General features: G+C 34.4%; 6 protein-coding genes across 13 annotated transcripts; 2 read left to right on the top strand and 4 right to left on the bottom strand.

Annotated features, from left to right (window-relative positions):
- Positions 1-74,506: 74,506 nt before the first annotated feature.
- Positions 74,507-74,959, bottom strand: LOC123533346 (putative cuticle collagen 145). The gene has a single exon (XM_045314989.2). It carries the CDS (start codon positions 74,957-74,959, stop codon positions 74,507-74,509), a length of 453 nt encoding a protein of 150 aa, XP_045170924.2.
- A 43,553-nt stretch (positions 74,960-118,512) lies between these two features.
- LOC123535229 (uncharacterized) lies at positions 118,513-171,070 on the bottom strand. 3 transcript variants are annotated; one of them, XM_053520037.1, is made up of 3 exons: positions 170,926-171,070; positions 125,639-125,792; positions 118,513-119,919 (listed from the first exon to the last, which is right to left on the bottom strand). In XM_053520037.1, the coding sequence occupies exons 2-3, from the start codon at positions 125,778-125,780 to the stop codon at positions 119,087-119,089; spliced, it is 975 nt and encodes a 324-aa protein (XP_053376012.1). In that variant the 5' UTR covers positions 125,781-125,792; positions 170,926-171,070; the 3' UTR covers positions 118,513-119,086. The 3 variants fall into 3 exon arrangements, 2 of the variants coding, with proteins under 2 accessions (XP_053376012.1, XP_045173738.2); XM_045317803.2 differs by lacking the exon at positions 170,926-171,070 and adding an exon at positions 149,121-149,276; XR_008366491.1 differs by lacking the exons at positions 118,513-119,919; positions 125,639-125,792 and adding an exon at positions 139,152-142,705.
- Positions 171,071-180,062: 8,992 nt separating this feature from the next.
- Positions 180,063-203,283, bottom strand: LOC123534454 (RING finger protein 215-like). Of its 3 annotated transcripts, none has more exons than XM_045316716.2 (10): positions 202,962-203,279; positions 199,807-199,947; positions 198,790-198,861; positions 193,498-193,583; positions 191,992-192,052; positions 189,194-189,313; positions 188,291-188,404; positions 186,624-186,740; positions 185,744-185,846; positions 180,063-184,199 (listed from the first exon to the last, which is right to left on the bottom strand). In XM_045316716.2, the coding sequence occupies exons 1-10, from the start codon at positions 203,256-203,258 to the stop codon at positions 184,183-184,185; spliced, it is 1,128 nt and encodes a 375-aa protein (XP_045172651.2). In that variant the 5' UTR covers positions 203,259-203,279; the 3' UTR covers positions 180,063-184,182. The 3 variants fall into 3 exon arrangements, with proteins under 3 accessions (XP_045172651.2, XP_045172652.2, XP_045172650.2); XM_045316715.2 differs by lacking the exon at positions 180,063-184,199 and adding an exon at positions 184,282-185,492 and having other exon boundaries at positions 202,962-203,281; XM_045316717.2 differs by lacking the exons at positions 180,063-184,199; positions 198,790-198,861 and adding an exon at positions 184,280-185,492 and having other exon boundaries at positions 202,962-203,283.
- A 780-nt stretch (positions 203,284-204,063) lies between these two features.
- Positions 204,064-207,741, top strand: LOC123534255 (F-box only protein 39-like). Of its 2 annotated transcripts, none has more exons than XM_045316423.2 (3): positions 204,064-205,131; positions 206,066-206,227; positions 207,534-207,741. In XM_045316423.2, exons 1-3 carry the CDS (start codon positions 204,141-204,143, stop codon positions 207,683-207,685), a joined length of 1,305 nt encoding a protein of 434 aa, XP_045172358.2. In that variant the 5' UTR covers positions 204,064-204,140; the 3' UTR covers positions 207,686-207,741. The 2 variants fall into 2 exon arrangements, with proteins under 2 accessions (XP_045172358.2, XP_045172359.1); XM_045316424.2 differs by lacking the exon at positions 207,534-207,741 and adding an exon at positions 207,063-207,205.
- On the bottom strand, positions 206,334-220,706 carry LOC123535102 (spindle and kinetochore-associated protein 2-like). Its single transcript, XM_045317645.2, has 9 exons — positions 220,582-220,706; positions 217,946-218,026; positions 217,233-217,328; positions 214,923-215,003; positions 214,043-214,238; positions 213,253-213,386; positions 212,679-212,722; positions 210,341-210,416; positions 206,334-208,855 (listed from the first exon to the last, which is right to left on the bottom strand). Exons 1-9 carry the CDS (start codon positions 220,612-220,614, stop codon positions 208,793-208,795), a joined length of 804 nt encoding a protein of 267 aa, XP_045173580.1. The 5' UTR covers positions 220,615-220,706; the 3' UTR covers positions 206,334-208,792.
- A 10,563-nt stretch (positions 220,707-231,269) lies between these two features.
- LOC123534167 (rab GTPase-binding effector protein 1-like) lies at positions 231,270-271,441 on the top strand. 3 transcript variants are annotated; one of them, XR_008366490.1, is made up of 23 exons: positions 231,783-231,920; positions 233,532-233,669; positions 236,313-236,495; positions 240,971-241,112; positions 242,322-242,436; positions 243,043-243,168; positions 245,323-245,430; positions 246,099-246,234; positions 247,312-247,470; positions 248,295-248,402; positions 248,734-248,765; positions 250,586-250,892; positions 251,532-251,656; positions 252,896-253,117; positions 253,654-253,752; positions 254,334-254,372; positions 257,070-257,171; positions 257,904-258,093; positions 260,681-260,847; positions 261,301-261,417; positions 262,076-262,088; positions 263,538-263,648; positions 264,595-264,730. XR_008366490.1 is itself a non-coding variant. In XM_053520036.1 (22 exons), exons 2-22 carry the CDS (start codon positions 233,657-233,659, stop codon positions 264,760-264,762), a joined length of 2,769 nt encoding a protein of 922 aa, XP_053376011.1. In that variant the 5' UTR covers positions 231,270-231,454; positions 233,532-233,656; the 3' UTR covers positions 264,763-271,441. The 3 variants fall into 3 exon arrangements, 2 of the variants coding, with proteins under 2 accessions (XP_053376011.1, XP_045172207.2); XM_053520036.1 differs by lacking the exons at positions 231,783-231,920; positions 262,076-262,088 and adding an exon at positions 231,270-231,454 and having other exon boundaries at positions 264,595-271,441; XM_045316272.2 differs by lacking the exon at positions 262,076-262,088 and having other exon boundaries at positions 264,595-271,441.
- The last annotated feature ends 6,552 nt before the right edge of the window (positions 271,442-277,993 follow it).

Below are 277,993 nucleotides of genomic sequence, written 5' to 3'. Positions count from 1 at the left end.
CGTAAACTAATTAATTTCCCTTATAATATTTCGAAATAAATTGTACACTATAAATATTTTCTAACATTGGTGACATCACATTGATAAAAATTAGATGTTTAAAATATTTATTGCTACAAAAAGTGATACAATACAACGTACCTGTCTTTTCCATAAATATATAAAGAAACATAGTATGGTATTTAGGCCAGTCAAAAATGTTTGTTTTAAAATGATGAAATCATGACGCCCATGGCTGAGTGTATATGTATACAAAAGATTTATATCCATTTTTACGAGTATATTTACAATTATGATTGATTTTACTGTCCTGATATCTAACTCATTTTGCACAAGAAATTAATATCTTTTACTTTATTAGTAGTTGTATAGACTGATTACATTTTACTGACACCGTGTAATTTTCAGGGACATTGTGGCCTTCAAATCAATAAGGACTTCATCTACAGACGAAATTATAAGCGATAAGATGTAGTTTTTGCTAATGATTTATATGTGTAGGTAGCTGCTTGTGGAAAGACAAATGAATAAAACGCCCGGATGTTTTCCGACCGCCCCAAAACAATTTAATTAGATAAACTGATCATATTCTTTAAAAATATCTTTATTTCCCATGACCACTGAATAAAACCACAATGAAATTTTGATATACTACAAACAGTTTAAAATTCAAATCTTAGGGCCACTATAAACACTAAAAGCACTTTTTGACTTTTTGTGTTTTTATTTTAGATAAATTTATCATGTCTTCCTCTATTAGATGCCAAACACTTATATTTCTAAAACCTAGTATAAAATCTTTATTTATTAAACACCTTCATTAGAATTTTATCGGCATTATGTAGGCGGTTTTCAGGGATTCCATTTCACTGAATATGACTGGAGTAGTACTTCTTTTCTCATAATTAAGACACGAAAATAAGTAAACTGTGTCCTAAATTAATAAAGTACCATGTTTATCTTACTTTCTGACAATGTATGAAAAGAATATGATATCCTTTGGTAGTTCTTGCCTCAATTGAGGTAGCGGTGTGAGAGTTGAATCTGTGAGAGAGTTGAATCTGTTTGAAGACAAATGAAGTTTTACTCATTATGTTGTCTCAAGGAAACAGCGTACATGCATATAATTTGGTTCTTAAGGATTTTTTTATTTGCAAGACCAGTATGGTATGAGTGAGATTATGTTCACCATTAACCGTTTTGTGTTGAACTTCATATTTTTCTTCTTGCTTTATTTTATCTATATATTGTTGTGTAAATGTTAATCATTTTCACGTTAGTATATTCACTGCTTTGGGGTGTTGTTTTGGACACACTTTGTTCTTTCAAACTGATCTTTGAGTTAGTTTCTCAAATCACAAATAAAAAAAAAAGAGTTGAAAAGTGATGTTAATATGGAAATTGAAAAAAAACAAAAAACAAAAAAAAAAAAACGTTTTGATATTTTTTCCTTTCGCATTGAATTTTCGTATGGATCGTCGATTTAATTACAATTCATTCTGCCTGTTTACCATTGGCTGTAACAGAATATGTGAATTTAGTGATTGAACCCCAGGGAGGTTTTATATAATAGCTAGGTAAGGGACAAAAGAGCATAATCGATAAATTCCATCTCTTCAATCAAACATTGAACGGTTAATAAAATAAACCATAGGAAATAATCAACAAATGCCATGTGATACAAAAGGTGAGAAAACACAAGCATGCACGATTGCAGTCACAGAAAGATTAAGGTTAAGTTACATAAAAATAAATGTCCAGTTAAATGAAGATTTAAGGTCCAGAAGTGAACAGAAAATTTTATAACCCATCCTATTTTTAGAAAGAAATACTACTTAATCATTTGAACGTAAGTGACTAAAATTATTGGATGCCTTTCGGTGTAATGTTCAGTGAGTGTTCTAACGTGACGAAAGTAAGCATGCCTCAGGGGCGTTTACCTTTAAGTACCTCTGATGAACATCTGCTTGGTTGCATGCTTTGCATCCAGGGAGATTATTAACACTCAAAGATGGCATTTAACGTTTGTTTTAGAATAGAATGTCTTAACATCATCAACTTTTGAACAAGGCTTCCAGCTAGTGATAAATCCCTACACCCAAATGTTTTACTGCATTTTACACAATATTTCCTGTTTGAGAAAATTGTGTTAAAGAGTTTTGAATAAAATCCGTTTAAAGTTTATGACAAGTTTCTCTACAGGTAAGGAAGGATAAAAGCTCTGTCTGTCACTGCGCACGTAAATGCACGAAATTAATTTGATACCGTTATGAAATTCTGTGACACTGTTCACCCAAGCCAAGCAGGGGATACTGTATCAAATGAAGTAAGAGTTTTGGGCATTACAGACATATGGCAAAGTATGGTTATAAGTTAAAAGTTAAAAAAGATCTTCCCAAACATGTGTAGATTTAAAAATGTTCTAGATAAATATAATATAAACGTCAATGTTTAGCGAATAAAATTTCATAAAGTGTTTCTGAATAACATAAATTCTTTTAAGCTGGCGCTAGGGTCATGAAGGTGTGGCACAGTTTAGTACATCTGATAAACAGACTCAGCCTAACCTGGTCTGCTGTTATGATTTATAATCAAGAATATGACCAGAAAGTAAACCAATTAAATAAAGGGAAAAATAACATTTATATGTACACAAGGTGGGTTCGATTCATGCAACACCGGGCTACCCCGATCATATAATCGGTATACCGAAATGCGCTATGATATTTCGCTCAAACTTTTCAGCAGGTGAATCGGATTGATACACACAGACTGAAACGAGAACATATCGAGGGAAGCGGGGTTCCGAGGGTGTGTGTGTTGGGGGGGGTGTAAATTTCCTAAGGAGGATATCCCTGGGGGTCAGATTTCCTATGAAGAAACATTTCCCTCCCCAACCCTGAAAATATTGCCATGGGTAGAAATTTTCTGGGAAATCTTAACCCCCACCCCGTCAAAAATATTGCATCATAACTTGTCTCATAATAGTGTTTAATGTTAACAACTTTTAGGCAGGCCGTGTATATTTCAAAAAGAAGCGGGATAATTTCAATATTTTATATTATCAACAAAATAGCTCTATACATTTAAAAATATGTAAAGGTGTTTTTGTTCCTAAATAAATATTTTAACAGAATATAAAAAGTGAAGTCGCTTAAATTTATGTGACCACCTTTAAATCAGAAAATGGGAAAGAACGGATTGAACGTTGTCCTTAATCTTTGTCGACTATTTTCAGATCATCAAAGTGAAAAAGTCTGTGAAGTTTCAATCCATTACAATCAGCGGATGCTTAGATACCAGCTTTCATACAAAACTTAACGGAACAAATTAAAAAGGGGCATAACTTTGTAAAAAAATCAAAAAAAGTTATGGAATCTATGTAGAGCAAGTCAAAAAATTATAAATGAACAAGTGTGTTAAGTTTCATTCAGATCCCACCAGCGATTACTGAAACACCAGGATAAGGGTAAATTTCCCGGGTGGGGGAATATTAACTTTTACACCAGTTGAAATCAGAGTACCCAGTCAACCCAACCTAGTTTAAACGGCCAGTAGGGAATCGATGAAGCAAATTGAAGCATTCCGTTTGCTGAAGAGATAAAGCCAAGGTACAATATTGGTGGTCAGTCTAGTGTTAACGGGTGTTCAACGGACTATTGCAAAAAGGAAAGAACTTTAGTTTTGACGACGGGTCGGGCTTGAATAAGTCCAACAGAAAACGAAATCTTTCCCTTTCTATAATAGGAACATTGCAATTATTTTAATATATGACTGCATTACACCAGGCAATGCTTTCTACCTGTTATCGATGGGTCCATTATGGTCTCAATTGAGTTGTACTGTTAGAAATAGTTTAGGACATAAAATGCTCATCGGAATTATTCAATAACCTGCAATTGATAGCCACTTTATGATCATTATTTCACGTTTTGTCAATATAATAATACTTTCAAATATTTAATAATACCTGCATGATTAAAGCTCTATTCATGTTTTGAGGCTATGCTACCCGCCTCCGGTGGTGTTTTGTATTAATTTCACTTTATTCACTTGAAAATGATGATTGATAAGGTAAACAGTCGCATTAATATTTTCTCATTTGATAACCAGTAGTACATTATTATTATGGATTTATCATTTTAAAATTGATATGTCTATTGCTATTTCACACCTACGGATGCCGATCGCGCAAATGTGTTTTCTGACCATTTACAGTAACGTGCGTGTAGAAATTTAAAATTCATCAACATTAACTTTTATTTTTCATTTCAATTTATATCAACTGTTAACCTTCTTTGCTTAGTTGAGTTTGTCATCAAATCGACACAATTTAAATCATGTGGCAATTTCCAGCTTTGATGATAGAGGAAAATACAAGGTGTCCCTCATAGCACTACTTCAGGCATGCACTGGCACAAAATGTTTTAAGCAGCTTACCTACTGTGTGATTGCTACAGGCAAATTTACCCTGCTAAATTTCTAAAATGGAAAGGTCCATCATTCAATTTGGGCAGTACCATTTATTATTCGAAGGGATGTTTAATGAAAATTTACTGACTGAAAAGTGAAGATTTACGTAACGTTGTTTATATCTTGACTGCAATTAGAATCAGAATAAGAGTCGCAGTTTGAATCACAGTTTGAGTCGCAATTACAATAACAATTACAGTCGAAGTCAGAATTATAATTAGAATCGCAATTAGAATCACAATTAAAGCAGTAATTGGAATCGCTATTAGAATTACAATTTTACAGTTGTACTTAGAATTACAATTATTCTCGCAACAAGAATCAGAATTAAAGTCGTTATATGTATCCGTATTGATGCATGACATGAAACAAAAACATTTAGCATTTTGCATCCGGGGATTGTTGCTTCGCTCTTCGTCAACAGAATTTCTGATTATCGAGTATAAAAGTATTTCTGGGAGTATCACGCTCACATCCTATAATTTCTACCCGTTTTGTGCTCCTTGATATTATCTATTGAGGACTTAAAATGTCAAATCAAACCAATTAGCTTTTACAGTCTTAAATAATAAAACAAGCAATATGACTATATTAAGTGTATTCGATTGATAAAACCCTTGAGTATTTTATCATTAGAAGTAATGATGTTTAGTGTTTTACATACAATTAAGCAATTCTGTTTTCCGCTTATAAAGAGGCTCGTTTTGCAACATATGAGTGTCTGTTGCTGACCCGATTTCTGTGTGAAAACAGTCATTCACTACCTCCATCTTAAAAATACAGATGAGCGGCTTTTAAACAGACGAAAAATTTAAAATGTCACTGAATCGTTACAAAGTTAATGTTGATCGATACGATTACAAAAATCTTATATAAAACCTTTGTGGGTGTAATGATTTATGATTTAGATAATTTATCAAATTAGTTCGGAATCCTGTACGCGCGAATTTAATTCATGCCTCACCAACATGCGACACACACAATTATTGCTCTAAAGTTGTTTTTCAAAAACTTTCTTGCATACGACATTTTTCAATCCTCGAGAAGTTTTTAGGGCAATTATTATAGGGCAATTATTATCATCTTACAAAATTCTCGCATCGGGAAAGTGCAATTTAGCTGAAAAATACAATTTCACGAGGCGAGAATTAGCAAAAGCTTGCGCTGTCGAATTATCGCATTCCGCCCGGTGTTAGTGATTCTTCTTATAAGTAGCGTGGACGAAATTTTCTGTTACACCGTTATACCGTGAGTGAGCAAGTCATTTTACTATTAAATGTATTTTTATAAAACATCGCGTCTGTCTTAAATCATCGCATCTGTCTTAAATCGGGCCATTTCATCACTAAGCTTTTCAAAAAAAAAAAATAGATAAAAAAAAAAAAATAAAAAACAACAACAATCAAGACATAGACATAGTATTACAAGTTAACATCATAATTCGACATGATAAGACACTATTTACACAATGTTACCTCACATTTTGATATAAAAGCTTATCTATTTAACATAATAAGACACTACTTGAACAAGTTATTTGACATAATAACATAGCGGTTTGACAGAATATCTCCCTGGATTGACAACCTAACAGAGATTGTCTCGACAACTGCGGCGTTCCATAGTTTTATTTCCTTTTTCTCATGCTTCTGCATTTGACATTATATTGTGGTGGTCATATATAAATAACGCTACCATATTTCTATCAATTCCGTCCAGAAATTTTGTCCCCAGCGAATACAAGACAATTTGACAATGCAAGATTTTACATTTTCTTTTGCCTCATAGACAATTCAAAATCAAGGACTAGCCAAGAGTCTAAAACTAATAAAAATATTAATGAAAGAGAATCACATGCTCTTTATTATAATACCATACCAAAATTAAATCTGAAAGTTATTTAAGAATTTTACCTATGAATGCACTCAATTGAGGTGTCAAATGTCATAAGGGATTCTCTTCATATAATGCTAAACGAGAGGCCACACAATTTTTATAGTTGTATAAACGCTTTCTGAGTTGTGAATTGGTGTACATTTCTTACTTTCCTGTTTTTTTATAGTTTACAAAATAAATAAATAAATAAATAAATAAGGCATCAAACAGTAGATGGCCCGTAATGAAAATCGGCAAATGACGTATTCTTATTCGTCATTTTTCGGGTTTTACGGAAAGTAACGAGTTAAATGTTTGCTATTCAATGCAAACGAATCAGTTACAATATAATTATTCAGAACTGTTTGCGTTTCTATCTTAAGGTTTAAGTGTTTGAGATGACAATATAAACTATTACGACAATATATATAAAGTTTAATGAAAAACATTTTGTTATACGAGTATTAACTGCATATGAAAAGATAAATCAATGAAAACTTAATCATTTAATTACTTCATTAATTACAAATTTTTAAAATGAAATATTCTAGATAAATAGATAGAAAAATAAATAATTAGATCAATGAACAAAGTTTGAAAAAAAAAGGCTCACCTAACCTGTTCAGTTGGAAAGTCTGTTACAATGCATTCCATTTCAATACAGATTAGATAATGCGCCGATGGAAAAATATTCTCTTTTATGAACGATAACTTTAAACTGTATATGGAGGCATGCATTAAAAATGTATTGCATACATTTATACTTTATTGCTTTATTCAATGACTTATCCTTACACCTTGTGAATATCGGCTTACGGTAATGTTCTCTGCATCAGACAAAGTTTGAATCAACTCCCATAAAGATACGGAGAAATCCTGTATACATTCATATAGAATTCGTCTAACACTATATCGTATTTCTGATACAAGTAATATAACCTTTATTGCCCAGCGTTCATGACAACCGATTTAGTCTAATTGCCTAAATTGAAGCATTTCAAAGGGACCTCTGGAGACCTTTTTGGTAATTCATCGACAAAATACTGTTTATAATTCCATTATTTACTAATCATGGAAATGTACTGCCAAATATTCAAATGTCACAACATATTCTTCGGAGAATCCGTAGCTTTCTAATTCAATTTACCAATCTCTTGAGCACTATCGTTTCGTTTCGTTCGTTCAACTTATGAATTTATTCATAGCACGAGCTTGAAATAATCTGGAATTGACATAAGATGGAAATGAGCCGGTGATAATTGCTGACCCTGCACTGGAATTGTCGAGCATAAAGTTTTCAAATGATCATCTTGTAGTACTGAAAAACGTGAACATTTTAAAATATTTCACATCACAAACAATGAAGTTTGATTAGTCGAGAGGTACACTTGACAAAAAATGTAGGTATTATCAAGACATATGTAATTGTACAATATTAGATCTGAGATAATTTTACAATGTTAAATATGAGATTCAAAAACATTGTCCAAAATAAACAAAACTGGTTTTATAGTTTGTGTAACAAATATATGATTTTAAGCTATTCTGAGCACGAAGTGCTCGGAGCTTACCATCCGTTGTCCATCCATCCATCCGTCAGTCCACACTTTTCTTCCGATGACATTTCCTTTGAAACCTTTTAGTCAGAATTGCACTAAACTTGGTCAGTAGCAATCTCTTCCTCTATCTAGCTTAGCCAGTATTAGGGGTCACTAGAGCTAAAATAGAAATACCTTTTAAGGGGCTTACTCGCACATTTTGGGAGAAAACTATTTTTTCTCAAACATACTTAAAAAGTGAGTACTCTTAAAGTGACTAGTGGTACAAAGTTACTGGCATAAAATTTCATAAAGATATTCTTACAAATAGCCAAAATGTTGTGCAGAAGGTAGTACACCATTGCAACGCTTTTGAAATAATGCAGAAAATTTACATTCTTCTTGCATTTTCACAATCATCTAACCTTCATTTTCATCCACTTTATCATTTGTCAGTGTCATATTATTATTTACATTATATACCAAACTTGGTGGAAATAAACCTATTGGAAAATTTCACCCAAGTTGTATGGGAGTAGCATTAATGTCAGTAGATGCATTTTCTTGATAAAAGTTCCACTTCGGATACGCTTCATGTCCGGATAAATAATAATATTTTCAAATGTAGCAAAGAGGGACAAGAATTACACTGTTACTTAAAATGTCAAGGCAGATTACAAATAATCATATTCATACAAATTTTAACCAATTTTGATAGCTATGTCTTACGTGACAAAGGAAAGTAATCATTTAAAGTGTTACTTTTTCATATTTTCATATACTAGTAAGCAGTTGCAAATTAACGTGACTTTCATGATATAGATGTGTTGAACCGTTGATCAATCACATAACAATAATAAAATTTTAAACACTATTCATTGTAGCTTTTTTAAAGGCATTTAGAATCAGTTCCGTGTTATGTAAAGTAATGTTCTTCTTTTGGGGAAAAATACTATGTGCAACACAGGATGTACTTTCTTTTCCTTACGTAAGATATAGGGATGTAAGTGTTAAAGTATGTTGTCTTACAAAGTTGAAAACGACAAGACAAAATAATCATATAGATTTAATGTCACAAAGCTATTAAAACTATTGCGTTTTCCAACAAGCTAATTATCAACTGTATGCATTATATCTTGCGGGAACTGAAATTTCTTCAAAATATATAAACATTAAGTCAACATAGAAAAATGTATAGATTAAAATGTACACAGTTTTTTAAGGCTCAAGCATATCTGATTAAACTGTATTTATATGAATGTATTACAACTGATTCATGATTCGCCGATATTCAAGATTTATTGGCACTATGGTAAATCAGCAAGCTATTTTTAACTCTGACATTATCTCTCGAATGTGGAAGGTCCTCATGTAATGTAATGAATTTGCTATAGTTGATTCGTGATTCGTCGACATTACGATAAATTAGTGCGACACTATGACTTTCCAATGGGTAGCGTAAATTCAAAGGTATTAATCACAGTTATGCATGTAGATGAAATATATACATTGTATTTCAATATCACGTTTGTGAAATATTCGCAAAAGTAGTATAACAATTTAATTTAACAGTATATTAACTTTTAAAGAAGTTTTATCTGGTGTTTCAAAGGTTTGCGGCCTCAGTTTGTGTAGCTAGTTATAGTTTACTTGTTTCAGACGATGTTTAAGCGGGAGAAAAAAACCTGGAAGGTCCACATGTGTCATCATGGAAAAGGTTAATGTTTCATTTTGATACAATTTATCAAATATCAGTCAGTGTTTATTACGAGTATTAGATAGCGAGATTTGTTGTACATATTTACCTTATATATTATTTCAACTGTCACTAAAAACGAAAATCAAACTGAAAATGCAGCTGAATCTGACATCTTCAACAATTTACAAATGTTAGAAGTTCATAAAAAGTCTGGGATCGAAATCCCTGCTAAAGTATGGAAGCATCATAAGCAGACACTTGCCTTTAGCAACAATATATATATATATATCTCATTTGGCTTGCCACTATATGCGGCAGCGACTGTCCTCAGTTTATTTCATTTCGAATGAGATACGAAATAAGAGATCAAGAATACTTGAGTCATAATTATTTTGATGAATGGTGACCGATATACTTGCATAAATCTTCAAAGGGCTAATGTCTATGGTTAAAGTACGTAAAAGGTTATTTGCACTACAGAATGTGTAATCAAACGTGAAAATATCATGATATCATTTACATATCAACTAATCCAATTGACATTTGGTTCTTTTGGAAGTTCACTAGCATGTTCTCTAAAGTGAAACTTACATGATTAGTCTTTTTAGATAACAGTTTTTTTCTGTACACCAATCGTTTTTTGAGACTGATTTCATTGGTATAACATTTTATCAATTTCTATAAACTCCATCATTTATTATGAAATAAGAATGAAATTCGATATGCCTGTTTTATTGATCAATTACTTGTTTCCTTTTTGAACGAAAACACATTAAAAGTTTACGGTATATTTCAGGGAAACACATAGCACAGCAAACTCATCCAGAGCCATGCATCGCAAAGGAGACACAAGAACAGGTGCATTTAAATTTCTTGCAAGATGCAAAGAATGAGTATGGGATAGCCAAAGTGGTATGGGTGTTAGGAGAGATGAGAAAACAGCGACAGATATTCAGCAGGGCAATCCACGCTCCAGCAACGCAATCTCCCTAGACCGCAAACCACTGCAGTGTAAACATGGACGCGCACAAGACAAACACACATACACGTGCGCACAGCCATAGAAAAGGCAAAACAACACAATTCAGTGGTGCATGACAAAGGGCTAGCCGGTTGAAAAGAAAAAGAAACAGTTGGGCGTTCCATCAGTATATGGTGGCTCATTAATTATACAACTACATTCCAGTAAATTGTTTCTGCAAAGTTCACTGACGTTTTCCCAAGGTTTCGCAAGTGCGACCTTTAATCTAGGGTAATGAAATTTAATAGATATATTAAGACATTTTAGTCTATAAAAAATTGCATATTTTGTTTCACCATCTTTACAAAAGGATTCCTGTAAAGTTTTCTGCTTCTGTAATGACATGACTCAACGAAGTTATTTTTTAGCTATTGCTATCTGCTGTATAATGATAATGATGCCACATTTTGTTTTTACCTATATTTCGATTGTCCCATTTGTTTTTTCTCTCCAAATAGAACAACTCACAATGCAATTTATTTGTAAAATTTGACCATCGTACAACAGAAACGTATTTTTGATAACTGGTTATAACCATTTACTTGTTGCATAACCTTGCATTTTATTGACGTATAAAGTCTGACCGCATGATCTCTTTCGGCCATTTACATTGCCTGTAACAAACAGAGTAGGAATTTTATAGAAAAACAAAAGGATATTTTCAAATTGCGATCAGGGTTAATGGATAATATTTTTTACTCAGGAATTAGCCATGCGGATTATTAATGTTACAATAAATCTAAAATAACATTCATTGTTACAATCCTATTAGACAGGAGGATAGTAAGCAAAATAAAACATTTGTTTACGCAACGTCTCATCACACACGTTATCCAGCTTAAATTCATTTCCGGTAGATTCAATGACCGTGTCTGAAATGTTTCACTATAAAATGTTACGAGTCATTTGATCTAAAAGCTATCATTGTAGGAAATTAATGTTATGATTGTAACACAACAAGATTAAGCTTTGTCTTGTTGTTTGATAAAAATACTAATCATCATTAACATGAAAATGGGATATGATGTACCCATTTTATACTATTATGATTCAGATACAAAACACACGAGAGAGAACAGTTTTAGCTGAACGAGTTGGGTGCACGGAAGATGGAGACTAATTGCTTTAGTTTGCGCTGTTGCTTTTTGTCTACAACGACCAGAGCTTAATGCTTATGGGAAATCGTTGTGCAATGCAAGAGACGCACAGCAATAATAATCAAAATACAGTTATATTTCAGCTTAAAGTTCCTGGATAGTTTACTAATAGTGTCTCTTAAGTGCGACTTAAATAGCGGGCAATAAATATACTGCATTTATAAATCACTTTTTGAAACAGATTTTCTGCTTTTATCAATTCAGCATGAAAAACAATGAAATTCAATTAACTGGTTCTATAACAGATTTCTTTTTCCTTTTTGCACAAAATCTCTTCACAATATAAAATAAAATGATAAGAACTCACTTATTTTATTATTTGAAACTGTACATATATGCACGGAAATGTGCATCTTATTCAGAATTATAACATACGTGATTATTTCAAATAGACGTGATAATTTCATATAACGACATTACTATTACAGTAGACTTACAAAGTCTGTTGAGATCAAATAATCTGTAATAATATTAATTTCTTCATACTGACACTGATATTTTCTCAGAAAAACATTTTCTCTCTAGGCTCATCTCAACAGACAGAGGCAAGAGATATTGTAAATTTTTTCAGAAAGTGGTATCAGAGAGGATTGATTTTATCATTTTATGGCCAGTGCTTTACATTTTATGACTCTAACGACTGATGCCAGTCTACTATTACAGCTGAATTTCGAATTCTGCCATTAAGATACAGCTGTAAAAAGGAATAAATACAGCTGTAAATATGACGAAATTGTAATAGCTGTAAAATGTTTATTGGTGTAGGAAATTGGGACATTATTTTCAGGGATAAGAGTAGAGAAACAAAAAGTAAAAAGGCAGTAATAGTTGCTACGAAGCAGGCTGATTGTAATAAAGCCGATATGGCACTAGGCAATTTCCTTGTGACTAAATATAGCTCAACACACAAATGACTTTAAGCAAAAACCGACCGGTGAATGCCGAAATTACATACAGAGAGTACATAATCTACCGACTGTCAATACTGGCCCACCATCAAGTGAGCAGATAAATAATCAAAAAAATGTTTACAGTAAATCTACTGCAAAAATCTTAACTAAACTGTGAGCATATCTTTATATAAATCTGTCTAAGTCATGGAACTGAATTACATTCTTGTAGCTATTACTTTTATACCTACGAGCTCCGAATTATTTTGAATTTTACTTATTGTATTAATTTTGTTTATAAATCTCTCTTCGGCGATATTTTAGCTTTTTGAGTCGAGCAATATGAACTGTAAATTTGCCTTTCATTAATTGAAGGTCTTATATTGAACTCATTTACAGTAAAAAAAAAAACAAAATCTGTCCGCTGATAAAGCTAAGAAAATGTCTTCAAATTTCCATTACAATAACTGCAAGCCAGCGTGAAAAATCCCTTTTATTACTATTACTGGAAAGCTCATAGAATATATCATTGTCCAGTTAACATTTCAGACGGTTTAATGACATGGTCTCAAATGTGCCGCCGTTAACGACAGTAATGACGCCAGTTGTGAGAAGCCATAATACTTAATTCCTCATATCAATCACTATGCGTGATTTTTATAACAAATGGTGCGAAGTAAGTTTTATTACATGTATAAATTCTCTACAAGGGTACATACAGAAAAATGTAATTCGATACACTGGTTTTCTAGATACGTTTTTCTTCTATTTATGTCACGTAGCAAAATCCTTTTAATTAGAATATTCTTTGATAGTCAGAATGCCCTTTAGACATGGTGCGAGTGAAAAGTGTATTGGGTTAATCATACAATGTATCCCAGAATATATGTCGTTTTTTTCACGTTTGAATTTTGTTAAAGAAATCAAGACTGTTTATTTTCTAACACAATAAGGTTTGCTTTATTCTTGTTTTATAAAGTCTAGACAATTCATTTATTCGGCATTTTCCATATTGTCCGTTATCCAGAATGTTCCGTTCCGAAAACTAAACAGACCTCGATGTCCTCGATGTCCAGGTTTTCCATGGTTTCTGTCTTCCATTGACCTTGTCATTTCCCTTCGAACCCCTGTTCTATTCTCTAGATTAGTTTCTTGTTAAGATACATCAACTTTAGATATCTCTTGTTATAGTATAGATTACTAGTAGAGGTGCTTTGCTTTGATAATAGAATGTTAAATCACGGTTCTTTCGAGTTTCTCCCTAGCACAAAACTCTGCGTCAGCGTATGCACGATGTGTAAGTGATTGACATTTACATACAATCAAAGCCAACAATTTTTAAGAACAATTTTGGAAACACAAAATACAACCAAGTAAATAATAGCAGACTCGTGCGAGATAATGAATTCTATCACAATATAAAAGCACTAAATCTATGTACGAAGAGATAGTTTACAGGTGCCATACGGTACTTAAAAGCTGGCGTTGTGATAGATAATAAAGCCTACAAGAGGATCAAGTAAGACAATATACAACATACACAAAAAAAGCAAAGACCAAAAATGCAAAAGGTAAAGGTAAGATTCATTTAACATTCTAAGGGGAAATGGGACAGTTGCCTATATGTATATAGGCAAAAATTTTCCTACAGGCAGAATTTCTTTAAACTTTGTGTACTGACTGAGAATCAAGTTTAAAACGGATATATGTATTAAAATTCATAAGTTTCCAGGTTTGATCTTGAATTATCAGCCCTTGAAAATCAGCAAATACTAAAAAATCCAATTTTCAAGGGCAGATAATTCAGATCAAGGCAAGAGAACTGTGTATTTTAAATTTTATTTCTGTTTCAGACTTCATTTGCAGTCAGTATATAAAGTGTAAAGAAATTCGGTCCATGGGAAAGACTAGGACTTTGCGGTATCATTTTGTCATGTTCATAGTTAAAGACATTTGCCACAGTTTATATATTGATATGGAGCAAAAATTTTATTACAGAAGGAATTTCTTCTTTAAGGTATTGGACCCGTAATAGAGTACCTCCTTTTTGAAGAGTATTCAATTCCTACCATAAACCTACTTTGACTGCAATTTTCAGGGTGACCAATTTTTTTCCCCCATATTTTCCTTTTTTTTGTAAGTTTTTACTTCTTTCAAGGCTTATTATGGATGTAATGTACAAAAGTGGAATTTTTTCATTCTATAAGCGATTTCTTGCTGTTCAAGTGAATTTACCTCTGAATCAGGAGGGGTAGAGTTAGACATCTTTAAAAATACTAAGTTACATGCGGTAAAAGTTCTCTATTTTGCCTTCATTCTTTAGATTACATATTGTGGAAGAAATACAGGTAGGTTTTACTTCTGCCCCAAGGTTATTTTTGAATGAAGTGAGAAAAACTCAAAACAGACCCACAGGATTCGACCTTATTTTTCAATGTTGGAGTAAGAATTCTGTCTCATAAAATCAGTTTACCTGAGGCACCCTAGAAAAAAAAAGATATTTACAGTTTTATTTTGTGTTTTATAGTTGTTTAACAATAGTTTGATTTTCTTGTATCAAAATTAATGCTGTAATGAATTCTCGGCAAACGTTTTAGATAGTGGCCATCAAATTGAAATTTGTCTCTACTTGAGTTTGAAGAAATACCATAAATTATACAACATTTACAAAAAAAACGGCATGGTAAAAGTTGTTTAAAATTTGCAACACAGTGCGAAACATGGTCAACTTTAAGAATATACCAAGCTAATGCTATTTTCTAAACATTACTATTAGGGGTCCAATACCTTAAACTTTTTTTTACTGACAGAGAATCAAATCAAATACAGAAATATGAAATAAAACAAACCATAGGAACCCAGCCTTGGTCATGAATTATCTGCCCTTGAAAGTTGGAAAATACTGAAAAAAATCTACTTTCAATGACAGATAATTCAAGATCAAGCCTGGGTACCTATGATTTTTGATACATATTTCTGTTTTAAACTTGTTTCCCAGTCAATACACAAAGTTTAAAGAAATTCTGCCCGTAGGAAATTTTTTGCCCTATATACATATAGGCAACTGTTCTTAATATTGCGCATCAACAGACAGCATGAGCTGCAAAGCTCTTGTACGGTCAACAAAATACATGTATCCAATGACATATACTTACACGGTTTATTTTACCTCCTAGTGCAACCCTGCTACAAGATCTGAGTGCTGAGCAAAGGAGCTGCCAATACCATTTTTCTTGTCTTTAATATAACACGGTCAGAGATCAAACCCCTGACCTCATGCACTCAAAATGGATAATTACCACTGAGGGCAAATGAAGAAGGTTAATGTACGGGCAGTACATTTTTTTTTCAATAACCTCTTGACCTTTCCTTCTAGTATTTTTTTTTCTTTTTGGCATACTTTTAAAGATTAATGTAATCAATTGTAAGAAACAGCATGAGAAAGAAAATCTTGGTAAAAATTGTTTTAACAGAACTTCATCTTGAAAATTATTATTTGCTATCCTTAGGTACATGTTAATCACGAAAACTCTTAAAAATACAATATAATTCGATTGAAACCAAAACATTTTTTACCATATATTTACTTCAGTCTGTTCAATAAACCTGTCAATGAATGTTTGTATTTTTTTTCAGGAAATGTTTCAAAATTTTAAAACTACATGGCAGCTCGCCCGCTTAGCTCAGTAGGTAAGAGCGTTGGTCTACGGATCGCGGGGTCACGAGTTCGATCCTCGGGCGGGGCGTATGTTCTCCGTGACTATTTGATAAACGACATTGTGTCTGAAATCATTAGTCCTCCACCTCTGATAATTCATGTGGGGAAGTTGGCAGTTACTTGCGGAGAACAGGTTTGTACTGGTACAGAACCCAGGAACACTGGTTAGGTTAACTGCCCGCCGTTACATGACTGAAATACTGTTGAAAAACGGCGTTAAACCCAAAACAAACAAAAAAAAACAAAAAAAAAACAAAAAAAAAAAAAACAAAAAAAAAAAAACAAAAAAAAGTACATGAGCACAGACTGGGATTGTATTGAAAAAGAAACGGAAATCATGATATCGAAGCTCTTGTACGGTCAACAAAATACATGTATCCAATGACAGATACTTACACGGTTTATTTTACCTCCTAGTGCAACCCTGCTACAAGATCTGAGTGCCAAACAAAGGAGCTGCCAATACCATTTTTCTTGTCTTTAATATGTCACGGTCAGGGATCAAACCCCTGACCTCCTGCACTCAAAATAGATAATTACCACTGAGGGCACATGAAGCAGGTTAATGTACGGACAGTAAGTTTTTTTTCTCAATAACCCCTTGACCTTTCCTTCTAGTTTTTTTTCCTTTTGGCATACTTTTAAAGATTAATGAAATCAATTGTAAGAAACAACATGAGAAAGAAAATCTTGGTAAAAATTGTTTTAACAGAACTTCATCTTGAAAATTATTATTTGCTATCCTTAGGTACATGTTAATCACGAATAATTTACCAGGAAATGTTTCAAAATTTTAAAACTACATGAGCACAGACTGGGATTGTATTGAAAATGCAAACGGAAATCATGATATCGAAAACGCCCGTCGTCGAAAGAGATACACTTGTAACAAATTATAAGCCTAACAATTTAAATAGGTCTGATGAAAAGTGCTTGAAGAAATTCAATCGTTTCCTTCTCAAGCGCGTCTACTTGTACAAAAAATAAGATACATGTCAGCCTAAGTAACTAATCAAATCAATTTTGACAACATATGTAACATGAGAGGCAATTTTCAAAGCATATATCGTGAATAATAATTGAATGAATGTTAACGCGTAGCGATGCGGGATATTGGAGATGTTTTGTGCCATGTTCCTCAATAATTAGTCCTGGGGTCGCTTTTGTACTAGTTTAAAGAAGACATTGTGTAAGTTGCAAATGTTTTGTTTTAAGCTAAAATTGAATGACGAAATATTAAATAAGTGAAATTAAGAAAACAATGACAATAAATGTTGATTGTAATGTCTATCACCATTTCTGTTTATGCTAACACTTTCCAGTTTTGGGTGAAATTTATATGAACAAAAGTGTTGAAAAGTACTTTCAAAAGAATTTTCATGTGAAATGAATATGTCAATAAAACTATATTTTATGTCTTTTTTTCTTTCATTTCTTCCGCATCAGCTAAAGATATCATTTTCGAGCAGAGCCAATTACAATATATTCATCTGGAAGACATAGCGCATGCAATTTTGGTTATCAGAGGAACTGCTACACCAATAATTACAACAATACGAAAAAAAAACGTGTAAAGGCAACACTAAGCAAAAACATAAACACATTGAAAAACAATATTGAGATATATGCGCGTTTTCCTTAAAGAATAATAACAAATGAAATATGAATGGGTGAACTTTCTACATACGTTTCTAATTAGATTAATATGATGTTATAGGACAGTTGCGTTGTGATAAATATGCACTGTTGGCTGCACACAATAAACTATTAACGTATGAATTGATCTTTTCTTTTAATTTCACAAAAAAAATGTAATTAGAACTTTTCACTTTGTTTTTATTTATTCTCCATATAAGCATAAATAAAGTAGGTTAAATTCATCAATAGTGATATGATGCAGCTTAACTAGTATTAAAGACATTCATCAAATGAAGTCTTCAACTAAATACATAAAAAAAAATCTTCTGTTTACCTAAAACAATACAATACTATTTGTTAGAACATCTGATCGCAAAGTCAACTTATTCATATTGTTATTTAATCACATGTCAACCTTTATTAGTAAATCATTTTAAAACATTTATTTTCAGATTGCCCAAATTCTCAATCTAATGAAGACAAAATGTAATATAAAAACTAAAAATAAAATGAAATATCTTGTGTATCCCTTTACATTTTTCAATTAGGAACTTTATTAGGACAATAGTTTTGTTCATGTCTCGGGAATGTAACGTATTCACACTTTTAGGAAGCACGTCTTTTTATACATCTAATACGGAGAGAAAATATTAGCCTTTCATATAAGATAAAACATTTTATTATCATTTTGTTTCATAAAAAACTGGATTCCTAAATATTGTTAACTGAACATCGTAATTTGAAGAAACAAAGGCTGTTTTCATTTTAGAAGAGTTTTGAAGTTTGTAGTAAAATTTTCTTTCACTTATTGATGATGATCTGGTAAAGCGACTGAAAGCATATTGAACTTTATCCATATCTAAGGTTGAACTTGGCGATAATCATACAACGTTAAAAACCGATTGTGATACATCATTATAGGTTATTCGATCTGTATTGAGAAATATGCACAGGTTCTGCTGCTGCGGAAAGGATGTTATATCTAGCATATCAATCATATACTTATTGTCTGAGCAAAATTGAAAATATCGTTGTTAGCGACTTGTTAATGCAATGAAACTGATACCACAAGCTATAAAATAGATATGAAATTTCAACGTTGATATGGAACCAATATTGATGTTTTGAGGTTCAATTGTAGTTTTTTTGGGGGTTTAAAATATGATGTATGTCATTACAGAAGTAGAAGACGCAGTTGTGTATTCATATATACGTCTAAACACCTTAACAGCATTTATCTGTTTCCTTAAATGTACATATCAATACTTTATAAAGGGTTTTATTGTGAAAAAAGATAAAAATCCCCCTGTGCTTTTAAGCTACCGATGCAATCATTCTGGTCTGCAAGTATGAGGTTGGCTTTCCACTAATGCTTCGAAAATCTAATACGAATTGGTTTTGTTCATTTTATTTGGCGATGACGGTATGGCAACAGATGTCTCTGATAACCATTGCTCTAAATAAGAGGAAATAAAAACACACACGCGCTGCAAAAACAATTTAGTTAAAACGATAAAAAATAATTTTGTTTGGTTGTTTGTTTCTTTCTTTCTTTGTGTCTTTTTTGTTATAATTGTTGTTTTTCCATAGTGTTGTCGTTAATTAACAGCGGTCAGTTAACCTAACCAATCTCTTTTGATTCTGTTTTAGTACTTATCTGTTCTCCGCAAGTAACTGCCATATTTTCGACATGAATCAGAAGAGAAGGAATGGTTTCAGACACAATGTCTTAAAATTTATTCAAATCGTTACGGAGAATATACGGCTCGCCGGGGAATCGAACTCATGCCCTGCAATCCGTTAATCTACGTTCTCCATATTGAACGAAGCGGAAGGGCTAGACAATTTTATAGATCAAAAAGCTGTCGCAGATTTTCCACACATTTTTATCTTTAATAAAGACAGAACAAATTGATAATGTCACAGTATCTGAAATTATTCTGCAAAATCAGCGACTTTATGCAATTAATGTGACAAAGTCAGATATTCGTATGGAAACAATAATGCGACTCGATTATGTAAGAAAGTACGCCATTTAAAACGCTATCATATGAATAAGATAGAATAATGTAATTTACTGTATATTTTGTTTGTGTGAATAATGCCAAACATATTTAGAAGACAAAACGTAAGCAAGCCATTGAACCTATGGACATTGACAGACTGACAAAACCACCAACCAGTTGCGACAACAGAAAACTATCAAATTTCTATTCCAAAAGACGAGAATCTTTCCGACAAATTAATTGCACCATAAACGCATGATTATTATTCATTATACATGTTTTACTATTTTAAGTATGCTACCATTGGATATTTCATACGGGTAAATGTGAATAGCAAGTTATTTATACTGGCAATATTACCTTCGATGTATTTATTTGTGTCGGTGTATTGTATAAGTGTATATATTCGCGGATAAAAAAGATCGCAAACTTTCGTTTCCAGAAGTTTCGCGAGCGGAAAGCGAATAACCAAAAACTGAAGTGCCAAATATAAGCTTGTTTATATTTACTTGTCTATAATTACGTGTCTTTGAGAATGTGGACATTTTTGCGAATTTCTTGAATTCGTAAACATTTCCGCATTGCTACCTTTCTTCTACCTATACAGTATATAGCTCTGACTGAGTGAACACCAAGTGCAACATTTTCAACTGAGGCACAGACACAGCAAAAAGTAAATTTGTTATTGACAAGTTTGCAGGAAATATCGTGAGTGTAAAATTGCATATTCAAACATATTTAGGAAATATCCATTTCCTTACATATTAATATTCATAATTTAACACTCTGCATTATAGAAGCTGTTCGGAAACCGTTTATTGAATAACTGATTTACATTAAACAGTTCATATTTGAAATTATATGAGATAATAAAATCCAATTAAAAAGCAGAGGCGGTCGCCGCACGCTATGTAATACGGCGATAATGATTCAATACATGTTTCATGGACAATTTACTGTCAATTATCTATTTTGGTGAATATATCGATTTGGACATTTAGTGCAAATCACTTGAACCAACATATTCTATATGTTTTAGTTGCACTCTGTAGTAATATTTAAACTGTAAGGAGATGGATATTTCCTAAATATTTTTGAACGGACGTTTATTGAGTATTTGTATTCCCATTTGGTTCTTATGGAAATTTACTTGCATGTTCTCTAAGTGCAACCTAAATGATAAGGTTTTTTTTTAGATAACAGTTTTTTTTCTGTATACCAATTGCTTTTTGAGACTGATTTAACTGGCATTGCTAAAAAGAATATTGCATTTCATCAATTTCTATACACTCGATCATTTACTAGGAAAAAAGAATGAAGAATTCGATATTCTTGTTTATGATCAATTACCTTTTTTACATTTGAACGGAAACACACATTAAAAGTTTACAGTAATTTTAGGGAAACACAGAGTGCCCAGAGCCTTGAATCGCAAAGGAGACCCGCAACGAAACGAAATTGAAGTGTAACTGTTGCTGACCGGTTGCTTCAAAAATGAAAATGCAAGAACAAGTGCATTTATCTTTCATGTAAGATGCAAAAATGAGTAGGGAGTAGACAAAGTGGTATGGTATTAGGGGAGGTTGGAAAACAGTGATAACTATTCAGGAAGGCAATCCACGCTCCAGCAACGCAGTCTCCTCTCTAGTCCGCAAAACACTGCAGTTTTAACACGGAAGCGCACGAGACAAACACAAACACACATGCTCGCGCGCACAGCCATATACATAGCCAAACAGCACAACACAATGGTGCATGGCCTCGGGATAGACGTTTGCAAAGAAAAAATAACAGTTGGGAGCTCCAGCCACGGTGGGTCATTAAATATACAACTGCATTGCAGTAAATTGTTTCTGCAAAGTTCACTGACATGATTGTTTTCTAAAGTTTTCACAAGTACGACTTTCATTTAGGGTAATGAAATATAATACATATATAAATTAAGACATTTTAGTCTAAAAAAAATGCATTTTTTCACCATCTTTACAAAAGGATTTCTGTAAAGTTTTCTGCTTCTGTAATGATATGACTCAACGAAGTTATTTTTTAGCTATTGCTATCTGCTGTATAATGATAACGATGCCACATTTTGTTTTTACCTATATATTTCGATTGTTACATTTGTTTTTTCTCTCCAAATAGAACAACTCACAATGTAATATATTTGTAATGTTTGATCATCGTACAACAGAAAAGTATTTTAAACAACTGATTATAACCGTTTACTTGTTGCATCACCTTGCATTTTATTGACGTATGAAGTCTGGCCACATGATCTCTTCCGACCATTTACATTACCTGTAACAAACAGAGTAGGAATTCTATAGAAAAACAAAATGATATTTTCAAATTGCGATCAGGGATTAATTGATAATATTTTTTACTCATGAAATAGCCATGCGGATTATTAGTGTTACAATAAATCTAAAATAACATTCATTGTTACATTTCTATTAGACAGGAGGATAGTAAGCGAGAAAAGATACTTGTTTACGCAACGTCTCATCACACACGTTATCCAGCTTAAGTTCACTTCCGGTAGATTCAATGACCGTATCAGAAATGTTTCACTATAAAATGTTACGAGTCATTTGATCTAAAAGCTATCATTGTAGGAAATTAATGTTACGATATTAACACAACAAGCTTTATCTGGTTGTTTGATACACAAACATATATGATGTACCCATTTTATACTATTATGAATCAGATATAAAACACACGAGAGAGAACAGTTTTAGCTGAACGAGTTGGGTACACGGAATAAGACTGATTGCTTTAGTTTGCGCTATTGCTTTTTGTCTACAATGGCCAGAGCTTGTTGCTTAAATCGGAAAACCTTGTGCAATACAACAGACGCACTAATATTGTCACTTAGGTGCGACTTTAATAGCGGGCAATAAATAAATAGTATATATAAATCACTTTTTTGAAACAGGTTTTCTGCTTTTATCAGTTCAACACGAAAACAATTAACTGGTTCTATAACAGATTTCTTTTTCCTTATTGCACAAAATCTCTTCACAATATAAAATACAATAAGAACTCACTTATTTTATCATTTGGAACTGTACGTATATGTACGAAAATGTGCAGCTGTTTAAATATTTTGTTCAGGATAACAGACATGATCATTTCAAATAAACATGCTAATAAATGACATTGATATTACAGCTGAATTTCGAATTCTGCCATTAAGGTACAGCTGTTAAAAGGAATAAATACAGCTGTAAATATGACAAAATGGTAAAAGCTATAAAATGTTTATTGGTGTAGGAAATTGGGACATTACTTTCAGGGATAAGAGAAGCGAAACAAAAAGTAAAAAAGGCAGTAATAGCTGCTACGAAGCAGGCTGATTGTAATAAAGCTGTAATGACACTAGGCAATTTCCTTGTGAGCTCGTACTTGGCATTCTTCAAGGGTAAATATAGCTCAACGCACATATGACTTTAATGCAAAAATCGGCGAATGCCGAAATTACATACGGAGAGTACATAGTTTACAGATTGTCAATACGGGTCCTCCATCAAGTAAGCAGAAAATGTTTACTGCTAGTCAACTGTAATAATCATAACTAACCATATCTGTATATAAAAATATCTATGTCATGAAACTGTATCACAATCTTGCAGTAATTACTTTAACATTCACAAGCTTAGACTTTTTAAAATTTGTACTTAATATCTTTGTTCAAACATCTCTTTTCGGTGCTATTCTTGCTTTTTTGAGTTGAGAAATATGAACTATAAATTTGCCTTTCATTCATTGAAGGTCTTACATTGAACTCAATTACAGTAAAGAAACAAAGTCTGTCTGCTGTTAAAGCAAAAGAAAATGTCTTCAATTACATAACAATAACTCCAAGCCGGCGTGATAAATCCCTTTTATTACTAGAAAGCTCATAGAATATATTATTGTCCAGCCAACATTTCAGAGAGTGTTTAATGACATGGTCTCAAATGTGCCGCCATTAACGACAGTAATGACGCCAGTTGTGAGAGAGAAGCCATAATACTTCATTCCTCACATCAATCACTGTGCGTGAATTTTATAACCAACGGTGCGCTAGATGTATACATTTTCAAGTACATACAGTAAAAATGTAATTTGATACACTGGTTTTATGACTAGATACGTTTTCCTTCATTTTATGTCCCAAAGCAAACTCCTTCGAATTAGAATAGTCTTTGATAGTCAGAATGCCCTTTTGACATATAAAAAGTGAATTGAGTTTATTATGTATTCCGTCGTAAATGTCAGTATTTTGCACGTTTGATGGTTAATAAAGCAACAAAGTAAAATAGATCAAGTTTAATATTCAACATTTAGACACAATAAGGTTTGCTTTATTCTTGTTTAATAAATTCTAGACAATTCATTTTTTCTGCATTCTCCAAATTGTCCGTTATCCAGAATGTTCCGTTCCGAAAACTAGACAGACCTCGATGTCCGGTTTTTCCATGGTTTCTGTCTTCTATTGACCTTGTTATTTACCTTCCTGCCCCTGTTCTATCCTCTGGATTTGTTTCTTGTTCAGATACACCAACTTTAGATACCTCTTGTCACAGTAAAGATTACTAGTAGAGGTGCTTTGCTTTGATAATAGAATGTAAAATCACAGTCCTTTGGAGTTTCTCCCTAGCACAGAACTCTGCCTCACAATGTGTAAGTGATTGACATTTACTCATAATCAAAGCAAACAATTTTTAAGAACAATTTTGGAAACACAAAACACAACCAACTAAATAATAGCAGACTCAGTTTGACTGTTCCACCACTCACACCTCATGGCACCGGCTTAAGCTGAATTCGATCTCAATATAATAGAACTAAATCCATATACGGAGAGATAGTTTACAGGCGCCATTCAGCACTTTAAAGCTGGTGTTGTGTTAGATAATAAAGCATATTAGAAGATCTAGCAAGACAATAGACAACATACACAAAAAAGAAAAGGACAAAAAAGTAAAAGGTAAAGGTAAGATTCATTTAACAACACGTATGATCAACAGACAACATGAGCTGCAAATCTCTTGTACGGCCAACAAAATATCCAGTGACAGATCCTTACACGGTTTATTTTAGCTCCTAATGCAACCCTGCTACAAGTTCTGAGTGGGGATCAAACCCCCGACTTCCTGCACTCAAAGTAGACAATTACCGCTGAGGACATGAAGAAGTTTATGTACGGACAGTAGGTGTTTTTTTCAATAACTTCTTAACCTTTCCTTCTAGTATGAACTTATGTTTTTTTATACCTTTTCGACATATTTTTAAAGATTAATGAAATCAATCGTAAGAAACATTATGAGAAAGAAAAGCCTGCTTAATTTTTTTTAACAGAACGTCATCTTTAAAATTATTATTTTCTATCCTTAGTTACATGTTTTAAAATTACGAAAATCTCTCAAAAATACAATACAAATCGATTGAAACTAACAAAAATCTGATACCATATATTTATATTAATCTGTTCAATAAACCTATCAATGAATGTTTGTATATTTTCTTCTAGAAAATTCTTCAAAATTTTAAAACTACACACAGACTGGAATTTTATTGAAAAAGCAAACGGAAATCATGGTATCGATAAAGCCCGTCGTCGAAAGAGGTACATTGTAACAAATTATTAGACTAACATTTTATACAGGTCTGATGAAATGTGGTTGAAGAAATTAAGTCGTTTCCTTCCTCTCACAAGCGCGACTACTTGTACAACATGTCAGCCTAAGCAACTAATCACATCAATTTTGAAAACATATGTATAATGAGAGGCATTTTTCGAAGCATATATCGTGAATGATAAATGGACGAATGTTAACGCGTAGCGATGCGGAATATTGAAGATGTTTTGTGCCATGTTCCTCAATAATTAGTCCTGAGGTCGCTTTTTTACTTGTTTAACATTTACCTTCTACAGTTACTGCACTTTTCAATTAACTAAATTAATACTTTTCGAAATAATTGGAAACACTTCGATAGCTCTTCATTTATTGTTTATTTTTCCTCAGGTTATTAAACCCGCAGTCTATTTGATCAAATAACTAGCACTTAGAAAAAAATCATCAAAGAATCGTTCTAATGCGTTGTTTCCTGATGTGTATTTCAACTCTATTCACAAATTGTATGTCAGACGTTTGTTTTATGTTAAGTTCACATAACGCAATTTCGTTGGTGTAGTTTTTTACAATTTATTCACACACAACTAAGATGCGGATGGCTGATTAAGAATGTCTATTTTCTCAGATTTTTAATAAATCTTAAAAAAGCAGCTGACATTTCTATATTTTAACAATTTCTTTAAATCGTTTCATATTTACGAGAAATTTAAATAACCTGTGGTGAAGAAATTTTCAATGCATGAAAAAATAAATATTGGAAGGCATGAAACATCTAAGTCAAAGTCTGAAAATATTTTCTATCAACATTTATTATTACGCATCAAAATACTTGGAGGGAATAAAATACCGACTTCCCTTAAAACATTGTGTAAGTTGCAAATGTTTTGTTTTAAGCTAAAATTGAATGACGAAATGTTAAAAAGTGAAATTAAAAAAAAATGACAAAAAAGGCTGACACCATTATCAGAAATGTTGAAAAGTAATTTCAAAAAATTTCATGTGAAAGTAATATATCAATAAAATTATATTTTATGACTTTTTTTGTTTCATTTTTCCGCATCAGTTAAAGATGTTATTTTCGAGCAGAGCCAATTACAATGTATTCATCTGGAAGACATAACGCATAATATTGTGGTTATTAGAGGAGCTGCTACACCAACAATACGAATAATACGTGTAAAGTCAACACTAAGCAAAAACATAAACACAAATACATTGAAAACAATATTGAGATATATACGTGTTTTCCCTTTAGAGTAATAACAAATGAAATATGAATGGGTGAACTTTCTACGTACGTTTCTAATTAGATTAATGTGATGTTATAGGACAGTTGCGTTGTGATATATATGCACTGTTGACTGCATACAAGAAATTATTACCGTATGAATTGATCTTTTCTTTTAATTTCACAAAAATATTATTAGAACTTTTCACTTTGTTTTCGCGTGTGGTTTGCAATATTCTCCATACAAGTATAAATAAAGTAAATTGTATTCATTAATAGTGATACGATGCAGCTCAGCTAGTACCGAAACCATCATCAAATGCAGTCTTATTTATACTAAATACATAAAAAATCTTCTTCTTACCTACCAACAGTATAATACTACTTGTTAGAACATTTGCTTGCAAAGCCATTACATAATCATATTGTTATTTTATCACATGTCAACTTTTATTGATAAATCATTTTAATCTTCAATCTGATGAAGAAAAATTGTAATATAAAAATAGAAATAAAATGAAATATCCCCTGTCTTTACAGTTTTAACAGGGAATTTGACTCGGGAATGTAACGTATTCACAGTTTTAGGAAGCACATCTTCTTATACAGCTAATACAAAGAGAAAATATTGCCCTTTTATATATAAGATAAAACATTTAATTATCATTTCGATTCTTCAAAGTTTGGATTTCTAAATATTGTTAACTGGACATCGTACTTTGAAGAAACAAAGGCTGCTTTTCATTTTAGAAGAGTTTTGAAGTTTGTAGTAAAATTTTCTTTCACTTATTGATGATGATCTGGTAAAGCAACTGAAAGCAAATTGAACTTTATCTATATCTAGGTTGAGCTTGGCGATAATGATACTACGTTATAAGTCGATTGTGATACATCATTATAGGTTATTCGATCTGTATTGTAAAATCTGCTAATGCGGAAAGGGTTTACAGTTTAAGGATCGCAATATTATACTGAGACAGAATAATATTCTTCGGTGCAAATCTGGTACATTATAACATACACATGTACTCTTGTAACTATTTTATGAATCATGTACATTTTGTCTTTGAGTAAAATTGAAAATATCGCCGTTAACGAGTTTTCAATGCATCGAAACAAATGAAACAAATATCACAAGTTGTAACTGATACAATGTTGATATAAAATTTGAACGTTAATTTGGAACCAATATTGATGGTTTGAGGTTCTGTTGTTGTTAAGTGGAGTTTAAACTATGTATGTCCTTACAGAAGTAGAAGACGCAGTTGCGTATTCATATATATGTCTGCATGTATCTGCTTCTTAAAATATACATACAGAAACAAAGGGTTAGGTCGTGAGAAAATATTTCAAATCCCTTTGTGCTTTTAAGCTACCGGTGCAATCATTCTGGTCTGTAAGTGTGAGGTTGACTTTCCACCAATGTGTTGAAAATCTTAATACAAATTGGTTTCGTTCATTTTATATGGCGTTCGATTAACAATGACGGTTTAGTTGAAATCTGTGTGAGGGTGTGGCAATAGATATGTGTCTTACAATAACTGACCTAAATAAGAGGAAATGAAAACGTATTCACGCTGCAAAAACGATACAGAAATGTTTTATTTTTATGTTGTTTGTTAACAATGTGTCCGTTACTTAATGGTGAGCAGTTAACCTAACCAGTGTTCTTGGATTCTGTACTAGTACTTATCTGTTCTTCGCAAGTAACTGCCAACTTCTCAGCATTAATCAGAAGTGGAGAACGAATGATTTCAGACACAATGTTTTAAAGTTTAATCAAAACGTTACGGAGAATATACGCCTCGTCGGGGGAATGAACTCACGACTCTGCAATCCATAAATATGCGTTCTCCCTAATGAGTTATGCGGAAGGGCTACACAATTTTATAGATCTAAAACCTGTCACTGATTTTCCACATATTTTTATCGTTTATACTTATCTATTCTCCGCAAGTAACTGCCATATTTTCGACATGAATCAGAAGTGGAGAAGGAATGGTTTCAGACACAATGTTTTAAAATTTATTCAAATCTACGGCTCGTCGGGGAATCGAACTCATGCCCCTGCAACCCGTAAATCTGCGTTCTCATATTGAATGAAGCGGAAGGGCTAGACAATTTTATAGATTAAAAAGCTGTCGCAGATTTTCCACACACTTTTATCTTTAATAAAGACAGAACAAATTGATAATGTCACAGTATCGGAAATTATTCTAACAATTCAGCGACTTTATGCAATTAATGTGACAAAGTCAGATATTCGTATGAAAACAATAATGTGACTCGATTATGTAAAAAGCAAAGGCTGCCATTTAAAACGCTATCATATGAATAAGATAGAATAATGTAATTTACTGTATATTTTGTTTGTGTGAATAATACCAAACATATTTTGAAGACAAAAACGTAAGCAAGCCATTGAACCTATGGACATTGACAGACTGGCAAAACCACCAACCAGTTGCGACATCAGAAAACTATCAAATTTCTATTCCAGAAGACGAGAATCTTTCCGACAAATTAATTGCACCATACACGCATGATTATTATTCATTATACATGTATAACTATTATAAGTATGCTATCATTGGATATTTCACACGTGTAAATGTGAATAGCAAGGTATTTATACTGGCAATATTACCTTTGATGTATTTATTTGTGTCGTTGTATTGTATAAGTGTATATATTCGCGGATAAAAAAGATCGCAAACTTCCGTTTCCAGAAGTTTCGCGAGCGGAAATGTTCGCGAATAACCAAAAACTGAAGTGCAATATATAAGCTAGTTTATCTTTACTTGTCTATAATTACGTGTCTTTGAGAATGTAGACATTTTTTGCGAATTTCTTGAATTCGTAAACATTTCCGCATTGCTACCTTTCTTCTGCCTATACAGTATATAGCTCTGACTGAGTGAACACCAAGTGCAACATTTTCAACTGAGACACAGTAAAAAGTAAATTTGTTATTGACAAGTTGGCAAAAAATATCGTGAGTGTAAAAATGCATATTCAAAAATATTTAGGAAATATCCATTTTCTTTCAGATTAATATATATAGCTTAATACACTGCAGCATAGAAACTGTTCGGAAGCCGTTTATTGAATAATTGCTTTACAACAAACAGCTCATATTTGAAATTATATGAGATAATAAAATCCAATTAAAAAGCAGAAGCGGTCGCCGCACGCTATATAATACGGCGATAATGATTCAATACATGTTTTATGGACAATTTACTGTCAATTATCTATTTTGGTGAATAGATCGATTTGGAAATTTAGTGCAGATCTTTTGAACCAACATATATATATTCTATATGTTTTAGTTGCACTATGTAGAAATATGTACATTGTAATTCTATCAGAAAAAACTTATGTTGATGCGGTTATTTGCTTTTTTTATCAGAAAATTTCACACAAGACCTTAATTATCCTAAGAATTATTAGAAAAGGACCAAGGTAAAAATACTCTGTTTTATTAAGTTTTCTTGTCTTTGGGACAATTAAGTCTGTGAATGCTACTAAATAGAAAACAGGGACTAAAGTCCAACACGAAAAGAAACTAGCCACCTATACAGCACTACATATGAAAACAGGTGAACATGAAAATGAATACAAGAGCACATCCACAGGGCACATGTATACAAAAGCACAAATGCAATAACAATAACACAGAAATAACAAACAGAAATAAGCACAGGCAAAGAAGGAACACTAATGAACTTCGTCTTGGTACGGTCAGGTGTAAAGCCATCACTGGAAAGCTTGTACGAATTTACCGAAGCCAAACTAAGTCAGTGCTTAATGTCGTGAGAGGTGCTGCATATGCCACTACCTGTCACGAACAGTCTCAATTAAACAGAGTTTGCTTTTGTCTTACGTGTTTGCATTCTGTGTTTTCAAATAAACTTGTTCTATATATTTAATAATTTTTACGATAGTCAAGGTGGACTTTAACGATTTCGTATATGTACTTTCATACAAGACCAACACTGTTTAATAAGGTTTTAAGTTTAAAGGTGACATTGTTACCACAAGCATAACACAATTAAACGCATTTAAATAGTTGAAAGACCTTTCTTGACAGCATCAAAACATTTGCACAATCGCAGGCACTTGGGCAACAAATAATTAAGAAAAACATTTATAGAAATGCTTAAAGTATTAAATACGGGAAAAACACTAATGATCTAAGCTAAGTTATTATGCCAATCTGTAATAAACCAGACGCAATTACTTAAGAAATTAAAATAAAGACTTCAATATTTGATTTGATAAATGAATTAGTGCATGTCTCAAGTTCACCTTAATCGATTGAACTATAGCTGTCTCAAATTGAAACATTTTTATTTGTCTTTTATATTGGAGCATACAAAAATACAATTGTCTTAACATGCAATTAATGATTGCAGTGATGATGCAAAATATTGTAAATGTTAATATTACTTAAGGTTTAGCAGTATATCATAAAACCACCAAAATTTTTAGTAAACAAACAACATCTTTATAAACAACCCATCTGTCCAATACATTTTTACCACTCTGTCCCGTAGAATAGGCTACTTATAATATTCTAAAATAGTTGTTGCCCTTTAAAAAAGAATACCATTTGTAAAGAAATAAAAGTAAACGCTTGTCGAAAACTCTGTCAGCCTAGTTATGTAAAGTTTAAGCACTCGTACATTGTTGCAAATGCATCAAAACGAAAACATGAAACAGCTTTTTAAAAATGGTGAGCTTTTACAGGTGTTGAACTGTCCAGAAGTGCGGCACCTTCATGCATTCCCTTTCCGAAATTCAATACATATATAAGTAGATTGACAGTGTTTTTGTAGAATAATATAAATGTTTCTTATATTGTTAAATTTTCATGTAAAACAATCCTTTCTTTCTATGACTGGGTGATGTTCGAACTTTCTTCTCCGAAACATGGACCTACCTCTTAATTGAATATAGAAGAATTATTCTTCTCCGAAACATGGACCTACCTCTTAATTGAATATAGAAGAATTATGTATATATATATATCTAATGATTCGAGGACAGCATGTACACAGCACTTTTGTAATACCAGAAAACATCTCCTGAAATTGATATTCTAAATCTTATCATATTTAAATCACCAATCGAACAGATATTCATGCCAAAACTTTGTGATACAAGCGGATCTATTTAAACACTTGACATAACCTGATATTTGCAGATATTATTACATCATAAATTTGGTTTTGCTGTATGCAAATGCAATAATGTCTTTTACTGCATTTACGTAGCTAAATTGATTTATTCGCCGGGAAATTAATCCTTACCAACTGCACTGGAGAACAACAAATAATATATGACATGCTTTGTAAGTAAAATCTGTCTTCCTTTACATCTATTAGCGTTAAAATTAAGCCTGTCTTCTAACTTTCTACAAATGCACTTTATCTATGAAATACGTTTACTATTCACATATTTAAACGCTTAGTGAAAGCAATAGATATCAAAAAATGTCAGCCTGTATCAGAGGTATGTATGAATCTGGAGATGCACTTACTGATGTTACCGATATTTTTAAAGAGCATTTGCCTCTGTTCTATTTACATGCATGCCCATCTAAGTGGAGAAAAACATTAAAAAATGTCATTTTAACTGAATATATCTAAATTCAACTTTGTACTTTAGTCACAAGATGAAAACACTTTCTTACTTTTAAGAGGCTTATTACGTAAACCATATTCAAAATGATTTAAAAAGTTCGTCACTATTTCTACAGCTAATCATTTTAAGAAACACCCCTGTTTTTATAAACCTACTACTAATAAAGTAGTGGAGATAAGTGTAAAATATTATATTAGATGGGAATAGGCACAACTTTTACATTGAATGTAGAATCTAACAGATTCATTGATCTCAATTACTCTGTTATAGTATGAAATTCAATCAAAACTTCCAGCTGCCTTAAAGATCTACGCTATAACCATTTCTCTTACTAAACAAAGAAATTTTATCAATATTCTTTCTGCGAAACGGTGGGCATTCAGAATATGAATTTGAAATAAATTTCCAAGCTGATTCGATTATTTTATTTAGCTCAATATAAACTGATAAGATGTTTTAATAAGACAAAATGGGAAGACAAATATTCCAGCAATACCTTGAGCTTGATTTTATAACATGGGATATTGATAATGTTATCTCATTTTTTCTTTATCCTTAAAGTAGTTACAGCGTAATATTTAATCCCGCTAAACTTTTGATGTCGAATGCTTAACATACATGGCACAAATATAAATTTCATGTAAATTTGCATTGGTAAGAATTATGCATCAACCACATGGAGTTTAACAAATTGTCACAATGAATAATGCTTGTTTGTTGTCATCAGTGAGTCATATTGACCGTAGGGTGTCGTTGTAATCTCATTTATACGATATCTATAAAGTTCTGTTATTTATAATTAATGTGTTAATGTCCTACTTGAAAAGGTAAACGCATAGTGCGTGATGATTTCATAAAATGTATGAAGAAAAACTTATTTCTGTGCCGCCAAACTGTTTTTAATACCACCTTGCATTGTCAATTCATTAGAAAACTATTTCCATCGTGAATTGCATTTACAAGTGATCTGAATATAATTCGTCCCGGCGTTCATTGAAATGGCATTTATGCCAATCATTGCCCTAAAACATAGAATGAAATATGCACATTTTATTCTAGCACCTATCACTTGTCTTCTATATAGCATATATAGTCTATACACGGTTACAAGAGTAAAATTCATTGTTCGAATATGCTTTGTTTGGGGTGCTCTGTGCTTCCGGGAAATCTACCCTTACCTTTATCTTTTATCCAAATGACTATCACATTTAGGAGTTCTGTATGTTTGGATCATTTTTTTCTACAATGTAGAATTTAATTAAACCCTGATTTAAAAAAAAACTTCAGAATGTACTTAGAATATTGAGCAAATAAAAAAGATAGGGTCGTGTGCTTGGGTTTTTGCTAGACTGATTTGAAACAGTTGGACCTTACGAATAGAATTTTTTCTACGATGTAGATTTTAATGAAACTTCTCAAAGTTGTGAATAAACATATAGCCTATAATATTTTGAAATGAAATGTATAGTATGTCCGTGTATTTGTTTTGGAGGTATTTGCTCATAACTAAAGTGATCCGCACATTTCAAGCTGGTTTTAAGACATAAGTTTGAATCATTCAACGTGTGAGATGTTTTAATACAATATCTTAACTTTAGAATGACAGTAACGTTGCCATGGTAGTGAACTTACTCGCGGGTTGCCATTAATTCATAAAATGATTTTCATTTCCGTACGCCGAATCGAGGCTTTTATCTAGTATGTTATCAGGATAAATGACGTTACGCCATCACTTTCTGTTTACCAAACGTGCAGAACTACCTTAAATACTACAATTGTTTTATTTGCCGTGTAACATATCAAGGGTTTGTAAAGAAATATTTGCATATGTTTTCCTTGAGTTTTACGTGCACAAAATATTTCGGAAAATAGATAACTAGATTTTAAACATTTCTTATTCTAGGATGGTATTTTCTGACAAGTTTAGTGGGTTAAAGAAACGGTCCATCTTAAGACTACGTTTTAAATAAAGCTCAGGCCACAGACGACAGGTCAAACAAATATGAAAATATTCTGTTTTGTTTATATGATTCATTGAAGGTAATGAAATATACAACATCCTGTATTCCCCGTGTATCGGCATGAGCGATATTCTGTTATATTGTTGACCGCATGAATCTAAAGGATCAGCCAATATAACAACAGTTTTACCAAGACCAAGGAGATATACACTTTACTGCTTCGTGATGCATCATATTGATTCCTGTTTTTTTTTCAATTCATTATTATATATATATATACACTCCTCTTAACTTTACACAAGTACTTAAACTCCTAATATGACTTCGCACAATTATTAACACCCCTGTTCTGACTTAAGGCAGGCATGTACGCCCTTTATAAGACTTTTGCAAAACTCAAAATAAACAAAACCAGGTTTTAACATCGAGACAAGAAACAACAGAAATCAGCGGGACCAGCAAACGGTGTTGGTTGGTTGTCCACAGAATACCTTTACATAATTTGTGTCTGTCCAAATTGTATTAAAATCTTTCATGCACTTTAATATAACTTGCAAGAAATTTTACCCTTCATTTATGAGGAGTGTCGTGACTGCTGCGCAATTGAAGAACTAATTAAACTCACCTTAGGAAAATATTAAACTGTATGGAAATATTATTTATTCCTACATTCTGGAAGAATACAATGTATGTCGCAATCTTGAAAAACAATTCTTTTCTCTTTAATGATTTACCAGACAAACTCTTTTTATAACAAAGTATCTGTTATAATATATAAAAATAGAAAATACACACATCTTCAGGTATATATAATTGTACAATACAGTCTAATTAGCTAGAATAGCAGTCGTAAATGTTACATTGTTAATTTGAATGATGTATGTCGCGATTTCTGTGTGTTCAATTTAAAATGTTTTAAATAGTTTCCTTGAAACAATTGCAAGCTTGAGCAAAATCATAACAAAAACTTAATGCATTCTTACCGGTGCGTGAACATTTTTGCTATATTCTTCAAGCAGTTGTAAGCAATAGGATAGGGTTTTGTCGATTTTTGATGCATCATATTGATTCATATTTTTTCCAAAAAGGATTAAATATATAAATTGTTTGTATATTGAATAACTGACCTACAAAAACCAGGAAAATTGTCAAGTAGGTCTAACTTTGAAATTTAATACATATTTCATTGATAATTAAGGATCTGAGACTCACAATTAAAAGTTAAAAAACACATACGAGAAAACTTGAAGGATTTAATAATATATCTTTAGGTTTTTGTTCTTAGTTTTCTAACATTCAGTAATAATGTAAGGAACTATCTCTAGGTTTTACCAAAACCTGAGCAATTCGAAAAGATTTTTCATGGTTTTTATTTTATATTTACAAAGCATAATCACATGTTTATGCAGGCAACATATTCTTTCACACATAATGTTTTGGCTAAAGGATTTACAATTTCCTTTTGACATATCTGAATTGCAGTTTGTCAAAGTTGACTTAAAGGGAGTGAAAATTCATTAATCAAAAAGAATGCAAAACTTCTTCAAGATAGTCGTAATTTCGTGATAAGCGCATTTTGGATATCGAGATTTAACAGTATGCACTTAGAAAAGAACATTGGTTAGTTAAACAGGCAAAATTGTTAGTTTCGCATTTTAGACTTACAAAACTTACTACATGCTAACTAATTCACACACCACGTGCTATGTTTTTTTCCAAGGCAAACAAAAGTTTAAGTAAAATTAAGAATTATATTCTTGGACCAAATGTAGAAAAATGACTTTCTAACAAAAGCAACCCAGATGTGAAAGAATGATTATCTTTGTATCGTGTAAGTGTTCATTAGCGGGCTAATATTTCAAGAAAACAATAATGATATTGTCAGTGTTAACTTTCGGCATTGCAGTTACGTTTATCTTTTATTTCGCATTGATAAAATTAAAGCCCTGCTCCGCGGCTATTCAAATTCTATTGTGTGTATGCAACCCATGATTACAATAGGTAACAGTTAACGGCCACGCGCCACACTTTAGCACGCAAAACCACAGGTATTTTATACAGAATTTCATGTAAAATACACTGTATTTTGACAGGCGTCACTGTTCATAGTCAGGATTTTCATGCTTTTCAGTGACAATTTCAGGTTAAAACGTAGGACTGGAGCAGGTCTTTAAGTTAATCTAGCGGACTATCGTCACATTGTCCTACATCTCATTTAAACAAGCCAAACTTGTTTTTGACATGTAATCAGCTTTCGATCAATCTCTGATTCAAAGAAGTGAGTACAACTGTGGGAATAACACATTAAATTCTCTTTGACTGTTTCTAATGAGGTCGTGTGTGTTTGTTTGTTTAAGTTAATTTGCGTAGTAAATGCATTAAATTTTCCTCTCCACTGAATAAACCGAACATAATTGAAGAGTTTCATCTCCTTTAAAGTTAGAGATGAAAGTAAAATGCGGCCAGAGTTAGGTTTACATTTAATATTTTTATATTCATTTTTGTTCTACTGTTTCTGTCCTATTTATTTGAGTATTTGCAGATGCTCTTGCTTATGTTTAGGTATTGAATAATGCGTTTTGATATGTCAGACTTTGATTTATGTATACACACCATACCGTTTTAAACCATTACTTGTGTAACGTATTCATCTGGCGGCGAGAATACATCATTTTTATATCTTTGAAACATTGTGGGGATTCAGGGTGAGTTCTGGTGCATCGTTAACAGGTAAAAACTCCAGAGTGTTTTGGCCACTGACTGTTCCAATGCGATTGTGTTCTTTCGTTTTACTTCAATTATGTCTTCTTGTGTATATATTCAGGGTGTACCCATTCACATATTTACTGTTTCATATAGTTTCAGTGTGAGTGAGAGAAGGCCGCCTTCTTTGGAAGTGGCTGTTCTTAATGATATTCTTACTTTTTTATAATTATTTAAGCGAATAATTGTGCATGCTCAAATCTACTGTTAAGAACAAAGTTGTTACGACCGACCACGTTGCTGTCCATTTAAAACAAAGTGCACCTCCCCATCACCTTCGCTAATATGAATGCTTAATATAAACAGTTGTGACCTCGATCGTTTATACATTTTTACACATAATGAATTTAAGAAACAAGATTTTGAAAAATCAAATTCAGCGTAACGCTTACTCGAATTCGTCCTTAGCTAAAGGAAACTGTAAATTAAAATTTCGTATTTATTTATTTCAACAATTTTGCATAAAAAAAACTTTTTTTTTTTTGCTATGTTTCTGTGTTATAAGTAGATTTAATAAAAGAAATCTATATAAATTTCGGACGTCTACGTTGAAACGGAGTCGATAGGGAAACCTGTACGAAATTTTACAGCTGTAAAAGACCTGTATTTTTGTTCAAAATAACAGTCATGCTTATTCCAAATTTACACCTGTAGATTTTATATAACAACATTGATTTTACAGCTGTAGATTTCAATTTACAGCTGTCAAACGACTGTAAAACAGTTCGAAATATGCAAATGAGCTACACCTGTAAAAAAAGTTACAGCTGTAAACATGAAAAAAGTTACAGCTGTAAAAATGCCCAAAAGTTACAGCTGTAAAAATATTATAGGTGTTGAAAAAGAGGGCATTATTTTAAGGGACGAAAGTAGAGGTGCAAAAAGTTTTAGGATGAATTGCAATTCTCTAGATAAGGTAGCAATTACTATGAAAATGGCAAAATAAATGATCTAGTACGTAAAGTATATGTCACATGTGGTATGATTACAGTATAGCAACAGCAAAATTCAAGAGAAGGATACAAAGTAGAACATATGCAGATCTTGTTTATATAATTTTCTTTGTCAGTCATGAAAACATATGACAATCTTGTAATTATTTCTTTTAAACTTATCGGCTTCTAGTATAGAGTAAATAGTTAATGTATGTACTTACACATGTCCTTTTACAACTACAATAGATAATTAAACATCTGTACTTACTCTAAACCGCTTTAAATTCAAAAATTTTTAAGATGTGATGTCTGTGTGAATTTCAGTTATATCCCGCCAAAATGCATTAAAAAAAGATGGCTGACATTTCTCATGTTTCCCTCCAAAAATGTTACAGCTGTAATTTTGAGACATGACCATTTTACAGCTGTAACTGTCAACAGTAAAATTTTTTCAGCTGTAAATTGAGACCTTCATATTTTACACCTGAAAATTTCAACTGTATTTCGGATCATTTTTCTACTTACAGGTCTTTTACAGTTGTAATTTCAAAATACAGGTCTTTTACAGACGTTTTACAGCTGTAAAACAGGTCGTTTTTTCGTACAGGTAAGGAAATTACCAGGGTATGATTAACTTGTATAATATAATTATTAAATGTAGTCATTTCAGTACATGCTTCAAAAGTACACATTTTTTAAGGAGGCCCTACTGATATAATAGTTTCAAGTCTCGCATTTATATCATTGAAGGAATAATCTATTACATTTACATAAACACTGTAAACGCTAATTTTGAGACATTATTTTGAATTATTCAACGTGCCGTATGATTTAATATCATATTTTGACTTTAGAAATATCGTAACAGTGATATTTTAATAAATTTACTCACATGTTGTCATCAAAGGCATGTATGTGTCGATTATGCTAATACATGTTGTTGTTGTTGTTGTTGCTATTTGCTAAAGTTTACGAAGCTTTATTGTATAACAACCTGCAAAAAACGATCGATTCATCATACTATTCGTTCTGTCCATATCATTAAAGAATCCAAGCGCAAACACAAGTCAAGTATCTTGAAGGCAGCTTGAATCCGCTTGTATGAACAACAACATCGTAAAATCTACACAAATCATTACACTTTCATGAGAAGTGTCAACGCTAAGTTTTTGCTCACGCAAATCATCTGACTTGCATCAAAGACTCAAGAGGATTTATAGATTCACTTGATATAACAGGGTATTATATTTGATAAAGCAGAAATAAATATATACTTGAACGAAAACTTGATGCAAATTCTCTCGCTTTTTATTCGCTGAGATATTGATTTAATCATCACTGGACTTATTTGAACATAACTCATTAGCATGCAAATAGAATAAACTATGTTTTAAAACTGTTTCCTCGTTCAGTCTTAATCAAATTGTAGAACAGACCCAGGTCTTAAATCAGCAGACATAAAAGCAATACAGGAAAAATCAATGTTGTTCTACAAGGTTGATTCAATACATTATCTCACGTATGGCTTCCATAGATACTACTGTACATAACAGCAACTAGATAAAGGATGTTTTACTCAACATTTCTGTGAAATATTGATGTAATCCACTAATGATTTACCAAATTCTCAAATAGTGAATTATATTTAAATTTCAATGCTAAACTGGAACGTGAAATTAGGGCTTATATTAAGCCCGGACCTCTTTGTTGGTAACTCCAATAGAGATATTTTCTGAATTGTGTTGTATCCATGTTAGTACTGTAGTGACGTTAAGAACTGCCCTTTGTTATGTTAAAAAGTTACAAGTAGGTCAAAATAGTCTGCAAGACAGTATCTGTCCAGGCAGGCATGTTGTGGCAGCAACAAAGAAAAACACCGCTGCCGTTAGGAGTATAATGAAAGAAGATGACCGAATTACTATTTTTTTCATATAGCTCACACTATAGGCATTTTACAGACCGTCGATCATATTATGATTGATCCTTTGAAATTAAAAAAAAATTACCTAGGTAAGTCCCCAATTTCTTTGTTCCTCGCTGGGGATTTACTTGGTTCTGTAGAATCTATTCAATGAAAGATTTGTTAGTATACCTTCCATATCGTTGTGACAATAACTGACTAATTTCTTGATGTATTCTTTTTCTCTGCAGCCAGAACGATTGATTCTCTTTCTTTCAGTTAGTCAAGCAGGCTAGTACTGGTAGAAAACACTTTTAGCTCATACAATTATAAGGCATTCCCTTTTTAGAAATATTGGCTACTGACAAAAACTGAATGCATTATATACACTCTGAAGATTAAAACACGGACCACTTTGCAAGCTTTTCCGAATACATAATTTATGGTTGGGAACTGATAAACACGTTCAAATTCATTAACAATTACTTACTACAATACCGGTATCAGACTTCTTGAATGCTCATTTGCATAAATATCGAATGTATCTAAATGTTCATAACGTTATTATGTCAATATTCTATCATCTGTATCTAAATGTTCGTAACGTTATTATGTCAATATTCTATCATCTGTATCTAAATGTTCGTAACGTTATTATGTCAATATTCTATCATCTGTATCTAAATGTTCATAACGTCAATTATGTCAATATTCTATCATCTGTATCTAAATGTTCATCACGTTATTATGTCAATATTCTATCATCTGTATCTAAATGTTCATCACGTTATTATGTCAATATTCTATCATCTGTCCACAAAATCTTAGAGAAATAAGAGCATAACATTTAATGGTTTTGCAAAGTAAATCCGAAACATGAACAGTGACATGTAACATGAAATCATCCAATTTTATGTTATGCTTTATGAGTCATGAAATATGAATGACAGATCCTCCTCCCCCAACCCCTTTCTACCCCTTACCACTTCTTCCCCCTCTATCTATATTTGGCATAAACTTATATGTACTTGTTAGATTTTTGAAGCAACCCGTCTGTAATATTTTTCCGTTATAGCTTCTTTTTATTGTGGGCCTACTTTGCAAATGCGTGGCTCTGAGGCTGTGTTTTTAGTGCTCCGTACTTCCGAGAAATCTACCCTTGCCTATTATTTTCTGTTATAGTTTAAAGCTTTTTCATCTCATCACAATGTTTTTCGCTTCATCACTTATATCTAACTTAAATGCAAAAGCACAGAAACGTTTTACATAGTCAAAAATATTACTTGCATACCACCATTTCCAGTCGAATCAGTCGAAATTTCAGGAATACGCATATACAGAAACTATATCTGGAGCTTCTCTGATAATTTTATATTCTTTGTTGTGCATGAACTTGCATATGCGTTTTACAGAACAATTGAAAACAAACACACATATATCATGATCAACCAATCAAATTTCTATGTGATTGACTATTCCGTGTGTTCCCTAAAGACAGCCGACTTGATAAAAATATGAAATGATGGTGCATTAAAGCCTTAACGAAAGTTCTTAATTCAATTAATGGAATACAATTAATTGCAAAAAACTGGGAAATTAAACCCGTGCGAATTAAATTTGATAGGCTGCATATTGATTAAAGGACTATTGGTGTCCTAGAAGAAAGGATAAAATGAACGGACAAATGATTTGTTTCCACTCTAAATCATAATTTCCAAGTGTCTTCTGATGTTGAACAATTTTAGAGAATAACAGCATAGTTGTATGTTACAATACAAAATATATAAATCTTGTCAATGAAACACATAAATATAGTCTGAAACTGTACAGATACTGGAACATTATTTACGAATCCTGCTAAATATCAATGTCGTCACCTCGTGTATCAAACCAATTGCTTCTGTTCGCAGAATGGCTTAGAATGATATATTTCCGGGAACATTAGTTTTGACAGCAATGCATTTTCTTGTCTATAAGAAAAGAGATATCAATACAGTTGATTCAAGCTCATGCAACAAATGGAAAATGGTTTTGCTTGTAGATCACCAATTTTAGCTTTTAATTTAATCTTGTATCGATATAAACTGTTGAAAAAGCAATAAAATTTACATAATAACTCTTATTTGAAATATTTTTAAAACCAATCTACCCTAATAACATTTTGCTTCAGTAGGGTTCTCATACATTGTATACAATTGGTAAAATGTTGTGTTATTTTATGTAACTTATAGACGTAGTGTTTCAGTCCATCACATAGATATTGATGTCAATATTGTAAACTCAAATGATTGACCTAATGGTTACCTCTCATGAACATACTCAATCAAATCAAGTCTTCTTTTGTTATGTTTTGTTGAATGAGATATGCTTCCACAAGATATTTGTACCGAAGCTAGATTTATTAACTATAACAATAGCAGTTTGAGAGTGCCGTGTAAAGGTAGTAAAACGTGTCTACGTAAATGGACTCCTATATTTCTCAGTCTGTATAACAGAGACCCGCTAAGCCGGTGCTGGTATACGTGAAGGGTGTTGCACATTTCATTACCCAACAAGAACATACTTTATTAAACTGAGTATGCTATATTCACAAAATTAGCTCTATGGTACCGTGTAGAGTTGATATAAATGCTTGTCGTACATGGACTTAGTGTTGTTATATCTTCTGTATAATAGATGTTCACTTTAGCCGGATACCTCTCAAGAACATAAGCTAACCAAATAAAGCCATTTTTCATACATGCCAATCTATTTTCTTTCCCGAAGGAAGTACATGTTTCTCTCTTTTTTTAAAAAATAAAGTAGGATAAATTGGGAGGTCTCTAAACGTAACTTAAAAGGTTTTTTTATTGCATGAATTCGATCATCGATGTTTACAACAAATACTAGTTAAAACATCGATTGGATCAAAGTATCCCATTTTATATTAGACTAAATTCATTTTCTTACATTCACTGTAACGTAGTATTTAATCCGATCAAATTATCAAAATAAGCAAATACTGATGTATATGCATTTTGATACTTAAGAAATTTTATTTGTTATTTTCCTTTATGGAAACTGCATATAAGCGTATGAATTTAGGCCAAATTAGGTTGGGTTTTTTTCTTCGCCGAACCGTTTTACTATACAACTTGGCAATAAATATTAAAGATATCCAAAGGCTACCTTTCATTACAATATTTTTAATCCCCCGCCGTGGCGGAGGGATTATAGGAATGGTCTGCGTCCGTCCTTCCGTCCGTAACAAAATCGTGTCCGGTCCATATCTCCTAAACCCCTTGAAGGATTTTCATGAAACTTGGGTCAAATGATCACCTCATCAAGACGATGTGCAGAACCCATGAGTCAGCCTTGTCGGTTCAAGGTCAATGTCACAACTCAAGGTCAAAGGTTTGAGCCTGCCATTTTGTGTCCGCTCTATATCTCCTACACCCCTTGAAGGAATTTTATAAAACTTGGATCAAATGATCACCTCATCGAGACGATGTGCAGAACCCATAAGTCAGCCATGCCGACTCAAGGTCAAGGTCACAACTCAAGGTCAAAGGTTTGAGCCTTCCATTTTGTGTCCGCTCTATATCTCTTAAACCCCTTGAAGGAATTTTATAAAAACTGGGTCAAATGATCACCTCATCGAGACAATTTGCAGAACCCATGAGTCAGTCATGCCAGCTCAAGGTCAAGGTCACAACTTGAGTCAAAGGTTTGAGCCTTCCATTTTGTGTCCGCTCTATATCTCCTAAACACCTTGAAGGATTTTCATCAAACTTGGGTCAAACGATCACCTCATCAAGGGGATGTGCAGAACTTATGAGTCAGCCATGTCGGCTCAAGGTCAAGGTCACAACCGAAGGTCAAAGGTTTGAGCCTTCCATTTCGTGTCCGCTCTATATCTCCTAAACCCCTTGAAGGAATTTTATAAAACTTGGGTCAAATGATTACCTCATCTGAACGATGTGCAGAAATTATGAGTCAACCATGCCAGCTCAAGGTCAAGGTCACCACTAAGGGTCGAAGGTTTGAGCCTTCCATTTGGTGTCCACTCTGTATCTCCTTAACCCCTTGAAGGATTTTCATCAAACTTCGGTCAAATGATCACCTCATCAAGAACTTATGAGTCAGCCATGTCAACTCAAGGTCAAGGTCACAACTGAAGGTCAAAGGTTTCAGCTCTGTATCTCCTAAACCCCTTGAAGGATTTTCATGAAACTTTGGTCAAATGATCACCTCATCAAGACGTTGTGCAGAATTCATGAGTCAGCCATGTCAGTTCAAGGTTAAGGTCACAGCTAAAATCAAAGGTTTACCCTTTTACTATTCATAGCAGTGGCGGGGGATTTAGCTGTGTTTCAGACTGCCTTATATGTTTAGATAGTAACTTCAAAAGTAGAATTACTAATCAGATATACTTAACTTTAAATGCCATTTTATTGTCGATTGTTTAAAAAAATATTCCAGATTGATTGTACACATTTTAAACAATGTTCAGCTATACATGTATACTGCGTGCACTATTTTTAACCTAATGTATAGTACTCTTTAATGGAAATTCAACTGTGTGGTATTGTTCATAATTTAGAATGTTTTTTAAATTTTCTGTTTCACACACAAAGTATAATGAAACTTATACTTGGAAGTTTTTTTCTGTGTACTAAAGACTTCCTGGGTTGGCTGATGGAGTTTTGTAGTAGACAGACGAAGGATTCAATGTAAAGCTTTCAATATACTTTGTGTTAGAAATAGAATTTTACATAACATTCTTAACTAATGTATAGTACTGTTGATGCACATAAACTTGTTAATTCTAAAACATAAGCTTTATGTAATACTTAGACGTGAAAATGGGTATAGTATGATAATTAATTGGTATAAACAAGTACCTGTCTCTTGTCTTGTGTACATAATACGGCAATATAGTATATATAGTATTTGTTTGATTTTTAGTAGTTTGGTAAATTGCAGATACATGTTTGTTCTATAGCAAAATTACATCCTAGTGTCTTTTTTTACAACTGCTGCATTTTATGTTTTTCCATTTGTTTTTATATACTCGCACTATTTAGTAAGCCTTTGACAAAAATATGATGTGGTTTCCATGGTGATATTAACTGACTGTTAGCTAGTCGATCATTCGCGATCTCTTTACATTCTCGGGCGCGAAGCATTTTTTTTAGGTTTGTAAAAATTTGAAAGTTTGAGTAATGTTTTTAACACACGTTCAATGCATTTTTACCAGGGCGTGAACTTTTTTTCATTAAGTTTCATTGAAATAATTGCAAGTTTGAGTAATGTATAACAAAGCATTAATCTATTTTTACAATGGCATAATTTTTACTACGTGCAACTTCAGCAAAACATCATATTGATTTATAACAATTGTATTCAATCTGGAAAAAAATCATTTCACAGGAATTGATTGTATATTTGAATTACTGGTCCTGTAATACAAACTTCATTTATTGAAAGGTAGCCTCTTTTGTGATTAATCACGTATGACTGTTGACTTTTTTACTTCCAAGTATGTAGTAATATATAGTTGTTTCTGCCAGTGAAAACGGAAAATACAAATGAACTGAATAATGTGATCAGAAAACGCAGTAATTTTAGCGTGTTTTGTACATTTCATGCTATATTAGTAAATATCTTTTTGTCATACATTCCTAACTTCTACATCATTTATGGAGCACGCAGATGTGTCATACAGCTAATGTTTAACTATTTGAAACGATTTTACTAGTGGAATATATTTACAATTTAGTTTATTCTTCTTTTCGGTAAGTATTTTGAACAGAAAGTGAGGTTCAAGCATTCTTTATACGTCTGTACATTTTTATAACCTGGAATAAGCCTGTTGAAATATCATGGAAACAAAGATACCGCATTCAGAGAATGAAGCCCCTAACCTTGAGAGCATCAAACAAAACATACACTTAAAACAGAGAAAATAAATAAATTTGAGGATACAATAAGACTTAAAGGAACGAAGAGTGGCTTTTGAACGGCCAGCAACATAAACACTTCTTAATACCATCCTAGTGTTATAATACGGCGTTATCGGTCTGTCTTGTTTTCCCTCCAATTAATGAAATGATTATCTTATTGTATGATACAGCCATAACGTTTTGTCTGTTATTGACAGATACAAAATAATTAGATTAGGTAGATATCAATCACAAATGTGACACTGATTGACAATAATAGAAGATATCATATTCTTGATAAAATTATAGAACAATGTCAATGTGATGCAATCAACTCATTTTCTTTGTGATTTCTGTATTGTCTGACGCCCAATTTGATCTGCTTAGATCAGGCAAGCAAAACGCAGCTCTTCATGGACACACGTGTTTTGTCCTCTCTTCTGCAAGACGCTACTTCATCTTAAAGTAAAAAATGTGGTTTACAATGTAACTGACATATGTTTTAGACGCCAATGGGATATATGAAGTTGCATTTCAACATCAGATTCTTCATAGCTATGTTTATAATAACCTGAACTAGGTATTGTTCTATAACACCAGTTTATATAAACAAAACACTAGTATGTAATGGCACGAACGCTTTAGACATACGCTTACAGCCTAACAACATAAATACAATGTACTTATTTATTGAATAAGAAACATCGAAACTGTGTATAACTTCAAGAATCTATGAGGCAAATAAATCCCAACGTGATATAAAAAGAACAATCTAATAATCTTTGGTAGGTTTGATATAAATTATATTGATCTGTTTTAGCATCCGAAAATTCAATTCAACTTGATTCAGTCAACTATTTTTGAATTTGCAGTCAAATTCAGTACACTTTCCTTAAAACGTTCGGCTTGTACAGTTACAACCATCGGGACAGAGACGGACAAAAGCCCATTGGATGTAAAAACAATCTTAAAATAAACGCATGTCGGATATCTGATGTCAAGCTTTAATCTGAAATTTCAATATTGGCATAAAACTTGAAGACTATTGTACAGTTTGAGCCTATGCAGAAATAAATTGCATTCATCGGAATGATATACTCGTACCTGTATGTACAGTATGACGACTATATATATATAGTCCATCACTGTGTATTGAGCCATGAGTTATGGGGATGTTTGGTAATGTGAGCAAATGTAGTTAAAATTACGTCATCTGATAGTAGCGCATTAAGCATACACTGAAATAATAAATGTAAAACGGCGTTAAACCCAAACAAATAAACATTTTATGCAAGTAGAATCACATAAAATGTTGGTCCATGGTTCGAATCTCTCTCCACTATTTTATCATTATTATTTATTTTAACTAATTAGTTATGTATTTGAGATTCCTTACAATGTCTAGTGCTGCTGACTGGGGATGTGGATGTAAAATGCACTGTTGAAAACAAATATCACACTTAAGATATTCATGAAGAACAAATGCAAGAACCCCAAATCATATACCTAAAAGATGAAAACTGTCTAAATTGTCAATATAAAAAGAAAAATGTTTAATATTAATCATGAGGATCGGATTTGAACCTATATTATATAGATCTGAAACCTGGCCATTTTACCTACTGAGCTATCCACACCCTTTTCCTAAACACTAGCAGCTTATTTGATAGGTACCATATTTTGCATTCATATCCGACAATTCGTTCAAAATAAACCAGTCTAAAGGTCAAGCTCAGAGGTCAGTGACGAACTATATTGTTCAACATAAAGTTATTATTTCGTCACTTGCATTTGTGTACTAATCTATTTAAAACCACCAGGTTATATGTTCGTTATAACCTCTCCGATTGCTTGTTGAAATAAATCCTGTTCAAAAAAATATAAAAAAGTGGAAAACTACAGGTCGCCAAACACGACATAAACGAAAATGTTAATATTTTTTTATTTAGCCTGTTCATGGATAGTAGTGGAAATGCAAGCTACCGTCCACGCCCTCAAGCCCCAGACTGAGCAGAACTTAACCAAGTAGAGAATGATATGTAAATGACTTTAATAGAAAAGCTAACCAGATGAAAAACCAATTAAAATACTCTTCATTGGCAAGAGAATATTGAAACAAGATGGTCATAGTAGCCTTAACTCGCCCACCTGAGCTTGACCATTTGATCTGGAATATATTTATAACATATAGAATCACGAATGGTAACAAATTTATTTTGTATAAAAAACACAAACAAGGTCAAATACACACAATCTGCACCAATCTGAGGGTAGAAAATACAACCATGCTACTGGCCAAGTTTAATGAAGAACAGTCAAGCGGTTCAAGGAAAATGTTATTTAAAAATATTTGTTTTTTATCTCCAGTGGTTCCTTCAATAGGCAAATGCTTCTATTTAAAGAAATTGAATAGAGGACTTTATAAGATCTATCAAGCGCTACCTGAGAATAAGCTGTTTGTAAGTTTTTATATTTATAGATCTAATGTCACAAAAGGTTCCTTAGTGCAGGAATTTCAACAAAATGATCATATACACGGCTATTAAACCCTAGCGCAACCACCAAAAGGTGGTGATAAGAAAAAAGAGCTATCGACATTTCCGTGCGTGATGCAACTATCGCCGGTTTCAAAATGTAAACAGGTGAGTAAAATTTATATTTTACGTTACATTTTCGTTGATATAATTTATTTCAAAAATCAGCGAATGTAGTTCCGCGTAAGAACATTTTTGCTGTATGTTGACTGTAATTTCTGTAAGATATTATGTAAATTGTGGTGCCAGGAGCTTCTCTTTTGTTTCTGACGTTTGTAAATTTTGACATCTGTATGCATTCCAGCTAAATTTCAATTCATGGACACACTATATGAACATTATCGCGCATATAAATTGTCTAGATGTGTATGATACTCACACAGACATACATTAGTATTAATAAAATATTCTGTAAAAGAAATACACCTGCATTTTTAGAAGTGGTGGCGCTTTCGCATCAGTGATGGCGCTTTACAGAAGTGGTGGCGCTATGGCAGACGGTTATTGTTAGAACGTCTTTGACTACAAACACGTTTGTTTGTTTGTTTGTTTTGGGTTTAACGCCGTCTTTCAACAGTATTTCAGTCATGTAACGACGGGCAGTTAACCTACCCAGTGTTTCTGGAATCTATACCAGTACAAACTTGTTCTCAGCACATAAATGCCAACTTCCCCACATGAATTATCAGAGGTGGAGGACAAATGATTTCAGACACAATGTCTTTTATCAAATCGTCACGGAGAATATACGCCCCGCCCGGGAATCGAAATCGCGACCCCGCGATCCGTACACTAACGCTCTCCCTACTAAGCTAAGCGAGTTTTATCCATTACTTTATCTGGGGACCAAACGCCGCTTCTCATGGAATTACACGCCACAACCCGTGTATCATTGAAGGTTCCATGTTCACCGCCGTTTGAATACATCTGCGGATGTCTCTAAATTGCTTTTTGTACTTTTAACATATGTAAATGTTGAGTTCTGCTCAACCCGGGGCTAGAGGGCGTGGATGGTAGCATGCATTTCCACTACCGTCCATGAACAGGCTCAATCAAACCTGCAACATTTTCGTTTTTGTCGTGTTGAGCGACCTGTGAAGTTTCTACTTTTTCTATTTTATTCATGAGAAATAATGAAGTATGATTACAGGGATTGTCCTTTAACTTATTGAATTTAAAGTCTTAAAGTTATTTTAGAATTAAGAGAAGCATGTGTGTGATCAATGGTTATATAATATATAATTATATAATTTTATTATAAAACTGTTGTATGTTCAAGTATCATGCAAGACACTGTTTATCAGTTGCAGTTGGGAAGTCTCAAGCGAAACTCCTAACAACTATAAAAACTAAAAATATCTTGCCAAGCCTTTTTCTCCGAATGAATTAATTCAAATGAGCACACTTATCCCACTGAAGGCAAGTTCTACAACAAGAACAAATGCTCCTCGAAAAAACGGTCACTCAAAAACGCTTAATTTGTTCACCGATCAAACAAGGCAGTCTGAAAGACAGCTAAATCTCTAATTGCCCCAACAGGTACCAAGTGAACACCATTTGAACAATGTAAGGAGATGACCTTATAAATGATGCTAAAGATATAAATTGATGCCGCTCCATGAAGCGGTACATGAAAAGAAGTTGTTTATATTTGTTTCTATATTTACGCAGTCCGTAAAGGAGGACAAGTGCCTCCATTTGAACAGAAGAGGGAGAGAATCAAATGATGATCCTACAGACCATGTCTGATGATGGTCCATTATGCATTTCATGAGTTTTTACTCATAGTTGCCCATGAAAGGGGCTAAGTGTAGCCCCTTCAAGTACCTACAAAGTTCTGAAATGATGCTATATACTAAGTTTGATGAAGATCTAACAAGTTGGTTACGAGAAGAAGTTGTTCCTGTATTTTAGCTCTAATTGCCCCTGGAAGAAGTCAAGTGCCCTCATTTGAGTAACTTGGAGCCGCATTTACAACGATGCTACGGACCTAGTTCGATAAAAACCCATCAAGTGATGTATGAGAAGAAGTATTTAAACGTATTTCAGTTTCCAGCTGTAGTGACTCATAAAAGAGGCAAAGTGTTCCACTGAAAAGAGAGAACCTTACCATGCTATTACAGATTTATTTTGATGAGTTGTCTATTGTTTTCGATTTAAGATCTAGCGGCCTCATTGAATACATTTGTGAGAAGATTTTATAGTGATGTTACAGACCAAGTTTGATGAAGATTTATTAAGCGGTCCATGAGAAAAAGTCGCTTAAATGTATTTCTATGTTTAGTTTAGTGGCTCCTAAAAGTGACCAAGAGCCCTCATTTTAATGAATTTTTGAGTGGATCTTACAAAACTGCTACTGACAAAGACAAAAATTCATCATGGTTCATGAAAAGAAATCTTTAAAATATTTTTCTGTTTTTAAATCTATCAGTCTAAAACAGGAACTACGTACCCTCATTTTAGAACATTAGAGTGACCTTGTCAGGGTACTACATATCAAGTCTGGTGTAATTCTGACCAGTAGTGTCAGAGATGTTTACGATGGACAATGGACAAAGGAATATGGACGATGGAGACCGGATTATCCATCCATATTAACAGGAAAAAGGCTAATATTCTTCAATTTTGCATTTAATCAATGGGGACATATTGGTCTTTTATTTGGTAATGGTTAAACATGGTGAATATTCGGTACAATTCGTAATGTTACAGTGTCTTCAGTATATATTCGTATCAAATGCTGAACACACTAAAAACTATTTTAACCTCGGCTTAATTGCAACAACAATTATATGTTACGTAAATAATATCATTCGATCCATCCCTTGTACAATAACAAGGGGGAATCTTTGAAAATATTTATTAGATTCCTTTTAACTTTTGTAACAAAGCAGTGTGTGTTTGCACTTCAAATTAGTTTTATTAACTGACATGAGTACAGAAATCATTGACATTCATTCATATTGCAAAATAAAGAGATTACAGTTTGTATCGTTTTCTCTTTGAACTGCAAACAGTGTAATATTAAATTTCCTTTATCAGTAATTATTACTGGGATTATGTGATCACTTATCGGTAAAACAATCATAGATATCTATTCCCTGTATCCAATTTACATGACACTCAACACGAAAACATAAAACCCCCTATCTCTCCAAAGATGGGACCGTGCCAAAAAGCCTTAGTATTAACTTAATTGTTTTATATAACAATTACAAGGCATTGCTGACTTACGTTATCCGTTCTGATCAATTCAAGTATAGTTGTAGGCACCTTTTTAAGTTTGTTTCAACAACGACATAATCGTTTCATTTAAACTAGAAACGTCAAAAATGTATGTTTTAACTGGCACCAATCATCTGACTTGCATCAGTTTGAGACTTAGTCGATTGTAGAGGATTATTGGATCACTTGACAATAGAGAATTATATTTGATAAAGCAGAAATAAATATACACTTCAATGAAAATCTTTAAGAAACATAAATAAAGACCCATTACTTAGAGTAAGATCCCTGTCGAAAATATGCATTTTATTACTTTTTACGATATTTTAAATTGCCTCCAATAATATTAAAGTATTTAAGAAGTGGAATATTTCTTTTGATTTCAATATAGTGTCTAGTTTTACATTTGCATTTGATACATTCAACTACTTGAAACAAAGGGCAAGTTTTAAAACAGCATGTAGCTTCGGAGTTCATTTATTTTCAGTCGATCTGATTAACCACCTGCAAAGATTGTTGTCGTGGTGAAAACTCACATGCATTGCTGTTTTTATTAATTTCCGTTTAGGTATGAAATGCATTTTTTGTTACAAGTTCACACAAAAGACTATAATTAATTACCGAACTAACTTTCAATGCTTCTTGATATTCCTCATAAATCTGTCAAAAATAAGTGCGTAAATTTTGGTTTTGAAAATACTTTTAAAGTATTTGTATATAACAAAATATCATCCATTTGTCTAACGCAAGAAAAAAAACATATTAGTAAAATACTCAATTATTTATGACAAAAACGTGTGAAACTTTAGAGGAACATTACGGTCACAAGTTGTATAAATGTACAAATGAAGAAAATTAGTCGTTTAGTGCCGTGACGGCTGTAAAAAGTATCCCCGAACTTGGATCCAAGGTTTTAATAATTTTCTGCTCCTTTGTGACCATAGAGTCCTTTCAAATTTACTTTGATTGAATTCCTCTTAATTCGGTGCTAGGGGGCGTGAGTGTTTCTGAAGACTCCATCAAACCGAGTTTCCTTGAAACCAAAACTATAACAGTTAATTTTTCTATCTGTTAAAATTAATATAGAAAGATACTCCCTGAAACGGGTAAATGTAAATAATTCTCTTTTAAAAAAGCTTATCTCACTAATGCACAGCTGGAAGATAATGAAACAATATTAAAATCTTTAGATTTAATGAGTGTAGAATCTTTTATGAATTTAATTTCAATTTCAAGTGAAGATGTAGTGAATATTGATCATCCTGGAAAAAAAATCACCTAAGGTAAAGCATTAAGAACTATAAAATTTTGTAATCAAAGCAGCTTTAAGTGTTCCTTAAGATATTTGCGAAACTGACCGGCCGCTTTATATTTACGTTTTATTTAAACAATAGATAATTTTATTGGTGTTATGGTTGTTACTAATGTTTAAAAAAATCTGAGCACTGCAAAGTTCAAAAATACCTATTTGGTAATTTTAATTAATTCTGGGCAATAAAAAAATTCGAAAGGAAAGGAAAGGGAGTATTTTAGTTTATTGTCCTTTATATATATTTAAGAAAGGTGTTTTTCAATTTAATTTGTTCCATTTATCTCCGATCACGCTGATTTAACTAGGAACAAAGCACTACATTTTCGAATTCCCTACCATTGTCAATTATATTTGAAAACGATCGATAAAACTACCTTATTTTCAAAGCTACCTGATAATACTGTCCTCGTATTTGCATATAATCGTTGGGTAGTTAAGTAGTTTAAAGATTTTAATTGGTTCATCAGTTCGTGGTTATTTATAAACAATTTCACTTATTTTTGAAAGCAATGTAGCTATTTGGTGAAACGCAATCATGTGGTGCATGAGAAGAAGTCGTTTAAAAATGTATGGAACGCGTAGACTGCCTTGACATGATATTTTTTATTTAATTACGTGGTCATTCCAGACTGTGTTGTGCTTTTGTTAGTTTGTGCTGTACAATTAATACTTCGCCGTGTGCATTTTCCAATATATTTGGTACAAATTATAATTTGTTATGTAGATAAAACAGTTTGTTATGTACATTTATTAGTTTGTCGGGTACATTTCTTAGTTTGTGTTGTGCATTGACTAGTTTGTTCTGTATAATTAATAGTTCGTTATGTGCATTGTCCAATATAGTCGGTACAAATAATAATTTGTTATGTAGATAAAATATATTCGGTACAAGTCATAATTTGTTATGTAGATAAAACAGTTTGTTATGTTTATTGACTAGATTGTCCAGTACATTTCATAGTTTGTACTGTCCAATTGATAGTTCGTCATGTGCATTTTCTAGTTCGGTAAAAGTTATGATTTGTTACATAGATAAAACAGCTTGTTATGTACATTTATTAGTTTGTCCGGTACGTTTCTTAGTTTGTGTTGTGCATTTAGTAGTTTGTTCTATACAATAAATAGTCCGTCATGTGCATTTTCCAATATATTCGATACAAGTTATAATTTGTTATGTACATAAAACAGTTTGGTATGTACATTTACTAGTTTGTCCAGTTTATTTCTTAGTTTGTGTTGTGCATTTAGTAGTTTGTTCTGTACATTTCTTAGTTTGTGTTGTGCATTTGGTAGTTTGTGCTGTACAATTAATAATTCGTCATGTGGATTTACCATTATATTCGGTACAATCATAATTTGTTATGTAGATTAAGCAATTTGATATGTACATTTACTAGTTTGTCCGGTACATTTCTTAGTTTGTTATGTGCATTTAGTAGTTTGTTCTGTACAAGTAATAGTTTGTCATTTGTATTTACCAATATATTCGGTACAAATCGTAATTTGTTATGTAGATAAAACAGTTTGTTATGTACATTTATTTGTTTGTCCGGATTCGATTTAGATGATTTTTAACGCGTAAACATTACAACTCGACCATTTTATAATAGTGAATTCTAGATGCCGTGTAGAAAAATGCAATGCAAATATCCTATACATCTGTTCAATATCAGAGCTATAAATATATTTTCCATATCCTTGTGGCAATAACGGACTAATTCGTACATGGATGCTTTTCTCTGCAGACAGAATGATTGATTTTGTCTTCTCCAATTAGATAAGAAGCCAGCTTAGTTATTATCTCTTACCTTTGGTAGAAAGCCGTTTTAGCTTTAATAATTAAGAGACGACGCAACACTCAAATCTAATTATTTGAGAAATATATACTCCGATGGATATTGTACTAAGTATAACTCAAATTGGGGAAAATTATAAGAATCTCCCTTAAAAGATAAAGCAGTTTAAATCAAGATATTAATCAGAGAAATATGTAAATCCAAAATAATGCATTTAATGAACTGAAGCTTTTCAAAGATGTTGTTTTCTTCTGACCATTGCAGAAATAAGAACATTATAGATAATCAATGTTCAAAATATCTTCAAGACAGTGTGATGCGATGCAAAATACAGTAATGATGTCCGGCTGCAAATCCGAAGAAGGGCTCAGAGTAAAATCTTTTTCATAAAGCTACAAAAATAAATGTGCAACAGGTGAAACAGGCTTAGTTTTGAATCGCTTAATAACGGTGCATAAAAGAGTGCGTGTCCGTTCATGTCCATGTAATAGATAATTATACTTTTTGGCAGAGGTGTGTATAACTTATACCTAATTATCTAATATATGCGCTATACAATTATATGAGGATCAAACGTCATTTCATAACACAGGAAGTTTTAGCCATTATTTTGTTTTATGTGTCGCTAATTATGCAAATTAATATCAATTCACTGTTTGATAGTACAGACAGGTGACTGGAAGTATTTAACTTTTTCAGACGTCTTGTTTTTGATAAAATCTTACATTTGTTTTAAATTTTAAATAGAAAGTGCACCGACATTCCTAAATGGTTTTTTAATTGTATCAGACATATGACTTTTGTATTAAAAGCCTAGCTATGTAACGGAGAAGACTACTTGACTAGTTGACTTAGTAAGAGGACAAAATCTATTGTCATGCCTATGGAAAAATAGAACCCTTATGTAAATTAATCATTTAATACAAAAAAGATATAGCTATTATATTTACTCCCATTTAATTACATAGTTTTAAATAGGATGTAAAATACTACTGTACATTTTCATACTTATAACCGTTTTATTTGTTTCCGTTGGGTTTAACGTCGCACCAATTATAGGACACATGGCGACTTTCCAGCTTTGACGGTGGAGGAAGACCCCGGCAGGTGTCCCATCATGTATTATTTCATCACGATAGGACACATGGGTAGAACCAACCTTCCGTAAGTCAGCTAAATGGCTTCCGTACATTAAGAATTCCACGTCCCAAGTGAGGCTCGAACCCACATCGGTGAGGGGCAAGTGATTTGAATACTGTAGCATATATTGTATATTGTTGCACATAAGTGAACCACAGAAAGCATGGAAGAAGCATACACAGAAAGTAGTTGAGAAATTATTTTAGATTATTAGATTTGTATCAAGATATATGCATAAGTTCTGCAATGGAAATATTGCCGTCTAATATCAAACACGACTCAATCAAACCGAGCCAGCAACATTTTCATTTTTGTCGTGTTGAGCAACCTGTGGAGTTTCCACTTCTTCTATTTTACAATCTATAACTATTTAGCTCATGCAAAGAACGTTCAGAAATTATACCATGTTATTGTAAGTTGTATTTCTGCTGGGAACGTATCCAAATACGCTTGCATATTGCATAGAACAACCCTGTTGAGAACGGCTCTAAAAAACTTGTAATGTGCGTGTTGTATAACTCGAAAACAATCATTCCACCCTAGAAAATAAGTATTTGCCATATAATAAATTTGTTATTTGCATTATTGTCGACTTATTACATTGGTCCTAACAGTATAATGAAATAAAAATTATCTTTACCCCATTGTTGGCAATAATTGTATCTTTCAAATGTCATAGTGGTTAATAGACCGAGGATGGAAATGAAATTCCATATCTGAAATGTATACAGTTAATTGCCTACACTAAATGTGATATGTTTACCAGTTCATAAATATTTCATAGCTTTTTGTTTTCGTAATTTTTTATGTCAATCAATTTATGGCAGTGGACCCGTCATGATAATTGATAAGTCACATATACTCCGTGCGCGGTTTCGACATGTACTTATTTTGGAGAATCCTGTGCGCGTTCAGTTACATAAACGTCCGAATAATTCTAAATTACAAAACAAGTACGTAAACACACGGATATTTGCGATCGCCATTGTGAGTCCACAACCTTTATAAAAACTTGACAATAATGTCTAAAATATTACTTTATATTTTGATCGTAACTTCTGTTGATGATGAAAATTTGGAACATAAAAAATTCAAATTTCTAGGGACCTCCGTCACATAGTGGTTAAGATCGCTGACTTCGAATAACTTGCCCATCGCTGACGTGAGTTCGGGTCTCGTTAGGAATCTTCCAGTGAAAAAGCCATCCAGTTTGCTTATGGAAGGTTGGCGATTCACCCGTGCCAGAAACAGTGCCCGGAAAACCACCAGGGATCTCCCTCCTCCATCAACAGCTAGAAAAGTCTCCTTGTGACCTAAATTGTGACGGCGTAATGTGTTAATAATGAAACACAATAAGAGTTAAAATATGAAAACATGTCTGAGAAAATCAAAAACCGAATAGACATTGATGTATCATATAAAATGACATGAGAAGGCTAAAAAGTAAAAAAAAAAGGTCTACAGGCAACAAATTCGGAATGAAAAAAGCTTGCTCTTATAAAAAGTGCTTAATTAGTTTTAGAAACAATTGAACAAACAAATTCACACATTTTTCAATTACTATTCAAACAGGAAAATAAAGCACTTTTCCGAACCAAAAAGATTGCTACAGTTTTTAATGGAAACAGCAAAGACATGGCTTTATTTACCATGAACAAGTTGTGGTGTTGTCATTGACCGTTTCAAGAAATGCCCCACTTTGTTCCATAACTTGTTCGTTTTGTCCTTGTTTCTTTGGTATGTTTTTGTATGTGGGTGTGTTTTTCTATGTGTGCTGGTCGGTGTAAATGTACGTTTGATGTTGGCTGCGCTTCGTGGAGGCTGCGTTTTTTAAATGTGGCAAAGTGTGCACTTCTGCGTGGTGTGGGTTTCGTTGAGGAAAGGCTGCGTTTTTGGAATGTGGCATTCTCTGTTTGATATTTATCCTTGATTTTAACCTTTTGGATATTCATCCTTGCTTTTTACTTTAATATCTTTGTTTCAGGAGATTTGCATACTTTATACAGAGCTGAAAGAAGATTGTTTTAGAACGATGTTCATGTGATGTTCAAACAAACTGTGACAGATCATTCAGAGGCTTCTAGGGAATATCAATATTTATTGGTTCAAAATTGTTTATGACGTATTGCTACAACTGTTGATTATTCTGTACCGACTGTTCAGAACACAATCGATATATGGGATACGCATCAGGCATGAAAAAATGATATGAAATGATGTCTTTAATTGTAGTTGATTTTTATACATGTAAAACATTCTGTTAATGTGTGGTATTATGTATAGGTTGGATTGCGTATTATCCATTTTTTACTCATGAACAATTTTTCATATATTTTAAACCGGTCTTGGCAATATTTTACATATGAAATACCCAAATCTATTGTATGTTTACAACTGCTGACTGTCAAACAGAGTTCACAGTTTTGTAACCACAAAATACTAATTACATAATTTTGATACAATATATTGGGATTTTTCGGTCGTTCCTTAAATAAGCTTTGCGTGTGCGCTCGTAACTACAAACAGTCGAGATTTTGGTTAATGAACGACTGGTAAATCTATTTTATTGCCCTGTGTTTTTACTAGGAGAATAAATCAATAATAAATGAAAGTGGCATGTCCTGTTAATACATTCAAGTTGATTTTTACAGCTATTGTAAGATATGTGATGAAATTAAGTTCAATATTTGCATTTTATTTCTCTTTAAATCGAAAGGACATATAACACAGTGTCGCCAGGTTCAGCATATGAAACGGGAGAAGTTGAAAACACTCAGACTTCAATATCACAATTTAAGATATAATTTTATAACGATAAGTTCATTACCAAAAGCAGACTGATTTATCGGTGTCCTATTCTTTTTTAACCCGGCAGATCAAATAAAGTATTAAAAATGGCGTTCAGCAGACAAACTTATTAGTTTTCTCTGGGTATCTGAAACAACATTATTAACTTTTCTTTGTCACAATATCTTTGATTTAACATTTCATTATATTCATTCATAGATAACACAGTTCAACGACCTCTAAATTGATAACCTGTAAGTCAAATATTACCTTTGTACACTGCTGTAGAATAACAGAGGTTCGGTGGTTCTACAAAGGTACCCGGACCATACATATAAACATATATAAACTGCATTAAATATTAAAGTTGTTTGCAGCCTAATCTATGTCAGGGCATGACTTAAAAACCGAATGCATTCGAAACTCCGTCCAATAATTGTCTACTTGTTAACGTAAGTTTGCACGTTATAACAATTATATCGATTCTGATTATGAAATACAACATTACTCCGCTACGAACTAACCCGTTTTTATCAATAATAAATAAGTACACGGCTTTAACATGCCGAGCCAAGCCTTGAACAACACATGTCACATAGGACCGCTAGAATATACCAGAACAACATTGAAATGTAATAACCCAAAAGGAACAAGATATTAACCAGTTTGTGATATTTTTAATTAAAGTAATTTTGAAAATACATATAAAAGTGACCCACATTTCAGGATCTATAATGTGATTAATGGTTAGGAAGACCTTTTACGCGATGCCGCAGAAGGTATAAGAATTATGAATAATGTTCTTCAAAGTCATTTAGAATAATTTTCTAGAAAATGCATGTATATACAATGATATTGCATTACTTAATTCTAATTTGTCAAAAACATCAAATGATCATCCTGTCGTGTTCTTTAATCCCCATTTTGTTTTAATTTAAAACACATTAGCATATATAAATTAGAAAAACCAGATGCATACAATATGAACATCATTGAAAGAGACAAAATTGAGGCTGTTTGTGACCATCGTTTTACTTGTGTACATCACAGCCTTTTCCAGGCACTAGTTCTTTTCAGTGACAAATATTTCTCTCTTCATTTACATTTATTTTTCTGTTCCGGATTACTATGTTGCATGTTAACCTGCAAAGTGAAAAAGACAACGAAAATCAAAGACTATCCCCGTTGTGTTGTTACCCAGTAAGACTCCAATCAATCTTGAAAATGAAATGCTCAAAAAAGTTATATTTTATAGAAAAAATATATTTATAACACTGAATGATGACATATTAAGAAGAGTAAATTTTGTTATTAATGGTTCTCATATTAACTGTTTTCCTTTCATCTTTTTACAGTCATAGAGAGTATGATTGGTATTTAAATATTCTGTTTCACCAATGAAGTGAATGTATTCATTGGAAAGTTACGCGCAATCTAGTTTTAAAATCAATTTCAAAATGCAACAAGAAATTATGTTAGAAATAAATTCAAAATATTCTAATTAATATTTGTCTTTAAAGTTTGAAGTTTGTAAAGCTCTTTCCTTTTTATTGAACAACATTTACATCAGGTTTGGGAATGCAGTTTTTAGACAAGTAGTTGGTATTCCCATGGGAACAAATTGTGCACCCCTTTTCGCAGATTTGTTTTAATATTGTTATGAAAGAGACTTTATGTTGAGCCTTTCTCCAGAAACGCAGACAGATATTATAACTGCATTTTATAATACATCACGCTATTTGGATGATATTCTTAATATGGATAATCCGTTTTTTGGTCAATTGGTGGGTACCATTTATCCTAGGGAGCTTCAGTTAATTAAAACTAACAATTCGGATACTGATGCTTCATTTTTAGATTTACATCTCTCTATTTATGACAATATTATACATACCAAAATATATGACAAGAGAGATGATTTTAATTTTAGTATTGTAAATTTTCCCCATTTGGATGGGGATGTACCTCAGGCTACATCTTATGGGGTATATATTTCTCAATTAATTCGGTTTGCTAGAGCGTGTAGTCATGTCAAACATTTCAATGAACGTAATCAATATATTACAAGTAAACTTCTTCAGCAAGGCTACCGTTATTACAAATTGCTTAAATATTTTGCTAAATTTTACTACCGTTATTCTGATTTAGTTTTAAAATTCAATAGTAATTTAAAGACACTTCTGCGAGAAGGTATTTCTAAACCCGTTTTTATGGGGATGTGGTTTACAAACTTCGCAAGATCTTGGGTCATGGTAATTTTCCAAATGTATTTGGTAAAATTATAAAACGTTTTATAAAAAGAGGTTACGACCCAACTGTTTTGAGACATACCGCATGTTTAGTGTTCAACCCGTTTACAGTTGGACACTACGCTTCCCTCTTTGATTGTGTCTGACGGAAGAGGGGGAGGACTCTATGATGAGCAGTTTTTAAATCCTACCAGGACTGAACTGTTTTGATATCTGTCTTCTGGCCTGTTTCGTCGGGCCCTGAAGGGTGTTTCTCTTGTTGCTCTGTCTTCTGCAAAGGCATTGAGTACGTACGTTTTTGGTTCTAAAGGTTTGCTTTTTATATATTTATACACGAGCATTTTTGTGTTTTACATGCCATGCCTTTTTGTTTCCATTACGTGTGTTAGAGATTCACCTGGAGTGGATAACTTTTATTTACACTGTCCCGTGTCTTTGGAACATGGTGGGGGTAAGAGTGAAATTGGGTGCGCACCATAAACCGGTTTAAGCTCCACAGTGGTGTTTTTGCCACTGACCGTTCCAAGGCGATGCCCCACAGTGTTCCTTTGTTTGTTCGTTTTGTCCTTATGTGTTGGCTTTGTGTGTGTGAGCGTGTATGTGTATGTGTGTGTGTGTGCTTGTGGTGTACGCGTCTGCGTGCTGTGGGTTTCGTTTTGGGGAGGCTGCGTTTTTGGTATGTGGCATTCCCTGTTTGATATTTGTCTTTGTTTTTTAAGTTTCTTACCGCATCAGAGATGAAGAAAATTTGTATGATTAGAAAATTAATTAGTGATAACGTTTGAAGATGTATGTTCACATTCTCTGCAAACGCATATAACATTTGATAAATGACAAGATCGAGTTTACTGTGACAATTATTCTCTTGGTGCACTGAGTTTCAAAGTTATTTATTAGCATCTTCTACGACGGATATCAAGGAATCGATATGATAAAAGATAGAAATCTGCAGCAAAAGTTTACTTGGTTTACTGGGTTTAATCATTATGATATAAAAAATATCTCCGAGGCCTATCAACAATTTTACTAATATAATATCACTTTCTGACTGTAATCTGGATTTACTTGCGTTTTAAAGTTATTTTAATTAATCCGTTTACCTTATGAAATGGAACAATTTCGTAATGAAATTTTCGGTAAATCCCAGCATTTTGATCAAGCAATAAAAATAGTATGCAACCATTTCACTTGATATTAAAGAAGGTGAATGTATATATGTTGCACATTTGCTTTAAAATGTTATCAGCTTTATTCACCCTTAGCAGCGGTTCGAGCGAAGATATACAGCCCATGTGTATATCAATTTGAAATAAGTCATTGACAAATGACTAGAAAATTACAGAATTATTAATACTAACAAAAAAAATTAGTTTAATCTTATAATAGTATATGCACAAAAATAAGCATATTGCGGGCTTAGAGCAAAACGGTTGTAACTTATATGACCATTTTTCGCTAAACCCACGGTATGCGTTAGGCACAAGTTCCTGGCACGTTAGTAAACGGCCTGTATTGCAGACTACATGACTATACATCTCAACTCATATAGGTACGACTTTGTTCAGTTATATTTGTTGATTGTCTATTTTCGGTGTGGAATAAATAAGATGTATTGAATTTCTTAAACTTAAAACAGTTTTGATATCATTTTAAATTACAACACCAACAGAAGACATAGTAAATGGAATTTTTATAAACATGTTCTTAGTTTGCTCTTTTTACGTCGCATCAGCGGTAGATCAAAAGCCAAATGAATATCAGGAACATACTTATGTGCATTGACTGTTATGGCATTTAGCATTTATTATAAAAATCACGACACTAGACAGAATACGCTGAATACGCTGAAACCAATTGTAATGAGTCAGTCATCCGGGTGTTATTATAACGAAATGAAATATTAATATTTTTCCAATGCCTGATTAACAAAATTGAATAATATTAGTTTTCTATCGATATTGTCTGGCTGATGAATAGCACTGGAATTCAAAGATTCGGATGGCTTGCTCCTGCTTTAAAGTCATTATGTTTTTATTATTTTCATTTTTGTTATTTGTTTCTTTAATATTTTTTTAATTGTTATGGTTTATCAATGTATACTAAACGTAATAGCTATTCTGCCATTTTTCATTTTTATTTTACCATCTCCAAATTCTAAACAATATCGAAATCCACAAGGATATCATGTTATTCAGTTTACTACAAAATCCTTTTTTTTTTTAAAAAAGTCACGAATGCAGAGTCTTCAAAATGATTTGATACTATTTATTAAAATACAGAGGTAGATATTAGTTTAGTAAAGTTTAGTATATACTAATTTATTTTAGGTCGACTGTGATTAAAATTTTGGACTTGAAAATATAAACTGTATTAGAAACATTCTGTTTTGGTTTGACGTCACATTTATGCGTACCTTCGCGATTTCACACGTAATTGTTTTCGGTGCAGTCAATACGTACTTACGGCTCAGTCCATCAGTCAATACCATAATTTATCACAGATCATTCGACCATGTTAAACCAATCGCAATCAACAAAAACAATCAATTTGATAATAATATAGCACGTGGCGATTCAAAAGAGCTTAGTTTATATAAATGTAAAAAAGAAGCAAATGTGTCTGTCGAACAATGTTCATCTTGAAATACTTTTGATGAATATAATGATGTACGCATAAGTTCTTAACCCACATTTTGCGAAAGGTAAAGAAGAAAAACAAGTAAAAAGATCCAACAGGAAGTATTTTAAAACAATGCTAAACAAACTGTGTTTAGACACTGCTTTGTTTGACCTTGTTACTTGACTATATTGACAATATAATTTCTTCAATTAATGTCAGTAAATGATAGAGATGAGATTGATATATACAAGTTTTGGTTGATAAAATATTATTGACATCAAGAAAAGGCAATTTGATATTTTGACATTTTTAATGTATTTTCGTTTGAGTATGAAAGTTATGAATAAGGCACATAAGAACTCACAATTAAAGAATGAAATAATTAAAAAAGATCTTAATGTGATAAACCATATATATATATAGAGCCGTACAGATAAATTTGCATTTTGCACAGAAGTCAACAAATAAGCAATGGTTACTGCATGCATTTTGAAAAAATATGAGGATCATATGGTGTGCATACCTCAAGGTGACTTCAAAAATAAACTGCATGTAATTTTGTCGTTAGCAATCAGCTTGTGTACTTACAAATATAAATGTCATAATTCCAAAAATTCTTAAAACACATTAAAGAGTCGTGTACCGGCCGTTAAAGTCGCCATATACTTGTATTCTATATTGTTACTGCTTTGTCCTTTTGAATCAGTTCTTGTGCCCTGTAGCTTATAGTGCAAATCCCACTTAAACTGATTTCTTTCTTGTCACAACCAACATCGTAGAAATAGTTTTCTGGTAAGTTATGAATACAGGGTTCTAATTACTTATTTACGAAAAGTGCTATTGGGAAATTGGCTACTTATAAATGCAAACAGTGCGTGAAATTTTTTACTTGAAGTAACTTGATAATACAAAGTTGCATCAGATTCGTTACCAAGATATGAACACGAGCTTATATGAAATATATTTCAGTGAAACATCTCGCATCAATTTGGAAATCGCAGTGGACAAATAAGGACAAATAATATATAAAATATAAATGAATAAACTTTGTTAATATCATCTAAATGACATTACGACGATACCCAGTGGGCATTTTAATACATTCGCAATGCTCACTGATTCAAGCAAATCAACGCTATGCAGTGTGCACTTTATCAATGATATCACATCATGTTTTAAGCTTAATTCTATGTGACTGCTTTTGAATAATCAGCCATGAAGGTTTTTTGTGGAATTTCCTAATGTATTCCACGTGTTAAGTATTCCAATTGCAAATCAAATTAGTCTTAATTGTCATATTGTATTAAATACTATTTATAACTGTAAAACAACACATGGACCGAGAGAGATCAATACATGCATTTCACTTCTTAACAACAGTTATAGTATTTGATGTTCCAACTAAACGTCAAATTAATCTTAGCAAATTTTTTCACCACTTTCTTGCTTACTCAATCAATCTACATCTGCAGAGGACAACCATTGTAAGGAAGAATTAAATATAAGTGGAATGAATTTTATAACAATTGTCACGTCTCTACATTGCAATAATGTCTTAAGGAACATTGTGAGGTGAAAGAGTTACGGGCAATGACAATGTCTATTTACCGCCTCATTCTTATCCTCATTCTTATCTATATCTACTATAAACGAAAAAGGTGTTTTATATATGGAAAAGTCATAGAAGTGTTTAACGTGTTTGAAAAAAAGTGTCTTTAATGAACCAAAGATTTGAATGAAAACAGAGGACACTTTTTTCGCATCCACTTATATTGGGTAGTCATATATTGTGAACAAATGCCCCTTGTTACCATAAAGTAGACACAATTTTGTTACTTGACATGTAATACTTAAAAGGTTCTTTTCTGTCTATCCTTTAAGTGCTTCTTGATAAAGGTTCATCTGCATAGAAAATGAGCCTGTTCCCGATCAAAAGTGGAACCTTCAATGATACACAGAGTGAAATTCAATATAAGGGGCATATGTTCCGTAATTAAAAAAAACAAACCTTAATTCAGAGAGGGGATCTGATGTTATGGAGCTTACGTCTTACAGAAACTACGAAAAGACAAATCTTACCTAAAGCTATCCTGGTGTTACATAAACATGACAAAATAAGCAGATAATGTTGATTTCTGATGCTGGTTTTTTAATAATATCTATACTTAAATACGAATTTTCGCCACTCTGCACGACTTTCCCTATCTTGCCAAAGAAAGTTTTGATATATAAATGATCCATGGTTTTGTCACAAATCCTGCCAAACCAATTTCCTTAAATGTGCATTCTCTATGAATACGTAATAGGTTTTCACTGTGAAACCCCTGAATAAATAAGAGAGGGGATAATATCTCTGGCCTGTTGAACAGCTGGAAGTTTTGAAAAAATAATGACTGGATATAACTGTTATACCACGGATTCTATTGGAATAAGTTGCTTACTTTAGAAGATTTAAAGGGGATGTGGTGAAAGATGCAACGGTCTTTAAATCTTGTATGTTATTGTATTATGAACATTTTGCAAACTTCATTTTGTTGTCGTATCACTTTGGATTTTTATAATTAAGTCTATTTTACTGAACTATCCTACGTGATCACTAATTATAAGACTGTATGATGTAACAAGCTCGGAACAATCGATTATCTCTAGCAAACTGTGTTTACATTTAATCGAGGCACATTTTAGATAATTGAAATTTTGTTATTTCCCGGATCTTCATAATTGCGTTACAATAATGTAATGCTAATAACCAACAAATCATACTTAAATATGTTACAGGGCTAAATAGATTAGCAATCCCGGCGTAGGTTCTTACTCTCTTTATTATTCCATAATATAAAAAGCCTACAACATAATAACATGATATTTGCAATCATGATAAAATAAAGATGAAATAATACAACATTGCACAAACAATAACTCACGCGTTGGGTGAAGAAATACAAAATACAATAATAATTAACAATATTATTATTATTATATCTAAATATTTCTTACCACAGCGTCTGGTGAATCGACTAAAAGTTATCAAATAAATTCCAAATGCTTTGAATTTGTAATTAAGATTTTCCCATCTTACTCGTAAGAGTAGAAAGTGTACTAAAGCCGAAGGATTTTGGCGGTGAAAAGTGCAAAGAGAATAAAACATGTAAGACAAACAAGACAATTGCACAAACGTGATAAGTGTTCACAAAACTGCACGGAAAAACGCACGAATGATTGCCTCGGAAACTTCCGTTAATATCCGTGATATAACGTACATTACCGAGAAGCCCCGATTCAATAAAACAGTAGACAATACAACATAATAAAACCTGACGGACATTTTCCGAAATTTGGCGCATGCGCGACGGTTAAGTATTATATTCCCGCTCTGGAAAAGACTTAATGAACGGCGCACGTTACTATTAAGGATAAAACAGTTTATAAAAATTACGACCCGTGACATATATTCAGAACAGTTACAGAAATCAATTTTGGTAATATTCTGTCATATATCAACGTCGCTCTTGTGCAGAAATCCTTTTATTTCCTTATGTTGGTGCCTCCGTGGCCGATGGGTTAAGGTCACTGACTTTGCCCCTCAACGATATGGGTTTGAGCCTCACTCTGGTCGTAGAATTCTTCATGTGAGAAAACCGCTGGCTTACAGAAGGTCGTTGGTTTTACTCAGGTGCTCACCCATGATGAAATAATACACGGAAGGACACGGAGGGGCATCTGTGGTCTTCCTCCACCATCAAAGTTGGAAAGTCGCCTTATGACCTATATTTGTGTCAGTGCGACGTCAAATCAAACAATGATGATGATGGTGATGCGTATGTCATTATGTCATTATCCAGTTAGAATAGTTCACACTTTCAGATACTGAACATTTATAGACCCAGATTTGGATTCGCAAAATGTTTTTAGTGACTGCAAAACTTTCAGAATATCGTTTATTTTGTTTTGCTGTGACTAGCCGAACATTAACAAAGTATATAAGTATGAAGAGCAAAAGTAAAATGATTTATTATTACTTTATAAAATAAGACCTGTAATGCAACTAAGCAAAATGATAGCAGAATCTGGTCATGAAAGGTAATGAAATGAAAAACACCCCTCTAGCCTCTTTTTAGGCTAAAATTATCTCTTATGATCTAAAAGGACAAGAAAATATAACAGTACTGATTTCAAGTACGGAGATACTTTTTATTAGAGAATAGTGCTCATTTGTTGCTTTTTAGAAATTAAAACTGATGACTATATTTATACAGTCATATACAATAAAAGAAACTGAGCGATGATAATAATAAGTACGTGTACAGTTACGAAACTTCAGCAATTATTAATACGCTTGGTGACGTGTGGCTGTCACACCTAACTCTTGCACTCGAACTTCTTGTCGGTGAACATATTAGGCAAAAAATATGTTTAGTTTCTCAGGCCCTGCCGCATCTTTATTTTTTATCAAAGAAAAATTGACGAAATACTCGAAAAGAGAACATTCAACAAAAACTGAGGACGAAAGAACGAAAATAAGTCAGTACGAACAAAACATCAAGAACGGTACTCTGTTCTTCTCGGTTAATAGGCGTTTGGTGTTCTATTTATAGCGTACATTTTACGCCCGTTTTCAACATTATTTCAGTTATATCAGGCGGTCAGTTCACCCATCATCACCCCTGGGAAAGACCAGTACTAGACCCTAAAGTTCGTAAGCAACTGCCTACTTTTCACACAAAGAATCCTAGTCGGTAGCAGGGCTCGAACCTATGATTCTCTTTCAGTCAGAGGTTTCAGGGTTTACAAGTCTAGGACTGTATCCCTACACCACGAACCCGGGCTTAATATGGGCTGCCGGACATGGGATGAATCTACCAACATTCCACCATAGTGTTCCTAACAACACAAATTGAAAAACATCATCAAACATATTATATACAAACTTTCATGGTGCTTTCATTCCAGTTTCTTTTAATAGATAATGTCTTTTAGCTCAATTGTCACGTAGTGACAATGTCGTCAATTTCGTCTGGTGTCCATGCTTTAATGATATCTTGTTTGATATATATAGTAATTTTCTTATAATATGAAATGCAACCTTCAGAACAAGCATTTTTCTTATAAATGTTTATCTACATAAGATGCAATGTCTTTAAGTGTGCTAAAAATTGATGTACATCACTGGATTCCATGTATAAAAAAATCCACCTCATTAAATTTTGCAAAAAGTGGCTTGAGAAACTAAACATTTTTTTTTTGCCTAACATAATCTGATTTATGTATCTTACACGAGCATTTAACTAAAATCTGTTTTAAAAACAGATCTGTTATAAAAATGACTTAAGTGCATTTGACATGTTTCAAGACGCAATCCCAGAAACAAATTCCCGTCCTCTTTGCAAGAACGAAGTATCATATCGTAATTCGGTAAATAGATAATATTATTGTGTATGCAGGTGCACATTTACACATGTATATTTAAAACATGTATATTTCTGTGCAAGCGAAAGAATTTGCACGATGTAAATAACGACTTTCAGTCAAGTACCTCAAGCTGTCATGCAATATAGGAAAATAGTAGCTGTTACAAAAGTTGTGGCACAGGTAATTGAAATCTTTTTATAAAAAGAAATAATGTAATACTGTCTGTCATAATTATAATCTAATTATATTACTTTGATACAAAACAAAGAACGGATGCGACCTGAAAAGCTTTTTTATCACTGCACAAGATCTTCCAATCCCCCGGATATAAGCTATAATGTTTCAATGAATGTTTAAATTGTGTTTAATTTCATTAAACTAATTTATAGTAAACAGTTTGTTTCCACACCATTTTCAACCGTTCGTTCAGTTCAAATAAAGCATAAAAGAAATAGCGCTGAACAAATTTGCTTGTTACTTTTCATCTGTATTATTAACTTATAAACATTTTCTAACTAAGCTTCACATTTTGGTTTATTAATTGTTCATATACTTCAATATCCTCAAACCTGATCATTTGTACGGCGTATATCATCATTTGTAAAATTCTGTTTTCTAAAAGTAAGGACGGTTGATGGTGTCACACAGTTACTTAGACCATAGCTGAAATAATTCCCGTGTAGGTATCTGTGAAATTTTCAACCATTAAATTTAAAACGTCATGACGAAATCATTAAATTTACTTAGTATTGCTTCACTTTACTAGTCCCAATTATATCTATTATTACCAGAACAACGCCAGCAACAAAATAACTTTCGATTTTTATTTTTTAGCCATGAAACATAAACTATTAACGTTTTTTTTTTTTGTTGCATGTTGTTAATGAATTTGAATGTGAGATTCTATTAATCGCTCACATGACCTTGATTGCTTGACCTTGAATGTGACCTTGAATATGTATGTTGACAATGTGTATTATTAACAGTAATAATTGTGCGCAGTACGAATGAAATTAATTCCAGTATATGATAGATAAGACAGAAATTAACGTACTAATCACCTGGAAATGACCATTTAATTTTTACTTTAAAATGGGTAAAGGCACATTGTGTCCATAATTGTATTAACTACATAAGAAGCGAGGTATTCAAGCAGACCATTTCTGCACATAGGATGCTACACCCTGACTCGTTATGGGTAAAATTTACCACAAGTATTTTGTTGCGCGACAATAGCATTGTATCTGTGATGTGACCAAACATGCATTAAATGGATTTATTTTCATTCCGTATTAGAAAAAAATATGTATGTATCGTCCTAGGTTTAAGACAGAAATTAACGTACTAATCACCTGGAAATGACCATTAAATTTTTACTTTAAAATGGGTAAAGGCACATTGTGTCCATAATTGTATTAACTGCATAAGAAGGGAGGTATTCAAGCAGACCATTTCTGCACATAGGATGTTACACCCTGACTCGTTATGGGTAAAATTTAAAAATAGACACTCTCGTTAAATATTGCTATTATTGTGTTTATTTGTAAAGGTTATTTCATACTTGTACTATTTGTTACCATGCATTGCTAGTATTTACCATTGTTTATGTCTATATGCTGTATTATGCATTCGACTAATAAATTCTCTGTTCTGTTCTGTTCTGTTCCGGTAAAATTTACCACAATTATTTTGTTGCGCGACAATAGCATTGTATCTGTGATGTGACCAAACATGTATTAAATGGATTTATTTTCATTCCGTTTTAGAAAAAAATATGTATGTATCGTCCTAGGTTTAATCAACATCTCTGCGATTAAAAAAAAAACAAAGCGCAGACAAGGTTTTCACTTTAACAATAAAAGTATTTTTAAATACCGCAATGGAAAATGCACTTTTTCTTGGAGTTTTAACTCTTAAGTAGTTAATTAACAGGTTTTATTTCCTGTTAAATTTTCAAAAGGGAAAAACAACTATTTCCTCTTGTGGAAATAACCTGAACCATGAGGATGAATATGTAAGCAATAACAGAAAGCTATTGCCATATCTATGTGTACTTGAGATGCATATACATATGACAATTAAAATCATTTTTTTCCATGTAAACACTATACAGCACACTATACGATAATCTAGCTAGAGTATAGCAAAGACATACTATTTCCAATGTAAGTACCGCTGTCTTTTGTTAATATCGGCAATCTATGAATTCCACATATCGTCACCTTAGTGCAAAAACTCAATATTTTAAAATTTTCAGGAGAGCATTAAAACTGTTTATTATTTATAACGTGCACATGCTCTTTATCTTGCCAACATTTTTTAAAACTTAATAGTAAAGCATAATACTTAATATTATTTGATAATATCGATATCACTTCCTTGTAAATATTGAGATATTTGAACATATTGCACTTATCAATTTTGTGCGCTAAATTTGTTTAGTGCAATAACTGAATAAGAGCACTTATCATTATATTTCACTCAACTGTCTTAGTGCAATAACTAAATAACAACCGTTATACTGTTATTGCACTGAACATAAAAATTAAATTCTCAACTTTCTTACTGCAATAACTGAATAACAAGCATTATATTGTTTTTGTACTGAACATAATATCTAAATTCTAAAAAATATTCAGTGAAAAAGACATATTTTGAGACAATAATATTAGAGATTCTATTCTTATTGGACTAACAGTTTGGTTTTTTCATGTTATAAACATTAGGATGGTCTACAATGTACTTTTGTACTGTCAGGAAGATGAAGGGTTTACATAAGACTTGAAACCTCAAGTAAAATAAATCTTATTTTTATTTTTTCATTTCGTTCAGTGATATCATGTTGGCAATTCACCTAACCATCATTCCTGGGAACTGTGGGAAGTACCAATACTGGAGCACAAAGTCTGTAGCTACTGCCTATTTTTTCATATAGAGTCATTGTTATTAGTGGGGCTCAAACCTATGACATTCCTTCAGTGACTCAAAGATTACAAGTCTATGATGGTATCCCCACAGACCCGTATGCCTTATTTTTACAAGATCTGACCAATTTCAGGTCAAAAAAAGTTTTTTTTCAAACTCTTGGTCAAACAGTTTATAACCAGATAAAAACAACAGGATGCAATATTAACATTAATCAGTAACCTTTATTAAACCTTTATAATTTCATTTTAAGTATTAATATACTTTATAAGATTGACCAGAAATTATTGAGATGTTTTCTGTCACAGACTGTGGTATCGTTCAGGAGTCTAATACCAGTATTGTGGGATCATCACTTCTATCAAATTATATTGTTTTAATAAAAAAATCCAAGGTGAATCTCAATAATTTCAGGTCACAGTACTATTTATCAAATAGAATAAACTTCAACTTTATTTCTGAAACATCTAAAATCTGCATAATAAATTAATTATAAATAAAACAAAGTAAAACCCTTCTGATACATGTACATTGTACCATATCTTAGAATGAAATACTTCAGTTAGCAATGACATAATAGCAAATGTTTCTTTTCACACTTACGTACATTAAATCTGCTTAAACACTGCTTAAGAGCAACAATTTTAAAAATTTGATACAATAAGATCAGTAAAAGTTATTTCATATTTCATTTATTTGTTTTGAATCATCACTGAAATGTGCACAATTAGGTGCTACAACCATACAAACAGGATCAGTAAAAAGAAGAAATACATTATGTACATATTTTGGTAACATTCAACCAAACTATAAGAAAACCTTAATTTAAAAGTCTAATGACTTTCAAATTTTCAAACTTGAAACAGTGTCAATTCACATGTTCTCAACTACTTATTTGTCTGCGGGCAAGTTTTTATAAAAGGAGGGATAGGCCTCTGGTATTGTGTTGTTTTCACACAGCTTGTTCAGGTCTTCAAATTTTTGTTTTGAAAGTTTGGGACTATCTTTGTGTCTAAAAAGAGTTTTATACATTGGCAATCTTCTGTCATTGTTTCTTAGACGAGGTTGTACATTTAGATATACCAAGGGGCCATCATAGTCATATTGAATGACAGCTGTGTCTGGGTTCTGGCTATTGAATGTCACTGTTTTAATTTCCATCCATTTTATTTTAGACCCTTGACTATCAGTATCCAGGTTTCGTACACTGAAACCGAGTTCCTTGAAATAAAAAAAGTTTCCACTAACCATTTCAGTAACAATGTACGGTTTGGAACGTCTTGCTGTTCGCATTAAAGTAGCCCACTCAGATGTCGTATAGACTGGGACATTTTTGCAAGCCCGCTCAATTGTGGAATGTACAGAGTCATTCTCATTTTCTGTATGCCCACGCTCTAAAAATTTATGAGAAACATTCTGAAAGTGAAGTGCCTTAACACTGTACCAGAGCATAGTTAAAAAGTAGCTATTACGATTTTGTCCAGTACAATTATCAGAAAATGTAGTCACAGATTTTACATTTTTGATGCCATTGTCTTTAGGAAGTTGAAAACACATGTGGCTATCTCGCATGACCCACGACCCCCAACAGTTTCATTCCAAACATAACAGTAACCGTTGTTCGTACCCAGAGAATACACAGAAAGATTATAATTATTCAGCTTACGGGAATAGTATAAACAGGATTGATTGGCCTTTGGAAGCATCATCACCTGCTGCAAGTTAAAACAAGCTGCACAATAAGAATCATCTTGTTGTGCAGATGCTTTAACAAGTTCTTTAGCATTTCTTGCTTTGTCTTTATTGCGAATATGCCTGTTGTATTTGTTTTTGCACATTGCCTGTTCCTCGGGGCACATATTGTCATATTGGGAGCAAAAATCACACATATCCTTCATGGGCTTGTGAAACGAAATATTAAACTGTGTGTTAAAAATATACCTATACATGGACTCTTTGACTGGACAAACATTATTTGAATTACACTGAGCAGCATACAGACTATACATTTTTGATAAACTAAGTCCCCCTTCTAAGTATTCTTTTGAGGTAGATTTACGACAGTAGTACGATTCTATCGGAGGAAAACTTTCAATATGATCCTTAAAATCCTGAATGACAGAATCTGTGACTTTATTCGGCCTTTTTGTGTGTTTACCTCGTTTGTCATTAATACTTGTGTGTGTAAATGGTGCATGCTTGTGCGTTGCCGATGCAATAGTACTGGATGATATGTCAAGTGTATCAGTGTAAAACTTCTGACAAACATCAACTTCTTCACCTTCAATGTAAAATTTGTATTTTCTAGAAACTTGTCTGCCTTTGTGAATTTCATCACGGACATGAATGCGCTTTACTTTTGAAACTTTAACTGTATTGCATATAAATTCCTTCTGTTTCGTATAACTGCTAGATCCCCAATATTCATGAAAGATATTTTCCCTTTCATCATGACTAACTTTACTGTGACATTTTTTTTTGCATTTTTGACCACAGCCTGGTTTAATCATTTTAGCCTGGTGCATTGGCCCCTTCCAAACCAGACGCAGACAGAAGTGACCCGCCAATCTGATGTGGCAAACCAGAGGAGTTGGCCCCTTCCTGACCAGATGCAGATGGAAGTGACCCGCCAATCTGGTGTGGCAAACCAGGTGAATTGGCCCCTTCCTGACCAGATGCAGATGGAAGTGACCCACCAATCTGATGTGGCAAACCAGGTGAATTTGTCCCTTCATGACCAGATGCAGATGGAAGTGACTCACCCATCTGATGTGGCAAAACAGGTGAATTATTCCCTTCCTGAGCAGATGCAGACGGAAGTGACCCGCCCATCTTGTGTGGCAAACCAGGTGAATTGGCCCCTTCCTGACCAGACGCAGACAGAAGTGACCCGCCCATCTGGTGTGGCAAACCAGATGAATTTGACCCTTTCTGACCAGATGCAGATGGAAGTGACCCACCCATCTGATGTGGCAAATCAGGTGAATTGGCCCCTTCCTAACCTGATGCAGACGGAAGTGACCCTCCCATCTGGTGTGGCAAACCAGAAGAATTGGTCCCTTCCTGAGTTGACACAGCAGGACTGAATGTTACATTTTGTTCATCATCAAAATCAAATGAATTGAACATATCTATATCAATTGAGTCTATTAATAGAGAGCTGTCATTTAAATTTTGAACTGACACCGTAAAGTCAGGTATGCTTCTGCAGTAAGAACTACTTGATGAACAAACACTGCTCACACTAGATACGCTTGAAGCATCGGACAAAATGTCTTCCTGTAACATGTACAATCTGCATGCAAGCTCCCCCTCACTGACATCTGAAAATCCGTCAAACTCATCTGCTATAATGTTGCTATTGTCAACAATTGCAAATACAGATGCAGCCTCAAAAGCTATATTTTTACTCTTGTTTACCAATGCTGATAAATGTCTAATAAACAAGCACAATGATAGAACAGCCAACCCGTCTGCTGTGGGCATCCCTGCTTCATTCCGGGAATGTGGATCAAACAAAATTTACTGAGAATCATCATGCAACACAGCTGTACTGTAGCATGGGGAAGACGCCCCCATAGTGAACAGACACACAGATGTTTCAGAGAAAATTGTCCCCAATGCCTCCTCAAGGGTATAATAATGCCTATTGTTACTCCGTTGGCTCATGGTTGTTCCAGTAAAAATACTTGGAAATTTTAAAGAATAATAAAATCCGTCAACATCAGCTTTTAAATCATCAAGCATTAAGTAACCATCTACAGAATGCAATTTATACAACTGATCTCCCCTTTCAAGAATATGGCCCAGCACACTGGTTGACCATTCTTCAACTGGTGTGCAATAGGACTCCAGTATTGCAGCTACAGAGTTTGTCATACACTGCCTGCCATGCCCATAAAATTTCGAGCTTCCCTGGTGGACAGTTGCCCGTAGCATCATTGAACTATAAGAAATAGTTTTAAAGGTAAATTTTGTGTGGTTGTTTGAGCTGAAGAATATTTTCATTTTAAATTATGCTTTTTAATGGGATGAAAGTGTGCGTTATTGAGCAACTTTTGTTTTTAGATTGTACTGGTAGGAGCCTTAGCATGAGTCAAAAATTATATAAAGTAGTGTTGACACATCACTACTGTATATCATCTCTGTAACAAGCAGTAAACTTCGAGTGTTTCGTTTCAACTGAACATTGGTACCATGTCTATATCCTGACCCAAAAGCTTGTGACATCTCAAAGATAACAAACAAATAAATTTTGGGCATTTCAAATTGGTCAGGTTTTAAATTCTGTAAGATATATTTAAACATACGAATTTAAAATCCACCAATAAACGAGACAAAATGGTAATTAAAATCCCTAATACATTTGATACTGGATCTCTTTTAGGTTTCAAAATTTTGATATTGGTATGAGTACTTAAAATAAAAAAATCTTAAGATTTCAAAATCATAAAAAAGAATTAATAGTAAATTTTTATTGGTTTTTACAATCAACATAAATGATAATACACCTATCCTTATGCTACTGTTTAAACTGACTAAAAATGTTTTACTCTGATCATTTGTAACATGATGACATTGTGGACCTAATAAATTATTTTTACTGCATAAACAGGGATATGAATTAGCAGAGGCTCAGTAGCCCATTGCCCCCAGATTCTGGGTTGGGCCCCTAAATTGTTAGAGAAAATGCCTATATATCAAATGTTAAACATTTATTTTTTAACATTCTTGGCCCCGAAATAAAAATATAGCTAATTTATATCCCTGCATAAATTTGTAACTGCTATGATGCTTATAATTGTAAAATATATTCATGTATAATAATTTTCATCATTCAGAATTGAATCAGTTTATTAGCTCTATAGACATATCGATCATATTAAAAATTAGATTACATTATCTTAAAATTTTTTAATCACTTACCTATAGCCGGGCTAGTAGTTATACTTTGCTCTATAAAATCAGGCAAAAAAATGCTGACTTGCACTTTTAGAAAGTTCTATGGAATTCCAGGACAATAGTGTCATCTTAAGCCTTCATGATATATAGGAGAAAATGTTCGATTATTATTTGAAACGATAGAATATTTAAACACACGCAATGAACCTGGTATTTTAATGTTTGCAGATTTCGAAAAAGTTTTTCCTGGACATCAGAGTCAGCTAGTTCACTTGGTATGACATTTACAAATAATGCAGAAGTGAACCTTAATATTAATCTAGAGCCGAAGCTCAACAGCTTTAAAAACTGTCTTAAACAGTGGTAACACAGGAAACTAACACTCCTTGGAAAAGTTACAGTAATTAAGACTTTTGCATTGCCAAAACTTATTTACCCTTTTACAGTTCTCCAAAGTCCAAAAATAGAAACAATTAAAGAAATTATAAAAGCCATGTATAATTTTATATGGGATAGAAAACCAGAAAAAATAAAAAGGGAAATATTGCAACTGGACTATGACAAAGGAGGGATCAAAATACTTGATTTAAACAGTTTTCTTAATGCCATCAAATCTTGTTGGGTGAGAAAATTTAATGAAAATCAAACAAGCAAATTATGGGAAGTTTTTTATAAAAAATATCTGGAAAAAGTAGGAGGAAAACTAGTTTTTCAAGGTAATATAAATGAAAATGAAAATGACATACAGCAAATTGGTAAAACACATGATTTCCTATCTGATATCATTATTGCATGGCATAGAGTAATGGGAATAAAATGGTCAAAAGGAATTAGCAAACAAGTTTTATGGAACAATTCAAAGATAAAAAATGGAAACAAAACTTTATTTTTCAAAAACTGGTATGATAAAGGTATCAAATATGTGAAAGATTTATCTGATTACAGAACCAATAACTTTTATTCTTTTGAAAACTTTAAATATATATATGATGTAGAAAATAAAGATTTTTTAAAGTATCATCAACTTATAAACAGTATTCCTTCACATTTCAAAGAACAACTTAAAACCGAAGATATGAACCCTCCCAGGGAAAACCTTATAGAAAAACTTTGTACATCAAAAACGCCAAATAAATTCCTGTATGAGAGGCAGATTAAAGATAAACCAAAACAGAGAATAAAGTCTGAAGAAAAGTGGGAAAACATTTTGAACAGAAGCAATATTGAGTGGAAAAAAGTATATACTCAACCTTTCAAAGCTACAATAGATACAAAAATCAGAAATTTTCAATATAAATACATCAAGAGAATCTTGCCAACAAATACAAGATTATTTAAAATGGATATATTCCCTACAAACCTTTGTGATTTTTGTAATATGCAGCCTGAAAACTTAGAGCATTTATTCTGGGAATGTTGCCATGTACAAGTTTTGTGGAACAACTTAACTCAATTTCTTAAACAAAAGAATGTTGAAGTAAAGTTTGATAAAGAAAGTGTAAGTTTTGGTTTTTTGCAAAATAATGTGAAAAATAGTGTATTAAATCTTATCATTTATTTGGTGAAGTATTATATAGTTCAAATGAAAAATAGAAAAAAAGTTCCATATTTTGAGTCATTTATGCATTATTTGAAAATAAGAATCAATATAGAAAGAGAAATAGCCTTCATGTGTGGTAAAATGAACTATCATGAAAGAAAATGGTCCATGTTTATGATAACAGCAGATGAAAATGATATTTAAAGGCAAAAAAAAATAATAGGTATATGCATGTTTTATAAATATATACATATTCCTTTGACAGTTTTATTTATAATTTAGAACAGTGTAAGTAAATAGAAACTGGAGACGACAAAACAAAACAAGAAAAACAAACGACAAAACAAAACAAACAAAAATTTGACGACAAAACAAAACAAAAACAAACAAAAAATCCCTTTTTTTTTATCTATTCCAAGTTTTTTTTGTTTCTTTTTTTGTTATTATTGTTACTATTATTACAGAAAATTATTTTTTTTTCTTCTGTTGTAAACTGAACAAGAAATATCTTTAAAAATGATGGTCGGCGAATTGTAATAAGGAAAGAAGTTTATGAATTTTTCATCTAACATTCATCTTTCATCTAACATTTTTCAAATTGCAAAACTAAACACCGCATTTTAACAATTAAAATGGTTCTCTTTTAATTTTTCGCAAAGATTTCGTAGGGTTGCAATTTTGTTTCGTTAATCCTTAGACGAATAATTACAGCAGTAGATTGATGAAGATTCATGAAGCGGTTCATGAGAAGAGGTCATTAAACGTGTTTATATTTTAGCTAAATTGGTCCCTATCCCCATTTGTAACAAAATAGCAGGAGACCTTACGATATTGTTACACATCGAGTTTGATAAAAAATCCATTACATTTTAGTGGTTAATGCGAAGAAAGGCATATCTACTTTTAGCTATAGTGGTCCCTAATAGGGCCCAAGTTCCTATATAAATAAATTTGGAAGAGAACCTTATAATGATGCTCCAGACCAAGTATGACAAAGATCCACCAAGTTGTTCATGAGACGCTGTATAAAGGCATTTCTAGTTTTAGCTCTAGCAGCCCCTAACAGGGGTTAGATGTTCCAGCTGAACAAAGTTGTCTGCAGGCCTAATAAAGATGCTACAAATCAAGTTTGATTAGAATACATGAGAAAAAATCAATTAAAGGATTTTTTTTATTTATTATTTTTATTTATTTCTAAAATAGGCCAACTGATCCCGCTTTAACAAATGCATATTCGCTATTCATGAATGACGTCACACCAATAAAAATGTGAAGGTCAAGCAAAACATACAATTGTAATTATTTCAATATTTCTGTTTCATAAGCAAAGTTTGACCGTAGTCATATCACATAGATAAACTGTATGCAGCTTACCTTCATTTCAGTGTAATGAGATTCAGTCATTATATAGCATATATATAATAAAACAGATTTCAACTGAGTTCAATATTTGCATACCATACTAAAGAAAAATATTCATATATAATAAATCAGTTAAATAATTTATAACAAATATATCAAAGCAAACAAGTACTCATTTTAATATGCAATCTGAATAAGTCAAAAAAGCAAGAAATCTTTTCTTATACAGACGACAATTGTAACAAAGAAAATCTTTTTAAAAGCACTTCTCTACATAAGACTCTTATCACACCCTTATTCATGTGATACGCAGACCGTATTCAGCTCTTTTTTTAATTTGATATATGTTGGTATTTGAACAGGTTTTTATCATATTTATTAAACTTACTTATCATTTTGAGATATATAATATACTGAGCCAAAGTTAGCTTTACAACTGTGAACAGCGTCGTTTAGGATAAACGCTTTGTCTACATTTCACTCAGCGTAGCACAATCAACAGAGTGAAAGAAATTGACACTCACGTCCAATCAGGCAGAGTGTTGCATAAATCTTCCATTTTGATAAATTATCTATAATGCGTTATCAAATAGTTTGATTTGCAAACTGAAGTCACGTGGCATAGGTAACGAAAACGAATTTAGACGGAGTCGCCGAAAAAAAAAATCATGACATATAGAAAACGATATTTTTTGAGAACTTAAAAAAAGAAATTTGTTATTATTCTTCTGTAGTATTTAGATAATTATGTATTAATATGTATCATGTGATGATTATATTAAAAATAAATTATAAAAAAAAGCCTTGATGATGTCATGTGTGATGTCATCCTTGCAATTATAACATTACTGCACCAACTATTTTTACAAGAATGGATATAAATTTTGAAGCAAAAATAGATAACATCACATTATCTACTTTTTGCACTGATTTTTTTCATTGAATTAAAGGAAACTTGTGCAAATTATGGATAAAGGTTTTTATTCACTTTTTGCACTAAACAAATACTCAAGTGCACTTATTGAGTTTTTTTTTATTTCAAATATCACATTTTGCAATGGAATCTATTCCCAATTTTTTGGGAGGACATATATCTCACTATTTGACATCGCTTTATGTAAAAAAGTGATTTTGTGAAAAATTGCACTTATTGAGTTTTTGCTCTAGGGTGACGATATACTGTGTTAGTCTCATTTTGACGATGCATTAAAATCTGTAAAGGTCATTTGGAAGTATAAAATGCATTTAGGAAAACGAGTAGTAGCCTCGGTTAGACTAAGTCTATTTATGAGAGGTAATGGAAAAGGCAACACTCTTCACATCCTCTAGCACATTCTATTCCACAAATATTAAATGGACTCCATGATGACAAAATGACCGGAAAATATAAGAGCACTGAATCTAAGTGCGGGGAGAAAGTATACGTTTACAAAATTCTTTCATACTGCATTTTCATGTTACGGTTGTCATGGGTGTTTTAAGACGACCTGTTTGCTTAATAGTTTAAGAAGCGAAATAGTTGATTTATTTTGCAAGATGGAAACTTGCAACCACTAATATCATCAACGCCAAATTAAAATTCTAAACTTACGAGTCAGCACGGTGTGACCTCAAACATCTGACTTGCATCAATTTGAAATCTAAGAGGATTTATATAGCTTGTCATAAAGGGCATTACATTTTATAAAGCAGAAATAAAGATACACTTGAATAAAAATATTGTCTGCATTAGACAGATACAAATCCTCACTCTGTCTATTTGCGTATATATCGATTACATTGTCACTAGTAATACAGTAATAAAAGTTCATTTATATATAGTTCATTTGTCTTTATGGAAATGTGCTATACTAAACTTTGTGTTTAAGAAACTGTGATATACAAACGAAACTTTAACAGCAATATCATTTCTATATCAAGTGCAAATATATTTTATGACTGAGTCAAAGTTCAAGTTAATTTGCATTATTATTGTTAACCTCATTTACTACTATTCATACCTTCTTTACAGAAGAGCTAAGTGTAGGACAAGCAGAGGCATTTAACTTGCTACAAGGACAAGGTCTTTGCTTAGTCTGTTTCTCTACAAGTGTCATAATTACATTTGCCTTTCCTAGAACTTTCAAAGAAAGCGTCAAAAGATATTCTTATCTGTTTTCCTATGCTTTTTTTCATTGTATCGGAGGTGGATCGAGAGCCAAATGAACGATATTTCTTTATGTGTCTTATGTCAGCGTGCATTACATTCAGCAAATGAAATGAAAAAAGATTGAATACACTGGAACAACAGGTCCATCTGGTTTGATTATTACGGAATAAAAGATCGATATTTCTCCAATGCGTAGGCGAAGGGGTGCGGGTTGGGCAGTTGGACTTGGTCACTCCAATTTTTAGGATGGGGATTGGGACATCTAATGTTCAATGCATGTTAATGTTATGCCCCTTACATTTTCTAGAATGTTATTTGACCCCTGTTTCCTTGACCTTTCAAGTAGAGGAAAGCTCTAAAATGAACTTTGACCTATAAGTATGACATTGACAGTTTAGGTAGGATCTTGGAGTTGCACGCGACATTCAGTCTTATTGAGACAAACATTTATAAAAAAATAAAAGTAAGATTGCTCAATGCATATCAAAGTTACGACCCGGGAAACTCTAAAATTACTTTTGATCCCCAAGTGTGACACTGATCGGAACTTGGGGTTTGCACACGGCACTCCGTCTCACTTATGCAAAAAATCATGCAAGGTATCAACAAGATTGCTCCATGCATATGACAGTTATTTTCTGGACAAAAAAAAACTGGACGGACGTACTAACGCACATATACCGAATAAGTCTTTGGACGACTATGTCTCGCTCACCACAAGCGGGCTGGACAAAAATTGAACAATATTATTTTTTCTAGTATTGATATTCTCTTGCTTACTAAAAGTATTGAAATTCAAGGATTTTAAGTGAGTTCAAATGTGACATGCTTTAACTACACTTATCTACGGTTTTATCTTGTATGTTATCTTCAAAGAATATATTAGAACTAACCTGGCGTTTTAAAATAACTTACTTTAATGTCCAGAAAAAAAGCGGATGCTTCTGTTGAAAGGGTCATTATGAATGTATATTATTTATGCGTTGAATTTGCATTAAAGAAAAGTTTTCTTTTAAATTGTGCCTTATAGAAAGGGTCTTATCTTTTTCAGATTAAAGCCTGAACTACGACATGCATTTTGTTTTTAAGACAACTTTTTGTTTTAATAAAGTAATGTTTATTATTCAAAATTAATAAATTGTGCTTTATTTAGTAAAGAATGAACCAATAACCTCAAAGGCAAACAATTCTAAGGCTGAGTAAAATCTATTAGTAATGAACATTGTGTGTCATCCTTTCAGAGGACCATGTTTTCCTTCTATGTTACAAAATCATACACATTGCTGTATGCACTTTTCCCTTCTACAACTTCCGCAACTTTCAATGCTGCATTAGAACTATCAACATTTACATGTAATCTTCAGTGAAGGACCATGTTACTCTGCATGGGTGGTAATTAAATAGCAACCACATGGAGTTTACATTAAAAACATAACACAATATCAATGAAAAAGTGATATTGTATATTGTTTATTTGTATGAAACAGTAAGAATTGCAAATCTATTAAAATCCCCGCTGGGTATCGTAGTTATCCCATTTATATTTTATATGTTATTTGTCCTTAAGAAAAATGAATACGTGGAACAGCATATACAATGCATGATGCTTTAATACCACTCTGAGGTCAATCTATTTTCAATTTACCAGGAAACAATTTAATTCACAATATTATTGACAAGAAAATGAAAAACAGTTTTATAACAAAAATCAAGAGACGAGAAATAATAGTCTGTGCCCAAGTGCAACGGCCAACTTATGATCCCGCCCTAGAGAAAATACGAACCTATTGCATATAATATGAATCCATTTAAGATAATAGTCAGGAGATCCAGTCATACAAAAACCCATTTACAACATGTCCTTATGGAATACGTATTGGACTCCGATTGTTTATCTAAAGAGTATCACTTGAAGGAAAATTCGAAGTATCAAATTGGCTGTTATCTCCTAATAATGAAATGATGATGGGAATATTATTTTCATACCACCCCAACGACACATAATATTATTTTTAATACATGTTTGTAATTTACTTATTCAGCTAGACAACTGTATGTCTAACATGTTATCGGGACGTAGTTAACGACGAATAAACGTAAAAATAAAGGGATACATTGGAACAACGCCTTTAAATGGTCTTGAAATAGGTCAGGAGCAAAACACTACCAACATAATTTATATATTATGTGTATGAATAACCTTACAGGTAAGGAATGTTATTTTCTAGTCCCGGTAAAGGCAAACAGACTTTTGAGACTATAAATGTCATCAACAATCAGTTTACCTTTTTCTCAAGTGTGCCGCAAATTAAGCTCTGCGCAACAAGATAATTGAATTGGATATAAATAAAAAAAAACAAGACCAAATAAAAGAGTTTTTCTAGTGGATTCAGCATTTAATATGGCATTCCACAATTGTTTACCTGCTCCATTGGGTTTTATAAGTACGAAATAAAAGATAAATATATTTCCGATGCCTATTTGTGAAATTGGTAACTATTATTTTTCTATCATTATTATCTTGCTAATGAAATTGAATGGTATATTGAAATTCAAAGATGTTAATTGATTTCAGGTCTGGATCGCATTTATTTAAAAGTCAATTTACTTCATTATTTTAAAGGTTTGTTTATGATCACATTTTACAAGAAATAAACGGCAGTTATCTTGGCATTGCATTATTTGCCCTAGTTTAATCATAATTAGATGACACTTTTTATAATCATATTTGCTTCTTCCATGTTTCTATATGAATAGAAGATTATAAGAAAATAGTCAATTTGTGTTTCAATATAGAACACAGTGGACAACACTGTAAAAGACTGGTTACATGTAATGATTAAGCATTAACAAATTAGCGGTCTGTCTGAGTATGGGCCGTTTCTAAGTCCTTGAATTTTATTCAAAGGTATATATTTACGCTTAACCTGAATATTTTGTTGTCACAGCCGTATCAACTACCCTCTCACCCTTAGCTCCAACGTTTGCAAAATTCTATCGTAGTAAAGTTAAATGTTCTCCATGATCCAAAAGAACAGGGTATCCTTTGAACAGATTATGATACCAAAACATCTGTGTGTTTTACACATTAATCAAACAAAACTGTTTAACGCCTTTAAATGATTTACAAATTTACGGATGCCTTAGTATAAAAGCAATATTGATACAGAAGTTCTTGCTGTTAACACCATAAAATGATAGAGTAACCATCAGGTCTTGTGATCCTCAACTAAGTGGGGGTGGGGGGGGGGGGGTGGTCAAACGGGAGGTTTTCAATATAATCGAAGACTCAAAAATCTAACTTTCTGTGCGACATTCACATCAATTTCTGAATTTTGCCGTCTTTGTCATCACAAAATCTTATAAATGCATGTGCTTTGGTTAGTAAAAGTCTTTTAACTGTGAAAATAGTTACCAAATTAGAAGTCAAAGAGTTTGTGCTTTTGAAGATTATCCTTTCATGTATATAATTATCGAAGATGTGGTAAATTAGCTCGTATTTAACATTACAATATATTAGTCATGATTTTGGTTCAAAAGAAATGATACAAGTGATATTCGGGAAACGTTTCAAAAATGACATGCTACAGCAACTTTCTTTTACTTTTTCAATCGCTAAATCCCTAAAGACAGATACGTTACTATCGGAACGTTTCATGTTTTCAACATGCTGAAAACGCTGCGGAAAATGCATGCTTCTTGTGTTCAACACTGCATAAATCATAACGCAAAGGGCAAGCCTCTGGAGGCTTTATAAGATAAAATGTGCAATAGTTATGAGAATATTTTGTTGTTTCTAATAAGATTAGGTTCTACTCAGAGGGAACATCTGGACAGACACGGCTGTGTTATATCAGAAAAGATCGTAAGAAATCTGGTTTTTGTGGTGCGGACGATTCTAGGCAGTCGTAAAAATATGTACGATAGTGTAGTCTGAATGCTTTATGGAAAAGTAATCAGTGCAATTTTAACTTTTAGGAGGGACAATGTATGGATAAATGTGCGTGCATTCTGTTTCCAGAAGAACTTTCATATAATTCAATATGTGATCAATTCATCACATCAAGCCATACATCCAAACAAACATTGGACTACCTGAAAAAGCAAGGACAAAAGGGAAAGTCAAAGTTCAAAAACGCAACCCCCTCATTACCCAGCACGCGGATGTGCACATGATCAACGCAAACACTCGCACAGAAAGCAAACACATGAGGACAAAACAAATAAAGGAACACAATGTAGCTCCGCCTTAGAACGGTCAACGGGGAGCTTAAACCGGTTTAGGGTGCACCTTACCCTTATCTCCACCATTAAACCTGAACTACAAACACAATTCATCTCCCAAGGAATAGATGTCATAAGAATCTACGTTTATGGCAAATCATAAAAACACAACTGCATAAAGGCACAATCACAATAAATTTATATTAAGGGTAAATTGACGGAACTGAACTAATAAACTATTTATACAAATGTCCTATCTTTGTTAAAGCGTTGCAGAATGATTTATTAATGTAACGGCTCTCAACGCGAACATTTGTTACACTAAAATAGAGATCATTGAACATATACATATGTACATATGTTTGTAAAGTGTTCACACTTATCATAAACTTTCATAACAATAGCAATGACTTATAACGTGAGAGGATAGAGGGCAATAAGACATATGCATTTTTATGCACTTTGTAATTCTTTAAAATTGTGTTTTTGCACATGACAAAAACATCTTGTAAAATGAAACGACTTCATATGTGAACTTGCGCCCAATCGTCCTTTTTAAAGATATTTTTTGTTTATTTCCTTTCTATGCACTTTAGTAAAATTGCATCCGCTTGAATCAACTACAACATGAAAAAATCTACAAATTATTTCACTATTTCGGGAAGCGTCAAAAACTGCGTGTTCTCTTATGCCACCAATCGACTGCGGGCGTCAATTTAAGACGTACGGTATCTAGCAGGATGTTATCGGATTACTGCGCGTAATAGAATATTATATTTGATAAAGGGTAAATGAACATATACTTGAATGAAAATCTTGTCTGCATTTCTCTGTCGGTGCTTATTCAAAGAAATATTTATTAACATATGTCATAACTGGTTTTATTTTGTCTTAATTCATTACGTTCAAGCATACCAAGCTGGGTAAAGCATGTATGCAAAAATCTAATTCATGTAAATGGTTAAGTAATTTCATGTTGGGTATGAAAATTATGGTTTTTGTAAGTTCGTGTGGAAACCTTGTACTACTAAGCTACTTAACTCCTTTTAAATTATATAAAAGCTATGGCAACAAAAATAAAAGATATTTTTAAACACTCAATTTTATTTGAATACGTTTTAAGTTTTAAAGTTCAAAACTTTTATACAACAAATCATTTAGAGGTAGCATCTGTCCGAACTGTCGTTAAAGGTAATACATTAAAATTTGATAATTGTTGAACGGAAGCGAGGGTAACTTTAGACATATTCGTTTTCATTTCCAGCAGACAAAATGCTGCATAATGTCATTACACTGATTAAAATGGTGTGGAAAACCGAATATTTCGTAAAGGAATTATTCCAGTTCACAAGTTGAACAAATGAAGAAAATTATACTTTTATACAAAAGCCAGCCAGGTGTAAATTCCATTACAACATTTAGATTACGGCATTGTGATTGTGTCAGGAGACCAGTAGAAAGGATGTTTTACTTGATCATTAAGGGAGGAAGATATATTTATCTTTTAGTTCGTAATGATGTTACTTTGTAAACAAAACAATCGTATCATTGATTTCGATGTTATTTCATATCAATTATTTGAAAACTCTCGTAGAAAATGATACAAATAAAGATAATTACTAGTGAACCAAGATAAAACCAAGATAAAAACTATTTCAGGGAATTTAATATCTTCTGATCTTTTCTTGTATCAAATGATGTGTGCCTTTTCTAGAGATGGGCATCAACATATTTTAAACGTAATTATTAATCAATTTTTCTCATCATACAATTCCTTTCATCTGTGATGCAATGAAGTGAGAGGGTTTTTTCAGAACAAATTTAATCAAATTCTCTTGTAATGTTATTAATGCAGTTGCATTTTCAATTGATTTAAAATTCATTTGCGAATAAAAGTTCTATGATATAAATCACTCAAATGATTAAATAGAATATTTAACTAATGTAATTAAGTAAATGGCGATTTTAAATGACGCTTAATATGCTGACTACAAAAGAAGTTTTTTGTTGTTTTTGTTCGGTTTAACGTCGCACCGACACTATTATAGGTCATATGGCGACTGTCCAGCTTTGATGTTGGAGGAAGACCCCAGGTGCCCCACCGTGCACTTTTTTATCACGTGGGTATAACAACCGACCTTCGGTAAACTAGCTGGATGGCTTCCACACACGAAGAACTCAACGCCCAAAGTGATACTTGAAACCCATTTGTTAGGGGTAAGTGATTCGAAGTCAACGGCAACTCGGCCACGGATGAATCACAAAAGAAGTCAAAGTTGTGTCAGTCATACAAAACAGTTGACGAATATAAATCAACGGTAACAAAACATTACGAATGTGTTCCACTTTAATGGAAATCACTACGATAACATAGTAGTGCGCCTGCTTCGAGTGCGGGAGATCGTGGGTTCGATCTGGCCGCGTCATACCAACGACGTGAAAACACACATACACACACGCAAACACACGTTTTTAACTGAATCAATAAAGTCAACATAAGGAAATAACGTTTTGGTATTTTCAGATTTACGCAATCCAGGCGGTTCAACTTCCGTATTACAGAGTATTAGACCTAATACTAGAAGATTTATCCAATCCATTCTGATTAATTCGATCATGATAAACTAAATACAATACTGCATAAAACATAGACAATTTGCAACATATGATATAAAAGGTTTTCCTGAGGAAAATTGACTGATAAAGACGGGGCGAGGCAATGGATGAAATGTCATAAATTATAGTCATATATTATATATTTTATAGTTTTTTTATTATTTTGATATTTGGTGTTAATAGACAAAGGTGATTTTGTTCGACAGAAATGTATTTCTAAATTGAAATTAGTGTGCAAACTCCAGAAGTATTCAGGCGTTTATAAACATTTCCCTCTAAATGCTGCGTTTAACAATCTACTAATCTTGTTGATGTGTATAGGCCATTAGCGATTCTGAATATGACCATCACAATATGCCCAATCACGTGATCGCGCTACGTCATTTTGTTCCCGCTACAAGCTCGAAAGTGAAAGTGGAAAGGTAAACAAAAATTATAAACAGGGCGTAAGTTTGTTATTCAATATATTGTATAAATATCATGCACATGATTCGAAACCTATTTGAAAGTGCTACCCCCGGTACTACCATTTCCACACCAAACCCTATCCGTTTTAATGCTATTCCTGTTCAACCACTTTCGATATGTGTGCTCTGAGGTGTTCCCACTACAAGTCAATTGCAAAAAAATACAAAAAAGCACTTTCTTGTGGATAAAATTCACAGCATAGGTCATCGCTATAAACCATTGATTACTTTAAGACCATGATTAGCTCGGATATTTACTCGTAGTCGCATATTGGACAGAAAATGCCATTTTATGGAATGTTCCCACAACAAGTCCATCGCAGACCATGTTCTCACAGAAAGCAACTTTGTAATACAATGCAGGTATAAAGATTAAATCTTTTAAAAAAATATGAGGCGGCTTCAAAAAGTATTTTCGACTTCTATAATTTGAAGGGTGTTTCTTTTTTTTTTTTGGTGTTAAATAGGTCTTAAAGACGGTAGAATGATGCAGCTTAAAGAGCGTGTTTTTGTTTTTCTTAACATGCACTCTATGTTAAATATAAGAACTTGATATATAAGGATACAATTTGCATATAATAGTAGAATTGATGTGTAAGCCATTTATTTTTGCTAAATAATTCGTAAGTTTATGTAATTCAGTGATTATAAGTATGATTTTGCTGAGAGGGCACGCTGGATTCAGAAAATGAAAGTGACCTCAATAAAACGTGAACCCTAGGCGATATATGACCATTTTGTATCAATTCGCCGTAAAACCAAACTCACTCAGCCATAGCGTGAACAAAAGTCATTTAAGAAGTGTGTCATGTGAGTTAGATATGACCGGTTGTGCACGCAGAAATGATTAAATAATTCTACCTACTCTGGAGATGTGTCTTGACGTATAAAATGATACTAAAGTGAACGAGGATATGCTTATCTAGATGCATTTTACTTTTTGTATGAAATCTTGGTTTTGTGAAGAAGCATGAAGTATATCATTTCTTTCTTACAATTCTTATTTTCGAATAAAACATGTGCCGCATGTAAAATACAAATAAATTATGTTGATAAAGCAAGAGGGTCATCACAGATGATCCTCGATAGCTGACCTGAGAAAGTGCGCTATCTAATGAGACTTTTAATGAGATATTCTATCACGTGTTAATAGAAGGTTAAAGATCCTAACATAGTTATGATTGAATTTCTAAAATCATATCACCCAATGAAGCTGGTTGCGTTTCTCTCAATTGAAATATTCTGTCAAAAGAATGATGAATTAGAACCGTATCTTAGTGATCAGAAATAAGTTCAATCTGGGTTCGAACGAATTACACGTTTGGCTTATAGCGAAGACCTTGGAACACTTTAAAATCTAGACATTACAAAGTTAAAATACATCTTCGTCGCAGCACAAATGTCAATCGAAAATATTATCAACTTTCATTTGGCAAAATTTTATAAAAATCCGCTGAAAATCGTTAAGTGGCGCATATAACCTTAAGTGTACCGACGTTGTCGCCAGACGGCTCTACTTTAACTCAATCGAACCTAGTGAGTCTATCCTATGAAAATGCTTATGTGTTAGTAACGTAAAATAATCAATTTTAGGCACAAAAAATGTCTGTGTAAAGGAATGTAAACTTTCGTGGCTCATTTTTGTATCAGTGTCAGTTTAACAAAGGGACAAAGTATCACCCAAACACTTGAATGGTATACAGTATGATATAAACCTACATCTTACGTAGATCAAGGGAGAACAGCTTAATACTACCACTCATTCTGGAACAGTAATTTAAACAAAGTTTGTAATTTTACTCAAATAGTATGGCAAAGACCTTAAAAAGGTTTAAATTTTCGAAAATGATTCAAACTAGTTTCGAAATTCTTAAAGCTACTCCACTGAGATTTTAACACTAGAGGACTAGAACAACAGTTTGTGATTTTTACGTATTAGAAAGATTTGTTTCACTAGGAGCTTCGTTTTGTCAGAATGAACATAGTAGTGTAAAATCGCTGTAAAAATGAAACGTTCAAAGAGAAACATCACATCAGTCTTTCTTGTGTGCCGTCCTGTTGCTTTCTGTGAGAACATGGTCAGCGATGTACTTGTTGTGGGAACATCCATAAAATGGCTATTTTCTGTAGTCAATCAAGCAAACTACAGAGTAAATATCCCGGAGGCTAACATGGTCCTTAAAGTAATCAATGGGTTAGGTTATAGCGATGACCTATGCTGTGAATTTTATCCACAAGAAAGTGCTTTTTGTATTTTTTTGCAATTGACTTGTAGTGGGTACACCTCAGAGCACACATATCGAAAGTGGTTGAACAGGAATAGCATTAAAACGGATAAGGTTTGGTGTGGAAATGGTAGTACCGGGGGTAGCACTACTTTCAAATAGGTTTCGAATCATGTGCATGATATTTATACAATATATTGAATAACAAACTTACGCCTTGATTTATAATTTTTGTTTACCTTTTCAACAAGGGAACAAAATGACGTAGCGCGATCACGTGATTGGGCACATTGATCAACGCAGTTTTCTTTAAAAAGATCTTTCTTAAATATGAGGATATGACACATTAATCTACCTATTATCTATAGTCTAAATATCTCAAGAGTTACGAAACATCTGTTACAAATACAATATTTACTGTAGTAATGAAGAAAACAGCTGAAATATTAAAGCTTTTAAAATTGGGGAAGGAGTGACATATTTTCTTGCATATAGTGTATTATCTTCGTAGCATTTTTATATGGAAGTAATAAACTTTTCCTGCTGAAGTATATCACGATCATAAATATTACAATATCATAGCAGAGCTACAGCGTCGCATTACGGTTAGACATGTGAAAAAGAAAATGAATATCTACCTAATGCGATTCTGTTAGGTTTAAAAATTTCACAGTCCAAGCTTTTCAATCTGAAGCAGTTATCATTTATGACTGGTTTCTATGAAAATAATTCATGTAAAATTGTTGATGCAGTACGTTTTAATATGAATAATAGAAATTATTCAAATACGTTTTTCTCTTCATCTTGGTGCAGATGTAAATCTATATCAAACTTTCTTTTGTTTAGAATATTAGTCGAGTTTTCACATGTCGCGATTTAATCTTAATGCAGTTTAAGACATAACAAACGTTAAATTGCATTCAGAAATCATGAATAATCATTAATACAAATGATTGTAATAGATCTAATAGAACATAAACTTCCTAAAACAGATCCATAATTCCAGATATTTGCAGCCACTGCAATAGCACCACTCCTTTAACTTTTTATGGAGCACTGGTGATTTTTCAAGGGAGCTCTGCCTTTTTGGTAGCACCTTATTTCATATAATAGATAATTTATAGATTGCTGGCCGCGAGAATATTTTTTGTGTGTTCTCTGAAACATTTTATATCTACAAAAGCCTTCTGTTCATAGAATGTTGTAATATGATAACATATCTTTCTTAAAGCTTTTGATACTTCTGTATTCTGTTGTCTGAAAACAAATAGAAGTGTCACTCATATATAAGATGCCCTTTGTAAAATGATCGGAATATTGGACAACTGTCTGAAACTAATATTATATAGGCAGGTTGATGAAATAGTTTTAATCAAATTTGCAACATATTCAGAATGTTTCTTTTAACCCTCTGGGAATTGTTTCGGCATATTCTATATTATTTATAAAAGACGTCATTGCAAGAATGCATAACAAGGGTTTTTGTTTGAACACTATTGTTACTGTCAAATAACGTCATTAATTTGATATATATCGTACAATCAAGTGTAATGTTTTGTCAGTATCAAAAATTAAATTGTAATAAAGTTTATAAGTGAAGTCATCAGATTTACATATATATTCTTTATTTCCACTTTTCTGTGCTGTGTAATTTCAAAATAGCATAAATTGCAGATAAGAATGAATATTAGCAACCATCTTCATGCAAAATATATAGATTGTAATAGAAAAAGTATTAAAATCATACTAAACTCGTTTATATACATATAAAGCAGAGTATTTATTTATTTATTTACCTGACATGATTCATTACAAAACACATATACTTGATGATGAAATTTATTTATCACTCATTTATTAAATAATCGCACAGTTCATGTAATACATTCTCACCAACTGTTTGAATGAGCAGCATGCACTGGATATTGTTGTACGTTTATTCGATTTCATTTTTAGTTCGACGATCAAAAGATAAAAGGTAAGGATAGATTTCCCGAAAGCGAAGAGCACCTCAAATACAGCCATAGAGCCCTGCATCGCATCGTAGGCCCACAACAAAAAGAATCTGTAGTATATTGTAGACGTGTTGCTTCAAAAATCCAACAACATTTACATTATGAATATATGCAAAATACAGGAAAATGGGGGTTGAGTGGTGAGGGGTAGATAAAAGAGTCGGATGTTGGAGGATGCATATTCAACAGGGAAAGCCACAATCCTTAAATGCAGTATTCCTACAACGTCTCAGACATGCACGTCTAGATTAAAACACCATTTTGTAATAAAACATGTTATGTGACTGTCAGATAGATGTGTTTCCATTGCAAATCATAACTATGGGAACTAAATACAAGAACTTTGTGAAGATAATCTTAAGAAGACAATATAATATTCTGATAACGTGTGTAATAGACAACACAGTCATTCTAAAATGTAAATACATTTTTTTCGCGTTTATATGTTGAGCTATTCCATCATCTTCTTTTAAGTAGATTTCATCCCATGCAGAAATTTATGATTCTGCAAACTAGTGATTGATAACTCTCATTTATCGGGTTCTCTTTGTCAACATAGGCCCATCCATTAATGGTCTCTTTTTACTGTCAGGCAGTTACCAGTTCATTTCTGCTTGCACTTTAGCCAGGTTTAATTTGTCTGCACTCAACGTCCTAATCAAATAATCCATCAAATGGATAACTGAAAGTAAATTTCCCCTAAAACATGTATGGAATTATAGATTACCTTCGTATTATCTAGCGCATGGTTGGTTTTGATTTTTATTTGCGAGTATTGTCTCATATAATTTCTAGTGCATACTGATAAAGGAAAGGAAATATTATATAAAGTGTTTCCGAAAACGTTCCGTGTTGTATTGTTTAACACAGTGATTCCTGATCTATTACAGGAACTGATATTTCATGAATACTCGTATTCCCAGTTTTAGCACTTTATTAATATCATTACCTTATCTACTCCGGGACAATTACGTTCCAACGTAAGTCAAGTCTCATCGATGTCGTGTTGCAAAATATCACCGACACACGAAACGGTATCTCAAAATTACGTTACCTTGTCGCTCCGAATATCTACAAAATGACAACAATATCATAATTTCAACATAGACGTACAAACAGCATGGTAAGGAAATCTTTCCCGTTACACTTTACTTTCATAGTATATCCGTGTTTGATTTATATTTCACGCTTGTATTTTCCTGTAATTGTGTGTGTTGTTGTTCTGGGAATCTCAATTGTTACAAGTTATGATCTTGCAGTCATTACTAGGCATGTAGTATAGAAATAAAGCACGTAGATATTCTTTACAACGTTACCATGTCTAACAGAATACGTTGCAAACATCATCAATAGTTGCAAACATTATGACATCCAGAAATAACTTTAAGGATATATGACTGACTTGAAAAACTGTGTGACACAAGGTAGAAGGTTTTGCATATGTTTCTGAATTGTTGATTCTTCTGTTAATATATGTTCCTCCTCTTCAGTTTCGTCTTCAACAAGCATTTTAGTTTTCAGAGTACTACATGATTTTTCAAAACCTTTTTGATAGTGTTTGGGGCATTCGTCACCTTCATTTTTGATGTTGTTTTCCGGAACAATTTCATCAAATAATTCACTGTGAACAGATTTTATTTGAGTGTTCACGTTTGGCATTTTTTCTTATAGGACTGTTATTAATATCTTTCTTTGGCCAAGTAACGAGTTTTCCAGACTCATTGATATACACTTCGTCAAGGCCACAGGCAACTTCTTTACCTTTAACTTTGAATGTCGTACATTCGCATATCAACTGACCATTCTTTATCGAAAACGTAAGAAAGGACACCTGTTCATTACTATGTCGCACGAAATTAACTTCAGTGTCAAACCAAGAGTCACGATGTCGGCATTTGATATTAGAATTCTGAAAAAGAAACACGAACTATATTAATAATTTTCGTTGCGAATCTGTAACATTATTCTTAAAAACATCGATGATAGCTGGTGACATATTATCATGTAATCGATCAGAGTTTACAACGTATTCTGTTAGACATGGTAACGTTGTAAAGAATATCTACGTGCTTTATTTTTATACTACATGCCCAGTAATGACTGCAAGATCATAACTTGTAACAGTAGTTGAAAATACAAGCGTTATGTTTTGTTTTAAAATAACGTTCATTTATTTAAATTGTGGTAAAACATAGTCTTTCTGAGTGAAATATAAATCAAGCACGGATATACTATGAAAGAAAAGTGTAACGGGAAAGATTTCCTTACCATGCCGTTTGTAAGTTTATGTTGAAGTTAAGATATTGCTGTCATGTTGTAGATATATTGAGTGACACGGTAACATAATTGCTGAGATACCGTTTTGTGTGTCAGTGATATTTTGCAACACAACATCGATGAAACTTGACTTACGTTGGAACGTAGTTTTCCCGGAGTGTTATCTACGTTAAAGTTTAAACATATTGCACACACCTAATGTTCAGTCGAAAAATATATTTATATGGAAAAATATGTATCCACTCTACCTTAGCAGAATAGGTAATAAAATAGTGTGCATCTTTTTGTAAAGAAATGAACAGCACTGTGTCCTTATACAATACTGAAGTAACATTTTTTATAAAAGGCAGAAATAGGTCATAAAATATTTTGCTTCTTTTTGTAAAGAAATGAACAGCACTGCGTCCTTATACAATACTTAAGTAACATTTTTTATACATCTACATATGTCTGTTTGTAAAGAACTTACCTTAAGTATTCACTTCACGAAGTAGATTGCTGTCTATGACTTGTCGGTCTTGCATTTGTATTTCGCATTATTGTTATTATTATTATTATTATTATTATTATTATTATTATTATTATTATTATTATTATTGCAGTTTATGATATGATGTACTGTACAAATTTAGGATTACGATGAATCATTGTACCTGACATTGCCTTTATTGTTTTTGTCGTAATTAATTTGAATTTCACTGGCACACAATTCACTTCATGACAATGCATCGTCTTTTCCAGTAGCTTAACCTTAAACTGTTTACAGTAAGGTTAAAATAATTGTGCTTTTTTATAAAAATATGTTGCTGTCCTATCAATTAAATGACTGATATTTTTTCTGTTTGAAAAGGTGTTGATGAAACATTGAAATTGGTAAAAATATAATGAAAATTTAGAAATATAGCCATTCAAATGTTATCGAGGGAATAAAATGGCAGACATGTTTGGCAAAGTGACTCTATTTTTTTCTTTTATAAACATGACTATATAACTTTAATTCATGGTATGCACTTTTATCAAAAATTATATCGCATTTTGATTACGCTAAATCATTTATTTTGTTGTTATTCTTCGATTTACCAAACAAAGTCTTGATAATATACTTAAACAACGAGGATTTCACTATGCAAAAAATCGTTTCAGTACATAGATATTATGGCTATATCGTTTATTGTATTTAAGTCCGCTTTTTGTGAGTTTACCTAATTGTACAAAGCTTACCGTTAAAAATGTTTTAGAAATTATAGCTGAAGTATAACAACCATAAAGAATAGGAACGCATTTAATAACAATAAAGCATTTCCAAATGCGTGAACAACAATACAACGCATTTCAATCTAGACAAATATTTTTACAAACGTGTTCAATTTTATAACAACAATTATTTCCGGTTTCACCCGAAAATGTATGCCTATTCATTTTCGCGGGAACACTAACCCAATGGTTTTAAACGCAATAACTTGACCTTGGAGGTAATTCTATACCCCTTAGTCAGTACTTTAAGTGCCACATTAGAGTATACTATAACTGCTGGTGTTCATTTTCAGCATGAAATATAAACATTTCACGTAGGGCATACTAAAGTTCTTGTTGTTGATGTTTTGCTTCTAACGTAATCCAATTCCATAATTGTGTATGTACGGATGTATGGCTTATCAACATCGATGGTTACGCCGGATAGATTTCCGATATTGTAGCATTTTATATCTGTTTCATTTCTGATGCAGATAATGCCACAAAGAAAATCAGTTGCAGCTTCCATATTTTATCAAAGACAGTGGATTGAAGTTTTAATTGTTCGTCCAACTATAGAAAGTCAAAACGAAACACAATTTATTACCCATTTTACAATATGTCGCGACACTATTGATGTATTTATGCAATAAATGAATACAACCCCATTTTGATCAATTAAAAATATATTTGGCAACAGTTGAATTAACGAGAGCTAAACGCGAAACCAATGAGTATGAACATTTTTAAAAGACTCCTATCTAACCTATTATATACATTATATACCAAATCATAAATGAATGTACATTCCATAGCAAAAATATCACAAAAAGATCACAATGACGTTTCAGCGACAATATGTCACTAATTATATAATTGTAGCATATTCTTAAAGTCATTCAATACACAGACAATCCAATGATATTAAATTTTTGCGTATTCACCATTGCACGAAAAAAGGACAGTAAATATATTAAGATAACAGTGGACAACAAGCATAAATATCAATTCAAGTGTTAAAGACTATTCCCTCAGCTTGTTTGATCTAAATGACAAAAATACGCGTATGTAAATTAAACAATTGTCTACCCATGCAATTTACTCATTGCTGCTAAGTGTCACTGAAGATACAGAAAACTCTGGTAAAGAGAATATAATTTTTCAATCATAATATTATCGCCTTATTGCGTGTGTACCTCAAATATAACATCAAAGGACTTTCAAGTCGCTGTGCTTCTTGTAATTTTTCTCATCCCCTTCATGTGCATGCACTGTTACATTTAGTGAATCTGGGTTGCCTGTTTCGGAAAAACTGCGAAATACATAATCACTATGAAATTTGTTCATTGTTTCCCGACGGTATTCACAGTAGCGTATATGTGATCATGATTACCCTTTTGCGTCTTCATCAACTCAGCAAACGTAAAAGAATACCCGCTTGCTTTGTTCCTTGAGGTAAACAAGTTAAATTTCATTTAAATAGGCTTACCAGAGGTTCGATGTCAAGGTTAGTGTTTACATAAAGCCTGAATGCAAAGTTTGGTTAGAAACTCTAGTGTCATAAAAATGGAAATAAATGAAATTGGCTTTTTAACTAGATTGCCACAGCCATATATCCAAATTATTTGCAACACATACAAGATTATCCCTTTTGGAATATTCATGTACCTGTTTTCTATTGATGTTATATGATTAGCTTGTGGGCTTTTGAAATCTAACGCATTGGCCCTAAATGTTACAAAAGCTTATTCAAGTGAACATTTTCAGTCAAACTCACAGAGCAAATATTGCATTTAATCGATATCATGTTCTCATAAATTCGTCATATTGCATCATAAACCACGTGAAAGAAAAGATAGACTTAAATGCAACACTCATCTTGCCCCTTCCACCACATAGCACCTTCTTTCCTCCTTTCTTCCGCTCTGTATACATCCAAATTATCCAGTACATACTTTTGCCACCTTTCCAACGCAAAGCAATCACAATCTTCCACTTCACCGCTTCTTTGATCATAGAGGGCAAGGCAAATTAAACTGGTCTCCGCCATGTGAATATCTTGTACACACAACGATAACAAACGGTACTTATGAGTATATATATAAAATTAAAAACATTATATCAAGCTGTATAACATAAAAACATTATATCAAGCTGTATAACATAAAAACATTATATCAAGCTGTATAACATATAAACATTATATCAAGCTGTATAACATAAAAACATTATATCAAGCTGTATAACATAAAAACATTATATCAAGCTGTATAACATAAAAACATTATATCAAGCTGTACAACATAAAAACATTATATCAAGCTGTATAACATAAAAACATTATATCAAGCTGTATAACATAAAAACATTATATCAAGCTGTACAACATAAAAACATTATATCAAGCTGTACAACATAAAAACATTATATCAAGCTGTACAACATAAAAACATTATATCAAGCTGTATAACATAAAAACATTATATCAAGCTGTATAACATAAAAACATTATATCAAGCTGTATTACAATCAAAGCTAAAGATTCCTATAGGCATATACTCAATGTCTTTGCAGAAGACAGAGCAACAGGAGAACCCCATTCAGGATCCAAAGGAACAAACCGTGAAATAAGTATCAATACCATCACTTATCAAACACAGGTCATCGCGTTGATGATCACATGCATTTCCACTACCGTCCATGAACAGGCTCAATCAAACATTCTGCAACATTTCCAATTTGTCGTGTTGGGCGACTTGTGGGTTTTCCATTTTTAGGTTTGTGTAGTAAATTAACGCACGAGATAATCTTATTGTTTTGTATTTTGAATCGTCTAGTTACTCCTTGAGAATTTCAAGATGGTTCCGTGGTTCAAAGTATTTATGACGTGTTATTTCTATACTACTAATTCGTCAGCACTAATTGCTAATAAGAATGAATACAATTAATACTTATGATACATGACAGGCATTAAGTACCTTTACCTGGCAAAGAGGTTCTTGGCCAAGAGATACAAACTGTCAAAATGATACTTACAAATCATACCCCAATTCTAAAGTAAATATATGTTCCATAAAAAGAAATCACAAAGTTAAAAAGTATCAAAGCAGCAAAATACAACTCTTTCAATACAGCAGGGGTCTCCTTAGTGAGAGTTTTCATAAGCTAGTGTATCCATACCAGCCTGAAGATGACTAACCATATGCATTGAAATCCTCATTTTTTTTCTTAGTAAAACTTTCAATATTTGGTGCCATGATATAAAAATATAGTGGCCGATTTTTTTAATGTGTGCCCACAACACTGTTTCACTCAGTAAATAAATGCATGTTTCAAAATTTAAGAGGCATTCTTTTAGCTAATAATTACTAGTGAATGGAAATTCCTCTGTACACTTCGTTTGCACGGAGCAGTGAATTGTGCGAATAAATCATATTCTTGTGGAATAAATAGTCTTATCTTCATACCATCTGATATATGGAAATATGAACTTTTTCTACTGAATTACATCACAGTCATAAATATAACAGTATCATATAAATAATAAGTTATTGATGAAGAAACGCAAGAATATGATTTACGTGTTATCTAAAACATTAATATCGTCATCTTTCATATCTAGACAAAGTTTCTGTTTACAGAATATTGAATTATGATTACATAAATTTCGGGGAATTTATGACACTAATGTAATATCTTGTCTGCGAGACAAATAGAGTTTTCACTCAAGTTGATATATGTCCACAGTAAATGGTCGTTCTATTGAATATTTTGTTTTTCTTTACGTTATTAAATTATTAGACAGTATAATATATAATGTTATTATTTCAATTAAACTTGACAGTTTTGCAAGTACACATTCGATCACGTCTCGCTGTATTACTCTAGCTTAGAAATAACATCATGATTTGACGTCCACCAAACAAACAAACAAAATACTTTGTTGATATCAATGTTAACTGTATTGAAATCTGAAAGTAAAGTAAATCTGAAAGTAAATCAATGTTTATAACAGAGTAAAAGCGGTCATTAAGAGGAAAATAACTTGAACTGGTACAGAGAAGTGATTGCGATACAATATTAATATATAAAAAATGTATATACCTGTTAAATTTCTTACAATGTTAGATCACATCCCCATATTACGTTTGCTATTATTTGGAAAATGAACGTATATAGAATAAAATATACTAGTATGCCAGCTTTCTCACAGCTTCTCAGGATCATTCAAAATACAGAAAATCTACAGAGAATGTCTTACTTGCATACAAACAAAAACACGAAAACAACGTATAAGGATATTGGGCTTGCTTACAGAATTAGTAAACCCTTAAAGTGCCTTCAACACTACTGAAAGAACTAGACATGACACCTAAGACATTGAGAAGCGTTGCTTGAACATTCCAATTTTATTTTTTATCAGCAGAGAGAGATCAAACATTTTCCATTTTGGTTTGATTTTTTAAATTTTATTTTTTTTTTATTTATTTTATTTTACTTTACTTTATTATTATTATTATTATATATATATTGCTTTTTTGAGGTGTAATGCTTATTTTTCATTTACATATCCCTGCAAGTGGTTCGGTACCAAGCGCAAATATCAAACGGTTTACTTTACATATAGCTCGTACAGAACTTTCGTTACTACACCTTGTTCTCTGCATCTTCACGCGGATATTTACATCCGTGTATTCTTTTTTTATATAAAACACAATGAATAGATATTCAAAATTCTTTAAATCAATGTGAATTCTATGTTTCCTATATTTTACTGACAGGCTACGTTAAATTATATCAATTATTTCTTACTTTGACGACTAAGTTCGCATTTTGCCAACCTGGCCTACCTATGCCAGATTTGGAACGCATGTGACAATTGCTTTGAAATGTCATTTAAAATGTAAGTCATTCTTACTATGGACAAAATAACAAGATAAAATAGTTAAACTATTGCTATAATAATCGTCATATGTTTTCGCGACCGTACATATTGTCGCGTAGTGACTGTCAAAGCAAGATTTATTCAAATGAAATACCTTTCTCTTATTGAATAGTTTTGAACAAATAATTCATGGCACTATTTCTAATCACTATATATCTAGACAAAGTTTCTGTTTACAGAATATTGAATTATGATTACATAAATTTCGGGGAATTTATGACACTAATGTAATATCTTGTCTGCGAGACAAATAGAGTTTTCACTCAAGTTGATATATGTCCACAGTAAATGGTCGTTCTATTGAATATTTTGTTTTTCTTTACGTTATTAAATTATTAGACAGTATAATATATAATGTTATTATTTCAATTAAACTTGACAGTTTTGCAAGTACACATTCGATCACGTCTCGCTGTATTACTCTAGCTTAGAAATAACATCATGATTTGACGTCCATCAAACAAACAAACAAAATACTTTGTTGATATCAATGTTAAGTGTAGTGAAATCTGAAAGTAAAGTAAATCTGAAAGTAAATCAATGTTTATAACAGAGTAAAAGCGGTCATTAAGAGGAAAATAACTTGAACTGGTACAGAGAACTGATTGCGATACAATATTAACATATAAAAAATGTATATACCTGTTAAATTTCTTACAATGTTAAATCACATCCCCATATTACGTTTGCTATTATTTGGAAAATGAACGTATATAGAATAAAATATACTAGTATGCCAGCTTTCTCACAGCTTCTCAGGATCATTCAAAATACAGAAAATCTACAGAGAATGCCTTACTTGCATACAAACAAAAACACGAAAACAACGTATTAGGATATTGGGCTTGCTTACAGAATTAGTAAACCCTTAAAGCGCCTTCAACACTGCTGAAAGAACTAGACATAACACATAAGACATTGAGAAGCGTTGCTTGAACATTCCAATTTTATTTTTTATCAGCAGAGAGAAATCAAACATTTTCCATTTTGGTTCGATTTTTTAAATTTTATTTCATTTTTTTTATTTATTTTATTTTATTTTTTTATTATTATTATATATATATTTTGCTTTTTTGAGGTGTAATGCTTATTTTTCATTTACATATCCCTGCAAGTGGTTCGGTACCAAGCGCAAATATCAAACAGTTTACTTTACATATAGCTAGTACAGAACTTTCGTTACTACATCTTGTTCTCTGCATCTTCACGCGGATATTTACATCCATGTATTCTTTTTTTATATAAAACACAATGAATAGATATTCAAAATCCTTTTAATCAATGTGAATTCTATGTTTCCTATATTTTACTGACAGGCTACGTTAAATTATATCAATTATTTCTTACTTTGACGATTAAGTTTGCATTTTGCCAATCCTGGCCTACCTATGCCAGATTTGGAACGCATGTGACAATTGCTTTAAAATGTCATTTAAAATGTAAATCATTCTTACTATGGACAACTCAACTCAACTCAACGTAGTGACTATCACAGCAAGATTTATTCAAATGAAATACCTTTCTCTGATTGAGTAGTTTTTGACAAATAATTCATGGCAATATTTCTAATCACTATAAATCATGGCACTAATCCCTTTCAATCGTGAAAAGGCTAATTAATTAAGTGTAATTGCTGAATGTTGTTAATTCATTTCACAGAGATAACAAAGTATTAAAATCGTTCCCATGTTCTCATTATTTTCTTTTAAAGGAAGACAAATTACTGCAATCAAAACAAAACTCTTCAGGACTATAATCAATTTAGTTTTGAAAACAAACAGCGCCAAGTGAGTAATATAGCAATAACATTACAAGACCACTTACAACCGTCTTCTTATTCACAGAATTATGAATAACTGAGGATGAAATTTTCTCACTGTTCTTCATGGTCATTCAAGGCAGAGTAAAATTTGTTAAAAAATGGACATATAATGTAAATTCATGTCCACTCAGCTGCCCACGTCAAAGGATATCCTTATTCCTTGTAGTGTGAAATTCTAACATACTCATTTGGCTGCTTTTTAGCATGACATTTTGATTTGAGATTTTCAAAATAGAATCTGCACATTTTTTTGCACTCTGCTAAACAGCCATTGCACTATTTTTAAGGAAAAGAAGTCTGAAGGTTTCGTCGTGTCATTGACAATTTAGTTCTGATTGAACTCTAGCCCGGTTTGATTGATCTACACTCCAATTCCTTACCAGTCAGTCTTTTAAAAGGGATTAACGAAATTTGTATGGAAGATAGATCACGGTCGTATTATTTAGCGCGCGGTCGCAATTGACAATTACGTTCTAATAAATGAAAAGCAATTATTTCATAAACGGTTTCCGAATGGTTTCCATATTTTATCGATTTACGTACTGAATTCTAGTATGTAACGGAAATTGATATTTCCTAAATATTCTCAGTATTTGCAATTAAACAATCAGAATATTTTCATCTTTCACACTTAGTGCCAGATTCTACACTCATTTGTGACTAAGCCACATTTGAAACATTGAACCTGGTGTTCAGTAGGTGAAAAGTGTTTGCACGAAAAGTACCCAACGCTGTTACACGGATATATAATTATTGATGTATTTAGATGAACGGCACTATATTAAGTTATATTTTATACACATTCAAATACATGATTTACTTCAAAGAACATAATTGAATACCGATATGAACTATGTGGGCCAAGTTCCTGCTAATGAATAACAGCTGTTGCTGTCATATCTAGCTCACACTAATCCGAACATTTTTCTTTACCAATTGCACGAATATGCTGATTTTGCCGAACAGACTTTTGATACATTCATGTCTGTTTCTAGAAGACGTCATTTTCACACTTGCACTAATTGTCTGTCAGCATCAGTTACTTGCATACGCTGATTTTGCAGAGTAGATTTCAGATATTCAGTCATTATATATCAGTTTTTGACATATAAAATTCAAATAACCTTTATAATGGCCTGTAAGCACTAAGTACATGAACCTATTGATTTTGCAGTATACATTTCCCATATTTCGGCATTACATACCAGTTTCTGACATATCAACTTCAAATAACCTTGGTGGTCTGTCAACACCAAGTGCATGAATCCGCTGATTTTGCAACGTGCATTTCAATATTTGGGCCTTATATATCAGTTTCTGACATATCAGCCTGAAACTAACAGTAACTGTATGTCAACATAAAAACATGCATCTGCTGTTTTTGGCAAATAGATTTCTGATTCCGTGGCGTAATACATTTATTTATGACATGCCTACCTCACACTTACTCTAAATTGTTTGTCAAATTTGACTGCGTGTGACCGCTGATTTCCAGTACCTAGATATTTCTGTTTTGTTTCTATAAAAGATAGACGCCTAATAAATCGTTGAAAGCTTTCAAATTTAACAAAGTCAAGTCCGTGGATTGCAATTTGATGTTTTATCAAACATAATAGAAACGTAACCCGCAGCATAATTAACGCAGCCGTAAACGTCTCATCATACGGTATTTTGTCTCAACATTGTTATTTTTTCTGGTTCTCTTGGATGATGTACTTGTATTAAACAGCTGTGCTTAATCCGAAACTAGGGGTGTTTCATATTTCCATACTTCTTTTATGAACAGACTCAGTATTCTTTTGCTTTGTTGTGAAAAAAACTTTCCTCGTTAAGGAAAATGCGAAAGTAGTCTATCTGCTTATTTTTTATTTTATGAGTAACGTCATTAGTTTAGTGTAAATCATATTTTATTCAGTAGCAACTCATTATCTTTGAATCTAAGTAAGATATGAAAAAAAATTATTTCACATTTTTCCATTAGAAGCTAAAATATTCATCATAAACATGGGTGCAGTTTGAAGTGTATTTTGAGACATTTAATTACCTTAAACACATAGATTTATTGGTACCTCATTTTTCTGATCAAAAACATGCAAGGTATTGAAAATGGCGTACAGCAGACAGACTTTGTTTTAATTGTTTTCCGCAGTTATTTTTATTCATTAGCCTGAGGATCGAGCTCACGACCCCGCGATCCGTAGATCGGCGCTCTCCCTATTGAACTAAGTGGGCGGGTTGATCCCAAAGAAGTGACATCCAGATAAACTATCTAAAGTTCATCAAACAACCTCTGCATATATTAATTCATAATGTTATTTGTTAAATAGCACATACTTGTATCGTATTACCAAAACGATTTTTAATACTTTTTTAAGTAAAATATTGCACATTCATCACCCAAAATACAATCTGTTCGTCTTCATAGTAAAACGCCGATGAAGCCAACCAAAGTCTCTTTAATAGAGTAAAACATTTTACATTTAGCAATGAGTATTTTGATATTTCGCAAGTAGCACGGCGCATCGGCCTTCCGTAGCTTTTCATGTTTATTGAATTCAATTTCAGCAAATTATTCATGCAAAATGCTCGTTGTGACCCTACGTCACTCAAAGTACAGACAATATAATGATTATGCCGTCTTTCTTCGTGTTTACTTGTCCGGGGAAAATGACAGCAAGCATCAATGAATGCTCCTGTTGTAACATTTTGCCTCTGTTTATAAAACGCTTTGCCAAGTGCGAAACAAAACATTTATTTTTGCATAAAACACAGTGAAAGATTGAAACTTCCGATTCTATAAAGTCCTTACTCAGACAAGATGGCGGACTTAGGACATATGTTTCCTTTAGAATCTGATAATTCTGTAAAAGTAAATTAAAGCTAAACGTTTAAAGCTGTCACAACGCAAATACTCAACAACTGTTAATTTTACATAGTTTGAAAGCCTTTAAGATGTTGATGCGAAATGTTATCGAATGCTTTACCTATATCAAATAACAACACGCCTCATTTCTAACCCGTTATCCAGTGAATACAGAAAGCGTTATATGAATACATGAGCTGATCCGAAGTACTGTAATGTCACATATGACTAAAAATATACATCAGCGGTTTCCGCTTACCAGTTTCAATATAAAAAGCAGATCATTAGGATCGCGGGGTCTAGAATTCAATCCCCGTATGCTCCTTATGACGAGTGATAAAGGTCAATATATCTGAAAAACAAATTGTCACCCACCTCTGATTCATGTGTGGAAATTGGTATTTACTTTAGGAGAATGCGTAAGCACTGGTACAGAATCCAGGAATACTTGTTATGTTAACTGCCCGTTGTTACATTACTGAACTACGGATGGAAAACGACGCTAAACTCAAACAAACAACAGCGGAGCATTTTCAATTACATTTACAGAGAAAATGAAGTCTCATTTTATGATGCAAAACAGATACTCTGCTATCATAAATTGTACCATCAAGGATTCTAAAGAATTTTATTGTTTTAATCAAAAAAATCATTTGTTTGTTCAGCAACATAAATTACTTGAACTTAAAGTTAATTCAAAAGAAAATTTTAATGGTCGAATTTGTGTTCACTGAATAATAACATGTTAATAATGATATTTCTTGAAATTGCTTAAAACCATTCTTTTTGAGAAAATGGAAAGGGGTCATATCACATAACTGCAAGTTCTCTCACACAGAGAGAAACATCAGACATTAAATGATTACATTACCCCATGCAGTAAATCATCTGTCTCCATTAAACGCTCTTGCAACTAGTTTAGTTGCAAACGAAAATAAGAAGTAAAATTATATTGTAAGAAGTCTGTGTATGTACATTGAATGTTGCTGAAAAATGACTGATTTTTCAATGAAGAGGTCTACAAAAGTGTGTGCATGGTCAAAACTGTTAACACAATGGTATGGGCACATTCTCCTATTCAATACTTCAACAATAAAGTTGAATGAAATGCATCAATGCGCATTCAATACAAATATAAAGAAAACAGATGATTAGATTCGTTTATATTGATATTTATATAAGGAATTGTCAATCTTGTGTAAATAACCATTGATATTAACTCTGCGAATAAATGTCCGGTTGCGATATATAGGCATATTTCTACTTCTTTAAGCAACTCATATTGGAATTTTCGCTTGATATATATTGTATTACACCAGATTTATATAGCGGCATTTTTCATTGAAAGGCACTTTACATAGCGCAAAGGCAGCTACCCAGGGCGCCAAATTCATCTTCTACTAGTAGAGACACAGAGCGATCTGACTGGAAGGAAGGAATTAGAGAATACAGAGAGCGAGATATCCTTTCAGATTCAGACCTGCTGATGCTCGACCATAGTTGTTGAATTATTCTTAATTTACTTAAATTGCCATTAAACATGTTTAAACGTTGATATAGTGTAATTATCCCTAGTCAATTGTCCAGTTCTACATGCAATAAAGGTTATTATATCCTGTCGTTTCAGAAATAAGAAAATGGTCATAAGTCAATAAATTGGCATTTCATTGGTTTTTCGATGTCTATGTCCTATTATAGTAAATATATTGTGTGCACTTGCCATTGATATATTTCCTAAATATTTGTGTTCTAAAAAATCTCATTGAAAAGTTGTTAATATTTTTAATATTTGCATTATAACATAATATTTTGTTTATATTTGCTAAATGGGTTGTATCTTATATTTGCATTTAAACAAAAATGTTATTAACCTTTGTCTCAAAGTATTGTTTGTATTCTTTAAGCCATCGTATTGATATTTCCTAAATATATTTTATTTTTGCATTTTGAAAAATATTGATAAAATGCATTTCATCTATGTATTCTAAATATACTTCTGTTTACATTCTAACAAAAATTGAAACCGATGCTTCAACAGTGTACCACTCGCAATGTATTTACGGTTTATTTGGGATTTTTTCTAAACCATTTAACTTACGTATTTGAAAAACGAGAAATATGAAAATCGTTAGTATGCTGTGAATATTTAGGAAATGTCAATGATTGAAACAAATATTTAGATTTCTGGTTATATTACTTTACATGCATGTTTTTATGTAAATAAAAGATAAATGTAACGATTTACATACATTTTTTGATTTTGTATACACCAAACAGGACTAGGAATGCAATAGGATCTCGCGTGCGTTCATGTGTGTCTGTTCGGCTCGTACACGTGCGTGTTTGCGCTACTGTGGTGTGCGGTGTAGGCAGACTGCGGGTTTTGGAGCGAGGCCTTCCTGTTTAATATCCATTCTTTCTACAACAGCCTATCCTATTATCTACAACTTACCAATTTGTGTACTTTGCATTTTAATAAAATGTACTGGTTGTTAAATATTTTTGTAGCATCCCGTCTGCTATATGTTTTCACTGTAGTTTCCTTCTGTTGCTGGCCTACTTTGCGATTCATTGCTTTGACGTTAAAGCCAGCAAATTGAATTAAATTCTTTTATTTAGTCATTCTAAATACATTTTATACGAAGAGAAAACATGATTGTTTCAAACATTGCAACAAATTTTTATTACAACAGAGGTACATAAACAAGAAGTTGTATTGTTATAAGATATTCTGAATACTGTTAAGACAACCCATTGAAGGAAGTTCCACATTACTGTTAACTAATTATTTAATTTTCTTTCCCGACTGACCGGAAGGTATTTGGAACTCTGATTATTAAAAAGCTATGAACCACTTAAAAAGTTTTTGTATTCCATTCCAAAATCAAAATTTCTTGAAAGCATAACGCATAGCAAACACATTCAGAGCCAGATAACGAAAAGTAGACCTGTTTACAGATGTCTCTCCGTCAACATTTATAAAATTGGATCTTATTTTAGACACAAATTGAACTTTCAGTTTTAAAAATGAAATATGTTTGATATTTGTAGTGAAGAGCATAGCAACAATAACACAAAGTCTGTCACATCACTATTATATAGGACGAGCCCGATGTACACTACAGAAAATTTCCTTATAATGTAATGCAAATGAACCTGAAATGGATTAAATGGTATTTTTATATGGTAGTCATACATCTGGTATAAAAAAAGAATGGATGTTGAGTTTATTTGCTTTCATTGAGAGTATATTGCATTATTGTGATAGTTTATTTCTTAATTATGTTTTCTATTACGTTGAGGTCTTGCATTCAGGTGTGCTTGTTGTCGGGAGTTAAGAAATGGTTTCCAATGAGTAACTTTGATGTAGATAGTCATAGTGTTGCTAGATTTTGTATTAAGCAGACACGGAGACATTTATAGCTTATATGTGTATTGGTCTGCTGGGTTTTATATAATTCATGTTCGGCTGGTTTCTGTTAGGAAACCTTAAAAGACAATACTGAAGAGGACAACGATGAAGGGGACCAGAAATTGCCAGTGGAAATTAATCACGTAAGTGTCCTGATAAATACGTATATTTATATTATTATATATCATAAATTTATAAATTATTCAGTCTGTCTGTGTAGGATAATAATACCATGTCTCCAAGCATTACCTTTAAGTCATATGCATTTAAGATGAATGAAGCGGGTGGTTTTGCATTAAAAATTACCTTCAGTGATATTCTGAAGTATTACATTATTTTCTGTCAGTGCTAATGAACTGACTGGATTTCACATGACTGAGCTAGTTATTAACTTAGTTGCTCTGTGAGAATCAATTTTGATTCCTAGATTATATAAACTTAGTTAACTGAAAATGGAATGCTGCTCAAATCATGCCGATAGGGTTTCAGTTTACTGTAAAGTTCTTGTAATGAACACAAAAGAGGTTTGGTCTACGTTCTTGACTAAATACCTGTCAGCAGTGTGGATTTCAGTCATACTGGGATCCAAGATCTTTCATGTTAGGGGTTATCCAGCTGCCTTGCCAAATATATGTGGTTCTACCTAGGTGTCAGCTTGTGCATGAATACTGAAAATATTCTGCCACTCGGGACATAGTGTTATGAGTACTAATGAACTGACTTGAGTTTACTTGTCAGAACTGGTTTGCAACTTAGTTGCACTGTGTGAATCAATACTTCTTTCTAGATGTATTAATCATCTTTACTGTATAGCTAGTTCGATAATAAAACATTGTCTCAAACATTGTCTCAAACTTCGTACACTACAGTTATCTTGTAATTTATTTTAAGAAGTCCAGTTCAAAATTGGAAGTTATATCGAGGTGGAGTATGAGCTAAACAAAGGATAAAATATATGATGGATAAGTAAATGCAATTGCCATACTTCTGCAACAGTTTGTTACATTCATCACCTTTAAAGTAAACATGATAATATGAGTTTGGGCACGCTGACATTGTTAGCTGGACTATGTGAAGTATATTGAGAGCTGTCCTACTCGTCCAACACCTTGGTTAAAGTTTTGATGCGCTTTCACTTTATCTTTGTTATTACTCGGCAGATTTGTTTTAAACTTTTGCCGTTACTCATGCACCAATATTTAATATTATTGAATAATATCACAATTTTAAGCTCAGCTGAATTGAGCTCTTGTGATCGCCAGGTGCCCGTCTGTCCGCCGTCTGTCTACACTTTTCTGTAAACAACGTTTCTTTTGAAACCATTTGGTCGAAGTTGCTGAAACTTGGCCTGGAAGATCCTGGGTTATGCCCTTCCAATTATTTTACGAATTGGCTGCACATAGGAGGTGCCAGTGCTCAAAATAGAAAAATGTTCAAGCGACATCTTCTACTTGACAGCTGGTCTGATTTTGAAATAATTTCACTCAAACGGGCCTTATGTAAGCCTCTACCAAAATTGTTCAAATATCCAAATTTGTCAACAACAAAAATGGCCACCAGGGGGTGTGTTCACTTTTCTGTGTATGTATATATTTGAAACTTTAAAAATCTTATATGAAACTGCTGGCCCAATTCTAAAATAATTTTAAACAAGTTGTCCTTATGTGGCTCCCTACCAAGATTGTTCAATTTTTTCGGATTCGTCAATGAACATGGCCGCCTTTTCCCTGTATGTTTAAAAATATTCTTGTATGAACCTGCTGACCTGAATTTTACGTTATTTTCACACAAATGGTACTTCAGGATCATTCCCACATCAATGATTCAAGGTCTGTAACTCAAGCACAAATATTTCATGAATTATGCCCCTTTTATCTTAGAATTATATGTAAATTTTAATGCACTTTCACTAAATCTTTGTTACTTCAGTTCTTAACAGATTTGATTCAAATTTAAAATAGTCTTTTCGTACATCATCCTCTTCATCATATGACACAATATCCATAATTTAAGCACAACTATTTCATGAATTATGCCTCTTTTTACACAGATTATTTTTAATTCTGGTGCTTTTTCACCATATCTCTGTTGTTGCTTAATGTATTTGATTCAAATTCAAAAGCATCAACCTCATCATACGCCACAAAGTTGTTAACTCAAGAGCTCTGTTTTCAAGATGTAGTAATTATCAAATATGGCTTTCTGACAAAAAATTGTTTAATACATAGAGGATATTTGTTTGTTTCAGTGTTAAACTGAAATATATATCACTGACTGAACACCATATTAAATATTTTCATGAGTGGTGCAGCCACAAGTAAAGACAAGAGCTCCACCAAGCGGGTCAATATACGCCCGGATGGTTACATCAGAGGATGGGAGCAAAATTTAAAGAACTTGACTGTTGAAGCCAAACGGACAGGAACAACAAAGATAAGAAATTCCAATATAAATTTTAAGTGAAAAAATCCTTACCAGGTAAAGGTTTGTCAAAATACACCTAAAAATTAGAGTACCATTCATGTTGTACCACAGAAAAGTGGTCTCGAGTTTTCCCTACGGCCAATAATAAAAAAGTTTCAAAATAAGCTATTTATAGTAACACAAAAGGGAAGTAATTCAAACTTTTTTATTGTAAGTGAACAAAAAAGAGAGTTTGCCAAATAAAAATAAGAGTTCTGCAATGCAGAGCAACATACACAAATCAAAGTCATATATGACATTTTGCCCCTAAGTGTGACCTTGAACTTGAAGTGAGACATCCGAAACATGTGCTCTGCGCGTCGTCTCCGAAACATGTGCTCTGCACGTGTGGTGAACATTTGTGCCAAGTTTCTTTTAAATCCTTCAAGCAGTTCAAGAGTAACAGAGCGGACACGAAACAAACTGATATGACCTTTGACCCCTAAGTGTGACCTTGACCTTGAAGCGAGACATCCAAAACATGCATTCTGTACGTTGTCCGTATGATGAACATTTGTGTTAAGTTTCTTTGAAATCCTTCAAGGGGTTCAAGAGTTACAGAGCGGACACGAAATTGCTAAGGGACGGACGGACGGATGGACGGACAGACAGACGGACACCGGGGGTATAACATAAATCGTCCCTTCGGGCGTATAAAAAGTGTTCTTGATCGAGTGAAATATATTTTGATCTTACTTGTAAAACAAACCAATTTTCTTTCTATTTTATGATTTTCAATAGTTTAAACCAAATTAAACCCATCTTACTGCTGCCCGCAACGTCATGTGAATTGCATCTTGAAGTCACCGTGTCGTAACATCACGATATCTATGTTGAAAAAATTATAAATTAGCTCTATGAAGTTTCCAGATTTCTTTTTCATTTTATTACGATAGAGAGTATATATCTTTATCTCCTTGTAGGTATTTGTATAAATCTGTGTTGTTTTTTTTTTAAGTATATTTTGCAAAGAATTTCTGGTTATTCATGATTCGTATTCTTTTGCATTCAAGTGTAATTCTGTACCTGTGAAAAACATAAATAATATTTTCAATGTTTGAAAGAGTGAAATATCAATTGTATTTTACTGATATATATCAATATTTCATGGATAAGCATACAATAAGATAAAATATGGTATTTCAATTAAAGAAATACTCTTATTAAAACTAAGATTTATGTAATGATCATCATAGTTGTTATTCACCGATTGATTTACCGTATACGGTAATAGCAATATAAGAAAAGAACAATGATCTCACTGTGTTCAAATAGCAATATAAGAAAAGAACAATGATCTCATTGTGTTCAAATAGCAATATAAGAAAAGAACAATGATCTCACTGTGTTCAAATAGCAATATAAGAAAAGAACAATGATCTCACTGTGTTCAAATAGCAATATAAGAAAAGAACAATGATCTCACTGTGTTCAAAACAGGTGCTATATCATTACATGACTAGTATTCAACCTGCAATCTTTCTTGTTTGTCTATTTTACATTATATTTTTGTCAGTTTTAATGTTCTTCTAGGTGTACAGCTAAAGTGATCAATAAATCTATAGATTTTTCTTGACATTCAGAATTCCGAACATGGAACATGAGACTTACAAAATGGTAAGATCAAAATTTTTAGGGCACTATTTCAATCTTGCATAATGAAGTGAAGAAAAAAAAAAAGAAAACTGCTTTAAGGTATAGGTCCATGTTTCGGAGAAAAACAATCGAACGTTATCAAATCATAGAAAGAAAACATTGTTTTACATGAAAATAATACAGCATATAAAACATCTTTATTATTGTACAAAACCATTGTCAATTTATTCATATATATATCGAATTCCGGAAGGGGACTTCATTCTGGACAGTCCAGCGCCTTTAAAAACTCACCATTTTTAAAAAGCTGTTACATGTCTTCGTTTTGATGCATTTGCAACATTGTGCGAGTATTTTAACTTTACATAACTAGGTAAAACATCGTTTTGACAATTGTTTACATTTATTTCTTTACAAATGGCATTCTTATTTAAAGGGGGACAACTCAGTTAGAATATTTTAGGTATCCAACTCCGTGGGACAGAACAGTAAAACATGTATTGGACAGATAAGTTGTGTGTCAAGTTGTTGTTCATTTGCTAAAAAAATCTGTTGTTTTGTGATATACCGCTAAACCTTAAACTCTTACCATACAGGAATTTTCACTTTTAAGGGCCATGCTTAGTCACAATTGCAGTGTATCAGTCGGTAATGAAAAACATTTCTCCAATAAATTTTGCTTGGATAAACTTTCCATGGCCGTGTGTTTGCTTGGCTTGGTAACTTGTTAATCTATTTCAGTTACTGTGTTGAATTTAAATAATCATTTCCCTTTGCTTTATTTTATTTTCAGATCATTGCTGAGTCGATGATGAACCATTTATTAGCTTTTTAGATAACTCGAATATTACAAACATTAAGAAGAAAATACTAATAGAATATAAAGCCTTAGTGGCACCACCAGAGATTGTGAGGCATTTGAATATTCCAGAAGAAATTAATCAAGAACGGGCAAAAATGTTGTACTGTAAAGATTACCCCGTTTAGAGCTAAAAGATAGAAAAACAATTTTTAAACAAAGTCCCATGATCAGCTACATGGATTTTTATCAGCCTTTGTCTGAAGCATCATTATAAAGGTTCCACTTCGAATTTGTGCACCAGGGGTTATAATTTGGATCTCACACACCCGGACTAGAGTTATGGCCCTTGATGGGTTTGTGTTTATAGCATGTGAAGTTGCGCACCTGGTTTTCTGATTGGGTTTTCTCTCAACCAGACTTGAGGTATGGTATGTGACTTAGTGAAAAGGAAACATAAAGAGCTCAAAAGTTCTTGCATATATCTTTAAAAAAATATTTCACATAGAGTTATAAAACCATGTAGTTATATTATCCAGCATGTGGCTTCGTGCAACTGAGTCTTCTTTTTTCACTTTGCAAGAGAGTAACGGCCCTTGACTTCGTTTATGTCCCATTTATCTCAAAAATGTAATGGACCTAGAGTCATAAATTATCGGAAGATAGTTTTATAGCATGTGTTGCCAGAGTTATGGCCCTTCACTTAGTGAAAAATACAAATAAAGTTCTCAAAAGTTTGTGTTGCAAACATCTTAAAAATATTTTACATAGAGTCAACAAACCATATACAATGACATGAGTAGGGGGAGGGGGCATCTGTATCCTATGGACAAACATCTAGTTCAAATAATTTCTATTCATGATGTAACGATTGCATATTTTAGGCTGTCACAGCAAAGTATATAGAAAAAACTGTAAATAAATTGCATTTTAATGAACTGCTTAAAGGCTCTTCACCAAACTTGGTCAGAAGAAAGGTCAGATGGTCAAGGTCCTCTTTAGGTGATGGACTTAAACCTATTTGCGCCTCAGGTTTGTATACTGTTGTTTCTCAAACTTGTTTTCATATGCTTTTATTTGCATTTGTATATATTGATAAACTGTTTTAGGCATATATATCCATTAGTCAAAAGTAATTTTTTTCCCGTACAATCTAGGGTCACGGTAACACACTTGATTAGGGACGTTTTTGTTTTTCAAAAATATTTCATACAATATTTCTCTTAGTAAACACTTTACTACTGGAAGTAACTGCATTGTGCTTTATCTGTGCTATTCAAAGAAAATGTATAGCTATTGGACTCCACCATGCGTCGGCGTCGGCTTCCTGATATGGTTAGGTTTTTGTATGTAAGCTGGTATCTCAGTAACCACTTGTGGGAATGGATTGAAACTTCACACACTTATTCACTGTGATAAACTGACTTACACTGCACAGGTTCCATAACTCTGTTTGCTTTTTCACAAAATTATGCCCTTTTTTGTCTTAGAAATTGGTTAAATTGTTAAGTGTTTGTATGTAAGCTGCTATCTCTGTACACACTAATGGGAATAGATTGAAACTTCACACACTTGTTCACTGTCATGATCTGACGTGCAGTGCACATGTTCTATAACTCCACTTTGCAGTTTTACAAAACTATGCCCCTGTTTTGACTTAGCTGTTTTTGCTTAAGTTTTTTTTTAAATGTAAGCTGGTATCCCAATACCCAGTAATGGTAATGGATTGAAACTTCACACACTTATCCACTGTCATGAGCTGATATGCAATGTACATGTTCCATAACCCAGTAATACAAATGTACAAAATTATACCCCTTTTTCGACTTTTACATTTATTCAAGTTACACCGAAGTTGAATAGTCGAACGTTGCTGTTCTCCAACAGCTCTTGTTTCAATTGTGGCACGTTTTACATATATATGTGTACATTACAAAATAGAGGCAGTAATTTACATGTTGTGTTAGAACTTTGGATCCATTGTTTTTTATTGTTTTCTTTTCACTGTGTCAACATGGTTAAGGGAAGATTATTGATACTGCCAAAGAAATACTAAATAATTCCTCCTTATGTTTATGTTTCTTAATTTGTGCTTATATGCTTTTGTCTTTGTTCAAGTGATATGTACACATTGTATACTGTTAACACTCTTTTTATGCATGCTTTGATTAAATTTTATCCAATAATCAAAATGTCGTACTCCTGAAAAATTAGTTTCAGGCCATATCAACATTACTAAGTTTAATTTAAAAAATCTCGCTTTCCTTCCTCGTTTTGCAGATTTCGTAGTTTTCAAAGACTTCAGATTACTTGGTCATTAAAGAAGATAATTTGTTTCTTTAAAGTGTTTGCAATGTTTGGATGCTGTTGGGGTAGAAAGCTTGAGAAATGGACTTGTTTTAATTGTCTTCAAATGTAATATATTTGTTGTTGTATGTTGTTGTTTTTAGCTTGGTAGTATTTTTAGTTGTCGTAATATTAGTTGTAGCTTTTTGCCCCTTTTTTGGCACATATTTAAAAACCCTGACAAGGTTGGTTTGGTTCCTTGCCAGATATTTTATATTGCTGTAAATGACATGCGAAACCTAAATGTTAAGCCCTGTTGGCATCTAAAACTTGTACAGTACACCGTAAAAAACAAATCAATTCAACTTCACCATTTACAACATAGATTTGGGTATTATTTTAGCCATACAACACTGGAATTAAAATATATTTACCATCTACCCTGTGTCTGTGTTTGTGGGTCAATAATTTGACAGTTAACACTCTAAATGTCGCAATTTTAGCCCAATGTTAATGAAACTTGATGAGAATATTACCCTCAATTACATTTTGGATGAATTCATTTGTAAATGATTTTAGATCAAGTGCTAGGTCACCAGGTCAGAAAAGCCTTGTTTACACTCTAGAGATCACATCATCTAATTTATTTTCATAAAACTTGAATGTTTGTTTCTATGAAACCTAGGTCAAGTCTAGAACTGGTTTGTCTAGGATGAAAACTAGGTCACTAAGTCAAATCATAAGATATAGTAAACGCTCAAAAGCAACATTTCTTACCTGATCGTCATGATTGTAAGACCATTTGTCAGTTTAAATCTAGACTAAATTTGTGACTTGATCACTTGGATGAAAAACTACGTCTGTAGGTCAAATGATCGAAAAACGTTGTTAATGATCTACCTGCTAATTTAAAACTTGATATTGTTTAAAATAAAGTTTTTTGTTCAAATTATTCCAGTTTGTTGAATGCATGGCCACCAGAGGGCTTAGTCACTTTTCCATGTTTGTATACACAGTATTTCCTGTATGCATTTATTGGGTACTTAAAAAAAGTTTCATTGTTGAAAAACTGGTTGTGATAAAATTGCATGATTTGCACAAATAATAACTGTGATAACTTTGCACAAGTTTTGTTATTATTTAGTCATCTTCAAATTAACAAGGACTGGTTATGTCATCTACAAAATGGCAATAATAAGGTTTCTATGATAACAAATAGACCAGAAATAAGACAAGACGTGGGATCCTGTGATGATGTAAAAAGTACAAGTGATATGAAATTTGGTCGGCAATGAAGAGGTTATGTACATCCTATTTTGTGGCAAAAATAAACCAGAAATGTGAGAACAAGTTTATTTTGTAAACAGTGGAAAATGATTTAACATTAAAACTGATTTGCAGATGGACATGATTTTGTGCAAATAATCCAGCTTAGAAGTTGGCAATACCTAGCTAACAAGATAATGTATCTCATGAAAAGGTGATTTAAAGAGCAAATTCAATTATAATAAAAACAGCCCAATCTGTGATAAAGTATAGATGTATCACTTAAATTGTCTATCAAATTATAATTCTTTGTGATCACTTGTTAAAGTGTTTGTGGTATATCAAGGGATGAAGCTACTGTAAATAAATGGAACCGTGGTAACAAAACAAGAGTTATCCCCCGCTTTAATTTGATTCAAGAAATGACTTGTTTCAGTGATTGATGAAGGTGGAAGTGATCACTTATCTATGTAATGTTGATCTGTTAATGAAAGGGAAACAACTCTTACAACTAAACGAACGGGCAAAAACGTGTTTAGTGATTTGTCCGATCACTAGTTTAAGTAACTCCCCTGACTGCTAAATATTGTAAAATTCCGAGTTTTGTTTTTGTTATTTTATTGTTTTATTTATTTTCTCTCATCCGTTAACTCTTTTACAACAAAATGCGACCAAACTAATTTGTTGGCAAGTAACTTAAATCTATTAAGGAAGTCTATGTTGTATTTATCATCTAAACCAGTACTAAATCCTAATGTTGAAATATCACCTTTCAAATGCACAACTCGATTAATTGCACCCAACCCAATGCCATCTATGGGTCTACATCCGGCCAAGTTGCCGAAGGAATACCCTCCTTTCATGAAAAATAACGGACCTCTGTAATATTTTAAATCGTTGAATTTCCAGACTGCTTCTGGTACTACTAATGGGTGTGATGTATTCCATAACCGATAATACCGTCCATTGCCATAAGGTTTATAATGGGTCCAGTGAATTATCTCGTCTTTCGTTTGGTTACGTGCACTCATAGTTAGTGTCTTAACGTGGACGGGCCATGTCATAATCATCGTTGTTTTTGCATCAAGTGGCCCATGATTGTTTAAACGAATAATTACATTTTCCTGAGGTATACTCACGTTGCCTTGTCTTGCAACCAATATAATGGGAGTTCCATCTTTCGGCAATAATCCCATTTTCTTACGTAATGTATCTGCTGAGAATACTGTTTTATTGCGCAACACCTCTATTCGCGTTTCAAACAGGTCTTTCCACGAACTATTCCTTTTTTTAAAGCGCTTTGCTATCGATGTATCTATATCACAACTCCACAGTGAACGTGAATTATTATACGATATACGGTATTTATTTTTAGACAATCGTTTTATGGGTATTCCTTTAGTTGAAACGTATGAATAAAACCCGTCGTCTGCTTCACGAAGATCTGGTGCAGTAGCATTTTCTGTCGTAGCAATGAAAAAAACAAAGCAAAAACAATATTAACTTTCATATCAAAGCGTTGTCATTTTTTTCTGTACATTATCTGAATACCAAAACATTACAAGGCTGGACGACTGTTAAATGTTTTATATCAAGTATATGATATATGTCTTAGAGATAATCTTTGTTATTGACCATCAATATGCAATAAGTAAATTACTGGCAAGTAAGACATATTTTTGACTACATATTAACCCTTATCATGCTAAAGACCACTGATTAGTGCAGATCATGATCAGCTTGCACATCCGTACTGTTCACCATTCAGTTAGTATATTTTTGGCAATCACCCCTTTTAATAGTTAATGGTACTGTCCAAATTGAAAGATGGACAATTTCATTAAAGAAAGGAAGCAGGGTAAGGGTTACAAGTGATACATTTTGATAATGTTGTCCTTTAACTATATACAACTTTCTTTTCTGCACTTTCTTTTCTAACCCGCTTTATACAGAACATAAATATTTTATTCCATTTTCTGTGTGTTGGAAGTCATATCTCAGACATGGTTTAAAGGATTCACTAAAGCATCACAATAATGTTAATTGTAGTTGGGAATTGTTGCCCTACAAGATTTATTGAAATTGCTTCAGGAACACATGAGTTATTGCACATAGTACTTATATAATGCAAACTATATAAGACATTTCTTTGCAAATTTATTGTCTTTTTAAGGTCGATTATTGCTATGGAATATTGTTTAGTTCATGTATAACTTTCTTGGAAACTGATTACGGTATGCTTTCCGGTCAATTAGGTCAAGGTAAAGGTAAATGTTTCTAAAGATAGAAAATTGTTTCAGATCAATAACTCCAGTAAAGAAATAGACCATTGCGTCGAAACTTGGAATTTAGGAAAGCTTGGAGGCCATGGTTTTAAATTTATTTTGGGTTCCTTAGGTCAAAGTCAGTATCACCGTTACTAAAAGTAAAAAAATGGTTTTCTCACCATAACTTCCGTTAGAAATGAGGTAAGCAATTCAAACACGTTAAATAGTTAACTTTCATAGATACATGTTTTTGTTTCGTTTTTAGAAGCTAAGGTCAAGGTCATTGTTACTAATTATAGTAAAACGTGTTTTGATCCTTAGGTCAAAACGAAATCTTTCAAAAAGACTGAAATCACATTGCAGGTAAGTGATTTTCATAGGCAGAAAATGCTTTTTCAAGGGTGAAAGCTTATCCCATTCGACGGGGGACCACCAATTCACTGAATTTGCTTGTTGGTTTTTTATTCTACCCAGTAATCCATAGTAACAAGAGGGCCATGAAGGCCCTGTATCGCTCACCTGACCTATTGACCTAAAGATCATCAAGAATAACATTCTGACCAAGTTTCATTAAGATATGGTCATAAATGTGGTCTCTAGAGTGTAAACTAGCTTTTCCTTTGATTTGACCCGGTGACCTAGTTTTTGACCCCACATGACACAGATTCAAACTTGACCTAAAGATCATCAGGATTAACATTCTGACTAAGTTTCATGAAGATACAGTCATAAATGTGACCTCTAGAGTGTTAACAAGCTTTTCCTTTGATCTGACCTAGTGACCTAGTTTTTGACCCCACCTGACCCAGATTTAAACTTGACCTATAGATCATCAAGATCAACATTCTGACCAAGCTTCATTAATATATATTATAAATATGGTCTCTACAGTGTTAACTAGCTTTTCCTTTGATTTGACCTGGTGACCTAGTTTTAATCCTACATGACACAGATTCAAACTGAACCTTGAGACTATCAAGATTAATATTCTGACTAAGATTCATGGATATACAGTCATAAATATGGCCTCTACAGTGTTAATTAGCTTTTCCTTTGATTAGTTTTTGACCCCAGATGACCTAATATCGAACTCGTCCAAGATTTTATTGAGGGAAAGATTCTGACCAAGTTTCATTAAGATTGGGCCAAAATTGTGACCTCTAGAGTGTTAAAAAGCTTTTCTTTTGATTTGACCTGTTGACCTAGTTCTTTGACCCCAGATGACCCAATATCAAACTCGTCCAAGATTTTATTGAGGGGAAGATTCTGACTAAGTTTCATAAAGATTGGGCCAAAATTGTGACCTCTAGAGTGTTAACAAGCTTTTCATTTGATCTGATCTAGTGACCTAGTTTTTGACCCCACCTGACCTAAATTTGAACTCGACCTGTAGATCATCAAGATCAACATTCTGACCAAGCTTCATTAAGATTTGGCTAAAATTGTGACCTCTAGAGTGTTAACAAGCTTTTCCTTTGATTTGACCTGGTGGCATAGTTTTTGACCCCAGATGACCCAATATCGAACTCGTCCAAGATTTTATTGAGGGTAATATTCTAACAAAGGTTCATTAAGATTGGGCCAAAATTGTGACCTCTAGAGTGCTAACAAGCTTTTCCTTTGGTTTGACCTGGTGACCTAGTTTTTGACCCCAAATGGATCAATATCGAACTTGTCCAAGATTGTATTGAGGGTAACATTCTAACAAAGGTTCATTAAGATTGGGCCAAAACTGTGACCTCTAGAGTGTTAACAAGCTTTTCCTTTGGTTTGACCTGGTGACCTAGTTTTTGACCCCAGATGAATCAATATCGAACTTGTCCAAGATTTTATTGAGGGTAACATTCTGACAAAGTTTCATTAAGATTGGGCCAAAATTGTGACCTCTACAGTGTTAAAAAGCTTTTCCTTTGATCTCACCTAGTGACCTAGTGTTTGACTCCACCTGACCCAGATTTAAACTTGTCCTCAAAATCAACATTCTGACCAAGTTTCATTAAGATATGGTCATAAATGTGGCCTCTACAGTGTTAACTAGCTTTCGTTTTGATTTGACCTGGTGGCCTAGTTTTTGACCCCAGATGACCCAATATCGAACTCGTCCAAGATTTTATTGAGGGGAACATTCTGACCAAGTTTCATTAAGATATGGTCATAAATGTGGCCTCTAGAGTGTTAACAAGCTTTTCCTTTGATTTGACCTGGTGACCTAGTTTTTGACCCCAGATGACCCAATATCGAACTCGTCGAAGATTTCATTCAGGGGAAGATTCTGACTAAGATTCATTAAGACTGGGCCAAAATTGTGACCTCTAGAGTGTTAACAAGCTTTTCCTTTGATTTGACCTGGTGATCTAGTTTTTGATCCAGATAACCCAATATCAAACTCACCCAAGATTTTATTAAGGGGAACAGTCTGACCAAGCTTCATTAAGATTAGACCAAAATTGTGACCTCTAGAGTGTTAACAAGCTTTTCCTTTGATTTGACCTAGTGACCTAGTTTTTGACCCCAGATGACCCAATATCGAACTCTTCTAAGATTGTATTGAGGGTAACATACTGACAAAGTTTCATTAAGATTGGCTAAAATTGTGACCTCTAGAGTGTTAACAAGCTTTTCCTTTGATCTGATCTAGTGACTAGTTTTTGACCCCACCTGACCCAGATTTGAACTAGATCTAAAGATCATCAAGATCAACCTTCTGACCAAGATTCATTAGGATATTGTTATAAATGTGGCCTCTACAGTGTTAACTAGCTTTTCCTTTGACTTGACCTGGTGACCTAGTTTCTGACCCCAGATGACCTTGTATCAAGCTCTTCCAAGATTTTATTCAGGGAAACATTCTGACCAAGTTTCATTAAGATTGGGCCAAAATTGTGACCTCTATAGCGTTAATAGGCTTTTCTTTTGATTAGACCTGGTGACCTAGTTTTTGATCCCAGATAACCCATTATCGAACTCGTCCAAGATTTTATTTAGGGGAAGATTCTGACCAAGATTCATTAAGATTGAGCCAAAACTGTGACCTCTAGAGTGTTAACAAGCTTTTCCTTTGATTTGACCTGGTGATCTAGTTTTTGACCTCAGATAACCCAATATCAAACTCTTCCAAGATTTTATTAAGGGGAACAGTCTGACCAAATTTCATTAAGATTAGACTAAAATTGTGACCTCTAGCGTGTTAACAAGCTTTTCCTTTGATTTGACCTAGTGACCTAGATTTTGACCCCGGATGACCCAATATCGAACTGTTCTAAGATTGTATTGAGGGTAACATACTGACAAAGTTTCATTAAGATTGGCTAAAATTGTGACCTCTAGAGTGTTAACAAGCTTTTCATTTGATCTGATCTAGTGACCTAGTTTTTGACCCCACCTGACCCAGATTTGAACTCGATCTATAGATCATCAAGATCAACATTCTGACCAAGATTCATTAGGATATGATTATAAATGTGGCCTCTACAGTGTTAACTAGCTTTTCCTTTGACTTGACCTGGTGACCTAGTTTTTGACCCCAGATGATCTAGTATCAAACCCTTCCAAGATTTTATTCAGGGGAATATTTTGACCAAGTTTCATTAAGATTGGGCCAAAATTGTGACCTCTATAGCGTTAACAAGCTTTTCTTTTGATTAGACCTGGTGACCTAGTTTTTGACCCCAGATAACCCAATATCGAACTCGTCCAAGATTTTATTTAGGGGAAGATTCTGACCAAGATTCATTAAGATTGAGCCAAAACTGTGACCTCTAGAGTTTTAACAAGCTTTTCCTTTGATCTGATCTAGTGACCTAGTTTTGACTCCACATGATCCAGATTTAAACTTGGCCTATAGATCATCAAGATCAACATTCTGACCAAGTTTCATTAAGATATGGTTATAAATATGGCCTCAACAGTGTTAACTAGCTTTTCCTTTGACTTGACCTGGTGACCTAGTTTTTGACCCCAGGTGACCCAATATCAAACTCGTCCATGATTTTATTGAGGGGAATATTTTGACCAAGCTTCATTAAGATTGGGCTAAAATTGTGACCTCTAGAATGTTAAGCTTTTCCTTTGATTTGACCTGGTGACCTAGTTTTTGACCCCAGATGACCCAATGTCGAACTCGTCCAAGATTTTATTAAGGGTAACATTCTGTCCAAGTTTCATTAAGATTTGGTCACAAATGTGGCTTCTAGAGTATTAACAAGGCAAATGTTGACGCACGACGCACACCGCACGCCGACGGACGCCGGACAATGACCGGTCACAATAGCTCACCTTGAGCACTTCGAGCTCTGGTGAGCTAAAAACGTACTGACTCGTAGTGTTACGTAAAGAATCGTAGCAGCTAAAGGTATTTCTGAGTCGTTTCGTAAACTGGACATAACAGGCAAAACGCTGTACCTACAATATATTTTTCTCATACGCAGTACTTTTTCTCCTTCTTTTCCTACATGCGACATTTTTCTTTGGCGTAAAAAATACATACTACTTGTTTAACTAAATAAAACATGTTTCTTCTACATCTGAGATTTCCCTCCCTACGTAGACCATTTTTAATATGGTACAATTTTGTTTATGGACAACTTGTTTTCTTCTATGTACATGGAGCTCTCTTTGTCCTATGTATGATTAATTTCCCTTACCTTTTCATACGCAGGATTTTGTTTCTGTTTACATGACAAAAGGCTGTGTAAAAATCATACAGACAGAACTTAGATCATATCGTGACTTTTCCAACGTCTCATGGTGGATGAAGAGTCAGGCATAGACGGGCACGAACACGCATTGCCGAAAGACAAGTGATTCGAAATCAGCCTTAATAATTCGGCTTTGGGAGCCCGAACACTAGTGTGCTTCCGTACAAAACTAATCGAAATATCACCCTCTTTCAAACACTTATGCTCTAATTCTTACTTGGTGAAGAAGACATGTTTAGCGGCTGTAAATGCAATTTGTCTGTGAATGGCATGCTACCTCTTCCGAACAAATACAGCCCATTTGTAAAAAGTACCGCGCATAAAAGAAATGTGGAATCCAATCTTATCTTCATTCCCATATCCGTGCTGTTCTGCAAAAGAAGTTATTTTTGCCAGTGAAATTATTTCACACTGTTAACAGTTAAAAATATAATATGAAAAGGATTTAATTTTTGACAAGCAACTTGTTGTTGCTCATTTCTTACTTTTATACTAACTCAACCGCTTGAAAACTAAACTTGTAATATATAATGGTATATTTCTTATAAATATATGTTTTTGCTAGCTATAAAATCTTTTCTAGATGTTTTATATTGAAGTAGGCTGATAAATATAGTAATATTTTGGCTATTTTCGTACAAACTTCGTGTTGAGAGAAATCTTTATTTGAATGCGGTGTTATTCAGAATTTAATGTTAGATTCAAATTAGCAAATGACGTAACTGATTTGAAAGCCGTCTGCCGACCAATCAGCGGAGCACCGATTCAGAAAGAATTTGTAGACTAAGCCAGCTAGCTGGATATAACATACAGTTCAAGCAAGCACAATTTTCGTTTCTTTTTCTATTACAATTTTAATGTTTAGGCTATACGTATGGGTTACTCTACTGTAAACAATGGTTTTATTTTGAATTCGGTAGTAAGCAAACTAGATAAGAAGGGCGGAAAAGTGTATGTGGCATTTGTAGACTTTATAAAGGCCTTTGATATGGTGAATAGACAAACTTTAAAATGTATCGAACAAAGAAGCACTAGTTGGGAAGTTAGATGAAACTATTCCTGAGATATATAGCATGTGTACGTTCTAATGAGGGTTTAACTGACTTTTTTATTGTCGTTCTAGTTTGAAACAGGGCTGTTTGATTTCGCCTACACTTTCTATCAATTATATAAATGAGCTGGTTAATAGACTTAATAGCAGTGAAATCAGAGGTATTTAATTTTTTCCACCAGATACAACGGAACTTTAATCACTCATTTTCGCTGATGTTTTGGCATTGAGTAACAATACAGTGGCATGATTACATAAATTATTGAATGTCCTAAACAGTATTGCATTGAAACAGGTCTCCAAGTTAACACCATTAAAACAGAAGTTTTGGTATTTAAAAATGTTGGTAAACTCTCATAACATGAGCACTGTCATTACAATAATAAGCAGATAGAAGTGGTGTCTAGCTTTTCTTATGTGGTTGTAACATAGACTAAGCAATTATTGTTAAACGAAATGGCAGAAGAGTTTTTGCATTATTGTCAAAACTTTATAGTCATGGTCATTTTCCAAAATCTGTCTTCTTTAATGTATTTGATACTAAAGTGGCAACAGTGCTTCTTTACGGTGCAAAGAACGCAATTCTCTAGAAATTGTTCACAACTATGCATGTAAGAGATATATGTACGTTAAACAAAACACTTCAAACGCAGCTGTATTAGGAAATTGTGGTCATTACCTAATGTTTATTGCAGCAGTCATCTGCCGTATAAAATATGGTTGAAAATACTATAAATGCAAAATTATAGACTATATGTTATAATATGATGTTATTATTTGACGAGATGGGTAATACAACATTGGCTGCTGTTATTAAAGATCTAAATTAATGGATTTTGGATATTTTTCAAACCAACAGTCAGTTACCAACAAAACAATGTTTATCAAGCCATTTGTTAATCGGTTGTGTACAATACAGACACAATTGGAATAGTCATATAAATGACAGTCCTAAGTTATCGACCTATTGTTTGTATAAGTAGGACTTTAAACATGAAGATAACTTATCTGTAATTACAATACGTCAGTTTATGAATGCTTTAGCAAAAATACGTGCATACTCGCATGGCTTAGAACGAGGGAGGTATATTAATACAACAATAGAGGATCGTATATGTAAGATATGCCAGATGGCAGATGAAACAGAATACCATTTGAGCCGTGCCATGAGAAAACCAACATAGTGCGTTTGCGACCAGCATGGATCCAGACCAGCCTGGTCTGGATCCATGCTGGTCACAAAGCCACTATGTTGGTTTTCTCATGGCACGGCTCATTTTATTATGGTATGCCCTTTATACGATGATACAAGACGGCAGTATTTACCGGCAAAATATTACATTAATCCACCTGCACATATATTTAATATTTTTATGAGGACAAGGTCTGAGATAATGTTAAATAATTTGGCAATATTCATGTACAATACTTCTGTAAAGCAAAAAGATACCGGAATTAGTCAACCACATATATAAAATGTGTCTGAGAAATTGTGTTTATATATCTCAGAAAGTATTTGACCCAGGATTATAACACTTTATAAGAATATTATTCCTGTGGAGTTGTGCGCCTCGGCTTCTGTTTAAAGTTTCACTCGGTCAGTCTTGACTTAGTCAAAAATATGCATAAAAGGGTATTAAATATTGTGTCGCATACATCTCAAATTGTACGAATTTAGAGTCGTAAAACATTACAAGATTTTTATTTAGCATGTTAAATTGTGCAGATCATGATCTGTTTTGGGATATCATTTTGCCAAATCAGAGTTAAAGACCCAACAGGGATATAAAAGGGGGATAATGGCGGGTGGGTGGATTCCCTTGTTTCTGAAAGCATTTCAAGTCGGAGACACTTTGTTTTAGATTAATACAGTTCAAATCAAAATAATTTTCATTAAAAATAATTTTTGGAGGAAGGTAGATCTATACCCCTGAGACATCCATACTTTGTACTATTTTTCAATCTAAGGTGACATTGTTGTCTTGAAAGCCACCAATAAACTGTCATTAGAAAGAAAATTTGAATTTTAAGGGAGGAGCTTATATACTGGTTCTGTCATGTGATTTCTGTTTGTAAACAGAAGCACATGGTACTGCAGTGAAGAGAAGATAGGTAAACAGTAACAGTGTTGCTACTTGATATAAAAAAATCAGGCAAATAAACATGCATTCACTTACTTTATTGATAAAGCAGGTTATGTTGTACAATAATATATTTAACAAATAATCTAGGCCTTCGAGTTGTTTATCGTCTGATATACCACGGTTCAGAGTTTAGATGCGTAGGAATTAAACCACGAGGGCGTTAGCCCGAGTGGTTAAATACTGAAGCATCTGAACGATGAACCGTGGTAAATTAGACGATAAATCACAAGAAGGCCTAGATTATTTTCATTCTGACATGCTCATTGATATATTTTAACAAATATTATGCTGGACTTCATTTACGCGAGGAGTAATGTATCAGGCGTCATGCGGCAATTTGACGTCATAATTGACGTCATAATGCTCTCGCTCGTCAACCGTTGTTTATCGCAGAATATACAGAGCTTGATTTCCTTCTTTGTTTAACTGGAAATCAAACAGAGTCATGTTAGAATGAAAATTCAATGTATTTGATAATCCATGACACAAATGTACGTGTATTGTTTTATAATGTCTGGTTCCTGTCTATAATTAGGTTGATAGGCAACTATTTTTGTCATATCATTTTATGATTGAAGCAGTTTGTAAAAAAAATAAGGATGTATAGATTTTAACACTGAATTATAAGAATAATATCGGAGTTGGCTACTATTCACCATGTTAATTATTATTTATCAGCTGTGTCCAGTGAATGAACACCGGCTGGGTTTGGCTACTTTGATCTTACAAGCTGTAAAACACATTTAGGCATGACTTCTCTATGTATCCTTACCACAGATTCATCAAATGTTTTGTTTTTTTAATCAAACAAACCTTTTTTCGAAAGTAGTTTTTTTTCGCCATGCGTTTCTGCGATCTAGAATCAATCAAAACTTTTTGTACCGCAGCCTAGGATTATTACTAACAGAAACTAACTTTATAGCACTTTGACAGACCGAAAACAGTTTAGCGTTAGACAAATTGAAATTGTCTTTAAAATCTTACAACTATTCAAACTGAACTAAAGAAAAAGTTGGTTTCACGTTAAGAATAGCATCTACCTACTGGCTTTAATCTAACTTGCATATACAGAAAACTTAAGCTTTCCCCTTTCTTGGCATTTATTTATTAAATGAGATACTAAGGGTTATTAATTTGACATGCTTTTTTAAGAGATACGTGAACCAACTTTCGTAGAACATATACCATCTTGTCACTGGACCAACAATTTATTTGTGTAATTCTTTATTTTAAGTAATTGGTTAAAATCCAGTGTTTTGATAGCTATGTAACTGAGTAGCGTTGCTTTATGGCTATGTTACTTTACACGCACACACGCACGCACGCACGCAATACTTCAATATGAGCCTTCTTGTTTTTCAAGTCGTATTTGTATTTTTCACTTGCATGTATGCATTCAAGTACATAGTGTTTTTTCGGAAGAAATACTGTTTAAACCAACATGTATCTTTTAACCAAAAATATGCTAAACTGCCTGACATGTCAGTTCGGTGAGTCAAATATTGGAAGTTCTTCAGCCTCCATTACCGTATAGCGGGTTAATTCTGCGGGCAAAATATTCTTCGGTTTTGTCCTAAAATGGGCTTAATTTATTTCTATGTTTTTATTTCTGCGACCTTCGAGAAAAGCAGGAATTATTTTTGCGGTTTGTATATATATAGGAAGTAAATTCTGCGCATAGGAAATAGCTACAGCATTTACTACATCATAATTAATGACTCAAATGCATATCGTTCTAGTTCTGTGGTAGTGCTCCATCACCATAGGGAATAGGGTCCTTCTTTTTAAAATATCGCAAATGCTCATTTTCATTTTCCCAAATTTATATAACATATATCAAACGTTTTATAAACCTAGCGTGTTTTGTCATATACACTTGTTAGAGATAGTACCTAAAATTCAAATTGCATCTGATATTACTTTTTGTTGAAAACTTAATACTGGAGTACCTCAATTATATAATGGTTTAACTTTCATACTTCATTTATTTAATCCGAAAAATTTGGTCCTACTTGGAAAAGTGAAGCCAGTGACAGATAACTCTTCTAGGACTATTTAGTTATCTGTGTTTAGGATGTGTTTCCCAAAGCTATAGTTTACTTCAAGATCTATGAATAATCATTCAAACAAAAAAGTGAGCATTATCTTTCATTTTCAAACGAACTCATTTAAAGACATTCTTTTTATTTATTACTGCCGATAATTTACAGGTATGGTGTGATCATAAAGATTAAACATTATTTGTGAGAAAAAATATAAATAGACTACATGAATTTTACGACATCGAATCCCTCAACAATATACAAAATTTGTTTGCCAAGAATAATCAAGGCCTCGTATTGTACGAGTTAAAACAGAGCGATATAAAAATGCATATTCTATCTCATGGTCACACCAAAACCATACCAAAAACTGTGCCGAAAGAAGTTATTTCACTTTTTATGACACGTACCTTATGTTTATAAATGTATCTAATTTGCATATTGACCGAGGCGTGCGAAATTGCATTTACCTTGCGGAATCTACCGTTACAGAAACTTCGGTTAATATAATGCAGACGTTCTTTAGTATAAATAAAATGATAGTGTTAGTTAATAAGAAATGACAATCACCTTTCCTTAGCTTATCAACCAAAAACAGCGAAGCTGATGTCGCTGTCAAAAATCCCCGTATTTACTGCACGGTGCTATGTTTAATTATTGCAAGTGGGAGATAAGCAATATGCGCTTCAGTTTTGCACATGATTTGTTGTTGATGTCGTTGAATAAATAGCCTTATGTACCATCTCTACACTTGTAAAGATTACACGCCCGAAACGGTAACCATTCATTCACGGACAATAGATTAATACAATGGCTAAGTTCACGTCGGAGCTCCAGGGAAGGCTAGGCTGGTGTGTAAATGATACTTTCTCCCACCTGTAAAGTAACTGACCAATCAAAAATTTGGCCCTGGAAATATGTAAAACTTTTTTTTCCCCTGCACATTGAGCGCTGTGATGAAAAGCCAGGAACCAGTAAACCCTGCCTCGTAGCGGAGTTTGAGGAGTTCAGCTCTTCAACAAGGAAGGTACGAATGGTGTACTAACTTACACCGTTCAAGTGGGTTATCGATTATAGAATCGGTCTCTACTCAACCCCAGAGTTCGTCGTGAACTTAGCCAATAACAAAAGCAATCAACCACAATCGACATGGTGTGAATAACTCAATCTGACTAAAGTACTTGATCTTCTAAACGCAGATCTGAGAATTACCCATTCACATTCGTCTTCTGTATATTTTGGATTTCCAATATTGCTATTTTCATTTTCGCAAATCTGTTTTTTTTTTTTAACAAATCAGACGACTTGTTTCAACAAGCATTTGGCTGAACCATCAAAATAGCGTCGAATGTCAAGGAGTAAGAAAAATGTGCAATCAGTCCGGGGCTCAAACCCGGGACCCCTCGCTTACAGGGCAAGTGCCCTACAGACTGAGCTAACCGGCTATCTGACATTTTACGTGACCAAGTCCGTACCATGACATATGATTTCTCTCAAAATTAAATATGAAAAACCCAGGCTAAATATAGATACTTTAACCTTACAAAATGTTGTAAGTAAGCCTTCTGATTGGCTAGCGGAAGGGTCGTCAGAACGAGGGTATCAATAGCTCGTCTTCAGATTCTAAGCGTAGCGTAATAGGAGATGTACTTTAGTCAGACTGTGAATAACTTGACAGCAGACGAAGACTCGTGAGATAAAGATAACGGGTCATTATATTAAGCGAAATATCAAAGTTTATTTCTGCATCAAAAATTTCTGCTGTTAGTTAGCCTAGACCCGCAGAATAAGCAGAAATAAAAACCCGCAGAATTAACCCGATATACGGTATGTGTGTGTACTTGATATAAATAAAAGTGGACTATGTGCTGGATTGTCTGCTTCCAAGAAGAACAGAGAAATGTTTTTCTTTGCCAAAGGTCAGGCCTTTTTTCATTCAATGCTTTAATAAAAGTTGTAACTTTGTCGTGCATGTTCTTTCTTCTGATGCAAGCACTTTTTACATTAGACAGGTGTGATTAACTTAGAGGCCGTCACAGGAACGAATGTTACACAATAAGACAAATGCTTTAAGATCTGTACCATAGTGGCATACTATGAGACATTACAGTTTTAGTAGATGAATTCACGATTTTACCGATACCAGCAATGCGAAACCTAAAATGATTGTGCAACGTTAATAAGGCGTAAAAAAGTGTTCGCTCCGGTAACATGCTCAAAAAAATAGGGTAGGTAAGTCGGTAAAAATTTTTAAAATATTATAAAAGTGGGACTTTTCATAAATTATTTTTGAATACAAATAAGGGGTTTATGCCTTTAGAGCTTTAGTAAGTTGATTTCTTACATCACTGACCATGTTTAAAGCATAAAAAGTGCAGTTTTGCATCTTTTTCTTAAAACGTTGAAAAAAACTCTCAAAGGCCATAAAAACATTTAGGGTCGGGCCAAAAGTTTAGGGTAGGTCGGGATACCGGAAACAAACAATTTTTACGCCTAACTGAAAATGGCACCAACTGTTCTTCGGCGCTATAAAAATGTAAACGCGTGATCGTAAAATTGTTAACAACAATGGAATATAAAATAACCGCATGATGAGGTTTATAAAAAGAACGTACAAACTGGCCCAAATGTATAAAAAGCGCATTATGCCTTTTATCAAACGCAAACCGTAAAACTTTTCCGCTTGATCACCCGATCAAACACCCGATCAAAATGTCTATAAACAGAACATTACCTGTGTCTCCAAAGTACATTAAAAATCCAATTTTATTTCACATATAAAAACATATCCGCCATTTGTTGATATATTTTGTCCTTATATAATCAAGAACTAAACAAACTTCTTATAAATGATTAATTGACGCGTATTTTGGCCTTTAATCAGTGTTTCTACCTATTCTGACTATTGGTTGTTAAACTATGAAAGTATGTACACATGTAATAATAATAATAATAATATATGTATATGTGCACGCCTAGTTGGGTTTTGACAAGTGAGCTGTTAAATAGGATCATATCTCTAACATTTTTATTACAGTATCCTAAGCAATATTGGCAGGCGATATGGCTCACATTTGAAATATATATAAAAAATACTATTTTTATATTTGTTTAGTATACAATATAGCTTGTTTGTATGTTTTCTTAATTTTCTTACGTTAGGAGGAAATTAAGATTTGTATCGCATGTGTAACGTTAAAGCCACAATTGAAGTGTGTAAATGATTTTTATTTAGAAAATCAGGTTCATATTATATTAAATACATCTGTCAATTTAGATCAAGGAGAAGAATTATATAAGACATGTTTTCATTCTTATCCTTTTCTTAATATCATGTAAACTTGTTGTTGTAAATATACAAATCTATGTTGTGTATTCTTGGGAATAAATATGTTAAAACTAAATTAAACTTATTTAGACCAAAAAAGCATAGTCGATCCCAAATTATTTACGCTCAAAATTTTATCAGATTTTTTTAATGAAGCAATAAAGTTTTACTTACTGTGTTTGTTTACATTTTAATGACCTGGCACAAAGGTCGTCTGCATATTTATTGGAGATTGATATATATTTAACTATTGGTAGATCGCATGTGATTACAGGATTAGCCGTGTTATTTATACATATAAAGAAACAATATTCACCCTTAAGTTTTAGTTATAGAAATGTGTGTCTATGTTCGATTTTTATATTATGTTCAACTATTTATATGTCCAATAATCGAAGACATATTTGATACCTTTGTCACAGGATAGGAAAATGTGAACCAGACCGGCGCCTCGGAATACCGTTCCGATGCTCTACCGACTTAGCTACCCGGCCGCCTACGAATTTTTTCCGTTTTTAATATTAAAGTCCTATACCGTGACATATTTCCCCGCCATTTTGAAATTCGTCCTCGAATTTCAGCGGTTTTTTATATATATAAGGCAGACTAACAATTGCAATGCCGTCATGGCCCCACGTTAGGCGCAAAATGTCACAGGGTGAGAAAAATGTGCAGCCAGACCGAAACTCGAACCCGGGGCCTCGGAATACCGTTCATCTGGCCGCCTACAAATGTTCTCCCCTTTTTAATATTCAAGTCCTATACCTTGATACATGGCTGTATGTATGCGTTCAATAATCGAAGACACATTTGGTAAAAACTTCTAAATGTGTGTCCAGTAATAGAAAACTTATTTAATGCATGCTACTATATGTGTTCGATAATCGAAAACGTGTTTTATACATACTAAACGTCGTGTAAGATATAATATAATTTACCAATGCGCATTATTGGAAATTCATTTTAAAAAATCGGCCAATTAAGAAGACTCGGTGACGTGACGTTTGATGTAATCTCCATCATTTGCTATTCAGCACTTCCTGTAACAAACGGGAAGCGAAAGACAGATCCAACTGAAAACGTAAGATTTTTGTTCTTTTTGCGACCGGATTTCCACCTGTTCTGTATTTTCTTTAACTCATGACTGTCGACAAAAAGTATAAAACTTCTATTTTTGAATTAGTACGTTTTTGTCTTATTCTGACTTGTTGTTGTTATGTGCCGAAATATTTAAAGAAATATGTATTGTTTACAAAACTGGGACTTTAGTCTGAAAGTACATACAATTGTCTGCAAATTGATGTGCATAAGCCTAAATCTACCCGAAATGTCACAGCCGTCAAAATTAGTTTGTATATACTATATATAGTATGTGTATGAACTTGAAAATGTACGTAGAACACTGACATATGTAAGTATATATTCTTGTTTGTGTAATGTTATTTTCATATACTAATTGAATAAACATTATATATACATCTATATCAAATGCTTCTTTAAATATTGGAACGACATGATTTATGGGAACTGTAGCCTAAACATTCCAATTAATCCTTTTAACGTCAAAACGGTTAATAACGTCGGTTACGCTAATGTACACCAACAATTTTTGGGGGCAATGACCCCAGATTTAACAAACCGTCTTTCAACTTTCTTGTCGAGCTTATGACCAACCTGACAACACAGAAAACAAGTTCCAAAGTATTTACCAAACATAACTTTCATATTGCACTTTGCAATTATATTTTTGATCCAGACATGATTAAATAGATCTACACATTTTATATTAACAACAGTATGTGACGAAAACTAAACTGCATTATAAATATAAATTATATTAGCTCTTCGTATGCGTAAGAATAACAAAGACGCTTGATTTGATCACGTGATCGATTCTAAAACCGACACTTGTTTTGATCATGTGACCTATTCTGAAATCCAATAACTAGTTTCAATACGCTCAAAAAAAGGTGTTCATGATTCTGCGTGAAAATAGCAACTACTATGGCATTGCAACGCCACTGATAAGCCGATAGATTATTGATTTTTTTTCATCGCCGTGCCTCGACACTGTTGTGGATGTGTATAGGTTACATTCTACCAATTCAATTCCTTATTTATTTCATATTAATAACAAAACATTCAGACCTCATTTTCAGCACTTTAGAGCATTTCAATGATATGAAAACCATATATGGTCATTTAGTATAACATGTCTTCTTATCAAAAATAGAAAAATATTGACATGTTATGTTGAATATAAGAAAAATAATCTGTTCTGAGAAACATCACCCTCTAAAAAGCCCCATGAAAACAGCCGTTTAGCAGTTACGCGTAGGTAGACATTTTCGCAAAGAATAAAACTTATTCCAAGAAATTTACAATGAAAATGGTCTAGATCTATTCTCAATACTATAAGCAATAAAGATAAGCCAAAAATTTAACTGTCACCATCCTCATGTCACTCATTATACCAGATTCATCCATAGCATGGAACTACATTTGGACTACTTCACATGTAACACTGAGTAGTCACTCCGGTTTGGTGTAATCCGTCCTTAAAGAAACATTTTCATACTCAAAATGTGTTATTTTCACTTAAATTGTACCAGTAACCTAAATGCATGAAAAAAATACCAGTTCAGTTTTATACAATCAATTTTCAAGGTTTTATGGCTTTTCAGTAACGTATGCTAGCGCGCCAAATTTCCTGGAAAAAAGCTGTCGCAACATCATTTGTGACCACTTTTCCTTGCTTGAGCTTATTTTTGCCATATTTTATCAAGTTTTACCATAAACTGCATTCAAATCACACACTGTTACTGTGAAATATACTCAAACTCACCCCTGACACCTAAAACATACCAATATTTAGTCAATAAATATGCATTTTTTGAAAAAAATACATCCAAAACAGTGATTTTGAAATATTTTTAGTTTTTCTTCTTTTTCTCTGCTAAATTGCACTGAAATTGTCATCTTCTATCATAATCTGGCCAAACTAGCCTGTTTACAGCCACATCTAAACAAGTTTAAATTTTTACCCCTGCACAACTTATAGGTTACATTCTACCAGTTCAATTCCTTATTTATTTCATATTAATAACAAAACATTCAGACCTCATTTTCAGCACTTTAGAGCATTTCAATGATATGAAAACCATATATGGTCATTTAGTATAACATGTCTTCTTATCAAAAATAGAAAAATATTGACGTTATGTTGAATATAAGAAAAATAATCTGTTCTGAGAAACATCACCCTCTAAAAATGCCCCCATGAAAACAGCCGTTTAGCAGTTACGCGTAGGTAGACATTTTTCGCAAAGAATAAAACTTATTCCAAGAAATTTACAATGAAAATGGTCTAGATCTATTCTCAATACTATAAGCAATAAACATAAGCCAAAAATTTAACTGTCACCTCCTCATGTCACTCATTATACCAGATTTCATCCATAGCATGGAACTACATTTTGGACTACTTCACATGTAACACTGAGTAGTCACTTCCGGTTTGGTGTAATCCGTCCTATTGAGAAACTTTATCAGTTTGCGGCGGTCAGTACCGTTTATCAGTAGGCGAATCTATAAATATGCGCAACATCCTATAGATCCCGATTCGCAATCTGTTAAAATATCTTTTCTGTGCAGGTGTTTTTACTTAAATATTATTTCAGAAAATACAGTGCTGAAATGAAATACTTTTCGCATGTCTAAGAAAACATTTTCAAGAGATATGTTATTGATAAAAATTACTACTATATAAAAGGTAATTATAAAAAATAAAATAAAAAAACTGTGTTTTACTTGAAATAGAATAGGTAGAAAAATCAATATTTATTCGTCAGTTTGAATTTATGACTTATTTGGTTCGGGGGAAGATGGAGGGGGAATTAATTTGACAGTTTGATTTTTTGTAATTATTATCTTATCTAATAATCGTCAGTAGATTTTTTCTCTCATTGTTCGAATTCGTAAAATCAACTATGAACAGATTACTTCTGTTTTACACGAACCATTAAGAACATTTTAAAGCTTAAAGGCGTATTTATGTACTTGGTCGGACCGTCCTTATTCGGGATTTTATATTATGTATAATTACAGATTTTGATCTCGAAATCAACTGTAATTCGTTAATCAAAATGTCTTGTCCACAAAAGTTGCATAAAAATGAATTGAATTTCAAATAGTTACTAAAATTTAATACACCATTGCACAGTGCATATCCATATCGGCAGACCCTTTGTGAAATATGCTTTATCGGCGGTTTCTTGCGTCGGCACCGGCGATTCTTTGCTATGCTATAAACAGGTTGGCAGTTATAAAAAGTCAGATAAACACAACAAATTAATTAAGCTATAATGTTTCCAAAAAGTCATTAGCCCTAGAGCCTCTCTGTGCAAAAAAGAAGAAGAAAAAAACTGGTATGCAGAGAGACTGCCGGTGCCACGACAAAATCGAAAGTATGTGGTTTTAAAAAAAATCCATTTGCATTTCGGCCTATTTATCTTTATTATTTGGAAGAATATTGATAAATGAATACAAATAGTGTGCTTGATATGTATGATATCAAAGCAAAAACTGGTTAAAGACTGTGGAAAAAGTCGGGCTAGTGTTCCCAGTCAGTACACCATCAACAAATTTCATCGAGTTGCGAGCAAAATCGCTGATAATTAAAAAGTAAAGTCACTATAAAACATAGAAAAGACAATCTTATGTTCCGTGCTCTACTTATTTTTGAGCAGCATTCCTATGATCATGGATGGCAGCTCAATTTTTCGCCTCCCATACCTACCTGGGCACTGTTTATAGCAAAAAATAGCCGGTGCCGACGTAAAGAAACCGCCGAAATTGCAGATTTCGCAGAGTGCGTCGATATGGATATGTACTGTGAATTGGAGAGAGCATCCTGAATATACGCTGATCAAACTGGTCTTTATCTGCAGGAAAATTATCGTTTAACGTAAAAAGTGCGCTAAATACTGTTATAACTGCGCGTACACATACGTTTTCATCATTTTTCAGACCGAGTAATTTTTGCTATGGGAGGTAATCCACCATTCCGCGATGATAACTTGCCACAGGTGCCCGTTATATTTTGGCCTCATTTTGTTGGTAATCATCCCTGCAGATGTACATTTATGTTACTAGTTTAATGTATTTCATCTATCTGAGGGTGCAAATATTTTCTGATGGTGATATTCGAAGGCAGAACCACCAGAAATCTTGTTCTTTTTCCACGGGCGTTTCGTATCCTAATTTACTGGAACCTAACTGTATACGCCAGTTCGGTAGGTTCATTGATATGACGAATCACCGTTTTCATAGTGTTTAATGTATTTCTTATATTATGATAATGATAGTTTGAAATACAAGTGTATATTAAATAACTTAAAATTGAAACAGACAATGTTATTTTGATCAACAAGTATAACAAACAATATGGATAATAATATGATCATATATCATGTGTATTTTTAAGAAAACAGTTACTGAATTTTAGCAATAGCTGGAATGGAAAAAAAATCTATAAAAATATTTTTACAGGTGTTTGTGTGTTAACTAATGACGACTCCTTATTAAAATGATGCTTATTTGTAACAAAAAAAAAAACATTCCTTGACCTTTTTAATTGATAAGTATTGTACACATTAGAAAACATAGCCTAGATTTTTTTCAATGTCAGTTCACGGAAATCCTGTTCCTTTAAACTTTCACATATTGAAATATTTTGACTTTCTTTCCAAACTTTCATAAAGTGTTACAAAGTTTACCTGTTTCTGTTAGACTGTCAAGAACACATGATGTCAGGATATAGAGTGCAAACAGAAGTATTGAAGAGATTGAAATACATTGTCTAGCTTTATCTTTTCATTTTATCAAACCTGGCAATGAAAGGTTTTTGTTTGTCGATGAACAACTGCTATTGGATAAGACTAGATTTTTTATCTTTACCTTTTGAACAAAATATAGAAGTGTATTGAACACAAAGTTAATAATTTTTATTGTTGTGCACTGTTAAAGTTGTGATCACTCCATTTCTTGCCACACACAAGTGCATTACATAATGCCTGTATGTACTTCCCTGACATGAATGGGTTACATCAAGTCATTTAAACTGCAAAGCATTGCCCCCATCAGTCCTCTCAGTACTTTGATTATTTATTTTGTTGGGTTTAACGTCGCACCGACACAATTACAGGTCATATGGCGACTTTCCAACTTTGGTGGTGGAAGAAGACCCCAGGTGCCCCTCCTTGCATTATTTCATCACGAGCGGGCACCTGGCTGGGTAGAACCACCGACCTTCCGTAAGCCAGCTGGATGGCTTCCTTACATGAAGAATTCAACGCCCCGAGTGAGGCTCGAACCCGCATCGATGAGGGGCAAGTGATTTGAAGCCAGCGACCTTAACCGCGACCGCTAATACATATTACTTATAGGCCACGTACAAAATTCATCAAACAGAATCATTCTTGTTAGTTATATAAATAATCATTCTATAATGTTAAATGATCTCTTGAATATGAACTATTTGTTACACATTGTGTACTTAATAAGTATGTCTGCTGATGTTGAAAGTAATCCGGGTCCTCTTATTGTAAAGAACACTACCTTTCAGTATTCCATCAAAATAATCGGAATAAATTTGATTTCATCACAGAAAACTTTTTTAGAAATGGATATCATATGCTTCACTGAAACTAAACTGGATTCAAATATACATGATACAATTCTACAGTTACCGGCTTTGAATATATGTTCAGGAAGGATAATTCTATTCGTGTCATTCAGGGGGCTTTCTAGTTTATATATCCGCATTCTTAAGGCCTAAAAGATTATGTAACTTAGAAAGTATACTTCCAAAATCAGTTTGCGTGGAAATTAGAGATGAAAACAATCTTATTCATTATGTTCAATATATAGACCACCTCATATAAGGCCGATTTTTGGGATAAATTGAACAGTTTTCTTGAAATGGCATTAGAATTAAGGCAGCAGGTAATAATTGTTTGAGATATAAATAAAGATCAATTAATAGAATATAAATAATCTTAAACTTAAAGACGTACTTTTAGTAAATAACATGACCAAAATTATTAGTACACCACCAAAAATACGCAAAATACTCAAACTTAACAAGATCCAATTGCAGTAACAAATAATATCCGTGTTTTTTACTCGGGTACTTTTGAAGCAAAAAGTGAAATTAGTGACCATTTCGGAACCTATGTTTACCTCAAAGTTGATTTCGATTCTAACAAACCTTTCAAAAGAAGAGTCTGGAATTATAAAAAAAGCCGACTTTGATAAACTTATTACTGTAATTAGAAATACAGATTGGACATTTATACAAAATAATAGTGTAGATGAGTCTTGCTCTGTTTCTACAAATAAATTTATGGAACTTGCAAAGCAGTGTTTTCCAAAATTTTATGCGCTATTAAAATAGCCAAAAGATAAACCTTGGTACAACATTGGTTCCTGTGACCTTGACCTTTGACCTAAAGTCAGTAGGAGTCGTGTACTCAATAAGTACTATCAGCATGTGAGGTTTGAAGGTCCTGGGTGTAGTGGTTCACGAGTAAAGAGCCATCATGCCAAAAGTTAACATTTGCCCCTGTGACCTTGACCTTTGAACTGGTGACCCCAAAGTTTCTCTTTAACATTCTCTCAACCAATTTTGGCATCGGATTTCGGTTAAGAATAACTACAAAAGGCTTTCGTCCTCATCTGTCTGGACTTTCAAGGTCAGCATTGCTTTCAATAAGGTCAAAGATCTCCTTGACAAACAGAACGAAGATAGCGGCTTGACCAAATACATTCCGCAAATTAACATCGATGTTATTCTTTAGAAGAATGTCAATATTATTACAAAGGAAACTGACCCCATCTCTTCCAACAACTCTATGAAGAGCAGTGTTTCCGAAGTTGTCTGTAAAATTAATAGAAACGCCGTATATTTCAACAATTTTCTTGACGTTTTCCGTGCGCTTATCTATCATACCCCGGTGTGGTTCCAAGTAAATCTCTGTAATTAAGAATCTCCTTAAGAAGTGTCTTATCTCTGAAATGCAGGTCTATTTCAAATAGAATATACATGTTGTTTTCGCATCTTGTATTCTTAAACAGGATATGAAGGGCATTTTCTTCCGAAGAATTTGTCGCAGTCCACACTATATCAGGAATGTGTTTCAATAAATGAACAAGAAACTCCGCGCCATGCTGTGTAGATGCTGCAAGGTGAAGAACACTTTGACCGTAATTTGTTTTAGCATTTATATCTGCATTTGCTTCAACAAGGAGTTTGAGTCCTTCGATCCAATTGTCACTGATTTTGTCGTTAGAAGCACGAACACGTGCAGTGGAGTGTACCCATTTACGTCCTTGCAGTTGACATCAGTTCCACGTGCTCTTAGTAGAGGCTTCATTGTGTTTATATTGTTAGATTGGGGAGCATAATGCAAAGGTGTTTGGATCCAATAATTACGCTTACATCTGCTCCCGAACGAAGGATGAAATGAGCAACTTCGGATTCTTCCGGATTTGTAGTGGCTATGTGAAGAGTCGTTTCACTGTAAGTTTCCATTGATTTAGCATATAAGGGTATGCTTTAAGGAAACTTTCACATTCCTTGACACGTCCTTGTCTAACGTGCAAAAGAAATAAGTTGATGTCATTCACAACAAACGGTTCACTTGCCATTTTTCCAGATCTGTCACAATATAAACAAGCATTTTTGTGTCTATATGCTCAACAGAACTCAACATTTCTAGTACGTAGAAAATGCCAACTATACAAATTATTATTATTGTTTTTTAATTGTGGAAACCAACGGAAAGTTATTAATAAATAAGATTAAAGCAAATATTTGTTTAAACAAGGGCACCGCCTACGGGTGCCATCGCTCGTCTGCAAGTGCTGGACAATATATAAGAAAAGAGTTCTAGTTCAGATTTTCTAAGTATAATAAGGGCCATACTTTTGACAAATGCATAGCAGAGTTATGGTTCTTGGCCTACACAGTCAACTAATGAGGGTTAACAATTGTGCGAAGTTTCAAAGCTGTATCTCTTACAGTTTTTGAGAAATTGTGGACCTAAACAATAATTTAACCAAGAAACTTAATTTTTCTAAGTACAAAAAGGCCATTATTTAAAAAAAATGCAAATCAGAGTTATGGTTCTTGGTCTACTAAGTCACCTAAAGATGCTTAACAAGCCTGCAAAGTTTCAAAGCTGCAGCTCTTATAGGTTTTTCAGAAAAGGTAGACCAATACAAAATTATAACAAACGCCGACGCCGAAGCTGACGACCAAGTGACGAAAATACCTCGTAGATTTTTTTTTCAAAAATCAGACGGGCTAAAAACTGGTATCATTTAATACAATTCAAATAGCAACAATCTTTCATGAATCACGTATACGTAGGATAGACACGGTCACGATTTTGTCTATCCGACTTAGGCCACGTGACATAAAAGCTGCAATCACTCAAAACTGTGCCGTATAGGGTTATAATATAATCTTGTTCAAGCCATTCAAACAGAACCCGGTGTTTGTGTTTATTTTTCGGTGAACGCCGACTAAGAACGAATTCGTGACCTGGACTGACCAATGCCACGTGACTGAAGTTTGCAAATCAGACTACTTGATAACGCATTATAGATAATTTATCAAAATGAAAGATTTATACAATACTCTGTCTGATTAGACGAGGGTGTCTTTTCTTTTCACTCTACGCTGAGTGAAATGACAGACGAAGCATTTGTCCTTAATGACGGTGTTTATAGTTTTAAAGCGACCGTAACCCACACATTGTGATTTGTGTTGGGTTTTTTTAAAATTATCACCGAAAGGCAAAATGACGCCACTGTTTCATATATTTACATTAAACATAATAGTTGACCGGTTTATAGTTTCCAGAATTACGGAAACATTAGATTTTTAGCAGCTTTTCTCATAAACTTCTATAAATCGTTGCAACGCTTTATTTTTTTGTAAACATTGATAAATATAGGACGAGACGCGACAGTACTATTAGAGGCTATCATCACGTGGGCAGCAAACCAAAACTGCGCATGCAGTTTGAGGGTTCAATTTATAGACTCGTCTACCGATTGGGAAATCAGCACGATTTACTTTGCCTTATTTAGGTGTGAACCATTATCGTACTGAATAACACTACCTAAACTACGGACCGTTCCATTAGTAAAAGTACAAAAAAAACATCGCTGACCTCAAAAATATAGGTAGTGCACAGTATTATGGCGTTTAGAATAAGAAAAGAAACATAAAGTTAAGTCAATACGCTAAGTTTACGATTTAGTCAGTGATTCCTCGTTGGCCGGGCGGTTGCGGTATTCGTATTATACCTTTTCGTCGGGAGTTCTAACCCCATTATTTTCAGATTGCATTACGTGCTTTGTATAAGTTTGTTTTTCTCTGGTTTCTAATTTATTGTTTTGTTTCTTATTTTCGTGTAAAATTAGTAATATCTTTAAATCAATTGATCCTGAAATTATGGCTGGATAATAATTTTATTAAAGTGATTTGTAGGATTTTTATTAAACTTATAAAACTAACCCGTACAGCTTTAAAAATCACAAGAAAGCTTAAAAAACATTAGATCATATTGGTGGAGTGTATTAAAACATAATTACGTGTCAATTGTAACATACATAATTTTATCTAAATTTACTAACTCATTTTGTCTTCATTGAATCGTATTGAAGAAAAAAAATCAATACAGTTTTAAAGAATAATATTGACAGGTGTAGGAATCGAATTCACGACGAAAAATGATAATACGAATACCGTAACTGCTCGGCCAACGAGAAAACACTCACTGCCCCGTTAAGTGTACTGACTTTATTTTATGTTATTGTTTTCTTTGTTTATATTTCAAAACGTCATAATATTGTGCAATACCTATACGTAGGCATTTTAACTAAAAATACAAACTTCAAGTAGGCACTATTTATTTTAGATATATATATATGTAGATAACTGCATCAAAGTAAGCAGTCAAAAATGTGTTAGATATCATTTCTGAAACAAGAGGCCAAAATGGGCCTAAGTCGCTCACCTGAGGACTTTGACCTTATAAGATCTTGCTTGTGACAAAGTATTAAATTTTTTTTTTAAGTTAAGATTAAAAAAGATTTTTTGGAAGTATTTCTATTTTAGCTCTAGCGGCCCCTTAAAGGGTCCAAGTGCCCCAATTGAGCAAACTTGGGAGAGGACCATATAATGATGCTTCAGACTAAGTTTAATGGAAATCCATCAAGCAGTTCATGTTAAGAAGTTGTTTAAAAGGTATTTCTAATCTTAGCTCTAGCGGCCCCTAAAAAGAGCCAAGTGCCCCCATTTGAACAAACTAAGGAGAGGACATGATGCCACAGACTATGTTTAATGAAGATCCGTCAAGAGGTATATGGTAAAACGTCGTTTAAAGGTATTTCTATTTTAGCTCTAGCGGCCCCTAAAAAGGGGCCAAGTGCCCCCATTTGAACAAACTTGGGAGAGGACCTTATAGTGATGCTACAGACTAAGTTTGATGAAGATCCCTTAAGCGTTTCATGGAAAGAGGTCGTTTCATGGTTTTTCTATTTTTAGCTCTAGCGGCCCCTAAAAGGAGCCAAGTGCCCCATTTGAAAAAACTTTAAAGAGGACCATATAGTGATACTAAAGACTAAGTTTGATGAAGACCAATCCGGCAAGTTTAATGTAGATCCATCAAGCGGTTCATGGGAAGAAGTCATTTCAATGTGTTTCTATTTTAAGCCCTAGCGGCCTCTAAAAGGGGTCAAGTACCCCCATTTGAACAAACTTGAGAAAGGACCTTATAATGATGCTACAGACCAAGTTTGATGAAGATCCATTAAGCGGTTCATGAGAAGAAGTCGTTTGAAGGTGTTTCTATTTTTAGCTCTAGCGGTCCCTAAAAGGAGCCAAGTGCCCCCATTTGAACAAACTTGACAGAAGACCATATAACAATGCTACAGACCAAGTTTGATGAAGATGAACTGCTTGAATCGGTTCATGGGAAGAAGTCGTTTAAAGGTATTTCTATTTTTAGCTCTAACAGCCCCTAGAAGTAGCCAAGTGTCACCATTTGAACAAACTTGATAGAGGACCATATAGTGCTAAAATTTGATGAAGATCAATCCAGCGGTTCATGTCATGTTAAGATGTCGTTTAAACGTATTTCTACTTTTAGCTCTAGCGGCCCTTAAAAGTGGCCAAATGCCTCAATTTGAACAAACTTTAGAGAGGACTTTATAATAATGCTACAGACCAAGTTGGATGAAGAACCATTAATTTTTTCTATTTTTAGCTCTGGCGGCCCCTAAAATGGGCCAAGTGCCCCAATTTGAACAAATTTGGGAGAGGACCTTATAATGATGCTACAGATCAAGCGTTTCATGGAAAGAGGTCGTTTAAAGGTTTTTCTATTTTTAGCTCTAGCGGCCTCTTAAAGGGACCAAGTGCCCCCATTTGAACAAACTTTGAAGAGGACATTATAAACAGACCAAGTTTGATGAAGATCCATCAAGCGGTTATTGAAAAGAAGTCGGTTAAGGGTGTTTGTATTTTTAGCTCTAGCGGCCCCTAAAAGGGACCAAAGTACCCCCATTTTAACAAACTTGATAGAGGACCTCACCAGGATGCTACAGACCAAATTTAATATTATTCTGACCGGTAGTTTCAGAGGAGAAGATGTTTAAGTAAAAATGGGGACGACGGACGCCGGACGCCGGACCATCCACCACAAATTAAGGTAGTTCTGCACGTTAGGATCGAACTTTTTTCTACAATGTAGAATTTGATCAAACTCTGATTTTTCAAAACTTCGGAATATACTAAGAAAATTCAGCAAATAAAAAAGATAGGGTCGTGTGCTTGATTTTTTGCTAGACTGTTTTGAAAAATTTCGACCTCACACAAGTTTTCATAATGGGAGTCTATGGGAAAAACGCAATTCTCATAACATTTTCGCGAATAGAAGTATTTCTACAATGTAGATTTTGATGAAACTTCTCACAGTCATAAATAAACATATGGCCTATAATATGATGAAATAAAATGTATAGGTCCGTGTGCTTATTTTTGAGATATTTGGTTACGATTAAAGTGAACCGCCTATTTCAAGCTAATTTTAAGACATTATTTTGAATTATTTAACGTGTAAGATGTTTTAATATCACAATTTAACTTTAGAAAGATAGTAACAGTGCCATTTTAATACATTAATCCACAGGTTGCCCTTAATTCATAAACTGATTTTCGTTTCCGTACGCCGTATCCGGGCATTATTCTACGTTTTTCGGATAAGTGACGTTACGCCATCACTTCCGGTTTTTCAAACGTGCAGAACTACCTTAATAGCTCACCCTAAAGCTTCGGTTCATGTGAGCTTAAAAGAGTTATTTGAGCTGAAAAAAAAAATCCTGGATAAAATATCTGGAAAAAATGGAGACAACTCCGCTAAAACTTTATTGTAGGCTTAGGTGGCTATATACATTGGGCGGTAATGAGGCATGCCGAATTACCGCCCATGCGCAGGTGGCCGAGGGACGGATATTTTCATCCGATTCGTAAACACATGACTGGTATTTTTTCTATGCATATCTATACATGTTAGCATTTTATTCTGGCAGATTATTTTTCTTGCATACCGTATTCTACAAATAACAGGTACAAATACTTTCTTTGTTGCACTCTTTCTTATAGTAGAGCGCGGGAAATTAACGTCCGTAAGCAGAAGTGACGTCATTCTGTTTTGCGTTACGCACAATAACAAAGTTCCACTTTAGTTTTATCGTTTGTAGCGTAACGTTATGTTCTTACGGTAAACTAACGTATTTTGAATCGAGAAATATTCTATAAGGAACGGAGAGTTTTTTGACCATCAACAATATATTATCAGTGCATAAACCACTAGTTGTCATTAACAGCACGAGAATCATCTGGCATGGGGGTGCCAGATGGGTTTTGCCGGCATGGGTAAAATCACGGGAAACGCCAAAATGCTAATCTTCGTTTTAAACCCGTAAATAACTGGTGAGAAATTCCAAAGTCATTTTACCCATTTGCCTGTATTGTTAGATAATAAATTGACACAAAAAACACGCGCTTTTTTCTCCAACGTTACTGTTGTGTATGAAATATAGACCGGTACCACACTGCTTTGCGATTGGCTATTTATGGAATATCGTGGTCTAATTAATTAGAAGTTACTAATGCATAGTAAAGAATGTATTGATCATAACGGCAAAGCGTCCAAATCAGTTTTACTATTTTAGACCAAAGAAATCTATTGACAATGTGTGTTCAGGCAATGCCAATCAATAATTGATTCAAACAGTAATGTGCTCTTCTGAAATGTGAATGATTTAAATAGTGATAAATTATGCAAGTCAACACTTCGAAAGAAGTCAGTGTGTGCGTGTGCGTTTGTGTGTGCGTGCGTCCGTGTGTGCGTGCGAGCTTGCACGTGTGCGTGCGTGAGAGCGTGCATGTGTGCGTGCAAGCGTGCATGTGCTCGGGATTAGCGCCAGTTTCAACAATTTTACAGTCGTATAAACGATGGTGTCTACCCGTAGCAGTAAGCGCAATGGCCAACTTTATAGTGCTGCTTCACTGGAGTATCACGCCGTAAGCATAGGACATGATATTCCATCCAGTCAGATTATACTGATCCCGAGCTGACTAGTCTCAGAACTATCCTCTTAATGCTGAGCGCCAAGCGAGTAAGCTACTAGTATAATGGTATAACGCGGCCGGGGAGCGAACCCACGAGGCTACTGAGGCGGTAAAGTCAGCTTCTCAGTGACTTGATTTTCGCATTCATGTGTATGTTATGCAATGTCCAAGAAACAAAACAAAAATCACAATCCATACACAAGATGTGGAGCTCAAAATCTGTAAAATGTATTTATAACGTAATACTCCAAGAGGGCGTGGCAATATAGATAGAGGGATAGATTGATGGACAGACGGACGGACGGACAGAGAGAGAGAGACAGAGACAGAGACAGAGAGACAGAAAGAGATATATATACAATGTATATACAACCAAAAATGAAGGTATGTAATAAAATAAAGCATGATTTAAACATGTACATACCTTTCAATTCATTTTAAAGCCAGCAAAGTCCTTTCACGAATTAACATTTAATTAAGCAAGTTGTTAGCAAAACATCATTTCTATGAAAAACGTTTCAAAAAATCGAACAAAAGAATTATTTAAACAAGATATGCTTCTTTGATGTTATTTAATACGTTTCGGGTGAATTATAAAAAAGTACTATTATTATAAAAAAAATAGTTCGATATCGAGGTCAACGATGTTTTTGTACTTTTAATAATGGAACAGTCCGTTATTTAGGTAGTGTTATTCAGTGCGATAGTGTTTTTTATCTATATAAGACAAGGTAAGTCATGCTGATTTCCCTTTTCGGCAGACAAGCCTATCAATTGAACTCTCAAGCGTAAAAATCAAACTTATATATATACAACATTTACATTTAAGTTAGTTATCCAGTCTATTCAAATTGTATAAGGAAGATTCGCTATGGACAATTTATTGTTAACAAAATCAGAGTATCGATTTCTCTATATAGTTCGACCTCGTGTTTTGAGCCGTGACGGAATGATACACTTTTTCAATTGGGTAGATATCGCTATTCGGTCCATACCTGAAAAATCTGTATAGAGTAAGTTGATAATGTTTTGTTTACCGTGAACTTGATTATACCGCTGGCGCAATTGGTAGAGCTAATTATTACAAACCTTGAGGTGCGAGATCGAGCCCACATTACGGCCGTATATTTTCTTAAGTACAAACAAATGTATACATTAGTTTTATTTGATTTTAATCAACTTGAGAATCTTTGAAAACTCCTTTCAAAAACCATTTTACTAAGTTTAATAATAATGTCTGACTTATTTGTTTTTCATTGTTTCTATATTTTTAATATATTTTGCAACTTTTGTTTCAATTTAATTCATGTCACATAATTTCAACTTCACTTGCTGTCGACCCTTCAGCTGTGTCAGTCTCTTAGTCAGATGATGTATCGGAATCCGAGTTAAGCTCGATGATCACCGGTGCTGGAAGATCGTCTATAGCAATATCTTACTCCTAGTATTTCTGTTCGACTGACAGTGCATACATGGTCAATACACCTAGACCAATCTGAAGATGAAACTGTTTGCAAACCCTCCGTAATAAGGTCTTTATTAAAACAAACGATTGAAAAAAAAAGTAAACTTACCAAGGCTCGAACCTCGAAAAGCAAGTATTTTAAGCCAACGCCATATCCTTTGGGCCATGCATTCGTTTACATTCATAACTTATACCGCTTTACTATGTATTACATATATGCTCCTACCCTACCCTTTTCTAGCGAATTAACTGTCCTGCATAAATTAGTCACGGCTCAAAAAACGTGATCGATCTATACCTCTATTAATCATGAATATTTTCCTCAAAATACTTATTGACATGGGGTAAATGCAGTGTTACAACCACATTTGTAATAAAAACCAGATTTGTAATAATTATAACATTTCTCGTTTTTATTACAAAAGTGGTTGCAAAGGTTCAACCACATTTGTAATAACCAGATTTGTAATAAAAATCGCAAACTTTTTTTTTCGAGAGATGTGTTTTTCCACGTGATATTCAAGCTAATGCATGCGTGTTTAAGCACGTGCTGGTCGAATTGAACTGTCCTGGGTCATTTAAGACTCCAAATGTTTTACCTGAAATCCTTGTTCATGGACATATTTTATTTAAGGAAATTATTACATTTCTCGTTTTTATTACAAAAGTGGTTGCAAAGGTTCAACCACATTTGTAATAACCAGATTTGTAATAAAAATCGCAAACTTTTCTTTTCGGGAGATGTGTTTTCCCACGTGATATTCAAGCTTATGCATGCGTTATTAAGCACGAGCAGGTCGAATTAAACTGTCCTGAGTAATTTAAGACTCCAAATGTTTTACCTGAAATCCTTGTTCCTGGACATATTTTACTTTAAAAAACTATTACATTTCTCGTTTTTATTACAAAAGTGGTTGCAAAGGTTCAACCACATTTGTAATAACCAGATTTGTAATAAAAATCGCAAACACTTTTTTTTTCGAGAGATGTGTTTTCCCACGTGATATTCAAGCTTATGCATGCGTTATTAAGCACGTGCAGGTCGAATTAAACTGTCCTGGGTCATTTAAGTACTCCAAATGTTTTACCTGAAATCCTTGTTCATGGACATATTTTATTTCAGAAAATTATCACATTTCTCGTTGTTATTACAAAAGTGGTTGCAAAGGTTCAACCACATTTGTAATAACCAGATTTGTAATAAAAATCGCAAACACTTTTTTCCGAGAGATGTGTTTTCCCACGTGATATTCAAGCTTATACATGCGTTATTAAGCACCTGCAGGTCGAATTAAACTGTCCTGGGTCATTTTAGAACTCCAAATGTTTTACCTGAAATCCTTGTTCATGGACATAATTATGTTACTTTAAAAATTATTACATTTCTCGTTTTTATTACAAAAGTGGTTGCAAAGGTTCAACCACATTTGTAATAACCAGATTTGTAATAAAAACATAAACTTTTCTTTTCCGGAGATGTGTTTTCCCACGTGATATTCAAGCTTATGTATGCGTTATTAAGCACGTGCTGGTCGAATTAAACTGTCATGGGTCATTTAAGACTCCAAATGTTTTACCTGAAATCCCTGTTCATGGACATATTTTACTTTTAAAAATTATTACATTTCTCGTTTTTATTACGAAAGTGGTTGCAAAGGTTCAACCACATTTGTAATAATCAGATTTGTAATAAAAATCGCAAACACTTTTTTTTTCGAGAGATGTGTTTTCCCACGTGATATTCAAGCTTATGCATGCGTTATTAAGCACGTGCAGGTCGAATTAAACTGTCATGGGTCATTTAAGACTCCAAATGTTTTACCTGAAATCCTTGTTCATGGACATATTTTACTTTAAAAAATTATTACATTTCTCGTTTTTATTACAAAAGTGGTTGCAAAGGTTCAACCACATTTGTAATAACCAGATTTGTAATAAAAATCGCAAACACTTTTTTTCGAGAGCTGTGTTTTCCCAAGTGATATTCAAGCTTATGCATACGTTATTAAGCACGTGCAGGTCGAACTAAACTGTCATGGGTCATTTAAGACTCCAAATGTTTTACCCGAAATCCTTGTTCATGGACATATTTTATTTCAGAAAATTATTACTTTTCTCGTTTTTATTACAAAAGTGGTTGCAAAGGTTCAACCACATTTGTAATAACCAGATTTGTAATAAAAATCGCAAACACTTTTTTTCGAGAGATGTGTTTTCCCACGTGATATTCAAGCTTATACATGCGTTATTAAGCACGTGCAGGTCGAATTAAACTGTCCTGGGTCATTTTAGAACTCCAAATGTTTTACCTGAAATCCTTGTTCATGGACATAATTATGTTACTTTAAAAAATTATTACATTTCTCGTTTTTATTACAAAAGTGGTTGCAAAGGTTCAACCACATTTGTAATAACCAGATTTGTAATAAAAACATAAACTTTTCTTTTCCGGAGATGTGTTTTCCCACGTGATATTCAAGCTTATGCATGCGTTATTAAGCACGTGCAGGTTGAATTGAACTCTCTTGGGTCATTTAAGAAACTCGAAATGTATTACTTGAAATCTCTGTATAAATACTTGTCCGAAGACACCGAACTGGCATTTTTAAAGGTTCTAGCTTGATGGAAGATGTCGGAAAATAGTTATGAATCTAATCCAGAAATTCTTACGTATATTATCTTTTCAAAAAAATTTTACTTGCCAAAAGACCTGTAAACAAAAGCCATTTCATCTCAGCAGGTTTTAGTGGATTCTTTATGTAAGCTAATTCGTAGCTATACGAGGGGCATTTCAAAAGTAATGCAACTGATTATCGTGCGGCCTCGCCTTGCACGGGATTTTCTTGAAAATTATACCGATATAGCGAGACATCCATTCTCTACACAGATATACTAAATTTACAGGTGTACACGCAGTATTATCGCTAATACAGTGATAAACGCAACATAAAGTCATTGATACTATAGTAAAATGGCTGGCAAGAGAAGTGTAAAGGCAGCTGAAATTCGAGGTTATATAAAGACTCGATGCCAGCTTAGCGTATCAGCGAAGGAGATTTTTGACGAATTGTGTGTTGTTCATAGACAGAATGAAGTGTCGTATGCCACCGTCACGAGGTGGATTAAGAAGTTTAAAAGCGGTTGTGACTCCATTAATGATGCACCAAAATCGGGACGTCCTTGTAGTGCTACTTCTAACACTATGGTTAACAAAGTATGTGATGTGGTTAAGTCTGACGCCAGACTAACTGTTCATCAGATAGCTAGTAGAGTTGGTATTTCAGCCGCAAGCGTATTCCGCATTCTAAAACGTAATTTAAAAATGAGACGTATTACAGCTAGATAGATCCCTCATTTGTTGTCAGACAAGCAAAAGCATGTCCGACTTGAAACCGCCAGAAAACTGCTTAAAATGTTTCCAAAATATCAAAGAAAGCAGTTGTCTGACATTATTACTGGAGATGAGACATGGGTTCACTTTTTCGAGCCTACCAGAAAAATAAACAACAAAATATGGGCTACCAAAAACTGTCGCCGCCCCTTAATTGCCAAAAGATTGATTAGTGCTAAGAAAGCAATGTTTGTTATTTTCTTTGAGATACGTGGCCCTACTATGCAACTGGTTGTACCAAATAGAAAATCTGTGACTGGTATACTTTATAAAGAAAAAGTGTTGAAGAAACTTAAAAAACAATGTTTCAAACGTCGTCCAGACACTGGCTTTAAGCATCTATCCTTGTTGCATGACAACGCCCCTGCGCATGAGTCTGCTATTGTGACCTCGTTTTTGAACAAGGAAAGGTTTCGAGTTCTTCCATATGCACCATATTCCCCAGACCTAGCCCTGTGTGACTATTTTTTGTTCCCTAAACTGAAAAAAACATTTAGCTGGTAGACGGTATAGGTCCCGACAGGCCTTGGGGTTCGCTGTTTATCAGTGCATGTTGGGTATACCTAAAAATGAGTATGAAGATGCCTTTAAGAACTGGATTAAACGTTTGAAACTTTGTGTACGTAACAAGGAGGATTACTTTGACGGTAAATAATTAAAAATTTATCAAACGTGCGCTTTATATCACCCCAGTTGCATTACTTTTGAAATGCCCCTCGTATATCACACATGCGCAAATAATTTCTGTAGGGATTAATTCCTCAAAATTTCATAAATACCATCTACTTTTAATTCTAAATGACCATAATCCCGTTGTAAACAGTTGTCATCTTGGGGTATTCAAGATCATCTTTAGTGAAAGGTCGTTTTTGCATTAAGCCTATACTCTTACAGCTTACCTGACACATGGACATAGACACGAACACCAACGACTTGACTGATACTAAAAGTTATGTTGTAACCCTGATTTTGTAGCATTGTCCCTTACTTCATGCCTGCTTACGATACTACGATACTTGTTGTGTAATTTTGCGTCATTTGTGAGCATGTGTCTTTAAAGGGTCTAAAGGATATAGACCTAATAAATTTAGCTAAATCTTAATAAGCTTGTTATTTGATTATTTCCTATATCAAATGATTCTGCTGAAGTCCAATATTTGCCATTGGTGTTCGTGTCTATGTTCATGTGTCAGGTAAGCTGTAAGAGTAGGCTTAATGCAAAAACGACCTTTCACTAAAGATGATCTTGAATACCCCAAGACGACAATTGTTTACAACGGGATTAGGGTCATTAAGAATTAAAAGTAGATGGTATTTATGAAATTTTGAGGAATTAGTACCTACAGAAATTATTTTGCGCATGTGTGATATATAGGTACGAATTAGCTTACATAAAGAATCCCCTAAAACCTGCTGATATGAAATGGCTTTTGTTTACAGGCCTTTTGGCATGTAAAATTTGTTTGAAAAGATAAATATACATCAGAATTTCTGGACCAGATTCATCACTATTTTCCGACATCTTCTATCAAGCTAGAACCTTTAAAAATGCCAGTTCAGTGCCTTAGGACAAATATTTATACAGAGATTTCAGGTAATACATTTGGAGTACTTAAATGACCCAAGAGAGTTCAATTCAACCTGCACGTGCTTAATAACGCATGCATAAGCTTGAATATCACGTCGGAAAACACATCTCCCGAAAAGAAGAGTTTGCGATTTTTATTACAAATCTGGTTATTACAAATGTGGTTGAACCTTTGCAACCACTTTTGTAATAAAAACGAGAACTGTAATAATTTTCTGAAATAAAATATGTCCATGAACAAGGATTTCGGGTAAAACATTTGGAGTCTTAAATGACCCATGACAGTTTAGTTCGACCTTCACGTGCTTAATAACGCATGCATAAGCTTGAATATCACTTGGGAAAACACAGCTCTCGAAAAAAAGTGTTTGCGATTTTTATTACAAATCTGGTTATTACAAATGTGGTTGAACCTTTGCAACCACTTTTGTAATAACAACGAGAAATGTAATAATTTTTTAAAGTAAAATATGTCCATGAACAAGGATTTCAGGTAAAACATTTGGAGTACTTAAATGACCCAGGACAGTTTAATTCGACCTGCACGTGCTTAATAACGCATGCATAAGCTTGAATATCACGTGGGAAAACACATCTCTCGAAAAAAGTGTTTGCGATTTTTATTACAAATCTGGTTATTACAAATGTGGTTGAACCTTTGCAACCACTTTTGTAATAAAAACAAGAAATGTTATAATTTTTAAAAGTAAAATATGTCCATGAAAAAGAATTTCAGGTAAAACATTTGGAGTCTTAAATTACTCAGGACAGTTTAATTCGACCTGCTCGTGCTTAATAACGCATGCATAAGCTTGAATATCCCGTGGGAAAACACATCTCCGGAAAAGAAAAGTTTGCGACTTTTATTACAAATCTGGTTATTACAAATGTGGTTGAACCTTTGCAACCACTTTTGTAATAAAAACGAGAGATGTAATAATTTTCTAAAGTAAAATATGTCCATGAACAAGGATTTCAGGTAAAACAATTGGATTCTTAAATGACCCATGACAGTTTAATTCGACCTTCACGTGCTTAATAACGCATGCATAAGCTTGAATATCACGTGGGAAAACACATCTCTCGAAAAAAGTGTTTGCGATTTTTATTACAAATCTGGTTATTACAAATGTGGTTGAACCTTTGCAACCACTTTTGTAATAAAAACAAGAAATGTTATAATTATTACAAATCTGGTTTTTATTACAAATGTGGTTGTAACAATGCAGGCACTACATGTCAGTTTTTACTTGCCAAGTGTTTGAGGTTTTATTTTAGAATTTAATATTATTGCATTCTTTTCCAAGAAAACAATGATAGTCACAACAACGCACTGGTTTAAAACATTCCTCATAACTCTAAGTCGCTCACCTGGCCTTGACTATATGATCTTGAATACTAGTGTATGAATAGCACACTGTACCATAAGTGGTAACAACTGGGTTTAGAATGAAAACCATAAATGCTACAAGGAGCAAAGATATGACCAAGTTAAGAAATGAACGACAGAATATCACCGATAAATCAATTAGTTGTGCTAGCGATTCATGGTTAATTTCTTAAATATGGAACCAATCAAAATTCAACGTTGAAAAAGTCGTTCTGCCTGCTGAAAATATTACGATGATATTTAAAAAGCAATTTTTAGTTACAATATCTCGCACCGTATTATCACGCAATCACTCTTACTACTACACAAGGGGAAAGAGCGAAACAACGATCCCATTAAAGAAGTACCTTAGTTTACTGTGTACTGAACACTATACATATAATACAAATGTAATATATCAACTGTTACTTGCGGTCACTGAAAGTACAGAGAAATTTAATAGCATGATCATAATACCTTATTGTGTGTTTTACATTTATAGAAAACGGCAGCCTTCATTTTGCGTTGCTCCTGAATAGTCATATTAAAAATAATTTTATTTGTATGCAAGATGTTTGGTGCAAACGTTTTCTGTTGTTGTTGTTGTTTCTTGTGTACAGCGTGAGGATTCAACTTAAAATTAGTGTGCTGGTGACACAACTTTTTCTCCACATGTTATCGTGTGGCATCTTCAAACACACAAGTTGGCGGACGTCTGACAAGGCCGTGCATTTTCTTAGCCATAAAAAAATTATAAGGAAAATTCAAGACTGTAAGCTGTATGTTTAACGTCACCCTGTATATTCATTTATATAATTTGCTATTACACTACGGGACTAACTGATATCTGTTAACTTTATATAACTGCCAAACAGAAACATCTAAGTGACAGAAACTGGAGATTAGGGCCAGATATAGTTACTCAACAAATTATGTATGTCCACCTTTGTGTATTATTTGATAATTTTCTGAATATAAGTAAAAATGTCACAGAAAGTTGTCAGAAAATTAAAGGTACATTCATGAGTATTCTAACCTGTGGGATATACAAGGTGGAATACATCCTATATCAGCAAAACGTATATACATTAGTGTTGTACTTCCAAAAGCTTTGTATGGATGTGAGCTCTGGTCTTGTCTCACCAAAACTGATTTGTATAAACTAGAAGTTTCTCACATGTTCTGTATAAAATTTATGCAGGGGCTTCCTCGATCAACAAACAATGATGTATATCTACACCTACTTGGGTTTTTACCAAGCGAGGCTAAGATAGATAAGAGAAAATAATTAACATTTTTATGTCAATTGTGTAAGTTACACTCACAGTCAGTTATAAAAGTTGTGTTTGTAAACCGCTTTATAGCATATTTAAACAATCCTAGCGTGATTACGTGATTCATACCTGATATTTGTCGTTTGTGTAAGAAATATGATCTGATGTCAGCTTTAAATACTTTAAATACAACGGATATTTTTCCATCGAAATATACGTGGAAGAGAATGGTAAAAAATAATATACAAATCATTTTTCAGCACGATTTTTTTAAGCATTTTGAGTCGAGTAATAGTTTACAAGACGTTGTACTAATTCACGACGTATCTTGTCGTAACATTTGTATAAAGTGGTATTTATCTGCTACTGATAGAAGCTTACTGAAGAATATATGCAAATTTCTGTTAAAATAATTGGCGCACTTTTGTCGAAGTCTTACTATGCTGTTCGTTACAAATGTTATAAATCGATTAGACGGACAATCTAGTTAAACATCTTTTGCTGTTTTGTTCAGTGAACAGCGCCAGCAGATAGCAACTTTGGTCAACAATTCTCAATACATTTGGCTTAAAGTATATACTGACCTAATGCAGATGCAGTCAGATGATAAAAATTATTTCACATGTTACCTGGTATCATCTATCTTTCTGTCCAACACAGAATCAATAAAATGTTTACAAATAGTCAGTTAAGCATTCTGGTTTATGCACATGAAATGGACCGATCACCTCCTTTAATTGTTTTATCTAAGTTCATTGATAGGAACTGTTTCCAACAGTGTGGATAATCAACGTAGGTGTTGTAGACGAATCTCATAAACACCATTTCCTTTGTCATTCCCTATCAAACTTATGTTTCTTTTCGGTAAGTTGTAGGACTCGTGACATCTCAATAATCCTTTGTAAAGCTACAGTCACACATACGGATATGTACGTGCGTTGAGGTACGGTGCGAATAGGATTAGTCTGTGGGTGTATAACTACGGTCTTAGTACAGAAAAAATGGTGAGAAACAGGAAACAAACAAAACAATACAGGACGCGAATAAGTACGGATAGGTACGAGGTACTACGTTGAATTACGTTTTACTGCGCCTTGCAACTTGACCAGCGCACGGACGGGTCTTCGGTAAACTACGTTGAACTATGCTTAATACCCCAGTCACACATACGGCGCGGAAGGCTACGTCTAGCCACGGATAAAAACGTAGTAATCCGTATCGACCCGTATTGAAACGTACCTGAGACGTACCTTAATGTAGTAAGCCGTATCAATTCGTACCAGACGCCGGCTGTCAATAAAACCAATAAATCGATAAGCGATCAACCAATCAATGCGCTTGATTCGACGCACACCTCCAGACGGTGTTAATGTAAATATTACCCTCCAACATTGCGATCTCGACATCGATAAAAATAACTGATAAATTCGTTTTGAAAATGATTTTATATACAAATAAAACTTATTAGAAATGGTAAAAAGATGTCAGTGGGGACTTTGCAAGTCCGATAGTCGCTTCCCAGAACGCCTAGATTATTCCTTTTCCAAAACCTAAGTAAAGTTTTGAGCAGTATCTTCGCTGGATTAAGACTTGTGGACGTCCTCACAGACAATTGAAAGTGGATAAAATCGACGGAAACTACCACATATTTGTATATACAATGGTATTAATATATCTAGCTTTCACTTAATTCACATTTGACCCGGGCGCCGTGCGATAAATTAGTCTAAATTTGGCATCGTAGGTGGCTACGAGCTACGGTGTATGTGTTCACATTAAATACGGGCATCGTGCCATATTTTTTGCATTTTTTTTTTTTTTTTTTGGCAATTTCAGTGCAGTTTTCTTGCAGTCACCGCAGACTTTCAACGGAACTCTTACGTGCTGGATATGACCAATATATATAACCATCTGAAAAATGTTATGCCATATAAAGGCCGCCGCACGGAAATGATGCGGCCGCTGTAGGCCGCGCGATGATTGCTCAATATCCATGCGATTTCATTCGGTACAGTACTGCAGCAAGCAGGAACCTTGTGGCTACGGAATTCCGTTAGGTACGGAATTCCGTTAGGGCCATCGCCTTTGAATGTATTGATCTGAAACGCGATACTCGATAGTACGATGATGAAAACGCGAAATCACGAAACCACGATAACGAAAACGCGACAGCACGATGATGATAACGCGATACGACGATAACGAAAACGCGATAATACGATAGTACGATGATGATAATGCGATACACTATCGCGTTTTCATCATCGTACTGTCGCGTTTTCACCATCGTATTATCGCATTTTCATCATTGTAGTATCGTGATTTCGCAATATCATTATCGTACTATCGCGTTATCACCATCGTACTGTCGCGTTATCATCATCGTACTGTCGCATTATCGTCATCGTACTGTCGCGTTATCACCATCGTACTGTCGCGTTATCACCATCGTACTATCGCGTTATCATCATCGTACTATCGCCTTCCGGTGCCCATGCGCACAGAAGAATTTCCTCTCCAGTGTTCTGGTTTCTATTTATCTTGTTATTTAAGCTCTGTTGAAATTAAAAATGATTTCTATTGCTTGCTAATGGGTTGTAAAAAGTTTTTTTCAGCTAAAACCAAATATGTACTTAGGCAAAAACTCTGCAGGTCAGTCGGTTTGAGTTTTCTATATAGTATATGATAACAAGAAAAAAAAGAATGTTATATTGTACCATGATCAGGGCGGTTTTTTTTTTGTTTGTTTTTATTTTGGTCTGACATGAATATTTTCACAAATGTGATGCTGAATATTTTCACAAATATGATGGTTTATATTTCAACACTGAAAAGCAAATGCATGTCTTGTAAAGCTCAGGTCATTGATGTTGAATTCCGTAAGACGCATAACAACACTGAAATCGGAGCATCGCAAATATTCGAAGAATATTGTTTGCAGTTTTCATGGCACATAGTTTCTTTTAATGCATCAAAGTCTGGCAATTTTCTGCAAAAATAAAATAAAAAGTAAAGCAGTTTACAACCAAAAGTGAGTTAACGCCCCCTTACTCAGACATTTTATTTATGATTTTACAGGAATGAGAAATGCAGTAAAATTATATCTGCACAGCATTCTGAACCTGTTCAACATCCAACACGCTTTGTCTCCCTAAATTCATTTTCTGTAAATGACTCTTAAATTGACAAAAGCTAAAAAAGCATGGAAAAATGTTAATTATTTTTTGCTTTTGACTAACTAGCAGCTGTAGCTATAGGAGGATCATCAATACAAATCAAGATTTTCACACACTAGCACCCGCGTTCGAATCTGCCTATCGCCCTATCGCTAGAGCAGGAGCTGTAGTTCTAAAAGTATAACTTCTAATCTTCTCATTTTTAGCATGCACATGCGCACCGGAAGGCGATGGTGCGATAATGATAACGCGACAGTACGATGGTGATAACGCGACAATACGATGGTGATAACGCGACAGTACGATGATGATAATGCGACAGTACGACGGTGATAATGCGACAGTACGATGGTGATAACGCGATAGTACGATAATGATATTGCGAAATCACGATACTACGATAACGAAAACGCGATAATACGACAGTACGATGGTGAAAACGCGACAGTACGATGGTGAAAACGCGATAGTGTATCGCATTATCATCATCGTACTATCGTATTATCGCGTTTTCGTTATCGTAGTATCGCGTTATCATCATCGTGTTGTCGCGTTTTCGTTATCGTAGTTTCGTGATTTCTCGTTTTCATCATCGTACTACCGAGTATCGCGTTTCAGATCAACACATACAAAGGCGATGGCCCTAACGGAATTCCGTACAAAACACGGTGACAGATACGTTGATTCGTTGATTCAAGAAGATAGCCAGGTTATTTATTTAGTTAGTTAGTTAGTTAGTTAGTTAGTTAGTTATTTTTTTATTTGTTTACTTTGTTTATCAGGATATAGTTAGTGCGTAGATGCTCGTAGGACTACGAATACCTTTTACTATATCGTGCCCTTCTTGTAAGAATGATGTAGTTGTTTTACTTTCTAACTGGGCCAAGTTGTTCGAAACTTTAACGGGCTGTAATTTAGTTTAATTTATTTCATACTAATTTGTTTTAGCTCGATTGTGATGAAAGCTTTAACTGTTTAAGCTTATTGTAACCACTCTCGAGTCCGTTTCCTATGAAAACTAGTACTGGGGTCATATGAGAAGTCATTGTCGTGACCCCAATGATGCTCGAACCCACGATCACTTCATTAAGCTGTTAAACTAACCGCCTGATAAATTTCTATTCAAGATACTAGTCTTGGTGGGTTGGAAACACTAGTATGATGTTTTAATTTTACTGTAAAGATGGTTTAGTGTTTAAAATCCTTAACAAAGTACATTTGATGTTCTAAGTTTTTTAAACTGTCGAAATCTACTGATAAAGTTAATCGACCGTTAACTCAATCGCTGTTAAAGTTTCGAACAACTGGATCCAGTTGATTGCAAATGTGAGGATCGTGCTGACATGTCTTTTTTATAACAAGTGAACATAAAAAGTTACAACTGTTGGAAACGTTTCAGTGAATGTGTAAATTACGTTTTTACCCAGTTGGTTCTATACTACAAATATGTAGTTTATTGTAATTCAATTTTATTGATATCTAATAACATGGGTCATTTTTACAATATTAATATTTAGACGTTGTCAACTGAATTTACCTCCATGTCAGTCTTATTTTTTTATCCCACTGATAACTGGTGAGAATATTGCAAGGTCATTTAACTCCGGCGTTAGCCTCTATTGTTAGATGGTAAATTGACACGAAATTCACGCGTTTTTTTTTGCCCAAGTTTCCCCCGATATATATACAACGCTACTGATGTATATGAAATATAGACGGGTACAAGTCTGATTTGCGATTGGCTATTTACGGATTATCGTGGTCTAATTAAGTGTGAACCACTATCGTACTGAATAACATTACCTAAACTACGGACCGTTCCATTAGTAAAAGTACAAAAACATCGCTGACCTCAAAACCGAACTATAGGTAGTGCACAGTATTATGGCGTTTAGAATTGGAAAAAAAAACAATAACATAAAATTAAGTCCATACGCGAAGTTTTCGATTTACTCAGTGATTCCTCGTTGGCCGAGCGGTTACGGTATTTGTAGAATACCTTTTCGTCGGAAGTTCGATCCCCATTTTTTCAGTTTGCATTATATACTTTGTGTTAGTTTGTTTTCTCTGGTTTCTAATTGATTGTTTTGTTTCTTATTTTCGTGTAAATTGGTAATATCTTTAAATCAGAGGATCCCGAAATTATGGCCGAGTAGTGCTTTTATTAAAGTAATTTGTAAGATTGTTATAAAACTTATAAAACTAACCTGTACAGCTTTAAAGAAGTCATAAGAAAGCTTGATAAAAAACATTAGATCATATTAAAGGTGGAGTGTATTTAAACATAGTGGCATATATAATTTAAACTAGATTTACCAACTCGTTTTGTTTTCATCGAATCGTATAGAAGAAAAAGAAATTACATACAGTTTTAAAGAAAAAAAATGACGGGTCTGGGAACTTACAACGAAAAGGTAAAATACGAATACTGTATCTGCTCGGCAAACGAGAAAACACTGACTGCACCGTAAACGTACTAAGTGTACTGACTTTATTTTTTATTATTGTTTTCTTTGTTTATATTTCAAAACGTCGTAATATTGAGCGATACCTATATAATATACGTGTACGCTAATTTTCTCTCACTGTCGCGTGATGTTCGCTGACGGGAATTCCGATGGAAACCCTTTTCAGAAATTGTAGACGAAAAGTTTTATCTTAAATTTATTAGAAAAAAAAACATAATTTGATGAAAAATACATTGTTAGAACATCGAATATGCAGCATATAGATAAATATAGCAAAAGTTTGATCACCACGGTGTGTGGGTTAGTCGCTTTAAAGCTACGTTTTGCTCAGTATATTTAGAAGAATATTGATATATCTAAAAATGATAAGTAAGTTTAATGAATATAATAAAATCCTGTTAAAATACCAACGTATGAGCCGCGCCATGAGAAAACCAACATAGTGGCTTTGCGATCAGCATGGATCCTGACCAGACTGCGCATGCGCGCCTTCTGGTCAGGATCCATGCTGTTTGCTAACAGTTTCTCCAATTCCAGTAATCTTTAAAAGCGAACAGCATGGCGCAGTCTGGTCTGGATCCATGCTGGTCGCAAAGCCATTATGTTGGTTTTCACATGGCACGGCTCATATATCACTTTTAAGAAAAGGCTGAATACGGATAAGCCGATCGATTAAGGTAGTGTCATCCAGACCACTGCTGTAATTATTCGTCGTAATGTAAACGAAACAAAATTGCACCCTTTGAAACCTTTTGTGAAAAGTTAAAAGTGAACCATTAAATTGTTTAATTGTGGCGTTTAGTTTTGCTATTTGAAAAATGTTAGACAGATGATAGAATAACACAAATGATATGAAAACCTCATAAACTTATTGTCTTATTACAATTCGCAAATCATCTTTTTTTAAAGATGTTTCTTCTTTGTTGTTAATTTTGATACATCTAATGCATAAACACTCGTAGGAATAACAATATATCGCATATATGCTATAACTGTTCTATTTTGTTACAGATGTTTGCATTTGTAAGCATCTTGCAGATCCAGTGTTAGACCAACAAGAAAGCTACGACAGATCCAAATGAAAATTTCCTGTAAAAAAATGAGCCAGAAACAATTACAACTGTTGTCATCATCAAGTGGGAACGTTTCAATGATGTGTAAATTTGGTTCTACATTGTTATTCAGTGGATCGCCGGATTTTTACATTTTCTACATAATGTAGATCTACATGTGGTTATAGAAAATGTTACTATCATTGCTTGGTTTTTAAATTTTCACGTGAACAATGTTTTAGTTATTCAAAGTTTCGTGTTTCTGTCACGCCACATCTTTCTATTGATATCCAGTAACTTGGGGTGTTTTTACAATATTATTTTAGACGTAGGTATTTTACCTCCCAGTCATATGATTTTAAGAGACGTTTATGCTAATTTAACCCATAAATAAACGGTAAGAAAATTCCAAAGTCATTTTGCCCTATAGACTGTATTGTTAGGTAGTAAATTGACACGAAAAACGCAATTTTTGCTCCAACGTTAATGTTGTATAGACGGGTACCACATTGCTTTGCAACTGGCTATTTACGGATTATCGTGATCTAATCAGTTAAAACTTACTAATGCATAGTAAATAATGTATTGATCCTATCGGCAAATCGTCCAAATCAGAAATATAAATTTAGCCAAAAGAAATCTATTGACAATGTGTGTTTAGGCAATGCTATTCAATAATTGATTCAAACAGTAATATGATCTTCTGAAATGTGAATGATTTAAATGGTGATAATAGTATACCTAGAATTTACAAAATTGTGGCTTGCGTAGGCATTCTCTGAAGATGGACGACTACCATGTTAAACGTTATCTACTGGGTGCCACAAGAAAGACTTGCCCAGTAGTCACGCTTGAGATGCCCTTTATAGTGAAATAAACGAGGTCAAAGGTCATTCGGTGCATATTTTCATGTGTGTCTTATAAAATACCTTGTATCTTGTTCATTTATTGGTATAGAATAACAACAATGGTATCAAAATGAAGCCAGGGCTTTGTACATTTATTTACAAACACTTAATCAAAAAATTTCTCATTTACATACTTATGAATATTCATGAAAACTTAAAATAATGGGCACATAATTCTTTAAAAATGTTATTATTAAATAATACAAAGATAAAATCTTCACTATTTGTGTTTATAAATGGACAAAAATAAGCAATATTATATTTGAAACATTACTTTATATAAATATATATCTGTTTGTATCAATATTTATTGTTTGCAAGAGTAAATACTGTCAAAAATGGGTGGGGTATACTAATCATGAAAAAACAAATATTAAAAAACTGACAATATTTACATTTCTCAAATATAAACCTTATTTTGAGATAGTAAGATATTTCGATTTTGGAACAATGTTCTTCATAAATATTAATTAAGAGCTTTTCAGCTCATTTGCATACTCATGAATATTAATTGAAATGTATCCAATATGCATTTAAAACGTTCATTTAGTACACATATATCTGTTCTTAGCCATTGATAAGAATTTTATTAGTTTTATATGTCCAAGTAAAGCTTGTAAATATTCCACGCATTAAGAATGTATATTATTAGTATTTAACACTTATACAAATACTGCACAACGTAGTTTACACAGTTCAATCTTGCTCATAGTATTTTCTCTATACACAATACCATAGGACTTTGTTTTAAAAATGTCACAACTTTATTGTCCTTGTTGCCATGTACACTTCTGAAGCTGGTATATAAATAGCCTCACATGCACATTCAAATATGCAAACCTGGTTGGATCGGTAGCATTTGCACATTTATCTTGCAATCCACATTAGTATATGATATGTTACGTTGGGTATTATAGGAATACAGTCATACATGTCACCCGTGGTATCTTTTGTATGCATACAAACTTAGATCCATTATTTTACGCCATCGATGCAAAGTTGTGAAGCGTAATTAGTATGTATATAACTGGCATATATGTATAGCTATGATGGTCTGTCTGTATAAACAGGATACACATGTTGTCAGTCTGTATAACCCAGGTACCCAAAATGTCCTGTATCTATACCTAAGGTACCGACAGTGGCCTCTTTTTATGCCACGGCCACTCAAAGTGTATCTGTATGTATCACTAACCTGACCTGTATGTTTATCCATATTACTTACCCAGAGTGACCTGTCTACCTTGGATACATTGCCGGTCTTTATGTATATCAAGGATATCCGTATTGGCATACATATATAGTCCAGTTAGCCTGTATGTATACAAAGGATACAATGAGAGGCCTGTTTGTACACCTAGGATGCCCGTAGTTTTCTGTAAATATAACCAGGAAGACCTATATACCCAGTATACCCAGAGTGATCTTTATGTATAGCAAGTTTACAAATAGCAGTACCCAGGATCCAATAGTGGTCTGTATTTATAGCCAAGAAGGCCTGACAGTATACCAAGGATACCCAGATAGACCTGCCTTTATACCTAGGGTACACCGGTGGCATGTATTTATACCCAGGATATTCATAGTGGTGACATTAAGTAAACGGTCAGGATACTTAAAGTGGCCTACCTAGGATGCACGCAGATGACCTGTCTATATACCAGGCATACTCAACGCATATACTGACCTAGTGTATAGCAACGATGGTCTGTCTGTATACCCAGTTTTTTACCCAGAAAGGCTTATTATGTAAAACCAGGATATCCATAATGGCCAGTATATATGGCCACGATGACATGTTTGTATATCCAGGCTACACATAGTGGCATGGCTTTATACCATGGATACATAGGTAACCTGTCTGTATATCAATGCCATCCAAGATGACCTGAAAGTATAGCCGTGATGGCGTGTCTATATACCCAAGATACCCAGAATGGTGTGTATGTAAATCGAAGATACCCTCAGTAGCCTTTATATACAACTGTAAAGCCAGGATGACATGTCTGTATACCCAGAATATCCAGAGTTGCGAGGAAACTCGGTTTGCCATTCTGTATGTCTAGAATACCCAGAATTGCCTGTTTGTTTATTCAGTAAACCAGTATTTGTCAGTATGTATATATGTGTAGCCAATATGACCTGTCTGTATGCACAGGATACCCAGATAGGCCTTTCTGTATACCCATGACCTGTATTCATTGCCAAGGTACCCAAAGTGGACTGTATGTATGGCCAGGGTGGCTATACATGTATGCACAAAACACACAGAGTGAATGATTGTATAACTAAGATACCTATAGTGGAATGTACATGCATGTATTTTCCTGTATAACTAGTATACCCATTTTATCTGTCTCTGTATCAAGGCTACCTATTAATGTCTATATGTATAGCCAGGGTTTTCCCTAGATGACTGTATGTTTAGCAAGTAGGGCCAGTCTACATACACAGGATACCAAGAGGGGCATGTCTGTATATCCTCGATACCGATAGTGGCATCAATATTTAGCTCGGATGGCGTGTCTGTAAACAAATGATACCAAAAATGGCCTGACTATATATCACTTCTACACAGTTTGCATGTCTGTATCCTAAGAATATCCATAGTGGCATGTATGAAAAGCCAAGTTTGCCTGCCGATATGCCAAAGATACATACTTGCCTTCTCTATACCACTAGATACGTTTAATGCCCAGTCGTTATACCAAGTATACTATTGATACCAATTTAGGCTATCCTGTCTGTAAACCTAATACATGTTTTAAATAGTATATCGTTTAATTATCCGTCAAAATGCTTCAAAACCTTACATAAAACCTTTTATACATTCTCCAGTAAATATTAGATCAAAGGCCTGAATGGCCTGAGTCGGCTAATGATTGATGTACTCTGACAGTATAGTCTACCAGTTTCAGTTTGTTTTTAGTTTTTTTCTTAAAATTTCATAACAGCTCGATATTTACCCAAAATATTATATCCGGATACGATTACACTTTTCTCCAGTTTGAACAATATATTTTACAAATTGTGATGATACGAAGACATTTAGCAGCAATTGGCAGTATCTGACATTGAAGTTTACGGTTAAATTACCTTTTTTTTAAATCTTTTCATAAAAAAGTTATTTCGTTTCGTGAAAGCAGCAAACATAGACGATCTACTTTCGATTTCAAAAACTACAAGAAAATACAATTTAATGTTTCGCCGATTTGTTTATTTCTCGAAAAATAAGAATTAAAATCATTTTAATATCAGTAGTAACTAAACAAACCAGTAAGAGCTTCTTCTTCCGATAATTTATCCGTTTACTGACTGCAAAATTCAACCCACGCAAAGTTTATAGAAATCATACGATGCGTGTTTACGTTCAATGTGGGATAATTAAGGCTGATCGGCTATGTTACCTAACGCATCCAGACGATTCTGATTTTGATTTTAAAAAAGCATTGTGTGCGTTTCTGTAATTTTATATACGTTTTTATACGTTTAGAAATTATTAGACATGCGTATTTGCATTATTTCTATACGTTATTTACGCTAATACGCATCTTATCTGGAGCCCTGTGGAACTATTTTTTGTCTTTCGCTGGATGTTACCCAAGCTTTGTAAGCCTGCGCAATTCTTAAAATGCACATTTATGCTTAATGAGTTACATTCGAGAATTGCACAATTACAAGTCATAAATATGACAGATTACATCGTATATTGGTCATAGCAAAGGGAATTGACACAACTTAACTTCATTCATGCAGTGAACTGTTTGAAGTTTGAGAAATCTAACGGAACTACATCCCTTCACTGTGTTATTTGGTCCATTTAGAGAATCGTTGGATAACAAGGACTCGTCAAAAGGCTTTCAGCCTTTAGCCGACTCAAAAAACTGAACATACTGACTTCTTGACGGTCACTGTGAAAAGTGGTTGTCTTATTGGTTGTCTGAGATGGTGTCAACTTGATTTAAAATAGTAATGTTTTTCAATCACAATACTGTGCTAAACTACATAAAACAAATATGTAAACTCTATAATGTATGCAAAGAAACCTTAACATATTGACATTTGGCAGCCATTTTGAAAAAATGAGCGCCATTTTGGTTATCTGAGGTTGCCTACATGGCTTATGGTCTTATTATCAGTTGTATTTATCAATCTTAATATTGCAATAAATTACATTAAAACTTATGTAAACGCTCATATATATGCACACTTTTAAACATACTTACCTTTGGTGGTTGTTTAGGTCGCCATTTTGAAAAAAAAATGGCAGCCATATTGGCTGTGTGACATAGGTTTACACTTTGAAATAGCCGGCAGATATGTACGTAATATACAATAATTGCATTGCTTTTGTGAAAACAACTACACAATTATGCTAAAGATAACTGTTGGTCAGAAGTCAACTCAACCCACCCACTTCTATATAAACAGTTGCGTTTATCAAGAAATTAGTATACCGCATATCATTTGCTACCTTTCTGTTTTTTAAATAATGAAAATTATATATAAAACAATAAATATTGTACAGCTGTACATACATGCCAATATTTATCGTAACTGTGTGCGATTTTGTCATTTTCATTAAAATTAGTTAATATGCAAATGAGCTAATTTGCATATAGTGATTTATTTTCATAGTTAAAAACATTGGCTTCAATTAAATACCATTTTCGCTCGCTTATTTCATCAAAATGGCGAAGATATAATGCCATATAAGTGAAATTAGTAAAAACTGCACTTAATGACCTTTGACCTAATTTCTTGACCTTAGAATTGCGACTACCGGCATCAATGAACTACTTATATCATATACTTCACATATAACACATAAAACTTTCATCTTCACAAAATGCCTACGTAGGTGTTTTCTAGCCACATATATGAAAATTATTGGTAAACTATAAATATAAATTGCGAGCGTGTGTGCGCGCATGCGTGTGTGTGCGTGCGTCCGTGTGCTCGGGATTAGCGCCAGTTTCAACAATTTTACAGTCATATAAACCTTTAGCAGTAAGCGCAATGGCCATACCATACGGACTATAAAAGTGCTGCTTCACTGGAATATCACGCAGTAAACATACGACATGATATATTCAGCCCAGTCAGATTATACTGACCCCGGGCTGACTAGTCCCAGAACTATTCTCTTAATGCCGAGCGCCAAGCGGGGAAGCTATTAGTAATATGGAGAGCGAACCCGAAAGGCTACAGAGGCGGTAAAGCCAGTTTCTCAGTGACTTGATTTTCGCATTCATGTGTATGCTATGCAATGTCCCAATTCTTTGAAAGACATCTTAAGAAACAAAAAAAAATCAGAATCCATCCACAAGATGTGAAACCCAATATCTATATAAACCATCGGCTTTCGATCCTATCCTAAGCGCATGTCTGAATTTGTTACATTGTATACAAATTGTAAACTATGTATTTCGCTAATAGAATATGTTTAAACCAGTGTCTGTATAATGTATACACCATGTATATACATACAAAAATGTAGATACATAACAAAATAGAGATTTTAAACATGAAACATACCTTTCAGTTCATTTTAAAGCCAGCAAAGTCCTTTCACGAATTCAGTATATTTAAATAAGTAAGCTGTTTACAAAACATGATTATTTCTATGACAGAACGTTTCAAAAAATCGAACAAAAGAATTTTTGAAACAAGATATGCTTCTTCGGTGTCATTCAATACGTTTCGGGTGAATTATAAATAGTACTATTATTGTATTATTGATGGGGAAAAAAGTTCGGCTTCAAGGTCAGCGATGTTTTTGTACTTTTAATAATGGAACAGCCCGTTATAAAGGTAGTGTTATTCAGTATGATAGTGTTGCGTGAAATTAGCCAGAGTAGCCAGAGTTTAGCCAGAGTTTAGCTAGAGTAGCCAGAGTTCAGCCAGAGTTCAGCCAGAGTAGCCAGAATTCAGCCAGAGTAGCCAGAGAAGTCATAACTCTGGTTACTCTGGCTAGCTAGAGTAGCCAGAGTTCAGCCAGAGAAGTCAGAACTCTGTTTACTCTGGCTGGCCAGAGTAGCCAGAGTTCAGCCAGAGAAGTCATAACTCTGGTTACTCTGGCTGGTCAGAGTAGCCAGAGTTCTGCCAGAGTAGCCAGAACTTTGATTATGAAACTTAATATGTCATTTCTATCTAAATAGCATGTTTAAACTGAATTTCAAATTAATTTCTATTTTCAAGTTGCTATTTAGAGTAGTCAGATTAGCCAGAACTCTGGTTACTCTGGAGTAGCCAGAACTCTTGTTACTCTGGCTGGCCAGAATAGCCAGAGTGCAGCCAGAGTTCAGCAAGTGTAGCAAGAGTTTCTAAGATTTTAACATGTTCTGACTACTCTGGCTACTCTAGTCAGCCAGAGTATCCGGAGTAGCCCGAGTCACCAGGATTTCATTTGCTCTGGTTACTTTGGCTGGCCAGAGTAGCCAGAGTTTTTAGGATTAACATGTTTTTGCTACTCTGGGCAGCCAGTGTAACCAGGTCCCATGTTAACAAAAGTTTTTCAGTCTTAGCTGAATTTGATTATGAAATCTAATAATTGAGCCGTGCCAAGAGAAAACAAACATAGTAGCTTTGCGACCAGCATGGATCCAGACCAGCCTGCGCATCCGCGCAGTCTGGTCAGGATATATGCTGTTCGCTTTTAAAGCGTATTGAACTTGGAGAAACTGTTAGCGATCCATTCTGGTCTCAAACCCATTATGTTGGTTTTCTCATGGCGCGACTCATATGTCATTTCTATCTAAATAGCATGTTTAAAACTGAATTTCAAGTTAATAACTATTTTTAAGTGGCTATTTAAAGTAGCCAGAGTAGCTACTCTTGTCACTATGGCTGGCCAGAGTTCAGCCAGTGTAGCCAGAGTTCAGCAAGAGTAGCCAGAATTCTGGTTACTCTGGCTGGCCAGAATAGCCAGAGTTCAGCCAGAGTAGCCAGAAATCTGGTCACTCTGGCTGGCCAGAGTAACCAGGATGTCAATTACTTTGGCTAGCCAGAACAGCCAGAATTTCCGAGATGTCCATTGGTTCTAACTACCCTGACTAGCCAGAATAGCCAGAGAAAATACTGTAATACCTATTGCGAAATGACCCTTTTGGTACTCTCAAGTTTGATTTTTTAGTGTTTTATATGTATCATGTGTATCATCGTACCATCGTGCATCGCGGTTTAGTATTAAATAAAAAGTCGTTTGTCCAAAGTCAATTTACATTACTGAACAAAATTGATAGGTAAGACTAAGTCAGATTCAATGATATTTAATAGTTACCATTATATAATGAATGACCCTCATACACTATACTTGAATTTTTTAGCTCGTGTCACTGTGTGACAAGGTGAGGTTTTGTGATCAACTTTTGTCTTGTCTATCAGATTGAGTCAGGCTCCTTGACCAGCCAGAGTAACCAGAGTTCTGGCTACTATGGCTACTATAAATAGCCAGTTGAAAATAGTTATTAACTTGAAATTCAGTTTAAACATGCTATTTAGAAAGAAATAACATATTAAGTTTCAAGATCGAATTCAGCTAAGACTGAAAATATTTTGCGAACACGGGACCTGGTTACTCTGGCTACTCTGGCTAGCCAGAGTAACCAGACCTACTTTAATTAACCACTTGAAAATAGTTATTAACTTGAAATTCAGTTTTAATAGAAATGACATATTAAGTTTCATAATCAAACTCGGCTAAAACTGAAAATATTTTGAGAACACGGGACCTGGTAGCTCTGGCTACTCTGGCTACTCTGGTCAGCCATGTTAAAATCCTAGAAACTCTGGTTACTCTGGCTGAACTCTGGTTATTCTGTTAGAAACAGCCAGAGTAACCAGAGCAAATGATATCCTGGTGACTCGGGCTACTGTGGCTACTTTGGCTGACCAGAGTAGCCAGAACATTTTAAAAATCTAGAAACTCTGCCTGTTCTGGTTGAATTCTGGCTACTCTGGCCAGCCAGATAATCAGAGTTCGGGATACTTGCTGAACTCTGGCTACTCTTGCTGAACTCTGGCTACTCTGGCTGAACTCTGGCTACTCTGGCCAGCCAGAGTAACCAGAGTTATGATTTCTCTGGCTGAACTCTGGCTACTCTGGCTGAACTCTGGCTAGCCAGAGTTACCAGAGTTCTGACTTCTCTGGCTACTCTGGCTAAACTCTGGTTGAACTCTGGCTGAACTCTTGCTACTCTGGCTTCGCGTCCTCACATCGTATTATTGCCCAATCTCTCTACCACTACACAAGGTGAAAAAAACGATCCTATTAAGGAGTAGCATAGTTTGCTGTATCCTGTAATACAAATGTAATTTGTCAACTGTTACTTGAAGTCACTGAAAGTATAGAGAAATTATAACATGATCATTATACTTTATTGTATGTTTTACTATTTTTAGGCATTTTATATATAAAAAAAATCATTTCTTGATATCAAAAATTCGATTTCTTGATATCAACAATTATTTTTTATATCAAGAATGATTCTTGGTATAAGGAAATCGAATTTCTGATATCAAGAAATCATTTCTTTTTGATATATGGAAATTCAAGTTTTGATATCATGCAAGAAATACTGTCCATCAGGAATTCGATTCTTGACATCAGAAAATCATTTCTTGATATCAACAATAGTTAAATTTTTATATCAGGAAATCGAATTCTTGATCTCAAGAATTCGATTTCCTGATATCAAGAAATCGTTTCTTGATATCATTTCTTGATATCTAGAAATACGGACTATTATTGATATATCAAGAATTCGATTTCTGGATATCAAGAAATCATTTTTTGGTATCAAGGATTCGATTTTTTGAAATCAATAAGTTGAATTCTTGATATAAAAAAAATTGCCAGAATTTCTTGATATCAAAAATTCCTGCCTTTCTAAAAATAGACATGCAATTAGGGATAATGAACATGATCCTGTTCAATCCATCTATACAATGTATTTAGATCGGGAAGTGCCAAATTTTTTATAAAAAAAAAATAGGCTTGATTTTTTATATCAAAAAATTGATTTCTTGATATCAAGAAGTCGATTTTTTGGTATGAGAACATAGTTTATCGATATCAAGAAGTTGATTTCTTGATATCAAAAAATAACACGGCTTTTGATATCAAGAATTCTATTTTTATATCAAAAATTCATTTACTGATATCAAGAAATCGATTTTCTGATTTCAAAAATGTGACTGATTTTTTTTTGATATCAAGAAAAGATTTTCTGATATCAAGAAATGGAATTCTTGATATCAAGAAATCGAAGTTTTGATAACAAGAAATGATTTTTGATATCATAAAATGACTGTAAAATAGTAAAATGGCGCCCCATAGTGTTTTTCCTCTACAAAAAACGGCAGTCTTCATTTTGCGTTGCTCCTGAATAGTTATGTTAAAAATAAATTTATTTGCATGCAAGATCTTTGGCGCAAACGACTTCTGTTGTTGTTGTTTCTTGTGTACAGCGTGAGGAGTCACCGTATGCCAGTGACACAACTTTTTCTCCTCATGTTATCATGTGGTATCTTCAAACAGACAAGTTGGCGGACACCTGATAAGTCCGTTTAACTTTGTAAGGAAATTTCAAGACTGCAATTTAAGCTGTGTTTTAACGTCACCCTGTATATTCATTTATATTTTCGGGACTAACTGATATCTGTTAACTTTATATAACTGCCTTGTGCGTCTTTCTAACATCTACACATTCACCCGAAGATGTTTACAAGCACTAATTTAATGCACCTGCAAAACATTTTCGATCAAACGAGAAGAGCAAATGTAGCAATGAATCGTCCCCATGTTCTCATTTATTCGCCATATTATAATTTAAAAAGATCAAATTTTTAACGTTATTAAAGTCAAATCAATTATTTCAAACTTGCAGAACTGAGTAATAGATATGTTGCAGCAACATGAAATGATCGAATTCTTACGCACTGAATTGTGAAATATTAACGATGAAATTTTCTCAAAATTGCGCAATGTCATTCAACATCGCGTAAAATTGTGCACAAAAATAGCACCTATAGCACACAGGGAAATAGTAAACATCATTATCACATGCAGTATAAATCTCAGCCTCCTACAGTATATCTGGTGAAAAAAATATTTAGAGAATGTCTTCGACCATATCTACTGCGTTGGTCCAAAGGTTATTTTGTAAATTGGATAGTGTGCGTAAATGTTTATATAACAGATTTGAGAAGAAATTCCATGCAACCGAGTAAAACAGTAGCATACTCAGTATGACTGAAATGATCACGCCATGTAATGAAGTGTGCAACATTCCTCACACCCCTTAGCAACGGCTAAGAGGATCCCTATTTGAAAACATCGAGACCGAGAAACCTTAGCCAGTCAGGGACGATAGTCAAGCATTGTAATTTATTAAGTTAAATTTAAAGAAAACAAGAGATATGTGTAAAGACACATCCTATATTGGAAGCTAACTGTATGGCTACTTAAACCAACTGTATCTGACCTTTCACCTGCCAACCCAACCATGACCAGTTTTGACAGCTATATATGGATAACACAGTCAATTCGATCTCCACCTTTAACCTTTTAACCATTAAGGAGCTATGCTGTAGACCATATATTGACACAGATTTTCAAAACAAGCAAGTACTGTGAAATCTGAAGACCATATTCTTGTCTGAGCATTTTGTTCAATTTTCACCTCCAATTGTCACTAAGTTTGGAAGGCTATTTTTAATACATGACATTTGACATACTGACCCAAAAATGTATAGAATCTAATGAAATGTCTTTAAGTCAAAAACGCTTATCTTTTTTTTATTTTTTTTTAAATACTCTATATCACAGTGACATTCAGCTACTAATCACACAGGGGCCAGTTTCAAATTTGACCTAGGAATCATCAAGATAAAAATTCTGACCAAGTTTCATGAAGATAGGGTCATAAATGTGGCCTCAGGAGTGCTTTGATTTGACCAGGTGACCTAGTTTTTGACCCTATATGACCCAGTTTTGAACTAGGCATAGGAATCATCAAGATAAACATTCTGACCAAGTTTCCTGAATATAGGATCATAAATGAGGCCTCAAGTGTGTCAACAAGCTTTTCCTTTTGATTTGTGGAGACCTAGTTTTTGACCCCACATGACCCAGTTTCGAACTTGGCCTAGGAATCATCAAGATACACATTCTTACCAAGTTTCATGAAGATAGGGTCATACATGTGGCCTCAAGAGTGTCAACAAGCTTTATCTTCCATTTGACCTGGTGACCTAGTTTTTGACTCCACATAACCCAGATTTGAACTTGACCTAAAGATCACTAAGATAAACATTATGTGCAAGTTTGTAGCAAATCAAAGCATAAATGAAACTTCTATATGGCTGAAAGAGCCAAAATAGAAAATTTCGCCCCTTTCAGGGCAATAACTCTAGAAGCCATGATGGAATCTAGCCAGTTTTCGAAAGGATCTGAGTTCTTATTGTGACTTTTGTGTGTAAGCGTGGTTAAAATCAAATGTAAAAAGTCACTTCTATCGTGTTCACAAGGTCAAAATTAACATTTTGGGCTTTTCAGGGGTAAATTTGGGGTCAAAACTCTGGAACCTATGATTGGAACTGGCAGATTCATCATGGAATACAAGATCTATTGTTGTTTAAGATATTTAGCAAGGTTTGTATCAAATCAAACAATAAATGAAGTCTCTATATGGCTGCAAAAGCCAAAACAGCAAATTTTGGACCATAACTCTGGAACCCATGATGGGATCTGGCCAGATTTCAAAAGGAACCGAGATATTATGCCAATACAAGTTGCTTGCAAGTTTGATTAAAATCACTAGGAAAATGTGGTCTCTATCATGTTCACAAGAAATTGTGGACAGACGCCAGGGTGATCACAAAAGTTCACCTTGTCACTATGTGCCAGGTGAGCTAAAAAGAGTGATACTGGTCCCTGTGTTTTATCCAACTATTACTAATATCTAAGTAAGCACCTGCATTTTCTGCAAATGATCATTCAACAAACAGTAGCTAAATATGTAGATCTGTACATAGAGCTTCGAATTAGGCTACCCCTATTCGGCCTCAGTTGAACGGCAACATGCCAATGCATGTGGTCAGCTGTTTGGACGGAGTAGAAGCTACGACTACTAAATACCCATTTAATAAAATCTACAAAATCGTGCGGAAGCATAGAATGCAACCAAGCAAAACAGTTACAGAGTCTGGTCATAAACAGTAATGGCTGTAAAACAAGAAAGCCATGAAGGCCCTGTATCGCTCACCTGACCTACTGACCTAAAAATCATCAAGATCAACATTCTGACCAAGTTTCATTAAGATATGGTCATAAATGTAGCCTCTAAAGTGTTAACTAGCTTTTCCTTTGATTTGACCTGGTGACCTAGTTTTTGACCCCACATCACCCAGATTCAAACTTGACCTAAAGATCATCAAGATTAACATCCTGATTAAGTTTCATGAAGATCTCTAGTGTTAACAAGCTTTTCCTTTGATTTGACCTAGTGACCTAATTTTTGACCCCACCTGACCCAGATTTAAACTTGACCTATAGATAAATAAGATTAACATTCTGACCAAGTTTCATTACGATATGGTCATAATGTGGCCACTACAGTGTTAACAAGCTTTTCCTTTGATTAGACCTGGGGACCTAGTTTTTTTACCCCAGATGACCCAATATAGAACTCGTCAAAGATTTTATTGAGGGTAACATTTTGACCAAGTTTCATTAAGATTGGGCCAAAATTGTGACCTCTAAAGTGTTAACAAGCTTTTCCTTTGATTTGACCTGGTGACCTAGTTTTTGACACCACCTGGTGACCTAGTTTTTGAACTTGACCTATGGATCATCAAGATTACATTATGACCAAGTTTTATTAAGATATGGCCATAAATGTGGGCCTCAAAAGTGTTTACTACTTTTCCTTTGATTTGACCTGGTGACCTATTTTTTGACCCTACATGACCCAGAATCAAATTGGACTTGAGATCATCAAGATTAAAATTCTGACCAAGTTTCATGAAGATATAGTTATAAATGTACCTCTAAAGTGGGTTTAAAAAGCTTTTCTTTTGATTTGCCTGGGGACCTAGTTTCTGACCCTACATGACCCAAAATCAAATTGGACCTTGAGATCATCAAGATCAACATTCTGACCAAGTTTCATAAAGATATAGTCATAAATGTGACCTCTAGAGTGTTAACAAGCTTTTCCTTTGATTTGATCGGGTGACCTAGTTTTTGACCCTAGAGGACCCAATCTCAATCTTGTCCAAGAATTCATTAAGGGTAAATTCTGACCAAGTTTCATTAAGATTGGGCCAAGATTGTGACCTCTAGAGTGTTAACAAGCTTTTCCTTTGATCTGACCTGGTGACCTAGTTTTTGACCCCAGATGACCCAATATAAAACTCATCTAAGATTTAATTAAGGGGAACATTCTGACCAAGTTTTCATTAAAATTGGGGCCCAAAATTGTGACCTCTAAGTGTTTTAAAAGGCTTTTCTTTTATTGACCTTGTGACCTAGTTTTTTGATCCCAGATGACCCAAATTTAAAACGTCCAAGATTTTTTTGAGAGTAACATTTTGACCAAGCTTCATTAATATTTTCAAAGTTTTTCCGTATATAAGTCTATGTAAACCATGTGACCCCCAGGGCGGAGCCATATTTGACCCTAGGGAATAATTTGAACAACCTTAGTAGAGGACCACTAGATGATGTCATATACAAAATATCAAAGCCCTAGGCCCTGTGGTTTTGGACAGGAGGTTTTTCAAAGTTTTTTTCCCCATATAAGTCTAAAATAAACCATGTACCCCAGGGTGGGGCCTATTTGACCCCAGGGAAATAATCTGAACAATCTTAGTAGAGGATCACTAGATTTTGCTACATACCAAATATCAAAGCCCTAGGCCCTATGGTTTTGGACAAGAAGATCAAACCGTTTTAAATGTTCCTGGCCAATGTGACCTTGACCTTTGACCTAATGAACTCAAATCAACAGGGGTCATCTGCTGGTCATGGCCAACCTAACTATCAATTTTCCTGACACTAGGCCCAAGCTTCTTGAGTTATTGCCTGGAAACCATTTTACTGTTCCTGGCCACTGTGTCCTTGACCTTTGAAATACTGACCTCAAAATCAATAGGGGTCATCTGCTGGTCATGACCAACCTCCCTATCAACTTTCGTGACCCTAGGCCTAAGTGTTCTTGAGTTACCATCCGGAAACCGTTTTACTGTTCAGGGTCACTGTGACCTTGATCTTTAACATACTGAACCTTAAAATCAATAGGGGTCATCTGCTGGTCATTACCAACCTCCCGTCAACTTTCATGATCCTGGCCAAGTGTTCTTGAGTTATCATCCGGAAACCATTTTACTATTCAGGTCACTGTGACCTTGACCTTTGACATACAGACCTCAAAATCAATAGGGGGCATCTGCTGGGGATGACCAACCCCCGTCAACTTTCATGATCCTAGGCCCAAGGTTCTTGATTATCATCCAGAAACGATTGGTCTACATTCCGACAGACCGACCGACATCTGCAAAACAATATACCCCTCCTTCTTCGAAGGGGGGTATAATAACAGTTTACACAGAACAGACCCAATTTAATCCGATCAAAAATGCATTTTGTATTATCATAAAACAAGAAACTATTAAACTTTTTTCGTTTTATTACAGGAATAAAACATGCCAGCATCCAGAAAACTGGGTCATTGACATTATTACAAAGTGTGTATATATGATGGAACTTAATGACAAAATTATTTACTCAATTAACACCAGATGAAAGAGGTAATGCAATGGATATAAATAATATCATGATAATACAGATCTTAATTATGATCTTTCACAAACTTAACAATCACATAAACTTCATAAATAAATACATTTGTTTTGAAAAAAAAATGTTGTGACCTCGATATAATATTATATATTCTAACACGAACCGATCTGTTTTCCTATTAAACAGAGAAGGCTGTGCTGCGTTGATAAAATTCCTTTGCATCAGAATTTAATGAAGAACAAATCTATTATTTCTTAAATAAGTTTTTCGAAAAAGTATATTGTACTGCAGTTTTAATATTTACTTCACAAATGTGAAGGCTGATCTTGATCTGCACTGGTTGCAAAGACAGAATTACACTCCACCAGCAGGCTAAAAGTTAAGACATTCACTTTTAACCATAATATAAACAAATCTTGATAAATTAAACTATTCTTAACATAACAGAGAAAAAAAAACAATCCTAACTATTAATTAATAACAAAGCTAAACAGAAACAAAAATTAAATAAAACTGACATCAATATCTAACTAAATGACTAAAAACATCACTTCTAGATAATAAACAACAAAAGCACTAGTGTAAACTGTAAAACTATACAGTATAAGAGCTGTTTGTAAAACATGTATGTCCAAATGATGACCTGTCCAAGTTTCAGTCTCAAGATCACTGTGATTTTGACCTTTGACCTACATCCCCCATGAAAAGGGGGTCCTCCAATGACAAAAGGAAATCATCCTTTGAAGAATAATCAATGTAGGGCAAAGCTAAAAATTATCCAGTGGAAACCACTTTCAGTCTAAAAGTCACTGTGACCTTGACCTCTGACCTTCCAACCCTCAGAACAAAAGGTGTCATCAACTATCTATAGGTAATCATCCTATGAAACTTGGCAACTGTATGCTAAAGTTTTTCTCACATACTGATCAAAAATCATTTGCAGTCTTGAAGTCATTATGACCTTGACCTCTGACCTACTGACCCCAAATTATACTCAGTAATATAACAACCGCAGGCAATCATCTTCACAGTTTGATGAATTCGTTAGTTATTGAGCAGAATCAATAGTCAGTCTCAAGGTCACTGTGACCTTGACCTTTGACCTACTGACCCTCATGAACAGTAGACCACTAATAACCACAGGAAGTCATTTTATGAATTAAAATGACTGTAGGCCAAAGTGTTCATATTCAGCAAAAACCATTTTCAGTCTCCAGATCATTGTGACCTTGACCTTTGACCCATAAAATATGAAAGTTATCTTATTACTAACAAGCAATCATCAGAGGAAGTTTGGTGAATGTAAGAATATAGGAATATTCTTTTTAGGCAAGATTCATTTTCAGTCTCAATGTCACCTACTGGTCCCTAAAACTATATGGGTAATCTGACACAGCCAATTATATAGTCTAATAAGTCTAACAACTGTAGGCTAAAAATTGAGCAGAAATAGTTTTCAGTCTCAAAGTCACCTTGACCTTTGACAAATGTAGACCGAAGCCTTCTTTAGTTAGGGAGTGGAAATTGTTTTCTGCCTCAAGATCACTGAGACCTTGACCTTTGACCTACTGAACTGTACATAATAGGGGTCATCTACTGACCACAGGCAATTTCCCTATGAAGTTTGATCATTGTGTGAGAAAGCATTCTGTAGTTATTGATCGGAAATCAAATGGTCTTCCAACTGATGGATGGACCGATAGACTGACTGATCCACAATGCGCAAAAAAGTATACCCCCTCTTCTTAGGGGAAGAGTATAAAAATCATGCTTATATTTCTCAAACAGTGAATAAGTACAATTTTTAAAGAAGGTATATCAAAATATATATATAAATAATATACTGATTTTATTCTTATACCCAGCTAATGCACCTGTCAATATTTTGCCCACCCAGGGGAGCGGCGGGCATACACGGGACTTTAGACAGAAGACCATTCCGGACAGGCGGGAATTTGACAAACATTTGATGTACCAACCAGGCTCTAGGGTGGGATTTAGACAAAAAAGGTTGTCGCTAGGGTGGGGATTTAGACAACAAAATTTTTGAAATGTCAAATTCCCCTGGGTCAGCCCGCCGCCCCCCTGGGCGGGCAAAATATTGACAGGTGCATAAGCAAAGTCACTAAACTGTCTCATTGTAAAATATTCTGCTTTAAAATGTGTATTTATAAAAAAACCATGCGTACATTTAAAAAAAAATTAAACATAAACTTAAGAAATTAACATTGATACTGTATAATACTAGTTAACAAGATAACTCATATACCTATCAATTAATAAAGTCTACAAAACGATGTACTGCACAGGCACTGTATCCTTATTTATGGACTGATGGATAAGTAGAACATGATAGCTTGGCACCTCAGCACAAAACATGGACAAGTACACTGTGGTGAGGATACTCTTTTTACCATAAATAAATATTTCATCTCTTCATAGTTTTGATATGGTGTTGATAGCAGACAAGTCAAACAAGAGCTGTCAGTGGACAGCGTTCTCGACTATTCTCAGTGCTTGATAGTATAATATAAGCTATGAGTAAAACTTTAACATTACAATAAGCATATTCTAAGTCGAAAAAGGGCCATAATTCAGTCAAAATGCTTGATAGAGTTGCCTCCTCCTTTTTACAGTCTGAGGTCATGATGGTAAACAAGTATGCAAAATATCAAAGCAATATCTCAATGGACTTTGAAAATATTTTTGGTGGTACGCAAACTTTAATAATAAAATAAGTATTTTCTAAGTCGAAAGGGGGCCATAATTCAGTCAAAATGCTCCATAGAGTTTGCCTCCTTCTTTAAACAGACTGGGGTCATGATGGTTAACAAGTATGCAAAATATCAAAGCAATATCTCAATGGACTTTGAAAATATTTGGGGTGGTACGCAAACTAACATTTGTGTGATGCTCACGCCGATGCTGAGGCGGGTAGGATAGCTCCATAGTTGAGCTAAAAATGATAAACTGATAAAGAATTTCAGGGTATAAATGAATACAATGAAACAACATGAGGAAAATAGCAAAATAGCACTTAGAATATCTGGAAGGTAATGTAGATCACTACAACAAATTTAACTTCGTTTACCATATCTCCCCTTTATTATTACTTGTACTCTGTATACATTCTTTCATAAATTTAAAACCAGCACTTCAGTATAAAGTCCACACCTTACCTTAATTCAGTATAGTATAAAGTCTATACCTTACCTCAGTACAGTTTGAAGTGTATACCTTACTTCAATAAAGTCTGAAGTCCATATCTCTTAAGATTTGTGCATGTAAAAGGTGTTTAAAAGGAACTTGAAAGCTATTTCTTAAATTTTCTTATAACAACAATAATTTTCAAATATTTTAAATGTGTGTCAGCTGTTATATCTTGGCCACCTTTAAAACATATTCACTTTCCTTCTTGCATCCCATTAAAGGTAAACAATTGATACTCTATTTTTTTACTAAATGTTCAAAGTATTACTCTTATTTCGGGTAAAGCAAAAATTTCACAAAAAAGCACCATACTGAACACACCAAACTTTAGGAGACAAGATGTATTGGTCTACCATAATATACATTAATTACACAAGTGAAAATAAAACTGTGTATGCACTTTTGGGTAAAACTGTCCCTGTGTATGCACTTTTGGGTAAAACTGTCCAACACTGGTCCGGACCATACCAAAATAAGGTCATTGTAAAATTGTCCAAAATGTATCTTACAAAATGAGGTTTCTAGTAAAACTGTCTTAAATTTGCAAACATATTCCATATATATAAATATATTTACGGTATCCAAATCTGTTAGATGATTCAATAAAAATTTTCAAATTTTCAATTTTCCTACATAACCTAGCATATGATAACCTCTTTGCTTGGATATCCAATAAAATACGTATCCAATAAAATACGGCCTGAACACAAAATGAACAAGTATCACATTATAATAAAAAAAGGTTATACAGGAAATCTGTCTTCTATTTCCACAGCAGGTCAACTTTCCAACTTTTCTGAAAAGAAAACAAGTATTTCCTTTTAAAATTAGAAATTTGCCCATTGGGTGATTACTAAATATTATTTTATTCTAAATATTACTTTATTCATGAAGTAGCTATCACAAATCTAAACAAGAGTTGATGGTAAAACTTGAATTCCCCCAATAATGGCCTCTATGACAAATTGAACAATAAAAGCTCTGTGTCAAATTAAACAATCCAAGCAGAACCTATGGTCTCTGTCAAAATGAACATTACCAGTGGAACCTATGGTATTCATGTTAATTGAACTATGCCAGTGGACCTATGGTATCTATGCCAAATTAAACAACACCAGTGGACCTATGGTCTCTATGCCAAATTAAACAACACCAGTGGACCTATGGTCTCTATGCCAAATTAAACAATACCAGTGGACCTATAGTCTCTATGCCAAATTAAATAACACCAGTGGACCTATGGTATATTAAACAGCACCTGTCCAGTGGACCTATGGTCTCTATGCCAAATTAAACAACACCAGCAGACCCACGGTCTCTATGCTAAATTAAACAACACTGGTGGACCTATCGTCTCTATGCCAAATAAAACAACACCAGTGGACCTATGGTCTCTATGCCAAATTAAACAATACCAGTGGACCTATGGTCTCTATGCCAAATTACACAACAACAGTGGACCTATGGTCTCTATGCCAAATTAAACAACACCAGTGGACCTATGGTTTCTGTCAAATTGAACGACATCAGTGTTACCTATGATCTCTATGTCAATTGAACAATGCCATTGGAACCTATGGCCTCCATGTCAAACTGAACAATGCAGTGGAATCTATAGTTTTTACCTCCAATTGAATAATACCAGTGGAACCTGTGGTCTCTGTCAATGTGGTAGTGTACCCGTAATGACAATCAGCATGTTCCTTTTGATTATGTATTCTCTGTACATAACAGCGGCATTTTCTGGCTGTTGTGGAAAAAATACAATATCTACTACAGCCGACAGGATGCAAAAACGCCACAAGAATACGTAACCATATAGAAATTGCTAACTGTCATTACAAGTCCACTTTCTGAAATGCTGTGACATCATGATGGATCCTTGGCCAACGTTCCAACTGATTCGCAGACAAAACATCTGAAGCACTTTGTCCTCTACCTAGGATTGTTGCACGGAGGTTGTCAGTTATATGCAGGGAACAAGTAAATACTTGTATGAAATCCAGACCATTGGTAAGGTATCAGGCCACAATTACATTCTGTAAAATCATCTGATTTCATAAGCCTCAAATTTTGTGCATGGCTTCACCTATTTCATGAGAACATAAATTTGTAAATTTCAAATTCAAAGATGCATGTGTTTTTTGGTCCACTGGGATTAAATTTCATGGATTTTCGCCTCGACGATATCTATAAAAAATCAGTCCCCCCACGAATATTGATCGTTAACACAGTAACCTGAATAATGCTTAAAATTTTTGTCAAAGCAGTATCAAATAATACTATGCATCTGTAATGGTTAGAGAATGGTTTAATAAACAGAAAATCTATGTAACTTACCAATTATATTCAGTTTACACAATGGACATGTATGGCTTCTGACCAACCATGGATCAACACATTTAGTGTGGAAATGGTGTCCACACGGTAGCACCCGTAATTTCTGAAACAAAATCTCTAAAATGTTAATTTACAATAGTTACAAGTGCAGAAAGAATTACAAGTGAGTAAAGTTACCCACATTTTGTTCTTTTTCCTTTTTGTTTGGTGATGATTTGATAGGATGATACCAGCTGACCCTTCATGCAATATTTCAGGCAAAGATGGGCACCTGGGCAGAACCACAGACCCACTAAAAGCAAGCTGGATGGCTCCCTCACATGAAAGAATTCTACACTCTAGGTTACCAACCCAGAGCTGTGAGGGGCAAGTGATTCAAAGTCAGGAACATTCACACCTTCGCCATGGAGGCCCCAAGTATACCTATGGAGCTGTTATATATTTTATGTATATTCCTGTTTATGTAAGTGATTATCTGAAAACATTGGCTATTGAAGTCATTTCAAATTATTAGGTACAGTAAAATCTCTGAAAACCAGACTCTCCAAAAATAGAAATCTTCTGAAAATTGGACGAATTTCGAAGTCCCAATTTTTTCTCTTAAAAAAATCAATTAAAAATTCACTCTGAATACAAGAAAATCTGAATTCTTAAAAACAGACATTTTTCATTACCGAATTTTAAACAGATGTCTTTAAAAAATTTCAATCTTTACAGCATGCTTCCTAAAGGACCCAAGAGACACCATGCTTCCAGCATTTCAAAGGGTACTATAAGCTTTCAGGAAAAAACAATGAAATTAAATCTATTTAATTGTGAAAATGCCAGATACTTTGAGTATTTAAAAAATTTTATAAATGGGGAAGGAATTTATGGGTACCTGTTTAAGGAAGAACTTTTCTAGACATATTGCACATGTATCATTTGTCCCGTCCGGTGAGTATCTTTTTATCTTCATCACAGCTAATGCTTGGTATGCTAACTGGCGCAACGAACCCTGAACAGTAGAGAAATACTTACTTATTGTAAATAAAGTAGTAGATGAAACTGTATTTATACTGAACAACTAAAACAAAATGGTGTCTCCTCATCCGACATTGTATCAGGTGCTTGGATAGAGTGGACAAAGTAATCGAAGGGACACAAGTTAAAACCTGATGGTGCTGTAACTATGTGTTCATTAATGAGCATAATACTAATACATAATTGAGCCGTGCCATGTGAAAACCAACATAGTGGGTATGCGACCAGCATGAATCCAGACCAGTCTGTGCATCCGCGCAGTCTGGTCAGGATCCATGCTGTTCACTAATAGTTTCTCCAATTCCAATAGGCTTTAAAAGTGAACAGCATGGAGCCTGACCAGACTGCGCGGATGCGCAGGCTGGTCTGGATCCATGTTGGTCGCATACCCACTATGTTGGTTTTCTCATGGCACGGCTCAATTATATAAACAAGAGTTGTCAGATAAAGGCTTACTTGACCTTTCCCATACTAGATGATGAAAGATGGCATACCTGAGAAAACTAGAACTATTAATGGAGCGATTAGTATCCCAGCAATACTGCTTTGTCACAATAAACAAAACATTTTATGTGTGAAGTTTCTCAACTGATAAGAAAAATTCAAATAAGTGAATAAATTGGGGTATGGATGTTCCCAGCCTTCAGCCATCCAAGAAAATAAAATGTCGCGAACATCTTCCCTTCACAGATCTGAAGAGGGTGATGATGTGGAACAAATATTTCATGTTTGAATCAGATACATTTATTAATAACAGAGATAAAGTGAATAAAAACATTAACTTGATTTTCTTACTTAAAATGCAGCATGATTCATGAAATGTTAGTGCCACAGTTATGAATCTTGTGTCATATGATGTGGTTCAAGATTGAATCAAATCCATTCAATGACAGATATAAACTTATAAAGTGAAAGGGCATCAAAAAAAATTAACCTGGATTTCTAACTAAGAAGGGGGCATTATTCATGAAATATCAGTACCAGAGTTATGGACCTTGTGTCATATGATGTTGTTGCTGATAAGGCACAACTATTTTTAGTCTGAAACACATATATCTAGTAATAACAGCAATAAAGTGAAATTCAACTAAGTTATGGACATAGATGCAGTGGCTGGTGCCAATAGAATAGTTCTCCATAATTATACTTTGTATGGCCTAAGAACTCTGACAAACCTTAAAACAGTTTACACAATATTTATATAGTTATATTTCTTAACTATTGTTGATGAGCATCTGTGATAACATTTAAACCAAACATGATCTTCAAAAATAAACCCATATTTATTACAGCACTTCAAACATGCAGTGGTGGTGTAGTAGATGCTCTAAACAACTGTCATCTATTTATAGCACACTAAATTTAATGGGAATGTGACCTCATATCACAGAGTAATCAATTTTCCAAGAAGTGCTCTACGCCTTAAGTATGCATAAAATGAAAGAGTTACCAACTTCCTTAACAAAGCACAAAAATAAATAGTATTTAACATAGCTGTAGTAAAATGTACATGACAATACTTACATCTATATAATCTGGGTCCTCCCAGTTCTGTCCTCGTCTGGTACGTAGATAATGTATCATCATTAGAAACAGTATCCCAGTGTAAAAGTAATTCCAGAAATTCTCCTGGTCTACCTAAACATACAAAATGTGAAATAAGTACATCAGAATATATAAAAACAAAATACAAATAGTGAACAAGCGAAAACCATGAAAGAAAATTGTTAAGCGGAAAAAACTAAACACATAACCATAATTATCACTTTTATGCTAACTTCTTCCATTTTCACATTTCCATCTCCATTTCTATTTTTATCTTGTGCATCAAAACAATTAAATTCATCTCTTTGTAACTCATCCTACTCTCTCTATTATATGTTAGTTTATACATTTTGCACTCCTTGTAGCTATTCCTCCTTATATCTCCGCTGTTTTCATATATAAGCAAACCTGTGTTAAGCAACAGCTTTACACATGGACCATCTGATTTCACAGACCACTAGTTGTTATTCTATTTAAATATTTGCAGAATATTTAAATCAGCAAAATATAACACCTGAGAATAAAGACCACTTACTGAGTCTCCCAAGAATGGTCATAATACAGCTGAACCTGTCTTAGCAGCCACTCGTCAGAAGCATCAGTCAGCTAACTACCAAAATTGACTTTCTAGTCCATGTTCAGCTTATCTTAAGCAACCATCTATTTTAAGCAGCAAGATTTTATCTCTCCCTTAACTGGCTGCTTAATGCAGGTTTGACTTTACATGCTTTACAGTTTTACCTTGTTTGCCAATATTCCCAACCTAATCTCACTCCTTGTGACTATTCTCAACTCTAAACAATCCCTTCCTTCTTATGTAAAGTCCTCACATTCAGTCCTAAAAACTCCCATCCTGCTCTTCACTGCTCCTCCCACCTTTACCTTTCCATCCTTGTTTGTATTTTGATCTTCTCCTAAACACACAACACCATCCCACTCATGGTAACTCCTCCCACTGTACCGCCCACATGTACCCCACAAGGTAACTGTGGTAAAAAACTTCTGAAAGCCAAATAAATAAATACCACTGTAGATCTATTTGACTACACAAGAGGGCCATGATGGCCCTATATCGCTCACCTGTTATCATTGCACTTGAGGACAAGAAGGTCCTCTGAAAAAATATCTAAGTCCAAAGGACAGGAACAACAAAGGGAAGAAATTTAACCAAAAAGAAAAAAAAAATTTACAAGGTATAGATATGTCAAAATACACCTACTAATTGGAGGTACCATCCATGTTGGACCACAGAAAAGTGGACTCGGTTTTTCCCTACGGCCAATAATAAAAAAGTTATTAAAAATAAGCTATTTATAGTAACGTAAAAGGGAAGTTATTAAAAAAAAAAAATATTGTAAGTGAACAAAAGAAGGATCTGCCAAAAAAATCTGTTGACATAAATGAAATTTCAGATCAGTATCTTCATTAGTTATGGAGATATATACCCATTTTAATTTGAAATAAAGGGAGGTAATTTGACATAAAATCCAGTCCATAGTTATCTACCCTGATTGTCTCAGTCCAACTAATAACAATAATAAAATTTCAAATAAGTCTTATAAGTACTTACTGATATAAATCCAATTTGATTACAATCAGGGGAGGTAATCAGATATAAAATAACTCTGGAACCTATGATTGGATCTGATTTGTCCTGGAATCCAAGATTTATTGTTGTTGAAGATATTTTGGAAGTTTGTACCAAATAAAACCATAAATGAAGTCTCTATATGGCTGCAAAAGCCAAAATAGGAAATTTTGGACCTTTAAGGAGCCATAACTCTAGAACCCATGATGGAATCTGGCCAGTTGAAGAAAGGAAGCAACATCTTGTGGTGATACAAGTTGTGTGCAAGTTTGGTTAAACTCAAATCATAAATGAAGCTGCTATTGTGCAGACAAGGTCAAAATAGCTAATTTTGGCCCTTTCAGGGGCCATAACTCTGGAACCCATTATGGGATCTGGCCAGTTCAAGAAAGGAACCGAGATCTTATGGTGACACAAGTTTTGTGCAAGTTTGATTAAATTCACATCATAAATGAAGCTGCTATTGTGCAGACAAGGTCAAAATAGCTAATTCTGGCCCTTTCAGGGGCCATCACTCTGGAACTCATAATGGAATCTGGCCAGTTCAAGAGAGGAACCAAGATCTTATGGTGATACAAGTTGTGTGCAAGTTTGGTTAAAATAAAAATCATAAATAAAGCTGCTGTTGTGCAGACAAGGTCAAAATAGCTAATTCTGGCCCTTTCAGGGGCCATAACTCTGGAACTCATAATGGGATCTGGCCAGTTCAAGAAAGAGACCGTGATCTTATGGTGATACAAGTTGTGTGCAAGTTTGGTTAAAATAAAATCATTAATGAAACCACTATCGTGCAGACAAGAAATTGTTGACACACGGACTGACGACGGACGAAAGGTGATCACAAAAGCTCACCTTGTCACTATGTGACAGGTGAGCTAATAACAAGAGCACCGCCTTGCGGGTGCTGACGCTCATCTGATTTTTTTTGTGTAATAGAAATATTGTCCTACCCATGATTTTCTAAGTCTAAAAAGGGCCATCATTCTTGCAAAAAGCAGGATAGAGTTATGTTTCTTGATGTACAGTGTCCACTCATGATGGTGAAAAACTGTTGCAAGTTTTAAAGCAATAGCTTTGATAGTTTATGAGAAAAGTTGACTTAAACATAATACTCAACCAAGAAAATGATTTTCTAAGTCCAAAAGGGGCAATAATTATTGCAAAAAGCAGGATGGAGTTATGTTGCTTGCTGTACAGGGTCAGCTTATGATGGTGAACAAGTGTTGCAAGTTTCAAAGCAATAGCTTTGATAGTTTAAGAGAAAAACTTGACCTAAACATAAAACTTAACCAAGAAATCTGATATTTTCTAAGTCCAAAAGGGGCCATAAATCTTGCAAAAGCAGGACAGAGTTATGTTTCTTGCTATACAGGGTCAACTTATGATGGTGAACAAGTGTTGCAAGTTTTAAAGCAATAGCTTTGATAGTTTAGGATAAAAGCTGACCTAAACATAAAACTTAACCAAGAAAACTGATTTTCTAAATCCAAAAGGGGCAATAAATCTTGCAAAAAGCAAGATGGAGTTATGTTTCTTGATGTACAGGGTCTGCTTATGATGGTGAACAAGTATTCCAAGTTTCAAAGCAATAGCTTTGATAGTTTAGGAGAAAAGTTGACCTAAACATAAAACTTAACCAAGAAATCTGATATTTTCTAAGTACATAAGGGGCCATAAATCTTGCAAAAAGCAAGATGGAGTTATGTTTCTTGCTATACAGGGTCAGCTTATGATGGTGAACAAGTATTCCAAGTTTCAAAGCAATAGCTTTGATAGTTTAGGAGAAAAGCTGACCTAAACATAAAACTTAACCAGGCAACGCTGACGCAGACGCCGACGCCGACGCCGACAACCGCTCAAGTGATGACAATAACTCATCATTTTTTTTCAAAAAATCAGATGAGCTAAAAAGAAACTAAAATGTTTCAAATCTTAAGCCTGCAAGTATACCGGTAATTCAAACCAATCACATACATTTATTTTGTTATGATCATTTTTGTTGAGTTTGAAGCTAAACTGACACAATATTGGTCCTATACTGACTTCTGAGAAAAACATTTCAACTCACCAAATGCAAACGAAATTCATTTACCTGACTGCCTTGTATATCTTTTACAATGTTGTACAAAAATCTTGCCTTTATTTTCATCTTGCTGCAAAAGAGACAGCTAATTATTTTCGAATGTAACATACTTACTAGTCTCAAATATAAGTCTACTAATACAAATGTAAACTTTGTACTGGTATATAACTATCTTAAACAAATTCATTTAAACCATTACTTTTCATAACAAATACTGTAAGACTAAAAGAGAAATAATGTACTTTAAAAAGAAATCAAGACAAATGTATAAGAATATCTTGAAAGTCTCTAATATAACAGTCGTCAATCCTTACAGAAACAAACTGTTGTTATATTTCTGTAATTCACTAATGATCTCGGCCGTGACAGCTGGTGTAATTTGTAACTGATGTTATTCGCGGCAAGAGCTGGTGTAATTTGTAACTGATGTTATTCACGGCAAGAGCTGGTGTAATTTGTAACTGATATTATTCACGGCAAGAACTGGTATAATTTGTAACTGATGTTATTCACGGCAAGAGCTGGTGTAATTTGTAACTGATGTTATTCGCGGCAAGAAATGGGGTAATTTGTAACTGATGTCATTCACGGCAAGAGCTGGTGTAATTTGTAACTGATGTCATTCAAGGCAAGAGCTGGTGTAATTTGTAACTGATGTCATTCACGGCAAGAGCTGGTGTAATTTGTAACTGATGTCATTCATGGCAAGAGCTGGTGTAATTTGTAACTGATGTTACTCACGGCAAGAACTGTGGTAACCTGTAACTGATGTTATTCACAGCAAGAACTGGGGTAATTTGTAACTGATGTTATTCACGGCAAGAGCTGGGGTAAATTGTAACTGATATTATTAACCTCAAGAGCTAAAGTAATATGTAACTGAGATCATTAACCCTGGCAGCTAATGTAATTTGTAACTGGAGTAATTTTGCAAGCAAATATAATTTGTAAATGACGTTATTTACCTTAAAAACTTTGTAATCTGTAAGGACTGTTATTATTCATGGGAACAGATGTTACTGATGTAATTTGTAAATGACAGTATTTACCATGAGAACTGGTGTAATTTGTAACTGACAGCATTTACCTTAATAGCTGTTTTATTTATAACTGACCAAAGAACTGCTGTAGACCAGTATGTTGTTAACCATCATGATACGTGCTGCAATTTGTTACAAATCACATTTACCTAGAACCATGAGAGAAGTGGAAATATGTTTCAGGTGTTTCTGATCAAAAAAAGTAAGACTTCATGATAATTGAGCTGTGAGAAAGCCAACATAGTGGCTTTGTGACCAGCATGGATCCAGACCAGCCTGCGCATCCACATAGTCTGGTCTGGATCCATGCTGTTCGCTAACGGTTTCTCTAATTGCAATAGGCTTTGAAAGCGAACAGCATGGATCCTGAGTATTCCTGACCAGACTACGCGGATGCACAGGCTGGTCTGGATTCATGTTGGTCGCAAAGCCACTATGTTGGTTTTCTCATGGCGCGGCTCAAATGTTAACTCACCTTGAAAGCAGATGTAACATGTTTGTGATGTTCTCTGAAATATCCACTAAGGCTACAGGTTTAGAGAACATCTGGCTTAGATCAAGCTGAAATTATATTTAAAGGTGTACTGTGCCTTAATTTCATATTTGAAAATATGAACAATTTCAACATATAGTTTATGTAAAGTAGTATGCACTAGGTTTAAAGTAATACACACTTAATATGTATATAGCTAAACCAAGTATAAATTTATACTATAGCTACATATTTATACATACATACATACAAACTTGAAAATATTTTAACAACTTGAATTGCATGATTTTTTATCTGTGTGAAGTTAGCAGAATAGCAGAACAGCAGAATAACTTCAGCAGAATAGCAGAACAGCAGAATAACAGAATAGCAGAATAACTCCAGCAGAATAGCAGAACAGCAGAATAGAAGAATAGCAGAATAACTCCAGCAGAATAGCATAATAACTCCAGCAGAATAACAGAATAGCATAATAACTCCAGCAGAATAACAGAATAGCAGAATAACTCCAGCAGAATAACAGAATAGCAGAATAACTCCAGCAGAATAAGTCCAGCAGAATAACAGAATAGCAGAATAACTCCAGTAGAATAGCAGAACAGCAGAATAACTCCAGCAGAATAACAGAATAGCAGAATAACTCCAGTAGAATAGCAGAATAACTCCAGCAGAATAACAGAACAGCAGAATAACTCCAGCAGAATAACAGAATAGCAGAAGAACTCCAGTAGAATAGCAGAATAGCATAATAACTCCAGCAGAATAGCAGAATAGCATAATAACTCCAGCAGAATAACAGAATAGCAGAATAACTCCAGTAGAATAGCAGAATAACTCCAGCAGAATAACAGAACAGCAGAAGAACTCCAGCAGAATAGCAGAACAGCAGAATAACTCCAGCAGAATAACAGAATAGCAGAAGAACTCCAGCAGAATAGCTGAATAGCAGAAGGGCAGAATAACTCCAGCAGAATAACAGAATAGCAGAATAACTCCAGCAGAATAGCAGAATAGCAGAATAACTCCAGCAGAATAGCAGAACAGCAGAATAACTCTAGCAGAATAACAGAATAGCAGAATAACTCCAGCAGAATAGCAGAATAACTCCAGCAGAATAGCAGAACAGCAGAATAACTCCAGCAGAATAGCAAGACAGCAGAATAACTCCAGCAGAATAGCAGAACAGCCGAATAACTCCTGCAGAATAGCAGAACAGCAGAATAACTCCAGCAGAATAGCAGAATAACTCCAGCAGAATAGCTGAACAGCAGAATAACTCCAGCAGAATAACAGAATAGCAGATTAACTCCAGCAGAATAACAGAATAGCAGAATAACTCCAGCAGAATAACAGAATAGCAAAATAACTCCAGCAGAATAACAGAATAGCAGAATAACTCCAGTAGAATAGCAGAACAGCAGAATAACTCCAGCAGAATAACAGAATAGCAGAATAACTCCAGCAGAATAACAGAATAGCAAAATAACTCCAGCAGAATAACAGAATAGCAGAATAACTCCAGTAGAATAGCAGAACAGCAGAATAACTCCAGCAGAACAGCAGAATAACAAAACAGCAGAATAACTCCAGCAGAATAGCAGAACAGCCTAATAACTCCTGCAGAATAGCAGAACAGCAGAATAACTCCAGCAGAATAGCAGAATAACTCCAGCAGAATAGCAGAATAACTCCAGCAGAATAGCTGAACAGCAGAATAACTCCAGCAGAATAACAGAATAGCAGAATAACAGAATAACTCCAGCAGAATAGCAGAATAACAGAAGAGCAAAATGACTCCAGCAGAATGGTAGAAAAGCAGAATAGCAGAATAAATCAAGCAAAATAGCAGAATAGCAGGATAACTCTAGCAGAATGGCAGAACTGCAGAATTACTTTGAAACTGAATCTTAACTGAATAATTTGAGTAAACGCCTATTTCTGTACAAAGACATATTCAATGACAGTGTACGTAATAATAATAATAACGACAATAATGATATTAACAATCATAACAGCCTTATTTAAACAAAAAGTAATGACCGCAACCTTCCCCCTGAAGTTATTTTACCTCTATTGTGAATGCCAGTGCTTAAACAGCCACACATGGTATGCACAGACGGGCTGCATATCGATGTTCAAACCCCCTGGTTAATGGTGTTATTACAAATTATTAGAAAAAAAAGAAATACTACACACAACCTTACCAATAGTGCCTGCACCAACAATTACGTTTAATTAAACAAACATTAAAAATATAAATGTTAAAATGTAAAACCTTTTACAAAAATTCAAAAACTATTATATGCTGCTAAAATAGTTAGCAAAACATTTAGAACAATGACACAAAATCTCTGAAATACAGTAGGTTTTTTAACGTGGCATGTGTTTTTCTTTTGCGTAGTTCTAACAGCAGTTCATTCCACAGTTTTGAACCAATAGTACAGAAACTTCTATTTATGAATGTTTTGCACTTGTTGTATGGAACAACATAACGACATTCAGAATTTCCGGACTATCTCAAACCTAATGTACTATGAATATACTGTCTAAGCAATTCTGGTAAAGACATTGAACTCAATCCTTGCTTTCACCGGCAACCAATGTAGGTCATACAAAGCCTGTTTAGAACTGTCAAATTTTCAGTTATGGACAACTTTTGCGCACATGTTTTGAATACGTTGCATCATACGCACCTCACCGTTAGCTCCACTATACAGTATGACATTGCAGTAATCCAGATATATTATGAAATATGAAATAACTAGAGACAAAACTAAAATTTCAGTGACTGATTTTGTTAAATATTAACGGATGTTCTTACTTCGTAGGTAATTCAACATGACTGTACAACATTTGCGATTTATATGATCTTTAAAGTTCAGTGTTTCTTCAAGAAATGCACCGAGATATCTAATTATGCTTGCACGTTTGATATCATCACCCGCAATCTTAATCGCATTTGTGAAATATTTGTTCAATTGAGGTCAGCTACAAGACATGATAAATTCAGTTTTTGAACTGTTCATTTTCAGTTTGTTTCTATTCATCCTGCCATTCTGCTGGAGTTATTCTGCTATTCTGCCATTCAGCTGAAGTTATTCTGCTATTCTGCTATTCTGCTGGAGTTATTCTGCTATTCTGCTATTCTGCTGGTGTTATCCTGCTATTCTGCTATTCTGCCATTCTGCTGGAGTTATTCTGCTATTCTGCCATTCTGCTGGAGTTATTCTGCCATTCTGCTAGAGTTATTCTAATTTTATGCTATTCTGCCATTTAGCTGAAGTTATTCTGCCATTCTGCTATTCTGCCATTCTGCTGGAGTTATTCTGCTATTTTGCCATTCTGCTAGAGTAATTCTGCTATTCTGCCATCCTGCTAGAGTTATTCTTCTATTCTGCATTCTGCTGCTATTCTGCCATTCTGCTGGAGTTATTCTGCCATTCTGCTGGAGTTATTCTGCTATTCTGCCATTCTGCTGGAGTTATTCTGCTATTCTGCTGGAGTTATTCTGCTATTCTGCCATTCTGCTGGAGTTATTCTGCTATTCTGCCATTCTGCTGGAGTTATTCTGCCATTCTGCCGTTCTGCTGGAGTTATTCTGCTATTCTGCCATTCTGCTGGAGTTATTCTGCTATTCTGCTGGAGTTATTCTGTTATTCTGCTATTCTGCTATTCTGCTAACTTCACACAGATTGATTTTTCTCATAAATAAAAATCTACATCCACATTTAATTCATATAATTTAAAATAGTTAAGTTAAATACATTTGAATAAGATGATAAAATAATATATAAGTGAAAGATGGGCACAGCTAGTATATCTCTTATCTTTACACCTTTCTTATATAATAAAAGCTTTACATCTTGAGCTGCTATTCTGCTGGAGTTATTCTGCTATTCTGCTATTTTGCTGGTGTTATTCTGCTATTCTGCCATTCTGCTGGAGTTATTCTGCTATTCTGCCATTCTGCTAAGTTTTTCTGCTATTCTGCTATTCCGCCATTCTGCTGGAGTTATTCTACCATTCTGCTAGAGTTATTCTAATTTTATGCTATTCTGCCATTTAGCTGAAGTTATTCTGCTATTCTGCTATTCTGCCATTCTGCTGGAGTTATTCTGCTATTTTGCCATTCTGCTAGAGTAATTCTGCTATTCTGCCATCCTGCTAGAGTTATTCTTCTATTCTGCATTCTGCTGGAGTTATTCTGCTATTTTGCTATTCTGTCATTCTGCTGAAGTTATTCTGCTATTCTGCTGGATTTATTCTGCTATTCTGCCATTCTGCTGGAGTTATTCTGCTATTCTGCCATTCTGCTGGAGTTATTCTGCCATTCTGCTGGAGTTATTCTGCTATTCTGCCATTCTGCTGGAGTTATTCTGCTATTCTGCCATTCTGCTGGAGTTATTCTGCTATTCTGCTGGAGTTATTCTGCTATTCTGCCATTCTGCTGGAGTTATTCTGCTATTCTGCCATTCTGCTGGAGTTATTCTGCTATTCTGCCATTCTGCTGGAGTTATTCTGCTATTCTGCTGGAGTTATTCTGTTATTCTGCTATTCTGCTATTCTGCTAACTTCACACAGATTGATTTTTCTCATAAATAAAAATCTACATCCACATTTAATTCATATAATTTAAAATAGTTAAGTTAAATACATTTGAATAAGATGATAAAATAATATATAAGTGAAAGATGGGCACAGCTAGTATATCTCTTATCTTTACACCTTTCTTATATAATAAAAGCTTTACATCTTGAGCTATAAGTGTTTTGAGTAGACAGTTCATACAGCAATTGGTGTAAATTGTTTTATACTTTAACATCAAAAACTTTTCTTTTTCATACAGAAATACAATGTACAATTTATTTTCTATAAAAATTATTACAATAAATACAAATTGTTCAGTTTCGCCATGAGAAAACCAACATAGTGCGTTTGCGACCAGCATGTATCCAGACAAGCCTGCGCATCCTCATGGCGTGGCTCATTTATTGAAAATTTACATAAAGGCATATGAGCCGTGCCATGGGAAAACCAACATAGTGGGTGTGCGACCAGCATGGATCCAGACCAGCCTGCGCATCCGCGCAGTCTGGTCAGGCTCCATGCTGTTCGCTTTTAAAGCCTATTGGAATAGGAGAAACTGTTAGCGAACAGCATGGATCCTGACCAGACTGCGCGGATGCGCAGGCTGGTCTGGATCCATGCTGGTCGCACACCCACTATGTTGGTTTTCCCATGGCACGGCTCATATATCTTAATTAAATGCTATACCTCTCTGATGATTTTAGGATTTAGTGTCAATATAATAATTGCAGACGCTCCAAACATCAAAGCTCTTTTCATCTGCAATAATGAAAGTGTTTTACTATAATTCATAATGCAGACTGACAGCATAAAATATCAAAGTATTCACGTATGTAACAATAGTTTGTTTCAAGAATCACTCCGTTTAATACTGTAAAACCAATCAAGTCTGTAGGTATAAAATTTCATGGTTTTGCCAAAGCCGACTAACTTGTGGGGCTATGATTTTGTGGATTTTGATTTACCAAGATGAAAAGAATAGAAACTGTTCTTCTTTGCTAGAATTTATTTTCATGGATTGATCCATGAAATTAATTTTATCCTCTGTGAATATTAATAATTTCACAGTAAATACTTATGGGTGACTGGGACTCCCATACTTACAAAATCACTAAGCTGATCTACAAGGACACAGATAATAGATAACCACCTGGTAACTCCATGAGAACAATTTTTAAACTGTCTTTCATCTGCATTCCAGAGACTTACAGACACTTTTTGAATCAGATAATGACCAAAGATTTTACTATTATTACAACATATTAATTCATGTAAGACTGTGCTTAATAAATGTATATTTATGATCATTAGCCCAAACAACAATATGTCAAACAATGCTGTGACATTTTTTTTCATCTATATCAACTTTACCCTCAATAGCTCAATGACAGAGTGTCTGCTTTGAGTGCAGGAGGTTTTGGGTTTGATCCCTGGCCGTGTCAGACAAAATAAATGAACAATAATACTGGAAGCTCCCTTGCTTGGCACTCAGTAGTAAAGGGTTGTATCAGGCAGTATAATAAACCCAGGTAAATACCCATTACTGGATATATAGTTTTTCCCACAAGACTTGTGGGAGAAACTATATATCCAGTATTGTTCAAAATAGTGCTAAATACACATATGGATTTAATGTATAAAACATAAAAAAAAAACAGAAATACACTTGTTTTTCATTTCAAAATTCATAATCCACTCCCTTACCCTATCTACTACACCTGGACACTCCCCGACTGTACCACTACCTGTGCTGACAGACAGTTTCTCAGTGTAATTCAGAACAGCAACCCAACCTCCAGGTAAACGTGCAAAGCTGCTTTCATCGTCAGCACAATTAGCAGGTAACTGTCAAAAGTTTAAAAATGGATGCAATGAGTTTGAAAATAATAGATTTAATAAAGAGAACCACCAAGATGGTCCTACATGCCCATATGGATTGTAACTAGAATTCTTTGATTGATACAATCTATATAAATACTAATGCAAAAGCTACAATTTTTTTTGTTATAGTAGTCGCAACTTGACCGCGATGGTTGACCTTAGGCTGATTATTCATATCGATTATTTCACTATAGAAATCAAGGGTGCTTTGGGTAGCCGTGTATATTTATTAGGAATTAGTTTGTATACATTGCAGTATCAAAGTATATATACTTACATTTGATCAGTTAAAACTTTCAAGTACACTAATTTATATTTACACGAATTCATATTTCCTTTTCTTGTGCAGCTCATGTTTTACCTACACTCCTTTTCAATTATAGGTTGTGCCTCATTATGTATTATAATACAAAGGTCAACCATCGGGGTCAAGTTGCATCCACTATACTCTTCTGAGGAACTGCAAAATGACAATTTGAGCCGTGCCATGGGAAAACCAACATAGTGGGTATGCGACCAGCATGGATCCAGACCAGCCTGCGCATCCGCGCAGTCTGGTCAGGCTCCATGCTGTTCGCTTTTAAAGCCTATTGGAATTGGAGAAACTGTTAGCGAACAGCATGGATCCTGACCAGACTGCGCGGATGCGCAGGCTGGTCTGGATCCATGCTGGTCGCATACCCACTATGTTGGTTTTCTCATGGCACGGCTCATTTAATGTTTTAAAATGCAATAACATCTCTAGAGCCATATGTGCCTTCTTTTAAGATATCCTGGAAAGGCTTGCAAAACAAGAGGGCCAAGATGGCCCTAGGTCGCTCACCTGAGAAACACACCATAACAGTGTAAACATGTTTGACATAGTGATTTTATGGAAAGAAATATTCTGACCAATTTTCATTAAGATTGGACCGAAAATGTGGTCTCTTGAAGAATAAACAAGTATTTTCTTCAATTTGACCTAATGACCTAGTTTTTAAGCCAAGGTAACCTACATTCAAACTTGACCTAGATTTGATCAAAGCAATCATTCTGACTAAATTTCATGAACCTCAATTCAAAAATACAGCCTCTATCGCATACTAAACGTTTTTCTTTGATTTGTCCTAGCAACCTAGTTTTTGATCCAAGACGACCCGTATTCAAACTTGACCTTAATTTCATCAAGGCTATCATTCTGGCCAAAATTCATGAAGATCAATTGAAAAATACAGTCTCTATCGCATACACAAGGTTCTTCTTTGATTTGACCTAGTGATCTAGTTTTTAATCACAGATGACCCATATTCTAACTTGACCTAGATTTCATTAAGGTAATCATTCTGACTAAATGTTATGTATATCCAATGTAAAATGCAGCCCCTATTGAGTAAACAAGGTTTTTCTTTAACATGACCAGGTGACCTAGTTTTTTGACCCTAGATGACCCATATTCAAATCCAACCTAGATTTCATCCAGACAAATATTCTCAAATTTCATGAAGATCTGGAGTAAAATGCAGCCCCTATTGCATACACAAGGTTTTTCTTTGATTTGACCTAGTGACATAGTTTTTGACCCCAGATGACCCATATTCATAATGGCCTAGATTTTATAAAGGTAATCATTCTGACAAAATTTCAAGAAGATCAGTTGAAAAAAAACCAGCCTCTATCGCATACACAAGGTTTTTCTTTAATTTGACCTAGTGACCTAGTTTTTGACCTTAGATGACCCATTTGCGAATTCGGCCTAGATTTCATCAAGGTAATCATTCTGACTATCAATTGAAAAATACAGCCTCTATCGCATACACAAGGTTTTTCTTATATTTGACCTAGTGACCTAGTTTTTGATCCAAGATGACCCATTTTCAAACTTGGCCTAGATTTCATCAAGGTAATCATTCTGACAAAGTTTCATGAAGATCAGTTGAAAAATACAGCCTCTATCGCATACACAAGCTAAATGTTGACAGACAACAGACAGACAGATATCGAGTGATCACAATAACATTGCTCAGGTGAGCTAAAAATGTTCAACATGAACAATCGCAGCTGTTTTTCTAATTTTTTCTTGTGGCTTGTTTTACTTGCTTCTTTCCTGCAGCTGATAATAAAAAGCAGCAGCAATCTTTTCAAAATGGATGTTTAACAATCACCTCTCACTCTTCTAGAGGACAACAAACTGAATATAATCATGCTTATTCCTCATGACATTTAAGCGAAAGTTGAAAATATACTTAAAAATACACAACAGTTTCTGTACCATTCTGCCTAGCCTTACTCGTTCAGCTTAATGGGATGGCTAATTTTATAATCTGATATTTTATAGTTGCCCTCTCTATAAACCTAAAATACCCGTATCTGCATTTTCCTGTTAGGAAAACGAAGACATTAAAACATCCATAAAACTCATAAAATACTGATCAGACTTACTTGCTTCAATAAATTAAACATTAATATTCATGCAGAAACTTCAAATGAGTTGAATATAATGCATAATTTTAAACAAGAGACTTTAAATCTGTGAACTGGTTTGTGGGGATATCTACCCTGACAACAGTTTCAATGCTCATTGCTTTGATGACAATAAACTGCAGAAACAAAACACACAATATACATTCAAAAAAAATCAGCGGGGCAATTTCATGCTTTAGTGTCAACATGAATTCATTATCAGAGATGTAATCATAACAAATACATATAAATGTACCAGAAAACGTTCCAACAGATTTCACTGGGGATTTCTTAACAGAAATATGCAGAATAAGTTTGCACGTGACAGGGCAGTGACAGTCAAAAGATATCATGGTGTTCCATAAACGTCTCATCATTTGGATTACTTTCTGGCATTCTCCATACACTGCCAATGATTCCCATACAAATGCAATGTACAGAGAGCCTCAAGAAAACCAGCTCAGCCGTTTGGCTGACAAACATTGGCTAACAAATGCACTTGAAACTTAGGTATATTTTTAAACAAAATATCTGATTACCAGATGCATTCGACCGTCAACATTGTTTTCACGGCCGATATCGAGCATTTTGCCCCAAATTCTTGCATCGAAAGAGTTGACATCTTCTGTTCCGCTTGACTGGCTACCAGCTGTCAAATGTTTGAACGATGTTTTTTCAGACTTTGAAACCTCAATCAGAATTCTTTTCTCTGCAGATGCTAAGGATGGAATAACTGCAACGAAAATCAGTGCTGACAAAGCAAAGCTACGTTTCCTAAAAGCTGGCTTTGAGAAAAACGTAGCGCTGAGCAGCGCAGCCACTACGATCTCTGCCATCTTTGTTGTTATTGCGTAAATTGGGTAATGGGTAAAATCCGATTTATCGTTGTCGTCTTCCATTTAAAATCGCATGGAAAACAAGGACAGTCTCCCTTTTACAAAAATAAAAAATATTTAAAAACAAATTAATATAAAATAGCGTTTCGTGCTATTTGAAACTCAAAAAATTAAGGCCAGTTTTCATCTTTAGAGGTAATTACTATTTCAGACATTTATAAATATTATTTTATATATTTACTTGAGCATTTGTACCAGGCAAAAGAACCCACGGTTATACGCCCAGCTATAGAAAAAAATGAAAAACACAAACTATGATGCATAATGTGGATCAAAAGAATGTTATATAATTGGGTCAAAATTCTCCTTTATCTACACTTCCACATTTAAATGAAGATGCAAAAATGCTAATGCACCCCTATTTTGCGGGTGCTTCTCTATTCAAAACGAAGAGCTATAAAAATAATTTATACTTCTTTGTTCAAAAGAAGTGGAACACCTTCATTTAAGTACACATGTGTAGATAAAGGAGACTTTTGGTCCAAAACAATATACTATAGACAGCAAAAGGAAATTTGTAACGTAAACCGCTTTCCCTTTTCATACTTCCCGTCTAAATGCCAACGGAATTACAGTAAATTAGATTCGTAGATTATTTTAACCTTCTTTCTCCTGTTTGATACATACATTTTCACCATACTTCCTTGCCCTCCCCTAATTATGAATTCATGAGTCATCAAATATTGCGTAGATAATGTGACGTTGTGACGCCTAAGACAACAAATCGCGTCATTGACACGACGTCAGAATTTCTTAGCAACAGTGCAGGCGCAAAATGGGTAGATACAATGAAGACGCTCCTTCTTGTCAGTCTTTGAAGTAATGAAAAGAATGAGGACAATTCAACCGAAGTGGATCAATATACCAGATGTGGTCCTAATCGAAGTGTTCAAGTATTTGACGGACTCTGAGCGCGCAAAGGCGGCCCTTGTCTGCGAAAACTGGAGCAGGATATTCCATTCACCATGTCTTTGGAGATTTCGGACATTTGAGATGGGAGGCTACAAGGCTCAAATCTATGGGATGCGTGCGTGCAAATTTGCTGAAAACTTCGGACGGTTTTTGAAATACCTTGTCATAAGCTGTAGTCATCCATCTTACCACACGTGCAAACTGTTTCAAAAATCAATTGACGAATTGTTCGCAACACTCAGAGAAGCAGAAACGCAGCTGTACGAATTCGAGTTATGCAGACTGGAACTTGAACGCTACTGGAAATATGACACTCCTAGGGAAAAGTTGATAAGTATTTTCTCTAAGTTTTTGAAAACTCAAAAGCGCATGCTATGTTTTGACATGTCGTCTGCACAATTGCCTGCATACGGTGGATGTCGTGTGTTGGACGCTATCGCGCACCAGTCTGGTAGCTCTATTCAAGACATGCTAATGGAAGACTTTTTTCACTCACGGCTGGCCGTTCACCAAGTCCAGAAATTCCACAAAGTAATCGGAAAATTTACGAACCTGAAATATCTGTCGCTGAATTACAACTGTCTTTCGGATGAAATCTTGGAGATCTTTACCAAGTCTCTCCAGAGGAAACTGCATTTCCTAAACATCAAAGTATTCCGCTTTGATCCTCACTTTCACCGAATTTCCGGCCTGGCTTGGAAGCAGTTTGCTCAATCATGCCCGTGTCTCCGTGTCGCGTTCTGGTTTGAAAGTGTCGGCATGCACGAGGCAATCGCGCCGATACTTGTGAAGGAAGCTCCAGTGAAGGATATCCATATATGGTCAGGATACGACGATGACCTAGACTGGAGACTTTCGGACACCATAGACCACATCACAAATACATACGCAAACATGATAGGTAAGCAAATAATTACATTGTTTTGCTACATGTTCATATATTTTACGGCGTCATCTGGTGGATATTTTATTCAGTTTTGCATCACACTGACAGTATACCGGATGAAACAAATGATTTATTAACGAGTTCAAATTTTATGTTTCATTTGGTGACATTTTAAGACTTCAGATAACATTTTAAGGTTCTTCTGAAAACATTTTATGGTTCTTCTTGTTACATTTTAAGGTTCTTCTGAGAACATTTCAAGGTTCTTTGAAAACATTTTAAGGTTGTTCTAATACTATTTCAACGCTCTTCTCTTAATACTTTGAGTTTCTTCTGAAAACAGTTGAAATAAACATTTTAAGCTTGTTCTGTAAACTCTTTCGATAACAATTTAGGGTCCTTCTGGTAAAATTTCAAGGCTCTTCAGAGAACATTTTAAAATTGCTATTCTGGTAACATTTCAAGGCTCTTCTGAGAACATTTTAAAATTGCTATTCTGTTAACATTTTAAGGCCCTTTGGTAACATTTAATTGCTACTCTGGTAACATTTTAAGGCCCTGGTAACATTTTAAGGCCCTCTGGTAACATTTAATTGCTATTCTGGTAACATTTTAAGGCACCTTTGGTAACATTTAATAACATTTTAAGGCCCCTCTGGTAACATTTAATTGCTATCCTGGTAACATTTTAAGGCCCTCTGGTAACATTTAATTGCTATTCTAGTAACATTTTAAGGCCTATCTGGTGACATTTTATTGCTATTCTGGTAACATTTTAAGGCCCCTCTGGTAACATTTTATTGCTATTCTGGTAACATTTTAAGGCTCCTCTGGTTACATTTTATTGCTATTCTGGTAACATTTTAAGGCCCCTCTGGTAACATTTTATTGCTATTCTGGTAACATTTTAAGGCTCTTCTGATATTATTTAAACATGATTTTTTTTCAGAGTCTGTATCATTTGAGCTGGATAACACACAAGAAATCATTGACCAACCTTTACTACATCTGGTATCCAAATGTAAAAAGCTGAAAGAATTGTCTGTGAATGCAATGGTATCCATAAAAACAGTAGAAGACATCTGTGAAATGCTGAGAGAGAAGACTATTGGTAAGTACAAATCAACTGATTTCATGGTATGAAGAAAAGACACAATTTGTCCCCAATAAAGCATGGATATTTGTCAATTTTTTATGCTGTAGGAATAACTAAAATATTGAGATATTATACAATTTATTTTCATAATTTTAATAATTACATCAAATTTTTCCTATACATATGTGTAAATGCAAATAATTTTGCAAGAAAAAAGAAATGATTACATGTTGTTCATATAGTATATGATAAGAAGTGGGGCTGCATAACAAATAGATTTTGATGCACGTGGAATGTTTGAAACTTCTTATGCAGTATGCATCTCTGCCAAACATTCATTCATTCTTACAATAAGCCCATTAATTTTTTCTCAACTTTTTTAAAGAGGTTAAATGCAAATTTTCATGAAAAGGTGAAATGCAAGTAAATCTAGTATTTCTCTAATTCTAGAAAAAAAATAAAGATCATCAAAGTAAAATTTTTGCAAGTGCTTTCAACAATATAATTACATAGAAAAATTTCAATATCCTTCTCCAAGTTATCAATGCTTCAGTGTACATGTAACAGTAATTCAACTTATTTTTTAGTAATATTTACTTTTCCGTGATATATGCTATGAAATCCTAAATATTTCATGGAAAATTAATTTTCATAAATTTTATCCACAAAATTAACTCCCAAGTATTAAGTAAACTTCCCACTCCTTTAACATGTATCTTCAAAATTTGAAATTCACGACCTCCCATATCTTACAAGTTAGCCGCTTTGACCAAAGCCAAGAATTTTCATACCAACGGAAATGAACAATGCCATAGTTTTAATCATTATATCATATTATTTCCTTTCCCAGATCTAACCATGCTGCATGTGACTTTTTGTGGCATCTCGAGTCAGCTAGTATCAGAGGAGGAGCTTGAACACATGCGCCGGCATTACTCACAAATCTTACAAGAACGTGGCACAGATTTTCGCCTACACCGATTTGACTTTTAAACTTTCAATTTTCCAATCTCAGTTCTATGAAAACCACAACAGGTCACATGCACATGTTGAAATTTTATATCTTTTATTGTTACACCTAATTATATTTTTTTGTTGGCTGCTAATCACTAAGACATATAATTTTTGATAAAAACTAAGATTTTTTTATTAAAATGAAAACTCTCTTTTCAATAATTCTTTTTCAATAAGTTATAACTATCTTTTTCAACAGGGTTTGTGATGTTTTAAGATAAAGATATCTGTCATTTAATATTACATAACATTCTGGCTTACAAAATTTTCTAAACAATTTTTCTACTATATTTTTTGTTTCCACTAGATTTACGAGAACTGCTCCTAACCTGTTGTGGTTTGACAGATGTGGAATGGAACATTTTAGCATCACTACGTGAAAGATACCAACCAATATTTAAAGAAAGAAAAATTGACTTTAAATGTACATCAGATCTGATTATAGAATCATCTTTTTAAAACAAATCTTGCAACTTTTATGTTTAGAAAAATGAAATTACAACTTGAAAACTTTAGTCCTTGTTGTTTGTTCTTGTCATCCATTATGATATAAATACAATAAAATACTGCTCGCTCAAAGTCGCAAGAGTATAAGCAAATTGCTTGACTTATCCGGTGTTTTTAAGCCATGCAAGCATTGAAAATGTAAGCGAAATGGCCAGGGATCTTTTTTTTGAGAGAGAGAGAAGACGGGTCGATGAGTACAAAAACCACTGACACATTTGACACTCATTTGAATGAGGTGATAAGATTAAAGTATGGAAATGCACTGATCTGGACCCTTTTTGGTGCCAAAGCCCTAATGCTGGTTTTCACACAGTGGCACTCATCTTTAACAACTATAACGTATCCGCAACAATTAGAGAACCTTAAACAGACATGCTCAACAAAATGCACGAGATATAAAATGCAGGTCAAGTACTGACCCTAAATCTGCATTCATGTTTTACAGCAATCACGAACTAATACTGTATATTAGGTAAAATTTATATGAGCCATGCCATGAGAAAACCAACATAGTGGGTTTGCGACCAGCATGGATCCAGACCAGCCTGCGCATCCGCGCAGTCTGGTCAGGCTCCATGCTGTTCGCTTTTAAAGCCTATTGGAATTGGATGCGCAGGCTGGTCTGGATCCATGCTGGTCGCACACCCACTATGTTGGTTTTCTCATGGCACGGCTCATATTAGTTTCATTTTTGCTTATTTCACCATCAGAGTGACACGCGAATAAAAACACATATGAATAATAAGCTGCATTATATCCAGATATTACCTAATACCTATCCACAAAAACTACCGTGAATTACAAATTTTTATCATCCCAAATATGTATAATGTCTATCAAACTGGGAAATAAACGTAATGCAAAAATTATGTTTACAATCTACAGTAATCCCTTAGTTAACCAGTGATTTCTTGAGCAAGTCTGAATATGCACTGTTCTTGATGATGAAAGTGATTATGATGTACAGATGTTTTGCACCACTTGTCTGTTACAGAATATTCTGAGTTTTTGCACTATAATTTGTGATTGCACCATTGTCCTGTGATCTTGATATCTGGATCAAAATACTGCAATTACATCTCCTTTTGTTGACAGTTTTAACAACTTTAGAGCCCTCAGTACCTGTGAAAAGAAGAATATAGAATTGAATAGAAGGACCATGATGGCCGGGCTCTGTATCACTCACCTGACTCAAATGGGTACATGCTGCTTATAGTTCACTTGGTGGTTTTTAACTTTATGAATGTAAGGTGAATGTTCATTTTACACTACGGTTTGTAACAGTATGCAACATAAACTGATACTTAACAGACAAGTGAAATGGCTGAGTATTCCCATTCCACCAGAAATATTGATCCCTACTAGGTGAAGAGTGTGGTGCTAGTGGATCCAATAAAATTCTCTACTGATACTTGCATTATCCAAGTTTTTCAAATATATGTCGATGAAAAGCAAGTGACCTCTGTGGACAGAGCAATTTTTCACCTCTGGGGCATAATTTGAATGAACCTACACATAAAACTACATGCCAAATATCAATCAAAGTTTAGGGCCTTGGGACAAGTATCTAAGCTCTGGCCTAAATGGGTTTAGACAGGTTTTTCAAAAAAATTTCCTATATAAGGCTACGTAAACCCTGTGAAGAACCAACTGCAACCCCAGAGACATGACTTGAACATATTGGTAGAGCACTACCACACAATGCTACATGGAAAGTATTTAAGCTCTGGCCATTATGGCTTTAAACAAGACGATTTTTAAAGTTTTTCCTATATAAGTCTATGTAAAACAAGTGAACCACAGGAAGCAAATCTGATAGAGGTCAATAGGCAATGCTCTTGGCCATTTGGTTTTGGAGAAGATTTTTGATTTTTTTCTCATTACCATGGCAACCAGAGTTTTGCATGGAAGAACTTTGGTAGAGGACCATCCATGGAACATCCAAGCCATGTTTAATCAACTTCCACCAAATGGTTGCAGAGGAGATGTTGTCTGAAGAAAAGTGTGGATGGAAAGACCATGATTGGACAGTGAGTGATCACAATGACTTCCAACAGCATGAAGGTGTGCTTATAAAAGTATTTGTTCTTACTTATAAAAAGATGTATTTATAACAGTTCTTTTGTAATTATTCTGAAAACAAATACAAGGAACCATAGAAACTGGAGTCTGTTTAAAATTCTTGTATAATGTTTATTTTATTAATTTCGGGTTTAAAACAGTTTTTCAACAAAATTACCTAACCTAACTAGTTACTGGATTCTATACCACTATGTAACAACTTCAAGTTCAGCCTTTATTGTTACTCTTGAAATCATTGAAGTACCTTAAGATAAGCTTGTGCTGTTATCCTGAATTCAATGAATTACTTTGTGATTATCTTCTTGCACTGAATTCTCTTAACCTTGTCCTGCAATCTATTACTATACCCTTGACATATCATGTTACCTCATAAGGCAATCATTTACCAAGGCTTAAGTCAATAATGCCCTGTTAACTCCGAAAGTAATCAAATACCTTCTGTTTTGCCTGTCCTATTACCCCAAAATATAATTAATACTACGTTCAGTTTTGCTTGCCCAGTTATCCCCAGATATCACTAATTACCTTCAGTTTAGCCTGTCCTGTTATCCCTGAGACTCTGAGACCCATTTTATGTAGTTCATCTGGAGATAGTAAATTACTGAAACAGAACAAAATGCTTGTTTTAGATGTACAGTCAAACTTAGTTTGCTTGAACTTGGATAATTCAGACACCACCCTTTGCTAGAACTCATTGTCGGGTCCCAGCAAAATCCCTGTATAATGTAAATTGTTCCATGGCTTGAACTGCAGATAACTCCTTTTGAGCTCCAACAATTGAAGTTTGTCTGTACATATAATAAGTAACGGCAGTTAGATAACCTAACCATTACTCCAAGAATTCTTATCTATACTGGCATGTTCTCTATGTAACAACTTCCCAACAAGAATTAGGGGCAACTGAAAGACTTCAAACATATTGTCTCTATCAAACTGTCACAGAAAACATTTTTATGGATTAAACTACTGACATCTCAATTCAGTAATGTGTGCTCTACATTGTGAAATAAATACAAGAACTCAAAATATAGAATAATAGCAAGGAGAATCAGTCCCCCTAGAAATGTTGGGCATTTAACGTTGTATGGCAACTTAATATAAGGTAGTGGACCTGTAATGACAATCTGTAATTTCCATTCAATTACATAATTGATTTTCTTTGTAATTTCTGTATTCTCTAGTTGTTACGGAAACCACAGATCATATGAGTAAACAAGAGGGCCCTGAAGGCCCTGTATCGCTTATCCTACCTAATTCTAACTCCTGATAAGTTAGAATCTAAGTTGGCCTTGATTTCAAAGCGACAAACATTTAGACAAAGTTTTATGAAGATCAATGATTTGACCTGGTGACCTAGTTTTTGACCCCACATGACCAAGATTTGAACTTGCCCTACAGATCATCAAGATTACATTCTGACCAAGTTTTATAGAGATATTATCATAAAGGTGGCCTCTAGAGTGTTATCAAGCTTTTCCTTTAATTTGACGTGAAGACCTAGTTTTTGACCCCAGATGACCAAATACTGAACTCGTCCAAGATTTTATTGAGGGTAACATTTTGACTTAAAGATCATCAAGGTTAACATACTAACCAAGTTTCATGAAGATACAGTCCTAAATGTGGCCTCTAGAGTGTTAACAAGTTTTTCCTTTGATTTTTTGACCTGGAGACCAAGTTTTTGACCCCACCTGACCCAGATTTTAACTTGGCCTAAAGATCATCATGGTTAACATTCTGACCAAGTTTCATTAAGATATGGCTACAAATGTGGCCTCTAGAGTGCTAACTAGTTTTTACTTTGATTTGACCTAGTGACCTAGTTTTTTTACCCCAGATTCGAACCTGACCCAAAGATCATCAAGATTAACATTCTGACCAAGTTTCATGAAGATACAGTCATAAATGTGGCCTCTAGAGTATTAACAAGCTTTTTCCTTTGATTTTTTGACCTGGTGACATGGTCTTTGACCCCACATGACTAAGATTTGACCTTGACCTACTAATCATCAAGATTAACATTCTTACCAAGATTTTATTGAGGGTAACATTCTGACCAAGTTTCATTAAGATTGGGCCAAAATTGTGACCTCTAGAGTGTTAACAGTCAAATTGTTGATGACAAACAACGGACACAGGGCGATCACAAAAGCTCAGCTTGAGCACTACGTGAGCTAAAAATTTAAAGTTGAAGAATAATAAAATTACAGACCAAAGTACTAAATTGTACGGAAACTGCTGACTGTCATTACAGGTCCATTACCTTAAAAAAAACATTCACACATAATAGAACAACAGCTTGTTCTCAAAAATAGCGCAATGGATTTGATTGACATTGTCCAAAATATCAATTTTCATGCTACTCAATGAAAATGAACATACAAAATAATAAACGTCATATAAACTTAAATTCCAACTCTTTCCTACAACTTGCAATCAATTAAAGCAATTAAGAGGTGTTTGTGCTTTGACATGCGGTTACTAGAGGCTAACTTGTCTCGAAAACAAATTACCACTTAAGATCAGTGATCACAATATAGAATCCCTAAACTTAACAACAATGGGCCTTTATTCATCAACAGTTTAAAGTCTGAATCTTAAACTTCATAATGGCAAATATTCAATTTTCCATATAATTTTGTTACCAGCAAGTTCATACTTCTCAAAGTTTGCTGGGCCATCATTAGTGACAGTATGAAGATTTCTCCAAAGTTTCCATGCAGTCTATGTGTATCTGACAAATCCAAATTAAAATTAAAATTAACAATTTTAAAGTCTAAGTTTCAGAATTAAAACACTGATGAATACAAGCCCTGTCCACGTGTCTGACCAAAGTCTTGATTAATCAAGAACTGTCACTTACCAATCTTTGTTTGATTTGAAATGATTCCACAAAACTTTGTATGTCTGCAAAAGAAAAGTGAGAATAATGGTTAATTTGCCAAAAGGGTTTGTACTTCAAAAAGTCATAGTCAAGCCTTGAGGTGTCTGCCAAACATCCTGACAGTATCAAGCTTGTTTGACTGGGAGTAAATCCATTTTTACCAGTATTTCAGTTAAGTTAAAGAAATAAGTTAACCTGACCAGAGTTCCCCACAAGTAACTGAGTGGGAATCTGACTTCAGACACAATATCTTCTGTAAGATGAGTATTGTACTGTTACAACTGTCAGAGCTAAATGAGTTGGCTTGATAGTTGTGTTTGAAATCAGCCAAAATTTCTGCGTAAATTAACCTTTAGCCTGTTGGTGGCAAGTGATTCTGGCTTTGCAACCTGTGCAAACCAAGATCAGCCTGCACATCTTTTTTCAAAAGTTGAAATCCACATATTCCAATATATTCCAATGAAATAGTTGTTTTGTTTTTGCCAAAAACCAAGAAATTTGATGCCCATTGTCCACAAATTCAAATGATTGAAAAATATCAAATATCACTTACGCTGTTGACTTCTGTAAGTTTAACACGACCCCTGATCAGCGAGGAAACTGACTCAAACTCCTGTTCAGACACTTCAACATACTCATTTGTAGTTTTTCTTTTGTGTGAAGGTGACATTTCATTGTCTGATGAACCTGGTGAACAGAGCAGTGATCTATTTATCTAATCCACTGTTACATCAACTGTTTTCAAAATACTTTTTTTGTTGTTATTGGTTTAACACCATTTTTCAACAGTATTTCAGTTATGTAACAGCAGGCAGTTAACCTAACCAATGTTCCTGGTTTCTGTACCCGTGTAAACCTTTTCTCCACAAGTTACTGCTAACTTCCATACATGAATCAGAGGTGGAGGACAAACAATTTCAGACACAATGTCTTAGCCTTCACGAAAATGTCTGTCCTCAGGTTTAACGTCTTTTTCAACAATTTTTCAGTCATATAAACCATGGTGTCTACTTGTAGCAGTGAGCACAATGCCCAACTTTATAGTGCTGCCTGAATAAAATATCTCACTGTAGACACGTGACACGATATCTCACCCAGTCACATTATACTGACACCGGGCTGACAAGTCCTAGCACTATCCTCTTCATGCTGAGCACCAAGCAAGGAAGCTATTAGTACCATTTTTTATGTTTTTGGTATGACGCGGCCAGGGATCGAACCCACAACCTCTTGCACAAGAAGCTGGTGCTCTACCACTAACCTACAGAGGCAACTCAATCTACAATAACCTATTTAAGTTAAATGAATGAGACAGGTTTACAGTACACATCAGAAGTACTTACAAGATTGACACTCGGCAGCATCTGCGTTACTGAGAGGTTCCCCTTTCTCAGGAGTCACCTCATCTCTTGAAGTTTTGTCTGTTGTGTTTGGTCCGTCCCCTGAACCAGATGAGGACTGGACTGACTCCTGACCCCAGGGCAACTCACTACCTAGGAATGTCTCTAATCTACACAGCTCCTCTGGTTTCTCTGCTGGCTAGATAGGTAAAAGAAGAGATACAGCAAAATCAAAAACTTTTTGAGGATCTATTTTCACTATATTCCCTAACTGATTGTATACACAAAAATAGATACTCCCAAACATGCTGGGTTTTTTTTTAATAAATATAAAATGTAGTCCTTTATATTTAACATGCAGGCCACACATTGCGAATATATTCTATCTTGCAAACTAGTGGCAAATTTCAAGCTTCATGAAAACCTCTAGGCTTATGGTATTTATGGTATTATAAAAAATTCTGTGATCAAGAAAGTCTTAAGTAAAATTTATTGTGTGAAGGTGTATTTTTTAATGTATTTTGAGCAATATTTCATGAAATAATGACATGTGATCTTGTCAGTTTGAGGTGACACTAAGGCAAAGGCAAAAATCACTTGTAGTCAGCAGACAGAATGTTAAATGTCATGTCTCATGTACAGTCATCCCACATGTATACCTGAACTGTTAATACCTAGTGGAAGTACTGACACAAAAAAGGAAGAAATATAGTTTCTGCGAAATCAAAAGTAATTGTTGGTAACTAAATTTTGTAAAATTCCAATTTCTTTTTGTTTGCAAAAGTTGAAATCAACAAATTCGTATCACCAGAAATATCCATTTTGGCCAAAACCACAAAATTTCATGCCCATGAAAATAAACAATCACTTCATGCTTTCTTACCATCATTCCTGTGTTAGTCTGTAAAGTAAGCAACAGTTGACACACATCATTCAGGTGACCTCTGAACTCTCCCAGTGTTTCCTGTAAAAAAAAGAACAAAATTCTTGTGTATGTAATTTTTTTCAATCCATGTTGTTCAGCTAATCAGTCTTTTTTGCTTGGTATTCTGTAACACCTAAACAACACATACTATATAATATAAAAATTGGAGGAACCAATGTTGTACCACAGAAAAGTGGTCTCAGTTTTTCCCTACGGCCAATAATAAAAAAGTTACTAAACAAGCTATTTACAGTAACATAAAAGGGAAGTAATAAAAAAAATATTGTAAGCAAACAAAAGAAGGATCTGTCAAATAAAAACAAGAGCACTGAAATGCAACGCAAATGCAGAGCAATATTCACATAAAACAAAGTCATATGACCTTTGACCCCTAAGTGTGACCTTGACATTGCATTTAGCCGTCCGAAACATGCGCTCTGCACATCCTTTCAAAGAGTGAACACTTGTGTCAGGTTTCCCTGAAATCCATCAAGGGGTTCAAGAGTTACAGAGCGGAAGGGAAATTGCTAACCAACACACATAAATAAAGCTGCTATTGTGCAGACAAGCTCAAAATAGCTAATTTTGGCCCTTTCAGGGGCCATAACTCTGGAACCCATAATGGGATCTGGCCAGTTCAAGAAAGGAACTGAGATCTTATGGTGATACAAGTCGTGTGCAAGTTTGGTTAAAATAAAATCATAAATGAAACCACTATCGTGCAGACAAGAAATTGTTAACGGACGCATGGATGCACGATGGATGAAGGGTGAACACAAAAGCTCATCTTGTCACTATGTGACAGGTGAGCTAATACAAGAGCTGTCTGATGACAGCGCGCTCGACTATTCGAAGCATTGATTGAAGAATGGGGTCAAAATATTTCCACGGATATTCAGACAAAAGAAATAAATAGATTAGACAAACAATGTTCCTGTATTTCTTTGATTTCGATAAGTCTTGTACTAAATGGCAATGTATTAGCAAATTTCAAAGTCCAAAAAGGGCAATAATTCAGTCAAAATAGTTATGTACTCTTGCCTACAGATGAAAATCATAATTATAAACAAGTGTTCAAAGTTTAAAAGCCATATGTCAAATAGTTTTGACAAAACATGGATTTGTATGAAAACAGAACCAATTTCAAAGTCCAAAAAGGGCCATAATTCAGCCAAAATAGATGACAGAGTTATGTTCTCTTTCCTACAGATAGAGACTATTATACTAAACAAGTGATAAAAGTTTTAAAGCCATATGTCAAACGCTTTACAAAAAATATGAACTGGTACGAAAAACTTAACCAAGATTTCTAAGTCAAAAGGGGCCATAATTCAGCCAAAATCCTTGATGGAGTTATGTACTCTTGCCTATAACTGGCCATGGTGATGGTAAACAGGTGTTGAAAGTTTCAAAGCTTTATCTCAAAAGACTTTGTCAAAATATGAACTGGTACGGAATATTAACCAAGATTTCTAAGTCAAAAAGGGCCATAATTCAGCCAAAATCCTTGATGGAGTTATGTGCTCTTGCTTATAACTGTACATGGTGATGGTAAACAAGTGTTGAAAGTTTCAAAGCTTTATCTCAAAAGACTTTGTCAAAATATGAACTGGTACGGAATATTAACTAAGATTTCTAAGTCAAAAAGGGCCATAATTCAGCCAAAGTCCTTGATGGAGTTATGTGCTCTTGCCTATAACTGGACATGGTGATGGTAAACAAGTGTTGAAAGTTTCAAAGCTTTATCTCAAAAGACTTTGTCTAAATATGAACTGGTACGAAAAACTTAACCAAGATTTCTAAGTCGAAAGGGGCCATAATTCAGCCAAAATCCCTGATGGAGTTATGTACTCTTGCCTATAACTGGCCATGGTGATGGTAAACAAGTGTTGAAAGTTTCAAAGCTTTATCTTAAAAGATTTTGTCAAAATATGAACTGGTACGAAAAACTTAACCAGGATTTCTAAGTCAAAAGGGGCCATAATTCAGCAAAAATCCTTGATGGAGTTATGTGCTCTTGCCTATAACTGGCCATGATGATGGTAAACAAGTGTTGAAAGTTTCAAAGCTTTATTTCCAAAGACTTTGTCAAAATGTGGACTGGTACGAAAAACTTAACCAAGGTGTGACGCCGATGCCGACACCGACGCCGTGGTGAGTAGGATAGCTCTACTTATTCTTCGAATAGTCGAGCCAATTACTATGCATTATTTTTTCTTAGACTGAGTAGTGGCAGTCCAGTTTAACAAACTGTTACATCAAACCTACCTTCTGTGATTCTTGTATTGCTTCAACCTGCTTCACTAAAGAGGAATACTCCTTCTTCACATCACTGATTTTGCTAAGTAACTCTGCAGGGTTTGTCTGAAATCAGCAGTAAAATATAACAATCACAAAGAATTTTTGAATGCATGAAGAAACCAAAAGTCTAAACAATGTATCAAGTATAACTTTAACAAATTGGTGAAAAACAAAATTAATTTGTACCAAAGATGTGACTGATATACAAAATTTCAATTCACTCTAGCCTTGTCAAATATACCAAGATTGCAAGGTAACTTTACAGGAACCTTCAGTGGCTCAGTAAAATTTCAGCAGTATGACTATGCTATAAAGTCCACAACTATAAAAACCTGCTTCAAGAGATAACTCTTTCTCTTCCCATTTCATACACATGTAACTTGCATCTTTATTTTGTTGACCAACTGTTAGTACCAAGATCAGTCTTCATTTCTAAAGATTGTTTTTTCATGCATGTACTTAACCTTTAACCTGCTAAATTTCTAAAATGGACTGGTCCATCATTCAATTTGGGAAATACATTTATTATTTAAAGAGGTGTTCACTGAAAATTTACTGACTGAATAGCAAACAGTACTGGCAATGATCAGCCAGCATGGATGTGCAGGCTATCTTGGTCTGCACTGGTTGCAAAAGCGGAATCACTTACTGCCAGCAGGCTAAAGGTTAACATTTAATACCTGTTGCAGCTCTTCATTGTTCTCAAATTCAAACTTGAGTCTTTGTGACAGGCTGTTTACATCAGAATCTGCCTTCTGGAACTGTAAATAAACATTAAAATACAGTCAGTTTTCTGAGCGGAAGACACATGTCCTGTAAACAGTTCCACCTACAGAAGGAAAAAAGCCCCATCTCTCACTCTGGGTTAAAGACATGTTTAATATAAAAGTTTGACAACAATTTCCTTTAGTTAGCATTATTTATATAAGCAGTATAACGAATTTAACATTTTGCATAAGAAAAGCATAAGATTATTATTTTAATTCTCAATCCCTTGAAAAACACAAATTTGATAAAAGCTTCCATTACAACAAACAAATTGTTAATTACTATTAATGATCTATTAAATTCATTTGATTTAATTTGAACTAGAAGATGCTTTTGTAGAAAAGTGCATGTCTCCCCCAGTGCATAGTAGTAATAGGCAAGACATCAATAGGGGACAGGAGCGAAAGTCAAAGAGACACTGATGGTTGGCTGCAAGAGGGATCATCTACTTGGCATGTCCTACCATCCCACTAAGTTTCAACATTCTAGGCCTAGCGGTTTTCAAGTTATGAATTGGACAGGGTCTTCCAATTTCGAGCCCCTGTGACATTGACCTTAGATGGAGTGACCCCAATCATCTACTCTGCATGTCCAATCACCCTATTAAGTTTCAACATTCTGGGTCAAGTGGTTCTCAAGTTACTGACTGGAAATGGTTATCCATGTTCAGGCCCCTGTGACCTTGACCTTTAATAGAGTGACCCCAAATCAATTAGGGGTCATCTACTCTGCATGTCCAATCATCCTATGAAGTTTCAACATTCTGGTTCAAGTGGTTCTTAAGTTATTGATCGGAAATGGTTTTCCATGTTCAGGTCCCTGTGATCTTGACCTTTAACAGTGACCCCAAAATCAAGAGGGGTCATCTACTCTGCATGTCCAATCATCCTATGAAGTGTCAACATTCTGGGTCAAGTGGTTCTAATGTTATTGACCGGAAATGGTTTTCCATGTTCAGGTCCTTGTGACCTTGACCTTTAATGGAGTGAACCCAAAAACAATAGGGGTCGTCTACTCCATAAGCCCTGCCTCCCTATGAAGTTTGAAGGTTCTGGGTCAAATGGCTCTCCAGTTATTGATCGGAAATGAAGTGTGACGGACCCACAGGGCAGAAACAATATAGACATGATAGACATAATAAAATGATTTTCTGCCTAATGATCAGATTCCGCAATCTATTTTTAGATACAGTTCCATTCTTTGAAATAATTTAAGACAAAAAATTTTGAATTATGTAAATGTGTTGTGCATTTTCCAAAGGGTGCAATATTCAACACCTCCTGAACAATACAGTATATGCATGCGGCTAAAAATGACCAATTGATTCGTAATATTATTTTTTCCTAGAGCACAATAGTAGCTGGTCACTGTACAAGCTTATTAGAATCTGGGCCCAGCAGCGTTTACTAGCGTAACTGAATTAAGCGGTCAAGTATCAAAGGAGGTATATATTCATTATACATATGTATAAAAATGATTTATGTTCAATTTGGACAAGACAGTATCATATATTGTTTCCTGTAAAACATAAGATCTTAGATGAGTTATTCATTTATTTATTTACCTATTTTTATTTCTCACTACATTATTCTATTTTCTTTTGCACAGCAAAACTTTTTTCCAGAATGTGTATAAAATACACATTTACCTAATATGCATTTTACTCAAGTACCAGGGCACTTGTTTGGCCGTTTTTGGGGCCGAATATGGACCCCATTCCCCCCATAAAATAGTATGTAATGTCCTCCTTTCTCAGAAGAAAATTCCCCTCAAAAAAAAACAAATGGACTCTCTTTCAAGTGGTTATATTATAGTGCCTCTAAGGAAGGTAACATGTACTGCTGCAATATAGTTACATGATTGAAAACAGTATTAATAAGTGAACATTTGATAGAAATTATTGAAAACAGTATTAATAAGTGTGAAAAGTAGTAACATACAGTATATATGGTCAAAATTCCCCATTTTGTCTTACAACGACGAAAAATTCCCCTTCCTCATGTTCCTGAGGGTATGGGTACGGTACTACCTGTCCCCAAAAGTTGTCTAGTTCCCAGAGTACACAACTTTTACAAAATTAATTTACACAAACTATATCCTACCACCATCCAATTCACTTACACTGATCCTGACTATCTTCTGAAGGTGCAAAAGAAAAACTTCATGTTACTAAAAACAACAAATTAAAACAAAAATAACAAGATTCTCAACAGACTGATTGCGAAATCCTTACTTTGCGGCCATTCTCTGTAATACTATTATAGTATACAACTGATGATTTTTGTTGGCACGGTAAGCCGAAGGTCCGAGGTTGGCGGATGCACATTTTTGAGCGACTGTTACATATGTACTCAGACATGATCATATGAGTATTAAATATAACAGAATACAATATTCTTTGCAGTGCCACTTTCTTCACTTAAATTGGGAAAAATTATAAATTTATAGAGCACTTGTCCGGCGACTGTTCCTGTCCGGCCAAGCTGCTACTAATTTAAATGTGTGAAAAATGCTAGAATGTAAATAAACACAATTTTCTACTATTTACCATTGCCTCTACCCTTTCCGCTGCTTTCTGCATTTTATGTGTTTTTGGTTAGCCTTTAAATATGTAAAACATTTGACTTTAATTAGACCGATAAGGACCTGGTAAGGGAGGTAATTAATTTAGGTATTAAACCCAAATAATGAAACTGGCTGAAAGATTAAACTACCAGAAAGAAAATTCCAATATTCGGTCATAGTCTGTTACACTGATCTGTCTTTAATTACAAGTACAAAGTCTGTAACAAACCGATTACAAACGTCGGTCTAATATCATAAGGCATAACACTTTGAACAGTACTCATCATCATCATCATCATCTTTGATAATGGCAAGCAGTCCTGTTGGACTATAATGGCCATGCGTGGGGGTTAGTAAAGTGAAAGATTATCAAGCCTCCCAAGCTACTCAATCCACCCAGGAGGACATTGACAATGTGATAAAAAATAGTGCAAAAACCTACTCAAGCCCTTAAAGCCTATACATTGCATAATCTACTATGTACATGGTGAAGAAACAAGAGAGTTAGTACTGTTAAAAGATAAAAGCATATATGTACTGTCTAGGGGATGTGTGGTAACACAGTCAGTCCCGACTTAAACACAGCGTTTGAGTCAGCACTGACTAAGTGCACCGGCAGTGAGTTCCATTCAACTATTGTCCTAGGGAAAAATGAGTACTTTATGTAGTCAACTGATGAGTGTGGTATATGATATGCTAGTTGATGGTGATGTCTGGATGTTCTTAATAGTGGATCCATATATTGTAAAGGTATTATGTCAACAAGCCCATAATGTATTTTATGGAAGAGGCTAAGACGGATGTTCTGTCTTCTGCGCTCTAAGGACTCCCATTGTAATTGCTGTAGTAATTGTGTTACAGTACCCGGCGACTTTGAATAGTTGTTGGTAACAAACCTAGCGGCCCTCTTTTGTACATTTTCTAATTTCTGCTTGTCATTTAATTGATAAGGGTCCCAAACAGAAGCACAGTATTCCAAGGAAGGTCTGACTATTGATTTGTAGGCTGCTGCTTTAGTTTCAGGTTTGGCAGAATGCAGATTTCGTTTTAAGAACCCAAGATTTTGACTGGCCTTGTTTGTTATTTTGCTAATGTGTGGAGACCAAGAGAGATTAGATGAAAGTTCCACACCGAGATAGGTAGCTTGTTTGACCTCAGACAAGGGTTTGTTGTGTAGAAAGTAGTCAGTCATGACTGGTTTAGATCTAGGTGGGGTAATGTGCATGATGTGGCATTTGTCTACGTTGAAGGCCATCCTCCATTTCCTCTCCCACCCTGCCAGTCTGTCCAGATCTGCTTGAAGGGTCTGTGAGTCCACAGCTGAGCGTATTACTCTATAGATGATACAGTCATCAGCAAACAGTCTCACATACGAACGAACACTGGCAGGGAGGTCGTTTATGTAGAGAAGAAATAGAAGTGGCCCTAAAACGGAACCCTGGGGGACACCAGAATCAACTGTGGCTACAGACGACATAGCACCATCAACAACTACTTTCTGCGTTCTATTACTGAGAAAGGCTTTTATCCAGTGATGAGCATTGCCTCTGATACCATAAAATTTAAGCTTGTGGAGGAGTCTTCTATGGTCTACTACATCAAAAGCTTTACTAAAATCCATTATAGCGACATCAACCTGGCCTTCCTTTACAGACTTGACAAGATCATGAACAAAGCCCACAAGTTGGGTCTCACATGATCTACGTGCTCGAAAGCCATGCTGATTGTCAACTATAATATCATTTGCATCCAGATGATCAAGGGTGTTACTAACTACAATGTGTTCAAGTATTTTGCATGCAATGCATGTCAGTGACACTGGCCTATAGTTGCTAGGTTTAAACTTCTCCCCCTTTTTAAAGACAGGGGTGACATTTGCCTGATTCCAATCAGATGGTACGAGTCCGGACTGTAAGGACTTATTGAAAATGAGCGTGAAAATTGGTGCTATTTCATCAGCACACTCTTTAAGAATTCTAGGTTTTATGGCATCTGGGCCAGCTGCTTTATGGGGATTTAGTCCTTTAAGTAGTTTAGAGACGCCATTTTCAGAAACGGAAATGTTTTTCATATCAGGGTAAGGACTGTTTCCAAGGTCTGGGAGTACAGAATCATCTGGTTTGGTAAAAACAGAGGAAAACTGATGGTTTAATATATTTGCCTTATCACGAGAACTGGACTTCAGTATGCCATCTTCTCTAAGGGGTGCAACACCACATGAGTCTTTCTTAAGGCTTTTAATGAAACTCCAAAATTTTTTGGTAGTTCCATGTTTTTGTTCAGTAGGATCACATACAATGTTGTTAATGTAATTCCAGTAGGCTTTTCTTGTTTTCTTTTGTATAAGTACTTTCAGTTTCTTAAGTTTATCAAGGTACTTTCCTTTTGACTTTTTGAACTTGGCATACAGTCTATCCCTTTTTTTAAGCAACTTTTTTATTTCAGTGTTTATCCAAGCCAAGTGGTGTTTCCCATTTACATTTTTAGATGGTACATAATTATCTATCAAACTCTCTAGTTTAGACGTGAAGTTATCCCAAAACTCCTGGACATTTAGTTTATCGGACATTTTATTTAATTCTATTCCAAAATTTACTAACTCTGATTTAAAACCAGCCCAATCAGCTTTATCAAATAAAAGTATCTTTCTTTTTTCTTTGTAATTTATTCGGGGGGTAGCTGTTATATCAATGAAAGGGATACAGTGGTCACTAAAGCCAGGAATGACTTTGATATTGTCAACTAAGGTTGGATTATTTATAAATAAAAGGTCTAAGGTATTTTGAGTAGTGTCTGTAGTTCTAGTTGGCTCATGAATCAATTGCTGAAAGCCAAAGGAGTCTGCTAAGTCAAGGAGTTTGTTACTTTCATCTGCATGGGTAGCACCAGTATCAACTGTAAGAGATTGCCAATTAACATTTCCAAGATTAAAATCTCCCCCAACTATGATGGTGTTGTTACTACTGTCAATAAGTAAGGTGGTACGATTTATTTCATCTATGCAACTAAGGTCCTTGTCTGGTCTGTAGGCACTACAAACATAAAGATCTTGTTTACTTTCCTGTTTGATCTGAGCCCAGATGATCTCCGAGTCTGACTGAAGTTCCGGTAGAGAATTACTGGTAAGCTTATTTGAAACAAGAATGAAAACCCCACCTCCCGTACGACGTTTACGATCTTTTCTGTAGACTTTATAATCGGGTGGAAAGACTTCAGAATTTTTTATGTGTGGCTTCAGCCATGATTCGGTACCAAGCACAATATCAGGCTTAACAGTTGTTAACATTGCAAGAAAACCCAATTTTTTACTTTTTACAGACTGGCAGTTTGCAGTAATGATTTTGAGATGTTGGATATTTTGTTTCCTTCGAATTTGTTTAGGAGCTCTGTTTGTCTGAATGTTTGTTACTGGGTGTGATGATTTTCCAGTTGGAGTACTACTATGAAGGGGATGTTGAATTGTGACTGTTGGTGATTTTAAACATGACAGATCTGAGCTGACATCTGAGATGGAATTATTCGAGTCGGCAATTGACGAGTTTTCAAAAAGTGATGATGCAAAATTTGGTATCCCACATTTATGACACTCCCAAAATTCATCTGAGTGATCACTGTAAAAATTATACATATGTGAACTCATGCCCTGGCACTGTGCATGATACCATGTACTACATTCCTCACAATAAATACCACGGTCTGGATGCCAACCTACTACTTTAGTACAAATACCGCAAAGATCTGATCTATTTGTAACTGTGCTGTTTGGTCCTGGGTTGGTTTCAGTGTCAAAAGCCATCATTATTAATATGAGGCAGATATACATGAGTGTGAGTCTATTTTGATTGAGGAGCCTCTTTCTGAATTTTTTCAAGTGAAGCAGTCCAGAGGACAAAGCAAAAGCAAGATCTAAAGCAGGAATACCATTATCTGTTCTTGTATATGTACTAAATTTCTGAGCAAATTTTGACAGTAAATATGGGCTAACCCCAGAGCAACAGATGTTGTTTAGCTTAATGGAACCCAACTTTCTGAAGGCACCTCCTCCAATCTGATATGACAGCTCAGCACTCATAATATATAGAGATAAGGATAGAATCCCCACCATACACAGAGTGATTCTACACATGTCTACTGCAACAAAGGCAAAAAGAGGTAAATTTCGTAAGTCGCGAAAATAGATGACAAAGCGACAGTGGAGCAAGGAAAAAGCCGAAAACAGTTTGGGAAAGGTCAAAAATTACCCTCACTCTGTATAAGATGTCTCTATGTCCCTATTTTTCATGAAATTGATAGTAAAGAACCTGATGGAAATGGTTAATTTGTGAAAAAAGGGACCTATCGAAGAAAGTGAACCCCACGCAAACTCAATCCGGTTTCTGATCGTTTTTGGATTTAACACCAAACCAACACAAAAAATATATCTACAAAAACAAGGCATATTGTGTCTTTTCAGCTTTCATCCGATATATGGGGTCTTTCCTGGAACCTATATAGTCGGTTCAAAAACTCATGACGTGCTTAAAGACACTGATTCTGGTATGCAAGGTATGTGGCCTGTGGTCTGCGAATTGGCGGTAAGTGCCAATATACAAGACTGGACTATCGATAGACTTGCTTCTGTTTTTTAGCGCAATAAGCAACTGTATAGCTACTGTGCAGTACATAAATTCAAAGAAATATAATTTTTATAACTCTTTGATAAATTGCATGTGATATTTTTCACCTTTATAGAAAACCATGCAGTTCTCACCTTTATAATGAATTTAGAAAGCCTGATTAAATTAGGGCAAAAGAAAGAAAGTAATAGATACAACAGTATTTTTATTTTTTGATAAATCTGGTTTTATTACAATAATGTCTCATTACTGTTGGATTTCTATTAGAAATAAAAGGAAATGCATTCAGACATCTATAAATTATAAATCATTGTGTATTTTGAACAATGATATCTCATTATTGCTGGATTTTATTATAAATGAAAGAAAATGTATTTACACAACACACAGGGAGCTATATATTCCCAAATGCATTTTTAATATATAAATTCCTTCTGCCTATATTTCTTTTTTTATTCATCAAAAATGCAACTGAGTGCTTCTTCAATTTCTAATAAAATCCAGCAATGATCTTTTTTTGTCTGGTTTTATTTGGTTACTTAGATTAAAAGATCATAATAATTGAATAAAAAACTTATTTCTCATATTAAGTTTTAAATAATTCTTTTTTTTTCTTCATTAAATAACGGCAAGAGCTTTTTAAAACGGTGAGAATTGCTTTGCTGTACAGTAATATTTTAATTCGTCAGAACATTACTCAACATGACTGTCAGAGCAATTATAATTAGTATATTGTCATCTAAAATAATTTTGCCTATATTCTGAAAAAAACTGTATTTCAGTAAAATGCAAGACACAGGCAATAGCCAATTATCTTTACATATCAATAAAATTTATGATCCTGTGACATAGACTACATGTCAAGTCTACATGGGTTTATGGACCCTTATCAGACTTGACCAGACAGGATCCTGTTTATTGGGGATTAAAATGTCTGTCATTTATGGGGAGGGGGTCACTTATATAAGAGATTTTCTTGCCTTTAAGTTGTATTGTTACTTATCTTGCCGACTCAAAATAAAAGTTACCTTATCTTATATATCGTACGACCTATCGCTATTACGTTTTTAACCAAGGACGTAAATTGACGCTGATATTTACTTCCTTGATTAAACCCAATAACTTTAAAGTTCCGGTTCTTAATTTTGTTACATACTCATTTATAAACTCCGTTAAGTTTCAACGGAACGTGAAATATCAATAATTTCAAATTTCACATCGGGTGTGCGACATCATTTGAGACGTCAGTTTCATGTATGTATTGTTTAAAAAGTTCTATAATGACGATATTTTGAATTTTCCTCAGGCCTAGGAACAACTTTATATCATTTATATAATAGTTATAGGTACAAATAAAAATAGTAAAAATATGCACTTGCTCTTTTGTGGAATAACATTGCGCTCCTAAAGTCGCACAATATTTCCGCTACAGAACACGTGCTTATCCAATAACCTAAAAGCATTGCACATTCCGACATGTCACATACACATGTATGATATTTTAACCTTTTATGCAGTACTGCTGATACATGCAGATACGTTTGTTTAATGTTTATATAGATACAGTGTAGTGATCATTCACATTTTCAAGTTGAAATCTGGGTATATAGATATCTAGTATCTTTAAACTGCTTTCAAAATTAGAATCCTAAAACTGTCATGTAATCCGAATTCATCAAGAGATGGCAATAGAATGAGCTCTTTGAGAATGTCGCTGGATATTAATTTTATCAAGATCCTAGAGTAATACTCTTGAAGTTGTTTATATGGCTCTAACAAGAAAGCAGTTGAAAAGGAAAATCCACGTTCAAGGAACTCAGTGCCATAAAATTGTATAAATGGAATGGACACCCTTCCAGGTTTTTTTTTAAGATTTAAACTTTTAAGCTTTGATTTTGACAAAAAGTTTACAAATCATTTTAAATGTTTTACATGTCATGCCTTCTGATACCATTTCGCATGCTAGAGATTCACCCGGTGTTTAATGTTGAGCTCTCACGTTGTGTTTTCACTGCGCCATGCATCCAGGAATTTTGCCCTAGTCTTTCGTGTTTTGGAACACGGCTAGGGTTAAATGTGAGGTTGGATGATCACTTTATCCAGTTTAAGATTACCAAGTGTATTTTTGCCACTGACTGTTCCAACTCAGTGTCCCGTCATGTTCCTGAGATTGTATGTTTCGTCCTTGTCGCCTGTGTGTTTTGTTGTTGCGTGCATGTGCATTTGCTTGAGTCGATCGTGTACGCTGACATGAGTGTACTGCTGTGGACTGCAGTTAGATGTGGCTGATTATTTATCCTGAACATAACTTAATAACCCTTCAAGATATTGATTTCAAAGTTTGCATACAGGTAATTGGTAACTAGGCAATATGCAGAGGGGAGGGCTTGACCTTGCTCGGTATTTCAAAGGTCAGGGTCAAGGTCACCAATTGAGTTCAAATCTGTCCTTTGTATTTTGTGTCCAGAGCACTACTTCAAAACTATGCAAGGTATTGACTTTAAACTTGGAATATAGGTAGATGGTGATAAGACGATTTGAGTAATGCAAAATCCACATTACTCCCGCTCTCCTCTCCCACCTACACTCAAACATCATCCCATCCCTGTATTCTATAACCGCAGCTGCAAAACTTCGTGCGTATATTGCCTCTTGTTAATCATTTTGTTAACGTAGATATCTTAATTAAATTTTTGCATTTTTTAAGTTCATCTGAATGCATGCCTTTTTAATTATAGGCAACTTGTAGAAAACGCTGCTCAATGTAAAAAGAACGCAGTCTGAAATGTGTCAGTTCATATGATCAAGTATGTACCTTTGTATTTTTGTATTTTGATTTATTACAGAGAAATTTCTAGTATTAAGCCAGAAAGAGCACATACACTTGAATAGGCTATTCATAATTTTGATGTGATTTATATACCTACGGGCATATAGCGATTGGAATGTACGTCTGTTTGTCCGTACGAACCAGATTTTACCGTTTTACCTACAGCCCACATTAATGACCCGATTTAGTTATTGCTCACACTCAACAATCCTACAAACGCATCTATATATGAAGATGACCTTGACCTTCGTTTGTTTGTTTGTTTTGGGTTTAACGCCGTTTTTCAACTGTATTTCAGTCATGTAACGGCGGGCAGTTAACCTAACCAGTGTTCCTGGATTCTGTACCAGTACATACCTGTTCTCCGCAAGTAACTGCCAACTTAACCACACGAATCAGAGGTGGAGGACTAATGATTTCAGACACAATGTCGTTTATCAAATAGTCATGGAGAACATACGCCTCGCCCGAGGATCGAACTCAGACCCCGCGATCCGTAGACCAACGCTCTTACATACAGGGGTAAGCGGGCGGGCTACCTTGACCTTCATAATATCATGATCTTCACCTTTAAACTTAAATCCTAAAAATAACACCTTTGGTCATGCACATGGGAGCATGATCTGGAATATTTTTCACAGCAAAATAACAGAAGAATCGGGTAGAAATGTAAAAATCGCCTACCAATGCATTTTATTTAATACTACTTTTTAAAAATTAAAACCAGTTTGGGCTTGAAGTACATCCAAAATAATAAATAAGACGAACAGTTCCCGGAACATGCTGCACACCAATTACATTCGAATGAATATCATGTAGAAACAAATAACGCAACCAAGCGGACATTATTGCACTCTCGATGTCGTTGTGTCTGTTCGTGAGAGGCAATGAACTGTTAATCACTACTCAACAAAAGAAGCAGATTGAATATCAACTAGGGAAAGCCACGGTCTAAAAACGCAGCTTTCCAAAACCGCAGCTCACAACACGTGGACATGTACAGGCACGCACGCACTGACACACGCACACATATACACACATAAACACACATCAAAGTTTTTTTCCTTTCTTCTGGCAATCTGGACAGAAAATGGGCCATAGATGTTTTTTCCTTTATATATAATGACAAATTTACATTTTTATTCCCGGGTATTTTCCAATGAAAATTAGCATATCTCATCACAATATAGATTAAGATATTAATATTTCCCATTATGGAAATTTCACCTACTTTCAGACTCACTATTACGACACTGCAACGATACCTAGTCAAAACATCTTCGACAAATACATGACTGTCATCTTAATCTTTTTACCTTAATCTTTTTATCTTAACTCCAACTTTGTGCTGATGATTTGGTTTTCGTGATACAATAAATATCTAGTACTGGTATAATATTATGATATAAATTTCAGCACAACGTGATATATCTATAAACGTTTATGACTATATGTGACAAACGTGTAAATATCCATATCAAAAATTTGCTTAGGGTATTGTTCATCTATACTGGTATTTCATTTGTGTTGATTGGCCTAGGATATTCCTGATCGTAAGTTGTATCTCATCCACTATATATATGGTTCCACCAAAGCAAGTCTTTTGAAAAGCAGGACGCCCTCAGAATGTATTAATGTTGTGCGGGTTTTCAAAGCTGTCGATGATGGTTTACAAATATTGAGTGAGTTGGCCAAGTTTAGTACATTTCGACTTTAGTACAGAATAATCATAACAGAAATAATTGTTATTAAAGTGATCCGACGCTGTCCCATATTTTTCTCTCATATTTTTGTGCTCAGATTACAAATTACTACTTTTCAACTATTTACATACTTTTAGCGGCTAAGCGTCTGAAGTTGGTTAGATTTTTTTGTCATACTACATATTATTTAAACAATATTATCATCCCACCAAGGATTAGTTTGCTCACGAATACGTTATTTTATTGATTGTTTGGTAGTACACAATTGCTGTATATGGAGAAATAACGCCATGTCATATTTTTTATATATCAAGACGTTGGTCAAAGTTACGTTGTCTTAAATAGGTGAAGAAAAATTTTTACACGATCGAACCGATCAGTTTTCTTATTAAACAAAGAAGACTGAACTGTGACGTTATAATACAACAAAATTGCTGTTCGCAAGTCACAATTACTACGCCATTGAGCGAAGCGCGACGCTTCCGAAATTAAAACCACATAAATTGGCAAATATTTGTCTGATGGCGTCGAGAATGAGAATGTAGATAGTAATCCTTGATATCGTGATAGAAATCGTGATCGTTATTTCCTCTTGAATAAATCCATTGTTTGTCATTCAGAATCGCTCTCGTGATATAATTCCTTCACATCTAAAGTCCAAACAATGATTAATTCAACGTCAAAATCACTGTTGACAGAAAATATTTCTTAAATAAATTTCAATGTTTCTGCAAAGAAGGCTAACATGCGATAAAAAGGCATTTGTGGTGTTGTTTTTTTCCGTACTGAAGTTATTAAAGGGAAAGACAATGCTGTTATGTTACTTCTGTCTGCTAGGATTTCTTAAATCATTTAAAGAAATGAAAGAATTTTTAAAAAAGGCCTGAAAGTGAGAAAGTTATAAGCATTTAAATACTTGATTGAAATAGCGGAAATTTTGTTTTTATGGCAATAAAAAGCAAAATGGCTGATTTATTAAATTTCTAGATACATATTTGAACTGTTTTTACTTTTTTCTGTAAAATAATTTCTCTACTTTTTCCAGCTATAATGAAAGAACTACACTCAAGAAACATATGAAATTTATCTATTTAAAAGGTTTTTTGCTAAATAAGGAATTCAGCAGTTTGTAAATGATGTAATAAATGATCAGCCATTTTCTTAAATTTCAAACTGCCATATGTTTTTCAATAATGGCCCGATTTTAAAAAATTCTTTCAGCTTTATGAAGGTCTGTCATATAAAATTAACTTTTTGTCAGGCATTCCTTGCCATTTAAACTCGTTGAATAGAAAAGACAAGTTGCTCGACAGAGACTCGCATTTAATATCTTTATTGAACACGTTTAATAAACTCAGTATTAAAATGCACTTATTTAAGGTACTTTATATGTATGCACAAAACGTAATTAAAGTTAAATAAACAGTATCAGTATGTATCAGTGACACTGACGGCCGTCGTATTATCTCTATATACATATACATCATTGCTGATAACCAGTTATTTGTACAGCATTAGAGTAAATGCACTGGCTAAACAGATCAGAAGTGTACATGAAGAAACGGCTTAAAAATTCACTAGCAGACTTTAAAAAACTCATGTCTTAGCAATTTGTTGTTATGCTGGATGATTATTTGTTACATACGCGCTGTCTCTATCTCTCTCTGTTTATGATAATCGGAATCTAATCATCACCCAGACCTCAAAGTAAGTAAACTTTTAGGTAGGTTTTAGATTTATGGACCTACGGTCAATTTAAGGTTCTACAGTTACTGTTGTATCGACCGACAGGCCTAAGCATGGTGGTTTGCAGTTTGACGGGGTTTTTTTAGGCCTTTTTTTTATTTGATCAAGGAAAATTTCATTTTCTGCAAGATTAATTTTGATGTTGTTTTACATTATTCAGACAAGATAGTCATATAAAGTCACATTTGACTTGACGGACTATGCCTCACTCCCTAGGCCCAGAGCAGACACGCCCCCTTTTGAAAATCAAGCGCCTGTAAGATCGAGACAAATGTTTTTTGTCTTCACTATTGAAGAGTCAACAACGGAAGTAGATGGCTACGGAATAATTTCAGAAATCAACAAAATCCAATATTTTGATGCGTTTACCTCAATAAGTATTGCCAGATGGCAGAAATGGACGATATTGGCCCTTTGGAGCCAGCAGGTATATCAGTATATGATGCAATTCCATACAATAGGAATAAAACTTGTGTAGATACAAAAATTCTGAATACACTGCTGGTGGCAGTGGTGATTGGTGAACAAAGTCCAGATTTTTGTATTTACACTTAATTAAATTTCCTTAACGAAAGTGCTCTGGTAAATTATTATGTTGACCCAGATTACATTTTTTAGGCCCTTTTCATTAAGTAACCCCTAGTGGCCGACAGTTCTCAGTTTACAAATTTCCTGAATGGAAGCGTCTAGACTCTAGGGGTCTGCTTGAGGTCCATGGAGTGATATGCATGTACCTTTATGAAGTAAGCCACTGTCCGTTGATGGGAAACCTAGATCATATACAATAATTGTGGTCTTTCAGCAGGAGTTGTTTTTTTCCAACATTACGTCATTTTCTCTTATCTGATTCCATATTTTTTAAATCAAGGGATAATGAAAATCTTTAAAAATCTGTCATAAATAAATATCCGTGATAATTTTTATAATTGTGTTTTTGTAGATCATACCAGGATAATAATCAAAAATGTAAATTCTTTTAAATGAGTTAAAGGTAAAGATCATATACATGTAGCAGCCGTGACCAATATTTCTAACAGCCCTACATTCAAAATGTTTAAATAAGCCCAAAGAGCAGATCTTCAGCTTTCCATAACAGTTCAAATTATGAAAATATCTCAGTATATAAGAAGTTATGACAATTTGAAAATCGTGAAACTGGTGAAAATCTGGAAATTTCTTCCACGAAATGTAAAGGGGAAAAAATTGTTGATCGTGGAACTGAGATTTTCAACATTTTGTAACGAAATTAATTTACTCTGGACACTAATAATGGAGATACTGTAATGAAACTTTGCATACTGATGTATTTTTCTTGCAGAATTCAGATATGCCTCTTTCACATTCAGAAATAATGTGGCCATGTAATTTGCAGGCAAAGAGGTGTAACGACTAACGTTATTCAACTGAAATATTTTCATGAAAATTTTAGTGCATTTGACGGTCTCTCAAAACTTGGAGACTAATACATGTTTTTTATTTCACGTCTTTAAAATGGTTTTAACAATAATTTACACATTTAGCATGTTTAGTCAGTGCAACGCCACTCATGACATAATGACTTCAGTGAATTAAGTATGTTGTCATTTAATGATTATAATTTAATCCCTGCTTCTATGAAATATGTTTCATTTCCTTTCAATAAAGTATATGTAAAATACCATTAACTGTTTATCAATTAAATAGAAGTAGGACTCATAGGAAGTTTATCTGGTAAATGTAACGAACTATTCTGCACCCTCAGCCGCTCCGCCCAAACTCCAAAATGTGCAAGTGCAGACCCCTTGCGTGCTTTGTAAAAAAAGTCTGACCATTTGACCTGCAGTTAGTGACTGAAGATGAACAGGTGTAGTATTTTGGGAAGCTTTTTGCACGTTAAGTTGTTTTGAAAAGTAATAAAATGAAATAATGATCCTTACTAGGCCAGAAATAATAATATAATGAGTGTTCTGTCAGTTGGGCCTGGATTGTTTTAGTGTTTAAGTTAAGACATTATGAAAAGATTACATGTATGACATTTCTATTGAAATTTGTCTTTCAGATGACGTGACAGTTCTCAAATTGAAGATTGATCAACTTGAGGAAAGAGAACGGGAGCTACTAAAACTGAAAGAAGAAAATGAGGCAGATTTTGGACAAAAGCGAGCAAGATTCAGGGAATTGTTTATGCAGAAAGAAGGTTCGTAAATGTACAGCACATGTATTTTTTCCAGTATTTCAGCGTTGCTTCTGGGGTCATTGCCTGTATTGTAATCTGAAAGTTGTCATTTGACCCGATGTTTTGAGAGTCAGAGTGATTTTGTTTCGTCTGAAAATGTTATTTTTACAGAGTGAGACCATCACAAAAGCAGTCTGTATTTGTTGTGTAGGTCATAAAAAGTGTTACCACACTTAACTCAGATTTGTTATCATTTCTGGTTCTTTCAGATCTCATGGGAGTCCATTTATTGCAATTTTGTAAACGGGTACCACTAAAAAATAAAAAGTCTGCTAGATGGGGTGGGGTAGATAGAGTTGCACATTTAAGAGGCTCAATCAAACATCCCTAATATAATTTGCCAAAAGATCTTAAAGATTTGATTAAAACCCAAGAATCTGTTTCAACCAGTATCAGGCTATCAGCTCATTATTTCAAAATGCAAATTACATAAACCTTTTGCAGAAATTTGACTTTAGTCTAAATTCAGTGCTATCACTAACAGTTTTGCACTTCAAGATAATCGTGCATTTTTAATTTTTAAAGGAAAACATTTCTAAAGGATCACTTCCTGATTTGATATGATTAAAGTATAGAAAATGCACAAGTGATATTTAAGGTGGGGGGGGGGGAAGCTTTCAGTTTCTGCATCTGTTCAAATGAAATAATATGCTGGAAGGAAAATTAATAACTATTGAGGAAAAAATACTCAACTTAAAAAAAAGCTGAGTAGACAAGATCAAATACATGTGCTGCTTGATAAATATTAATCTTTAATATCATTCTGCATAGGGAAGTTAGTAAAATGTTATCTGGATACACCAAGTATATCATCTGTTAAGATACCCATTTTATCTCTAGACAGAAGTATTCTTTGATAAGAGCATCATATTGATGTATAAATAGAGGATATTTGTTAGTTTTAATGTTACAGGTATCAGTATTTTCACCAAGTGATGCTCAGTCACTTGAGATAATACTTGTAATAAAAATCTATTGTTGGCAAGTTGGTGTAAAAGGACAATTTTGCTTTTTTAGCTCAACTATTCGAAAGTTTTCAATTAGTAAAGCCTTTGTAATCACCCTTCTGTTGGCATCCACGTCATGAAAGTTCAGGTTAAAGTTTTGCATGTAAGCAGCTTTCTCAGAAACTACTAGGCCAAATGCTTTCATATGTCACACATATCTTCAGCATTATGAGGTGACCACCCAGGACAAGATACATGATAACTTTAGAGTTTATTTTGTCAAAATTATTTCCCTTTTTAACTTAGAATATCAGGATAAAGTTTTGCATGTAAGCATGTTTCTCAGAATTGCTTTCAAACTTGACTTATCTTTGCAGCATCATGAGATGACCTCCTGGAACAAGTAACATAACTCTAGTTTTAATTTTGTCAAAATTATGACCTTGGTAACTTAGAATTTCAGGTTAAAGTTTTGCATATAAGCAGGTTTCTCAAAAACTACAAGGTCAAATGCTTTGAAACTTCACACATATCTTCTGCATCATGAGGTTACAGGCAAGTTACATAGCTCTAGTTTTTATTCTATCAAAATTGTGCCTTTTTTTTTAGCTTACAAATTTTGCATAAAATTCTGCAGATACATTAAGCAGGTTTCTCAAAAACTACTCGGGCAAAGGCTTTCTTACTTTACACATTTCTTTGGCATCTTAAGATGATCTCATGTGGCAAGTTATGTAACTCTAGCTTACATTTTCCCAAAATAATGCCCCATTTTCAACTTAGAAAATTTTGTGAAAGTTTTTGTATGTAAATTGGTAGTAAGTGGAAGAACTTCAAATAGTCGAGCATGCTGTCATTAGACAACTTTTGTTATTTCATGTCTTCCAAATGATTTTAAACAAGCAATCTATTCTAACAAGCAGCAACAGACACATTGCACAACCTACAGTGTAAAATCATGACATCACTATGTGAAGATGTTCTATCAGATGATGAGATCTCTATATTTCTTTAATATGGTAATAGATAGAGTGGAGACATAAATAAATTAAAATGTCTTGCTGCTCTTGTAGTAGTTTCATTGAGTATTGAAGTATATAAGATAATTTCAGTTGTTCAATTGTTATTCCATACCAGTGGAAATTATATAATTATATTCCCACTGTTTGAAACAGGGAAATTCTCAGATATAAGTTATAACCCATTGTTATGTTCCAATAAATCACTTGAAAACATGATATAAAATTAATCATATTTATATGCATACTGTTCAGTTTGCTGATGTTTTGAACAGATAGTATGGTTATATTTATGCAGTAATAAATTGGGTAAACAGATTTCATGCATAGGTGAATAATTTTCTGTTAACAATAAAAGGGAAAAAACTAATTAGAATAGAACTGTTGGTGTTAGTGATCATGTGAAAATGCTACTAGCATGTGATATTGAAAGTGTGGGGTATTAGCATACATCTGCATGTCATGTTTCTGCAGCCTATATTGTGTCTGTCTGACATTGTAGGACACAGAGTCTAAAGTGAACTGAAGTTCTATAAATAGCAATTTACTTCAGTCACATGTCTTTTTAACAGTAGGTGTTGTAAAATAAGTATAAAATAAGTTCTTATTGTTGGCATGAAAACTTCTTCTATTTTCAGCTGAATTAAAAGCAGATAAAGACAGATTTACAAAGCTGGAACAGGAGTTACAAGAGACAAAATCTGAACTTGAAGATATTAAGACAGCAGTGGCAGTGTCTGAGGCCAACAAGGAGGAAGAAATCGCAAAAATACGCAGACAGTGTGACCAGGAGATACAGACAATGCAGGCATTATTAAAAGGTGAGTAACTTACACTGCAGCCTATGTGACCAAGAGGTAGAGACAGTGCAGGCATTATTGAGAGGTGAGTAAACTACATTGCAGGCAGTGTGACCTGGAGATAGAGACAAAGTGGGCAGTGTTGAGAGGTGAATAACCTACATTGCAGGCAGTGTGACCTGGAGATAGAGGGAAAGTGGGCAGTGTTGAGAGGTGAATAACCTACATTGCAGGCAGTGTGACCTGGAGGTAGAGACAAAGTGGACAGTGTTGAGAGGTGAGTAACCTACATTGCAGGCAATGTATTCAGGAGATAGAGGCAAAGTGGGAGTGGGCAGTATTGAGAGGTGAGTAACCTACATTGTAGGCAATGTGACCAGGAGATAGAGATAAAGTGGGCAGTGTTGAGAGGTGAGTAACCTACATTTTAGACAGTGTGTTCAGGAGATAGAGGCAAAGTGGACAGTGGTGAGAGGTGAGTAACCTACATTGTAGGCAGTGAGACCTGGAGATATAGAGGCAAAGTGGGCAGTGTTGAAAGGTGAGTATAGTACATTGCAGGCAGTATGAACAGGAGATAGAGGCGAAGTGGGCAGTGTTGAGAGGTTAGTAACCTATATTGCAGGTATTGTGACCAGGAGATAGAGACAAAGTGGGCAGTGTTGAGAGGTTAGTATACTACATTGCTGGCAGTGTCACTAGGAGATAGAGGCAAAGTGGACAGTGTTGAGAGTTGAGTAACCAACATTGTAGGCAGTGTCATCAGGAGATAAGAGACAAAATGGGCAGTGTTGAGAGGTAAGTATACTACATTGTGGGCATTGTGACCAGGAGAGAGAGGCAAAGTGGGCAGCGTTGAGAGGTTAGTATACTACATTGCAAGCAGGGTGACCAGGAGATAGAGGCAAAGTGGGCAGTGTTGAGAGGTTAGTATACTACATTGTGGGCATTTTGACCAGGAGATAGAGGCAAAGTGGGCAGTGTTGAGAGGTTAGTATACTACATTGCAAGCAGTGTGACAAGGAGATAGAGGCAAAGTGGGCAGTGTAGAGAGGTTAGCATACTACATTGTGGGCATTTTGACCAGGAGAGAGAGGCAAAGTGGGCAGTGTTGAGAGGTTAGTATACTACATTGTGGGCATTGTGACCAGGAGATAGAGGCAAAGTGGGCAGTGTAGAGAGGTTAGTATACTACATTGTGGGCATTGTGACCAGGAGAGAGAGGCAAAGTGGGCAGTGTTGAGAGGTTAGTATACTACATTGCAAGCAGGGTGACCAGGAGATAGAGGCAAAGTGGGCAGTGTAGAGAGGTTAGTATACTACATTGTGGGCATTTTGACCAGGAGATAGAGGCAAAGTGGGCAGTGTTGAGAGGTTAGTATATTCTACATTTGCATAGCAGTGTGACAAGGAGATAGAGGCGAAGTGGGCAGTGTAGAGAGGTTAGTATACTACATTGTGGGCATTGTGACCAGGAGAGAGAGGCAAAGTGGGCAGTGTTGAGAGGTTAGTATACTACATTGTGGGCATTGTGACCAGGAGATAGAGGCAAAGTGGGCAGTGTTGAGAGGTTAGTATACTACATTGTGGGCATTGTGACCAGGAGATAGAGGCAAAGTGGGCAGTGTTGAGAGGTTAGTATACTACATTGTGGGCATTGTGACCAGGAGAGAGAGGCAAAGTGGGCAGTGTTGAGAGGTTAGTATACTACATTGCAAGCAGGGTGACCAGGAGATAGAGGCAAAGTGGGCAGTGTAGAGAGGTTAGTATACTACATTGTGGGCATTGTGACCAGGAGATAGAGGCAAAGTGGGCAGTGTTGAGAGGTTAGTATACTACATTGCATGCAGGGTGACCAGGAGAGAGAGACAAAGTGGGCAGTGTTGAGAGGTTAGTATACTACATTGTGGGCATTGTGACCAGGAGATAGAGGCAAAGTGGGCAGTGTTGAGAGGTTAGTATACTACATTGTGGGCATTGTGACCAGGAGAGAGAGGCAAAGTGGGCAGTGTTGAGAGGTTAGTATACTACATTGCAAGCAGTGTGACAAGGAGATAGAGGCAAAGTGGGCAGTGTAGAGAGGTTAGTATACTACATTGTGGGCATTGTGACCAGGAGAGAGAGGCAAAGTGGGCAGTGTTGAGAGGTTAGTATACTACATTGTGGGCATTGTGACCAGGAGAGAGAGGTAACATAGGCAGTGTTGAGAGGTTAGTATACTACATTGTGGGCATTGTGACCAGGAGATAGAGGCAAAGTGGGCAGTGTTGAGAGGTTAGTATACTACATTGTGGGCATTGTGACCAGGAGAGAGAGGTAACATAGGCAGTGTTGAGAGGTTAGTATACTACATTGTGGGCATTGTGACCAGGAGAGAGAGGCAAAGTGGGCAGTGTTGAAAGGTTAGTATACTACATTGTGGGCATTGTGACCAGGAGAGAGAGGCAAAGTGGGTAGTGTTGAGAGGTTAGTATACTACATTGTGGGCATTGTGACCAGGAGAGAGAGGCAAAGTGGGCAGTGTTGAGAGGTTAGTTTACTACATTGTGGGCATTGTGACTAGGAGAGAGAGGCAAAGTGGGCAGTGTTGAGAGGTTAGTATACTACATTGTGGGCATTGTGACCAGGAGAGAGAGGCAAAGTGGGCAGTGTTGAGAGGTTAGTATACTACATTGTGGGCATTGTGACCAGGAGAGAGAGGTAACATAGGCAGTGTTGAGAGGTTAGTATACTACATTGTGGGCATTGTGACCAGGAGAGAGAGGCAAAGTGGGCAGTGTTGAGAGGTTAGTATACTACATTGTGGGCATTGTGACCAGGAGAGAGAGGTAACATAGGCAGTGTTGAGAGGTTAGTATACTACATTGTGGGCATTGTGACCAGGAGAGAGAGGCAAAGTGGGCAGTGTGGAGAGGTGAGTAACCTACATTGCAGGTCATGTGACCAGGAGATAGAGGCAAAGTGTGCAATGTTGAGAGGTGAGTATACTACATTGTGGGCATTGTGACCAGGAGATAGAGGCAAAGTGGGCAGTGTTGAGAGGTTAGTATACTACATTGTGGGCATTGTGACCAGGAGAGAGAGGTAACATAGGCAGTGTTGAGAGGTTAGTATACTACATTGTGGGCATTGTGACCAGGAGAGAGAGGCAAAGTGGGCAGTGTTGAAAGGTTAGTATACTACATTGTGGGCATTGTGACCAGGAGAGAGAGGCAAAGTGGGTAGTGTTGAGAGGTTAGTATACTACATTGTGGGCATTGTGACCAGGAGAGAGAGGCAAAGTGGGCAGTGTTGAGAGGTTAGTTTACTACATTGTGGGCATTATGACCAGGAGAGAGAGGCAAAGTGGGCAGTGTTGAGAGGTTAGTATACTACATTGTGGGCATTGTGACCAGGAGAGAGAGGCAAAGTGGGCAGTGTTGAGAGGTTAGTATACTACATTGTGGGCATTGTGACCAGGAGAGAGAGGTAACATAGGCAGTGTTGAGAGGTTAGTATACTACATTGTGGGCATTGTGACCAGGAGAGAGAGGCAAAGTGGGCAGTGTTGAGAGGTTAGTATACTACATTGTGGGCATTGTGACCAGGAGAGAGAGGTAACATAGGCAGTGTTGAGAGGTTAGTATACTACATTGTGGGCATTGTGACCAGGAGAGAGAGGCAAAGTGGGCAGTGTGGAGAGGTGAGTAACCTACATTGCAGGTCATGTGACCAGGAGATAGAGGCAAAGTGTGCAATGTTGAGAGGTGAGTATACTACATTGTGGGCATTGTGACCAGGAGAGAGAGGCAAAGTGGGCAGTGTTGAGAGGTAAGTAACCTACATTGCAGGTCATGTGACCAGGAGATAGAGGCAAAGTGTGCAATGTTGAGAGGTGAGTATACTACATTGCAGATAGTGTGACCAGGAGATAGAGGCAAAGTGGGCAGTGTTGAGAGGTTAGTAACTTACTTTGCAGGTCATGTGGCTAGGAGATAGAGATAATGGAAACATTTTTGAGAGGTAAGAGCTTACAGGTTTTACCTAAAGACAACCAATTATTGTGATTTCCAGATGTTGATTTTTTGCCCTGCAGATGATACAGATTAAAGAATAGTAAAATGCAACAAGAATGGTATGCATTTTTGATGGTTCATTAATTGATGCAACAATGAAAGTCCACAAATAGTCTCTATCAAGTATGAATGTTTATTAGAATGAACAGTAAGCCATGCATTAGTATTACTGTAAATTCATTTTATTTCTTGGGCACATAATTTCTTTGTTTGGCTAAAATTGCTTTTTCTTGGAGGTATGAATTCTTGGAATTCAACTTTAAAGATGAAGCGGATGTGAATTTTATTTGCTTGTAGGGAATTAATTAAGTTGATGTTTGAAACAATGAAATCCACGAAAATTGATACCCCATAAATATTAATGATTCCAAAGTAAATTTTGTAAATACCTTTGCATATTGACTGTATGTATTATTTCCTTTCTTGCTTTGTATTTAACAGAGGCTGCTGAAGAGGCGTCGAGTTCTACTGCTGCACAGTATGAATCTGAGCGGGCTAAACTACAAGAACTCAATGAAAATTATGAAGAAGAAATACAGTCAATACGAAGTCGTCTGTCTCAAGAAAGGCAGCTTGAAAAGGGGTAATTTCTTCATTTGTTCAGCTTGGTTCTATATTAATATTGACTTAGTAGTGTAGTGAAATTTTCAGAGGTAAAGTTAATTATGCTCAAAAGTTTTACCCTTATCATGCTGGACACGACTGATTCTGCCTTTGCAACCAGTGTAGATCATGATCAGACTGCACGGATCATGATCTACAGTGTTCGCCATTCAGTCAGTATATTTTTGATATGCACCCGTATTAACAGTTAATGGTACTGTCCAGATTGAAAGATGGATAAGTTTATTATAGAATTAGCAGGGTAAGGATTAAGGGATATACAGGAGAAATCTTTCAGTTGGTTGGTCATGTTGTTTGAAGAGCAAACTGCTTTTACATTTTTAAAGGTATTCCAATAAAACTTTATGCATATAATGTCTGTGAAGTGTAGATCTATGTGCACATGATCATCGTTTTTGTTGTTGGATTGACAAAAGTTGGGAGTACATGTATTGAGATCCTCATCTCCTGTCAAGTTTGTGGATCAAACTCTTCCAACAACTTGAATGGGATTCAAATGAAATCTCATGCATATTATCCGTTTTGAGGTGTAGATATGCAAGACATAACTCTTTCTGGGGTGGATGAATGTGTGGTGCGGGCTACCATTTCCCCATTGTATCTTCAGTTTTTAGTGCTTCTTGGCTGCTTTTTTGGTGGAGGACAAATTGTCATCTTTACTCTGACAATACATTCTACAGCTTCTTAAAGGGAGTTAGTCAGACCAGAATTATAAATCTGCCTTGCATGCTGCCTTTATTTTGCTCTCTCAGACAAGTTTGACAACCACTTACCGGCTGGATAGCCCAGTCATTCTTGAGTTATTGCCCTTTAATTACGTAATATTGCGAAATTGTCCACTTAGTAAGTTAAGTAGTTCTTGTAAACTATTCATCAAACTTAGTCAAAATGTTTGTGAGCATATTATCTTGGTCAGGTTCTATATTAAGCCAGATATCATTGTCATTATCACTCTGTAGTTATGCCCCTTGAATTAGTCGAAGTTGGAAAAATTGACAACTTGGCTGCTCAATAAGTTGAAATATTTCATGATAAATCAAAAGAGATTTTTTATGACAGGCATATATTATGACAGTTTGGCATATTGTGTCAGTTTCGCGCACAAGTACATAGTTAAATGCATGGGTATTTAAAGAAGTATATTCATTAGGTTATCTTTGATTTTCAGAAAAGGGTTCCTGTCTTCTGTTGCCGACATTGTGTCTCGAGGGACAGCATCATTGAACCCAGCAAGCACGGATGCAAATACTGAGGCGGAAAACCTTGAAGAAGATATGAGGAAGGTCAGTTCAGTATTCATGATAATATTTTCTAGATATTCTGTAATATCAGATATTTCGTGTCGCCAAATTTTTCACAAATACTAGAAACAGTCTTTGTATACTAGGTCTAAATTGTGGTTATTTAAAAGTAATTTAAATTGTAGTTTTCATACAAACTAATTTTCAGTTAATAAATCATATGATTATGCTAAATTATTGAAAATTAATCCTTTGGGAATATTTCGGATTTTACAGTAAGTCTTAATTTGTGCAGTTTGATGACTTACTGTATTGAACATAGCCCAGGTATAGAAAATTGAATTCATATTTCTCAGGCTAGTGAGTATGGTATTTGAGTCAGCCATTAACCTTTAGCCTGCTGTCCGCAAGTGATTCTACCTTTGCGACCAGTGCAGACCAAAATCAGCCTGCACATCTACTAAAGGTTAATTGATTAGCAGTAGCTTATAAGGACAGTGTTCATCTGTCTGCACATTACAAACAACTGTTGCACCTATAATGGATAAGAATTATGGTAGTAGAACAATAGGTATCTTTTAATTTTGTTCTTTTTGTCAGTTTTCCTTTGTCAGTATATATCTGTAACTTATAATGTTTATTACACAGGCACAGCAAGATGCAGAAATTCTGAAATCTGTGGTTATGCCACTTGAGAAAGAAATTGAAAGCTTGAAACAAAAACTGAAAAAACAAGAAAGCAATGTGAGGTCCTTAGAAAAACAGAAACTGCAGGTGAAACTTTTTTTAATATATATTTTGCGATAAGGTGGCCCGTTGGTAACATACATGACTGTGAATCCAGAGGCCTTGGTTTTGAATCCAGGTCCAGACGCTGGAAATTTTTTAGATGCTCTTGAGTGTCTCCAACCTAACTGAGAGGCCACTACTGGTTATTCCCAGGAATGACGGTCTTGCATGTATTGGTGCTATACACTTAGCACGTTAAAGAGCCAGACTGTCTGTTGGAAAAGAACTAGGCTAAGTTAGTTTGACAGACTAGTAACTAAAGAATTTCTCTCTTTGTTCTGGGGGCTTTCTCTCACTCTGTCCCTCTCGTCAGATCGCTCTATGTCTGTACTAGTAGAGGATGAGCTTGGTGTCCTGAGCAGCTGCCTTTGCACTAGGTAAAGTGCCTTTGAACATGTTTATTATGAAAATTTTGCTATATAAATCTGATATGATATATAAATATTTATTTGTAAAGGTTTAAACAAGTGTGGGACATTTGTACTCTTTTTGATAATGTTTAAAAATTTGATTCAAGTATAATACACTAATTGAATAATTATGTCTCCCCCAGGAGACATATTGTTTTTGCCCTGTCCGTCTGTCCGTCCGCCCGCCCGTCCGTACGTCATACTTCATTTCCGAGCAATAACTGGAGAACCATTTGACCTAGAACCTTCAAACTTTATAGGGTTGTAGGGCTGCTGGAGTAGACGACCCCTATTGTTTTTGGGGTCACTCTGTCAAAGGTCAAGGTCACAGGGGCCTGAACATTGAAAACCATTTCCGATCAATAACTAGAGAACCACTTGACCCAGAATGTTGAAACTTCATAGGATGATTGTTCATGAAGAGTAGATGACCCCTATTGATTTTGGGGTCACTCCGTCAAAGGTCAAGGTCACAGGGGCCTGAACATTGAAAACCATTTCCGATCAATAACTAGAGAACCACTTGACCCAGAATGTTGAAACTTCATAGGATGATTGATCATGAAGAGTAGATGACCCCTAATGCTTTTGGGGTCACTCCATCAAAGGTCAAGGTCACAGGGGCCTGAATATGGAAAACCATTTCCGATCAATAACTGGAGAACCACTTCACCCAAAATGTTGAAATTTCATAGGATGATTGTACATGCAAAGTAGATGACCCCTATTGATTTTGGGGTCACTCCATTAAAGGTCAAGGTCACAGGGGCATGAACATTGAAAACCATTTCCGGTCAGTAACTTGAGAACCACTTGACCCAGAATGTTGAAATTTAATAGGATGATTGGTCATGCAGAGTAGATGACCCCTAACGATTTTGGGGTCACTCTGTGAAAGGTCAAGGCCACAGGGGCCTGAACATGGAAAACCATTTCCGGTCAGTAACTTGAGAACCACTTGACCCAGAATGATGAAACTTCATAGGATGATTGGTCATGCAGAGTAGATGACCCCTAACGATTTTGGGGTCACTCTGTTAAAGGTCAAGGCCACAGGGGCCTGAACATGGAAAACCATTTCCAATCAATAACTTGAGAACCTCTCGACCCAGAATGTTGAAACTTCATAGGATGATTGTTCATACAGATTAAATGACCCCTATTGTTTTTGGGGTCACTCCATTAAAGGTCAAGGTCACAGGGGCCTGAACATTGATAACCAGTTCCGATCAATAACTTGAGAACCACTTGACCCAGAATGTTGAAACTTCATAGGATGATTGAACATGCAGAGTAGATGACCCCTATTGATTTTGGAGTCAGTCAATTAAAGGTCAAGGTCACAGTGGCCTGTTCATGTAAAATCATTTTTTGGAAATAACTTGAGAACCACTTGACCTACAATGTTGAAACTTAATAGGATGATTGGACATGCAGAGTAGATAACCCCTATTTATTTTGAGGTCACTTGATCAAAGGTCAAGGTCACAGGAGCCTGAACAGTGACTTGAGAACCACTAGGCCAAGAGTGTTGAAATTTAGCGGGATGACTGGACATGCCAAGTAGATGATCCCTATTGCAGCCAACCATCATTGTCCCTTTGACTTTCGCTCCTGACCCCTATTGACTTCTTGCCTATAGGACTTTGCATTTGGGGAGACATGCGCTTTTTTACAAAAGCATTTTCTAGTTTTATGTATACTCTTCATGTTTATCTCCGTATTTTAGTTGCAGGAGAAACTGGTGTCAGGTTCGTTACAGGAGGGTGAACTTCCAAGTCCTACAAAAACCATGTCACTACCATCACTAGATGATATCACGGATCCTGAGGAGAAGGTATATTCTGACAGCAATATTTACTGCTAATAAAACATAGTTGAGCAGCACCATGAGAAAACCAAAATAGTGCATTGGCGACCAGCTTGGATCCAGACCAGCCTGCATATCCATGTAGTCTGGTCAGAATCCATGCTTTCCGCTAACGGTTTCTCTAATTGCAATAGGCTTTGAAAGCGAACAGCATGGATCCTGACCAGGTCTGGTCTGGATCCATGCTGGTTGCAAATGCACTATGTTGGTTTTCTTGTGGTGCGGATCGTAGTCTGAATAATTGCTTAATTCCTTGAATACATTTTGAAAGGGTATCTGCCTATTCCTTCATTAATAAAAGTCAGACCAAAATTGAAAATCAGATCTTAGAATGTTCTAATGTTCCTGACTATCACTTCACAGACATATTTCTTATCCATTTTGTTGTCATAATATATAATATAACAGAATAAATGTTTTAACCCTTACCATGCTGGACACAATTGAATCTGCCTTTGCAACCAGTGCAGATCATGATCAAGATGTTTGCTATTCAGTCAGTATCTTTTTGGGAAGCATCCCTTTTAACAGTTAATGGTACTGTCCAAATTGGAAGATGGACAAGTTCATCATAGAAATTTAGCAGGGTAAGGGTTAACATAGTAAAGCTACATTGCAATATTATTATTTTCCAGATTCAGCAGTTGCTGAAGTACCTGAAGGTAGAAAAGGCCTCTAGAGTGGACCTGGAAATGTATGTTGCTGTTCTCAGTACTCAGAAAAATGTCCTCCAAGACGAAAGTGACAAAACAAGGAATGAACTCAAAGAAGGTAAGAGAACTCAAAGAAGGTAAGAAGTCTTCTTGTGTGATGCTAATAGCAGACATGCTGTCAAGATGTTGAGAATTTTGTTTTGAAGAAGGCATTAAGTTTAGCTGGATAATCTTTCAAGCTATATACATTTACGTTTTATCTTTAACCTTTACCCTGCTAAATTCCTAAAATGGACTGGTCCATCATTCAGTTTTGGCATTTGAAGAGGTGTTCATTAAAAATTTACTGACTGAATAGCAAACAGTGCAGACCATGATCAGACTGCACGGATGTACAGGCTGATCTGGGTCTGCACTGGTTGCAAAGGCAGAATCATTTGCCCCCAGCAGGCTAAATGTTAAAGATTGATAGAGTGCTGTAGTCTGACATTTGGATGTTATAGGTATTGTAAGAAGAAGTTATATCTGAAAAATGAATCAGTCTGCAGTCTATGGAATGTTTATCTGCAGTTATTATGTATAAGGAACAGCAGTTTCGTTTCATATATGCCAAATAACCTGGAAAACTGTCTAAATGCCCATATTTTTCAAGTAGTTTGCATTATACTTCCATATACAAAGAATTCAGGGACTGTATTGGATTAATGCATAATTATCCATGTACTATTCCATACCAGAGGCATATCTCAGAATTGTTTTGTTGGTTTTCAAATATCTGCAAAGAAAATTAATGTTACCACCATAATACAAAGAAATACAGTCACGTGACATCGGTTACAAGATCAAAGTCAAATATTAAATAACTTTTGTATACACTTCATACCTTCTAAACCTCCAGAAGAATGGTTTACCTAATCATGGTGACATGCAGATCACACATCCCAGATCACTTGGATCAGAGTCAAGGTCACACTTGGAGGTTGAAAGTTAAATTAAGCTAATTTCTTTTCTGCTCCATATCTTCTCTTCAACTTTTCATAAAGTAGTATCAGTAGTTTATTTGATCAAGACATTGTGCAGGGTACTTACCTCCTCTGTATGAAAGTGGCATCTTGGGCTAATAATCACCTTCAGTGATAGCTCCAATTGTTATAATAATCACCTTCAGTGATAGCTCAAGATGTTATTATTTCAGTGTGTAGTATTCTAGATGATGAAAAAAGAGCACACAATCAGTTGAAGGAAACATGGACCATGGCCAATGATCAGTTTCTAGAATCTCAAAGACTTATGATGATGGATATGAGAAGGATGGAAAGTTTGCTGTCTGCTGAACAACAGAGATTATTAGCGGGTATGTGCAGTTTTACCATCTTTGTTCCACTCAGAATAAGAGGATGTACAGTTTGGTCCTTGTTGATTCATTTGTAAATCTTAAAAATTATTGCATGCTTAATTGTCACTTTTTTGTTGGCAGAAGAAGTCCACACATTATCTGTAGATGATCCCATACAAGGTTTTAAATGGGCTTTCATTCTCAAATAAAGCCATTTCATAATTTGTAAGAAATAAGTTCTGTATGGACAATGTGGGCACTTGCGTTCAGCAGACAAATTTCAAGTTATTTATGAAAATTGAGATTCTTGACCTAATTTGTCTTCACTTGACACTAGAGATTGTTCTTGCAGCATTAGATTGACAGCACATAGAATCTGCTCCTTGGATGGCTAGGGTTTATGATTGTGGAAATTTAACCGCTTTTCATGCACAAAGTGTTCTGTTGAGAAAATCTAAATCTATAGAACTAGATACACATTCTTTTAAAATGTTGCATTTTTACTGACCCTTAGTACTTTATGATACAGTTAGATATCTGTGTGTATAATTTCTGTCTGGCTTACATCCCTTGTTGTATTTCTTAATCATTATCAGTTAATGGCAAGGAGCAGTCAACAATTAATCTATAGATAACGCTGCCTTGAATTACTGAAAACTAATAGCAGTAGACTGTATTTTCATATTCCAAGTTTATAAAACTTAAGTTTGCAGACCAGTCTGAAAATGCTGCCTGGCCATTGGTCAGTTTCTGTATTGTGCCTAGAGACAACCAATCAGATGGTAAAGTTTTGAGACTGGTTTGCAATCTCAGTGTTACAAATTAAATAATTTATTTCACAGAACAACAGAAAAAAGATCTGGAGAGAGAAGCCCAGCAGAAGAAAGTGAAGGATTTAGAGGAATTGAGACTGAAGCAGGAAAAGGAACAAGAACTGCTCAAAAGTATAGGTATGTCATTCATCGGGGCCTCCATGGCAGGGTGTTTGTGGTTGTTGACTTTGAATACTTTGCCCCTTTATCGCTGTGGGTTTGAAATCTCACTTTGAATCACTTGGGATGTAGATTTTTCTAATGTTGGAGCTTAAGCCAGCTGGCTTGCCAAAGATCGATAGATATAGCCAGATTCCAGTCTTCCTGGCTGTGCTAGAAACATTCCACCATTTCTTAGAAAAATGGGTAAAAATATGTAAATACATATAAAAAGAAAAGTGCCATTGCTGTTATTGTGTAAGGAAATGGTATTTGAATTTTTTTTTAAAAATGGATCTTTTATTTACAGAAGCTGTAAAACAAGTTGAAGAAAATACAAAAGTGAGTACTTGTTACTATTTATATGTTTAGAATAAGTAAGTGACCTTGATCTTCATTCTGGTACAACTTTGTCAGCTGATCTGGTCTTTCTTCATTGCAGAATCACAAAAGTGAGGAAGTTATTTAATTACAAAGATAAAAGTTAAGCTGAAAGTGTGTAAAGTTTACCAGCACCACCATTATTTCAAAGGTTGCATAGTTAATTCAGTAAAAAGAACAGAAGAATTTTGTACAGAAAGAAGTATATTTGTACAAGTGGTGTGTTGTAGCTAATAGTTGTCTGAAAATAGTATATTTGAGGTCCTTTGATCCCATCAGGAAGAAGTCTGTTTTCTAAAACTGATTAACCTTTAGTCTGCTGGTAGCAAGTGATTCTGCCTTTATGACCAGAGCAGACCAAGATCAGCCTGCTACACTGTTCGCTGTTCAGTCAGTAAATTTTTAGTTAACATCTCTTCAAATAATAAATGGTACTGCCCAAATTGAATGAGGGACCAGTCCATTTTAGAAATTTAGCAGGGTAAGGGGTAATACTGATAAAGAATGACCCGGAGCTGAAGTAAAACTTCTTTTAGCATCTAATTTCAGAGATTATTAGCTCATCTGATTTTTTGAAAAAAAATGATGAGTTATTGTCATCACTTGAGCGGTTGTCGGCGTCGGCGTCGGCGTCGGCGTTGCCTGGTTAAGTTTTATGTTTAGGTCAGCTTTTCTCCTAAACTATCAAAGCTATTGCTTTGAAACTTGGAATACTTGTTCACCATCATAAGCTGACCCTGTATAGCAAGAAACATAACTCCATCTTGCTTTTTGCAAGATTTATGGCCCCTTTTGTACTTAGAAAATATCAGATTTCTTGGTTAAGTTTTATGTTTAGGTCAACTTTTCTCCTAAACTATCAAAGCTATTGCTTTGAAACTTGGAATACTTGTTCACCATCATAAGCAGACCCTGTACATCAAGAACCATAACTCCATCTTGCTTTTTGCAAGAATATTGCCCCTTTTGGACTTAGAAAATCAGTTTTCTTGGTTAAGTTTTATGTTTAGGTCAGCTTTTATCCTAAACTATCAAAGCTGTTGCTTTAAAACTTGCAACACTTGTTCACCATCATAAGCTGACCCTGTACAGCAAGAAACATAACTCCATCCTGCTTTTTGCAAGATTTATGGCCCTTTTGGACTTAGAAAATATCAGATTTCTTGGTTAAGTTTTATGTTTAGGTCAACTTTTTCTCTTAAACTATCAAAGCTATTGCTTTGAAACTTGCAACACTTGTTCACCATCATAAGCTGACCCTGTATAGCAAGCAACATAACTCCATCCTGCTTTTTGCAATAATTATTGCCCCTTTTGGACTTAGAAAATCATTTTCTTGGTTGAGTATTATGTTTAAGTCGACTTTTCTCATAAACTATCAAAGCTATTGCTTTAAAACTTGCAACAGTTTTTCACCATCATAAGTGGACACTGTACATCAAGAAACATAATTCTATCCTGCTTTTTGCAAGAATGATGGCCCTTTTTAGACTTAGAAAATCGTGGGTAGGACAATATTTCTATTACACAAAAAAAATCAGATGAGCGTCAGCACCCGCAAGGCGGTGCTCTTGTTTTAATATAAGTTTGTGTATTATGTTTTGTTAAGAATTACTTGTTTCAATTAAAAACTGAAAATTGTTTTTCCATTATTCTTCCACAGTTAAAACTGGAAAGTCACCATAATGACCTAAATTCATTCAGTATGACTTAATAGCTTTTAAGTTAAAACTGACACAACAGGTAAGATATATGGATCTGTGTTGTTTTTTTCTTTGCAGAAATTTAAGAAAAAGGAAGCTAGACTTTCAGAGAGATTATTCAGTGATAAAAGTGCATCCAATACTTCCATAAACTCCGTTGGCTCTATAGATTCATTGAACTTTGACGACAGTCTGGCTGAACCCTCGCTGAAGAAATCTCTATCCAATTCCGAGTTAAACTCTTTGTCGGAACAGGAATTTCTTGATAGTGGAGTCCATGAGACTCGGTCATTAAATGAGATGGATAATTTAACTATACGGATAAGTCCTGAAAAAGTGATAAATTTACCGTCACTGACTGAGGCACAGGTCAAGGCTATAACAGGTCTGTATATTTATTTTCTGAAAAAAGTACAAGTAAAAATATGTTACTGTTATAAATACCTGCTGTATCTGTGTGATTCCTATCAATATGTACAATGATGCCATGACATAACAAATTATGTGGTTTTTTTGTCATGTTGAAGTTGGCGTCCTTAATTACAAACATGACATTGTTTTTAATGTGCATTATTTATTTCTGATGAAGGCTTCAATGAGTGTGTTTTCTTGGTTATTTTTTATCTAAAGAACTATGTAATGTTCTTAAGTGTTTAACTGTTGTGGGTAGTACTTAAACTTGTGGAAGGCTTTTTATTTTATGCTAGAAAGTTATACAACTACAGCTTTAGGGCATTTTGGTTAAAATTGGGGAAAACAGTTTTTCATTATATTTTAATGACTATTGATTCACTTTTTTTTTTTACAATAACTTGATGATCTTTATTATAAATTTTTCTGTGTTTTGCAGAGAAATATGTATTATTTGACTTTTTTTTGCGTACAGTACTTGGGACTTTGTTTCTCAAATTTGGGGAAAAACACTTTTGTCCACAGTGTTTATGAGCAAATATTAGCAGTTAAACTGTTATATTTCAGCCAAGAAAAAAATCACTCAGTCCAGTTACATGTATTTTTTCTCCAGCTCCGACTCCAGAAAATGAGGCGAGGAAGAATTTAATGGCCAGTGCCAAATCTAAAACAGACACTATATCACTGCAGGGAAAGCGTCTGGTTAGTGATAAAGAATGGAAGCTGATGCAGGAAGAGGTAACTCCTGATTTACTCTTTTATTGTTTGTTTGATTTTGGTTTAGCTCCGTTTTTCAACAGTACTTCAGTCATGTAACGGCAGGCAGTTAACCTATCCAGAGTTCCTGGATTCTGTACCAGTACAAACCTGTTCTCTGCAAGTAACTGCCAACTTCCCCACATGAATCAGAGGTGGAGGACGAATGATTTCAGTCAGAATGTCTTTTATCAAATCGTCAAGGAGAACATATGCCCCGCCCGGGAATTGAACTCATTGCCACGATCTGTAGACCAATACCCTCCCTATTGAGCTAAGCGGGCGGGCTCTACTGTTTTATGGAAGCATAAAGCTAGTCATATTGACTGTTTGTTCTTCTGTCCATCCAAAACACATCTGGTGTAAGCTTTTACTTGTAAATGATTCTTGTGATTCCAACGAAACTTTACATAGATGTTGAGCATGATGACAAGTCTTGTCATATGCAAAAGTTAGGTCTATGCATCCAAGGTCATGGTCAGAGCCATGGACTGTTATCCCTAACCCACAGGCAGGGGTTGTCCATTGAAGGGCATTTGTTACTAACTAATGACATCCCTTGTTCTTATGTGTTCTGTTACAGCAAGATTTTTTATTTGACTTGTGTAATAAATATTCCATAGTTAATTCTGATTAACATTGGTTTTGATATATGAGCCGCATCGTGAGAAAACCAACATAGTGCATTTGCAACCAGCATGGATCCAGACCAGTCTGGTCAGGATCCATGCAGTTCGCTAATGGTTTCTCTAATTGCAATAGGGTTGAAAGCGAACAGTATGGATCATGACCATACTGTGCGGATGCGCAGGCTGTCTGAATCCATGCTGGTCGCAATTGCATTATGTTGGGTTTCTCATGATGCGGCTCAATCATGAATTATAGGATGAAACTGAAGAAGGAGGACCTTGATGAGATCTAAACTGTGTGATAATGATAGCAATGATTAGCAACCTGTTTTTAGTGGAAAAAGATTCACTCTGAAATCATTTACTGCTTTTAGGCACAAAATTTCATAGATTTGACATAAAATGGCTATTGTGTAGGGATATGAATTTGTGGGTTTTAATGAGTCATAAAATGAATAGGAATTCTACTTGTTTGTTTAGATTTAATTTTGTGGAACCATGAAATTCACAAACATTTGTTCCCCACAAATAATGATTTCATAAAATATTCTTTGTCAATTGACTTACAGTGTAATTTATGATTTATTTTTAGTTGAGAGCAGCTCGTGAAAAGCTTGGCAGGCCATGTGACATGTGCAATAATTATGAAGCTCAACTACAGAGTGTACAGGATGAACTGAAAGAAGAAAAAGCTAAACTCCGCTCACAGGAACGTGAGTCAAATGCAGAAAAACAAACTATAAATAGTCAGAAAAATTACATTACAGAACTGGAAGAAAAATTGAAAGATGCAGCTTCAAGTACTGATGAAGAGGTCAGATTTTTTTTTTTTTTGGTCAGCATGTCATATGTAAGATTGTGGCACAAAGATTAAACTCAAGTATAAGGTTATAATATGGGTTATGGGAATGAGTTACAACTCCAGTGTACATTTTTATTAATATTTTAAGTGTAAAACTTTAACAGCATTTAAATTCTGCTATAACATTAAAATAGCACAGATCATGAAACTTTGCATAAATGTGTATTCTCAAGCTTCATATAGCTCATCTTATATCATTTATGTAAATTTGCTATAAAAGATATGATAAATTTGAATTTTTGTTGTTCTTACGTTTAAGTCTAAATTTCAGACTGTAAAATATTGACAAATACAGACCCAGCATCTCACTAGGTGTGTCTGAGCTCAGTATAGAAATTGATCAATGAAGAGATTGCATTTTTGTCAGTGGTGTTCAGGTTTAATTGTGAAACTTTGACTGGTTGTCTGAAATTAAAAAAATAGAACATATTTGGTTGTTGGCAAAAAAATTTGATAAAGAAAGTAAACTGAATTTTTGTGTTTTACAGATTGGTAGCTTAGTGAACAAAGTGAAAGAATGTGAGAAATATATCACAGAACTTGGGCAGCAACACAATGCAGCACAAGTAGAACTACAAGATAGTTTGGTAAGTTTGTTAGTCAGCACACTCTCCTTACAGTGAACAGATTATTACATCTAGTATATGTTTTGGTGCTCTTCTTTAACCCTTAGCCTGCTGGCGGCAAGTGATTCTGCCTTTGCGACCAGTGCAGACCAAGATCAGCCTGCACATCCATGCAGTCTGATGGTCTGCACTGTTTGACATTCAGTCAGTATCTTTTTGGTAAGCACCCCTTTTAACAGTAAATGGTTCTGTCCAAATTGAAAGATGAACAAGTTCATTATGCGAATTTAGCAGGGTAAGGGTTAAAGACACTGTGGAATTGTTATTTTTCTTGATTGACTATTTCTCATGGATTTTGTAGTTACATCTTCGCACAAAATTTAGTCCAAATCAGCAAATTATAAATTCCAGTTTGTTTTTTTTTAAACTACAATCCTGAAATTTATTTCGTTATGAAATAGGCATTTTGACTAAAACCACGACTTACACACACAACTGTGAATTGATACTAAGTGTTTTGTCAAAAATGGCTATCAAAATTAAAAATCAGTGATTTTTCAGTATATAATTTATTTACTATATAAACTCAATGCATATTTCAGAAACATCTTTCATCAGAAAGAACAGAGGTCCAAAAGGAGGTAAAAATTTGTTTTTTATTAACATACAACACATTGCTGTTTTATGTAACAAGCTTAATACAGATCCATACATTTAGTAATATAAAGTTACTTAAATCCTTCTGTAGATATTATACATACTTCCATTATGTATAGAGGTAAGTGCAGTTCACTGTTTTTAGCTCACCTGTCACAAAGTGACAAGGTGAGCTTTTGTGATCGCGCAGCGTCCGTCGTCCGTGCGTGCGTGCGTGCGTCAGTCCGTAAACTTTTGCTTGTGACCACTCTAGAGGTCACATTTTTCAGGGGATCTTTATGAAAGTTGGTCAGAATGTTCATCTTGATGATATCTAGGTCAAGTTCGAAACTGGGTCACGTGCCGTCAAAAACTAGGTCAGTAGGTCTAAAAATAGAAAAACCTTGTGACCTCTCTAGAGGCCATATATTTCACAAGATCTTCATGAAAATTGGTCAGAATGTTCACCTTGATGATATCTAGGTCAAGTTCGAAACTGGGTCACGTGCCGTCAAAAACTAGGTCAGTAGGTCTAAAAATAGAAAAACCTTGTGACCTCTCTAGAGGCCATATATTTCACAAGATCTTCATGAAAATTGGTCAGAATGTTCACCTTGATGATATCTAGGACAAGTTCGAAACTGGGTCACGTGCCTTCAAAAACTAGGTCAGTAGGTCTAAAAATAGAAAAACCTTGTGACCTCTCTAGAGGCCATATATTTCACAAGATCTTCATGAAAATTGATCTGAATGTTCACCTTGATGATATCTAGGTCAAGTTCGAAACTGGGTCACGTGCCGTCAAAAACTAGGTCAGTAGGTCAAATAATAGAAAAACCTTGTGACCTCTCTAAAGGCCATATTTTTCATGGGATCTGTATGAAAGTTGGTCTGAATGTTCATCTTGATGATATCTAGGTCAAGTTCGAAACTGGGTCACGTGCGGTCAAAAACTAGGTCAGTAGGTCTAAAAATAGAAAAACCTTGTGACCTCTCTAGAGGCCATATATTTCATGAGATCTGTATGAAAATTGGTCAGAATGTTCACCTTGATGATATCTAGGTCAAGTTCGAAAGTGGGTCACGTGCCTTCAAAAACTAGGTCAGTAGGTCAAATAATAGAAAAACCTTGTGACCTCTCTAGAGGCCATATTTTTCATGGGATCTGTATGAAAGTTGGTCTGAATGTTCGTCTTGATGATATCTAGGTCAAGTTCGAAAGTGGGTCACGTGCCGTCAAAAACTAGGTCAGTAGGTCAAATAATGGAAAAACCTTGTGACCTCTCTAAAGGCCATATTTTTCATGGGATCTGTATGAAAATTGGTCTGAATGTTCATCTTGATGATATCTAGGTCAAGTTCGAAACAGGGTCACGTGCGGTCAAAAGCTAGGTCAGTAGGTCTAAAATTAGAAAAACCTTGTGACCTCTCTAGAGGCCATACTTGGGAATGGATCTCCATAAAAATTGGTCAGAATGTTCACCTTGATGATATCTAGGTCAAGTTTGAAACTGGGTCACGTGCCCTAAAAAACTAGGTCAGTAGGTCAAATAATAAAAAAACCTTGTGACCTCTCTAGAGGCCATACTTTTCATGGGATCTGTATGAAAGTTGGTCTGAATGTTCATCTTGATGATATCTAGGTCAAGTTTGAAACTGGGTCAACTGCAGTCAAAAACTAGGTCAGTAGGTCTAAAATTATTAAAACCTTTTGACCTCTCTAGAGGCCATATTTTTCAATGGATCTTCATGAAAATTGATCTGAATGTTCACCTTGATGATACCTAGGTCAGTTTCGAAACTGGGTCACATGCGGTCAAAAACTAGGCCAGTAGGTATAAAAATAGAAAAACCTTGTGACCTCTCTAGAGGCCATATTTTTCATGAGATCTTCATGAAAATTAGTGAGAATGTTCACCTTGATGATATCTAGGTAAAGTTCAAAACAGGGTCACGTACCTTCAAAAACTAGGTCAATAGGTCAAATAATAGAAAAACCTTGTGACCTCTCTAGAGACCATATTTTTCAATGGATCTTCATGAAAATTGGTCAGAATTATTATCTTGATAATATCTAGATCAAGTTCAAAACTGGGTCACATGAGCTCAAAAACTAGGTCACTATGTCAAATAATAGAAAAAACGACGTCATACTCAAAACTGGGTCATGTGGGAAGAGGTGAGCGATTCAGGACCATCATGGTCCTCTTGTACAGTAATGTACCCATTTGAAGCCCACATTATAATGTATTAACAGTTACACAGAATACTGTAAAAGCATATATTTTCGCTGGGTCAGAATTTCACAGATTTGAAATTTTGAGTATGTTCGCCATGATTGTTATTCGGACAATTGTTAAAATGATATCCTACTTGAATTTGAATTATACTTATGGTGAATATTTACGCGGGAATTAATTTTTGCGAGATATAGGGCCTCGCGAATATAGCGAAAATTAAAACCTTGGCAACATTTCTGCCTTTACAGTATCTGAATTGCAGTAGTAAATCTGTTTATGCTCCAGTTGCAAGATTTCAGTCATGCCTTGAATTATTTATCTGTAGTGAAAGTATATCTAGCTCTAAGTGATGGCATTTTGCACGCTTTTTCACTGATAGACCACTAGAAAAATGTAGGGCATACTGAAACTCTGAGGCAAAAAGACATGTAGAAGATTCTAAAATATATATTTATATTTCAGCTTGTAAGATTACAAGAGGAAAATGATTCTCTACAAGGCAAACATTCCAAACACGCAGAGCAGCTACAGAATGAAGACATCAATCTTCCAAACAACCTCGATGTAAGTCTTCTTTCTTACAGATTACGGAGGAAGCATTTAATTTTGTGGGCACATGATTTGTTGTTTGGGCTAAAATGCTAGGGCAGACTCATGCACTTTTCTGTGTGTTAGTAAAGATGTAAGTTTGGGTCGTGCTCTTTTCAGTGTGCTTGTAACAGTGTAGTGCTGGGTCATGGTCGTAATGGTGTAGGGCTGGGTCATATGCATTTTTAGTGTTTTTCATAGTGATTTAGGTTTGGGTATAACTCTTTCCAGTGTGCATGTAATGATGTATGGTTTGGTCATACTTATATTTAGTGTGCTGGTAATAATATATGGTCTGTTCATGGAAGAGTTGATTAAATATGACTTACATCTAACTTTCACTCTTACCTGTATGTGATTATGTTTTATACATAAGCTTGTACGTTTTATTCAGCTCACATGATTGTCATTTATTTATATGATTGAAGTCAGATCCTGTATACCTCCTACATTTGTAAGTCACATGTATTCCCCAGAATGAAAAAAAAATGTAGAGTGACAATACCACCATTTACTTTATTGCTGTGGGTTTTTTTGTGCTTTAAGAAATCACCCGTTTTACAATTTTCCATTTTGATATACAAAGAATAAGGTAAGTGGAACACACAGACAAGACAGGTCAGGTTTCAATAATCTTATTAAAATACCGACATTTCAACTATTCAGTAGTCTTCATCAGGGTCCAATTTTCCATTTTGTGTATTGAAGGATATGCAGTTACTGCTGTTAAAATATCGAGAAGAAATCATTCAAGCTAAGGTTGCCAAAGAACATACAGAGGAAAGCCTGAAAAGTCAGATTATGTTCCTGAAAGACCAGGTTGTATCTGAACAACAGGAGAAGTCTACTATGGAAGAGACACTCACACAAGAAATCAACTCATTGCAAGAAAGACTAGGTATTCTTTTTCGCAAAATATTTTGAGCCGCGCCATGATAAAACCAGCATAGTGTGTTTGCGACCAGCATGGATCCAGACTAGCCTGCACATCTGCGCAGTCTGGTCAGGATCCATGCTGTTCACTTTCAAAGCCTATTGCAATTAGAGAAACTGTGCAGATGCGCAGGCTGGTCTGGATCCATGCTGGTCGCAAATGCACTATGTTAGGGCTCTTTTTATACGCCCGTTTGAAAAACGGGACGTATTATGGGAACGCCCCTGGCGGGCGGATGGGCGGTTGGGCGGGCGGGCGGCGTCCACAGACCTTGTCCGGAGCATATCTTCTACATGCATGGAGGGATTTTGATGAAACTTGGCACAGTTGTTCACCATCATGAGACGGAGTGTCATGCGCAAGAACCAGGTCCCTAGGTCTAAGGTCAAGGTCACACTTAGAGGTCAAAGGTCAAATTCAAGAATGACTTTGTCCGGAGCATATCTTCTTCATGCATGGAGGGATTTTGATGAAAGTTGGCACAATTGTACACCATCATGAGACGGAGTGTCATGCGCAAAAACCAGATCCCTAGGTCAAGGTCAAGGTCACACTTAGAGGTCAAAGGATACAAGAATGAAAAATTCAAGAATGACTTTGTCCAGAGCATATCTTCTTCATGCATGAAATGATTTTGATGTAGCTTGGCACAGTTGTTCACCATAATGAGAGGGAGTGTCATGCGCAAGAACCAGGTCCCTAGGTCTAAGGTCAAGGTCACACTTAGAGGTCAAAGGATACAAGAATGAAAACTTTGTCCGGAGCATATCTTCTTCATGCATGAAAGGACTTTGATATAGCTTGGCAAAATTGTTCACCATCATGAGACGGAGTGTCATGCGCAAGAACCAGGTCCCTAGGGGTAAGGTCAAGGTCACACTTAGAGGTCAATGATACAAGAATGAAAACTTTGTCCGGAGCATTTCTTCTTCATGCATTGAGGGATTTTGATATAACTTGGCACAAATGTTCACCACCACAAGATGGAGTGTCATGCGCAAGAACCAGGTCCCTCGGTCTAAGGTCAAGGTCACACTTAAAGGTCAAAGGTCAGATACAAGAATGACTTTGTCCGGAGCATTTCTTCTTCATGCATGGAGGGATTTTGATGTAACTTGGCACAATTGTACACCATCATGAGACTGAGTGTCATGCACTGGTCCCTTCTTTTGAATTACTTCCCTTTGTTGTTACTATAAATAGCTTATATTGTAACTTTTTCATTACAAGTCGTAGGGAAAAATCGAGACCACTTTTCTGTAGTACAACATGCATGTTACATCCAATTCTTAGGTGTATTTTGAGCTATCTCTACCTGGTAAGGATTTTTGTGTGGACTTGTAATTTTTTTTTTTTCAATTTTTTTTTTTTTTTTTTTTTTTTTTTTTGTCTCTTTAAAGATTAACTTCCCTTAGTTGTTACTATAAATAACTTACATTGTAACTTTGTTATAATTGACCGTAGGGAAAAACCAAGACCACTTTTCTGTGGTACAACATTGATGTTACTTTCAAATTTTGGGTGTATTTTAAGGTATCTCTACCTGGTAAGGATTTTTTTTGTGGACTTAGAAAAATAAAAGAATTACAATAATTTCTAAAAAAAAAAAACATTGTAAACAACTAGAAAATTAAAATTCCATTTGCAAATACAGGTGCTAGTGTAAACAAATTTGCTGTGACGGGCGTATATTGTGACATTCTGGCACCCTTGTTTTCTCCTATATTGGGATATGTTATGTTATGGCATTGTCCATCTATCCCTCTGTCTGTCTACATTTTCTTTTTTGGCATTCTAAGTCGGACTTTACACAGTGATGAAGGACCACATGGACAAGAGTCCTATTAATTTAAGGTCAGAGGCCCACAGGTTAAGGACATAGGGGCCCCAGACAATTTTTAGTTCAGTTTCTGTATGTTATCTTGCTAAGACAGGCACTTAGCCTTCCCAGAGAGTGCCAGTTTGAACAAGTGGTTAAGGTCTCAAACTTCAAATCACTCAGCATTCTCCACTGTGGGTTTGAAAAATTACATGGAATGTAGAATTCTTTCATGTTAGGGAATCATCTAGCCAGCTGATGGAAGGTCAGTTGAACTGCATACATATTGCCTGTGTCTGAATTAAAAGTACAAAAGGAACCTGGGATTTTCTTTCCCCTTTGCTATGGAACCTATATTTGTTAGTTAGTTTACAAAACAAACAAACATATCATGATGTTATTTATACCGGTAATGATTTACTGTAAAATCATTTAATTTCAAGGGTATAGAATTTCATTGTTTTGGTCAAATGGCAATTTCCTGGGGATATGAAGTTGTGGATTGCAACTTTTGAACATGAAATGGATGGGAATTTTACTTGTTCTTTGGGATTAAATTTCGTGGATTGGCTCAACCACAGAACTACGAAAATTAGCCCTCCACCAATATTAATGATTCCACAGTACTCATGCTCAGTTTTGAAGGAGGCGTCACTCTCAGGGTATACCTCCACAAAATTACTTTCTTGTGTTTGAGACTATGTGCAGATAAAAATGACTCCTCTGTTCCAGCTATACAAGACAGTATAAAATCGGAGTTTGACAGAGAAGCTGCTGTTCGTGCCGAGGCAGAGTCAAAGTTACGAGAGATAGAACAAGCATTGAAGGGTCAGCAGGCAAAATCGAAGCAGCTGATTGGTGGCTTAAAGAAACAGTTGGAGGAAGAGTCAAATGCAAGGGTGAGATATATTTTACATGTCTCTTTCTTTCTAAATAAAATGAAATTCATAATCGAAAATTCTATGTTTAGGAGCAAAAAACAAGCTATAAACCAAATGAAGAAATTTTAATAAGATGCACATTTGTTTCAAACATCAATATGAAATACATTAAAAGTAGATTTTAAAATGTAAAAAGGGAGGTAATAGTCACTTATATCTCAATCCATTTTCTGCTTTAAAGATAAAGCAGGCAATTTGGAACAAAATTGTTTAAAGACATTTATAATAAAATTTCTATAGATAAAACAGCACTAATCAAGTTTTTTACCTTGGAACAAGATCATGAACTTTCCCTACATACTTGCATCAACAACTGTATCTTTGGCTTTGATGTAAACTCAGAAAACAAGATTCTGTTCTGATGAGGACAGCCTTATTCTCAGTTTCTGCAATGCTTTGAAATATTTACAGACACGTTTAGAGAATGAAGTTCATTCACTGAAAGTGAAGACACAGTCACTACAGGGTGACCTGGATAACAGTGAGGCAGTACAAAGAGACTTTGTTAAACTGTCACAGTCTTTACAGGTATAATTTTGCGCCAAGACCTGTTAGGTCGTACAAATTTATTAATTATACAGAGAAATCTGGGCATGTTCTGCAGCAGTTATAATATATAAGAGTATATACTCGCGGGTCAAAATGTTTGTTGATTCCAGAAATTTCGCAAGCAGAAATATTCACAAATCACCAAAAACTTGAAGTGCCAGAGCTAATTTTGTTTATCTTTACTTGAGTATATTGATGTGCCATGGTGAACATGGAAATTTATGCTGCCAGATATTTTCACAGATTTCTTGAATTTACAAAATTTGTGAATATTACTATGTTGTGAATTTTTCCCCACATAAAATATTGCATGTAATAGTGTAGTAATTGTTCATGTAAGAAGGAGTGCATATTTCACAATTCAGAGCTACAGATCTTTTTGTTACATGCGCATGTACATTGAGTGGCTGATAAACAGTTTGAAAAAAATAAATAACAACATAAAAACAAGAATTAGCTTACTAGAGAGAGTTTCAGACCTCAGATATGGAGGTAGTAAGTTGGTTCCACATGCTAGATGCATATTCTCAAAGACTTGTTCCATGTTAGCTGCATGCTCTCAGATACTTTAGTTCCACAGTTTGTAGCATTTCTCAAAGACTTCTATTCCACATGTCAGTTGTGTATGTTTTTACAGACTTGTTCTACATGTAAGTTACATGTTCCCAAATGTGTTCCACATGTTAGTTTCATGTTCTCAAAGACTTATTCCATATGTTTGTTGTATGTTCTTTAAGACTTGTCCTACATGTTAATTACATGTGCCCAAAGACTTGTTCAATAGTTCTACATGTTAGTTGCATATTCTTAAAAGACTTGTTCTACATGTTAGTGGCATGTTGACAAAGAGTTGTTCCACATGTTAGTTACATGTTTTCAAATACTTTTTGCTCTGCATGTTAGTTACATGTATTTGAAAACTTTTTGTTCCACATGTTAGTTTCATGTATTTGAAAACTTTTTGTTCCACATGTTAGTTTCATGTATTTGAAAACTTTTTGTTCCACATGTTAGTTACATGTTTTTGAAGACTTGTTCCACATGTTAGTTACATGTATTTGAAAACTTTTTGTTCCACATGTTAGTTACATGTTTTTGAAGACTTGTTCCACATGTTAGTTACATGTATTTGAAAACTTGTTCCACATGTTAGTTACATGTTTTTGAAGACTTGTTCCACATGTTAGTTACATGTATTTGAAAACTTGTTCCACATGTTAGTTACATGTTCTCAAAGACTTGTTCTGCATGTTAGTTACATGTTTTCAAAGACTTTTGTTCCACATGTTAGTCACATGTTCTTGAAGACTTCTGTTCCACATGTTAGGTGATTAAGATTAAAAGTCTTCAGGTGTAGACCCATGTCTTATGTAGAGGACAGTATTGCAATTTTACAATATTAATACCAAAAATATCAATCTCATAGAAACAGTCAGATTAACTGCTAAAAAACCTACAAAGTCATGAAATAGTTGCTACATAAATTGAAAATTATATGTAAAACATGTTGAAAATTGATGTTGAACCCAACTCATCAGACAATTTCCTGGATGGTATTCAGGTAAACTGCATAAGAAATACCAGTTACATGCCAGTTTATTTTGTATAGGAGATTTTGGGGACTTTGTGGTTAAGGTCATGGGGTGTAGACTACTTTCATGTAAGGAAGCCCATCCAGCTGACTTGCAGAGCAGAAGGTCAGTTGTTCTACCCAGGTATCCTCTTGTGCCTGAAATAATGCTTAGAATGTCAATAAGGGTCTTACTCCACCATAAAATGCTTGAAAGTCACCATAATAATTATTATGACCTAAAATTGTGTTAGTGTGATGTTACCCCTCCCCCACCCCGCCAAAAGAAATGCTTTGTTATATATTTCACAAAGTGTTTACGTGCCTCTCAAAAAAATTTTTTTGGGTGTGTGTGTGTGCACTTAAAATTTCACTTGTCTGTCAGGATGAGACAGATGTCTGTCTGCCAGAATTTGTGTTGTGTATTGACCTAGAGTGTTATTCAGCCTGTGAAGTTGTGCACCTGGTGTTTTAATTGAGATTTCACACATCTGTTTTATCTATATAATGAAGTTGTTTTGTTATACAGATCCAGCTGGAACAGATACGTCAGTCAGAGACCGAGGTACGATGGCAGAATGAGGAAGATATTGATGATTGTCATGCATGTAAACAACAATTTTCTGTTACCAAAAGAAAGGTAACAGTCTTTCTAAAGTCTATGAGACACATACATTATGAATCCCTTTCTCCTGAAAGTTTGATTCCATGGGAATAGGGTTTGGGTTCTAACAGCCAGTCTGCCCCAAAAGCTATGGGTAAAAAAGACGTAGATTTCTACCATGTGAGAAAGTCATCCAGATGGATTGGTGCATCTGTGCAGGTGTCTTACCAGGCCCGGTGTACTGCCTGGAAGGCATCTTTGGTCTTTCTTCATCATTAGAGCTGGAATATTGCTGTATGACTTGAATTGTGTCTATTTGACTTAAACCCAGCAGACATTGTTAATATAAGTGATATACTAGTTAAACATGAAGTAACTGAATCATGAAAAAATGGTTCATGATGTGATCATTGATAAAATTTTTCATAGTTGATGAAGTATGACATCTTTACATGACCGGAAATAGGATAACATTAAGTGTTTGGCAGGCAAACTTGTTACTCTGAACTATTTGTGTGTATGTAAAAATATTTTTTATGTGACATATTTGAAAAAAAGGGAGTATATCTTGCAGTTGTGGTAAAAAATAGCTAAACACTTGAATTATTATCTTATGCAGAGTCAAAAGGCTCAACTTAATGAACTTATTTTGGTACAGTTAGTATACTTAATTTGTTGTCATGATCAACCCTAATCATGCTGGACACGATTGATTCTGCCTTTGCCACTAGTGTAGATCATGATCAGCCTGCACATCCATGCAGCCTGATCAAGATCTGCACTGTTCGCCATTCAGTATCTTTTTGGTAAACACCCCTTTTAACAGTTATAATGGTACTGTCCAAATTAAAAGATGGACAAGTTCATTAGATAAATTTAGCAGGGTAAGGGTTAATCAACATGGAAGTTCTGACTGATTCCCAAGACTAGTTCATTATCTTGTTAAGTAGAAAAAAAACAACAATTTTTTCTTGTATTTCAGCATCACTGTAGACATTGTGGGAAGGTATTTTGTTCTGATTGTATAACTAAAACTGTAAACAGTGGACCGAAGATGCGGCCTGCCAAAGTTTGTGATGTGTGTCACACTATACTTGTCGCCGATGCTACGCCATATTTCAGCACGGAACCACCTCATACACCAGACTGAGATCAATTTATTACCAAGCCTCCTACTGGCGGACCATAGTTTTGCATTGATGGCTATATTATTATTAAATCTGTTAGCTTGAACCTTTTTACCCCCTAACTGGCAGTGGTTAATTCCATAACATTGAATGGACTAGTCCATTGCTAACATATAGGGTAAAGACATATCCATTTTCTGAATGAGTAGGCCTGGCACAAACCACTTCAGTATGAAATGATGAACACAAAAAAAAATCAGTTTTAAGTTTACTTTAGTGACAGTTTTTCAAGCAATCATTTGGATTTATATTTAATGTTAAGTAATGGGAAAGTTTATTTTCTTAGGCACAGGAGGATGTAAATTAAAATTTGTTATACATGAAAATTTGCTCCCAAGATATATTCTTTCATTATTAAAAGAGCTTTGCACAAAACTGTCAGCTTTATCTGCTTTATCTACCTACATAATACCTAAATCTTAAAAATCTTGTGTTTTTTTTTTTTTCTACAAATCTTAGAGATATCTTGACCACTCCACTTGAGAATGCATTACATACTATTTTACTAATACGGCATTATTTCTGTATTTTCTTCACTATTTTGCTGTAAGAAAGCGCTATGGTAATACAAAACTGTGTTTTTATACACTGGATTCTTATTGTTTTACTATATTTTTAGCTTAAAACATTTTAGGCTATAATTTATTAGGTTGTCAGTTTTGATTTTTTTTACTCTCATTAATTCACATGTAATCACCATTTTCCCCCATTATAATGGTATTGTGATAATTACTAGATATGCTGTCTTTGGATACTAGGATTACTGTCAGTTGGGTAATACTCACAATGACTTTTCCCTAATATTTGCGAACAATTCTACTCACAAACTCAGAAATACTTGTATGTTATTAGCTTTGTTTATGCTAAAGAGGAAATATTGCGCCACTTCAACAGCACGTTATTACTCTGCAAAAGAACAAACGCATATATCTGAGTGCAAAACTAAAATCTTTCTGTTACATATGTATCTACTCCTATTAATTTTACAAACTTATAGAATAGCCTGAATAAAATTGACAAATCTGACCTAAATAAAAAATTAAAGCAATAACACACATTTAAATGCTATCATAAACCCTACATGAAATTCAGATGTCAGTATGAAAGAAATATTGACGTTTCAGTTTCCAGTTTAACTTAACCCTTATCATACTGGACACGATTGATTCTGCCTTTGCAACCAGTGTAGATCTTGATCAGCCTGCACATCCATGCAGTCTGATCAAGATCAGCACTGTTTGCCATTCAATCAGTATCTTTTTGGTAAGCACCCCTTTTAACAGTTAATGGTACTGTCCAAATTGAAAGATGGACAAGTTCATTATAGAAATTTAGCAGGGTAAGAGTTACAAATGAGTATGTAATCATCATGTATATTAATCTGCAGCATGTCCTAAAACACAAAACAGTCACATTTCACAAAGTCTTTTCACCATGGATTAGGTTGTTAATCATGACATCGCTAAATAAAGTATGTGTTAAAAATATACCCAATTTACAGTACATAATTGATTTGCTGCACACCTTTCTGAAAAATAACTTTTACTTCAACTGTAAAATTATATTTAAACATGGAAAAAAAATGAAAGGGCTTTATGGTATTTTGAATTAAAGGTGACTGCTATGAATTATTCAATCTTTAGATAGAACTTGAATTCTTTTGTAAAATTGCCTTCTTGGGACTATTCAATTTCTGTTATCTCAGATGCATATACACATCACACAAAAGGAACTTTATGTAAAACAATGAAGTAAATTGAGCCGCGCCATGAGAAAACCAACATAGCAGCTTTGCGAACAGCATGGGTCCAGACCAGCCTGCGCATCCATGCAGTCTGCTCAGGATCCATGCTGTTCGCTAACGGTTTCTCTAACTGCAATAGGTATTGATAGCGAACAGCATGGATCCTGACCAGACTGCGTGGATGCGCAGGCTGGTCTGGATCCATGCTGGTCGCAAAACCGCTATGTTGGTTTTCTCATGGCGCGGCTCAATTATTAGTTAGAAAGTAGAGCTATTGAGCATTTCTGTGTGTTTTCTAGTCATGATACGAAATAGCGTAGAGAGTTTTACTCTTAAAGCTCTAGTAGATTTATGCATAATTTTACACCTTTCTGACATTATTTATTTCATTATTTTGTGATATTTAGGGTAGTGCTATTATTTTGCAGTTTGGTGACCATTGCAGGTTTGAAGTTTGTCAGGATAGAAGTTTACATAGTGAAAATGCAGGATGTTAATTCGGCAATTTTGAATGATTATGATCATGAAACAAAAAAATAAATAGGCATGTTGAATGTAACTTATCAAATATTGCTATCAGAATGAGTCAAAGTGAATGTACCAATATGAAGGGTATTATAGTCAAAAGTTTTCATTTTTAGATCAAAGAAAAATACCAGGAAGAGTTGTTGTTTTTTTGGCAACATGGATGTTAGTATGGTAGGATTAGACTATAAGTGCTTTACTAGTAATATCGGGCTTACAAAATCATGTATGAAAAAGTGTATTGATTTTTTAAATTCAGTTGATTTGCTATTAAAAAATAAAGCCACTGCTTGTGACAAACATACTCTGTAGATTGGATGATAATATTTACAATATTTACACTGGCTTTATTTTCACTATTACTGTGAAATCATGAAATTTCATGGACATGAAATTGTGTGGGATTTGCCTGTAGTATGTCATAGTGATATGAATTCATACACTTCAACATTTGAGGAATGGATTTTTTGTTGTTGACAATTTAACTTTATGGATTGAGGGCAACCATGAAATTCTCCCATGAAATCTTATTATGGTTTCACAGTATTAACAAACAGTATGTTTTTGCAAATTAAAAATGGCTGTGAATATTATAGCATTATGTCAAATTCATACTGCGCTTAGTTATACATTTATTTTGTACTATTTCTAACCTAGCATACAACACAGTTTATGCAGACAATTGTGATTCTTTCTTGTTTATACAGATTCTCTGTGATAATGGTTCTTTTTTTTTCAAATATGAAATTTGGGCATAACATAACTTTAACAACATGAAAAACACCTATAGGGCTACTGGTAATTGAAGCAACATGAAAAATGAGTATATGACATTATATTCATATTGTTAATACATTAAAGTTTCAAGGGGCCTCTGTGGCCAGGTGGTTAAAATCCCAGACTTCAAATAACTTGTCTGTCACCACTATGGGTTCAAAACCTTGCTAGGTGAAGAATTCTTCAAATGTGCAGAAGCCTCCGAACTGACTTTTGGAAGAGGGAAAGTTTTATATATAAAGGTAATACATGAAGGGGCAACTTAGGTCTTCCTCAACCATCATAAGCTGGAACATCACTATAATATGACCTATAGCTGCTTCGGTTTGACATTAAACTGAATAAAACTCAACAAAAAAAGTGGGAAAACATTCCCATTGACAAGAAGCAGTTGCTGGATTCTGAAATCATTGAGAACTATTTACTTTTTTCTGTTAAGTTAATTAGTAAATCGGTGCATTGTATAATTGTTTGAGGTTTGCTACTCTTGAAAGTTTTGCAAATGATTGGGGTTTTAAAGCATTAATACTATCAGACATTAATTTTAAACTATTTCAATCTGTTAGACATGAATATCAAAACATAGAAGTAAGGCTGAATGAAGGAAAATTGATATGAAGATTTTCTAATCCATGATTATTTGAGTACAGTCAAACCTGTATTGAGCAACCAGTCAATGATTTGACACAGTTTTGCTTGTGAAGGAAGTAGGCTGCTTTAGACAAGTTGATGTTAAAACAAAAAGACATTTTTGGAAGTTAGCAGACTGATTGCTTAAGGCAATTGTCTGTTTGATACAGGTGGCTGTTACGGCAAGTTCGACTTTATATGAGCCGCGCCATGGGAAAGCCAGCATAGTGGCTTTGCGACCAGCATGGATCCTGACCAGGCTGGTCTGGATCCATGCTAGTCGCAAAGCCACTATGTTGGTTTTCTCATGGCGCGGCTCATTTACTGAATTATTTATAAACTGAAACACAGAATGGCGGTTTGAATTGTATTGGGAGTTGAAGTCCAGGAAACACTTGAGGATGAGTTCCTTTACAGTCACTGTAAAAGAAGGCTTAAACAAGGTGTTAAAAGTCTTTTTTTTTTAAGATTATTTGTGAAGTTTGTTATAGTTTTAGATCTGATTATTTGTGGTGCAATTTCAAGTAATTTATATGTAGAGTAGGGAATATGTGTAGTGTTTTGTTGAAATGGGCCGTCTTTTGGAGTAATGTTTAGTTGAGAAACATTGTTTTTAGCTAATTTTAATTTGTAATATTTCATACCTTAAAGCCGCATACTTCAGTTTAATGGTCAATTATCCTCTGTATATGTCAAACAGAAACTGCTGTGAAATTATTTATTTTGTTGGTATTAAGATTTATGCTTTGTTTTTGCCCTAACAATTTCTTCATGCCAATATCAAGTTTTGAATTTCAGTTTTTTGATAAAGCATTATTTGGAATTGAGTTTGTTGCTTTTGATTTAAATTTACAAATTGATGAAAGTAAATAATCTCTCAAAACACGCTTTTCATTAATATTAATGCTTAATCACCAGAATTTCAGAAAAACAAGACTGTCCGTTTCAACCCGATGAGTCCTGAACAGGAAAAATCTGTTGAATGCTGTGAAATTTAGTTAGAAGTGCTTTATTGTTTATTTATTAATCATGTTAAATCTTGGTCCTTAATGTCAAAAGATGATGGCATTAAACCACAAAAAGAAACAAAACAGTATGTAAATTTGGTATTCTTTATTTTTATGCTGAGCAATCTGCTCGTTCAGCTATATTTATGGTCTTTGCATGATGAACTGGCTAGCTGGAATCAACCAAAACCGGAGCTCATTACCTTAAAAAACAGAATTTCTGATACCACTGTGTCATTTCTATCATGTCTTTTCCTTTAGGTAGTGTGAAATCATTTTGCTTTTGCTTGCATGGAATTTCATGTTTTTTTGGCAAGACTTAGTGCTGTTATTTTGTTTAGATATGTATTCAAGGATTTGAACTTTTGATGATAAAATGGAAATTATATTTATTTGTTGATTAATTTCATCACACTTGAATATTAATGACATTGCAGTATTCATCTGTGTTAGGTGCCATTGTTTACATAATTTTTCGACTTTTCATTCTGTATAAACTTCAACATTTTCTCAGATTGTGCAGCAAGCTTTTTTGAATGATGAGGTGAGTCAGAATAAAATAAATACAAAATTTGAAAATACATTCCGAGAAAAAAATCATGACAGATCAAGTATTTATCAACGTTCAGAGTATGTAAATTGAAAAATAAATGTTCATTTGTGCTTAGACTTTAAAATATTAACTCCAATCCGCTTTAAGTTTATGTTGCCTCTGTTTGATTCTCCTTTGCATGAATATAGGCCTTGAATTTGAACAAAAAAATCGGTAAGATTCTATCAATAAAGTTAAGGCAAATTCAGTATTGCTATTTTTAGATCATAATTTTGTTTGTTGCTATTTTCAGATAATGATTTTGTGTGTTGACAAATGCAGACATCATAAATGATTGTCACAGCAAATGAGAAGATAAAAATCAAACATTTTCCTCAGAATTATTGATATATGTAATTTCATCTTTCCACAGAAACTCGCAGATATCTGATATTTGTTTTACATGCAAGCTATTACTTTGAAATCATATTTTATCAGCATAAAAATTGTGGTTCCTGCAAAACGGCTGTTTTATTGAGATGTAACTTTGTGTTTGTTGATTACTCATTTTGAAAACATGCCAGGGCTTTTTTCCCCTATAAAGCTACCACCTGTAAAAAAGGAGGCAATCCAAGTGCAGAAAAGTATGTTTTTGTCCCATTGTTGAACTTACAATTCCAAAACCATTGTTAATGCCTAGGATTTTTTTTTTGCTTTCCAACATAGTTTTGCTGTTTCGTAGACTTTTACTCATTAAATTCAGTAAACAGTTATCAATATACCATCACACATTTTAAAATGTTTTTCTTAAAGAAATCAAATACATTTCGTTAAGTTTTCATTATTCAAATTAAGACAAATTACTGAGGTATTTTCCCAATTGTACCAGTGTTGGTAGCATTCCAAAAATGGTGAGAAAAAGGCCTGTGTGCCTGCTTAGCTTAGTAAAGAGAGTGCAGATCTACTGATCACAATCACAAGTTTAATCAACTTGCAAGGGGATGATTTGACAAAAGACTGAAATCATTCATATTCCAAATCTAATTAATATAAAGAAGTTGACAATTACCTCTGAAGAACAGTTTAGTACTTGACACTGGTTGGACTAACTGCTCGTCGCTATGCTACTGAAATACTGTTAAAAATGGCATTAATCTCAAAAATTGCACATTTTGAAGATAGACAGTAATTTTGTCTTTTTCTTTTTTTTTTTTTTTTTTTGATGTACGAAACCTTGAAAATGAATCCATCACAATTGTTGATTTCACAGTATATGGCGGTGACATTGTTGTAAAATATTTCTAGTTATACAATTATATTGTACAGCACTTTAGTATTCTGAGGCTATTTATTCTGAAATTATAAATTGTTGTTTATTGGTGTCATTATTGTTATTAGTATGAATAAAACAGAAATATGAAATTAAACATACTGTTGTGTTCTTTATTATATGCCCGAAGGGACGTATTATGTTATGACACCGGTGTCCGTCCATCCATTAGCAATTTCGTGTTCTTTCTGTAACTCTTGAACCCCTTGAAGGATTTCGAAGAAACTTGACACAAATGTTCACCACACCGAGACAACGTGCAGAACGCATGTTTCGGATAGCTAACTTTAAGGTCAAGGTCACACATAGGGTCAAAGGTCATATCTTTGGGCATATATTGCTCCGCATTGCGGTGCTCTTGTATGTGATATAATACATATTGATAGGATGTTTCTGTCAAGATAGTGTCTCAAAAATACCTCAATCTTACAAACATCTTTGTTATCAGGTTAAGCATGTCCCACAACATTTTTGGACTGCTGCTGCCAGGGACACTGCTTAAGTCAGTGGCAACAGGAACTACCATATTGCATCAGCAGAATCTGTTGATTTCTTTGAAAAATTCAATAGAGAAGGTTCAAGTCGCTTTTACCTCACCTGAACCAGAAGTTCAACATGAGATATTGGGGTCTCTATCTGTCATCCGACATTAGCTTTTCACCTATTAAGGTCCATAATGCCTTAATTTTTTATCTTAAAAATAGATGAAACAGCTTTCTAAATAGATGTTATGCATAATTACATGGTTAGAAATAAAAACCACAATATTGTACATGAACTGTTACAGTTAGAGTCATAAAGGGAGGTAATTAAAAACGATAGATTCAATAAAAAATTCTGGTATATTCAGCAATATTCTAACCTTTGACAAATGTTAAAGAAAGTAATTATCAGAAACAGGATTTAACAGAAAAATAATGTATTTTATGTTCATAACAGAAAATATGGCAGCCATATTTTAAACAAAGGCATTATGAGCTTTTAAACAACTTCTTATGAACCGCTTGTTAGATCACCACCAAACTTGGTCTGTAACTTCCTTCTCACAAACCACTTGATGGATCATCAAAAACCTGATGCAAGTATGTAGTATACTTGAAAGGTCCTCTTTCAGATTTTTAGCTCGGTTATTTGAAGAATTAGTAGAGTTACTCACTATGGCGTCACATCTTGGTTAATTTTTTCCTGCCAGTCCACATTTTGAGATAAAGCTTTGAAACTCTTAACACTACTATCATAGTCTACATATGTAGGCAAGACTACAGAACTAGGACAAGGACTCTACTCAGTTATGGCCCATTTTTGACTTAGAAATTAGATAAGTTTGGCATACCATTCCATATTTTGTTGACTGTTTGACATATGGCTTTGAAACTTTGAACACTTACTTACTATCATGGTCACACATTGCCTTGTATTGCAAGACTTATCCAAATCCTCAAGTACAGGTACACTGTTTGTCTTATCTATTTTTTTCTTTTTCTGAAAATCTCTGGTAATATTTTGACCCCATACTTCCATCAATTCTTCAAATAGTCAAGTACACTGTCAACAGACAGCTCTTGTCCATTTACATCTGATTTTCTATAGTTTTAACTACTTTAACTAGATGTGTATCCAAAGGAGACAGGTACCCCCCCCCCCCCCTTTCCCCCGCTCCTGTCACTGTACATGGCTTTATGACTCGAAGTTTAATATTTGAGATGTTTGCATCACAAACTTAAGAACTACCTAATAGTATAGAGACTTACCCTAAGCCCTCTTTACAGTTACACAAGAGAAACAATCTGTTTATATAGTGAAATTGTTTAGTGAACACCGTTTGTTAATATTAATCCTGTCCATGCATGTTATATCAGTGTTATGGAAAAGTAATCTATCTATGTTAAATGCTATGCATGATAAGACAGTCATGCATCTAAACAGTCCTAAAATAGATTTCTTTGATTTTCTCATATTTCTAGATGTTTTTCCTATAATTTGACGCATATATATGGGTTGTAGAGATTGTTCTCTTTCCAGCAGTAGCCTTTTAAACATACGTTACCTTGTGAAATTCTGTGGGTTTTGACTTTTTTAAAAACATTGTCTGTTTGTTGACAGATTTCACCACAGAAAATGTCACACTTTCCCCAGGGCAGTAACTTATTTGATCTTGACACAGTTTTCTATTCAAATTGCTAATCCTTGTGGCAATTATGCATGCTTTTTCCCTGCATAGAGGTAAAAAGTGCATAGTTTGCATGGGGTACTAGGTCAATAGCCACCTAAGCCTACAGTAAAGTCATAACAGAGTTGTCTACAGTTAGCTACACATATATCTAAAATAGACAGTTCCTACTTGAAGTTTGTATTTTTAGTTACACTGCCTAAATAGTATATTCTTCACTTAGTGAAGAGCGAGAACTCGGGCCTAGCCGAGTAAATAGGCTATAAAACAATCCTCAAATGTTTAATGACTAGGTCAAGTACATTTTGACATACATGAAGCACAAACTTTTATTTTTTGACTAAGTCAAGGGCCATAACTCTGGTCAAGCAATGTGAAAAAAATAAAACTCAGTTGCACAAATTCAAATGCTGGATAATACTCCTACATGATTTCATATGACTCTAGGAGAAATTTTAAGGTATATGCAACACAAGCACTTTATGACTGTGAATTTTTCACTAAGTCAAGAACCATAACTCTAATGTGGCTGAGTGAAATCCTAAACAGAACACCAGTATGCTGTATAACAATCCATTAACGTTTTATGACTCTTAAGTCAAATACTTTTATGAGATACAAGTGACACGAACTTGTATGACATTTATGCATTTTTTGACACTCGAGGGCCATAACTCTGGTGTGACTGCAAAAAAAATCCAGAACAAAATCCCATGTGCACACCTTCACATGCTAAATAATATTCCTATGATGTTTCATGACCCTATTTAATACACTTTTTTAGATATGTTTGACACAACTTTTATGCATTTTTATGCATGCTTTTTTACTAAGTCAAGGGCCATAACTCTGGTCTGATTGAGTGATATCTCTAGCAAAACCCAGATGCACAACTTCACATGCTAAATAATATATTCAGATAAACATTTGGAAATGTGGTTAATACCAGCAAAAGTAAAACATACCGCAAAAATTTTGTCTAATTTATCTAGAACACTGGTCACAATTGAGATTCATAAGAAATTATCAGTCTTTTGATTTTTACTTGCAGCTCATGTGGCTGGCATATGCTGGAATGTTTTATAATTCTAAAACTGGCGAAAATAATTTTCTTGTTACTCACATGATAGGTGTAACATCTGTTTGGTCAAACATATCGGCCCACTATGTATATTAAATATACTTGAGATAACTCCAAGGAAATGATATGAGCCGTGCCACGGGAAAACCAACATAGTGGGTATGCGACCAGCATGGATCCAGACCAGCCTGCGCATTCGCGCAGTCTGGTCAGGATCCATGCTGTTCCTTAATAGTTTCTCCAATTCCAATAGGCTTTGAAAGCGAACAGCATGGAGCCTGACCAGACTGCGCGGATGCGCAGGCTGGTCTGGATCCATGCTGGTCGCATACCCACTATGTTGGTTTTCTCATGGCGTGGCTCATATACTGATACAAATCTTTAGATGAAATCAAATACCTCCGAAATTACTTGCCGCTCACCATTGTTGGCTAGAAACATCACTTGGGGTGTAGAATCCTTTCATGAGGAAGCCATCTAGATGGCTTACAGTAGGTAGGTGGTTTAACTTCACAGGAATAATTCTTGGGTGGCCACCTTTCAAAATTGTTCAAAGAACTGAATTCCACACAGAACTCTGGTTGCCATGGCAACCAAAAGGAAAGCCTTAAAAATTCTTCTTATCCAAAACCTAAGTATTTGGCATGTGGCATCATTTAAAGGTCCTCTATAAAGATAATTCAAGTTATGCCCTTGGGGTGAAAAGAGGCCCCATCCTGGAGGTCCCAAATTTTACATAGGAAAAAAACTTTAAAAATATTCTTGTCTGAAACCACATGACCTAGGCCTTTGACATTTGATATGTAGCATTGCCTTGTGGTCCTCTACAAAGAATGTTTAAATTATTACCCTTTGGTGAAAAAAGGCCTCGCCCCAGGGTCCTAAGTTTTACATAGATTTATATATGAAAAAACTTAAAATCTTCTTGTCTGAAACTGCAAGGCATAGGCTTTTGATGTTTGGTATGTTGCATTGCCGAGTGGTCCTCTACCAAGATTATTCGAATTATGTCCCTGATTTGATATGTTGCTAGTCTCTGACCTTAAAATAATTGGTGTTCTGTTCCCTTAGAATATTGGTGGTCACTGACCTTAAGAAATGATGGTCTCTAGCCTTAAAATTAGAAGTGTATAAAAATTTGTGGTCTCTTACCTTGAAAAATCAGTGCTCTATGACCTTAAACATTGGTGGTCTCTAAACCTTAAAATGATGATCTCTTACCTTAAAAAATTAATGGTCTATAACCTTAAAAATTGGTGGAACTCATACCTTAAAGAATTGGTTGTCTCTAACCTTAAAAAATAGTGGTTTCTAACCTTAAAAAATGGTGGCCTCTGGCCATAAAAAATAGTAGTCTCTGATTTATAAAAATTAGTGGTATCTTACCGTAAAAAATTAGTGCTCTTAAACCTTACCTTTAAAATAAGGGTCTCTTACCTTAAAAATTGATAGTCTCTTACGTTAAAAAATCAGTGGTCTCTTACCTTAGAAATTGATGGTCTATTACCTTAACAATTGGTGGTACTTTACCTTAAAAATTGGTGGTACCTAACGTTAAAAAAATGGTGGTCACTGACTTTAAAAATTTGATGGTATCTAACCTTAAAAAAGTAGTGATCTCTAACCTTAGAAATTGGTGGTCTTTTACCTAAAAAATTGGTGGTTTCTAACCTTAAAAAATAGTGGTCTCTGACCTTAAAAATTGGTGGTCTCTGACCTTAAAAATTGGTGGTCTCTAGCCATAAAAAAATAGTAGTCTTTGACCTTTGAATTTTGGTGGTTTCTAACCTTAAAAAATTAGTGGTCTCTTACCTTTAAGAATTGGTGGTCTCTAACCTTAAAGAATTGGTGGTCTCTAACCTTAAAAAATTAGTGGTCTCTTACCTTAAAGAATTGGTTGTCTCTGACCTTTAAAAATTGGTGGTCTCTGACCATAAAAAATAGTTGTCTCTGGTCTTTAAAAATTGGTGGTCTCTGGCCATAAAAAAATAGTAGTCTCTGACCTTAAAAAATTAGTGGTCTTTGACCTTAAAAATTGGTGGTCTCTGACCTTAAAAATTGGTGGTCTCTAACCTTAAAAAAATTAGTGGTCTCTGACCTTAAAAATTGGTAGAGTCTGACCTTAAAAAATTAGTGGTCTCTGACCTTAAAAATTAGTGGTCTCTGACCTTAAAATGTTGGTGGTCTATAACCTTAAAAAATAGTAGTCTCTGACCTTAAAACATTGGTGGTCTCTTACCTTAAAAAATTGGTGGTCTATGACCTTAAAAATTAGTAGTCTCTGACCTTAAAAAATTGGTGGTCTCTGGCCTTAAAAAATTAATAGTTTATTTACTATCTATATAAGGACCTCAGTCTGGGGTGTTTGGCTCCTTTTAGGGTCAGATGGTTAAGGTCTTCTTCAGGTGAGCGACTTAGGCCCAGTTGGGCAAACAGACATAATATGTTAACAAACTAAGTCTTTATAATCGGAGCTTTGAATTTGGAACGCTGATTATTCTACTCTTTCTGGTCTTTATGTCTTGGAAGAGCTTGCTGCCTTAGAATATGATTCTAATTATGAAATGTTAAAAACAAGAGGGCCATGAAGGCCCTATATCGCTCACCTGACCTATTTCCCTAAAGATCATCAAGATTAACATTCTGACCAAGTTACATTAAGATATAGTCATAAATGTGGCCTCTAGAGTGTTAACAAGCTTTATATCTGATTTGACCTGGTGACCTAGTTTTTGATCCCATCTGACCCAGATTTAAACTTGACTTAAAGATCATCAAGATTAATATACTGACCAAGTCTCATTAAGATATGGCCATGAATGTGGCCTCTAGAGTGTTAAGTAGCTTTTTCTTTGATTTGACCCGATGACCTAGTTTTTACCCCACCTGATGCAGATTAGAACTTGACCTAAAGATCATCAAGATTAACATTCAGACCAAGTTTCATTAAGATATGGTCATAAATGTGGCCTCTAGAGTGTTAACAAGCAACTCCTTTGATTTGACCTAGTGACCTACTTACTGACCCCACATAATGAAGATTCGAACTTGACCTAAAGATCATCAAGATTAACGTTCTGACTGAGTTTCATGAAGATACATCATAAATGTGACCTCTAGTGTGTTAACAAGCTTTCCCTTTGATTAAACCAGGTGACCTAGTTTTTGATCCCACATGACCCAGATTCGAACTTGACCTAAAAATCATCAAGATAAACATTCTGACCAATTTTCATGAAGATAAAGTCATAAATGTGGCCTCTAGAGTTAACAAGCTTTTCCTTAGATTTGACCTGGTGACCTAGTTTTTAACCCCAGATGACCCAATATCGAACTTGTCAAAGACTTTATTGACGAAGTTTTATTTAGACTGGGCGAAAATTGTGACCTCTAGAGTG

The sequence above is a fragment of the Mercenaria mercenaria genome, chromosome 12 (genome assembly GCF_021730395.1).
Source record: "Mercenaria mercenaria strain notata chromosome 12, MADL_Memer_1, whole genome shotgun sequence".
In the NCBI taxonomy this organism is placed as follows: domain Eukaryota; kingdom Metazoa; phylum Mollusca; class Bivalvia; order Venerida; family Veneridae; genus Mercenaria; species Mercenaria mercenaria.
The sequence above is the reverse complement of the archived record's forward strand: the minus strand, read 5'-3'. Positions and strand labels throughout refer to the sequence as shown.

Bases quoted from the DNA above. Each gene is read 5' to 3' on its own strand.
- LOC123534454 (XM_045316715.2), bottom strand. From the start codon at position 203,258: ATGGCAGAGATCGTAGTGGCTGCGCTGCTCAGCGCTACGTTTTTCTCA. The intron at 198,862-199,806 runs GTAAGGGAGTGG...TCATTATTGCAG, and splicing joins GTCCAGGTGTAGTAGATAGG to ATGAAAAGAGCTTTGATGTT. The intron at 188,405-189,193 runs GTAAAGGTGGGA...TTGTATGTTTAG, and splicing joins ATACAAACAAGGATGGAAAG to GTAGACCAGGAGAATTTCTG.
- LOC123535102 (XM_045317645.2), bottom strand. From the start codon at position 220,614: ATGCAGAAAGCAGCGGAAAGGGTAGAGGCAATG. The intron at 215,004-217,232 runs GTAGGTTTGATG...TTTTTTTTACAG, and splicing joins CAATACAAGAATCACAGAAG to GAAACACTGGGAGAGTTCAG. The intron at 214,239-214,922 runs GTAAGAAAGCAT...TTACCTATCTAG, and splicing joins AGACTAACACAGGAATGATG to CCAGCAGAGAAACCAGAGGA.
- LOC123533346 (XM_045314989.2), bottom strand. From the start codon at position 74,959: ATGGGTGGGTCACTTCCATCTGCATCTGGTCAGAAAGGGTCAAATTCA.
- LOC123535229 (XM_053520037.1), bottom strand. From the start codon at position 125,780: ATGGGAATGAAGATAAGATTGGATTCCACATTTCTTTTATGCGCGGTA. The intron at 119,920-125,638 runs GTAAGAATTAGA...TTGCTACGACAG, and splicing joins AAACATGTCTTCTTCACCAA to AAAATGCTACTGCACCAGAT.
- LOC123534255 (XM_045316423.2), top strand. From the start codon at position 204,141: ATGAAAAGAATGAGGACAATTCAACCGAAGTGGATCAATATACCAGAT. The intron at 205,132-206,065 runs GTAAGCAAATAA...ATTTTTTTTCAG, and splicing joins TACATACGCAAACATGATAG to AGTCTGTATCATTTGAGCTG. The intron at 206,228-207,533 runs GTAAGTACAAAT...TGTTTCCACTAG, and splicing joins GCTGAGAGAGAAGACTATTG to ATTTACGAGAACTGCTCCTA.
- LOC123534167 (XM_045316272.2), top strand. From the start codon at position 231,881: ATGGCAGAAATGGACGATATTGGCCCTTTGGAGCCAGCAG. The intron at 231,921-233,531 runs GTATATCAGTAT...TTTGTCTTTCAG, and splicing joins TGGCCCTTTGGAGCCAGCAG to ATGACGTGACAGTTCTCAAA. The intron at 242,437-243,042 runs GTCAGTTCAGTA...TTTATTACACAG, and splicing joins TTGAAGAAGATATGAGGAAG to GCACAGCAAGATGCAGAAAT.